The following is a 241,189-nucleotide window of genomic DNA, read 5'->3' as shown; positions in this document are numbered from 1 at the left end:
TCCGGTGATATTCCATCGTCCCTTTGTTTATACTCTCTCTCGTTAGTTTACAGCTCCTCGCAACCCTTAGCAAACATTAGCAGGGATACAAAGAGCACAAGCAGCAATGGAGCTTTAACGGTGGATAGTTTTGAGCCAAATGCCAGATTGGAAGAGGAAAATTATAACATACATGGATCTATTTGTCTGCAAGTGGATGCATCAGAACAGAGTAGAGAAGGAAGACTTTCGCCCACCCACGTCAGTTGCTCCTTCACAACTTAGAGCTTTTTCAAAGAGCGAGTATTTATCTGTTCTTGGTAATCATGATTTTAATAAAGAAATACAGTTTTAATCTCAAATTCTTTTATATGTGTCTTCCATCATGAAAAAAGATCTGCACAATTTATTTATTTAAATAAAAAAAGGGGTTTCTCAGAAAAGGGGATACAGAAGTCTGAGTAAGAAATCACTGTGTCAGAGTTTAAATTGCAAATATCACACAGTAACTGCCAAAGTTTGCAATATTGTATTTTATATGAATAGCATCATCGTCTCCACTTAAAAAAACAGGTTTCTGCCTTTTGCTCATTTGTGAGTGTGTTTGCATCCAGGGGAACGTGCACTGACAGAAGTCAGGTACAGGGAGGAGACCGTGGCCGCCTGCCAAGAATGTTTCATAGTGAAGCCTGTACTGTATTGTTGCGCCTCCTTAAACAGCTGCTATTTATAGGATTTGGGAAAGGGTGGATAGTGGAACTGAAGCCAAAATCATTTACTGGAAGACAGGGAAATCAGCAGAAGTCTAGGGGACTATAAACAATACTGTACTGTTGTGGTTCCTGTTCAAATTCTTGTAGAATGTTGGCACTACTTGAATACTGTACAATGGCTTTCAAAGAAACACATTGTTTAAAAAAAAACTTCCCTTTGTTTGAGAAACTGTTTCTGAAAAAAGATGTTTCTTCAAATGTTATTTTAAGTTTTTGGATTAGAAAGCTGCATACAAAGTTATGAACTGGGTGCCACTACAGACTCTGATCAACATGACTCATTTGATGTTTGTGTATGACTCATAGCCTCTCTTTTTCTGTCCGATGAAGCAGTTGTTCAGAGTAGACGATAGACCTCCCTTTTGCGACACACTTATCATTCGGGTGGTGAGTCCTGCCCATGTGGTCTGCTTATACCCACCAGTGCCCCCACTATGACCTGGATGATGTTGTTCTCCAGCAAATCTTATCATGTTCAGAGGTTACTAAACTTTTCTTGTCACTTAAAAATCTTTTCACAGACAAGAACAGAATGTTATAAGGATTCGGACTTTTGTGGGTATTCAACGTTTCCTTTCTCTTCCAAGCAGCGTAACAAGTCTGATGACTAAACTCTAAGTATTAGAGTCTAAGGCAACATCATCTGGATGAATGAGAATCTTCATCAATACTATATTTGGACTAAGAATCTAATGATGCTGGTGACAAGTTCTGCACTACCAAATAGTGATTTATAGCGCTGTGCTCCATGGAACATGTGAGAGCTTCTGTTCTCCTACGTGTAGCTTGTATTTTAAATGGAAGGCATGCCTCAAGTGTCAGCATACAAGTCTTGTTTGTATGATAGCAGAAGCTAAAAGTGTGCTCATGAGTTTGTATGCAGTAATTGTTACCATATTGCTAATGAAGAGCAGGAGCCACCTGCTCTGACACTCTCCAACGGTACTCAGAGTCTACTCATAGCTCAATAATTCGGTCATGCAAACAGTACCACAGCAGCTTGACTTCTTGGTGTCCCTGGCTCTTCTCTCTCTTTATTGTCAGTGCTGAGGCACGAACAGCAGGTACTCCAAAACAGTAGGGGGAGGCATTTGTTTTTTTTACTGGCTGAGCGATCTGTCATGAGTTATGCTTACAACACCACTATCTAGTTTTTGAGTCCAGGGGCTGCTGCCATGACACACTCCTGCAAGACAGGCCAATGATGAATGTCCAGAGACAACGCCTGAACAATCAATGCTTCCATAAGATGTGTACTTTGGTGTGAGATGCACTCAGACAAGACCCGACTTGTGTCGCTGTGAGCAGGCCCCAAATGACACACGGACCACCAATTCAATTTAATTCAATTCAATTCAATTCAATTCAATTCAATTCAATTCAATTCAATTCAATTCAATTCAAGGAGAAGGAGGGTCTAAGGGCAGTGATGCTCAGTTTAGCGTAGTCTGTTTAGTTCAATTTAGCAATTACCTATTGAATTTTATGACTTCATGCTCATTATGAATTCATGTTCTTACAAAATGACCGGTATGAAGCTCATTGAGACAACTATTGTTGTAATATTGGGTTATATAAATAAAATTGAATTGAATGGAATGGAATCTAGTGTTTGAGGAAAACAGCTACTTTGGTTTTGGTTTTTGACCAGCTTGTTGGGTTGTACAGGGATTGACTTTAGCAGAAGGATTCCAACAAATATTAGAAAACAACTCACCTCTATCATAATCAAAGCATAAAAACAAGTTATGGGTGTGTTTATGTAGTTTGTTTTTTAACTTTTAAATGGTAAAACAAATGAATTTGTGGGCTGAGTAGCACAGCTAAGTATGTGCTTTTTCATATTTTTGTGCTAAGTTTGTTTACACAATCTTCCATCCATCTTCAGAACCCGCTGAATCCCTGTTGGCGTGACAGGGATGCCAAAGCAAACTCAGCTAGTGTTGGGCTTAGGAAGGGAATACCCTGAACGGGTCACCTGTGTTGCAGGGTCACATACTAACACAAACACCGACTTTACAGAATCACCAATAAGCCTGAAAAGCATGTTTTTGCACTATGGGAGGAAGCCAGACCGCCTGGAGAAAGACTACACATGCAATGGGAGAACATGCAAACAGACAAAGAAAGATCCCAGTCAGGATTCAAACCAGGGCCTTCTCACTGTGAGGCAAGTACACTAACCACTGAACCACTGAACCACCGTGCAGCCCTTGTTTACATAAATCTCTGGCAAAATTTGTGCACCTCTCCTTTTTTCAGATCATTATAAAATCTGGGTTATTTTTGGAAACCTTGTACTGTTAGTGTAACTGTAAGAGGGCTGTTTTCTTTTGTTTTATGCAGAAAAGGTATAAGTTCCTTTAAATATACATTTTTCTCTTCTTACAAAATTTGACCACAGCATTGCCTGTTCAGCAGGTAACTGCATGCTTCTAAAGTGTGGACCCAAACCTGTCTTTTGCAGACACATGATCTGCCAGAGTAGCTTCAGGCACTGCATAAACCAGCCAATCAGCAGAACTGAGCTGGAAATGGAATTTCACCAACAGAAGGACTGCTGTCTGCAGCCCTTAGAATTGACTGTCCCTGAGAAACAGTTTTAGTCCAAAATGTCTCACACTTCATGCAGCGTCAGACTTTATTGGGAAACCGTTGAATGTTTCTGCAAAGCAAGCCTGTTTGTAGAGCAAGAATTACTTTAAAGATCCTATAAAACTAGTAAAGACAATCGCAACTTTTGTTAGTTTGGTTCATTTGGAGTCAAATTCCGACCCATAATTGCCTCTGGAGTTTCTTACAACAACAAACAATGAGAGCGAGAGAGACACTGCGGAGGTTTACTTATCAATATTTTGCTTTAGTAAATTTTACTGTGAAGTAAACAGATGATCCAATTTCCTTCCTAAAAGTCAGTAAAGACTTTTGGGGCACCTATACAATGCGAGGTGTCAGTTGGGATTTCAGAAAATGTCACAAGTCTCTTCATGTGATTGTGGTGCTTCTAAATATAGAGTGCTGCAGCCTGTTCTAGATTTTTGAACCATTTCATGCTGCTGCACTGCTCTCTATTTTTAAAGCAGTATGAATGGAAGGGCCAGCATCTGGTTTTTAAAATAGAGTAATTTTATCTGCTTCACTGGGTAGAGAGTTTCAAACGTGACACGTTTGAAGCAGGGTAGTTTTCGTTAAAGATAAATAAAGCCAGCGTGTATATCTTCAGGCTTCATGGCCAGCTCTCCGCTTGACTCCAAGCTCTTTTTATACAGGAACATGTGATGTGGGAAATGTATTAGAAAAAAAAGGTGCTATGTTGCTATTTAAAAAGTACTTTAACATCTGTCTGAGAGGATTCAAAAGGCTCGCCATTTTGTGACAGGAATGAATTCATGAACAAATAAACAAAAACAAAAAAAGTGCATAGGCTGCAAAAACTGGACAATCTAGTTTGGTGGCAGAGATAAAACAAGTTGGGTTACTGGCAGGGTTAACCAAACTTTAATATATTAAATTAACAGCAAAGAGGAGATTTTTGACAAAATTCAGTCAGTTTTTTTTCTTCCTTTTTCCTTTAACATGACTATCAGTGTCAGTTACCATAACTCTCTGGCAGACAGAAGCAGTCCCAGTTGCAGTTGTGTGACCAGCGAGCATCATCTGAATCAACTGCACTTCTTTGACTCATTGTTTGAAGTTTGACCTTCTGAGTGGGACTTTTTTCTGTTTGCAGTGACGTGCAACAGAAATAAACAAATGCATTCTTAATGACCAAATAAAACTGTTAGAGAGAACCTGCAGAAAAATGTCCGCCTACTTGATGCATGGAAGGAAATGACAGTGTAGGATAACAATTTTCTAGTTATGATTCCTTTCAGCTTCACATATTTATCTCAATTTTGGCGTTTTTACATGTAGATTGTTCATATTGTCCTACTTGTATAAAGCCATTAACTTTTAACCTGCAGCTCCAAAGTTACATGTGGCTCTTTTACCCCTCCAGCACCAGATTATAAGGCAGATTTTCTATTTTTTTCAAGGATTTTAAGGGCACCTTATGGTTTGAAAATTACTTTGAGGGTCACTTAATTAGCTCTGATTTAATTTTGGCAACTTAGATTTACAAATTTCTGGCTGAGAGGCACCACAGATGGTTAAATAAATTGTGTATGTTCTTTTAAAACCATGACATTACTACTGCATTTGCTATATTGAGATAATCGTATTTGACACTGGGTGTCTTTTATTTTGAAAGAAAGTCATAGGAACCTGTCAACTACTACTTCATATTTAAAAAAAGGCTATTTTCTCTTTATGCTTTCATATTTTTCTGCCCATAAACCTTTGTTCATTTATATTTATCATAAAAGTAGTATTGACATATCTTTCTTATGTTCCTGAAGGAAAAAGGGTGTCTCCTATTGAGTTGTCAGTGAGAAATCACCCCAAATGGCTCTTTAAGTGTTGAAGGTTGTAGACCCCTGGGCTACAATATCAACAATTTTAGCCCACATTTTGAAATTTAAAAAGATAAAATAAGCATCTTTTAAAATATTCAACATTAAAGGTGCCTTTTATCTTCAAAGGGGACAGTAAAACTGGACTCCCAGCTCTGGTCCTCAGCAGTGGACGTCTGAGGTGACGGGAGTGGTGGAGTGTAAAGAGTTATGCAGCACCTGGTTCTTCTGGATGCCTCCATGGAGACAGCTTAGAGGTGTTTTTAAGAAAAGTGCAATGTGGCCCGGGCAGTTCCAGAAACAAAACCGTCCAGTTGTCTTGAAGCAGTTAGGGCAGGGGTGCTCACACTTTTTGAGCATGTGAGTTACTTTAGAGATGACAGTGGACAATGTCTTGAAGATCTTGATTGGTCAAAGTTCAACTGGTTTAACTTGCAACGCGCGTTCAACGGCCGCGCGTTTTGTACGTAGAGCCCAAAAACGGACAGGAAAACTTGCATAGCTACATGTGACCGCGAGTTTGAACACTAGTTTTGAGCGCGGAAGCCCATAACGCGCGTTTACATAGACTTTTTATTGGAAGTGACTTTTCAATGAACGCGCATTGCTTAGGGCAGTTTGAATGCTGCTTCTTACTGCTTTGAATTATTAGATTTTGGCGTGATGTATCATGAGAATTTTAAAACGCATACTAAAAAATGATTAGCAACACCTTACACTTCTTTGTTACAGTAAGATGTGATAGCAGTGCTGAAAAGCTACCAAACTAACATCACATAAATGAGTGAAATAATCCTCAGTGAAGTTTTGTTCTTTTTTTAGTTCTAAAAGACTGTATTAATTCCCAAAGGGAAATCAAAAATGACTTATAAGAAACAGGAGCCATGCAGCACAGTACAGTACTGGCTTTGAAAGTGGCATAAAATAGCATCCATTGAACAGAAAATTTGTTTGGTATAGGCTTCATCTCTCTGCTGAAGCGATTTCATTGTTCAAAGGATATATTTCAGTTGCTGACATTTTGTCAGCACTTGGCATGTGGGAAGCTGATAATTCACACTAAAAAGCTGACTAATTGGGCGCTGTATCCAAAAGATTCTGGAGGATGCTCTGAGTTAAGAGTATTTTATTAAATAAATAGATTATTAACTTGTTAAATTGCTGCGCCCAGCTCCAAAAAGGCATGTAAAATTTTGTTAGTCCAACAGTATTTGTTCCTGGTATTTCTCTCTTTTCTCACTTTTTTTTGTTTTGTTTTGAAATTTGATGTCAGCAGTAGCTGTGAAGTGAAGCCTTTTTCTTGCATTTTTAATAAATGGATCTCTGAAATCTTTAAATGTTAAAGTTCTTATCATAAACACAGTTTGATTAACCCTTGTGGTATCCTAGGCACTTTAATTTTGGGAGTTGGGTCATCTAGACCCACTAGACCACATATGTCAAACTCAAGGCCCGGGGGCCAAATGTGGCCCTCCATGTCATTTTATGTGGCCCCCGAGAGCATAAAAGTTTTTGATTTCTTAAAATAGAAATAAAAATTAGTGTGTATTTATATATATATATATAGGGGGAATATGCCTTGAAATATCAGATTGGGCAACTAAACATTAGGACTTAAACACTGTCCATATAATCTAACCTGACAGAATCAAATTTAAAAGGATTTATGATAGAGTAACAAGCAAACATATGTTTTCTATGCAACTGTAATTTTCACTTTCAAAAGTTATAATAAATAAATAAATTAGTTGTTTAACATTAAGGAGTAGTTACATGTATGTTTCATTACATTTAGTTACATGTATAAGTTATATCCGGCCCTTTGAGGACAGCTGCTATACTGATGTGGCCCTCGGTGGAAATTAGTTTGACAACCCTGCACTAGACAGTGTTCTGAACCTTTTTTCTTCAATGATTTGTGATCTTCACTGGTGTCCATGGATTACATGAAATCTTTCCACCTCTATCCCCCCTTTGTCATGGTAGGAATAACACGTCAATGTAAGGGTGGGTCATCTAAGATAGCACAAGGGTTAAAAACGTGTGGTACTTGATCCTGGTTTGGTGAGTAACTGTCTGGGAATTCCATGTGATGAAAAACGGAAGGTTTGTTCTGGAAGACAGTGATTAAAAAAAAAAGACGTTTGAAGCCAGATAGCACTTAATCTAGGTCTCACCCCATGAAAAAAAGCAAATAAAGCAAATCTGATAAACTTGATAGCTGTTAAACAAGATGTTCTGAATTTCTAAAGACCATAATACCCATGACTCACATATGAATAGATGAAACAGCATTTATTCTTTCCTTCTTTGGAGAAACACTCTTAGTCATTAAACTCACAAGATGCATCAATGGCTCAGTTGTAAGTGTACATACATTTTTGTGAAATAAAGAGCAACATTAATAGATCTGCACTCACTCTCAGAGCTATCATGAAGCATGCAAAGTGATAACCAGAGATGCTTTAAACCTATAGAGTCCCTTAAAAAAAACATAAATTAAGTATGTATGCATTCAGGAAATTTGGACAGGATTATCCGTTTTTATGAAGTTGAAACATATGTCATACCCCTTCTGTGCATTAGACAGCTTAGAAGTCCTAAGAAAATGAATGAATGAATTACGTTTTTTATTTTTTTATTTTGCTCATAGATTTAGCTTTCCGGTAGCTGCCAGTATATAATACTCTGGTTTGGATTTACATCAAACAGCTTGAAGTCTGCATCATTTAACTTTTGAGAGGCCTTCACAAACCACTTACAGTATTTGCACCATAAAATGTTCAGTTAGCAATTTCCCAGCAAAGTGGATTTTGGCACCAAATCCATAAGACCAGAACATATGGTTATTTAACAAATCCAGGCACAGTGAGACGCCCTGAAAAACATATTTTCACTCAAAGCTGTTCACTGATAAATGTGTAAATGTCTTGGGGAAAATGTGTTGTTAGTCTATTTGATTTTTTTGGATTCAAGCCTGATCAGTTGAGTGCGTTGAAAGAGGATGCTTGTTTACAGAAGCTCCTTCATTGTCTTTTTACAAAGACAGAAAATGAGTTGAGTCTTTGCTGAAAAGGCTTGTTGTGATCTTTTTACCCTCTTCCAGTAATTCCAAATGTGTGAGAGGAAAGCTCTTCCTTCCTGTCTGTGAATTGACACACTAAAAGCCTCCACACCCCTCTTTTCCAATTCTGCTCTGCAGCTGTCTAATGACAGCATAAGTGTAGAAGTGGGTGCTAATGACAGATCCTTTTAGTTTCACAATGCGCAAGCAACTAGACATGCTAGATCTGCCCTCATATGTCTTTCTTTGTCCTCAGACTCCATGCACAAGTTATAGTGCATTTCGTGATGACACAAATGGTCTTTGGGAAACTGGTTTGCGTTAAAAGGATATAGCAGCAGTTTTGAGTGGGCTGTGGTGACCTATGTGGAAGCGACTCACAACTGCAATGGAAAACAGCCATTACTCAGTCGAGCTACGAAAGCTAGAACAGAGTTTCTCTCATTAAACCTTTCCTGTGTTTGTGTGAATTTACCAAATAGTCAAGGGGGGATTTATCTCAAAACTGCAATGGGAGAGTGATAAACACCGGAGTGGATTAAGATACTGAAGGGTATTTGGTATTTTAGATTACTTGATCCAGACATCTATCCTTGTCTGGACATCTAGAGGGGTAATTGAATACTGATACACTTCAAAAAGAGAGCTTATCGTGCCAGAGATGCAAGTATGTGACAAGTACAGGAATGTTGTTTAATGTACTCCCCACCAGAGAGCCAGACTAACTCGATTTGAAATGACAACAAAAAAGAAAAGAACAAAGCACACCTTCTTTTTTAGCAGCACTGTAGTCATGGCAATCGTTTTAAGAAGGGCTTTATTTTTACAACAGTCCATTACATTCTGATTCTCCTTTTCTGCAAAACATAACTTTGATTCATTGAGGCTTGATGGAAAAAAATGAAAGAAATGAATTTATATATAGAATTATGAGGTAAATTTAGGTTTGGAAAGGACGGTACAAAATGCTTTTGAGTGGTTTTGGTCAAGACGCATCTCCTACCAATCCTTAAATACATGATTTGCATTTGAGGCAAAACCAAATTTAACTTGACAAGCGTTAAAGGAACAACAAGTTAAGAGTTTTGTGTTTATAAAACAAAAAAAAAGATTCCTGACACCTATAAATTCTTTGACCAGAAGATAATACTCCTAATGTCTCTTAATGTTGTACAAAAATTATTGTCTGATGCTTCGTTCACACTAGGCATTCAGGAACTCGCTTTTAGTCCAAGGTGTTCACATTAGGCAAGCAGGGAGGGGCTTCTTCTTTCCCTCCTGCTTACGAACTCATGTCTGCCACCTACAGTTGGAAGACACTGAGTGGGAAATGGCAAAGTGCTGCCATTTGTGTGCATTGCGCTCAAGACTTTCACAGCTCTTTTCCAATATCTAAAAGGCTTGGTGTCATATAATTTCAGCTGGGCGCAAACTATAATTATTCATTTCCCTGTGATGACTCTCTAAACTGTTGGCACTTACATGAATTAAAGAGGATGTCACCCAAAAATCATGACTAAATTGGTCAAAGTTCCATCTAATTCAACTATCAACATGCATTCAATGGCCATACACTTCGAACGTAGAGCCCAAAAATGGTCTTAAAAGTGTGCCCAGCTACGCGTTAATGTGTGAGTTTTGAACGTCGCAGCTTGAAATGTACATTTTCACACGTTTACCTTGACTTCTCATTCGAAGTAGCCACTTGAACGCGCGATGACGAGGGCGATGTGAACGTAGCTTGAGATGTTTCTTCAGCAACAGCAGCATTTATTTCCACGTCTATCTGACTACACAACTCCTCTGTATGACAAGGTCATCAAAGATTGGTTATTTTGTGACCTGTGATTTGTTTTGATACTAGTTTTGTCCCAAAAACAGTTTTAGAAACTTGCGTAATGACGCGTTAACATAAAAGTTTTGAATGTGGAAGCTCAAAAGATGTACATGCATTTACACGCTCATTTTCATCGAAAATAGTCACTATAACCTGCGTTGCTAATGACGGTGTAAACGTAGCCCAAGTGTGTTTTTCTTATTTGCACTTAATGGACAATAAAACGTTCTCAACTTTTGGTCACATTCTTCACACATCATGGCTCAAAGGAAGGGTGCTCATAAAAGGAGAGATGGTCATGTGTTGAATCAATCAATCAAACTTTATTTATAAAATAGCGCTGTAACATTAAAACAGAAAACACACAATATTACAGTAAAAACCCAACCCACCCTTCACCCTTCCCACTCCCCTCCGTTAAAACATATGACCCATGACCCCCACGTACAATGAATAATGACTATGTAACTGTAAAATAAATAAATGAATACATACATAAATAAACAAGTAAGGCTTAGCTCTGCTGTGAGGAAACAGCATTTGGGAATCTCTTCATACCAGGAGCCTGCTTGGCCATGGGAGCATCACCACAGTGCCCACCCAGACTGGGACAGCACCGGGGTCCACTTCACAGCCGTGAATCTGCAAAGTTAGACTCCAGCCGCCCCAGCAAGGGCGACAACCGCGGCAACAACCACCGACCAAGCCGGAAAGCCCTGGAAGAAAAGAACCCCACAAGAAACACTGGGGCTAAAATCATGATAAGATACTAAAATTAAAGACATAAGATGTATATAAAAAAATAAAATTGAGAATAGATGCATAACATGAAATTAAATACATAAAATAGCCTATACTAAAACTAATAGAATAAATTAGCAGTTAAAATCAACTAAAAGCGAAATTAAAAAAGTGGGTCTCTGCGGCCCTGAGGCTCTCTAGCAGGCTGTTCCACAGATGAGGACCATAATGGCAGAACGAAGCCTCACCGTTAGTTTTGGTTCTTTCCTTAGGAACAACTAAGAGGCCAGCACCGGAGGACCTCAGGGTCTCATACTTTAAAATAATATCACTTAAATAAGAAGGCCCAAGACCATAAAAACATTTATAAACCATTTAAATAATCAATCCTGAAACGCACAGGGAGCCAATGCAGTGACTTTAAAACCGGTGCAATGTGTTCCCGTCCTCTGGTCCTCGTCAGAACTCGTGCTGCTGAGTTCTGCAATAGTTGTAGATTTGAAATAGACTTTTCGGGTAAACCAGAGAGCAGGGCATTACAATAATCTAAACGACTAAAAATAAAAGCATGCATCACCACCTCTGTGCTGGCAAGAGAGAGGAACGGGCGGACTCTGGCAATGTTTTTAAGAGGATAAAATCTTGTCTTAACGAAATTTTTAATGTGTGGGATAAAATTTAGCTCAGAGTCAAAAAGTGCGCCCAGGTTTCTCACACATTGAGAAGGTTTAAAATTATGAAGATGTGGTAAAATCCTCTCTCTTGTCTTCAGAACCGATGATGTTTAAAACTTCAGTTTTGTCCTGGTTAAGCTGTAGGAAGTTTTCTGCCATCCATGACTTTATAACTAAAATACAGTTTAAAAGAGTGTCAACAGGTTCAAGGTCATCAGGAGACACGGCGATGTAAAGCTGTGTATCATCAGCATTGCTGTGAAAGTCAACGCCGTGTCTCCTGATGACCTCCCCAAGAGGCAACATATATAAATTAAAAAGTATTGAACCTAAAATCGACCCCTGGGGAACCCCACAACTTATTTAATGGATTCTTGAAGAGCACGTATCTATACTTACATAAAAGTGTTGATCTGAAGGTAAGAGTAAAACCACTTAAGAACATTTCCAGAGAGGCCCACTAGACTCCTAAGTCTGTCTAATAGAATCTGCTGATCTACTGTATTAAAAGCGGCACTAAGATCCAATAGCAACAGAACAGAAAGTTTCTGTGAGTTGTAGTTTATTCTAAGATAATTAACGATCTTTAAAAGAGCCATCTCTGTACTAGGGTTTGCCCTAAAACCAGATTGATATTTCTCTAAAAATGTTTGGGTGTTTAAAAACTCATGCAGTTGAGTAGCGACACTTTTTTCTATAATTTTACTTTAAAATGGTAAGCTGTATACGGGTCTGTAGTTATCCAGAGTTGTCGGGTCTAAATGACTCTTCTTCAGAAGGGGCCTCATCACCGCCGTCTTACAGGCAGAGGGGAAGACCCCCGTCTGAAGAGAGCAATTTACTATATTTAAAAGCTCTGACTCAAAGAATCCATAAAATGTTTTAAAAAGTGAAGTGGGAATGGGATCTAAAAGGCAGGTTATAGTGTTTACTTGGGATACAACTCGACCAGGCATCTCTGCATCAACCAGGACAAAACTCCCCAGTCTGTCTTCTGGCAAAAACAAAGCTGGTGATCTGTTAAGACCAGTGTATTGCATAGATGAAATGTTTGATCTTACAGCATTGATTTTACCCATGAAGTGTCTGTGAAGTCCTCACATGCATATTAGATGATGGCATGGAGGACTTGTTAAAGTCTTTGTTTATTAAAATTGTTTTAATAAGAAAGTTCGGGTTGTTTTTTTCCCCGAAATTATTTTTGAAAAATAGGAGGTTCTGGCTCATTTAATTGAGTTATTGTAGATTTTGAGTTGTTCTTTCAAATGTCTTTATGAATTATTAATTTCGTCTTCCTGTGTCTCCTCTCTGCCCTCCTGCAGTTCTGCTTCAGACCCTTAATGAAATCAGTCTTCCATGGGATTTTAGGAGTGGTTCTTAATGTTTTTGTCTTGAATGGAGCCACTGCATCTATGGAAGACTGAAGTCTGTTATTAAAATGATCAACAATAAAATCACAGGGTGCAGGATAGATCTGAGCAGGAGTTTGCTTAAAAATATCAATGAAACTTGCAGCCACTTCAGGAGTTAAATACCGCTTCCTCACAGTTCTCAATGGGGCGTCCTGCTGGATTTCACTGGTAACTTAAAAAACACACAATAATGATCTGATATGGCCAAGTCAACAACAGAGGACACCCCAGTGGATAAACCCGGTAATGACAAGGTCCAGGGTGTGTCCTCTGTTGTGAGTTGGCTGTGTGACATGCTGCTGAAAATCCACGTTGTTTAGAAGATTTAAAAACTCACAGATTTCATCATTTTTGTCAACATGTAAATTAAAATCACCAGCTATTAAAATCCTATTGTACCTAATATGAAGAGATGATAAAAATTCAGAAAATTCTTCAAAAAATTAAAAACTAACAGGTTAAATCATGGTCTAAAATCAGATCATTAATGATGAAAGACTTATTTAAAAGTGATCTGACATTTAAAAGAGCCATCTTCATCGTCGTGGGTAAAATAATGGGAAGTCTGTGTCTGAATGGGAAGCTCAGTGTCAAGGAATCAGTAATCCCTCTCGACGCTGACAGAAAGAAGGAAACTTCTTATTTCCCTGGAACATGGAAATGAAGAAATATCAGAGGCATTATGCAAGTCTAAGTTAAGTCGGTAGGAGGATTTATTAGCATAAGCACGTTCAGGGAATGCTTTCTCCTGTGAAAAAGTCTTTGATGAAGGACCTTTTTGAAGGAAATGTATTGTAACAGTGGAGCAAAGAAATTATTCAGAGAACCTAAAAAAATATAGTTCATTTTATAGCTTGATATTGTATTTTCTTATGTGGCTTGGCTATTTGGGAGACAAATAATGCTTAAATGCTAGATTTTCAGATCCACAATCATTTTCAAAGTATATTTTTGTTTTCTTGTCAAACATAACACATGATCTGACACATGATCTTTGACAGCGAATGTCACACATCCAAAGAGGTTAATAAGCTTTAACTCAATCAAGTTTTCCTGATTTTTTTATTCAATTTCAAAGAGAAGAACAATCTGAATGCTCACTACTCTTTATGAATCACATCAACTTGGTGGAGCTGCAATCTTTATTTCATTTATGTAAATAATTAATTTACTCATAATGCCACAGATTTTTTTTGGAAAAGTTTCTTTAATTTTCTTTTTTAGATATAAACAGATTAGTAGGTCTGCATCATTTTAATGACTATTTAAAACAGTTTGTGCTTTGATATCTCTTCAGCTTTCCATGGACAGACATGTTGTGATGATAGGGGTCATTGATACTGCAAGCAGGAACATGCATGATCTAGTTATTGCTTCGAGATAAATAAAGTGGGACTTGATAATAGACATTCATTTGGGGTTAGTTTTGCCCAAATGAATAAGTGTGATTCATATTCTGAGGTTTGTGAGGTCCAAACATGTTGTCTTAGATCATCATTTAGAGCATTTGGTGAGGGTTATTATTCATGATAAGGCATGTCCATGTACTCACACCTCTCATGGTGATTAATTGGAGATAAGGAAGCTTCTTCATTTTGGCTCCATAATGAAGAAGTTTGCTTCATTGCATAAATTTTTTTCCAGAGGTGAAATATGATTAGAAACCAGGATAATATACCTTTAGACAGGTGTAAATAAAATACTGAACCTATTTAAGCCCACTTGGGTCTATAAAAATATAATTTCTATGATCCACTTTGTAGCAACACATTTTTAGCAATAAACAAGGCTTTCACCACACCATCATGTAAACTAGATTTAAACTGTAAACTAAAATTTAAAGCTGTAAAATACGTTTGAGGATCATCTAAAATCCTGTTTAAAACTCTAATATCAAAATGAGAAAGAAATACAACCCGAACCTCCATCTGGGTGGGTGTTAAATAAACCACCAATTACAAGCAACCTTTCTATTCTGTCAACCAATCAGATTAAATCATCTCCGCGCCTTTTCTGACGACAGGAAGCAGACCAAGTAAGTCTGCTGTGGATGATTTCTGCTCCACACTACTGCCCCCTTGTGGTTAATTTGGGTTCAACATGTTTGAACCCAAATGAACTTGAACTTCGAAACACTACGAAAAGATGCTTTTGCGCCCATGAAATATAGAAAAATTTAGACAAGAACGTTGAGAAAAACACCTCAAAATAGTGTCAGGTTTTACGGAGGCAGTAAAAACAGCCTTTGAAGGGCTGTTTACTGTAGATTCGGTGTTTGAGTGAGAGGAGAGGGCCAGAAAACAGCAAAAAGTGCAACAAATGTCACTGTGTTTCACGTTTTTTCCAAGTCTAATGAATACAGAGATTTCACCTACCTAATGAAGGCTCTTGTCTCAATAATACTCAAGTATCCCTTTTGTTCTGTTAGTGAATATAGTGTTTATTTTTCTTTCTTTTCTGTTAGTTGTAACTAAGTGTGTAACTGTGAGTAATACAATTAGTTTACCGCTATAATTAACAAATAAATCAGAGAAGAGAAACTTAAAAATGTATCTACTTTCATGTAATTTAAACTATTATTTATTTATGTATTTATTGTAGGTTAAATCAATATTACCCTTTAACGTGATAGCAATAAAAAAACGATCTAATCTGGATGAAATACTAAATAACCAATTATTACTCAAATAAAACAAAGTACACTTCTTTAAAATCTGTACTAGGAGTAGTTTTGCATCACTACATGTTATACTTTTACTTTAACAGGTTTATGATGAAAATCAAGCACTTTTAGGCAGCTGCAACAGGACGAATTAGTATAATTATTAGTTTTATTTTGTTTGTAACATTTGTGCCATTTAAGGATACATAATATCATGGTCACATTTTCATTGCACACAAATATATCTTTGTGTAAATCACCGTAATATCTCTGCTAAAATGTATGACCCCAAAGAATGAATCAATGCAGATGGAACGATTCAGGTATGTCGATTTTTTTTGTGTCAAAATCTTAGAGGCAGACACAAACGTTGCAGTTTGTTTGTAACTCAGCAGTTATAAAACATTTATAACAATTCATCATTTCCTCTAAAAGAGTAGAGACTAAAGTGTTGTGTATCTTTAACAAAGAAAAAAAAATTGAGGGTGCATAAAAACAATGATGTAAATATATTCCTATCTAAAATGTAATGGGTTAAATGAGATGAAGACTGTTAGATTTACCATTTTGTTATTTTTTATCCTTAAAGAATTGCTGAGTTTACTTGTTTGTCATCGTTGATTTTTTTCTCTTTAAAAATGTTAATGAACACATTTTTAAAATTTTCCTCAAATGTTGTGAATTTATTGATGTTATGATAGTTCTTTGTAGGTGACGTGATGTAATGTTTTTTAAAAAATAGTATTCTTATTTAAAAGCAAAAATACTAATGTTTTTCAAAGCAGTCATAAAGCTCTGAATTTATTTTTAGAGCTGAAGAACTGCAGAGGAAGCCGATTAGCTGTAGGTGGCAGCACTTCCTGTAAGAAAAACAAGAACATGGTTAAAAAAGAGGAGTTGGACTTTCATCGTTTGCTGCAGCAGCAACATTTGTGAAGTAGACCTGATTAAAATGTGATCATTTGTTGGCCCCGCCCCCTTCAGTCTTTAAGGGCTGCCTTCAGCAGCAGCAGCAGCAGACACACAGCAGCAGCCTCCTCTTCCTCACAGAGATGACAGGAGCTACAGAAGCCTCCAACCCAAAAATGGAAGCCAACGTTGTTGTTTTGGGCACAGAGAGCGTCGGAAAATCAGGTGAGGACTTTTATTGTTTTAAAAATGTCAAGTTTATGTTTTATTTTAGATTAGAAACATAAAGATGTTTTTTTTCCAGCACTCACAGTGCGCCTCTTAACCCGTAGATTCATAGGAGAATATGGAGACATAGGTAAGACATTCTTCTATTTGTTCCTTTTCTTTACCATGTAAAACTTGTATTAAACAAATCTTTTTTCCTTTTTTCCAGAGTCGATCTACAGCCACAGTTTTATGTCAGAAGGGAAGGAAATCACTCTAAATATTTGGGATTCACCATTTTCTGAGGTATAAAGACTCTATTAAATCTGTCCCACCTACATTTTGCTGAATTATTAGTATATTTTTAATAAACTATAATAGTTTCCACTAAAGTTTAATTGTAGGGAGGGCATGTGGGAGAAACATAAGCCAGAAATTTTTATGTTTTTTAAATTTTCTGGCTTAAAATACATGAAAACATTAAAATAATGTTTTTTTTGTGTTGTTGCACAATTTGACAGGATTTGTCCAGAGAAACATCCCTCTTCCATAAGAAGGTCCAGTGGGCGGACGGCTTCGTTCTGGTCTACAGCATCTGCGACAGGGCCAGCTTCAACACCGCCAGCCGGCTCATCCAGAACATCAGGTCCACCAAACACCACCACGGTGCAGAGAAGCCCCCCGTAGTGATCGTAGGCAACAAAAGGGACCTGCACCACAGACGGACAGTGCTGGCCGAGGAGGGCCAACTGCTGGCTCTCAGCACAGACTGCCTTTTCTACGAGGTGTCAGCAGCAGAGAACTACCACGGCGTGCTCTCAGCGTTTCACGGCCTGATGGACAGGATCAAGGACACAAAGCTGACCTCCAAGAGGCCTCTGAGGTTCAAGGGCATAGTGAAAAGTATGTCTGCGGTATTTGCCAGGAGACGCACTGACTCACTCTGAGGCGGAGCATGACGGAGGAGAAAAAAAAACAGTCACATGAGACTTTTGAGATGGACTTCATGTCGGATAAACTGTGAGAAGAAGAAATAAGCCATGAAGCACCAAAATCCTGAACCTAAAATAAGCTTTCAGAGGCTGCAGATGTTTCAGTCTTTACAAAGAAAAGCAGTATTTCCAGATGTGCACTATTTTACACTGTGCTGAAAAACGCAAGGGATGTTTTCTAATGTCGGAAAAAAGACTTTTTCGTAGTTCAAAAGCAACAAAGTCAAAGGATGCATCACACACCTGATATCTGCTTCATAAGTTCAGATAGGCTCAAATTTTCAATGCTATAATATTGCGTTTCATCGCTGCCATATATTGAATGCCATACAATAATTTAATCAAGAAAAGCAAATAAAACACCTTAAGATAATTGATAAGATGTTGGAAGGACCTTTGGGTTCAAAAATATTTCATTTTTTATACTCAGATCAAAACTTTGTTGTAGTTCCCAAACAAATAAAAGTGAATTCTGTAAATGTGATTATTTTTATAAAGAGAGTCTCATTTATGATAACGTCAGGCAGCTGGGGTGACAAAAGATTAGAAACCAAAATATATTGAGCGTCCTTAAGAATGAAGCATCTATGTTTGCTGTATCAATGAAAGCAAAACTATATATACATTTTATTGTTATTCTTCAATATCTTTTGTTGACTTCGGTTTTTATGATCTTTTTTTAAAATAAAGAAAATTCAAACCCACGTTGCCTTGAACTGAGCTGTCAAGTATATGGTTTTTGTTTGGAAGTGGTTTTCTTTTTGCAGGACAGAAAAAAGCAGCATCAACTGTGCTGGGTTGCTTCAATCAGTTCATGTGTAACAGGCTGATTTGATCGATTTTACATTTTAGTTTTGGACGTCCAGAAATTCAAGTTTTTCTTTATTTTTTAGAATAATTTTCTTTTGCTCTGACATGTTTGACCCGTGGAGCAGGTCATGTTAGTTACTGTAAGTTCAATAGGAAATGCCTTGAGAGCCCAGATGGGGAACACTTTCAGCCTGTGTTCCACTCAGACAGCCACCTTCACAGTTAGAAGTATTTCCATTTGTGTTGATGTTGAGCTTGTGGGTTTTTAGACTGCATTCATGATGATCTATTCATGTCTTATACAGTAAAGTCTTTTTCTAGAGCAGTACTTTAAGCTTGACTACAGTCTGGCTGTTCCAGCACCATTTGGCCAGCAGCAGCAGTGCATGGCAAAGTGAGAAAGAGTTCCATTCCAATCATTTTTTGAACTATTTAAAAAGCGTTCCTAGTGATCTTTTGATTGTGATTATGTTGTTTTTAGCCAAACAGAAAACTAGTTTTCTAGGAAACAGTCTCTGCAGAGTGGCTGTAGTTCATTAGAAATTCCCCTCCGAGTTGTCGGTGGGACTGTTTGCGTGTAGTAAACCTACCCTTATTTCCCATTATCCCTTACTTTACACCCTCTCCTGCTCGCTTAGCCCTTGTGCTATCTTAGATGACCCCACCCTTACATTGACGTGTTCTCCCTACCATGACAAAGGTGGATAAAGGTGGAAAGATTTCATGTAATCCATGGACACCAGTGAAGATCACAAATCATTGAAGAAAAAAGGTTCAGTGCACTGTCTGTTAAAGTACCTAGGATAGCACAAGGGTTACAGCCCCTTACAACTTACAACTCCAAGTTAACATTACCGGTGCAACAACAATGTTGAGCAATATTGGAGCATTCCAGCCGTGCAGTTTTGTGCCAAAATCTAACTCAGACGAGGAAAACCAAGACGTACGTGGATCTAGTCATATAAAAGTGGATGCATCGGAACGGAGCGGAGCAGGAAGCTTTGGCTTGTCGTTGTAGATTCTACGTCACAGCTAAAAGCTTTTTCCAACAGCATTTATACGTTTTCTCCTGATTTACGACAATTTGAATGAAGAAATACTCAGAAATGCCATTTTACATGGTGCTGTACTACCTTCTCACAAGGGCTTTGCAGTCACAGTCCCAATCCCCCCAATCACACACTGATGGCTGCTCTGCTGCCTAACACTGGCGCCAACCTATAACCACCAGGAGCAATGTGGGGTTTAGTGATACGTCCTCCATCATGAGAGAAGTGCAACAAGAACATGTTAAAAACATCATTTTCTTCAGAGTGGACCATTTGAAGACTTGAACTGCAGTTCTTGTCACATGATTGCCAACATTTTTCACATGATGTGGGTGTTTTTTTTTTAAAGTACTGTGGAAAATCTACACACTTGTATAAAAAAGCATTTAGGCCACATATTTGGAAAAATGTTCTGAAATAGAAGCAAATAAGTTTGTGCTTCAACTGCTGCAAAGAAAGCATCATGTTTTTGAAATTATTTATATCCTCCCTTTCTCCAGAGTGAGACTTGCAGTCTCCTCTTAGTCCTCTCCTTCCACACTCATTGAGAGCTTAAAGTTTGTAGTTCCTCCTCCTTACAAGAAGAATGTAATTCCTTTAGAATATCCACAGTTTTTCTGTGGCCTACTCCACTAAACGCGTTGTGACCCTTGAGTTTAAAGGGAGGAGTGTGTTCCTCCTCAACTCCTTTCAAGCTTTTGCTGTTAGGCGTTGGAAGAGTGTCAACCCTTTTGGCTCTTGAAGAGGCGGCACAGGAGGGCAAATGGCAGATAAGCTGGTGCCGCTCGCCTTTTCGTCTGTACTTGTATATGAAGAATGTGACAGGAGCAAGGCAGGGCTCAACAACGGAAGGCTTTGGCTGTCACGCTCAGGCAGATTATTGTCAGACTCCGTGACCCCTGAGGATTTTTTGCGGCCAAAAGGCAAAACAGCAGCCGGAGTATGTGTTTGGCTTGCAAGAACTGATTTAATGGGCCTTCAAAACAAAATCTTTAAGGCAAAATACTGACTGGAAAGGAAGAAACTGGCATTATCTGATGGAGAAAACACGCTTGGTCTGATTTCTGCATTATCAATTTAACTAAAAAGTACAAACAAAATATGTTTGAACTAAAAAAGGAAACCTTTGCTGTTACTTTATTTCATTTCTTTTTAAATATCCAATTTTTACAAGGTAATCATTAATAAAAAAACACGGTGGAAAAGACACATTTTGCTTTTAATTTGAGGATGTTGGCCAAGCTAACATCCATCATGGACAACACCTCTCACCCACTACATCAGACAGTGGAGGCGCTGAGCAGCTCCTTCAGTTGCAGACTTCTACACCCCCCATGCAGGAAGGAACAGTTCCACAAGTCATTCATCCCAACAGCTATAAGATTGTACAATGCCACACTTTAACCCTTGTGCTATCTTAGATGACCCCACCCTTACATTGACGTGTTCTCCCTACCATGACAAAGGTGGATAAAGGTGGAAAGATTTCATGTAATCCATGGACACCAGTGAGGTTCACAAATCATTGAAGAAAAAAGGTTCAGGGCACTGTCTAGTGGGTCTAGATGACCCCACTCCCAATGTTCAAGTGCCTAGGATAGCACAAGGGTTACATATGCATGTACAAACCGGTTATCATACATCCATAGCCCATCTGTATATTCTGTGTTTTTACTTTATTTATTTAATTTTATTATTAAGCATAACATAAGTTATGTCGTAATAGTGTACATAGGCTATTACTATTTCGATTTTTGCACATTTTGAATTTGTATTTTTGCACATTTTGTATTTTATATTTTTGCACATTTTGAACACCCTCCATTTTTTGCACATTGATGTCATTCTTCTTTGCTTTTTGAAGTGCTGTAGCAATTGAATTTCCCCAATGTGGGATCAATAAAGAATATCTCTATATAATTTGGGAAAATTATTATTGAATTACAGAAATGACACTTCATTCTTCATTTCTTTTTTGTGGAATGTTACTGGAAATAATTGAGTTTGTGTTCTCATTTTGCACACAACTGACATAATGCTGAGGAAAAAGTCTTGCCCTCTTCAGTGTTCTATTGCAAAGTAATGGAAACTGACAGTCAAAGCCAGAAACTTGTTGAAAGCTTCACAGAAGTTCTGGACTTTGTCAAACAGTAACTTAACCATCAAAGCTTGACTGAACACTGGAAGTCTCAGTCATGTCAGGGACTCTCAGGGGGGCCAAAATAACGTCATAGATGTGATTTACCTGGTAATTTTGTGCAAATAAATATTTTACAAACCTTTTGGGTTATTGTCTAAAGGAGTAGAAAATAAAAACTCATTTATTTTTCCCCAAATCGGCCACGTGCCTCGTCTCCTGACTGCACGTTTTTAGGAGAGATTGGATCAATGCACAATGCAATTTTCTGCTTCTAACAAATCACAAGCAGGACTGATCTGATTACTGGGTACCAAAGCAACATTTATGGCTTCAGGAAGGCCAGAAAGTTCAAACACCAGGTAAACAAAAACATAAAATGGCAAAAAAAAAAAAATCCTTTGGACTGCATTTAGTATTGTACTTTTAGAATATTTTTAAAGTATTTTTTTTTTGCAAAAAAACTTCTGAGAAGAACTAAAACAGAATGAGGATTTTTAATGATAATGAACTCCACTGTTATTTCAGATCCTGTAAGAGGGGTTTTTGGTTGTTTTTTCTATAATGGTTTCTTAAAACTGCTTGATTCCTTTTTCACTTCCTCTTACGAGAAATGTAATCAACTGTTTTAGTCAGTTATGGGGGAATTTTGGTGAATGTTCAGAGTTTTGGAGTCATTACCGCAATTATAATTACAAAAAAATGGCTAAAAAGGAAAAAAACAAGGATTGACTTGGTTGTTTTTTATTAACCAAATCAAACCTTTACCAGTTTGTAATGCACTCAAATGTAATCTCTTTCTGCTGAAGTTAAAGATAGTTATAAAACTTAGAAAAGGAGAAAAAAAATCAGCTAAAATGTTAATACAGTTTTTGTTTAACGTAACAAAAAAAGGCAAAGAATAGAAACGCATCTCTACTATATTTCTACAATTGCATTGACTTCACTGTGTGATATTGAAATTTTCATCCCACTTTAAGCACATGTATGACAGCGCTGTACAAACATGAATGCTCAGCTGTCACAGAGCAGGAAGCACAGAAATGTAAAGCAGGAAATGCAAATTGCACAGATGCTGCATCGAATTCCCTTGCTGCCATTTGGGAAAACCATTGCTTTAACTTTGAATCCAGACAAATTGCAAAGAAGATATTACTGGGAAATAGACATTGTGGAGGAGTGAGTTTATTTAATAGATTTAGTAAGGCTATAACTGATCAGGATGCTCAAGGCTGCCTCTGTGATGACCGATGGAGATTGTCCATTAAACTGCATCCATTTTCTGTTTCCACTTCACCCTCGGACCTAACCATCACAGTTTTGGGGGGGTAAACCCTGTAGAAGACCAAATCAGATCGTATTTCATACACAAAGATTTACTGTGAGATGTTTTCAATAAAATCCACCAGGAATGGTAAAGAAAACTGCAAATTCCTGCTTGGAAACAACAGGAAATGTTGATAACTTATAAATAAATGAAAGTTGGGGATGCCAAGGGCTGTGTAATGTATTTTTAAATTTGGGGCTAAATGAGTTTGGATGAAATCTAAAGGAGGTTTCTTACAGAAAAAGTTTTAAAGAAGTGGCAAATATCCATGCCATTTTTGCAGTGACCACCAGCTTTGCTACTGACTGGTCAATTTTCACCCGTCTAGTAAACCGAAGCACTGGGGCGCTGGCGGCATCAACTCCAGAAACTATTGTCACACCACTGACGGCGTAAAAGCTGCACGAACATCCAGCAACAAGCAGCAAAGGGGTTTTTCTTTGCAGAAATGTTTCAACCTCCTGAGTTTCTGTGTCTGATAGGATCAGATTATGGACATGTTGTTGGTGGGGCTGGGTCGGCTGGATGGAACCCATTGTCAGAGTCTCCATCAAAGACATAATTTGACACATTCAATTCCTTTTGCTCTTGTCTTTTATTTATGTAAATAAATAGTCTGCATCTCATCACCAAAAATGTCTTTCTTCACTGCCAATCAGGTCTGGACTCTTACAGGCTTTGTCTAATAAAGTATACGCATGGGGGGTCTGGAATGTGTGGACTGTAAAACAAATGGCGGTCTCCACGAGCTTTTCGGTGAATGGGCTATTACTAAAAACGTGTTAACTGCTCAAAAATGCCAAGTATCCCTTCAGCCGCGCCCTTTTGCCTTTGCTCAGCTCTCCCACAAAGACTTATCGGACCTCCTGCAGAGCTCTGCTGCTCAGCAGCTTTCCTGAACTGTACACACTGTAACTGCGGCCGATACCCCCTCCTGTCTGCGGGGAGAGTAAGTTCAAAGTTCAACAGCACGTCTGCCCTTCAGTGTTAACATTTAACGATTCGTCTGCATGAAGTGTCAAGAAACAGCATATTAGCGTCCAAAATTTGCTGTAAATCCCACTCCCTCTTTTGTTTTGAGCTAACCTGTGACGCTGCTGGATAGATTTGATTTCTTTTGTTATAATAAATCACAGACGAGTAAATTCAATCTTTTCAACTCTCAAAATCCACACCAGGTGGTAATTTCTGGAGTTTAAAGATGCCCTGATGAAATAAGATGCTGGCAGAAGCGCTTCCTCTCATGTGAGGCGTTCACTTGAAAGGAAATTAAAACTAAATTTAGCAAATAAGCCAGGAAACAACATCAGGCGCAGAGTTTGCATGACTCATCCCAGTGTTATAGGTTTTGATTAGCAGAATAGGGGCTCCTTGGTGACGAATAGCATCTGCGACTTCTGCATTTGCCCCTGATAGCTGCTCCCTAATTGCGATCCTCTGTATTCTTACATTTAATTTGCTTCATGACACAGCTAATAATACAAACTCGACAAATGTTCGTCTGCTAATTATATCAAAGTCTTCTCTGTTTTTTTCCCTCTACATCCCATCATTCTTTTGTGGCTTGGCTTCATTGAGTATATCTGTTCTTCTTTCAAATCTCTTCCTGCTCTCCTCCTTCTGTCTCGTCTCTTCCTTGTATTCTGACCTTGCCTTTTCAAAGGTTACCTGTGTTTTGCTAAAGCCTTATCTCTGGTAGATGCTGATAATGTGACTTCTTTGTACCGGTCCGTTTGATTGACCTTTAGATTTGTTAGCTTTGTATGGATTGATGACCTGTGAGGCGATCACCTCCTGCCTGATGTGTCGTTTTAATCGGTGTGTCGCGGAGAACATCTCTCACCTGTAACCCCCGTTTCTATTCAGTCATTGTTACAGATCAGCTGCAGGGTTTTGGAACTATTGTTTCGCTGCACAATTCAGTTTTCACCAAACGTCACCTCTCAATAGACTTTGAATTATATAAAGAAAAGGCTCTACTGTTGTGCTTAAAGGTCGAGTCAGTGTTTTTGGCGTTTTTAACATGCTTCTGTGGCACTTTTCTGATGATGAAGGACATACAGCATATAAAGAAAATTAAGCTTAAAATCGCATTTCTTGCACTCATGTTTTAATAAGCTCTTTCAAAAATAATATGCAATGTTTTTATAATTAAGTATTAACTAAAGCCTGTCGATTTCTTTGCCCCTCTTTTTTAAATAATTTGCGCCTAAAGTTTCTTTGGAACGTCAGAATTCTTCCGAGTGACATTTTTCCTGCCTGGAATTGTGTTTTCACATAGAGTGTAATCTAACTTTAAGACCTGGAAGTGATCACACTAACCCATTTCCAAAGGCAGCAAAGAAAAACATACTGTTCTTCTGTCAAGCTGAAGGACAAGGATATGTCTGGAGTTCAACATCCATGTGCAGACATTAAGTTAACAGGACTTGTCTCACTGCCAGCTACACCTCTGCAGGGGTCTGCTTTTTATGTAATATTCCTCATAAATCACACCAGAAAGAGGGTCACTGCAGAGTTAATGCGCTTAGCGTATTATGAAATGATTAACTTAAAGGCTGCATTAGGGTCACACAGCAACAAATTATTATGGAATTTTCTATTTAAGTCTACAAACTCTTTCCAAAAATGTAGAACATCATGTAAATGTACATTCGTTTCCATAATTCAATTAAAAAATTTAAACTTTCATAGAATATATACTTATATATTTAGGGCCCACTGTTCAATTGATTTAAAATATTTTGACTTTTAAAAATTATTATCTTTTACATAAATTGGAGTTCCAACCCCAAACCTACTTAAACAGGATTTTAGAAAATTAGAATAGTTTGGAGAAATCCCATTTTACCTCTCAGTTCTGGCAAAAAGATAATTACAGATTATGATTAGATCAAATCAATCAAAATAAAGTATTTTCAAAATGACATGAACATCTTCAATAGTCTGGGCAGGGGCCAGTTCCTGCTTAAAGATCTGCATCTCCATCCAGATCCTCAGCAGCAGGAATCATGAAGTCCTCAAGAACATTCTGCTGGACTGTTGCAGTGATTTTGGATTGAAGAAAGCAGAGTTTACCAACATTAGCACTAGACATTGTGGCCCAAATCATGACTGGCTGTGGAGATTTAACACTGGACCTTCAGCAGCTTGGGTCCTGCTCCTGACCAGTCTTCCCCCAAACTCTTGTAGATTGTCCAAATTTGGAATTGAAGGCCAGAAATACTAAAAAAAAAATCAGCTTCTTCAACATGCATATGCTCAAAGAGTGGAGAGTAAAAAAATAGTATTGCTTCTTTCAAACACTAAAACTTATAAATGTTAGAAAAAGCAATTGATCCTTTTCCATTGACATAACAACAGCATTTCCATTTCAAAGCAAACGTTTCAAAAGAAAAACAGCATAAATAGCTGGTTTTAATTACAAGGTTGTTGAATGAACTTCTGGCTTCACAGTTGGGGAGGATCTGATTCTTCAGCTCTGTATGGTTCTCAATTTGGCTCGTGGGGAAAAATAGAAAGCACCTGGAGGAAGCCCACCTAATTACAGAGTGGAAAAAAGGAACGTGGAAATTTTCCTGCAGCGTGCTAACAGCACGAACCCAACAAGGTAATTCAACGTGAGCTGCTTTCAGTTACATTTAAAACCATTTGAAAAATCACTTTTCATTAAAGTAAATGACGATCATAAACTATAATTTTAACATACTAGAAAACTGTTGACAGGAGTTAATAGAATACATAAATGATGAAGTCCAGCCATATAAAAAAGTGACAAATGAAATATGCTTAAAAGCCAAAAAAAAGAGGTTATCCTTGTATGTATACCATCTATAACTATTTTTAGTCAATGCTCATGCAAAAATATGATTGGGTTTTATTATCTTTGTAAGGATGTCTTTTTAAAGTTTTGCAAAAAAAAATAAACCACATTTGACCTTAAAACTCTCAAACACATCTCTACAAAATATTGAATACGCAATTTTAATAGTGACCACTAGAGGGAAGTTTTGTGCAAAAAACACCTCTGTGTTCTTTTCTTTTGCTGTATTTTTCTTTCCAAGCTTTTCTTTTTCTGCCTTTCCTTTGCCTCTCCTAGAATCCATTTTGACATCATTTTAGACCAGCGCTCGCTTAGGCAGCTCATTTAGCTGTAGTCATTATTTGAACAGTGTGAAAATACAACAACCTAAACAATTTCAGATGGCCACCACCAACAACAGAGTTCATGTGTGAGCAGCACACAGTTAAATTGCGTGGTTTTGTTGGAGAAAAACAAATTAAGGTCGGTGCATTTCCGTGGTGCTCGTGTGCGGGTCTGGAGAGAAGCTGCCGCATGCGGCAGAAAAAATTGACCTGCTGAATGTGGCAGAGAGCAGTGGAAAGCTGACAGCAGTGGCAAAGGAGGGTTGGCATTGGGTCTGTATTCAAACAAATGCTGCACTGCAGAGTGTACATTCTGAAAGCTAACGACTCTCTGCGAGAGTTCAAGTCCATGGCATGGCACATTGAGTGACATTCATAGTGGAGGTCAGGGAGGCCAGATGAGAGCCTCACTCTGTCAGCATAGTCATACTTTCAATGACATTTATAGCCTGAGGAGAGAAGCCTTTAGATATAGAATTGACAGAGACATGTCAAAGGCTTTCAGGTTGACAGTCTGTGTTTTATAATGACCTAGTTACCTGGTCAGAAGTCGTCATTCTGTATCTGTTTTTTCTATTAAAAAAAGGTTTGAATCCCTATAAAATATATATTAACCTTTTAAAATATTCAAATTCTCAAGTCCTAAAGTTCAAATATCTGCATTTCTTAAAGTTTACTGCTTTGTAGTTTTACAAATAATGTAATTTTACATGTAGATACACATTAGTGCAAGAAAACGTTTCCGATCTTTATGTTTTTTTGGCCAACCTGCCTGTTTAAATATTGTCATGTATAATAAAGCAGATATTTGAATTTTTGCAAATGCTTTCAGCACAAACATAGTGAGAAAGGTTTTTAGGTTCACATGACAAGAGGACCCACTGCAAAAACTTGCAAAGATTATGCAAAGTGTGTTCTTTCTTTAGTTGCTATATGGAAGTTTAATCATATCAATCATATTAAAATGTCTGCCATGAGTTTGTACTCCTCTTAGAGGAGTCATGCAGCGATTTGCCTTCTGAATTGCTGGTTTAATCTGATTGCATTAAGTGTAAACAAAGGAGTTCATGAAGCACAGAATAGCCTGAAACTTATGCGAAAAAATAAGAACAATGAAGTCTTCTGCTGTGATGCCCCATCACTAATGCGTAAATTGTCTTTAAAGAGATACTTTCACGTATAAATACAGTGTTTATAGAGTCATTTTTGTTTTGTTAGATTAGAAGTGTTTTTTCTCTTTTTTAAAGGTTAACATGACACTGGTTTTGTTTTTTTTCACATCACATTATGCAGAATCTGCTGCTATGTGTTCCCTTCAGTTTGCAACCATCACTGCTTGCTGATCTTTTGCTCAGTTACTGCAAAAATTGAATATTAAGAAAGTAAAAAAAAGCCTTGAAAGAAAAATAAATACAAATAAATACAAATACAAATACAAAAATTATCTTAACAAGATATCAAGAAAGTTTTTCAAAAGCAACGTCATCTCAGTTTAGAAAATATTTATTAGAATTCTTAAATTTTCTACCATATTAGCAGTTTTAAGCAAATGTAAAGATTTATTTTTAATCACAAGAACATTTTGACTTGTTTCTAGGGAGCTTTTTTTGTAGTATTACTTCTGTCAGTTGGATCCTGATGTGTGATGGTCTGTTATCTACGTATAATTTTTCAGTCAGATGAGGGTTTATTTATTTATTTTTGATTATTATCTAACTAATAAACAGTTTTAAGTTGCTTCTCTCCTGTCTGTGATGTCCTGCACATGGATCGTTAGGTTCTAACAACACACAAGCTTGTGATAATGAGATGAAAACCAATCAACGCCTTCACCAAAAACTTCATACCAGCCATTGTCACTTGTGAATTCATCTCCACCTTGTGGCCACATTTTGTATTGCAGGCAAAAGAACAAATCTTCCTGTCCTGCTCTGTTCTGTTCTACTCCCCTGTGTTTTGTCATAAATCAATAATAGACGCTTTGGCATGTCCACGTTCTCTTAAACAAGTCTTTGTTGTTCTGATGTAAATATTTTTTTTACCTTTCATTCAATTCGAATGAGAGAGCAGCTTTTTAAAGGATTTTTTAAAAATAGAAATGAGTGACACAGGTGGGAAACCTTACACGGCAAAAAAATTGAAACAGGCAGTCATTTGCTGCAGCATCTGTGTCTATTTCTGCTTTCTCCTTTATGCCACATCATCAACAATTTGAAATCTGGCTCTCTGAAGGTTTTCAGCAGTGTGACTTTCAGGAAAATGTTCCCTGCCAAACAAAACCGTATTTATTCTGTCATTCTTTATTTAGTGGGATATCGCAGCAAGCCATGGCTCCAGTTTGTTAGAAATCCACATGTCTGCTGTAACTCTAACTGCCTCAGCCTGCTGTATGTCTCCTTTTGCCTTTTCCTTTATTTTTTTTTCTTTATTTTGTCTTGGAGAGCCTAAAAAAACCCAAAACGAAACCAGATGCACTTCTCCAACACACATTTGATTGAACCCAATCAATTTGGAGGTCACATGACTCCAACAAAACAAAGTCCTCTGTAGCACTCGTCAATGTCAAGCTTGTTTTTCCAAGTCCTCCTCAGTCGCCCCATTCTGTTCTGAGCTCTCTGGATGCTCCTTAACCTTCTTGAAGGATCTTCTGCTCAGCCTACCTTAGTTAAGTCAATTAGGTCTGCTCCCTACCAAGCTCATTTCTAAGGGACATCGGGGAGCTGGCCCTTTTACGGCTTTACTTCTGTTTTGCATATCTGTTGACAATGTAAAATGACAAACCTTGGTCCTTGAAAGATCCATTGTGATTTTCATACAATGACAGCCGTTCCTATCAGAAGAATTAATAGTTTTCTACTGTGCGTTTGCAGGAGCTTATAGGGTTTTTGTTGGGGAGAACCTCAATGCAGAACTCCGGAGGAAGGCAGCAGAGGGTAAACTTCATTTCCAGCCAAACATGCAAAAGAAAAGTCTGGATAAACTTCAGCTGAACATGGAAATCAGGAAAAACAGAGTGTGAAAGAAGAGAAAACATCAGGATAAAGGCCCGATTCCATGTGTGTTTGGACCTCTGCACACAGGAACTGAAAAGAGGAGGAACTCTAGTAACTCTCTAGTAAACCCAAAGGGTTCAATAAGATCCAGTGGATCCTGCCAGGATTGACCCTCCACTCTGCTACGCAGGAAGAGGCTCTGAGCCACTGGGAGCCTCTACGGGTAGAACTAGCTGCAGCAAGTCAAACACAAGAATGGTCCACAGAATCTGCATGATTTAGAAGAAAAAATGGTATGAACCTTAGTCTGCAGCATCAACTTTACTTCAAGGTGGACAAATACAAGAGTTAAGAGCATCTGAGTATTTTCCATAGTTGAGCATTAGTTTGGTATTATTATTTCTGTTCTCAGCGAGTTGGGATTTTAAGTGTCTTGAAACCTTTGGGTACATTAGAAGTCCGGGTTAATGTCTGCTCCGAAACGCTCTTAGTGACTCTGCTGAGCAGAAGTCCACGACAGCGATGGCATTTTATTCCACAGAAATCGAGAGACGGCGCGTCTCCTGAGCAGGTGGGCGTCACACATTTTATTAATTAGTTGGGTCTGCAGTTATTGCGTGAGGCAACCTCACCATCTGACACCTGCTCTGTGCAAGATTGAGCAGCTGGGACATGATTCAGCTTGCAGACGGAAAAACCACTTTAGCGTGGCTCTCCTCGTGTTCTTTTCCTCTTCTGCTGCTTTTGTTTAACACTGAAAGGGATGTGAAGAGCATTGTGCGACTCCATTTGTAATGCATTACAGATTACTGATAACTAAGTAATCCATTTTCAGAATTATTGTCACAGATTTGTAATACATGAATAATGCACTAATTGTAATTTACCGGTACTTTTTTTTGAGACCTGGCGAAGCAAAAAATCATTTAAAATGACAAATAAAGTTAAAAAAAAAGTATTTTACATTTAAATGAACTATGGGGTATTTATACCCCATTATATTTGAATATTATTTTTTATCCTGGTAAAACAAAGACATCAGACAAATAAATGGAAGTCCATAAAAAAGGAACTACCCACTACCTCAAAGAATTGAAAGAAATTTATTTTATTTTTTTAACTAAGATATTATTTAAACCCTTTGAAATCCGCAAAAAGAATTTGTCATATGACATTCCAGAATTTGTTGTGTGGATTTCATCCAACATATCTCGTTTTTTAATTAGATATATGTCATATTTTCAATTAGATTAAAATTAGATTATAAAATGTTGAATGATTTGGTAAATGCTCACACAATATTTGTTTAAGATACAAAAGTATTGACATGAATGTTCAGGAAAAAAACAACTTATTTACCCATTGCCTCAAGTCTGCTAATGGTGTAACTGTAAAGATAAAGGGTTCAGTCAAATTTTTTTAAATCCACCCAAACTACAATTCCCAGAATCCCACCCTACCCATTTGGTATCATTGAAAAGCCCCAAATGTCCTATAGATACCAAAATGAGTTCATTTAGTAGTTTGCAGTGGTTGGGACATCCGCAGATTTAGAAATGTCCTCTACAGAGGATGCATTTGCATTAGTGAGGAGCAGAAATGACTCCGATCTGATTGTGACATTGATCCACTGCATGTAACTGTTAAGTGAATGAACATGTTTACTTGATCTTTTATTCTTGACAGATAAACTAATTAGGATTAAAATAATTTCATAAATGAAATAAACAAAAACAGCGTAAATAAAATATAAAAGGGGACAAATTTTTCTCTTTTTTTGGGAGAACTGGGATTTTCTATCAGAGCGCTGCAATAAAAGGTCAACTGATTAAACCAAAGTGAAGGATTTAATCATTCCTGTAATGTTTTTCATCATTCAGGCACGTTTGAGACTTCAGTTCTACTCATTTTCTATTTGACTTTCTCCTAAACAGGAGCATGAGAGTACAAAAGCTTTGATAGGAGGGCAGATACCGGTTCACCACAAAGATCCCCCACTGCTGAGAGAAATCTGAGCTGACGCGCTGTTCACAGAGTGTGTGGTTTAAAATTGCACGTCAGAGTTTATAAAGAAAATCTGTCTCCTCTATCTGGGTTCACATCAAAGAAATGGACTGCAGTTTTCTGAGGATTTTCCCTTTTTTTGTGATTTTCTTTTCCCCTCAGCGAATAATCTATTCATCTTCAAAAGTAGATTTGCAGAAACATTTTTTTTTAATAACCCAAAATTATCTTTATTTTCTTTCGTCCATGCAGGTTAATAAAATCTATTCAAGTGATCTGACATTTAAGGTAGAAAAAAAAACTGCACTGCCCCAATTCTTGATTGTAGTTAATGGACTGAACACACATTCAAATCTTTAAACAAGTAAAACAAAAGCGGGGTAGAGTGAAGTTTCTCTTCTTCAAAGAAATAATTAACAATGGAGATCTGATAGCAATATGTGTGGGTGGTTTTATTTCAGTTTTGGAATATGTCGTGTCTAATTGAAGTTGTCTCTGCAGTTCCTTTAAAAGAAGAAGAAAAAGGAAAAACAAGAATACTGCAGCGTTTCCACACTTCAGTATTAAAAATGGGAACACATTTTACTTTTTGGATGCTTAGTGAAATGTTTTAGTGTTGGTTTGATTTTGCTTTATCCCAGGTACCAAATCCTATTTTGCTTAAGATAATCACTTAGTAAATAAAATTAACAAAAATAAACAAATTTTTGCCATTAAAACCAAGGTAAACCATAGTCTGTTGTACTTGATGCTCATTTCTCAGTGAGTCTTTGGACTGCACCTTCCTGCTCCCACCTCTGTGGTTAAAAAAAAAGGTGTTTACTTAGTAATAATCACACAAAGGTAACATCAAACTGACACTGTTTTATGTACGTTTTTCCTAGAATTTGTCCAACTACATTTTCAGGAAACTGTCAGTCTGTCAGAGCAGGACTGAACTGTCATTTCAGGTCTGTCTCTTTGCTCCATCTCTTCACATTCTTTACCGCAGGCTAAGCAGATTTTTCTGCTTGCAAACTGCGAGAAGATGAGTCAGACAGTGATGAGGAGCTGAAAACTACATGTGTCCGTTAAGCCACAAACCTTTATTTCAACTCATCCAAAAACATACCCTAAAACTAAAAATAAACAGTCCCAGTATTTTTGTGTTTTGTGATTAATAGGAATTCCCAGTTCTGAATAAAACAAGACAAATACAGGTTTGGTGCAATTTTCCTTTTGGCTGTATTTATCTCTGGTGTAACTATATGTGATTTACTGTGCAGAACTCTGGAGCAACACAAAACAAAGGGAAGCAGGAACCAAACACAATGGTTTTCAAATTATGTACTGTACAACTATGGAATGTGATTAGATTATAAAGTCCAGGAAAGAAATCGAATAAAACACTTTTTGTCCAAAGATTTAAAGTTTTATGCATCTGTGTGTGGGTTGGGCTAATGCTGGACTAAATGACTGACACAATGGGCTTGTGTACGAGGTCAATGGTGCAAAAACTGTTAATATTGAGATTGTATTTTATGTTACACAGTTGTACTTAATTTGCCAATATTTCCTTGCTCCCAGTACCCCATTCAAAATCTGATTTATCAGGAAACTTCATTGTTTTGTGAGATTACAAGCTGTAGTCCAATTAAACATTGCAGTACGCTGGTCTTGTCGAACAATTTGTTGTTGTACATAGTATACATGGAAATCATGTACATTTTATGGTTCTTTTTTATGTAGCAGCAACTGAGACTGAGTCCTACTTGTTAGTTCTGTTTTGTGCAGGCTGGTTTTTCCGTTTTCTTATGAATGTGATGGTGAGCTATCCTCTAGACCTCCAGAAGAAGATCACAGTCCATTAGTTGAACTCTCAACATCACTGTGTGTTCTTACCCAGATACTTTTTTATGATCATCAAGTTGTGCGTTTGTAAATGATACATTATTTTTGTTGAGCTGGTGTTGTTGGTTGTGTTTTACCATCACCTTGTTCTTTCAACCATGGAAGCGTAATTGAAGGGTGTTATGAAAATCCCAAATGCAGTGGTGGTGGTGGAAAGCATTACAGTAACAGACAGCAATGATGAAGTGATTGATTTTTTATGCATGGTAAATCTAACAAGGACAAAATAATTACCTGTTTGACAGTTTGATATCAGTGTGCCGGGCTCACCCAAGTCAGGTATCAATCTAGGACCTGTGCCACATCAACCATAATTTCCTATTTCACAACCACCTCTTCCACCACCACCAGCCGGGATCTTCATATACTCGAAGTTCAGTGCTATGTTGTGGAGCACATTGTAACCAGTGAGGACACTCCAACACATCATCAAAGACTCAGTCTGTTTTTAGGAAAAGACCCCAACAAAATCACTGAGCAAACTTTGAAACCTAAACATCTCATGTAGATCTATTATTAAAAGATTCACCGTTGTCTGATTTACACTACTCCAGAAAAATAGTGGACAGTCTCTTAGCAGTTGACATTGTGGGGCACTTAAATCTAGACACACTGCCAGCTGTGTATTTAGACACACTTGATTCTGCTTATGGCATTGTGCAAGATGGTGAAGAATTGTTTGATAAATTTATGGACACTTTTAGAACGCTGGGTGGAAACCATCGTCTGTCCTTTCCTGTTCAGTTCATGCATGTTTACGTTGCATGGCAACTACAAAGGTTTTATACATTTTGAGCTTTCTGCTGCAGAGGCATGATTAAGTGCCTCGGTGCAGGCATTAGAGACACCCTGAAACAATGTTTGAACAACAGGAATGAGTGGGTTACCTAGCACCGAATATTTGAGTCTGCTCAATAGCTTGTGTTGCGAAGTACAGCATCTGAGTGCTGCTTCAGTATCAAAGGGTTTATTAGGGTTAGAGTTGACTACCTCCATGGATGATTTAGATTGATTAGGCTCAGGATCTTCAACCCCGTGCTCTAGAGACAACCCAATAGCTGGTAAGTCTTCAGAAACATTGGCGAGTATTTCTTATTTCACATATTGTTCTGATGGATGGCGATGCATCTTCATCTATGGACAACGTTCTGGACTCCTCCACCTCGTGTAAGCATTTCTGGTAATTTCACAGATGAAGAATCTGTGGTTAGAAGTGATGACATTTGAAACTAGAGTCAGTGTCAATGATGACAAACTCCCCACTTTTATGGGACTTGCAGTGGTTATGGTTGGCAGGCTCTTTCTTCAAACCATTTTGCTGGATAACCTCCTGAAAATAAAACTATTAAATATCTTCTTCCTCCAGAATAGTTGCAAGGTCAGAGTTTCTCTGATTTTGGGAAATAGTCTTTGACGGGAGCATCTGCAGTAAGATGGTTGATTGGACTGACTGGGAGGAAGCTACAATGCAGCTTCAAGTCTCATTCAAGTGTGCAGGTTGGCCCATGGCTAGTCTCAGGTTTGATAAAGTAGACGGGGCAGTCGCCTGCTATGTAGACCTCTTGCTCTCATTTATCCTGCTGCTTGTGTTTTCCACCAAGTCAAATGTTATCAAGAGTGGGAACGACTGGATAACTGTCAGGAAGCACTTTGACAGCAGTCAACAGAGACCCAACTAGAATGACAAAGCGAGAAGAGTCTAATAACAAGTTTGTTCTCTTCAGGCAGCCTTTGTAGATTGCATCCACAACACCAGGTGAGATCTCTTCCTCATTGTCAAGCTCAACCAGCTGCTTGGTAATATGACAAAGCAGGAATAGTCCTTTTCAAACACTTCCTTGTGTGAGTGTTTTGAACGGGCATCAGTGCTGATGTTCTGATGACCAGCAGGGTACTGGAATCTGAAAGAATTGGTGGAAAGATCAGCCCCCCATCGATGACTGGTGACATCAAGCCTTGCTGAGGTCAGGACATCTAGAAGGGGATTATTGTTGGCAATGACAGTGAACTGACACCATAGAGATACCCAAAGAATGTTTCTATCACATTCCACTTCAAGGCCAGAAATTCCAGTTTGCAAGCTGGGTACCGGTATCTCACTCCCTCTGAGACAGGTCATGGCTGGCATGGGCAATTACTCAAAGTTCACCTTTCTGCTCTTGGTACAACACAATAGCTAGTTCATCAAGGCTTGCATCTGTTTGCAGAATGCAAGGCAACATGGGATAGGGAAGTTGGCAGGATGATTGCACACAAGTTTGGAAAAACCTGGATTTTTCAGGCGATAGTTTTAATCCAAAGTCTTATTAGCACTCATAATATACGTCTTTTATGTTCTTCAAGAGAGGCAGAAAAAACTGTTAGGTTATTAATGAACACAAGTACTTAATTGAAGTGTAAATCTAAAATACATTTCTTCATCAACGTATAAAAGTCCTAATGGGGTAACAAATGCGATTTTCCCCATCTTTATCTCTATCTAGTAATACTCAGGATTGTACTCTAACACACTCAACCATTCGGATCCATTTGATTCTTCCAGGTTTCGTAGAGTGAATGCATCCTCAATTGTCTGGAGATGTAATTTTCTGCAGTGGATGCATAGACTTAAGTTGCCATTTTGGAGAGGCAAAAGATGACTAATGCACTTACGATTCTAGCTTCAACCAGATCATGTAGATATTTCCAAACAGATTCCAGTTCCAGGTGAATTGGTCCTGGGCAGTGTTTAACCCTTGTGCTATCTTAGATGACCCCACCCTTACTTTGACGTGTTATTCCTACCATGACAAAGGTGGATAAAGGTGGAAAGATTTCATGTAATCCATGGACACCAGTGAAGATCACAAATCATTGAAGAAAACGGGTTTAGCGCACTGTCTAGTGGGTCTAGATGACCCAACTCCCAATGTCAAAGTGCCTAGGATAGTACAAGGGTTACAGGGAGGCTAGAACTAAAAAGAACCATCCAATGTACATACATTTCCATTTAAAATATGCACTGCAACACTGATGACTCAGCAAAAGTATAGCTAACATATTTCTAATTATAGCAGTCTTACTAAATACAAATCTGGTTCAACGCCATCTTATTCCCAAACAAGGCACATTGTAACATTATAGTTCAGTGCAAACCACTGTCATAAAGCAAAATTAACAAGTGCGGCAGAGTTATATCACACATGAATGAGTAAGATTAGAGCCAGGTAAATGGTGTATACTTGTATAGCTCTTTTTTACCTTCTACGAAGGCCCAAAGCGCTTTACAGTCACAGTCCATTCACACACGCATTCAGACACTTATGGCAACCTCCGCTAGCGCCAACCTTCCACCAGAGGCAAGGTGGGTTTCAGGCTCTTGCATGAACTACTGCTGCTCTGCAGAAACTATGTCCTGGAAAAAGACAGGCATTTTGATTCAGATGCAAAATAGTATAATTATAATTAAAAGAAATGCTTTTAAAATAGATCCAAAAATGACAGGAGTAAGACTTTAAAGATGATTTAGCCACTGTGTCAGGTGATCGGTGCATTGCAGCAACATGTATTTCTTCTCAGTGTGTGTCTGACACAGCTTTTGTCAAAGCAATAACCACCCTGACCTAATAATTGCAGATGCTCCCAACCAGGAGCATTATGAAGGACCTGAGTACAAGTTGTCTTATTCCAAGAAATTATTGAAAAGCTACAGTACAACTGACGTCACTTGACGCTATGCCTCCACGGGGGTCCTTGGATGCAAAGGGGGCTCCTGAGAATGGAACATACCATCTGCAACAGTATGTTCTGTCCAGCTGAACATTTAAAGAAGTCTTGTGAATTCTTGTGTATTCTTAAACACCCCTCAGACGCATGCATTTTGCAAAAAATACACTATAAAAAGATGCAACATCTAAAAAACCTGGGATAGAAAATATTGATTTAAGCGGCGTCAGATATGACTGAATTATGAAAAAGCATGAAAAAGCAACCTTGTGTAAAATTGTTCAAAAAACAGTAATCAAGTCAAAAAGAAAATAAAAATCCCTCCAGGGGGTACTTGAACCTGAGGAGGAGAGGTGAGAGGTACCCCAGGGCTTAATATTTCTTTTGATGATCTATACTCAACTGACCACCAGAAACCCCGAAAGGCCCTTTCCCTTCATGCTTTTTTTTCCACACAAACATTAGATGTCCTTATAAGATGTTGGAAGAGCTGCCAGAGCAAAATCAGGCGTCTAAAAAAAAGAAGTCTTAAGATGGATCATTTCTTCTCAAGTTGTCTTTTCTTTGTTTTATTAAGGACCCACAATGAAAATGGTGTTTTTAACACGTTATTGGGACATTTTTCTCATAAATGAGGACAATATTAAAGACCATTAAGCAAAAAATTGCATTTGTAGTTTTTTTTCTATTGTTGTGAATCAGAAGCAGATACAAAATGCCATTTAAAAAATAGCGTATTTTATTTATTACGCTGGAAGGGCCACAAGCTCCCAGCTTTGAGATCTTAGTAATGGGGAGGGGATGAGGGGGTGTCGTTGCTCCGCACCAACAGAGGAACTATACAGGAACTATGTCCTAGAAACCAACCGTTTTTGTGGTTTGGTCTAAAAACAGCATAATCATAATCAAACCTACTGGGAACTATTTTACAAGAAAATATGATTGGAGTGGGTCTTTAAGAAAAGAAAGGTGTTTTTTGCATTTCAACCATGCGTTTTAATTTTTGATCTTAGTTTGAGTATGTTTTAGAGTGGATGTTGTGCATTCCACAAGTCTATTTATTTCTGTGACTTCTTTGCACTTTGTTCAACTGAAATGAAAGTCAGGAAATCCTTGCATATTGCCTGGGTCACACAGGGACTTGGGCTCATAAACCTTTGGAAGTGCGTCTGAATACAGAATATCATATCTCTGATGATTGCTTTTTCTGCTTTTAGACATAGGCAGACAATAAAGAACATAATCAGGAGATCAATGCCGAGTCACTTCAGGAACACACTCAAGGTTGATTATGGTGCATCTGATTACAACCATACTGATGCATGACAGCGCTGACTTGTGGACTTGGTGAAGAAGAAAACGTCAATTCTAATTCCTTCTAAAACCTATTTCTATTCATGTTCCTCTATAAAAGAACAGTAACTTAAGGAATGACGTCTGACTTTCATGAACTTTAAAGTGAAAGAGCGCTTCAACTTTGGGGTCATCTTTGAAAAGAACCCCCCCCCCCCCATTTATAAATGTTCTGTTCAGACATGTCAATATAAAAACACTTTTTAATGGCTTTACTTTTTACACTTTGATGTTTTATTAACATTTCTCTCTTTTTCTCTTAAAAACATTACTTCCTGACACGTTAGTGCTGTTGATTTGCATATTGCTAAGTACAACTGCATTTACATCTGCGCTTAAGAAAGCAAATCACGAATTTCGAAACATTCTATAGAAGATGCAATTATCCTGAACAGAAGCACTTTTGAACGGCTAAGAAATAGAAAAATTGTGGTATTAAGACAACTCTGGTTGGAGGAGAGAGAACAGCGGCTAAGTGAATCATTCTCCACACGAAACATTTACATGATTCTAGGTGAATACAAACATTCAAATGTATCTGCCACTGAGTCAAGACACGAATCACAATGGCCTCTATGAACAAACATCTCTTCTTTTTTTTTTGTTGTTGTTTTTTTTTGTTTTGTGCATCTTTCCCCCCATGCTGACCCCCTGCTTCCCCCAAAAACATAATCTTTCAACTGAATGTGTGAGGTTGTCATCTGCAGAAAACAGATACTGAGCAATCCATTTTAGCAAGATGTGTAGAAGCAGAAAATCCCCAAGAACATCCGACCAATGGATAGTCTTATTATATAAAAAAAGCAAAACAGACAAGACACAAGTGGTTGGGTAGCTTCTTTGTGGTTGAAAGTGTGCAAAATAAGGTGAGGTAACCATGGAGAGCATTTGTGTCCCTGGTACTTAATGCTTTTACAACAATTGTGACAGCACCGGTGATACTCAAACCTCTTTTCTGTGCTTCATTTTCCTGCCACCAAATGAAAAGTGAGCCACAGCCGCTTTTTCATCTCAAGACGTGTCTGCTGGTTAGCAACAAATAAAGTTATTTTCTCTCACAGATGCAGCAAAAATAATAGTTTACAAAGAGACCAAAAAAAAAAAAAGGAAAAGTAGCACTCAAGCACTCAAACTAGTGTGCGCTCTCTGATGAGACACACGAGTAATACTGCCGAGAGCCTGATTTCTGAAGCCATCGTCATGCAAGAGGCAAGGTGCGCTGTGGGTTTAGTCCGTGCTGGTTTTTATCACTTAAAGGCCCGTACACACCGGGACGAACTTCGCGCGCGATATTCGCCGACGTTTAATGCCTCGTGACTAAACAAAGGGCACCAATGTGAGAGTGCACACCGACGCGAAAAACGCCACGCGTAAAAGCGTCATTTTTTAAAAAACGCCTCGGGTTCGTTTTTTTGGTTTGACGTGCCGCGTCAAAAACTATACGACCAATGAGAATGGCGCTTTTGTCTGGAGCTTCTGAAGTTACAGTAAAACACAACTTGGGGGCGCTCAAACAAAAAACTGTCTTGCTGAGCACACATACGTCACGGCGAAGAAGACATATGCCAAGTAGCGTCTACACTGCCGCGAAGAAATAAGACGAAGAAGATGCACTCACTGACGGACATTCTAAAATATCCCCAAAAACGCTCATGATACATTTTCAGCTCTTGTACCAGTCGATAAAACTCCCCATGTTCTTCTCTTCTCGTAACTATGGGATGTACCCAAAATCGGCGTCTTTTCCGGCGTCTTTCATCATCCAACAGAACAATAATTTCTTCATCGCTGGAACTGGAGCTGGAGCTACTGGTGCTGGAAGTATTCATGTTTTCTTTGTATGATTCTGACAAGCGCGTAAATACTTGCTCTCTTCTTCTGTGTGAAAAGCGACTTTAAGAAGCGTAAAGTTGCACACGCCACCTTGTGTACAGGGGGTATTTCTGTTTTACATTAAGCGCCATCTAACGTCATGGAATGAAATTGCATGTTCGCTTGGCTCATCGTCAGCGAAAATCGCCTGGGTGTGAACACAAAAAACGTGGCGAAAAACGCTGGCGAGTATTCGTCCCGGTGTGTATGGGCCTTTAGATTTGTAAATTACTTCTGCTGTGCAAAAATAGCTTTCCTAAATTGCATAAATGTTTCAGTTAATTACCTGAAGTGCGAATCTTACCAACAAATCACTCGATGCAAAAACATTTTAGAGATCACAAGTTAAAAAAAGCAGTAAAACCAGAACACAGTTCCAAAAAAAAAAAAGAATGAAATAAAAACGCAACATTTCGTAAACAAACGTAATTTCCAGAAATTAAAATAAAATGTTAAAAAAATGAAACAAAAGATGAAACCGAAAGAACCCGAGTGATTTGTTGGTGGGATTTGCACATCAGGGTCACCGTGGCTTAGCTTGTTGCTATTAATTATGGAAAACTGTCAGCACCGTAAGAGATGAACACTCTTCATAAACTAACAAAAATGCTGCCCAGAAGAGTGGTCAAACATCAAATCAATCCTGTAAAGCTCGCTTCAGCTCCTTTTAGGCTCAAGGAGGACGGCTGGAGCATAATCCATCAGTCAATCAGGAAAAAAGGTGTGCACACTAATAGACATATTGACATCTATTGTGAGACCACATCTAAAGAAACAATCGAGCTCTCTCCTTGGGGATTTTTAAAAATCACTTTATATGATGTTGGGCTGTGGGAGGAAGGAGGATCACAGCTCTGAGTCGATGGCAGAAGTCTGAAATTCAATTCAGCCTTGGTAATGGGTATTGATGCAACCAAAAAAGCTCAACTTTTAAAGCAGTCTTTAATTGTTTAATAACCTGTCGTGTAGCTGTCACTCTTATTATGGAACATCTAAGTGCACCAGACACAACCTCTGAGACACTCTTGAATTAGGTGCAACAAAGTGATTAAAAATATGAAACTGTGAAATGGATGAAACAAGAAGTGAAAAGAGAGTTTGATCAAGAGGAACGGGATATACAGAAGTAAAAATAAACAGACAGAAACATCTATGGTGATAACAAACCCAACCTGTGTGAGAGAAAAGGCTCTTCAACTGAACACGATAACCTGAACTCCCAACCAAACCAGATCAAATGAAAGCTATAAGGAAATGAGTCAATTTTTTGACTCATTTAACATTTAAAGTGGTAAATATACAAATGTCCTTGTGTCTTAATAAACAAGTTTGTGAATCACAGTCAGGTGTTGGAGTGCAGGTGGCAAAGACAATGAAGGCATGTAGCATTACAGATCATGATGATGAGGATTAGAGGGATGATTCATACGATATCTAAAATGAGAACAGGAGAAAATATCAGAACAGATTAAGTTCAAACGAGCCATTTGTTACTTGAGTTACCACTATTAGCAAACAAAACCAAAATGGTCCTATTGTATCATAAGAACACAGAACTGATTGTTTTATCCTTTTTTAACACAAAACCTGAAAGAGGAGCATATGAGAAACTATAAAAATACAAAATGGCTCTCTTTTTTTTTTAACTCAGAACTATGAGCTGGAAGTCCACAGATGAATTGTAAGCTGAATAATTCTCCAATCATTATGTTCTTTTCTTGAGGCCCAGCAGCTAAGGATTTTCACAGCATCAAAAAATAAATAAATAGATAAATAAAACAGCTGTTAAACTGTATTTAATGTAATTCATATGTAGACTACATAGGTTACATGCAGCCATAACCTGTAATCATGGATGGACTAATTCAATTCAGTTTACATAAAGGAATGCTTAAAAGTTACACAGAAAGTACAAACTAACAGTTCCTTTAAATTCAATTCAATTTAATTTTATTTGTAAAGCCCAAATTCACAACAACAGTCTTCTCAATGGGCTTCGTACCGGTAATTGTAAGGTAAACATTCAATCAAAAAGGATCAAAGGATAAATGTCATCAATTATGTTTTGTTCACTTTATTTTACTGATGTCATCATAGTTGATGCCCTTTGGCAAGATGGATCCCTGAAAGCTGTCAAACTTTAAAGTCCCACTCCGATCAACTTTTGATCTGTTGTAAAAGTGTTCCCAGTGTTTTTTTTTTAAATTATGATTATGCTGTTTTTAGCCAAAAACAAAAGACCTGTTGTTTGCTAGTCTATTGTTCATTTACTTTTACTTTATATTTGCATGATATATTTTCTAAGGTTCAAGTTATAAACTGGACAATAAGATGCCTCAATAAAAGTTTGTCTCACGTCCAACGTTTAAAATGTTACACAGGTTCTCCCGAGTGGTAGGGGTGTGAACTTCCAGCAAGCTCACACCTGATTGGGAAGAGTGGTTACCATAGAAATTATATAACTCAGACCGACTTGGACGAAACACTGCTAACTGACAATTTCTGGTTCCAACACGGCGGCATCCATATCACAAAAACGTGTCGACTGAATTCATTTAATTTGGTTGGAGCTGGAAGTAAGTCATTTTCTGTGGGTGATGTCTCTCTGTCCAGTTCTCATATACAGTTGATGGGCTGTCCTCATTTTTATTACGTCACCATTCAGAGAGCATCTTTGATGCTTCAGTGGAGAACGCTGTTTATCGTCCTAGCCTCTGTGTCTCTGGTGAACCTCTTCACCTGTGCAGGTGACGCCGTTTGGTCTTGATTGGGTGTTTCCAATACCAGAGCGTTAAGCTACCAAGCTGTTTTGATGTCATCACGATGTCAAAACGAGCCATCAGGATTGTACATAAAGCCGGATATCTTGATCTTACAAACATTTTATTTTCTCAATCCAGACTTTTAAAATTGTATGACCTTGTTGATTTTTACTCCGTGAAACTTCTATACAGAAGTTCTATACAGAGCTACCATTCAATATCCAAAAACAGTTCTTAGAAAATGAAGGCGGCCACAAACTAAGGGGATGTAGGAACTTCAAGATCAAATTGATAAGAACCACAAAGAAGAGTTTCTGTGTGTCGGTGTGTGGCACTAAACTTTGGAACGGGTTAAGTAATGAGCTCAAATATTAAAATATCCACATATTCAAGAAAACGTATAAAGAAACTCTGTTTTTACAATATAAAGATATGGGGAGTTAAGGATCAACTGGTGTTTGAATTATTCCAAATACATGTGTAAACTTGATTGTGGTGAAGTAATCAAAACTCTTAATTAAAACCAATGAGTATTACATTATGTAATGTGCAGTACCGATTACTGAAATGTTTAAATTACAATCAATAAGCTATTGATTTTCTTTACTTGATCTGCAATGTGTAGCAATAATTACTGGTTTAATTTGAGAATGTGTTCTAATGATAATCAATGATTATAATATAATTACCGTTACTTTTTACTGAAATCATGAATGAATGTTTTCTGAAGATAATCAATCATTACTAGGCATTGGATTTTGTGACTTGAAAAGAATCTGATCAGAACCGGATTACAAAAACTATGTGAAACTATGAAATGAAGTGAGTCAGTAGGGGTGGGATTATATAAACTCCCTTCTTCCCACTCCTTTTTAAGCAATAAATCAACTACAATACTACAATACTTGTACTTTAGTTAATGTTCACTGTTTTTAATTAAGCATGAGATTTACGTGTCTTTTTTTGTTTTATTTTCTGTCTTTTTACTCTATGCGTTTGATCATTTCTGTAATGAGTTTGATAAATCTGTGTAAATTCTTTATTGCTTTGATCACAATGCTTGAAATAAATCAAATCAAATCAATCAAATCACATTCTACTGGGAAAACTACCAGGATTCAGGTGTTCCAGATGAAAGAGCCAAATCCTACTGCTACCACACATTTGTGAAGAAAAACTTATTTAACAGTATTTGCAAATAGTTTTAAATCTACAAAAAAAAAACAACAACAACTGGATGTTGTGCAATATTTCATCAGTTTTTTTTTCATTATGGGGTCATTCAAAGAAATAAACATGAAAGCGTTTTTCCAACTTTCTTTGATCTTTCTGTGCATTTTGCTTTCATTCTCGTGACACAAAACTCGCCCAATACACATTTGGAGCATACATATGACAAAAAATACATTTAAAAAAATCTCGTCTAACTTTGTTTTGGCTGAAATGACATTTCACCGTCCCACCCCCCTGCTTTATGTATGGGAGAATCAAGCTTGCAGTCACAGTGCCAGTCGTTACGCTGTGCGTCAGAGCGCATGGATGAACTGAAAGAACAGCGGCACTCACCGTGGAGGAAATGCGCCCGGAAGATCCTAGAGACAACACTTGTTCCTGTTTCCAGGTGAGCTCTTTATTTGTATGTTGCTTTCCAATTTATTTTTTCATAAAAGCAAAAGCAGTTAGCAGTCGACGTGAAATTGCCTTGCAGGGAAATTAGAGGGAATGATAAAGTACAATTAGTCTGATGACAGATGGATTTTCTGACACTCTATTCTGCTATTTTCCAGCTTTATTGATTGAATAATGAACTTTTGGAGTGGCACAAGTCGATGTTTTCTGTTGAAAAATAGAAAAAGGATTTAGACAAACATGTGCGAAGGAGACATTTGTCTGGTGTAATGAAGTGAAGACACACAGTCATATGTTTGAGACTGAGAGAAGTAAAGTTGCTCTATTGATTTTCACAGTTTGAGATGGATGAAAAGGACGGAGTGTAGGTGTCGCCGCGTGCGTCTTTCTCTTGCGCGTTCCCCCCGGGGGAAGTCTGGGCTTCATTATGTTCCACCACCTGACGGATCAAACGGTGAATGGCAGCTGCCTGGGAGCCTCCACAGACTGTAACAAGAGCGCTGACGGAGACGCGCTGCAACTGCCCACCTTCTCCACGGCCGCCAAAGTCCGCGTAATCATCACCTTCACCCTGTGCGCAGTGTCCGCCGTCTGCAATTTGCTGGTGCTGTGGGCCGCCGGGAAAGGTGGCAAGCGCAAGTCCCACGTCAGGATCTTGATCATGAACCTGACCGTGGCGGACCTGCTGGTCACTTTCATCGTGATGCCCGTGGACGCGGCGTGGAACATCACAGTGCAGTGGCAGGCGGGGGACCTCGCCTGCAGGCTGCTGATGTTCATGAAGCTGGTGGCCATGTACTCGTGCGCCTTTGTAACTGTGGTCATTAGTCTGGACAGACAGTCAGCCATTCTGAACCCGCTGGGGATCAGCGAGGCCAAACGGAAAAGCAAAATCATGCTGACGGTGGCGTGGACCACGAGCGTCATCCTCTCTCTCCCCCAGGTAGGAACTGTCCACTTTCTCCTCACCTTTAACTCACTTTGTTTTGCACTTTTGCTGCACCTTAGCAGCAACATTTACCAAAAATAATCTAATTTGGCACAAAAAGAATCTATAAACTCTTTGCTCTTTTAAAAGCTTATTTAAAAAATAATAATTTTAATTTTAGACATTAAGTGAGTGTATATCGGGCAGTTCTCCTGTTAAACACAGCATCTTATTGTTTTCAGAAACATTAAAGGTCACCCTTTATAGTCTGGAGTAGATGGGTTCATTTTCTGTCACAGGATCTGAAGGTCAGGCTGTGTTGCATTGCTGCTGCAGTGTTCCTGAAAACGGCTGCATCTGCTCTTTTTGCAGGGTCAGACCTGAGTTTAATGCAACAACACACGTGTTAAACTCCTGCTTTGGTGATGAAATCTAACATTTTTGCAAGGCCATGGATATTTCTGAGATTTGAATGCTAATTGAGGCAAATATTCAAAACCTTTGCTTTAAAGGGGGCATTCTTCCAAACATTTTATAAAGATTTATTTTCATTCAACAAGACTCTGAATACTGAAAAATCGTTAAAGGGTTTGAAACCTACTGTCACTTACTTATTTCCTCATATACAATGAAGAGACAAGAAGAGTCCAAATGCAATCACAATCTGCTGGGGGTATAACAAATAAACAACTTAATTGATGAATCGATTTATATTCCTATGATCCAACCAGTTCAATCTGTCTGAGGCAAGTTGTTAATCGAATTAACCTATACCATCATAAAATCATTTCAGGATTAAATAAATCAATTAAATTGTTAATGGATTTGGTCATCACAGCAGACAACACACATGTGATGTCAGCATAAAATGATTAGTCCATCATTTCAGTCCAATGTGTGGAAACCCTTAGAATTTGACAAAGTCGTGACCATACAGTGTGGTAGAGTGTTTTAATAAAGTTCCATTTGGATCCTTTTGATGTGGAAAAACAACAGTGGGCTGAACTTTATAAACTAAAATGTGAATGAATTTGACATTCATTCTTGTTTACTTGTTTGTTTGTCCGTATATCTGATTTACACTTGATTATCTTGCAAGAAATGAAATAAATCTGGAAAACTTCCCTGTTTTTTAGATAATTTAGAGTTGATAAACCTTTTATTCTCACATCATTAGATGTCCACCATTACACAGAGTCATATGTTTTTCTGTTACGCCCCTTTGCTGGCATAACAGAGCAGACAGAACACTGTTTAAGTATGAATGAAGCCCATCATCCCGAAAAGACAGTCATCACTCAGATAAGACACTTTATTCATCACAGTAGGGGACAGTCTGTGTTTTGTTTCTGTGATGTCCACTAGTTGATTGTTAGGAGGACACAATCACGATGCACTTCTGAATGAGGGATAAAAGCAGGGGGCGATATTCTTTCCTTGATTTAGGGCTGAAGACATCTTTAGAAAACAACAGAGTGAATTTAGCTTAGAATGTAAAATAAACCCTGTAGTTTTTGGTTCTGGTGGTTCAAACTTCCATTAGTAACACATAAGTTGATAATTTCTCAGCTTTTTCCAAGGCTTATGTGGTAAACACAAAAATAAGCCTGTTGGTTTTAAATGCACAACTTAAATTTAAGTATCTAAAAAAATATATATATATTTTTTATTAAATGTGAAACGCACAATTTTGTCTTATGTTTAATTTTGGAATTTAACAAATGCAGAACGGAAGGAACAAAACTGATGCGGACAGTTGTGTGCTGGGTTGTTTCTGACGGTGGGTTTGTGCATGAGCACCTCAGACGCAATCTGGACGACGACAGAGAAGCATCCTGTGTTCATTGCTGTGGCATTTTCTTCTGTTCTCAACAGGTTGGTGTACCATAAATATGTTCTTTTGATCACTTGATTTGACATAAAATTAGTATATATTATTTATGAGTACTTTGAAAGAAAAAGGGAAATATAAAGAAACTTTACGGAGCGGACGGCAACTTGAAAGACATCTGGCTTAACTGCCGCTGCGAAACCGTTACGCTGTGATTCTGGCGCGTCTTTGCCCTGAGCGCTGCCTGGCAGGCACCGTGTTTTGCTAACAACGTATTTTGCTAACAATATGCCCCGTGTAAGAACTTGCAGGCAAAATGTTAAAACACAGATTTTCAAGGATTTTGATGTGGTTTGAGTTTATGTGAAGAATGTTTATTGAGTTTAAATCAGAAAAGTATTATATTGAAATTGATTTAAGCTGTCCAGACTGAACATGTTAATGTTATTGAATGCAGAATGTTGCTTCTAATTTTGTGCATCATAAAATGATGGGACTCAATGGTCAGACACTGGCTGATAAGGTGTATTTGTATATATGTTTATGTAAAGATTAGAGATAATACACCTGGAGAATTGAAAGATTTTATTTAATATTGAACTGGTATGTAATGATTGTATAAAGACTGCAGTTTTGAAAATGCTGAATGAAAACTTGGTGCATATGAACAAAGGGTTTTATGTTAAGTGACTGTAAATAAACAGACGCAATCTGGACGACGACAGAGAAGCATCCTGTGTTCATTGCTGTGGCATTTTCTTCTGTTCTCAACAGAAAATCTATTTTGTTGCTTTGACGCCACTCCTGGTGTCGGTAACAAATTGTGGGGGCTCGTCCGGGATCTCTCTCCGGCGCCACTCAAGTGTCCAGGGGAGCAGATCCAGTAACAAAAGAACCAAAGCTGAGGTGCCGCAACGTGACTACAGCCGAAGTGACAGCAAGTGAACGTCCACGAGGGAAGATTGAAGCCAGAAAGGACCCTTTCTTCCAAGGGAGCCGCACTGCTGTTAACCAAGAGCAAAAGAAGTCATGTCTGCGCCACGTAAAGAACTCACATGGAGCATCAAGAAGAGCCTGTACCAGCTCACCTGTGATGAAGTTTACCAGCTTGCTATGGAGGTGTCCAGAGACTTCCAGGAAGCAGTTAACTTTGATTCATCTGATGAAGAAGGATGTGTTGAGTATATCCTTCAATATATGAAGTCCAATGCATTGCTTGACACTGAAGATGAAGGGATGAGTCATTTGTTAGCACTAAATGATCTTGTAAGCAACATTATTGAGAATCGTGACTTGATGGTTATCAGGGGTAGTTTAACGCAAGGGGAAGAGAATGTCACAGCTGCATCAGCTAGGACATTAGCTCAGGCTGATGGTAATGTGACAAAACCAGCTTCACTACCCACTGTCTCCATACCAAGAGTGACTCCACCAACCAACAACACAAATTCTTCCACTCAAGACATAGAACAGCTGCAAGCAATACATGAAGAATTAGGGAAAAAGCTGCAAAGTTACAAACATGGAGCCAGACAGTACGATCCACAGGAGACATCAGTTCCTCATCTGAGAAACCAAGTTACAGCACAAGGTGACACAGAGAAGGTGGTATGCTTGAAGGATCTGCCCTTCCTCCAGCGCAGAGAATTCAAAGTGCATGGTGGGCAGATAGGAGACCAGAACTCTGATATCACCTACAATAACATATGTAAACAACTGGATGAGGGGATCAAAGAGGGCTTCACAGAGACTGAAGTGATTCGGGGGGCTTTGAGAATAGTCAAGCCAGGAGCCTTTAGGGACATGCTAACCAACAAAGAGGAAATGGCGCTTTGTGAGCTCAAGGGGTTCCTTAGATCGCATCTTGGTGAAAAGGCAAGCACAGAATTATTTCAGGAGCTTGTATGTGCAAAACAACATGAGCATGAACCTCCTCAGCAATTCCTATACCGCATGATTGGGCTCAAACAAAAAATACTGTTCCAGTCCAAACAAGGCAACTCAGATATATGCTATGATCCAAAAACAATCCAGGGAGTTTTTCTGCACACAGTCTACCAGGGCTTAGGTTCAAAACACACAGACATAAGACAGCAACTGAGACAACTCCTTTCTAGGAGTCAAGTGACTGATGAAGAAATTCTTTCACAAGTAATGAAAATTATTGCAGATGAAAATGAACATCAGCGTAGATTGGGCTACACTTCCAGACAAAAGCCTGCACACATGCACAGTGTAAGGGTAGGTGATGAGAATCATGCCATGATGGAAAAAGACCACCAGGCCATCCAAAAACTCAGTGCACAGGTTGAAGCACTAACAACCATGGTTGCTGCTTTAATGGACCAGAAAACAACAAAAAACCATGCAGCCTCTGCACAGGGCCTATCTTCCCAAACGCTGGGCCAACCCCACACACAGTGCCCTCCTTCAGCCAGTAGAACAGCTGTCTCTCAAAATCTTCTTCCTCCCCAAAGAAAGGAAAAGCCCTTCTGCTGTATGAACTGTATACAACAAGGTTTAGAAGATTGCAGTCACTGTTTTGTTTGTGGAGAGCCAGGCCACAGGGCTATTGGTTGCCTAAAAAGAACAAAGAAGCCTTTAAACTAGGAGCGGTCTCCGTGGAGGGACAACAAGAGGCCGTTTCACAACACAAGTCCCACAGTACCACCCCAAGAAGTAACCGCACTCACTCAAGCAGAAAAAAAGAAAGTAAAAGACTAGGCAGAGGCAACCCCTCAGAAGAAGCTAAAACTCTTCAGAACTTCTCTCGCACAGTACCACTCATTGGAAAAAAATGCCTGCTCACTTGTTTCATCAATGGCTTTGCAACAACTACACTATTTGATTCTGGATCTCAAGTAAGCATAATAGATGGGGCTTGGAGAGAGATGTTTGTTCCAAACCACTTTGTGCGGCCACTAAAAGAGCTTCTCGATCCAGGTGACAGCCTTGACCTGGTTGCTGCAAATGGACAATCAATCCCCTATGATGGATGGGTGGAGCTTACAGTCAACCTTATGGGGAATGAAAATCCAAACCTTGCTATACAGGTCCCCTTTTTGGTCAGTCAGCTCCCTCTGCCCCAGCCTCTATTAGGTGCTAATGTTCTCCAAGCTATGATTAACTTACAAGAGTCTCCTGCTGAAGCACATGCTATGGTTTTTGAGCTGCTCAGAAAAACATTGGGTGCTGAAGAAGAACAAGTTGAAGCAATGGTGAACTTTATTCAGCTGAAAGAGACACCAGACTCCATGGCAACAGTGAGAGTTGGAAAAGATGACGTTATCATAGCAGCTGGAAGAACTGTATATGTAAAGTGCAGGGTACCTCCCAACTTTGACACCTCTGATCCTTTTGTTCTGTATGAACCAACAGACAATGACACAACACTGGATCAACTGAGTGTCGGAGAGAGCCTTTTAAAAGTCAACGAAAGTAAAACCCCTCTTCTTTTTGTGCCAGTCTCCAACCACACCAAACAGGATATCACTCTTCCTAGAAGACACCCAATAGGATTCATCCAACACATCAGCAAAGTTATTGAGACAGGAGATGCAAAGGCACAACAAGTTGAAATATCAAAACCAACAAGCCCGGCTGAAGTCAACAATGTCAACGCCCCTGTCACATCCTTATTTGAGCTATGGCAACCACCTGTTGACCTCAGTCACCTCAACCCAGAACAGCAACAGATTGTTGAGAAAATGCTGTATGAAGAGAGTACGGCTTTCGCCAAAGACAGCACTGATATTGGGTGCATTCCATCCCTCCAAATGCCCATTAGACTCACAGATGACATCCCCGTGCAAAGAGCGTACTCTTCAGTCCCAAAACCACTCTATAAAGAGGTAAAAGAATACATCCAGGAACTGCTATTGAAAGGGTGGATTATTAAGTCACAGTCTCCATATGCTGCACCTATTGTATGTGTCAGAAAAAAGGATGGATCGTTGCGACTCTGCATTGACTACCGTCTCCTCAACAAAAAGACAGTGCCAGACAAACACCCTCTTCCACGCATACAAGACTTGATCGATTCACTCGGAGGCTTTAGCTGGTTTTCTATCTTAGATCAAGTCAAAGCTTATCATCAAGGTTTCATCTCCGAAGGCTCAAGACATCTGACTGCCTTCACTACACCCTGGGGATTATACGAGTGGATCAGGATCCCATTTGGATTATCAAACGCACCAGCAGCATTTCAGAGAAGCATGGAAGAGATGCTACAAGACCTGAGGGACGAATGTTGCATTCCTTATTTAGATGATGTTCTTTGCTTTTCCAGATCATTTGAGGAACATGTTGAGTCTCTGCGCCATGTACTCCGAGCATTGAAACGTCATGGGGTAAAGCTGAGACCGGAAAAGTGTGAGTTTTTCCGCAAAGAAGTCAGGTATGTGGGTCGCCTTGTTTCCTCAGATGGGGTGAGAGTGGATCCAAAGGACATTGAAGCAGTGCAGGCCTTGAAAGAGAAGGCGCCACAAACAGTAGGAGATGTTAGAAGACTGTTGGGCTTCCTTAGCTATTACAGGTCATATGTCCAAGATTTTTCTAGAATAGCAAGACCGCTGTATGAATTGCTACAGAAAAACCCCAGTGTCCTGCAAACAAAGTCTCAGAGAAAGAACAACAAAGGTCCGCAATTATCCTCTTCTACCCCAGTGGAATGGAAGATTGAACACCAACAGATCCTTGAACATCTAATCAATATCCTGACCAATCCACCTGTCTTAGCCTACCCAGACTTTGACCAACCTTTCACACTTCATACAGATGCCTCTCAAAATGGCCTTGGAGCTGTGCTTTACCAAAACCAAAATGGGAAAATGAGAGTGATTGGGTATGGGTCCCGTACATTAACACCAGCAGAGCAGAGCTACCACCTTCACAGTGGTAAGCTTGAGTTTTTAGCTTTGAAGTGGGCAGTGTGTGAGAAATTTAGAGACTACCTCTTTTATGCCCCCCATTTCACTGTCTATACTGACAACAACCCTTTGACATATGTGATGGGCACCGCCAAACTTAATGCAGTTGGTCATAGGTGGGTGGGGCAATTAGCAGATTTTAACTTTGACATACGCTACAAACCAGGAAAGCTGAATGTTGATGCTGATGTTCTCTCACGCTGTCCTCTAGATATTAACACCTATATGAGTCAGTGTTCGGAGAGACTTTCTGAGGAGGCAGTGGGTGCCAGCTGGGATGGTAGCAGGACAGCCCAGCAGAATGATGTGGCATGGGTGGCCTCCCTTAGCATCACATCCGAACAACCAACTCACACAAAGTCTTTTCCTGTGATAGACCATGAGGAACTGGTGAGAGAACAACAGAGGGACCCTGTAATCAGAAAGATTCTGGAGTTGAAGAAAAATTTCACCGAACTAACAGAGGAAAAACGCAGATCTTTGGACACAAACACAAGAAAGCTCTCTAGAGAGTGGAGCAAGCTCCATGTGGAAAATGATCTGTTGTACAGGAAAACCCAAGGACGGAAACAGTTAGTGTTGCCAGACACCTACAAGCAGGTTGCACTGACACACTTGCACGACAATATGGGACATATTGGCGTAGAGAGGGTTTTAAGCCTGGTAAGAGAGCGATTCTTCTGGCCATTTATGAAAAGGGATGTGGAAGATTATGTAACTCGCAGATGTCGCTGCATTAAACAGAAGAAACCCGCTGTCCCTGAAAGAGCACCCATGGGGAGCATCACATCTAGCTCGCCACTAGAGCTAGTGTGTATTGATTTTCTACACTTAGAGGCCAGTCGAGGCGGATATGAGTATGTCCTGGTAGTAGTTGATCATTTCACCAGGTTTGCCCAAGCCTATCCCACTAAAAACAAGGCTGGGAAAACTGCTGCCGACAAGATTTTCAATGACTTTGTCCCCCGTTTTGGATATCCACATAAACTCCACCATGACCAGGGTAGAGAGTTTGAGAATGAACTCTTTAGAACTCTCAGACAGTTTGCTGGTGTGAACCACTCAAGAACCTCACCTTACCACCCCCAGGGTAATCCTGCTGAGAGGTTTAATCAAACTTTATTGCAGATGCTCCGCACACTGGGTGAGAAAGAAAAAGAAAATTGGAAAGATCACTTACCCCACATTGTGCATGCATACAATTGCTCCAAACATGAATCAACAGGGTTCTCCCCATACTATCTGCTTTACGGCCGACACCCTCGACTCCCAGTGGACCTCATTTTTGGATTGGTTGGAGAAGACAAAGCCCAAACAGGCACAGACTATGCAGACAAGTGGGCAGAGAAGATGATTGAAGCATATAAAATAGCCAGCACTAATAGCCAACAATCGAGTGCCAAAGGAAAGCGCTATTATGACAAGAAAAATAGAGGTGTTACTCTTCAGCCAGGGGACAGAGTACTTGTACGCAATGTAGCACAACGTGGAGGACCATGTAAGTTGAAGCCCTACTGGGAGAAGACCATTTATGTTGTCAGAGAACAACTAGGTGACAACCCAGTCTATAAAGTAAGTCCTGAAACAAACAGCCATCCCATTCGAACTCTACACCGAAATCTGTTGCTCCAGGTGAACGACTTACCTGTTGAACAACCACCACCACAAAAAGCCCATGCTAAGGCGAAAAGGTCAACAAGGCTCTTGTTAACACCAACACAGTTCCAGTCACATAACTCAAATGAGTCTGATGAGGAAGAAGAGGAACCGACTTACTGGCTGAGATTTCCAAGGGAAACACAGAGGACAGCTGATTGTTTGGTTGATCAACCAGCTTACTACAATGAACCAATATTGTGTGAAAATGATAACGCTGACTTTGAAGAATCGGAACCAGCTGAACTTGTATCTGAGAGGAATAGTTTCACTGTAGGAGAACAGACGAGGCAGAATGAAAGTCTGCCATTCATAGACCAGCCTTTGCAACAAGATGACAATGTTCCTCAGATCGATGAGGAAGAAGATATCCAAAGTCACTCATCACCCGTCTTGAGGAAATCTACCAGAAATAGGCGCCCTGGTCAGATATTCACCTACAACACCCTTGGCCAGCCATCCTATCAACCTTGTGCTGTCATCAATGCAGTAGCAACTCAACTAACACCCTACAATTACCATTTCCCACAAACACATTTCTATTCAGTTCAGCCTAGTACTTTCACCTCACAAACATACCCAACGTTTTACCATCCAGTCTACTGCTTTTAGTTTGAATATACATGCTTTTTTTTTTTATTATTTTGAATGTTTCATGGTTCTAAAGAGTTTTGAAAAAAAAGTTAATCCAAGTTGAGGCCATGTGCAAGTGTCGGGAGCCACTTTTGTTTGTAGGGGAGTGTGTGGTAAACACAAAAATAAGCCTGTTGGTTTTAAATGCACAACTTAAATTTAAGTATCTAAAAAAATATATATATATTTTTTATTAAATGTGAAACGCACAATTTTGTCTTATGTTTAATTTTGGAATTTAACAAATGCAGAACGGAAGGAACAAAACTGATGCGGACAGTTGTGTGCTGGGTTGTTTCTGACGGTGGGTTTGTGCATGAGCACCTCAGACGCAATCTGGACGACGACAGAGAAGCATCCTGTGTTCATTGCTGTGGCATTTTCTTCTGTTCTCAACAGGTTGGTGTACCATAAATATGTTCTTTTGATCACTTGATTTGACATAAAATTAGTATATATTATTTATGAGTACTTTGAAAGAAAAAGGGAAATATAAAGAAACTTTACGGAGCGGACGGCAACTTGAAAGACATCTGGCTTAACTGCCGCTGCGAAACCGTTACGCTGTGATTCTGGCGCGTCTTTGCCCTGAGCGCTGCCTGGCAGGCACCGTGTTTTGCTAACAACGTATTTTGCTAACAATATGCCCCGTGTAAGAACTTGCAGGCAAAATGTTAAAACACAGATTTTCAAGGATTTTGATGTGGTTTGAGTTTATGTGAAGAATGTTTATTGAGTTTAAATCAGAAAAGTATTATATTGAAATTGATTTAAGCTGTCCAGACTGAACATGTTAATGTTATTGAATGCAGAATGTTGCTTCTAATTTTGTGCATCATAAAATGATGGGACTCAATGGTCAGACACTGGCTGATAAGGTGTATTTGTATATATGTTTATGTAAAGATTAGAGATAATACACCTGGAGAATTGAAAGATTTTATTTAATATTGAACTGGTATGTAATGATTGTATAAAGACTGCAGTTTTGAAAATGCTGAATGAAAACTTGGTGCATATGAACAAAGGGTTTTATGTTAAGTGACTGTAAATAAACAGACGCAATCTGGACGACGACAGAGAAGCATCCTGTGTTCATTGCTGTGGCATTTTCTTCTGTTCTCAACAGAAAATCTATTTTGTTGCTTTGACGCCACTCCTGGTGTCGGTAACACTTACCTACAAAATTTACTTAAAAACCTATACGTTTCCTAGGGTTTTGAAGAGTCAGATTTTCTTTTTTGGTTTTTTTGTGGGCCACCACTCTGCAAGTTTTTGACTCGTATCTAAAAAATGGATGAATGAATCCTCTTCACAAAGCTTTTGTGTGGGAAAAAAGACTCAATAGGTCCCCTGCTTTCACTCCCCTGATGATGATGAAACATGTCAGTAAATGTACAATAAATATGTAATCTGTTAGTTTACTAAATCAATTTATTTTATTTTTGTGATTTGCAATTGCCTATTTAAATTAGTAGCTACTGTATAACCATTTGATTGTCCTACCTTATCAGATATTCCTACCAATATGAACGAGCCCACCGTTTGGATGTTAGCTCGTAAACACAGCAGGGTAGGAAAGATTCATTGCGGTGTTATGTTGTCCACACAGGGGTGTCGTGTGCAGGTGGAAAGTGTAAAAAATGTGTGTGGCTGGAAAGCAAGTGTATTACAGTGTGAACATCTTATTTATTTAAAATGACGCTGGAACTAAACCACTCAGCCAAGGTTTAGTTCAGATTCAGCACCGGGCTGAATATAGCGCCGTTTGATTCGAAAGACCTCTGGGATTTTTAAAACGTTCATTGCGAGAACAGAACGGTTCTGTAGACACGGATCTGCCGCAGACTTATGGTGCGGTGTGAACACAACTTAGAGTCCCAGAATTCAAAAAGTGAGCCAGCCTTGAAAGAGGTAGCACTGATGTATGGGCGGTCTGCCAGAACAGAAAATTATAACATAATTTCGGTCTGCGCATGCGCATTGAATGTGGGTAGGAGCATTTCCCAGTATAAGAATAAACAAAACAGTGCACAAAATGAAAAAAAAAAAGAATTAATTGAGTTGTGGATGTAAAAGCTGTGACCAAATTAAGTGGGTGCATTCGCCACAGTTGGCAAACACCTCTACTCTGACATTTCAAACCGATGTGCTTTCTGTTAAACAAGCCAGTCTGGCTGCACTGCAAAGAGCTTGTTTGAACTGTTAGTTTTATTAAACCTTTTCCTTTGTTTATTTCTTAACCTAGGATCAAAAGAAAGCAAACCCCTGTGACTGTTTAATGCATTTGGATATTACAGCAGCAAGTCTTCAGACTCCCATCTCAGTCTGAAGAAAATGAACACCAGGAGGTAGTACATATATAAAATTAAGATTTCCAGACGTGACTTTGTAGTTTTACACATGTAATTATTTCAAGTTCCTTTTATAGCAAAATATTGACATTTGAGAGCTTTCTTAACAACAGGTTTAATAGGTTTTCTGAACTTTTGTTCTTATCGCCTGACAAAGTTCCTCCTGTGGAAGGTCATCGTTTTACTCTTATTTTACAAGTGTAACGACACAACATTCAACAAAAGGTCAGGAAAAAAAGAATGAAACAAAAACCAATGGTTGTGTTTGATGTGGTATTTTGAATTATTGTAATTTCTACAGGGTTGATAGGAACTAATCAAAAAAAGTTCTCCAAAAAAAGTGGTCAAATCAGAAAAACTTTGTTGTTTCGTAGCTTCCGTGTATTTTCTCTCCAGCTGCTGGATCTGAGTGCAGGAGGTGTGCTAAAGTTGTCAGTAGCTACATTTCCATTGGCTATGACATTGCATAAATTGGATTTGCCACAATAAATTTGCCTAATGGAAACAACACTTTTGAAAAGACTCGCGTTTATTGAAAAAAAAAGTTTTTTGCGTTTGGTGGTTTTTGAAAAGTATCGAATACGACATATTTGTCAAAACTGTAATGGAAACTCTTTTCTTTTTTAATTAAATGAGTCAGATAGCAATGGCAATGCACTTCTTGGTAGGAACTGGCTCCCCTGTGCACTGGACAGCGGGTGCCATAAGAGGTCCCACAGCTCACCAAAAGTACAGCATGTCATGTTGAATTGTTGAATCCACAGTTCCTTAGTAAAATCACCAAGCAGGATTTCCACAAATTGCTTCACCTGTAGCTGCTCCCACGCCGCTCCAAGGCCTGAATTAGACGCAGATGTCTCCTTTGATAGATGATGATAAGCGCTAGTGCTGTGGCAGAAATCTGAATGTACTGTATCTGCTGTAAATGAGAGTATTGTTCAGATTCCTCACCAAATTTTTGAATGACTTGTTGCGCGAGCAGTGGTTCTACACTGAATTACCCTCCGGGTGAGACTCCCCAATGCTCAAGATGCACCGCTACTGTGCATGAGTTGGTTTGTGTTTATTCACATAATTATGATTAAATGAAAAAAGTGCAATCGCCAAAATTTTGTTTTTTTCGACATTTCTAGAATTTCGATGAAGTTTCGCGCACATGTGTAATAGAAACACAGCTGGTGGTGCTTTAAGACTGTGAATGCCACATTTAACTGATCTGTGCAGAGCTTGTTCAAAAGAAAAAACTTTAGGCAGCTGATCTGGATAAACTGAACACTGTTTGGAGCGAGTCATAGCTCGAAAAAAGTACTTAAGTAAAAGTAATGTTATAGTTTTCAAAACAAACCCCAAATACATCAAAAATTTAGTAGTAAAAAGTCCTCAAAGACTGCTCAAAGTATGTGAGTAGTTACTTTTTCTTCAATGAGTTTTTTTTCCCTCATTGTAATACATTTTTTTTAAAAGAGTTAATATTTAATTCTTTTTAAATTAAGAAAAATAGCTTTTTAATTCATTCAACCAGTTTTACCAAATCTCCATAACAAAAGTGACCTGCGATACATCAATAAACCCATAAAAAGGAATTTGTATATTCGTAAAACACAAAAGTGAATATCGGTATTTGTTTTTAAAAGCAAGCTTGGTGAAGTTTGATACAACCAAATAAACAGAGGCTGCTAATTGCATGATTTTGGCTGCATGGTGGTCCTCACAGCAAGGGGTTACTGGTTCAAATCCCAGCTGGGACCTTTCTGTGAGGAGTTTGCATGTTCTTCCTGTGCATGCGTGTGTTTTCTACAGGCACTCCGGCTTCCTCCCACGGTCCAAAAACATGCATCTTAGGTCAACTGACGTCTCTAAATTGTCCCTATGGGTGTGAAAGTGTGTGTGTGTGGTTGTCTGTTTCTGTGTGGTCCTTTGATGGACTTGTAAAATGTCCAGGACGTACTTAGTCTTCACCTTGCAGTGGCTTTAGTGACCCTGAAAGGGTTTCAGTGGGTGTGGAAAATGGAACGATCTGGTCATTGTGATCATATTCAAGATTTCCAGTCCTCTTTGAATGTTTAAGGATGCAGCTGCTGAAATTCCCTAAACCTTTTTTTGGGGTCTTTTTTTACTTTTTTGGAACTAGCATCTTAAACTCATGATGTATAATTTTTCAATTCATTTCAGTAATTTATAAATTTTTCAGATTGCCACAGACATGTATCATTCTCTGCCAATATAGTAGACATGAGATCAAACTTTTTTAAAGTCAAAACAAAAATCAGGGATTCAGTGAAATAAATGTGAAATACCTGCGTAAAACTTTAACTATAAAATTTACTTTAAATATATTACCTGCCACTTGACTTTGGAAAACTTGTGTATATCAAAAAACAGTAAATGGCATAAAATAATATTTTATTGTTGTTAATGTTTATATTATACACATAAATGTATTTATTATGAATAATAAAACATATATTGTAAATAAGTAGCTTGTTTTTAAATATTTTTTGAAGAACACCTATCTTAATTCAATATTTAAAAAAAAGTCAGCTCTTAAATACTATTTAAATAACACTAAAAGTCTTGGTTTGTCAAAAAAATTATCATAATAATCTCATTTTTCAGTGGATGAATGTGATTTAAGTTGTACTTAAAGTTTTGAGTATGAATAAATTGTAGCAACAAGGACCAAATGACAGACATTTAAACCAAATAATTCAACTGTTAACGGAATTTTCAACCATTCTGTGTCGTGGACGTAATGTGGAAGTAATATTTGCAGATTTTACAGTATTTTGTCACATTTAAACATATTTTAGTATTACCCTATGAGGCCAAGTGCCTGTCAGTGTAATAAAAAAAGCCTTAACCAACTTCTGATTTATTTTGTAAACATAAAAGAAAAGATTCATAACAACCCCAATGCATCAGTTAGAACTAATAAACAGACTTCCAACAGGTTTTTTCTTGGAAGAGGAACTAGACAGGGTTGCCCACTCTCCCCCTCTCTTTTTGCAATATTTATCGAGCCTCTAGCTGCAGCAATAAGACAGAATGAGAGTATTAAAGGAATTAAAACCAAACACAGCCATCATAAAATTAGTCTCTATGCAGATGACATATTACTGTTTTTAAGTAATATACATTCTATAAATGAAACGGCAACAATCATTAATGAATTCTCTTCTATATCAGACTATTCCATTAATTGGAATAAATCTGTTTTATTACCACTGAACAGTAATGCGGAGCAAGGACTCACAATACCAGTTAAATCAGGCAATATAAAATATCTAGGTATTTATTTTTCCCCCAAAATATCAGAACTGGTGCAGCTAAACTACACCCCATTACTGAAAAACATACAGGACGATCTAACACGCTGGACCAACCTGCCTTTGTCCCTTATGGGCAAGGTAGCCACGGTAAAAATGAAAATCTTACCCAAAGTTAATTATCTCTTCTCAATGATTCCCACACAACCGCCATTAAAATGGTTCAAAACATTAGACTCATCCATATCAAGCTTTCTATGGAACAACAAACCTGCAAGAATTAGTCTAAAAACTTTAAAATCTGCAAAAAGCTGTGGAGGATTAGAATTACCTAACTTCCACAATTACTTTCTTGCAAATAGATTACAATACATCTTAAAATGGTTAAAAAATAATCCAGAAACCAACTCATGGTTAGACTTGGAACAGGCGTTATGTGGAAAGATCAACCTGTCAGATCTTCCATTTATTAGCCAAATAGTTAAAAAACAGGATTGTTTCAAAAGTATTAATATAAATGCCACTTTAACAGCCTGGTGGGAATTTCTCAAAATATCAAAATCATCAATTCATCCGTGCAAAATGACACCCATCTGGAACAACCCAGACATCCTCATAAACAAAAAAATTATCCACTTCCCAGCTTGGCAAGCAGGGGGCATAAAACAACTAGAGCACATAATTATTGATAGAAGATTCATAACTCCCCAGGAACTTCAAGACAAACATGGAATATATAACTTCTTGGAATATCAGCAACTTAAATCAATTTTTACTAAAAAGTTTAAATACAGAGACAACGATTTAAAGCTACCAGATGTAGTTACCACTCTGATCAATTTCTCAATGAATAAAACTCTCTCCAAAATATACAAACTTTTATGTAATTTAGATAACAATATTTCACTTCCGACAACAAAATGGGATGCGGATTTGAGCATCAGCACAGATGAAAGTTTTTGGTCAGAACTTTGTCTAAACACCTTTAAAATGACAAAAAGTCCAAATCTGCAGCTAATCCATTTTAAAACTCTTCACAGAATTTACTACACTGGACAGAGGATGTTCAAGATGGGTCTCAGTAACTCAGACATTTGTCAGCACTGTGACAGTAATCTACCCGACAGTTACATGCATGCACTATGGTTCTGCACGCCTGTCCAGGCTCTCTGGCAGCAGGTATGTGCCGATCTATCAGTCTGGCTTAAGGTTTCAATCACAGCTTCACCGTCACTTTGTGTGCTTGGTGACATGAGTGCCATCGATGTAGAAGGAGGATTAGGCTCTATCATCTTCATAACTCTTTGCATTGCTAAAAAAACTATTTTAATAAATTGGAAAAGCAAAAAATATATAAATATAAGTCAACACAGAAATCTGCTGCTTGATCATATCAGCTTGGAAAAAATGTCAGCCCAAAGTTCAAGTAACTTTGAAAGAATTTGGTCTCTCTGGTCTCCCATAGCTAACTCCATGACTTAGGGGGTGGGGGGGGCCTGGTCGTCGCTGCTCCTTGCCCTTCTGCCGTGGGCCGGGGGTGGGGGTCGGGGCCTCCGGTGCCTGGCGGGGGGTGGTGGGGGCTCCGTTGGTCGGGGGGTCAGGTCCGGCGCCTGGGTGGGGCGGGCTGGGGCGCTGCGTGGTTCTCTGGGCTTGGGTGTGGGGGTGCGTGGTGGTGGGTGGGGGGGGGGGCGGTCTGGCTTGGCTTGGGGGGGTGGTCCCTTTGCCTGTGCTGGGGGGGGGGGTTGGCGGGGTCGTGCTCGGGGGGGGGGGGCCCAGCGGCGCTGGATGGGCTTCCCATCTACACCTGGGGCTGGGATCGGCCCTTCCCTGGCTCTGGGGCGGGACGGGACAACCCTCTTGGGGCCCCTGGTCGCTCTGGGTGTCATCCGCTTCGGCTGCGGGGTCTGGGGTGGGGTGGGGTGGGGGGTCTTGTCGGCCCTGTCCTGTGGGGGGGCATTCTGGGGGAGGGGGGGGGCACTATTGGTACGGGGCAGGGGGGGTTGATGGGTCGGGGTCTCCGCTGAGGCCATCGGCGGTTTCCCCGGCCGGTTGGCTGCCTCGGTCCCGTCGAGGCCTGACCAGAGCTCTTCTAGGGCCGGCGTTTGGGGGTGGGGGCCTGGGCTTGCTCTGGGGGGGGCCGGCGCTTTCTGGCTCCTCTCTCTCTGTGTGGGGGGGTGGTGCTGGGCCTGGGGTGTCGGCGCCTCTGTGGGTGGGGCCCCTGGGCTGGGTGGGCCTGGCCCCCTTGCTGGGGGGGGGGGGGGCGGGGGACAGCTGTTTGACCACCGGGGGACAGTCTATCAGCTGTCCCCAACTTACCCCCTTCCTCATATAACCTCATAATAGGGTGAGGGGGTGGGGGGCTTAGCCTGCGATGAGCCTTGGGGGGGGGGTTTACTAGGCAGTGGCCCCGCTCCTGTGGTTGCCGTATGGAGTGGGCCCCCCCTCTTTCGGTTTTATTTGCACCTTAGACATGTAGGGCCCTTGGTAGGGGGGGTGCTTGGACATCACTGTCAGCAAGCAGCGGATGTCCTCCTAGCACCCTACCCGCCAATTTTAACCGCACCTTAGACATTTAGGGCCCCTTGGTGGGGAGGGTGAGGGGACGTCACTGTAAGTAATCAAGAGATGTCCCCTTAGTGCCCTACCCGCCAATATTAACTGCACCCCCCTTAGTACACACACCCCTCCCCCCTTAATATATACATCCCAACATAAACACACACACATGCACACACACCCCTTCTCAAACACACATACACGCACACACATGTTGCAAGGAAGGTGGGACCTGGGTCCATCTGTCCCCTGCCTTTTCCCTGGTGGGGGGTACGGGCCCCTTTGCAACGGGGGCCGTGTCCCCGGGGTGCCGGCTTCATGGGCCCGGCGGTGCTCTCTCCGCGCGGTGGGGGGGTTCACATTACATCTGAGTCGGGGGTGTCTGGTCCCTGGGGGGTGGGTTCTGGTCCTTGCTCCTGGGTGCTGGGCCCCGGCAAATTTCCAACTGTGGCCGAGCCTGGTCGGGCCATATTTACAACACCCCTTGTGGGCCCTCTTTTTTTCCCGGGGTTCCCCCCTCCTGGGCGGGGGCGGCGGGCCCCCTGCCTCGCTCCTCCCTGGACCAACCGTGGGCCGGGCGGGTGGCTGCCTGGAGTGCGGGGCGGGTCTCCCTTGGGGGGTCCTGGCTCGTAGCTGGGGTTGGGGCGGGGGGATGCCCGAAACTCCTGGGTGGTGGTGGGGTGCTCGTTTGGGGCTGTGGGCGTCCTTCTCCGGTGGGGTCCTGCGTTGGGTTCTCCCGGCGCGGCGGGGGGGCTGCTCTCCTGGTTGGGCTGGGGCGGCGCTCTCTTTCCCTCCGCGCCTCCCTGGCCTCTGGCTCTGGGGGCCTTGCGGCGGCCCTGCTGGCCCTGGCCTGGGTGGCGGGCTTGGTCGCCCGGGCGGCGGTTGTTCCCTGCCGGTTCCCGTGTGGCGTTGGGGGGATTCCGGCTGCCGCTGCTGCTGCGGTGGGGGTCTTGGGGTGGGGATGGCTGGGCACTCTCCCACCTTCTTTTCACGTTCCACCATCCATTTTAGAAGAACATAAACACTCACCTGAGCACTGGTGTTAGCTCACCTTTGCATTAACAGTTTGCATGACTGAATGACTGAAATATTTCACACTAGTTGGTTTTAAGGCATAAGTATGCGTGTGAACACTATCTGTTTTGTGTACATGTCGACAGGTGGACATTTTTTCAGCTAGCAGGTGTGTTTATAACATTTGAGTGTGTGTGTGGACAGGCCCCGCCCTTTTTGTACTACATTTAAACCTTACCATAATGATTAACAACCAGTAAACTTGTTGCTTTATGCTGATTCATGGTCTTACCCCCCTTCCCCTCCTATTATCACCCCTACCCCCCCTCTCTCTAACGTCCCTCTCTCTTCTTCCCCTCTTTCCTTTCTCTTTCCGGTCCAACACCAAAGATTTTCAGACATGATTGAAATCAATAAAGTTTGGCCTCAATTACAAAAGGGTATAACCCCTCTTGTTAAAGTAAAATATGTCCAACACAAGAGGCCCTCAGCTCTCATCTGTCTGCCCAGCTGTTGGACAGGACAAGTAGAAAAAAAAAAAAAAAAAAAAGAAAAGATTCATAAAACGGTGGCATTAACTAATGGCTTTTTTTTCCTGCAATGCAGTCAGAGCAAAAATACAGCACTTCAGTATGACGCAAATGACATGCAGGACTAAAAGACATTAGATTTCAATTATTCCACCAAGAAATACCTGTCAAACGTGTGAAAAGTTCACAGCAAAAAGAAAAAAAAAAAAGAAAGGGTTTTGACATTTTCTAGTCCTGTAGGTCAGTTTCCTCTCCAAAATCCACCAAATCCATATATATTTGTTCAAAAACACGTATCCAAACATTCAGACTACAATGAGTCAGACTCATTTAAAGAAGTCTGAAGCCAAACAGGGCTGCTTGAATCACATCAGACAGCAGCATATTGAAAAACAGAAGCTGTTAAAGTAAGAGAATTTCTTTAAACTCTATACTGTCATTGGTCTGCAGATGAGTTCCTGCCTCTGTGCTCTTCAAAGAATCACAGCAGTCTCAAACCGTTTAAAATATCACGGTCTTTGTTCCTCCATGACCTGTTTTGCATTACAAACTGTTTTAGAGAATGTTTGGATTATTGAAGGCTGAATAAATTTGTCTTCCAACTATTAAACCTCCACTTTGATGGTTAAGGGAAATGTTAGGAGGGAAATTACATTTCTTGGTGTGGGGATGGCTGGGCACTCTCCTTCCTTCTTTTCACATTCCACCGTCCATTTTAGAAGAACATAAACACTCACCTGAGCACAGGTGTTAGCTCACCTTTGCACTAACAGTTTGCATGATTGAATGACTGAAATATTTCACACTAGTTGGTTTAAAGGCATAAGTATACGTGTGTGAACACTATCGGTTTTGTGTACATGTTGACATGTGGACATTTTTTTTCAGCCAGCAGGTGTGTTGATAACATTTCAGTGTGTGTGTGGACAGGCCCCGCCCTTTTTGTACTACATTTGAACCTTACCGTAATGATAAACAACCAGTAAACTTGTTGCTTTATGCTGCTTCATGGTCTTACCCCCCCCCCTCCTATTATCACCCTCTTACCCCCCCCCCCCCCCTCTCTCTAACATCCCTCTCTCTTCTTCCCTTCTTTCCTTTTCCGTCCGGTCCAACACCAAAGATTTTCAAACATGATTGAAATTACAAACAAGGTTTATTAAAGGGGTTTATTCGGACATACCTTTGGTTTGTCTGAAGATTAATAACCCCTCTTGTTAAAGTAAAATATGTCCAACACAAGAGGCCCTCAGCTCTCATCTGGCTGCCTAGCTGTTGGACAGGACAAGTAAAAAAAAAAAAAAAAAAAAAAAAAGGAGGGAAATTACATTATAAAAATTCTAAACAAAAGGTACAGTAGAGTAAAAAGGTTGTTCATTAAAGAAACATTTTTTTGTTTTTTACCTCGCAAGTCTAAACTGTCATCTTAATCCTATGAGAAAGCTACAGTATTGTGACAACTTTACTAAGTTCTAGATCATCATGCATGAAAAACAATAAGAAAACTGATCTGTGAAGGTTCCTTCTGATTTATGAAAACTTGATAAAGTGTCAAAGAATTTTCTTAAAAGATTATGAAATGTTAGCTCTGAAAATATTTCTTTGTGATAAAGATAAAAATGTATTGGCTCAGTATTTAATAAAAAAAGGATCAAAATATAAAACCTTTATTGTTTTCTTTCTTACATAAAACCCAAACTGTAGGATATCGCTCTCAAGAAATAGCTTCATTCACTGTTGCTTTCCTGTATTTGAATCCATTAACAGAACCGTGATAAGTTGAAGCATGTTTTCTGTATGTGTAATCCTATCTTTATTTTTAATAAACAATTCTACCTGCATGAATAGTTATGTACTGGTACAACAAAAATGCATTTTTATTTTGCCTATTAGAACTTTTAGTTAAGCTTTAGTGTTATGTTCACATTATTTAAATTTAATTTTTAAAATTGAATCTGTGTCTTTAATACACAGTATTTAATCATGTTTTTACAAATCAGAAAAAAACTTTCATGTATCAGAAAGTGTTTAATAATTTCCATGCTCTGCAACACAACGTGAGGTTGGATTGAGTTGTCTCAATGCTGTAGTTTTCTCCCAGATACCATCCAATATCTGTTTGTCCACCTATCAATACATACATCCAATGATCCGTCAATCATCTAAACCCGCAAAATCCTATTTGGAGTTGCTGGAGCTTATCCCAGTTACTATCGGGGTAGATTGTCGGAAGGTCGCCAGTGTGTTGCCACAGTGTGTTATGATACCATTCAATGAAAAAAAAATGGTTTCACCTTGGATAAGTTGTCGCGAATGACCAACTCTGTTTTATTGAATCTTCATCATTTGAAAAACTATTTAAACTATCTTTACTAGATTTGGCACTGGACAGATTCCACCTTCTAAAGCCTTTCCCTTACCTTTTCCATTAATTGTCGTGGGAAGAAAAAAAAAAAAAAAAAAATCAACTTTAGCCTCATGTGACCTGAATGGAATTCAAAATAAAATGATTCAACCAGCATAAAAACTGGTATTTTCTAATATTAATTAGTGTGAATCCATATTTAACTCCTAGTTTCGTCTGTAAAATGCGGCTTTGTTTTCTTTGAATCAGTAGGTTTGGGGTTTCCAATCATCGGTAATGTATAATATGTTGCTGGCTGAAGTGGCCTTTTTGAGAAGGTAGTTGATGTAGGTGAGACACATAGGGCTGCATGATATGAGGAAAACTCAGGATTTGAGATATTAGTGATCAATATTGCGATGACTGTATAACTTGCGATACATGAACCAATAGCTAAAGAACAACACACATAATTTCCATTTCCCTGCAACAGTTTAATTTAAATAGGAGTCAACATAATTTAAATTATACTCTAAATTACCCTCGTGTTCATAGGAGGTGAGCATCTAACATAAAAGGGTTCCATCCGATTGGTCAAAAACGTGAAGGGGTCCATCCAATTGGTCAAATGCAAAAAGGGATTTATTGATTTGTCAAATACTTCAAGCTGCCATGAGATTCTTTTAGCACATTTATCGCAAGTTTCGCTGTCTTTTGCTATATGCGTATTGCAGAGTTTGATATCGCGATACCGATGCATTTGCGATTTATTGTGCAGGCTTACACGTGACTGAAGCAAACATCTTGGCATTCATGAAGAGTGAGTCACAGACAGATGTGGTGGAGAGAATCTAGTAATTTTTCCAAAATAAAACATCAGTTAGAATTAGATGATAAATAAAATAGACATTAAGTGAGTCATTTCTGTATGTATCTGTGTGGCCCGGTACCAAATAACCTACAGACCGGTGCTGGTTTGAGGCCCAGGTGTTGAAGTACTCTACATAATCATTGATATCAGCTGATCTTTTCATAGATACAGTCTGTGTTCTAGTAAAGCTTTGATGTTGTAAATGAAAAACACCCAGAACTTGGTGAAGGCTACAAAAGTCTGCCTGGTAAATAGAGGTGATTTCAGTGTAACAAAGAAAATCTTTACATCAGCTTTGTGCACAAGTAAAAGTGCAACCTTATAACTATATGGAAAAATTATAACGACTGAAAAAAGCTGTCTTTATTACAACAATGTGAGTATATGTAATGCTTCTGTCCACCCCTGCTAATATCATCTACTGTACAAACTCAAGGCCAAGTTCCAACAGGCGATGTCAGAGACAGGCCACAACGCCCCCTGAAAACCATTTTCTCTGCCTGTCAGCACTTAAGCACAGGACAGTATCTTCTACACATTTACAGTTGAAGTTTGCAGCTCTGCCTCGAGGAGGCAGAACAGACTCCACACAGCCAGTCCCTGGTTTCTTAGACTCATCATGACTGTTCTTTATCTTCAGGTTCATTTGTACTGCTGTTTGAAACAACTGGAACCTGAACCTGTTCAGTGATAAGTCCAGTTTCTACCTACAGTTAAATCAAAGGGTCAATGTGTGGAAAAAGGCATACAGATCATTATGCAGACTGCTGCACATTTTTACCAGTAAGGAAGTCCCGTGGTGCAGAATTTAGCTCTTTAATAGTTCTTTTATTCTGGTGTTGCCTGTCTTAAGTTTAAGGACTGAGATTTGCCTTACTTTACTATTGGAGAATGATCATGCCAGTGGGGATTTAAAATTTTGGTGGAAAAAACGAAAGCCATGGTTTATAGTAGGTGGAGAAGAAGTGTAAAAGTTACTCTAAAGGAGGTAAACATATTTTTTTATTGTTTTGGAATTGCAATTAAAATTGAAATGGAAATAGTATATTTATTAAAGAGACAAAATATGTTAAAAAATCATTAATGACGAGCCTGAGAGGTTCTGAGTTGAGAGCCATCATCCAGGCATTAACGCAAATATATGCAGCAATGATAAAATCAGTTGAAGATTCTGGATGTACTTTCTACAATTAAGAAAAAAATGGAAGTTTTAAAAAGTTTGGCTTTAAATTCCCACTCCAATCATTAATCCATTTTAAAAGTGTTACCAGTGGTCTTTAATTATGATTAGGATTTTGCCATTTTTAGCCACCTCGACCTAAAATTAGTGGTGGAACAAAAAATGTTGAACAATATTGGAGCTATCTAGCTACGATTTTTATCCAGATGCCAGCTCGGACAAGGAAAGCGAAGACATACATGGATCTATTTGCCTACGAGTGGATTCATCAGAATGAAGCAGAGAAGGGAGTTTGTGGCCTAATATATTATCTACCGTACTTAACAAATACAAACTTTTTCAAATGGAATTTTTTTGTCTGCTCCTGATTCATAAGGATCTGAGTAAAGAAATATTCATGAATGCAATTTTCAGCTTCATTTTCTTAATGTATGTCCTTCTTTATCAGAAAAATGCCACACAAACATGTTAAAAATACAAAAACTACAATTTTTATCAAGGTGGGTCTTTAAAAGCATGTTGTGGTGCAAGTTGATCCACTCCAACAGTACCCATTCAAGTAAAACTGGGAGAAATCCCACTACACTTCAGACACAAATGGTTAGTTTTAAATAGTTGGGCAACTGTGGAAAGATGCAGAGATGAAGATCATCTTGTCATAAAAGCTTTCAATCCCTGCTTGGGGACTGACAGAAAAACAAAGGTGTGGGTGGAAAGTTGAAAGTTTTTGTTCAAAAGTACCTGTGTTCGCCCACTCCATTCTGGTTCTTCCCAACAGTATGCATTGATTTCTATATCCATGACAGAATGGAAGATGGCAGAAGAAAAGAAAACTGGGACAAGGCAGCGTAGATTAGGAACTGTTAAATGTCCTTTCACTCCAATTTCCACAGATGGGTCAAAGGGTTTTCCTTCAGCATACCTCAACTAGGAAAATATGTAAGGACCAAACCAGTTTACACAGTTGAAATGTTGGCAACATAAATGAATTTACAATGGTTAGAATAGAAAAGACACAAGAAAAGTTTCACGGGTTCTCATGTTCTCCCAGCTTTCCTACCAGTGAAGTTAATGTCGACAAGCAGCAGATTAGACATATGAAATATCTGAAAGTATCTTTTGATTGCATCAATCTGAAATTAAAATCATATTTCTTTGGGTTCCAGCTCACAAGGGAATAGAGGGAAAAGGGATGGCAAATTATCATGCAAAAAAATCCTCAGAACAGAGAATAATAACAGAAGTTTCACACAGTTATACTGAAATTAATGATAATAAAAAGGGAGACGAGTAGGAGAAGGAAAGAAAGGGACATCCTCTGTTTCCGACTTAAGGAAAGAATAATATAGTTTAAACGCATAATGGAGACTGTAGCATCAAGGAGAACGGTGCTCATGGGACTTAACAATACAATATATTCAATATTGGATTTGTGTGATTGTGGCAAAAAGAAGAGATGAGTAAAAAGTCATTGTCATAAAAACTAAGCTTTGTGGTGACACTGATAGCTGTGTTTTAGGTCCACAGACTGTAAGCATTACTACACATCAGCTGCCAGTAAAGCCTTTGTCACTGATGCACCCATACAGGAACCGATCCGTACAGGTGCAGTGATGAGGAGACGTCGGGTATGAAGGTTAAGCCGATAAGAGGTTGTGACGTTCAGATTGTTGGGGAAAACAGTGAGAAGCAATGTGTTTAAAGATTTTTATTAAAGAGCCTGCATTCATCCGACCACACTTCGATGAGTTGCCATGTCTAATCGTTGTGGTGTTATGGCATTGTTTTTAAGATAATTCTGTTAAGGAAACTACAAGGTAGCTTTTAGGATGACATCACAGTGGCGCAGAGCGGCTACAGTGGACCTTTTGGTTCAGTTGCTCCGCTCCGGGAACGGATTGGGTTCAGACTGAGGAATCTCAGAGCGAACCGAAGCTCAATCCGATTGGAAAGGAACCGAGACCACCTCCAAAGATGGGTCAGAGAGCGGTTCCTGTTCCCGGATCAGGGTCTGACTAAGTCTATTTGGACTGAAAACATTTTCTGGGTTATCGAGGGAAACGAACTCTGGTTCACTCTAAGCAAACCAAATGTGTTCAGTCTGAATGCCAAAAGTCGGAATAGTCATTTAAAAAAATTGAATGAACGGAGCCAAAAGCTTTGGCTCTGTTCATTCAAGTTTTTTTAAATGGAAACACTGAATCAGCTGTTAAATATCAATTTGCAGATTTAAAATAATAGCTCCTGAGGCAGAATAATGTGATAATATTAAATAAAGGAGCCCTTTTGTCCCTTAAGCAGGTGTTAAAAATAGCTATTCGAACAATTTATAGAAAATCTGACACAGGGGTTAAAAAGTTTTGACTTGTTTCTAAGGGACCTGTTTTTGCAGTGTAGCTATGTAAGCTTGTACTACCTAAACAAGAGTGATGGAATAAAATGTAATTTAATTTAAGTCTTTTTAAGCAGGATTTGGCACACTTCAGCATCTATAAAAGTTTTATATATAGTATATTCACTTTATCATACATATCTGCTGTGACAATAGCATACATCCGGGTGAGGTTAACATGCATTCATTTTCATTCTTTATTTTGATAAAGAGAAGTACTTTGTTATTAGAACGCTTCCACTTCAGTGAAAGCGCAGGGATTATTTCAACCGGCTTTGAAGGACACCGCCGTCTTTTTTTAGATAAAAAGGATAATTGTGTTTGGCGAAACCTTTATAGTCCCTCACCATCTTTTTCAGCTGAGTCGTTTGAAGAAAATGTGGTTTGTTTGTGGATTTTAATGAAGTCCAGCATGCAACACCGAACATGAATTATTGTCAGAACAATATGAGAATATTTGTTCTCTCCTTTTTTCTTCTGTTTTTAAATAAAAAATAATAATATTTTTTGTTACAAGTACAGTTTGGACAGAATTCACTTGGCTCTTAAGCACGAATAACCACCTTGACAGAAACTGCCCACTTACCTCTATTTATAGGAGTGCAGAGGATTTCTTTTTTCACTGTGAGCCCCTCAAACAATCTGCAGTGAGTGTCTTAATACATCCGCCTGCAGGTATACAGCTGCTGTCTCTATTTTCTCCCCTCAAAGACTGCCAGGTATTCAAATTCAACTCACATTCTGGCTGTAGGGTTCAACTTTTACTCAAGGTCTCTGTGAAGTTTGCCCTCAGTTTTAATAATTTCTTCTCATATGCATATATATGAGGTGCTATATATCTTCAGGACATGCTGGAAAGATTGTATCTCTTGGCTGACCCCAGAACATCCTCGTACCTTTCCAAATGAGCCATTGGAGGCAGGACCCCCTTTGAAAGCTTGCAGTTCCTAGTTAAGCTAATCAATACTTATATATTATATTTATTTCTTTTGGAAAATTAAGCCAAAGGCCACCATTAGTAGCAGTATCTTTGGCGTAAAAATAATCTCATATACAGCACATTTTCCACAACACCCTTGGTGTTTTTTTTCTGATTTTTTAAGATTGTTTCTTCCCTTCAAAGAGTTTTGAGATCAAACGCTGGTCAGGAAGATCTCTTCTTTCCCCAATGATCTCTTAAGCAGCTGTGGAGAACAAGCAGGTGCCTTTAAACAAATGTGGAAAGGGGAAAAAAACTGACAAAAAATAATAATAAAGTAAAAAAAAAAAAGATAAATCCAAGAAGTGATGGAGGAAAAAATAGTGAAACTAGATGGCAGCAATTATAGTAGAAATACTCCTAGAAAACTTGAGTTAGTAGGAGGAAGTTTTAGGTTTATTCCTAAAAACTGATAGATTGTCTTCCTCTAAGGCCCATAGGGGTAATAATAACTGAAGCAAGGAGGGTGAAGGGTGAATGCCGTGCCTTTCTTCCTACTTTTTTCCTGCCCAGACTACAGTAACAAAAAGAAAAAAATTGCATGTAAAATTATACACCCCGGGCATGTGACGCGTTCTTGAACATTTTTTGAGCCCATGGTGCTGACACGGGAGGGAGGGGCTTCTTTTTCTACTGTTTAGCCCCGTGTGTTCCGCACCTACAGTTGGAAAGGACTTGGTACAAAATGTTCAAGCGGTGTGAAACTTGCAAATCTTTCCTTTCACAGCTCTATTCCAATAAATGAAAAAATTGGTGTGATGTAATTCCGGCCACGAACAAACCACAATTATTCATTTCTCTAAGAAATCTTAGATTGTTCTTGAAACAAAAACAGGAAACAAACAAAATATTTTTTTGAGGAATGTAAGAAACATTATTTACAAGACATAGTTTTGTGTGCAACAATGGTTGTCGGGCTTGCTGGGAATGGAGGACACGAGTGCAGGAGACCAGAAACAGGTTGATGACATGAAGTGGAACAAGAAGTGTAACCCTGAACCTTTGTGACCAAACTAAAATGAGTCAAAACAAAAAAAACAAAGGAAAACAAAAAAAGGACTATCTGACCAGGAGAAACTTCTCCCCCTCCCCAAGTAAGTAAGTAAGTAACTAAGTTAGTAAGTAAATAAATAAAAGACAGCGAAGCAGTGTAATAAGTGGTGCAAAAAAGATTGCAAACATAAAAAAACCTCAGCAAAAAGTGAAGCCCAACTTCATCCAAACATCCTAAAAAGGCCTGAAAATGCAACAGAAAAGCCACTAATCCTCACAGGGAAAACTAAATATTTATGTTCTTGTATGGAATAGTCATCATGCTTAACCCTTGCAACATACTTTTACTGTCTAACACGTCTAAACATGTCTGCTGTATCTGTTCCTTTACATTAGGCATTTTCTTAACCAGCGTGGAACAAACATCCCTCAGATAAAAACAAAGGCCAAAAATAAAATATAGAATTTAACAATAACATTTTTAAAAAGTACAACTGGCTTGGTTTGTCTAAAGAGAGAATTTTCTAAGCTGTTCCTGTCTTAAATGTGACACTGATAATAGCTGAAACATTTAAGCAAAAAATAAAATAAAAAATCCCTCCCCCAGTGACTAAAATTAAAATTCAAGTTTGCTTGACATTTTTATTCCTTGCTTCGTAATGACCAAGGATAAGTGCAATTTAGAAAAAATAGTTTTGACATTTTTGCACCTTTCAACACATCTCTTCAGTGAATCAGCTTTCACAGATTCACACAGGTGGTTTGGCATTGATGATCACGTTACCCTAACCCTGACACAGCCCTGTGAAACAAATGTAGACAGATATAAATGTATATAACGACAATCAAAAAACGATGGTAGATTGTTTTAAACATTGAAGTTTAGAACCCATTTTATGGATTTATGGATTTTTAACCTTTTTCCACTCGTTTGCTCGTTATTTTGGAGCTGTTGATGTACATGAGCCATTTAAAAGTACAAACACAAGTTCTATAGTATTTGCGCACTACGACAACACATACGGAGACCTCTGAAGAACACTTTGAAATTCTGTCAACGAGTTGATTCTTCATTGTTTCTACACGCCATCAAAAACCAGCACAGACATTGTGGGACATGTTCAGCAGGGTTACCAGAATTGGATTTAGATTTTAAAAAAAAGTATGGTATGTGTGCCAGAAAAGTATCAAGTTTATCAGTTTTAAAAGGAAAGTGCACTTCAGTAGAAGTTGACTTCTTTGTCTTTTTTGGATGCTCCAATAAAGGGTCACCACAACGAATCATCTACTTCCATCTGACCCCTCCTCTGCATCCTCGTCACTCACACCAATCACCCTCATCTCGTTTTTAGCCTTCCTCTTCATCTCCTTCCCAGTCTCCCTTTCTCTCAGAAGCATTTTGCATCTGTTATCTCTGTTTGAGATTCAAATATTCAATTTACTTTTGATTTGACATCAATTCATTTCTGACAAAACTCTTTACATTTACCCAGATTTGGAATTGCCATACAAAACAGATGGAATAACTTGGGATCCTTCTTTAAAAAAAATAATTCCTCATTCTTGCAAATATGTCAAAACTAAACCAAATAAAACGCTAATTATTAATTTAGAGACATTAAAGTTTGTCCTGCATTTTTTTAACCCATTTTCCTTTATTTTACTTATTCAGATGTTTATATTTCACAACGTGACCATCACAGTCCCAGAGAACTTCACCCAGTGCACCACCCACGGCAGCTTCGTCCAGCGCTGGCAGGAGACGCTCTACAACATGTTCACTTTTGTGTGCCTCTTTCTGCTGCCTCTAGTCATCATGATTTTCTGCTACACTCGAATACTTGTTGAGATATCAAGCCGCATCGCTCGGAATAACAGTAAGGTTCCTCGTTCATTAAATGTCGGTTTGAAATATGTTTTTTCTGGAAGGAATACATAACGTCAGTGTTTTCTTCTTTTCCAGTGGTGTCCAGAGATATTCATCTTCGTCGCTCTCACAACAACATCCCCAAAGCTCGGATGAGGACTCTAAAGATGAGTATCGTTATTGTGACTTCATTCATCATCTGCTGGACTCCGTACTACCTGCTCGGTCTGTGGTATTGGCTTTTTCCGGAGAAAATGGAGGAGACCGTCTCTCATTCACTCACCCACATGCTGTTTATCTTTGGCCTCTTCAATGCATGTCTGGACCCCATCACCTATGGCCTGTTTACCATCCACCTGCGTCAGGGCGCGAGGAGACGGCGGCAGATTTCGAACGCACAGACCGAACTTGAAAACAACTCCTGTCTTATGCAAATGTCTTGTTTGTCAGCTCATAGGCAGAATGTGTCAAGTGGCCTCAGTAAACACACAGAGGAGATAAATGACAACAGCAGCACAAAAAACGCCTCAAGCCCTTCCATTTCAGTCAGCAGAATTTAAAAGCTTAAAGAATTTTAATAGGATAAAAAAAAAAAAACTATCCTGTCCGTTTTCGTTCTCTGGAGTGGATTTTGTGACAATGATGCCTAGGAAAACTTAAACCTTTGATTCATTTTTCAGCTGAGCTTTGTTTTTTATCATGAATGTAAAAATAAGATACTATTTTCTACATGAGTAGCTCTTATATGCTCTCTAATAGACATGTTAAAGGAAGCCATGTCTGCAGAATAACAAACGGGAAACCACAAAACGCATCTTTTTCACAATTTTGAGAGAAAAAAAAGGCAATTATCCACAGAAGACGTGTGAATTTTGAACGCGGAAGTTTGAAACATACATGGACTTTTCATTGGAAGCGACCGGGAGATCTTTGTTCTAATACTCATTGATGGTCATGAGCTCAGGGTCATGACCGAAAGAATGAGGTCCCGAATACAAAATGAACTTCCTCCGTAGGGTGGCTGGACACTCCCTTAGAGAAGCTCGGCCACCCAGAGAGAGCTCGGAGTAGAGCCGCTGCTCCTTCACTTCCAGAGGAGCCAGTTGAGGTGGCTCGGTCATCTGGTCTGGATGCCTCCTGGACACCTCCCTGGGGAGGTTTTCCAGGCATGTCCCACTAGGGAAGGCCCTGGGGAAGACCCAGGACACGCTGGAGAGACAACGACTCTTGGCTGGCCTGGGAACACCTTGGGGTCCCCCCAGAGGAGCTGGAGGAAGTGGCCAGCGAGAGGGAAGTCTGGGCATCTTTGCTTAAACTGCTGCCCCCACGACCCGGTCCCGGTTGAGCGGAAGAAAATGGATGGATGGATGGTGATCGCTTGAACAGCCATTGCAGAGGGCGATGTGAACGTAGCTTCAGTTGTGTGCGCGTTTGTTGACGCAGACCACTTCTACTCCCAGATGCTGGGAGCTTGGAGCAGGAAGCTCAATTTCAGCATAATTTCTTTATCACAAATACCATTGTTTTCAAAATGCATTTTCCTGATTTACAATAATTTGAAAAAGAAATACTCAGAAAGGCAACTTTAAGCTGATCATCAAAAAAATGCCACAAGAACATGTTAAAACCACCAAAAACACCATTTTCATCAAAGTGGGTCTTTAAGAGGATTTGTTGAGCACACACATATCGCTGCCATTCTTTAGTTTTGCAGCAGACTGAGCTTGAAAATGATCAATATTGAACGCTTGACAGGTACAATGTTTAACCCCTGAGGAAAGTTAACCTTTAAGGAATAAAACTCAGCCCAGGGGGACAGCCTGTTTCATTGCTAAATGGGTAACAACAGCAAACTTCATTTTATTCTTCAACAATTTCTGTTACCTTACGTTTCTTTTTTTTTATTTATCAGAATCTCAGAGGCTCCCCTTTATTATGAAGGTCACATGCCAACTAAAACCTTCATAACAGAATTCTTTTAGAACAATTTTGAAGAACATTCTGAAGAAGTTAGAAAAATACTTTTTTCAATCAGTTTGTTATAATTTTTTTTCTATGTCATTAGTGGGATAGTTTGTTCTTCTAGGCACAAGTTGCAGCTGGGATGATTTGTTAAAATGTCCATCTCATCTTCACTAAGATCAAATGGGTGTAAAATCTAAAAATTGAGACAGGAAAGCAAAGCTCATTGCCTTCAGAGACAAAATCTTATTTTCCTCTTGGGTTCAAGCATCCTTGGATTTTCACAGATTTCTTTTTTTCTGTGCCAGCTTAGGAAAAAATACTGAAAGCTGTCATCACTTTTCCCGTTACAACTAAATTCTGTTTTTCCCCCTTTGGAGCTCAAAAGAGGCTTATTGCTGCCACTTTGATGTCTGTGCATGACTTTTGCCGTGTGATACGTATGCATGCATATTCTTTCATGCCATTTCATGGAGGACATATACATCAGGATCCAGCTGTAGTATTTTGAAAAAGCTCCCGTTGGATGTTCTGACTTGTCGGTCCTCGGACAGAAACACTGTTGGTTTGAAGCAGATGGCGATGCCCTTCACTGGCGGGGATCCCCCCCGCTGTCTGTCCCAGAGGTGCACGCTGAACTGGGATAATTGACATTCAAAGTTGCTGCTTTCTCAGCTTGAAAAGAGAAAAAGAAAAAAATCACCAAATGAGCTGCAGCTTAAGGAGCTGGTCTCTGTGGACACTTTCTGAGTCATTTTAAATGACCTGAAAGCAAAGACTCACACCTGCCGATACTTTTACTATTTTAGTTTTGTTGCAGAGGTTGACTATTCTCCTGCTTTTTCTGAGTTTTAATGTGGTTTGATATGTATTTGTGTTGCTTGTGTACATGTCTTTGTGTACAATCTGTTCGTGTGTGAACTGTGTTTAGTTGCCTGTTTAAGCCTAAAGCCCCTGACAGAGTTTCTTGATGTATATTTTTGAGAAAAGAGACAAAAAAGTGAAAGAAGCACATAAGGTTTAAAAAGATTTTGCTTTATTATTTCCTACAAAGCTATAATTAAAAAGCTGTAACTGTCTACGACTAAAAACAGGTGTATCAAACATGATATGATGAATGTTAAAACATTTTCCATCTGTGATTGTAGTCACAACTACCAGGATCTCACTTTCTTTCTCCTTCTTATTTTTTTAATCCAAATCTTTAATTCCTGCAAGGTTGACCAAAATATTGAAACATTTGCTAACCTTGTTTTTTTATGTAAACAAAAACAATTTCCTTCATTTCAAAGCAACACAAAATTGATTTTCCCATGAACTCAACAGAATTCACACTAAAAACACTAAAAATCCTTTAAATACTGTCTTGTGTTGTTTTGTTTGGTGGATTATATCAGAAGTGGTAAGAGGTTATAAAAAATGTATTATTGTGCATCGACTACATGAATGAAATCTATGATAAATAAAAATACAAAACTATTGGTCCAATTTGAGTTGTTTTTATTTATCTAATAAGAACATTTTTTAGTTCAAATACATTTTTTTTTAGTTGTGTAACTTTTTTTTTAATTGTTTAGATTTAGAGTATTATAAGCGCTTCCCTTAGGATACTGAGAGCCTCATGAGAGGGTCAGTCAGGTCTTCGTCTGATTGTCAGGACTTTTTGGATGGGTTCCATTTAGGATCAACTTAAAGTTAAAAGAAAATAAATTGATTGTAAATTTGCAAACAATTTATATTGTTTAATTACATTTTTCCCAATATATTTTCTCAATACAAACTATAGATTTGTGTATTTCATTGTAATTATGTGCAAGTTCCTGTAAAACTTTCATCCTTTCATTGATGGGCCATTCTTGTCAAGGTCACCGATTTAATTTCTCTTCACACAAAGATTTATTTGGGAACAAGAACATTTTCTTCAACTTTTCATCAAAAAGCATAATCTCTTTTTTTAAATGGTAATTATTGATGATCCTTCTGAGGTTTGTATGTTTTTCATATCTTAACCCTGATCAGAAATTCATTTCATTACCTAAAACAAATACTCAAATTGAAAAAAATTGTTGACAGCACTAATTACAATATTAGAACCTGTTTTTCAGAGAAATGAGTGATCTCATAAATGAAATTTCACATTGACATTTAATTTATAATTATAGAGGATTGGAAAAAAAGTGTGGCTCATTTCCAACACTCTTAAACTCATATCCAAGATATAATTTAGTTGAAGAAGTGTCTTTCAAACCAACTAACAAAAACAAGTGTTAAAGATAAATTCAAAAATAGACATGTTAAATGTTCCATCAATGAAAACACAACTGGGTGTGTGAAATTTGTTCTCCGCAATTGACCCATCGGCTCGAGGAGAAATGAGGTGTAAACACAGTACTTGTGAGCCATTTTAACATCCAAAAATCCAGCCCCTTAATTCTGATCAGGAAGTCATTGAACATTTTTTCTTTATTTGGTATGAACCAATTGTGAATTTGAGCGCACAAGGTATTGATCCCAGGTTGGACACTCTTCCACTGGGCCACTGATCGTGATGAATTCATACATTTGAATATTAAACAAAGTTTTAGTTTATTTTGAAGGGATGTGTTTGGTTTCATGTGCCATTGGGGACGGACCTAAAACTGTAGGAGACAGGCAAAACACAAACTGTGATAAAAAAAGATCAAAATGAAAAATCCTATTAAAAACAGATGATCTGACTAGGCTGAACTGCAGAGCAGACACTGAGGATGATTAACCTAAATGAAGACAGCTGTGGATAATTAACAAATGTAACCAGGAGAGGCTGACAGACAAAAAACAAACCTGAAAAAGGAACCAAGAAAACAAATTAAAGGGCAACATTCCTCACAGTTTGTGGTCATGAAAACGAATAAAGCAACAGAAGTATTTTTTTTTTTTTGTAGACCATGCCATATTTAGTAACCACAAATGCCCTTTTTTGGGACAAAAGCCAATCAAGTTTAGCAACAATCAAACAGTCAAAACTTTTTTAACCTGCTTACAAATTATTAATCACTTCAAAAAGTATTTTTTATGTCAGATTCATATTTCTCTTCTTCTACTTTGCTTTTAATATGGAAATATACTTCATTGTAATATATCTGTGAATGAAGCTTTGATAACAAAAAAAAAGGAAAGAGCAAATTGTTTCTAAATCAAAATAGATTTAATAAATTTTATTCTTATTTGTAAATAACGGATCATGTAGGTTTTGTTTTAACATATGGCCAAGAAACCTAAACAGCAATGACCACTTTAAAAAAAAAGAAAAATTTATTTAAAATGACACACGAATTAGTCCTGACATTTCTGACCCTCCTTTTGCTCTTTGTTCCTATTCATCCAAACATCGCTTGATGGAGTTTCTTGTTGAGGAAAATTATTAGCACAATAAAAAGGAAAAGAATCCTGAATATCTGAGCGCAACAGTCACTGATTTGATGTGTTTGGAAAATTTGTTTTGAAGTGGAACTTGTTTTAGTCATCAGAATATTTTTCATGAAAGTGGAACTTTCTAGTTTTCTAATCACAAAGAAAAAACAGTTTTTTAAAATAACGTTGTGGGTACCTTAACCATTCGGCCTGCAAGAACCCCTAACGGTTGTTGCAGGCTGAATGGTTATGGTACCTACAACGGTTCAAATGGACAACTGTCAATTCAGGCAAAAATTTCTATTTTTCTATTTTCATTAAATTTTTCTAAAAACTGTTCTCCTCTGAAGATTTACTTGGATTTGACAGTCTGCTCAAATATCTGGAAATTTTTTAAAAAATATCTTGCAGAAAACTTTTTTTCTTTTACAACTTTTAACTGTTCTGACTGCATTCTAACACATTTGCTGTGTTACATTGGGAAGGCTATTCTGCAACTTCAAACTTATAGCTACAATAACTTGTGCAAAGTTTTAGGCCAAAAAGAATGTACGTATTCAATCTTTTTTCTTAAATAAAAATTCAGATTATTTTGTTTACAATTTTGTTATTTAAGCAAAAAAAAAAAGCAACGATCTTCAGCCAAAATTATGCAAACAAGCATATCTCTGCAGGAAATGCAATTGATCTAGTTCAGTTTTCTTTAAGAACGGTACTCTTCTGATGATATATTTTTTTATTGACAGTCTATTTGAAAAGTTGGAAATGTTTTAAAAAATATACTTTCCTTGAGTGACAAAACACTCCCAATAAAATAAAAAGTCTTTGCAAGTTGAAATTTTAAGAGCCGATTTAGATTTAAAAAAAATTTTTAACAGAAAAATCTCCCTGTGATGCTGTGACCAAAAGTCCAACGCTTTCCTCTCAGCAGTGCTCACTGAACTGGGAAAAATGGACATGATGAAAGGCACATCCTTGAGATAGATGCTCATCAGTGACCTGGAGCTCTCGAGTTATTCTAAAGCAAATGACAAGGTCACGAAGGCGGGCAGATCCTCCTGAAATGAATCTGAGCGCTTACTGACACTTTCAGACAAATTCATTGTAAGACATGAGCTCCTGTCGCAGGAAGATTGGTTTGAAAATTTGCTTCTGCTTGACTGGCCATGCTGACAGACCCAACAGCTGACAATGAATTTTAATCACGTTCTATCATGGTGGACTTGCGTTGCATGGAAAAGGCTCCAGTTTAGTGGAGCTGACAGGAAGTTATGAGGACAATAAATCAATTAAAGATTTATTCATCAAACAGAGCTGAACAGAATTTTCACCAAAAAGGAGGTTATTTTAGAGAAGCTACTTCACTGAAAATGAACTTTAAAAAAAAGAAAATGGCTTTTTTTGGTTTCCAAACCAAATATTTATGTTTATCTATCATTTACCCATTTTCTTTATCTAAAATTTAAAAGTTCAGACAAGAAGGCATCCTTGTCTGAATCGAACTTGGATTTTGAAATCTAAAAAGACACAAATGTATAAGTCGCTAATAACCAACCAATGATGTGACATCTTGAGGAAGGGAGACGGCAAGCCTCAATTTCCCCTCTCTCATGACCTCAGTAAATAAATGAAGTCCTGAAATTTCACAAAATGATAGAAATGGTTTGTGACCGGAAGTCTTAAAAGCATAGATGCCTTTCCATTTTAAAATCTCTTGAAGATAAATGCTGAAGTAAATCCATTTGAAAACACAACCTTGTGTGCCATTGCTATTGTGCTGCTGCACATCAACAGATGCTCAACATAGATTTACAGTAACAAAGACCTCTTCAGGATATTTTAAGCTGAAATAAATTCAAATAACTTCCACTCTAACAAAAGCATTGTCCTTCTGTAACTCTGAGGGACACTAAAGTACACATTTATGGCTGGTTCTGGGCATTGAATTCCCAAGGAGAGTACAGTTTTTCTTTACTGTATTTTCAGCTTAAGTCTGACCCAACTGATTTAAAGTTCTCGTAAAGCTCAAATCAGGAGAAACATGTTATTATTCCCTATTTGGGATTTACTTCTAACATAAAACATTACAAAACACATTCAACATAATTTTTTTTCGACATGTTTAGTTTTAACTTAATTTTGAGTGCTATTTGCAAAAATTAATGTATTATTACAGCTTAACTGCCTCATCAAGAAGCGCTTGAATTCAGCATCTGTCTTCTCAACAGACGTTCATTTTCCTAACCAGCCTTCACCGAAGCCACTTGTGGTCAAACCAAAGCTGCTACTTTGTCAATAAAATCCAGTATACTGAAATTAAAACAAATGCATTCAATAATAAAAAAGTAGAAATGAAATGTGTAATAGAACAAAAATAAAAGCAGCCCACGGGATGATTTAGTCTCCAGTCTGACCTCAATCATGATTATATTTTACCGCTTGCATGCGTTTGTTAATGTGTCTCTCTGTAGTACGGTGACGTTTGAAGGTTTTCCATTGCATGAGAATGACTAAGCCCGAGCATAGGATGGAGTAGAAATAAATGCAGCTTTCTTTTTGTTTTCACCTCTTTTATGTTGCACAGATCAATTTGATGAAGGCCAGGTTATTATTATTATCTAGGCTTTGCAGCACGGAGGCAAATGTCATTTCAACATTTTTTTTTATAAAGAAACCCTTCAATGGGTTGATATGTTACTGGTTGTGTTTTCTGTAGTTTAATGTAAATACCAACATACATGTAACAGATTAAGTGACTTGTGTTGATTTAAACACATTTTAGGTTCTCACAAACACCATTCTTACATTTTTCTACACTTTTCTGTCTAGACAAAACCTATAAACTAGTGGACCAAATTGATGTGTTACGATTGACAGGGATTCCAGTCCCAAGAAAAGTATGTAAAAGCAATGAAAAAATAAAAATAAAAACATCAGGAGGCAGCAGGATTATAAGAACAAGTGTTCTAACTTGTGTTTTAACATAATGATGGAAAGAACAAGTTAGAGAAAGATTTAAAAACTTGCAATTCCAGAGTTTATCCCTGTGGGAAAATGATAAAAACAGAACAAAAGAAAGGTTGATAAAGATAAAGGCTGTAATAATTCGGAAAAAGGGCTTTGCTTTCTTGCAGCACAGTGATTTAGTCCAGGCGTTTCTTCAGAGAAGCCACCTTGACATATTACAGAGCTACATCATTATCAGAGAATCCATTGACAGAACTCAATATCTGAAATGTTAAAGGTTTGAAGGAAGGGTATTTCAGAGAAAAACTATCCAGCAATACATTTCTATAAAAAACATCAGAAAATGTTTTTTTTTATCATTTCCTAGTAAAATCCTAAGGGGACTTTGATGTCAACTTCTGTGATTTACTTTAAGAAGAGGGGCTGCATGAATACTGACTGAATTCTTTATCATTCCTGCCATCAGTCGAGATACTACACACAAAAACATCCGTATGTTTGACAGAAAACGCAAGATTTCAAGAGCTTCACATATCAGTGGAGACCTAAAGCTGCCCTAAAACATCTTAGTAAAGATTTTCTCCACTTCAACATCTCTGTTGTGACAGGTATCATGTAGAAAGCGCTGTGAAGTTTTTCAAACTGATCATATGTGCTCATATGTCTGTCAGAACCACACAGATAAAATCCATGGGATTCCCCTGAACTTTGTTTTTCACCCCAACCAACAGGGTAATGTGAGGATGCCAGGACGATGCACTCTGTGACATGTAAATTTGCGTGTGAATGATCCGTGCCGGCACTCTGCGACACCTCCTGACACAGCCCCATCACACGAGAGGAGCTTTTCTGCTGTACAGCTGGGAAAATAAACAAACACCAGAGATCCACGGTGTGGCAAAGAAGATTTACGTGACAGACACTGATGTGAACTCAACATGATGGACGACCTTGTTTTTACTGAGGCCAACGCAGCTAAGTAGACCTGTTTAAAATTGAAAAGTATAGTTTTAAAGAAGAAACAATGAATCCAATTTTCTGCCTGGCGTTTGCATTTATAGGCTTAACTGTATGAGGCGGACAAATGATGACGGCAAATGAAAGACCTGATAACACAGGAGCCAGGTCCAGTTCGAGCTTATCTTGACCCCCAAAAAGAGTTACGTCTCCAAGTAGATGCTAACATGGCAAACCAGTTGCAAACCTATGCGTCAAAATCCCTCAACAAGACAGAACAAAACTATGTGCCGATTGAAAAACTTGTATGCAGTGCTTTTTCGGCTGCAAGCGCTTTCATGACTCCATCTATGTCAGAAAAGTCACTGTAAAATCAGATCACAAGTCCTTGGAGTGCCGGTACCTAGGCAGGTATTTTTTGTTGGAAAGACTTTACAGTTATACCTCTGCAGCTGTGATTGCCAGACTCAAAGCAGCAATGGCAAGACACGGAATTCCCCAGATCGTCATAAGTGACAACAGACCATGCTACAGATCAAAAGAGTTCAATCATTTTGCAGAAACACGACCATCCCACACTATCCACAGAGCAATGGACTTGCAGAAAAGACCGTCCATACAGAAAGAGATGAAGGAAAAGATTCATATCCAAGTTTGCTTGAATAGAGAAATACCCCAGTTTACAACCTTTACTCACCAGCACAGCTACTCATGAGCCACAGATTATGTTCAATACTCCCAAACACACCTGAGCAGCTAAAGCCACAGGTTTCCTCTCAGCAAATGTGCGTGTCAAGAGAGAAGTCTGTCTGCAGCGTCAGGCATTCTTTAACAAATGTGCCAAACCTCTTACCCCACTAGCTGCAGGTACACCCATTACTTACCAGCAAGAAAATGACACCTGGAAACCAGCAACAGTTGCCCAACCAGCAGATGCAAACATACATTATCACATCACAACAATGGAAGGACAAACATTAAGATGGAACAGGCGTCATCTAAGAGAGAGACATTCTGACAGCAAAGTCAAGAGCACAGAAGAAGTTCAGCAACCTGAGCCCAGCAATAAGGAACCGACAAATTCTCAGTCAACATCTGCTGAATCTGAAAGCAAGGTGAAAGACACTTTGTCAAATGACCAACCGCCTGGATGACACAAAGTCAGGACGGGTCGTTAAACCAAAACAAGTTCTCTATATGCAAGATAGTTTAATATTTGTCATAGTTAAAGTTCTGTATTTTGCACTAATGTTGCTTAAAAGTATAAACAATTTTCAAAGAGTTTTGTTCATTTAAGGGTACATAGAAGTGCAGTGCATATTTTTAGTTCAAGGGGGATGTGGTACTCTGACCACTAGGTGTCACTGATTTACAAAACGTGCCTACCTGTTGTGTTGTGAAGTCTCACGGGACCTGATGAGACAGATTTGGGCTTTAGGCGCCCCTCTCCCTCCGACGATGAAGAAGATGAATTGGGTGGCACAGATTCGGAGGTCTCACCCTGGTGTGGAGTGGCTTGTAGATCTCCTTCCACCAGTTTCTCCTGGGTACAAAGTTCACTCCTCCATTTTGCAGTGTTTACCTCCACGACTGGCCATCTTGTCTCACTTCTGACGCCACGTGTGACGTGATTCTTCTTAGCAGTGAAAAAAATAAAACACTTGGAAATAAGATGACTGAGCAAGCAGACTCCAAAGATCAAACAATTGGATTTTATTTTTCAAAAAATAAAAATCAAAGAAAGAATACAAGTGATTCTGGGAGAGCCTGTTGCCACTACTAACACCAAGACTGCTTTCTCTCAACTGGGAAAAGTTCACCCCTTATAAAGGCTTAGCCCCTCCCACAGGCCAATTAACCACACACTTCTTTGAAAGAAATTCCTGCTTTGCAACCAGGAGGATTCTTAAACATGACCCCAAAATTACAGATATAATTTTTAACAAATTAAATATAGAATACATTTGAAACAAAATCAATCAGTCAGAAAGGGAAATAAAGCAAAAAAAATATATATATATATTTTGACATATGAAGTCACTTCCTTTTTCCTGTAACTGTAATCTGTATGCTGTTGTGTACAATGGTCTGGTTTGGCTGTTTGTGAAGGTAACTTAGATGTGAGTGAGATTCTATTTCAAACCAAGAGTGCACCCTTAGAATTAAACAGAATTGGACTATTAAGCTGTGGTAAAATGTGAATGATTTGTTTGCCTGGGTGTGTATATATCCTGTGAAAACCATAAACTGCTACTGGGCTTATAGAAAAGAGACTAACAGGCAATTGAGGCTGGTGTTCAAGCGCTGTCCTGCAACCTGTGACGGTACTTCGTCACAGAGTCGAAGAGAAAAGATTCCAGTATGAACAGGTTGGAATATAGTTTATCCATACATTGTTGATTACTTTAAGTAGTGATTAACTGTAGTGGCAAAAATCCCTCTTTCTGTATCTCTCACAAAACCATATATATTTCTACAGAGGGTTTTGCAACTGGATGCAATGGAAAGACCCCATGAATACATCTACATTGATGAAGCTGGATTTAATCTCACCAAAAGGAGAGGAGAGGCCATAATGTGACTGGCCATTGGGCCATTGTTGGTGTTCCTGGGCAGTGCCACAGTATGTGCTGCCATCCACCACCATGCCAACCTGGGGCCTAACAACACTCACCAGCTCCTCATTTTCCTCAATCACATGGAAGATCCTCTGTTAGGCCAGCAGGATGATCACAGAGCACTCCAGGTTAGAGAGTGATTCAATATGAACCAAGGTTTTATCAATCTTCTGCCTTCCACCGTTCTCCCCTTTCCTAAACCCTATTGAGGAATTCTTCTCCCCATGGCGGTGGAAGGTATGAACGCCAACTTTACACCAGGGCAAATCTCTGGCAAGCCATGGAACTTGCCTGTGGTGACATAGGTGTGGAGGCATGCCAAGCCTGGATACGCCATGTCAGGGGTTTTTTACCCTGTTGTCTGGCCAGACAAAATCTGGCTTGTGATGTGCATGAAGTCCTGTGGCCTGACCCAGTGCACGGACATCATGTTTTGGCTGGATAATGCAGGTATTTGTATATTTTTGTACTTTATTTTTACTTGTACCCAAGTGACAAACGCTTGTTCGTTTTTACAAGTGCTACCTGTTTTTGTTGTTATACAAGCCCTAGATGCACAGGTTTTCTGCAGCATGCATTTAGCCCACAGTCAACAATAAACTTTTATTTCTCCAGCTGCATGTCCTGAGCATTGTTTTTTATTTTTCTATGTATTGTTTGGTGACTGTTCAATGTTCCTTTTAATTTTCACTGACTTAGGGCTCATTTTCACAACAAAGTTCAGGTTTGAGCTGTTTTGGACTGTTTTGAGGTGAAAATTTGCTTTTGCAAAAAGAATCTAAGGTTTTGTGACTATAGCTTGAAAATTGGGTTTTGTGTTCCAAATCCTGAGTCCCTGATTGGTCAAAGTTTAACTGGTTTAACTTCCAACATGCATATAATAGTCACATGTTTTATACTAAAAACAGAAAATGGTCGTAAAAATTTGTGTGGTTATGCTCAAACGTGAGAGTTTTAATTGGGAAGTCTGAAGCGTGCATTACACAGGCTTTATATTGGAAGTGGCCACTTGAACCCGCTTCGCTGAGCACGGTGTGAGCTTAGCTAAAGAAGCAGCTAATGAGAACTATCTTAACTTATAAAACTTTAATAAAATTTTCCATTGAGGAATCAAAAAACCTGGGCAAAATTCTTAATAGAAAGAAATCTACAAGTAAAACAGGAAGTTCAATAAAATTTGTATTTTTTTTTTTTTTTTACGCATAAAATCTGAACATCTGAGATGCATAACATTTTCTTTTGACAGTTTCCCTTTTGAGACTTTAAAAAAGTGAGAAGAATGTCCAGGGACAGTGGCTTTATTAAAGGATGCGTTTTCAGTCAGACAACTCTTGCAGTAAGAAATATTTATTTGACATTTTTCCACATTCTTTAAGTTGGCATTCACATATTTTCGTTTTGGCATAAGGCTCCGTTCAATTCCATAAAACTTCCATAAAATTCCATAACATTTCCATAAAACTTTTCGGGTAACAAAACCCCCCTTTACGGAGCCCACAGGTGGAAGCCGGGGAGGAGGGTGGGGCGAAGAATGAGCTCTGAAGGTAAGAAAGAATGAACAACTGCGCACCTGGCTTAAATAGGACGCTGAGCAGGTGAGTTAATTAACTGAACCGCCCTAGAGTATTTACCTGTAAAACACTGCAGCGAGTATCTGCCCGAAATACGATAAATCGTCATTTCATGACTAATTTACAATTCATTTCAATCACAGACAGATTGAAAAAAGCTGATTCACGACAATTTTTATGCATATTTGAAAAAGCTTAAAAGATCAAATTGATGTACACTGATTAGTAAATTTATTATGATGCTTTCATATTTCTGAAAAGTTTTCTTTCACAGCTGAACACCTTTCAGTTAGTCCCGACTTTGCTGTGGTTTGTCTTTCTGATCTCATGTGTTTTCACAAAATGAGTTCTGTGTTTGAAGGTCTCTGCATTCATCACCACACTGAAAGGTCAGAAGGCTGGCAATACAAAGCGCAGTAAAAACACAAAATGACGGCCTTTTGCAAAGACTCCCACTAATTCCCCGGACTTGTTTAACGCCATTCGTCCAATCCAGAGCAGGAAATCAATTCACATTAAATTTCCTCTCCAAAATGTGCAGAAAATGGCAAAAGAAAACAGACTTTTAATCAGACTAAAGTGAAAGTGCAGGGGTTCATTTTTTGTTTGGCTCCCTTATATTACAGTCTCACTCCAATAATCTTTTCCTCTATTTGTAAAAGCATTTCTAGTGGTCTTTTTATTATGAATATGCAATTTTTTGCCAAAATCAAAAAACCTTTGTCATGTTCTAGGACACATGTGTAACTCAATGCCCAGGGGCCAAATGTGGCCCGCCATGTTATTTTATGTGGCTCGCAAGAGCATAAATGTTTTTATTAAAAGAAAATTTTTGTTTGGTTGATTACATATTATTTATCAGTAGCTGCAGTTGTAATTATTCAATGTTTGCAGGTCTTATGTGTGCATGCAGACAAATAGTTGTCATCAAACCATCAGTTGGATGCAAGGCTGTGTGCAACCTTTTTTTGTAAAATGCAACACAAGTAATGCATGCTCTTTCTAGCTCATTTGTATGTTATTTTCCTGAATTCAATTAGACAGTTTGATCCTTCATTAATGGAGTTATGTGGGTTTTAATAAGCGGTCAAAATTTAAAAGGATTTATGTTAGAGTAACAAGCAAACATATGTTTTCTATGCAACTGTAATTGTCACTTTAAAAAGTTATAATAAATAAATATATAATGAGTTTTTTAACATTTAGGAGTACCGTAGTTGCATCTATTTTTCATTACATTTAGTTACATGTATAAGTTATATCTGGCCCTTTGAGGACAACCACTATGCTGATGTGGCCCTCAGTGAAAATGAGTTAGACCCCCTTTTTCTAGAACATAGTTTCTGCAGAGCAGCAGGAGTTCATTTGATAGAAATCGACCAATGAGTTGTGGGCAGGACTCTTGGTCCGCTTCCGCTTGCTACAACTTCCCATCAACCCTTTTCAACCCTTTCCTTACGTGCTCTCCTGCAAGTTTACAGCCCCTCAAAACCCCAACCTTACAGTACCGGTGAAGCAAAACTGAAATATTCGAGCTATCCAGCCGTACAGTTTTGATCCAGATTCCAGCTCAGACAAGGAAAACTAAGACGTGTACGGATCTATTTGTCTGCAAGTGGATGCATTAAAATGGAGCAGAGCAGGGAGCCTACGTCGTTCTACGTCACACCTACAAGCTTTTTCTTAATGTTTTGTCTGCTGCTGATTCACAACAATTCAGAAATGCAATTTCAAGCCTAATTTTCCTATGTATGATTCATGGGATTTGAGATTCAAGATAAAAGAACATGTCAAAAAAACACAAAAAACATTTAAAGGACACATTTCATTCAAGTTTCATTATTCACAGCAAATCACAATCACTTTCTTCCCTGTTACATTAATTGAAGATTGTTTATCCGCATTCCAGACATTTTACCGGCCCACCTCCACCCCTCCGGGCTTTTCGATTTGGCGCGTTCTGGCCTGAACCACTATCAGCGCCTGAGCTTTGGGGTCTCTTCACTTGGTCTGAGGTCATCACAAACATGCAAGATGTCACCATCCCAGAGCCCAACATCCAAAGACTACTGACTGACTATTCATGCTTTACTTTTAAATCCTTCTATCACACTTTTAAGATCAATACAATGTATTTCCAAAAAATATATACAAATTTGGGAGTTAACAGAATAGCAATTAGTTACTAAAAATTGGTAGAAATTAACATAACAAAAATCCCTTCTTACCTAATTTCAAAAGTCATAAAATGGTGGTTACGGAAAGTGACATCTATCCATTAGAATCACACAGTACAGCCAGCAAACAGATTTGTTTATTCAGCCATGAAACAAAGTTTTACTCATTTCACATATCATTCTGGTTTTATCAAAATTCCAATATCAATTCCAAATTCCAAGCTTGACTTAGCTATCAGTTCTAATGCATATTCAAAGATTAGCTTTAAATATTTTAATATTTTGGGTTAAACAAACAGAAAAATGGAGGACTTTCCATGGCTTTACATTGAAAAAGCCAGTGCATGCCAGTCGTTCACCTTTCTATTACAATAATTGATGCATGCAAAATTAAAGATTGTTTCTGTATGAACATGTTTGCAAGAGAAATAAACCAATTATATTTTACCGAGTTTTTATAGCAATATTATTATTGACTGTAAAGCCATTATTGTCAAAATTCAATATGAATTATTCCCTGGTTAAAATCTCACTATGTAATGATACACCAGAGGTCGGATCTAAACACGTGGCATCTTTTTTATGAGCAATATGCGATTTTGATTCATTTCCGTTGTGTACTGTTGTGCATCGCTGATGTTGTTGTAGATCCCTGAAACACGGTAACTGTAAGGTTTAGTCGGATGCTGGCCTGTGGAGGCAGGTGCTGATCCTGGTCGGCTGCCAACTCTGTTCTCCCCACTTAACTGCCTCAGATGTTGCCATTTCACATGTTCCCTAATGCCTAAATCTTTCTGACATACATGATGCAGACTTGCTTTGCAAAATTCAGCTCGAGTTCATTCGAGATGAAAATAGTTCCTATAGATCCCAAAAAGGGGATTAGGCATGCCAAATTTGACTAAATCAACAAGAAATTGTGCACAAAATAAATAAATAAATGAATTAATATCAGAGCAGATGGTTTGACGCTGAAAAATTCATTTCACCTTTAGAATGGAGTTCTTCCCAGAACCCCCTTTTATTCTCTGAATTATTTTGCCTCCCTGCTTGCAGCCATGCTTGCTATGTAGCAGTTAGTCTTTACTTTGTGCATGACTTTCATGCTGATCTGCTTATCCCCATAAATATATTACCATCTGTGCTATTCTTACTTTGCATTTCATTTTCCATCACAAAACAGAAGAAAATGATCTTCCATAGCCCACACAAGTCAAAATAAATGCTTGGTTTCATGCTTAAATACTCAAGACAAACCTGGATATTTGGTGCTATTCTTTTTAGCAGGAGCTCAGTTTATTAAAAAACAAAACAATTAATTTAATAAATAGTATGAACTATTAATTTATTCAGAAAACAACAAAAAAATTACTTTTCAAGACATTTATGTCTAAACTGTGCAACGAACCATAGATTCTTCTGTTTTCCTTTCAATTAGGTCCATAGGGTTAATATATAATCATTATATTAATTAAAATAAATCTATACTGCAAGTGGTGCAAAAATGTGCAGCAATAACAATGAAGCTCCTTCCCTTGTGGGTGGATTGTCAAATGTGTCAAATGAATTATGAATTTTTACCACCTCTTGCTCTGTAATTTTCAGCCCACATGACTTTAAAGTTCATGGAATAATAATGAGGTAATCTAAATTACAGCCCAATTTATGTGGAACTAAACTTGGACTTTTTTTTTCTTGCTGAGAAAAACAAACATGATTTTTGTTATTTTTTTAAATGGAGAGACAATCGGAACCAAGTTATTTTCAGATTTAATGTTGCTTAATTGAGAATTGTAAACTTCGGCAAAGAAGTTAAGCAGACAATTTAAGCTCTGTCTGGCAGGTTTTATCACATCATCAGAAGACTTACTCTTTATTAGCTGTAATAACCATTTTAACTTAAATCAAACGAAAAATAAGTTTCTCCAAAACCACAAAACAAAAGCCAGATCCCAATTGGCATGAAAAACATTCTGTGGTCTGACTAAATGTTAACCATTGAGCATGTGGGAGGTGGCAGTTATTTTTGTTTATTTGGCTGGTTTTTCATATATGCCTCTATGAAAACAAGAAATCTTCTATTATTTCTGTATGTGTAACAGAAATATTGTCAAAAGGTTCATTTCCTTTTTCAGACAACAATAAAATGTCAGTTTTTACGCATAATAGGTTTGCATTTGTGAAACTTGTCCACCAACTTGTCCTTTATCAGCAAAGGTTAAAGGTCAAGGAAAGTAAAGCATAGAGTGTGTAAAGTATGATTTCCATGATGCATATCTTTATGACTTTTAACAATAAATCAATAAAAATGTGGTTATTGCACAAACACACTGATCAAATTCACAGCAAATTATTGACCGATACTTCAAATTAATTTGCTTAAGGGAGCTGGCAGAAATGTATTATGGGTAAAAATGTGTTTTTCTTGATACATGGGTATTTTTGTGTAGCAATGGATGAGAAAAGACTAATATTTAATGCCTTTGCTATGTGAATAAGTCATTGTATGTGGTTGTTACATATTAAAATATTTAAGAAGGACATCATCTGTCAGAGGTTAACGCCACAAAGATTGAGTTCCAAAAATCATCTAACATTTTTAGTGTACTTGTTGTTTTTCATCATTTTGGATGCATAATCAAATCAATACATTAGATTTGAAGATAATAACAAAATGAGGGGTTTATCCATTCATTCTTGTGCAGTTTGGAGCTTGACGTCTTGCATTTACTAAAACATGATGTCTCTGTGTGTTTTTTCAAAGTTTTTTTTCAAGTCTGTTGTGTGTTTAGTGATTTGTATTTGTTTCGTTCCTTCGGAAGCCAGTAACTCTTCTTTAATGAACCACATCTGAGGATTTGTTGTAATGTTGACACAAACTGTTATGTTTTTCCAATGAAGCCCAAGAAAAACATGAGTATTTCTTTGCAACTGCCTCACTTCTGTCTTTTGTAACTTTAAATATGTGTTTTCTTCATTTGTCCTTGGGTTTTTGTTTTTGTTTTGTTTATCTATTATCTTTTTTGGCAGTTATCTTGAGAGAACTTCTTCTTTTTAATGTCTGGTTATTGTTGATTGCATGAACAGCCTCTAAAGGCCATTCTTTTAGCAGGGTTTTAGAATAGGCTGTTAGATCGCATTTTTAGGCCTACAAAGCTCATCCATGTTAACTTAATATAGCTAAAGGCTTTCAGACTGGGCACAAACATTGGATCTTATCTAATGGTACAGAAAAAAATTCAATCAGCTAAGGTTTTCATTAATAGATCAAAATCTTAACTTAATAATGAAACTAACCTCCTCCTGGCACTCTGCATAAATCACTGAAAACAAACAAAATGAAAACCTTCACTGTAAAATTACAACAAAAGAACAAGATATCAAAGAATCGCTCCTTATCTGCCGCCGCACATTACTTCCTGTGCGAGCAAAAAAACACGCTTTTGTGTGTGAAACATTTCTACCTCAGTCCATAGGGTGGACTAACAACAACCGGCAGTCTAGTATAATTAGTTAAAAGCTCATGGGGCTGATTTCATCCAGGATTAGACCGGTGAGACTTGCTGCTAGATCATTTTGTTCACAACCAACTCTGTGGCAGGTCCAGCAGAAGTGCAGGGACTCAAAGTGGGAGCTCTAAGTGCTCCATCTGTGTTTATTTTCTACAGGCGACAATTTGAGGAGGTACTGAATACGCAGCCTACACTCCTTACATACTTTCACTTACTTGCACAAAATGGGATGAGGAGATTATGACCCAACAGCCCACCTACACGACCACACGTATGGAAAACGGCAGGTTAATAATTACTGCAGAAGGAAGCAAAAGCAGTTATTTGTCAGCCAATCTTAAAGAATTTAAGGATCAAAAATTAAGGCATTTTTTTTTACTATATTATGATAGGACAAATGTGATTTTTGTTGTATATTATCACACACAAGAAATGTATTTTTGAGTAAGTGAAATACTCTCATTTTAATATAAAACACCAAAAAATAATATGTAAATGAAAAATGCGCTAGTGCAGAAATACTGGGAAAAAAAAATTCCCACAAGTTCATGGACATGACTTAAGTATTTTATTCCTTTTGGATGTTCTTATGTATCATGTCATATATAAATGACAAGTAAGTTATTAAAGGAGGAATTCTTGAATGTCAGAGATCACTCACTATTACCTAAAGCTGCAGAGTTGCTCTTTTCCCTTTACTGAAAAGTAACCCCTTCAAACCCCTTTCCATGTTTTTGCCGTTCCTGTCTCACACGCGACTGCATTAATCAAGACCACGTCCCCAAGTAGAGGTCACCTCCTGTTATAAAGTAGACAAATTCAAAAACTTACAACCATTTCTCAGGCGAATGTCCACTCAATGGTGCATCACTTTTGGGTTTTGACACCACCTCATGCCGTCTAATTAAATGTGTTTACAAAACTCGCTTTGATATCCAGTTAATTTGTACTGACATAAAGCTTTACAACAGTTCTAAAAGGGAATTTTGTTTTGTACATCCAAATGGCTTGCAGGGTCACTGCATTGGCTTTTCCATGTTTCCACTCTTTTTTCCATTTTACTCCTTCATCCATGCACTTTCTAAGCCTTCTTTCTACTGGTAAAGGTAATGGGTTGCTGGAGCCTAACCAGTTTTCCAGTCCACCAACAGGGACAATTTAGTTAACACACGAAGCATGTTTTTGAAGTGTGGGAAGAAGCTGGAGTGCCTAAACCAGCACATACATGAGGAGAACATGCACACTCGATACAGAAGGGACCCAGTTGGGATTTAAACCTCCTTGCTCTGAAGGTGAGAGTGATAGCCACTACACCACCATACAGCAACCTTTCACTCCTCCTGACATTTTTTTAATTTTCTCTGCATTTAATCCAGCAATTTTTGATGATTTCTTAGAAATGTATGCAGTTTGATTAAGAAAGAAACCATTTTAAACAAATTATAACTGTTAGAGAATTTTATATATATATAAAGATATAAAATATTCTTCTGTCTACTAGTGGAAAAGATGTTTTCCAGCCATCACTTCTTTCAATTACTTTTAAATAAATAAAAACTACAATTCCCAGATCCCCACCCTTTCACGCTTATATTATTGAAAACTCCCAAAGGAGTTCCTTCATTGTATAATGTGTTTGAGATTGAAGACAAATTTGCATTGCTGCTAGTTAGGATATAAAATAAATAGAATTATAAAACATAACTAAATGTTAATATTTTTGTTTATTTTTATTGTTTAGTGATTAAGTGATTTAATTTCATATGTAAAAAAAAGATGACTTCTGTCTCAATTTTTCTTAACATCTCTTTCAAGTTGTTAATCAATATTTCATTTTTATGCTATATAACATTTTGATAATTTATCTGGCTTATAAATATATTGAAAGCAGGCTCTGTGCTTATCATTTTTCCACTTTTACTGTTTTTTTCTTTTTTTAATAACTATTAAAATACTATTATTGTTATTTTAATAAATAAAATTAATATTTTACTACTACTAATAATAATGTTTTTGTAACAATATTTCATAATATTAGAGTAACTTTTTTCTCCTTCATTCGTATGAGCCCAAAATGAAAAGAAAAACAATTTGTTCCGCCTCCTAAACTGTCCGTAGTGAAACAAGGACATTTGAATCAGCTGCCTGTCATGAATTAGACGTAAGTCCAGGAGGCTCGTGCCGATGAAAAGTTTTGACATTTACATAACCCTCTTTTGCTTTTTGTTTACAACAATCTTTGAAATTTAAATAATAGTTTTTATTGATTTAAAGCAGAAATTAAAGAACTTCATGCTCCTTTTTTTCTACCTGGGAGAAACTTCACAGTATTAGCTAGTAAGTGGAACAGCTTGTGTGGTGGGTTAGCCATGGACGCCGTGATAAAACTAACAAGCCAAAGCCAAGGAAGAGACCGCATATTCAGGTGAGCTATCTAAACTTCACTATTTATTTTATTATAAGTTTTATTTTTCATGGCAACAATTTCAGAAATTTGCGCTAGTCTGCGATTGTTTTAGGCTATTTGTCGGGATTGCAGGGCAACCCAGTACGCATGCGCACTGACTGTGTATTTGCTTCGCAACAACTCTGAGAGAAGAGACTTGGTGGACAAACTTAAAAGTTTGGAGAAGAACATGAGCGCTGGTCGAAAATGTGAGTATATAAAGTGACTTCTTGTATTTTAAGGTAGGTGTTTGTACCACTGATGAATAACAACTCCACATTCTGTAAAACCTTATGACGCACACAAGTGTTCAGGATTCTTCGCATCAGCTCCACATCCTTTGTTGCTGTGTTGATGGACATTCCTCGTGTTTAATCTCTTTTGTATTCCATTTCACTAAAACCTACCTTGACAAATTATAGATTAGCTCCAGGCTTAATATTTCACTTGGGTGAAGTTCAATCATCTGCAGTGTTGGCATGAATGACTATTTTTTGCAGAGACTGGCTTGTGATGAGCCTGACTTATTGAAGGGCAGAGAGATGCCTTGAAGCAGCGAGTCAATAAAGGTCTAGTCCCCGTCAATGCAGTCGCAGTTGGAGCTTTTAGAGGCAAAGCCTGCATCACTGAACGGGCTTTCCTTTGGGGTCAGAGCTGCAATCAGGAGTCTTGCTTCCTTCACGCTTGGACAGACGGACCTGTTCATCTTCAGGCTTTCATATTTTTAAATACAGAGACATGTCTTATGGTAGTTTTTTTAGGGCAGGATGTCCCTGTCAAACTACTGATTTGATTTGACTTTACAACTTTAACAGTCAATTCAATTTCTAATTAAACACAACTCTATAAGATATCCAATTATTTTTTAAATTTGTGCCCAATAGCATTTGATTTGGTTAGAAAATGTTCAATTCACCAAACTAGTGTTTTAAACTGAATATAAATGCAGAAAAGCTGTTTTGTCTGAAAAAAAAAAGACTTTTGAAATATGTATTTCTAGATAGAAATGATTGATTTAAAAAATAAAATCCGCTCTAGCATTATTAAAATGAAGCCATGACTTATTAAATGACTCAAAGGTGAAGACTTTGACTTCTGTCAGAGGGCCAGGCTAGATAAGCTCACCCGCAGGTTTTCTGTTGCTTAATGGAGTTTTGTTAATGAGTGTGGACTGTTGCTAGGAAGTTGGTATTGAAAAGGTTCCCGCTTTGACACATTTCTTTGTTTTTTTGTCAGTGTTCAGGCTGGGAAATGCAGTAAATTCCATTGAGGCTGCAAAGCGAAGCATCCAGCTCTCTGACAGAGTGCTGTGCCTGTGCCTCACTGCGGCCAACATCAACCGCACGCTCTACTTTATCTGTGACAACTTGGTCTGGGCCAGAAGCGTTGGTCTCCTCCGCAGCATCGACAAAGATCGCTGGAACCTAAACGCCTCTCGCTGCTATTTTTACTCGTTGACGATGAATCTGATCAGGGACGTGTATGTCATCCTCCAGCTGATGGTCCAGAGAAGAAAAGACGCACACTTTAAACAGAAGATAGAGCGCCATCTGAATGAGAGCACAGAGACCGCTGAGGTTATCATTCCACAGCTGGATGCTTTTGTTTTTGTGCTTTTGGAAACTCTAAGATCACATCCCACGGTTGCCTTGGACACCGTGAAAAACATCTGTGATCTCTTCATTCCCTTAGACAAGCTAGGTATTTATAAGTTCAACGCGGGGGTGGTTGGATTTTGTGGCTTTATATCCTCCCTGATAGGGATCGCAACACTGGCGCAACCCAGTTTAAGGATCAAACCCTGATAAGAACTACACTCACAACAACTCAAAAACCTAGATTTCAAAATAAAAGTTCTTAACACAATATATTTTTGAAACAAAATGATGTAATTTTGTATAACTTTACTAATTTACTTGATTCAATGGTAGATTTTTTTTTATTCCTTCACCATATTGGCTTCATAGATATTGCCAAATAAAAAGGCATGTTTATTGATGCTGGTTTTTGTTTCTGCGCCTGAACAGCTTTGGGGTGGTGGTCGTCACACAGGAATCTTCTCATCTTTGTTTGCATTGATGTAATAAGATGCTGCTAAAGGTTTGTGCTTGGAAGAAGCTGCTTTCCAGCTCCATGTGAAAAGGAAAATGTTCCTTACTTAGGTTAGGCTGGATAAACAACACTTAGGAAACGTTGGACCTTAACTAAAAGGATGCATATCCTTGTATTTCAGATCAAAGATGCAAGAAATGTTTTTGAATCTCTCGTTTAAGGGAAGTGAACTTTTTTCAACTTGAAGTTGGATTCTTAAAGCTTCCAGACACAATGAATTGAATAAATGACCTCAAATGTTTTCAGTCATTTTGTATGTCCAGTTCCTGTTTACATCTGTTCAGAAAGAGAGACGCTGCCCTCTGGTGGACACAACACCGAATCAAGGAGTTTTCATTTTATTTCACTGTGACAAACTCTTAGAAAACTTTCTCCAAAGGATGACACAACACAAACACACCAATAATATATTCCTTTTCATAATACTCAAGGGTTTTGCTGGAATTTGGATGAATTCCAATATAAGTAGATGTACACAGACATGGATTTGTTCTTAGTAATCAAAAAGCCATTTTATTTGAATGATAAATGCTTTATTTCACATTTTCACTGGTGTTGGTAATCCAGTACAAACAAACACTAATTTATCCAAAAGGTTTTCTGAAACCTAAAAATGTTGATTCAAATGTGCAGATAAGCAAATATTTAGGATAATTTCCTTAAAGTTTAGGAAAAGTTTAAAGAAAATCTAGATAACTGGACACAAACATTTTTCGCACATCAGTGCCTTGACTATTGAGCAGGCAGCTGAGAGGGAACTTTTGAAACAGTGTTTAACTACAAGTTTGTAAAGTTTGCTTGTTCTTGGTTTTCTTTTTGCAAACCAGTGATGGTTAAATGATAAGAACCTGGGTTTCTGAATGTAAAGGCACCTTCAGTAGTTGGCTTCTGCTTTTCTGAAACAATAATGAAAAAAGCAATAAACTGACGGTAATAATCCTAATATCCTATTCTCCCTTAAACCCTTCTTCTTGATAGTTGGGGAAAAACTAGCTGGTTTAAAAATGGTTGTAAACTTTACACGAATTCCTGCTTGATCAGAAATACCAGGTTTTCCATAAGAAAAAGTGAACTAATAAATTAATGAGTGAACGTCTGACAAACGTGCATTCAATTTTTTGATACAACAGAATTCTCTCCGTGAACAGACTTTCCTTTTCATTCCTCATTTCCACTAAGCTGAAGATGGGAAACATTTCTTTTGGCATAGCACAGCTTTGAGATCCTTTTCGTTGTACTTTGGCAACATCTAACACTTAAAACATCCTAAAATATGTCTCTCTTTTTTATTTTTGGGATCAGTGCCAGTCACCGTCACATGAGCTCAAACAAACGCGTTCCTGTCTAAACCTTGAAACACACCCGAGTACCAACAATAGTATTTAGTGTTAATCTGAAGAGTGGCTGGATATGAGCCGACAAAGGTTTTTGGGTTGTCGTTCCAAGGCTGGAATGAATAAAGCTAATTTTGAATGGATTCCTGCCAGGATTTGATAGGAGGTCTGGACAGAAACGAACAGTTAATTGAATTTCAGGAGATGATGACAAACAAAAGCACAAAACTACAGGTAAAAGGATTAAGACACATAAAATAAAATACAAAAATTAAGACAGATGCGTCTATTGTTGCATTACTACTCAGTAACTGAACTGTCCTTCAAAATAAAAACAAAATGATCGAAAAGTGTTTTTAAATGGACTAAACCAGGAGAATTTAGGAACGGGAACAGCAGATTCATGGAAATGTGTGACATACAGTAATCACTTCATTCTCTCATATTAGGCCATCAGTAAGACAGTAGTCGGCAATTCTGCTACAATAAATGGATTTTTCTACATCATGGTCACAGCTAAAGAAAGGGGAAATAAACATGGAGGGTCTGGTTAATCAGATGTTCCACTCCTGAGGTCACACTGCTCCTTCCTTCACGGTGACAAAGCGGTCTGACATGAATGAGCTCTACCAGTCCTCACGCTCCCTGCTGGACTTTATAAAACACAATTGTGAAAGGCATTTGTTTTTGTCGCATTCACCCCCAAAAAATATGAAAATTTATGATCTCCAACCAAATCCATGATAAAAAGCAGTAGCCACTTCAACCAGAGTTTAACAAATCTAATAGGAAAAACACTTGATTTTTAAAAATAAATACCCTGTACACTATTTTTCCTTTCAAATAGCAACTTTTAAAATCGATAGTTTACTAAAAAAAAGAAAGAAAAAGGCGGCAGAAGTGCCGTTATTAGTAAACATGAGAGCTAAAGGCTTTAGAGACGAGTTGAGAGAAGGCAGTTCATGGTTCTGTAGGCTACACTTGGGTAAAAGTGATGCAAAGTGTGCACAAACATCAGCATCGCTGGACCAGGAAAAGTGGTTTTGTGGTGAACCGACGGTGTGGAAATGAAATAGGACATAAACGGGGAAACTCAGGGATTCAATCAAAGACCACTGATCTACCTTCAGACTCCGACTTCCCCACAAAGCCACGCGCCCGAGTCACAAGTTCCGAAGGATTGTGGGCGTCTTAAATGTACGTTTAATCAACGTGAACACATGAAGAGTTTCGTCCATTTGGATCTGGTTTGAAAGACGTAACACTGTTAAAATAAATAAGAGCTAATCTTACCATAGGAAAAGAAGAACTGATGCATCAGAGCGTGCTGTACGCAAAAGTGAATAAACTCTTTTTTTTTTTGCTGTTGCATTTAAATATAAAGATTTTTCATACCCTTATGATTGATTGTACCACCACTTCAATTTTTCATAATTAATACTTTAAATTTCTCATAAGATATAGTTAAAGGATGCAGTTAGGCAGGAAGGATCTCATCTGTTGGCATTTGCCGCCTCAGCGTTTTACAGCAGAACAGAATCTAGCTATGATCAGAGCTGAAAGCCAGAATCTCACACGGTAACATTTGATCACAAGTTGGCGGTCTCAGCCCACTTCTGAAAAAAGAAGGAAAACAAAACAAAACCCACACTTCTCAATTCCATTAACACTCTGAGAAGTGATGTGAATAGTGTCTCAGTGACTTCTGGACCCAATTAAGCAGTCCTTGGGTCCATTTGGAGTCTTTTGGTCCAGTTGTGTTTCACCCAGCTAAAAAAAAGTTAGAGGCCGGCTCCTAGGACAGTCCCTGTGCTTGGTCATACTCTGCGATCAGACCTTTGATGTGAGACAGCTTCTTATGGAGATACTCGCATCGCTTCTTTTCTTCCTGGTACCCAGGAAACTTCTAAAAAAAGAAAGAAAAGAGACTCTTAGATTATCAGCAAAGACATTTTATTCTTTAACATTTGAATGGAGTCCCTGTCCTTCATAGATCATGTACAAACACATAACTATCCTTAGAAATAAAAGAGTACTTCTTTCATACATCTTTGACATGTTCTTGATTGAAACAACAGGAGAACTTACCTTCTTAAACTTCTGATACTTTTGTAAAATTTGCTCCTCCATGAGCTGAAAGAAAATAGGACAAAGGGTGTCAAGTGTGCTGTGTTCGCTCCCTTTGTGGCGGTGGGGGCAGCTCTAGCAGTGTCTTAGCACAGACAGTACCTTGTACTCTTGCGTTCCCGGGGAGAGGGTGTTGATCTTTGAGCCCAACTGAACAAACATCTCTGTGATGGCTCCAATCCTATCATGAAGGGCTCTGTATTCGTCATACTCTGCGCAGAAGTCGCTGCTGTACTGTTGACGCAGATCCAGTGAGGTTATGCTGCTATATTTTCTGAAACAGAAAATTATCATTAAAAAATATATACATATATTTTAAAAATGGAGCGAAAGTGAGGTGTTTCCAAACTCTCCACTAGATGGCACTGCGTGTCAGAAAAGCTTGTTGTGTCTCTCCTGTAACAGCATGATGTGCTGAGCAGATGTATGAGTGGAAGAAATAAGATCATTTGTTTTCAGAGTCATTCTAAGTGAAGCTAGGCAGCAGCTTATTTATCCAGATCTTCCACTCGCCTCCGTTTCACTGAATATTTGAGGTTGAAGCTCCTCACCAACAGGTGACACCAGCACTTTTTCAAACTCTGTTTCTTGGAATTTGATCTAAATAAAGATGTGAACTTACATTAAATAATCAGGCACTTCTTCTGCTGAAGTTCCATTAACAGGTGTTTTCTCCCTCTGGTGGTCTGTATAAAAAGAACAACAAAATCCCCCCCACACCACACGGGTTAATGCCATCTGTGTAATAAAGCCTCCAACATGTGAGCCATTAACACCGTCAGATAAGAAATGCGCTTCTGCGGGCCGTGACGTGTGCAGCAGAGAGGCCGTACGGCTGCCTGCTGAACTGCTTGACCATAGGTCACCCAGCTGTTCTCCAGTCAATCATCAACAAGCTGCCGGGTGGGAGGGAGAAACCCAACTGCTGTCACACAAGAAATATAGGAACTGCTCCAACTTATAACTTCATGTTGGTGGATTGTTTTTTTTTTTTTGTGCGTTTTTTTGGAACTGGTTGAAAACAAAACAAAAAGATAATTCATACACTTCCAGGGTTGATTTCGCTGTTTAACATCACATTTAGGTTAAAAGAAGTGAGAAGTTTTCTGGAGGTTTACCTTTAAGGTTTTCTTGATTCTGCTTAAGGTCTGGACTCGTCTCTATCCACCCTGGTTTTAGACGCTCCCGCTCCTTGTCTTTGTGTTTTTTGGACCTTTTCTTTTTATGCTGGCCGTTTGCTAACTGCTGGTCCGTGCAGATAGAGCTGTCATTTAGTTGGGGCTTGGGGCTGGGTGCAGGAGGAGCTGCCTCAGTCCTCTCCAGTTTAGAGACGGTGGGCGACTGAGTGAGTTTTTGCGGCGAGTACAGATCATCGGGGATCCCCATGAGATGATTGTTGGTTTTGTCGAGTCCGGCTTTGATCTGTGCGTTAGAGTTTGCTTGAGTGGAGGAGCTGCGAGACCTGTCGAGGCCGCAGTCCGTGTGGGAAGGCGAGTTCAGGGGCTGACACTGCTCTGACAGCTTTTGTCTTTTCGGGGATTGGATGTTGGACGTCTCCAAGGTCAGAGGGCGTTTCTACAGGGAAGTAGCAAACAAAGCAAGAGTGAGAAGGATGAAATGTGCCAAAAACAAGAACATAAATAGACTTCCTGCATTTAATTGTCTCAAGTTTAGATTCTTCTTAAGATCAATGATAGACAAGCTCTAAAAATATACACCCTAAAATTTGTAGAAAACTGGAAAAAAGGTCAATTTATACCATGGTCCTGGTGAATACTCGATTCTGATTGGCTGCTGGGTGTGCATTAAAAAGTGATATACCACAGGATAACCACACACCTAAAAAAGAAGTTCCGGTCACATGGCTAAAATGTTCTGTATCACTGCGCTTGCTTCTTCAAAACAAACTTTAGCTTCATCATCTGGACAAAAACAAGCAGTAAGAGGTGAACTTTCTCTACCAGCATACAGTGGTGGACAAAACTGTTGGTACCCCTCAGTTCAAGAAAGAAAGTCCACAATGCTTTTCAATAAATTTTAATGTATTGTTACTTTTGAACGTTTCAAGTCATTTCAGTGAGCATTGTGGACTTTCTATCTTTAACTGAGGGGTACCAACAATTTTGTCCACCACTATATTGCTTTCCTTTGCCGCTGCAGTTGAAGTTGGTGGCTCAGCCAAACAGTCCACTTTTTGTGAAAAAAACAATCTAAACTGAAAAATAACAAGAAATAAGTACTTAAAACGGATTAAATATTAATTTCTTTTGTAAGTGACCATGGTATAAGCGGGATAATGGCCTTCGAAGTGTGTATTATCAGAAATGAACGCACTTCGCGTCCCTTACTTGTTTTTTGGGTTTCTTGGCACAGACAGGCTAAACTGCATTATAACCTGCTGAAGAGATTTAATCTACATACAAATTTACAGTACATGCCTTTGTAGTCTTATCATCCTTCTCATCAGAAGCCTAAATTTAGACTTCTTCTCACAGAGAGGAAATATCTCTTTAGTTTCAGTAAAAGCTAAAAGAAAGTTTCCAGCTACTGTCAAACAAAACTATAAAAATTTAATGCTCGCTGCGACAAACACGCCCAAGTGTCAGTGTGGGAATGAGGGAAGTTCAAATGAAAAATTACCACGGAGAGGTTTTTGGCAGGACTGAGGTGCAACGGAGAGTCCCCGGGAGATTTGTGGAATGAATGGTTGGACTGGGGACTCCTCAGCTGGTTACTGTGCGACGGCTGAAGTTTCCTAAGGAAAGATTAAGACACACAGCACCTTCAGTTGCACACAGGCCTTCAGATTAATGACCCATGAAGCCAAACAGGAAGAGACGGTATGCCATGTCATAACGCTCGCCCAGGCAGATTCACGAAGAAGAGGATGAACGATCACTAAAAGAAAAACTCGAGGAGGAAGAGGCAATGATTACTGAAATTACTGCAGCTGTCAGTCTTGGCGAAACGGGGACGACGACACAAAGACGGAACATAATCCAGAAGTAACAACAATAAGAAGGAGACTATAACCCCTGCCAGGCCCCACCCACTTTCCTGGTAATCTGCTTCCTACAGCTCCTTCCTCAAACAGATGACATTACAGAAACCCACAGTGGGGATCCTTTTCATTTACTCTAGGGTGTTGCCAGAGCACATAAATATGACATCAAAAAGCACTAAATGGATTTGAATGAAAAAAAAAAGAGAGAGATATTTCCAAGCTTTCACAGCTTTGTCACTTTTGGCAAATTATTATTATTATTGTAAGCTTTATACACTTGGGAGGGGCAGTGAAATCTTCCAGCAGGATTTACAGCACCGACACAAATCATACAAACCATGTGTTCCGCCATGTTTTTCCCCCAAAAGTGTGGTCAGCACATGGCCCACATGCTTGCTGGCAGGCAGATGAAAGGTATGAGAGCAGAAAAGTCACTCTCAAAGCTCGTCCTTGCAACTCCTGCCATTTGGCAAAAAAGGATGCCGGGATGTTTTCTTCGGCTTTAATGCGTCTATTGAGATTTTAATCGGCGATGGGAAGTAATGAGTGGAGGCGAACCTTCCATGTTCCTTTTTCTGTTTTTTTGTTTACAAAAACACTATCTATCCTTCCTCCCAAAGACAGCGGTCTGTGACACTTTTAGAAATGTAAATAATTGCTTTAGCCCTATGAATTTTATTTCAAAGAAATCGAACACCAAGCCGTCCTTTGTGCACTAAATGAGGAGCTGAAGTCACATCATGTCACCTCATCCAAGCTCCTCTGAAGATGGGTTTTTATGGACTGAATAAATACAAAAAAAGCGGAATCTGGGATGTTTTTAAAACTGTGTAAACTTGTTTTTTTTACGCTAAACTAAGCTAGCCTCTTTTTGGTTGTGAAGAGCACAGAGAAAGCACTAAAACACTTCAATCTTCTTACTAGAGTCTACATCAGAGCAGGTTTTGTTTCTCACCTGATCAGGAGTCTGTGAATGAGCTGCTTCTCCTCTTCCAGGTAACCAGCCCAATCTTTCTGGACACATCTGTAGAACTCATCCTTTAGAGAATAGCTTTGGTCTTTAGGATTCAGTTTACCAACCTGAAAGTAAATAAATCCACAATGCACAAAAAGATGATAGAAAGTGTCAACAGTAGTTTGACTACCACATCAAGTAATCCAACTGCTGCAAAACTACCCCGTTCAAGCTTGTCCATTTTTTTTTTTACCTGCAGACAGCCCGTTTCCACCCGAAAGGGCAGTTGTGACTAAGGCTTTAGATGCCAGCAGCAGTGACACCATGTTTTTCAAAAGATAATTAAAGAGCTGTTCTTACTACAGCGACATATTGCAAGATCACCAACAGTTGTGAACAGAAAATGCCCCGGATATACAGTTCTCAGCTGTGGGAAACAAGTGTGTGGAAACAAGCAGGGTACAAGCAAACAACCATGTTAGGAACCGTTTATTTCTTAAAATCGTGCTAAACGTTTGCTGTCGAACAGTTGTAGTTGCATCAGAGAACAAGTGCGGCTCACCTCTTCCAGTACTGGCATCAGCTCAGCCTTGTCCTTTAGGCTAGCCCGCTCCCTCTCTAACCAGAGTAGTACTTCAGGTTTTCTGTAGGGCTTCAAGGCTAGGAGATGAATGATGCGCTCCTTCAGGGGTCGGTGTGCCACAGGGCTCGGGAGCAGGCCCCTCTTGTTGTTGGGGGAGTGCTTACTGCTGATATCTGGTCCTGACATCAGCCCATGCTTCCTCTGGACTTTGACACACCTGCCTTGAATCCAAACAATACCACAGGGGTTTCAAACGGTAGAAGAAGCGGCTTTGATTAAAGCAGCCGAATCCTGTCTTGATTTAGAAAGCTTTACTGCATGCACCGCGCTTCCAGCTTATCTGACTGAACATGTCATTTATGATTCAACCCTGAGGCTGCACACGCATATCATGCAAAAAACCCTCAAGAGGCAGGCCCGCACAAGACAATTCACAGGCAATAAAACTTTATTCCATCTCTTAATTGCAACGCCGTCAGATTCGTGCAAGCAGTACCGATAACAATGTTTACTGAAAAGGCTGTTTATTATCTGTGATTGCGTGGACCGACCTCACATAAGTCTGTCTAAAGAGGAAGCTTTGTCGCATGTATGTAAGGCAGAGACAGCATGTAAACAAAGGAGCCGGGAAGCCACACCAACCGAGTCCCTTTCTTCCTGTTGCTGAGTTAATTTAGCTGAACTCGCTTGTTTTGGGGGAATCTGTAGGCTTTAATCTCGTTATAACTGTTTAGCCAGACAAACAAACTACATTTTGCTTTCAGTGGTGGAGGTATTTAAGACAAACGCAGGGGTCCCACAAGTAAAGACTTCCCAACACAGCCTTCTTACTGAACAACCTGCAGTGCAACATTTCAGACAAGCAACAACAAGAAGCAACACTTTCCAGTTAGAAAAAACATTAAAAACAGCTTCAGGAGTTGTGATACTTTCTAGAATCATTTAGTTACCAGCATCTCCTGAGGTTCTCGAGACACATTTATGAGCTCAAATAAAAAAAGTGGGCTCTGTTAGTGGTGTGGAGATTCTACAAAAAAGAAAAAAGTTTAATTTATGTGTTGTCACGTGTTCTAGCACGAGGTGCCAGCAAATGTCCTACTTACATCTTTCTACATCTTACGCAAATGACACACAATTATCTAAATTATGGACATTTTTCTAAAGCAGGCTATAATTGTGAGTTGACATTTATTTATCTTTTTTCTTGATAGGTATAACATTGCGGTACCACAAAAAAAGACAGAAAAGTGCTGCAAAACAACGACCGGGTAGCTCAAACTGTAAGCAGTCAGCCGTTCATTTCACTGACAGCATATAGGAAGAAATGTTTGGGTAAAAACAGGAAATGTGGAAGTACACATCTTTTGCAAAGCCGCTTCATCTGGTTTCCAACATTTTGCAGGTAACTTTCAAAGCAAAATGTATGACAAAAATCTCTGCTAGTTTAGCTATATTTGATATTTTTTATTAAAAAGAAATAAATGAGGCTCCAGTCCGTGTAGCTGCATTTCAGTCAAAACGGCGTTCATTTGTGTCGTGTTCAGGCAAGTGTCTGGCAAATGTTAATTAATGTGATGCTGTTAGGAAAACTGGACAAGTGCCTAAAACAATCCAGTTCAAAATAATGCAAGAGTAAAAAAACTGCATGACTGGGGGGGGAAAAGGTGTAACAAGTCAATTACACCATAACTTTCCTCTTAGGCAACTACCCGCTAGAAAAATCCTGATTGGTTAGAAACCTAAACTTTATTCTGAGGGGACTGACGGATGGAACATGGCAAAAGCTTACTTGGCCCTGGCTTGATCTCAATTGCTGTGCGGCTCCAGATGTCCTTCTCCACCTGAGACATGCGTTCCCGGGTCGTCTGGTAGGAGTCGTCTGTAGCACAAACTGTGATCTTATCCTGTATGCTGCCCTGGCCCTCCAGGTGATCCCTGCCCTCCCTGGATAGAGGAAAACGTTTAAGTGACCCACCTCACTGAACATTGCTACAAACAGTGTGCTGTTTTTATTTTTTTTCTATCAGCACACACAACAGACTCGGCAGCCTCTAGTCTTGTGAATCGTAACCCTTTGAGAGAAAATGCAAAGCTCCCCACCTGACATATAACAGCATTGCACTAATGTAACCCGCTAACCAGTTTTGTGAGCCTACGCAGCTAAAAACACGGGCCCTTTGTTCTCAATCATTACTTAACACACCTTTGAGGTCAATTGTGGCATGACAACCTCTAGCCATAATTGCAGTTGTCAATAGCTTGGCAGTGGCGCTGCCTCCTGTGGCGTTGATGAGAGAAGCCACTTGTCATCAGGTCCTTTCTTCGCTTTACTTTTGAGTTGGGAAAGTAAAAATGTGGGATTTGTCACTTACCCTGAGACATACTGGTGAATGCAGTCAAAGCTGGACTGAGGCTTGTCTTTGCTGTCACTGGATAAGTAGAAGGAGAAGACTCTGAATCCATCTGGAGATTCTGGACTCGGAGCTGGGATCTTTACATACTGCACCAGAAAAACACACAAACGGCTTTTAAATCTTTTAATACTAAAATCTGAGAAGTTTAAAAAGAGGTTTATTTGCTAACAATAAATCATAACTTTAGCGTTTTGTCCTCTTGAAGTGACAGAGTCAATAGTACCATAATCTGTATAAAAAGGGAATCTACATTGAAATCTCAGATAAACACTGTAGCACAAAAAAAAGACTGACACTAATCTATAGAATGGCTAAAATAAGAGAAAACAGTGTTGCAATGGTCCAGTCAAAGTCTAGACCTCAGAGCAAATAAAACACCATCATGTCAACAGAGCTGTGAGTGAACAGTTGTCTGCAAACCCCAACAAACTGAAGCACTTCTGTGAAAGAGTGGACAAAAATGCCAACAATCATGTCCTAAATTCAATTGTACTTTTTCCCCTTTCAAAAAGAAAACATAAGCATTAACCATTAATAATATTAATAATAATATTTTCTTTATATACATTTGTTGTTTTGTGTATGTTGTCATATTTTTATATAATTGATTTAGCGTCTAAATCCCAGTTTAAAGTTTCATATGTACCCCAGCAGGGATATGCTTATACGTAACCTTCAGTGCTTGTCCAGTGTTCTCTGCCATGCATTGTTTTCATTGTTTAGTGAGTTATGTAATAAGCCCCTTTTATCTCTCCAAGAAGCAAACCATGTTAAAAGTCATCTAAAAAAAAAACTGATATCGGCAAGATGACAAAGCCGTTTATTTGATTGGAACCCATAGACACATCATTGCATTTTTTTAACGTTTGGCTTTGTTTGTGCAAAGGACGTGACCTAAATAATTGATCGCTCAAGTCTCTTAACATGCCTTGGTTAAAACTGCAACTAGTAATGAACAGAAAAGAGAGTAAAACAAAAGCATAACAGCTGTTTCTCTCATACCTGATGACTTCTACTGTTCCAACAAACAAGCCAGGTGGGTAAAGTCTACCTCTGCAAAGGAGCTGTTACATAAAATGACCTAAAAACCCATTTCCACAAAAAGGTTACTTCAACATAGAAAGTCATTAACCAACAGGTAAAATGTCCTTCAAAGTACATGAGGTGCTAATGTAAGTCTGTAAGTCTCTCTTTGTTTGAAAAATCAATAAATATTTCTTTCAACAATTTCAGGAGATCAGATAAATATTTCTCTCTACTTTCAGTCATATATCAAGGAGGCTTCTCCATCTAAACTGTTTGGGTGGAATCAGACAGAAAATATTCCCTTTTACTTCTGATTGGCGACGAGCCGTGTGGCTGAGAGCACGGCCACCCTGGCAAATGTGTCAGGCAGGACTTTAGCTGTCACAAATACCCAGTCATGCGGCAAACCCACAAGCATTTTTTTTTTCCTTTTTAAACAGCACAGAGCCAATGAACAGCTCCTGTCCTGGGCTCCCCTCCTCCTTTTCTAAAACCCTATGAATCCCACTTACCCTGCCCCCCAACCGCCTCCAGCTTTCCCTCAAGTGCACAAGTCCCCCCATGTCAACACAAAATGCAAAGCCACCCACAAGGGCAGGGATACTTAAGGCACAGCTGACCCTTAAATTTGACCTATTTACGTCTGAGTGTTAACATGATGAGCAGAAGTACTGTGCATGTGTCTGCCGTTCCTTTATGCTAATAAGCATATCATTATATCTATAATATCAACAACAACAAAGAACAAGAACACGTCCTTAGGAAACCATTTATAAAATGGCACAACAGAAGTCACCAAAGCAGACAGGAAAGGTATGCAGAGAAACTGCATTTTAATTATTTTTTTAATGAGGCCAAGGCATGTAGCGTATACACAATCACCACTGCAATACTGCCAGAGCCACCATGTCCTTTTTGTTTTTGTTTTAAGTCAAAGGCAGTCCCCCTCCACCATGGGTTGGGTTTGTCTGTCACCCCTATCATGCATGGCACCGTGCACACTTCACATTCTAATCAGTGTCACTCGGGTCAGACTGTTCAGAGGTCGCCCCGACTTTATTCCCAGCCTCCTTCTCAGGCTTTTTAAGCATTTGTTATTTAACCCGTTAGTTCCCAGCCCCTCATTCCTCAAGTAGGGCCTCTCGAGCTAATCGCAAAACCACAAGTTCAGCTCTCATTCTACTGTATAGCAGGTGACTGTACGCCTGTGTGACATCAGAAGCAACACAGCTGCTGTGTGTTCTGCCACAACCAGATTTAGAAAATATATGGTCATCTGAGACCACACTAACTAGCTTCTCGGGAGTATAATAAGATAAGAGGGTTGATGCAAACTGTCTACATTCAACTGACCTTTGCGTGCATTGTGTGCTCACTTTTAAACAAAGAGTCTGTCATGTGTGTAAGAGTACAGGTCATGAGGAGAGTTGTTAAGTTAACAGTAGAAAAATCCTGGGAAAACAGGTGGATTTGGGGGAGAACTATAGAGACTTGGGTGTTCAGATGTCAAATAAACGGAACTGGAAAAAGCTCAATTGAGGCAGTTTACAAAAGAAAAAGCATAATATTCTTTTCCAGGAATTCCAAGTTCTTTAATGTGTCCAAATGTTTGGGTTTTAAAGGCTGTCATCTGTTGGGAGCAGCAGCATCAGAGGCAGTGAGTGGAAAAAAGCTGAACAAGCTAATAAAAGCAGTCTGGTTCAGGGCTGGTATGAGTCTGGAAATGCTGGAACTGATTGTGGTGAGAGGAATGTTGCATGAGGTGCATAACATAATGAACACCACAGCACATCCTCTAAGTGGTGTTCTGGTAAACAACAAAGTATCTTCAGTCGGAGGCTTCTTCAGATCTGCTGCAACACTAATATGTGGAGTATTCCTGTTTGACACAATGTTTTTTTATTGAATTTGTACCCATATGCACATGATAATGGTACTGGTGTATTTGGAAAATAATTAATTAACACTATATACGGGTTAGATTGCACACCTGGACAAAGGGGAAAGTTTGAATAAATAGCCAGATAACCGCAATTCAACAAGTCCACTGGGGTCATTTTTACATCACCCCTGCAGCGAGCCAGCAAGTGTACTGTTGAGCGTCACCAACGCAAACTGACAGCACAGCAGAATACATTCATTATCTCCAACCAACGTTATTATGTCATTCATCACCCTCATGCAATCTGCTCGGACTTTTAAAGATTTTAATCAACGACGCATCTTGTGCAAACAGGTTTGTTATCCCCGAGCTTCTGTCAGTCAAGATGTAGGTGTAGATTTACATAGACGCTGAGTCATTGGCATCTCCATATGGAGCTGTGGCCTGATCCCCTGTGGCTGTGTAAGTATGTGTCTGTTATTATTTGGCCGAGGAAACCTTATGTTCTCAAAGGTCGCACGAAGACCTGAGGACAGATATCAAGATGTCAAATTACAAAATGTCAACAGAGAAATCAGACTTTGTAAAAAAATCTCCACATGACATTGGCAATGAGTAAGCAAAAAAAATCGTATTAAATGTACAAACGCACAACAAAGTTATAGGGTAAATGGAAATAAAAACAGCTTTGGTTTTAGATACTAAAGCTTAGAATCTGAAGCTTGAAGAGGAAAAAAATTGTAGCTCCTCCAATTTTTGGATAAATGTTGCCGAGTCATGTTAGAAGCTCTGTTATGGGTCAAATGTAACCCATTTCATCTTGAACAGTGGCAGCACTTACCTATATACACACACAAAAAAACAGCTAATTGTTAAACTTATGTATAAATAAAATGGGCTTCACAAAAATGTGGAAATCATACAAAGAAGATTCAGCTAACATTCCTTTAGATTATGATACTTAAGCAATTTATTCTGATTAGGACTTAATCAGGGGGATCCTGTCCTATTCAGATCCAAGCCAAATGATAATTTTTGACAATTAACTACATATGAGAACTGGACCAAGTGAGGACAACATCATCCATTAAAAATGGTTTACTTCCAGCTCCAACCAAATGAAGTCCAGTCAGGCTCCATTTTTTCACAGTATGAATCCTGAGGACACTGGTAAGCATTGATTGGTCAGGGTCAGTGTTTCTATGGCAACCATTAGCGTCATTCAGGAGTGAGCTTGTTGGACGTTTACACCCTTACCACTTGAAAGTGGGGTACAAAACATCTGCCAAAGGTTTCTGATCGTGCGACATGGGGGCCAGTAGGCATGGCATTTTATCCTGAGGCATGTGATTGGTCAGTTTTGAACTTGAAAAGCTTACAATGAAGAAAAAATATAAAGAAACAAACATTAGGATTAGCAAGAACATGTTAAAAAAATAGAGCAAGAATGGTTATTCTCTCAAATGAAATGACCAATAAACTAGCTGTGTATTGCTCAATTGAAGTCTATGGGACATTGGCATCTTGGAACCAGCAGGTACTTCCTATTTGGAACGTGAGGGGTTATCTATTCCAGTTGTCATAGACAGCCAATGCTTGTGACACTTTAATCAAATTTAGATGTAAACAAAATGAGAAGTGTATGCATGTAAGTGTAGGCTTTTGAGTTTCTTTCTACAGTTACAGTCGACATCACCCAAATGGCAATCACAAACTCCTTGTCAGCCCCCCCTTCCCACAAGGAACTGCGCAGACTAATACAATAACTGCCTGTGTGGCTGCATCCCTGCTACATCTGCTAATCCCAGCCCGTGTGTTTGGAGATGTCAAATACTTTCAAGCTGTTTTAAGGTGTGAATTGGACTGGAACAGAAAAAAAAAACTTTGCAGGGGGCTCAGCAGTTGAACAAGGACAAAGGGCACCGTTGGTGGTTCTTCTTGTAAAATTTCTCTCTTTTTTAAAATTTTTTTTTAAGTCTAACCCTGTTTTAACAGTTCGCCTTCGATGAGGTTAACCAAAGTTGAACAGAGTTAATGGTCCTAGCTCTGAGGAAAGGGAGAGAATGTTTGAGACTTGTTGCCCTGCGTTGTCCTAACTGAATACCTGCAGAAAAAGATGAGTTAATGGCTCCTCTTTGTCTTTCATTTTTCTGCAGAGGAGGGCAACAAGGATAGCTGTGGTATCTGGCATGGAAGCACTGAGACGGGAGCAGGAGCCTGGATATGGGATTTCATCTGAAGCCTCATGCCGCTGTCTGTACTGACACTAGTTACTATTGTCTTCTCATCTGAACCTACTCAACCATAGCTGCTCTGGGAGCTGTCCGTCTTTTGTTCTAGCTTCTTCCCCCACAAAGCTGAGTGCAATTGCCTGTCAGGCTGCCTGGATTATTCATGAACAGCAGGGACGTGTAGCTGTGTGTCGCTGCGTGGTAAAAGGGAGGGATTGGGAGTTTTGGTCTGTGCGTGGAGGGGATGGGGGTGGCAATAACTCCCAGAAGAGCCGGCGCATGAACGATGGCCCTAAATGCTCTTCGTCTAGGAATGTGTAGCTCTGTAGAGGGAGGGGGGTGGATGTTGACAAAGGCAAGTGTCGTATAATCCCTTTTCTTCTTGTTTTGATAGATGGGTTTCCCCAACATTTAAAATTGATAGAAGATTGTTTTGACAAAAGAAAATATTACATTTTTTACATGAAACTACCAAAATCAGTGTATGATTTCTTATCACCGGCCTTAGGATTTGTATACTAGAATTATTCTTTTTTTTGTCATCAGCCAAATAGAACAATTTAGATTTCTCAGAGTTTGAACTTTGATTGATATAAAGATGATGCTTGAGAGTCTTCATGAAAGGGGGTTGGTAGTTACAGGAAAAGCCAAAGCAAGAGGGGGGGCACACAGGAGTTAGGGCTGGGATATGGGGATGGGCAACTGTCGCACAACCCCCAAGGTACTGTCTGTTATGCCAAGCAGAATCCGTCATATTCCAAGAAGCAATGACTAATCTGTCAGCTTCAACAAATGCTGGCCATTTCTTCCTTCTCGACAGCCCATAACCTTCTTTGAAAGCACCTTCCCTTTTTAGACAAAACAGATACAGATGGCAATTATATTGACATTTGTTTTGTGTTGACTTTGGTCACTTTTTAAAAATAACAAATTGGACATTACTAGAATGTATTCTTTGATCAGCAAGTTTGTACTCATTTGTATTTCAATGTTTACAAGTGAAAATGTTTCTTATAACAATCTTTACCTTGGATACATCATCAGTATGGTATTTCACTTAAGCAGTTCTACAAACCACTAAGTCACCAGAACGACTACTCCCTTCAAAGATCATACATTAGAAGACAAACCTGATAAAGAGACTTTAATGGGGAAAAGAATTGAACATTGGACCTAAATGAACTGACAAATAACATTTGGTGGAGCCAAATTACTATTAAGCACCCATGGGAGTGTCTGGTTAAAAAAAAAGAAAAAAAAAACTCCACCAGTCCCCAAAACAGCTGTAGTCATCTCATTGTAATACTGACTCAAGATGTGTATCAGGAGCAGCTGAGATTAACTCTGAGCTGGGAACAAGCTCACTTGTTGATGATCAGCAGTGTTACTTGTAGCCACAAGCCCCACCAGCATGAACCTGTTTAACTAAAAACACTTGATGGATGTTTATTGGCAATCTGGTTTGCTAAACAACAGGAGCAAGGAAAAAATGATCTGGTAATTATTACCTCTGCCACTAATAGCAGAATTAAAAAAATGATTAAAGAAAGACAGTAACTATTGATTCCAAAACCTTCAAAGCCTGTCTGCTAAATTTGATTGCATCAGACTTTATTTATATTCTGTATTATCTTTTTAATGATACACTAAACCTATTGGTCTTTTCTTGTAAACAACAGCTTTTCTTCTTTCTCCTTTATGTTTGATTACTTTTCCGATTTTAGACCTTTCGTTCGATTATTATCCAATGTTGATTTGATGAGTTTAGAGAAAATCCTCCTGCACCAAAGGATCTCATGAGATTTGTTCCTAAAATATCCTGTATGATCCAAAACCTCCTCAGCACAACAGCCTCTGCATAAACACAGGTGAGCAGGGAACATTTTTGCTTTGCTTGACACATCTGGATGAATGGAGTGGCGTGTGCCCTTTCAGGAACACGTGGGACAGCTCTCCTTGTCGCTCCTTTGCCACTGGGAGAAAACAACTCGAAAACTGCATTCCTGTTATTGTTATTCTAATTACTTTTCAGGAAAAAAAAAAAGCGTGAGCATGCACACGTACACACCGACAGTGCAAGTGCTTGCTCTCATTGCCAGCATGAGGCAAAGTGGGGGTAGAGTCAGAGCAGCCATGTGTGAGATAGAGGCCCTGACGTCTCCTAAGGATGCAGCCAAGGCATGGGGTGAAATGGCACAATAATCAAGAGGGCAGGCAGGAGGGAGCCCACGGAGAGCTCTGCCCTTACACAGAGTCACCATGAGAATATCCTTAAAAGCACCTCTACATTCCCCTCATCCCCACGCCGCTGCACTCATGTGGCAGCTGGGCACATAAAAACAGACAGGGCTATAAACAAAAACAAGTACCGTAGCAACAGCAATTCAACATTTATGAACCAAGAAGGAAATTAAAGCAATAAAACAACTGAAACAAAGTGACACCGTTTATATGCAATGTCCCCGTCTGTCATTATCTTGAACCAAAAGATGGTATAGAACATTTTAACCATGAAACGGGAGCGATTTAACATTAAACTAAGTTGTATTGTGGTGAATTATAAAACTATGAAGAAATGACCAATATGAACAATTGTGAGCATAAGTAATACATATCATGAAAAAAAAGTCACCAACAGCTGACATCTAAGTGGTGGTCCAGATGCCCAAAAGAAAATAGGCACTACGATGTGAAATTCCAGGCCATGGGAACCCAGACCAGCCCTGAATGCATTTTTTAATCCTCTGTGATTTCAAAGTAATCCAGAATTTCTTTTTTCCCCCTCAATGCTTCAAACCCGTTCAGTAGAAATTCCTCTGATGCTGGTTTAAAGTTGGTTTGCCCTACTGCATGTAAAAGTGATTGTTTTTTCTTTTGTACTTTTATTGCCACGTTCAGAGGCCTTAGAGCTTGTGTCCTTCTTTGCATGATTACAAGCTCGGAAAGGCAGTTTAAAATAGTGGGTCAAAAGGATGTAGGGGCAGAAGAAAAAAAATTCAGCTGAAAACCTCTGTGTGCTATTTCTTGATAGGAGCTCTGGCCCCTCGACGCCGCCAAGTCCTGGACTGGCGCCAGGACAGTGATTTGAAGAATTCCTCTGGTTTTTGTGGCTTTGCAAGTTCCCTTTACAGGAAATGTGACATGAGCCAACGAGGATAGGGATCAAAAAGAAGGAGTTGTGGTTTTTTGTGATCAGGCTCTATGGTTGGCAGCTGTCAGTGGACACATGACCTATTGAACCTTGTGCAGTTTGTTGAGATGCTCCACAAACTGGTAGAAGCGCTACATTTCCCAACCTAAGCACCAACACTGGATGTCCTCTTGATCTTTTTATATGCCAGGGGGAAGATGTTCCACTGCATCCTCCCCCCACTAACAGCTTAATATGGCCTCCCCTACCACCAATGGCTGCGGCTCCCTCATTAATGCCCACTCGTCCAGCTTTGGGACCGTTGTTGCATGGGGAACGGGATAATGCGTCAATTCTGTGAAGCAATTTGAATATGTAATGGCTCTACCAAGATATAATCACCAAATCCTATCCAGTGGTTAAAGCCCACTTAAATTAGTCACTCTGTTGTTTTTGTGGGAACATTTCTAAACAGCTTAATCTGCTGTTCATTTCACAGATGTCCGCGCGTGTTTACATCCATTATTTGTGGCGATACATATGCATTACCAGGATGAGAATTCCATCGCTTGTATGCCACTCCAGCGTTTCAGACCTTTCATGTCTGCACAGAGACAACAGGCACAGAGACGTGGGGGCTCCCCTGGGTTTGCCAACTCCCCTCCCCCCCCCCACCACCACCAGAACAAAGCCTCCCCAGTTGAGAGCTTGACCCAGTAACCTGTCTAGCAGCCAGAGGGTAAAGCATACCCAATCTTTGGGCTCCCGGGGTTCGTGTGAGCACACTGAGCTGGCATTTATGTACAGACCAAAGTCACTTTCTTCAATTCAGTCGGCTCTTGGAGGCATTACAGCGCTGCTTATAGACATGATCATGAATGCAAAGATGGCTATACTAAAAAAGCTAATTTAGCCAGACATATACGGTTTTAAATCCAGCCACTCTAAGAAATATTACATTTTACCATAAGATTTTTAAAAATGTTATTTAGAGCATAAACATCTTTTGGACAAATATATTAAAATAATAAAGCAGCTTGTTTAATGCACTTTAACCCACCCATTATGATAGCAGCATCTCACAATAAGGAACATTTTTAAATAATTTCTATGTGTCTTTTAGAGTTCTAATTCTTCCACTTTCGGCTTCTCCCATCAGGGGTCGCCACAGCGAACAAGTCGCATGGTAAATTTGGCAATGTTTTACGCCGGATGCCCTTCCTGACGCAACCTTCTCAAACCGGGCTTGGAACCGGCAGAGGTAGAGAAGGGAACAGGGAGCAGCCCGGAGTCGAACCCAGGTTTCACGGATGGAAGGCGCCGCAAACCAGCACGAGCTAGTTCTAATTGATGTTTAAAAATGAAATATGTCTAAAATAAGGAGATGGAGCACAGTAAAAGTTGCAATTCTGAAGCGTAAAGAAGAGCATGCAAAGCATCTTACCCCTTGGTTTCCCTTGAAGCAAATTGCCGGTTGATTTGTTAGTGATGCCTGAAGAGAGAGAGAAGCAAAAACACAAAATGTCAATTACCTACCCCATACATCTCTTGTGTTGCAGATGAAAGTGCATCCGAATTTTTCAAGCCTCTGTGCGTTTCCTTCCCAAGTAACAGCAGTGTATCACACAAAGCTCGATAGAGTTTGACCATCAAATGAAATGGAGCTGCCATTCCCCACTAAGTCTTTTGATTTAGGGCTGATTATAAATTAAAGATAATTCTGCATAATTAATCACTCTATAAGCTATAATCACATCCTGTTTGTATGTTGGTCTGCTTTTTCTCCTCAAAATATATAGAACATGTTAAACCACAGGGGGAACACTTGAAATTAATTTATTTTAAACTAAATGCAACTTTTGTGAGCCAAATGACGCACACCAGGCTCTAAATTGTTAGTACACCTTCACCGAACACCCGCCCATCCCCATCCCTGTGTTATAAAGCTTTTTCTCTTCCTGCTCTTGATTTATTGTTAATATTTCTGGAAAATTTTATCTCTATCAATGATAGTTTTGTTTTAATATTGAATGGAATAATAAATATTAGCGAATATCATGTTAATTACGTCTAAATATTTTTCTTTTTAAATCTGATATGTTTGTCAATTTTTATAATAAGGAGAGTATTTTCCTAGCATAAAAATAACATTGTTTTTATAAGATCATTGAAACAAGTACCGTAGATGCTTTCCCAAAGAAAAAAACCCACCACTTGATATTTTACATTGCTTATCTGAAAGGTATCATCACACTGATTGGATTTACTTCATTTCACATAATTCCAAAACATAAACGACTGGAATGTCAAAATACAAATTTTGTTTATTGGTTCACATGGATTTGTACATTTAAGGTTACGGTCAGGTTGAGCTGAAAAACAATGAAATATGTTATGATGTCATTATGTGTTGTTTCTATACTATTTATTGATTTACAATAAATATTATTTTCTGTCTCCAAGGCAGCCTTTGTGTATTCACTTTGGAACTGATTCCTGCATGTGTGAATATTACTGTTTCTGAGTTTTCCAGTTATTTTAGGAAAAATCCCACAGAAACACCTGCACAAACATGTGGAAGTCATAAGAAACAAACAGATAAAAGCATGAATTAAGATCCCTTATTTTTAAGTTTTAAACACAGTTCTGGCATTGGTGGCTGATGAATTCACAAACCTTTTTCTTTTTTGGAAATATCATTGTTCAGACAGAAATTTGAAAAAATGATCTACGACCAAAGTTATTTGAAAAGTGGGGGATAAAAGTGTCTAATGCTTTCTGAAATAGCTAATCATCCCCTTTCAGGAAATTACAGTATTGAAAAAATGAACCTAAAAAACAACTGAATTAGATTCACTAGTTTTCACTAAAATAATTGGTTGAGTTTCGTTCACAATTTGAATAAACCTAAGTTTCAGTTAAAATATTTGTTCATTGTTTCTATGAAAACATTTATACATGAATATGAACTGATATAAGGGGCAACAGCAGGCATTCTAGGCAATGCAGACAGACAGACAGACAGACAGACAGACAAACGAATGTAAACATAAAGCCTATTGAGGAACATAGTTTAAATCATATTAAAAAGAGACATTAAAACAATTCATGGAATTCTGCCATTTGAAATAATCCTCATATTAGGCCTGCACAATAAATCGCAGATTTATCGTTATCGCGATTTCAAGCTGCACACTATGCATGTTGCATAAGACAGCGAAAATGGCAATACTTGGTTACTTTAAATGTGCTAAAACGATCTTATGGCAGCTCTAAGTATTTAGCTAATCAAATAAATCCATTTATGCATTTGACCGATCAGATGATGGCCTTTTATGTTAGATGCTGGCCTCCCATGTAGACTAGTTTCATCTGGAGTATAATTTAATGTATGTTGACTCTTGTTTAAATTGAACTGCAGTGAAATGGAAATAATGTTTTCGGTTGTTTTGCTATTTGTTCGTATATTGCAAGTTATGTCGTCATTGCAATATTGATCACTAATATTGCATATCGCGAGTTTTCCTCATCGTGCAGGTCTAACTTATACCCTGCTAGGTTAGCAAAGTTATAGCCAAGTCATTTTAAACTTTATTAGAAATTTCTCTGGCTTTATCTTAAAAGTCTAGCTATTTAGGTTGTTCTTCTCTACAATCCATTCTGTGGCTGCAGTATCAGTTATTGTCCGACTTTATTTAGCATGATGTGCAGCGGGGGGGTCCAGGGTTTGATGGACTCCTCTCCAAAAATAATGAAATCTCAGTTGTTGCTTAAACTGTTCAGCTGAGAGCTCGTGCGAGTCGAGCGGTCTGAACCGGTATTTTTCAGGGGGTGGTCTCTGACATGGAAAACTTTGGCAGCAGCCCCCCCCCCCCCCCCCCCCTGTCCTGCCCTGTCCCGTCCTGCTCTGCTCTGCTCTGCCTGCTGAGGGGCTGGAGGAAGCTGTCAGACTGCGGGAGTCTCCGGAGTTCACCCCGCTTCACGGACCAATGAGCTGCGCAGAGGGGCGGGCTTCCAGGCAAATGAAGGGGCAGAAAACAACAATACACGAGGGCCCAGCAACAACTTGGAGAGCGGTGCCACCAAAACCCACTGTTTACTACACAGCTAAACCACCAAAGTCCAACTTTAGCATGGCGCAGGACTGCGTCCCCCCCCACCCCCTCCAAATAAAAAGAACTATTTGTTTTGACAGCGCGGAAGAAGAAAAAAACAACAACAACAAAAAGACAAGTCTCATTTTGGTTCGTCATAGCTGGGACTAACTTATCAGGCTCTGAAGAAGGACTTGTACATTTGTGGAGGCAACATTATTTCAGTCTATTTTAAGAGCCATACAGGCGGTAAGCAAGTCTAACGTTTCACTTGCCAGAAGCTTCTTCATAAGCTAGCCCGAGAAAAAAAAAGCAGACGAAAGTCTTTATAAACATTTTTTTAAACAGATTAAATAATGCGCGTCAAAAATCACAAAACATTCTTCAAGCTAATGGAAACAGACCAGATTGCAACGCCAAAGAAACTCGGTTTTATTTGACATTTCGATCTTTCTAAAAACACGAATTGAGTCGTTAAACGTGACTTTTTTTTCACTCAGAAGCTAATGAATGCGACTTATTAGAAACCTTCCCCCATTGGACATAAAGTCAACCCACTAACATGTTTCGACAGAAAGAAATGTAAGCTTGACATCATAACAGCTACAAAACTAAAGCAGTCTACGTGTTTGCTGTCGATAACGCCCCAACTCACAACCGGTTCTATCAAGTGTTTCAACTTTACTTTTCCTCCGTTTTAATGTAAAGAACAAGCTACACTTCCAGCGGAGTCAGTAAGGAGACGAGGGGGGTGGAAAAAAAGGACGAACAATTTTTATGCGGGGAAAAGCAAAGAAAGAGAAGAGGGACAATCTCTTACCTTTAAGTTCTGGTAGGCTTCGAGGGTTCGGATGGCGGTGTCAGTGAGTTTGACGTGATAAAGTGTTCGGTTCGGGGTGTTTTTGTTGATTTTGCCGCAGGAGAGTCCATACCGATGCTCCTGCCTCAGCGCTGCCATTTCTACAACTAAAGCCTTTTGGCGACATTCTGACTGAGACGTCACGAAGGAGACGAATGTGGGCGGGGCCGAGACACACGCACGCACGCACGTATGGCACGCTCCCTTTTAAAGATAGAGTGGGGTTTTAGAGAAAGAAATGTTATTAAATGTCAACCTGCTGGTGAGTCATGCTGGCCACCCCGTGTCGTTTGTGACAGAGCTGGTCAAGCATGACTCACAATTTTATTTTTTTACTATCAACACATCTAATTTATAAAATATCTATAAATTTTCCAAGATAGTAAAACAATAGTAGCAAAGTTGTAATAATCCATATGGTTTTAAAGCTACAAATATGTGGCAGAACAATGTATCCTTGCATTTTTAGAGTTCAGTTCCAACTCAGACATGGCCATGATTAGGATGAGTCATTGTGGAGGACACGAAAACCTTCAAGTTGCACTTATCACATTAATTTGAACAGAAATGCTGTTGTTGTGTGTCTGATGATAAGTAATTGTAACTTGTAGTTTTGAAAACTATCTTATCTTATAGTCAAAAAGACTAAATGCAGTGTAAATATAGACTATTAAATGTATGCAAAAATTTTCAAATATTTTTGAACACAATATTATGAAAAAGTAGGGAATTGTGTTGTTTATTTGGTCAAGCAACACATTTTGTACAGATTATGTTATTTTGTCATATGTCAGACTACAGTCTGAAGAAACAAGTTTTGTTATTGTTTTGTTCATTCAACCAAAAAGAAATTTCTAAGGCTAAAATAGTTTAAAATTATGATCAGTTCAAAATATTTGACACTTTTCTTTTATGCCATATATTTACACAACGTAGTGGACTAAATCACCTAAAAACATCATGCAGATGTTCATTTAGAGTTGTATAAAATAAAATAAAAATTATCTTGATATCTATGCTAACTTGAGGACGTTTTTGAACTTTTTTATGATTTATGCTTCATGCTGTTTTTTTTTGTTTTTCACCTAAAATACATGGCCCTCATGTTACTTACTGTTTCTGTTTCACTTCCTTTCTTTGGTCTGGACTGTTGATTTGGAATGAAACTGTTTGTTAACCATGCCAAAGCTTGTTTGCTAGTGAACAGATGTCCTTGTTTTAGCTGAAAGGGTCAGAGCCCTGTTATCTGTTCACAGAATCTCATCCTAATGTATTCCCATTAAAAATACTCTCAACAATGACAAACTCTGTTTTTACAGCCTTGCAATGGGCTTTCCCACACCATGATACTGCCTCGACACATAGTGTTTTTGTGTCAAAATGGTGTTTTTCCTTTACTTTGACCTGAGACTTCTTTCTGAATGTAATGTGTTATCACTTTGTCAGGTTCTAGTGAGTATGTAAGTAACCAGGATCAAATGAGCCTAATAAAGCAGGGTCATCACAGCAGGTCATCCTATCAGCCCTATTAAATGTTTTTAGAATGCATCTTGCTTTGTTGTTAATCTGTAGAAGACTGTCCTTGGTTTTCTAACAGCTGACAGGATGAGGAAACAGCCTTCATGGGGGCTGCTATCTTTGGACGTCCACTTCGCACCATCTTTCTGGAATTTCCCGTGTTGTTTTTGTCATCAATAGTCATCAATACTGACAGAGGAGATTGGGCAACCCTTTTGAGAGGTTGTGTTATTCGTCTGTTATTTTTGAGGTTCTAGCTCCACGAATGTGTCTGTTCACAGAGTCTCATCCTAATATATTTCCATTAAAATGCTTTCTATAAACAACACATATTGTTTTTACAGCCTTACAGGAGCCTTTCCCAAACCATGATTCTGCCTCCACCCAAAAGCAGTGTTCTTGTATCCATGTGGGAAATGGGGTGTTCAATCTGCTGTTCTCACACATTGTCTCATGTTTTATTCAGTTTCATACATTTTTTACTTTACTGCATACAGGAGGACTGTAAAATGACTTTGTGTTGGTGTAAGATGCTCCCCTTTAGACACCACAAAATGACCAATTTACTACTACTTCTACTTTATGAGGTTTACTGGACAGGGGCCAAATATGGCTACCACCTTACAGGTCCAATACAGTGTCCACTTCTCCCTAGCCCACCAGCCTTTAGACGGATTTATGATGACATTTCATTTTAGCATATTATTCTAATTGGAAAACTACATTTTAAAGAAATATGACTTTTTTAAAAGCAATTCTTAACACCATAATTCCATAATTAGCAGAAAGTTCTAATACTAGTTTTACTTTGACGTCGCTGTCAGATTTCATCCCTGCTCAAAAAAGAAAGTTTGCTTTGCTTTTTCAGGCTTTACTAAAAATGTGATTTTATGAATAAAGTAATCTGGGAAGTGTTCAACTTTTCTGGTAATTATGCCTGCTCATTATGTTATGTTGAGCTCAAAATAAAATGGTAATTTCTTGTTAGATTTAAGGTGGAGCTAATGTCTCCTGAGATTTTAGATGTTATAATATTGCATACGTGGAAGCAGTGTTATGGGGCACAACAGTGAAGTCATTAAGAAGCTTACAGACGTTCTGGGAGATTAGGTTTTTCCCCCTCTAATCCTATAGATTACCACTGCACAAGCTTGCTGGGTGTGAGTGTTTCATTGCGCTGGAAAAGATTCTTTACACTGATCACTTTTTGTTGCTGCTCTATCATTGAATGTAGACCAGGATGGATTCAAGCAGTTAGGGGAGGAAGTCACTGTGCGATAAAGCTACATAATCCTGAGTTGCAGGCAAGAAAAAGCTTGGAAAAACATCAGAGATGACGCCAGGATTCTGACATGCATTCTGACTGGATTTACTGAAATGGTACAAGGACTTTTGCTAAAATTACAACATGAAGATATGCTTTTTTCAAACAGTATAAGTGCTCGACAGAACTGCTAACCCGCACCTCATTGAATCACTGCTCAGGCAAAGAGGATCATCTCTTTTTGAAACTAATGCAGATGGTGTCCACAGGTCTCTGTAGCAAAATGGAGACAGAGGCACATTGCGAAGAGCAGATAGTCCCTGTAACTGGACTTATGGAGGTTGAGGTAAGAGCAGCTATTTCTGAGACGGATGATGCAGACTGTCCGGATAAACTGCCATTTGGATCTGTAGAAGCAAGTGATAACCCCTGTGAAAAAGTGGAGAACTGTGAAGAGGGCAGTGAAGGATTTGAGACAAAAGAGTCCCCTGATGCAAAGCAGGAGACTGAAGAGACTAAATGCAAGGGAGAGAAGAAATTGAGGAAAACAAACAGTTGGAAGATGGTACGATTTCAGGATCCATCCACAGACGAGGATGTGTTGGAGAGGGACAGCTCTGCCGAAATTCTGTTTCCAGAATATGCTGTAGAGGAGTGGACTTCTACATCCTTTGAGCAGCTGTTTGTGGCAGACGATTGGGAAAACATAACAGGTGAAACTACAGCCCATCTCACTCGTTATAAACTAGGTATTTATGAATAAGCAAACCAGAAGAAAACCATTATTGCACCTCAGATCATGCTATGCATGCGCTTTAATTTTTTTTCTTTTCCCAGAGGACCATTTGTTAAGAAAGAAGGTGCTGAAATCTGGGGATGTGCAGATTCCGCACCCCACATGGGGACAGGAAGTGACTGTGATGATGCAGGGTGTTCTTGAAGACCGCACTGTGGTGGAGAAGGACTGCAAGCTTGTCTTTGTGATTGGGGAGGGAGATGTAAACCAGGTAGAAATCATTTTGATTTCCCGCTCTTTTTCAGTGTGTGGCGTTGCATATTTGAGTTCATGTGGATTTACACAGTTGCTATTGTTGAAATACTTTGGCGAGTTGTAATAGCCATCACATTTTTATCTGTTACTTAAAATGATAAATCATCAAAGTCCAAGCCACATATTTCTCAGTAAATATAGAAGTGCATGATGACATACAAACAAAGTTTTGGGGTTTTCCCTGATAAAATTAGAGTAAAGATTTTGACAAATTTCCCAAAAGATGTATCTTTAAAACTGCCCAATCATTTAAAGACTTAACTTTGAGGTTTTATTTATTTATTTTTGTTCATTGCTTTAGAGCAAAGCAGAAAATACACTTTTTTTAATTGTAGAAAAACACAATTCTTTTCTAATTAGTAATCTTTCTTTGATAATTGTAGGCCTTGGAGGAGTGTGTCTTGTCCATGCAGATGGGTGAAATCACATTACTGCTGGCAGATTCTCAGTATGCCTATGGACTTCTAGGAAGGTAAGGACTTTCCAGTCAGTGCTAATTTAAAAAAAAACACACGGAAATGAGCTGAAGCAGAAACAACACTCTGGCAACTATCCTTTCTTCCTTCTTCCACATTAATGACATCTGAATATCATTTTAGGCCTTTACAACCTGTTGCTGTGGGGGTAGAGTGGTTACATTCAGGGCTTGCAGGGTTAATGAACCATAAACAGAGGCAGATGGCTTCCTCCTAACACTATTTAGACTTGGCCTATCAGCTGTGTGCTTATAGCCTTTCAGCCTATGGGAGAACAGCGACTACATTGTAGCCAAAAGCTTGGATTTATAACCTTTGCACTATAAAAAAGCCAAAATAAACACAGAGAAGATTGGTGTGTTGCAGTTGACCCCCCCCCCCCCCCCACACACACACACACAACACACAGCAGAGCTTTTCTATGGATATATATATATATATTTTTATATATGTATATATTTTTTTTTCCTTTTTTTTTAAAAAAAAACAATATTGCTAATAAGGGAATTACACATGATGCTTAAATATCTAAGTTAAGAAAGATGCCTTTGAATGTTTAGAAATTAGTTTTTAAAATAGACAAATACATCCCCCAAAATGGATTTTGCTCCACTCGACACTTTTTTTCCAACAAAACATTTTGCTAAAGTCAAAAAGAAAATGCCACATTGGATTCTGGTTAAGTGTGAGTTAGAGTAAGGACATCTGATGTGTTCTTTATAGTTGACAGGTATGCTAGTGTGGCACTTTTATTTTGAAAAGTTAAAAGATAAACACTTCTTTTCTTCTTCATCTGTGGATTGACATTTATTTTTGCCTGTTCCTAATAAACCAGTGGATGTAGAAGAAAAAATACCTACTTGTCTGCATTCATGGACCAAAGACATGAGGGAAATTCTGCACTGATGTTTAATGCATATACATTTCTCAGCATTGTTTTGTTGTGATTGTGCTCTGGGCCACTCAGTGTTGCTCCTTGACCACATGTGGCCTGCGGCTTTTACTTTGATAGCCCTGCATTAAAGCAACCTGAAGCCAGGTGTTTACCGTAAGTTGAAAGTATGTTTCCAAAATGCTAAAATGTTACAATAAAAGGCAGACAAGTGCCAAACGCATCTGTGTCTTGTCAGATATGTGATACAGAAATACCATTTACAGACAAGCTGCATCAAATCCCATCTGTGTACCCCGAATATTATCAACCAGCAGTAAAGTAAAAGCCTGAAAAAGCAGCAGCATACAATCTTACATTTATGACCCTCCTTGATTTTAATGGCTCAGACTGCAATGCGGGGCACAGATAACACAAAATATAGATGCACTAAACATTAAGTGGTGACAGCATGCTTTGTTTTACGTTTGCAAACTGGTTTTTCCCATTCTGAGTGATGTGTATGAGGTCTAGTTTGTTATGTGGAACTTTGGTAAATGTGAAGGGTTGAGGAGGAAGAGTCTCTGAGGTGTCGTGTGTGGCAACAGGAGGTGGGTTAATAATTGTTTTGATGCAGCTGATTAGAGTCATATGCTGTGTAGACCATCTTATTTAAACCACCAGGCCAGGAATCAAAGCCCTGATTAATAGTCATTCCTCTGAATCTGAATTTCTTTACTCTCTGGAGTAAAGGACATTAATTTTTTTTGTGAAAAAATCAATGTAAGCCTATGTTTTCAGACGTAGAATAGGTTTTAGTTATTAAAAACTGGTTTGTTCTACATCTGGGGGTTAAAAAAACAATACTATGTATGCTGCACTGTATAATCAAGTCCTACAAGTAATTATTGCAATTTTAGAACCATTTAATAATTATGTTTATAAAAAGTAATTTTTCGCAAGGAAAGAAAAATTACGTTTCTTTTTACATATTTAAAGTGCCACTCCGATCATCTTTTGATCTGTTGTAAGTGTTCAGTGTGGTCTTTTAATTATGATCACGCTGTTTTTAGCCAAAAAAAATAAAACGGTGTTGTTTTCTAGGACATAGTTTCCACTGAGTGTCAGGAGTTAATTGGAAATGTGTCTCTAAGTTATGGGTGGCACTTTTGGCATAGAGTAAGTCCACCTCCCTTTCCCATCATCCGGCTACACACAATGTGGCTATCTATCTTGCAGCCCTTCACAAACCCCAGCCTAACATTATCGGTGCAACAAACATGACGAGGAGTATTGAAGCTATCTTTTTAGGAGCAACAACAAAATGTTAAACAGCTTGTAAAAAAAATAATAACTGTAAGCAAGGCCTATCTATGGAAATAAATCAAAACCTTTGGGAATTCAAAAGAAAGGAGCAGGGAAGAGTGGCCTATCTGTTTCCTGCTGAGTGACGCTAACTCAGTAACATAAACTTGATACCTCCAGTGATCAGACTGGAGACGGCTATCCTAGGCACTTTAACATTGGGAGTTGGGTCATCTAGACCTACTAGACAGTGTGCTGAACCTTTTTTGTTCAATGATTTGTGATCGTCACTGGTGTCCATGGATTACATGAAATTTTTCCACCTTTATCCACCTTTGTCATGGTAGGAATAACACGTCAATGTAAAGGTGGGGTCATCTAAGATAGCACAAGGGCTAAACACTACCCTAATGTCACAATTTATGGTAAAAGTGTTCATAGTTGGTTCACTTTTTGGAAAAAAAAATCAACTTTAAGAAGAAACAAGTTGTACTTTAAATTAGCTTGAGGTAAAATATTCACAGAATCTGCATTGTGAAGTTGTCACTTGAAAGCTGAAACGCAAAACTGGCTGAAAAAGGTGTTGACACGTTTTAGTGTTTAAGGTGTGTTTTAATGTGTTACAGGTAAAGCTCATTTCACCACTGGGAGACATTAGAGTCTAATCTCCAGATATAAACATCATCAGTCAGGTTGTCAAACTGGTTTTAAATGAATCTGTTAAAAGATGATTGCACGTTATATGAAAATTTTTACTCTTCAGCTCTTTGGGGCTGTTGAAGTTACTTTAGAAAAAAAATCAAGTGTAATCTTTGCGCCAAATAAAAAGTGAACCACAATTGTGCAAATTTCATACACACTCACAGTCCAACAAATGTGGCGTAAATTCACTTTGATGTAATTAAAATATGTTTTTCAACTACGGTGTATTTACATAAAGAGTAAATGTGAAATTATTATGGATGCACCGCCTCTTTTTTCCCTCGTGCCTCATTCCTGCTGTGCCTTCACCCAGTAATCCCATAATTTGGAAAATCCACCATGTTTCCCCTAAAAATCCACAAAGACAAAAGAAGCTGTTAGCCACACGTTTAATATGTTCAGTTCTTCCTGTTGCTCTGCATACTCCCTAGTTAAAAATAGGTCAACACTGTAAAATAAAAAGAAAAGCAATACAAATTAAATATTTTAAGGCTTTTTTTAAATCTTGGTGATGGTGTACCTTTACCTTTACCAGCAGATTTCATAAGTCTAGTCGTTAAGCCATTATAAACATTTGGGCCAACATATCACACACTTTGCTGGAAGGATCTGTATTTATTTAACACATAAAACAAAATCCTGTTTTTTCTAGAGTGACCATATCTGTAAAAATAATAAACTTTATCAAGAACAAAGATCATGTTGTTTCAGAGGGTAAGCTCTGGAGTTCTGGGCCATGTTTTGCAGAATACTATAAATGTCTATCTAATGGCTGGTTGCTTGTTAAAGAGGACATCACACTGTGAAGTGGAGGAGTAAAATTACCCCGTGACCCTGAAAGAGGAACTGCAGGAACCTTGATTACAACACGCTTAAGTTTACACTCTGGCAACCATTTTTCTAAGGAAAATTTACAGTTGAAAGCATCTTGTTGATTGATGGTAATTGCGTAATGCCACAAAAGTGGCTCTCAATGAGTAGAAATGGTTGCTTTGACCCTAACTGAAGTCTCTATTGGAAAGCAAAGGTGAAGCTAATGTAGAGGTGATTAATTTAGCAGCCGTATAGCAGTGAGACATATAGCAGAGGAAACCCTCTTCTTTTTTATGGTTTTAAAGTAATGATGTTTTCACCTACCACCATAAAGTCTACCATCACGAGTGAAGGAGCCATCCAGTCTGTACCACATTTACCAGGTTTAAGTGTCATACGAGTCTGGGAAGAGTGGTCTTGGATCATGTTTGACATACTATATATCAAACATACAGTATGTAGACAATAACAACCCTGCAAAAACATCTTCCTGGGCCTGTACTCTTTGTTGAGACACTTGCAGATGTCAGTGAGTGTGGAAACCTTCAACCAGCTGAGGCACACCCATATCCAGCAGGGAGAGCAGCTGAAAAACGTTGATATTTCTCAGAGCCAGAGGCACGTATACCGGTGCATTCACAGAGCAACAGTGGGGCTCTATGGGGTTTTCCAACAGAGACGAGTTAAAACAGTGGCACATCTGCTCAGAAGCAACAAACTGTCACTTAATAAAAGCATGACTTCTATTTTGTTAAAAAAAAAATTCTCATTCGCAAACAAAGAAACATGTCCAGCAGGTACAGTTTATCTAAACAAACAAGCAAATGATCAGTAAGTTGTTGCATAAATTTAGAATCTATGGCAAAATTACTGTAAAGAAGATTCTGTAATTCTATTAACAGAGGTAGAAACGTCATTATTATCCTTTAAATCAAAAGCAACAATGAACAATGCACTTCAAACTCTTTCCAGTGGATCTGGCAAGATGGCATCCGTACATTATTATCAGGAAGTGGAAGTCTTCGACCGGAACCGGAAGTTCATATTTTCCACCCTAATTTATAGTCTAAATCTTCGGCCAGGTCCCCGTCACTACCCAATCTGTAACGGCTACCCGATCTGTAACGGCTACCCGGCTACCCGATCTGTAGCGGCTACCCGATCTGTAGCGGCTATCCGATCTGTAGCGGCTACCTGATCTGTAATGGCTACCTGATCTGTAATGGCTACCTGATCTGTAACGGCTACCTGATCTGTAATGGCTACCTGACAGTGGCGGTTCTACCCTGAATTACTCCCCGGGCGAGACCCTCCCCAGCCGCCCCCCCCCCCCCCCCCCCCCCCCCATAGTCACAACAGAACTTTTTTTGTCTTTGTCAACTGACATGTTATATTGTCATTGAAATTAAGAAGTGGATACAAAAGATGTCAGAATTCTGAACAGCATTATAATAGTTATCAGAACACAAAAAATAAAAGACCATAAGCATGGCAAAAATACAGTTAGCTAAGAAATATTAAATCAATATTAAATAAATAATATAAAATAAATATTTTAAAAACATTTATGAATTGGAAATTTAAATTGTCATGTTCTATATCGATCTCTACTTCAGAGAAGAAAAATTAGCTCATGTTTTCCGTCTTCAATCCTTTGATTGGAAAATTTTCAGTTATGACCTGTTGAATTATGTTTTGTCCCCATAGATTTGCAGTAAATGGTAAATATTCATTTTTAAAACTACCTACAGGTTTATAGAAATTCTATTGGCTAAAAATATAATCCCACATTTGTAAAACAAATAAAAAATAAACTTCATATGCAGGCTCAAAATTAACCCCTAAATCCCCAGTTAAATGTCAAAAAAACATTGGGAAAACGTTTAGGCTGCCACAAACGATTATTAAATTTAAGACCAATCTCAAATTATTTGCCCCATTAGCATCTTATGGCAGCAGCTTTATGCTGTGTAACCATCACAGCTTTTTTAACATTATGAACTAGTATACAACAGCAAAACCCAACAAAACCTTTGTGTTACAGCAGAGCAGACACAGACACATGAATCATAACTAATGTTACAAGTTAAGGCAGAGCAAATTTTTAAGAATAAAATCTAAAAAAAAAAAAAAAAAAATGACGCTATTTGCAACATTTGGGCCTACTTCAGTGTTGGTCATCGACCAAAATAAAGTTTTCATCGGTAACGTTGTTGTAGGGCAGGTAGCATTAGAATTTAGAAAAAACATGCATCAAGCTGTGAGGACTTACCCTTTTCTTTATCTCTTTTCTCCTCTTCTTCTTTTCTTTTCTTTCTAAATTGGGCACCAGATGGCTTTGACCTTTTTTTCTCCATATTTTAGATGTTTTTGGCGTTTGTTTGGCATAAATGTCCTCACGTCACGAAGAAGACATCAAGTCCGTCGACTGAACCAACTGTCACCTTAGTGACAGCATTGTTTTGTGTTGCCATTTTTTCATTTGGGCATTTAACACAAAATTAACCCAAAAAAAGCAGAATATATTTTCTATACCTTTATTAAAGTGTAGGTTATAGAATGTCACCTTATGACTGACTTATAAAAAGGTTTTATGAAGTAGATTCAAACCCCCGCCCTTGTCCCCACCTAGCCACTTAATTTGGAAGCGTCCCACAATTGAACTGATTCCCCGCAGCCCCCCCCCCCCCCCCCTTTCTTCACACATTTCCAGCAGGAGCGCGTGCAGCTATAGCCAGGGGCGCTGATTCGCTACATGACGGCGCAGTCGCAGTTTTTACTTTTATTTTTTTCATCAAGCCCGCGACCGTCGCCTCCCCTGAAAGATGAGCCCGTCAGGTTTTGCGCATGCGCAAACGCGGTGGTGCTCCGTGCTCCCCCCGCGCCCCCTCCCTTCTTCTTCACACACATTTGTGTCTACTTCTCAAAGACAGGAGAGCGCACAGCTGCGGGGCGAGGGCGGCGGCGCGGCCAGGTTCAGGCTGTTACAAACTCACAAACTGTGACATAAGTAAACCAATAGTGGTGCATATAATATTTTACAAGGGCTGAGCCGCCGGTGCCGCCCCCCTTCAGTTTTCCGCCCCAGGCCACCGCCCGGACGGCCCGTGCCTAGAACCGCTACTGTTACCTGATCAGTAATGGCTACCTGATCTGTAATGGCTACCTGATCTGTAACGGCTACTTGATCTGTAATGGCTACCTGATCTGTAATGGCTACCTGATCAGTAATGGCTACCTGATCTGTAACGGCTACCTGATCTGTAACGGCTACTTGATCTGTAATGGCTACCTGATCAGTAATGGCTACCTGATCTGTAATGGCTACCTGATCTGTAACGGCTACTTGATCTGTAACGGCTACCTGATCTGTAACGGCTACCCGATCTGTAGCGGCTACCTGATCTGTAACGGCTACCTGATCTGTAATGGCTACCTGATCTGTAACGGCTACCTGATCTGTAACGGCTACCCGATCTGTAGCGGCTATCCGATCTGTAACGGCTACCCGATCTGTATCGGATTTTCAGTGTCTGAAATGACAACAAGTTACGATTGTACAGTCTTGCAGTCGACCAACGTTCTTTTATTTTTTGGAGCTGTAAGTCAGTTGGGGAAGATCTCTGTTGTTGAGGAAAACATAAATTCCTGTGATCATGGTGTTATCCACTGTTTAAACGGATCAGGAAATGTAACCTGGAGCTGATCTTTTTAATACTTTTTAAAAATTGTATTAATTTAACAATGAATTACAAGGTTTACAGTCTTGGAACAACAAGCATACAAAAAATATACAAAATACGGGAGCAAATAAAATAAATTAGTTAAATAAATAGCTTAACTGTTGCAATGCTGGCCACAATGAGGAAGTGATGATATCTTTGCACATGCGGGGAATGATCGGGTAGTTGTTACAGATGGGTAGTGGGTGTCTCCCTCACTCTTAGGGCATTTTCAGAACAGGAAATTTTGCAGGCCTAGTTGGAATCGCTTTCACACTGCACTCTTGAGAGTGGACGGAAACTATCAGGAAATAAGCAGCAATAATAATAATGCTTGTTTGGTGATAGTATTGCCCCAAACAAGCTCTTTTTTTCTTTTTCTTTTTTTTAAAGAATCAAAACATGGAATTCCAGCTGGCCTTATAGACTCTCATCAGGAGGAACAGAGTTTTGTTGTTTGGTCCATAATTTGTAGTTTTGTGATCTTTTATTGAATAATCCAAAGCAAAAACTCTGGCCTGCACCCTAGAGCTCTTGCGTCAATACACCATTACTTCCTCTTTACTGCTACTTTTTACAAGATTCAAAAGCTGCTTTAACAAAACCTGTTCAGGCACTTTCTCTGGGCAAAGGTGCTTGGTTTGAAGGTAATGAAAGGTGCTTTTTGCTGCAGAGGAACTCACAGGTCTAAATTATCTTGTGCATTTAAAAAAAAACAGGTGTGATTCAATTATTAGTCACTGTTACCTTTCTCACCTGCTCGGCTGTGGTGGAATTTTGGAATGTGACAGCTGCTGGGTTTGGACTTAAAATATTTGGATACAGAAGAAATTTAGTTGCTTATCATGCAACTAATGACTCGTGTCAGGTATGCACTGGGAAATTTCAAACCAAGAAAGTGATGCAAAGTCAGTCTGTAAGAGCATTAAACTCTAATCCCCTTTTGAACTGTTCTAAAAGCATTTATAGCGGTCTTTTAATTATGATTATGCAATATTTAGCCAAAAATTTTAAAAATTGTCAATTTCTAGGACATAGTTTCTGCAGGGCAACAGTAGTTCAACAGGAATTCACCTTTGAGTTGTGGGAGGGACTATTGGCATGGAGCAACCCCACCCCCCTTCCCCTCCCTGTTGCTGAGCTCTCACTGTTTCCCAATAACTTACAGCAGAAACGGAATTTCTAGCCTAATTTTCTTCATATATGTTCTCAATCATGAGAAAAAAGGCCACAAGAGCATGTTAAAAAAACAATTTTCATCAGAGTAGGTCTTTAAAGGGCATCTGTGGAGAAAGACCCCCAGGCAGATTTACCAGTTCAAGCCCTCCTCCTTGGAATAAGGAGATCTTTGTTTATTATACTGTATTCGAGCAACCTTGAGAAATGTTGGGTTCATTTGAAGTGCTTTTTGTGTGATTAATACTTGCTGATGACTTGTGATGAGTGCATTCTTTGTTCCTCTTCTTGTAAACCATTCTCTTTTCTTATCTTCCCATGAAACATGACACAGCTAAGAACTGGCAGTTCTGCTTCTCATTACAGCGGGCACTTCCCAGTACACAGGTAGAGTGACTCACTGGCCACACAGCTGCGCCTGTCTGCGTCGATTTTACCACTTTTGTGCGCACTAGCTCTCCTTCTGTGTTCATGAGTGTGTCGACTGCTCAGAAAAGCCTGACAGGTCCCCTGTGTGCAGGGAGCAGTGACTCACTCTGCAGAAGCACCTGGGTCAAACGAATTATGTGACCTTTGAGACGTATTCTGTTTACCACTGAGGAGACATTCCTCAATGGAAAACATAATTATAAGTCTGAACTATTTCTTGGTGCCTGTGCTGCCTCGCAGCGACAAATAACTTAAGCAAACAATCTGCTGTAAGTGACACCGGCATGAAAACCATGTTTCTGTTTTGGTCTTTTTTTGTCGGGGAAAGATTCCAGACGCAGATGTTAACAGAGCGCCAGCTCAATCCCGAGCTGTGTTCTCGTGCAAACGTAAACATGTTTGACTGTAACTTTTTCTCTCCGTGTGTTTCTCCTTCCCGGCAGAGGCACAGCAGGGCGACTAGAAAGCCACACCCAGACCTCACACTACAGGAACAGGTCGGCATGCACTGACAGCTGTGGCACGCTCCAGATAAGATCACGCTCGAGTCCCAATAAGCATGCACTTCTCCGTTTGCTACAGCCTCTGCCACACAAGCTGACCCGCTTTAGCACAGCAATGTTAAGCTACAAAAACAAATGTAGAATTTAAATCTGGCCAGTGCAGATTTGTGATTTACGTGTGAAATCTATAGGATAGCTCATGTGGCGCCACAGTTGTGTTTTGCCTCGAATGCTACTGTTCTTTTGTGTGTGTGTCCTTCATCTAATGATCCTGGGTGTTTACCATCATCTTCTACAGCCCAGATTAGGCTTATCTTTAAAATCAACAGCGTCTGCTGTAACATGGAGCTGCTCCCTTTTATCCTATTTCTGCTGTTTGTTTTGAGGGAAAATAGGTAGGAAGTGGAATCCCTCAGATAAGCTTTTTTTTTTTAAATTTCAGACAGATTGTATAATTCCTAAGCAGTTAACCCTTAGATAACCCTTAAACTTATTCAAATGTAAAAAATGACAAATAGACTGAACAAGGCTAAGTTACTTCTATGTTTTATGGTATTCAGAAACTAAGTGTTGGCTGCTTTAGTCGCATATTTACACACAAACTCTTTGATCAGTAAAAATGTAATGACTTCTCCTCACGATGGCCATATCAGACTCAACTTTGCAGTTCATCATATTGAGCAAGAACTCTCAGACATGCAGAAACTTTAATGTGAGAAACAGAAAACTATGCTATTGATCTGTTTTCCACAGTAAAAAAAATTTTAAACCATATTTAGTATTTGTTGCATTCCTGTTTGACAAAAGAGTTAGATCTATCAGAACACTGAAATCTACAACAAACGTTTGAGATAAATTCCAGTTTGTTCACATAGCAATAACTTAACAATTATAGTGTATGCAGCATTTGTTGGAGATATTTGTTAGGTTTTATGGAGTTAAAACAGCCCTTTTCCCCAGCACAGTCATGCAGTTACTCTTTAAGTGCACACTTCAGAGAGAACTGACCTTGACTTTGGACACACACTGAGTATGTTTGATGTATAAGATCTCCTTTGAAATAGCAAAGATGGAGATGTGTGATTTTACGTAAGTGCAGAATACATGAGATTGATGACGGTTGTCTTTCAAATCTGGAGGAAACAAGGGGGCTAAACTGTGACAAAATACGTCACAGCTGATTTAACAAAATACACGTCTAACTAACAACACCGTCACATTCAAATATTCATTGGGTTAACCTGCTGTATCCCTTTCGTAGTCCCGGGGTTGTCGGAGCCTGTCCCGGGTTCTGTTGGGTGAAGGCGGGTTACACCCTTGACAGGCCGTCAGTGTAAGGACACATTAGCTGTGAAGCATGTTTTTGGACTGTGTGAGGTAGACGGTGTGGCCGAGAGAACCCACACATGCACGAGGAGAACATGCAAACTCCACACAGAAGGGTCCCACCTGTGATTTGAACCACGGCCGTCTTGCTCTGCTCTAACCGCGGCCCCGCCCTATTTCGAGTTACAACTTGCTAAATGTTATCTTTTGCCACAAATTCAAACCTCCAATCATGTTTTTTAGGGCTACTACACACCATGTCAGCATTCTACAACAATTAAATCAGAAGCTCTTCTCTGTTCTTCAGAGAAGAGCTTTGAAGCTCTTGTCTGTTCTTCAGAGGTTCTTCAGGGGCTTGTTAGCGAGCATGGAAAAAAATGACAACCACCAAAACATGTTAAAATAAGACATGGTAGATTTTGGAGGTGTCTTAAGTTGACGATCTCACTTCACACAGCGAATGGGCACATCCAGCGATGATGAGGATGGAGAACATTTTTGGTCTAACAAGCTCAGTTTCTAACTTTGGGTCTTGTTAGGTTTGAACTCTGTCTTTTAGAGGAAAACGTTGGTATGTCATAGTTTTAGATGACCCTTTTACTCCCATCCTCTAATGTTTTCAGGCATTAGTTTAGAGCTGATCAGCTTCATGTGTGCAGGGTATCAAGCAAAACCCTAAATCAGTTTCTGAATCCGAATATCTTTGTCCCACTAATGTCAAACTGAAGTTTTGATTTATTTTATTCAACAGTTGCGTAATCAAGCCCATGACAAATGACTGTTTTGCTGATGCTGAAAATATTCTCAAGTGCTTTTATTTTAGTTATATACTGCCTTAACTTAAGATTTTAAGTAAGAAAGTGTCGATTATTGATCCCCATCATTGTTCATGTTTCTCCTAAACTCTAATGCATTACAGATGACTTATTAATATTATTTAAAAGTAGTTCCTTTATTCACAATTTTTCTTAAAACAGCAATGCCTTGCGCTATATGGCTGTCGTAAAACTGCTGGATTAATTTCTTTAAAATACTTGCTACTGATAAAGTGACAAATGTATAGCAAATGATTTTACACGAGGAGAAATATGGGTTAATACTGACAACAAATGTTCTTTATTACGGAGAAAGTAAAAAGCACAAGAAACTCAATTGGAGGACCAACTCTCAGCGTAAGTCCTTTTAGACCATAAATATAAAGAATATAAGATTTCTACTTAGAAAAATAGAAAATACAGTACCGCCGGTCAACTTGGGGGTCTATGTGCATCAGGAACAAATGCTGCCTAATAATGCAATACAATTGTTCAGCTTAAGAGAGAGCCACTGCCTCTGTGAAAACAAGAATATACATACTTTTATGACCCAAGAAATAAATTAAAGAGTTTGAATCCAAAGTAATTTAGTTCCAAATGAATTTAATAAAAGCTCAAACAGTCTGACCGCAAGCAGAAAAAGATTTTGTTTGTGGGATGTTTTTCATCTACGGTACTCATGCCTCATTGTCTTGCTGCTTTGAACATTTTTTACTGTCCACAACCCAGTAGGAGCCACAAAATCTTATTTCAGTCTTTAGAAAATAAGACACTCATTTGTTGTTTTGTCATAGATACTATTATGATGAATATAAAGGAACTAGTGTTTTTTGGCCTAAATAAAACAAACATGAACAGAAAACAGCATTTTTAAGAACTCTCTTTAAAAATAAAAGACAACTATGTCACATTGGATCACCTTAATGCAGCAAACTCAGCAGGGATTTAAAAAACAAAAACAAAAAAACACGTTTATTTTACTAGCAGTAGTGCCTTTGGGCCAGAAATAAGGAAATCTAACAAACCAAAATGAAATCAGAGCAAACTAAGAGACCCTTACTGTATTTTTCTAACCGAAGGGCCCCCTTAAAATCCTTGAATTTGTTCAAAAATAGAAATTCTGCCTTATAATCTGGTGCCTTATAAGTACAAATTATGAATGTGCTTAGTGACCTACAATTGATTTTGTGTGGTACAAATATCTGTCAACCTGTTTTAGCTTGGCTTGTGAGACGTACTGTCTTTCAACTGTACGACTTCAACCTCCGACTCTTTCCTTCCTGTACAGTTAGTTTTTAAAACCAAAACTTATTTTAATATATATATATATATATATATATATATATATATATATATATATATATATATATATATATATATATATATATATATATATATATATATATATATATATATATATATATATATATATATATATATCCTGTTTAACCAGAGAGCCACTATGGATGGGTAGAAGCCATGGCAGGGGTCTCAGTTTGCTGTCTGTTATAATACTCAAGATTCTGAACATGCAACAAATATAACTTTACTAAAAAAAATAAAAAACATGATTAGTAATGCCTCACACTACTTTGTTGAAGCAAAAAGTTAAATGTCTCTGTTATACATTACTTTAGCAATAAGTTGATTGCACACATGAATGCACCGGCAATTTGTACTTCAAAATGCCGTAGAAACTGGGATAAACAGCCCAGAAAAGTGTTGCATGCAGCCCAATGATTGCATTTTAGTAACACTACAAGCAGTGCCGGTAACCATGAAGCACATAGTGAATATTGCAAATTTGGTGATTCATGATTTTGATTTGTTCATAAACTGCCCGGTAGCTGTTTAAGTACTTCCTTTGGTTATCACCTGTGCAAATAGTTCAGAGACACCTTGGGGGAACTGCCCACTTGATAATCTCAGCTCCCTCGCCATCTGGAGCGTCAAACACTGTTTATATTGTTGGAATCCCCCACCATAAAAACTGCTTTTTTTTTTTAAAACGAGCTTGAAACTGGTGAGAAAAAAGAAAGATTTACTCATTGAAGCTTTTTTAATAATTCTCCTCAGAAGGAGAATGACGAATCAGATATTGTGACGTTTTTATACAAAGTTTTATTCAATATTTGGATATCAGGGAAGCTACCATAAACAATTATCATCATGTATTACCTTTCATATCTTTTGGAGATACTCCCACGCAGGAGATATTACCAACATCCAACTTCAAAATAAGAGTCCAATCAAAGTTAATATAATTGCAAACATTTTAATGCATCAAACTCCAGCTTTTTAACTTTAACGGTGCATCCATGCATGCACTATTACACACATATCTGCTGTCTCTATCCTCTGAGGAGCCACAGTCTGAAACCATGCTTTAATATCCCAGCCTGAAGAATTGTTATGTCTCCCCTCTTTCTTTGAATGCCAGCTTTTTAAACTGAAGGGTGACTGTTTGGAACAGCTATAAACTGACTTTCAGATGTGGCCGGACAACATGCCCAATACCAAAATTTGTTTTTAGTATCACTCTTTACTTTGCAAGCCAAAAAACACAAGCCCCTGCTTTTTATTCAAGCTGCCTTCAATTTTTCTTGTCACCACTCAAACACAGACTTGGCTTCTGGTGTTCCAGGACCACTGAGTCCCACTTTGGAACTGCTGCTCGAAGCTGTCACCGTTGCCAGTGATGATTTAATTTCTTGCACAGCTCAACATGTCAGCCAGAGAGAACTTTCCAAATAAGCCTCTGCAGACCGTCATGTTGATCGGGAAGTTACTACATTCATCTGAGCTCATTTGTAAGTGCAGCAGAATGGAAGCAGATGGCATTGTGGAAGGGAAAGCTGTTTCTAACTGTGACGCACGGTGTGCCCTCCAGCACACAATCGCACACACCAGCGCAGATAAGAGTGATACAGGTTTGTGTAGGCAGGTTGACATGCTGAATGTATCACTTTATACGGAGACAAAGAGGGCAGTGCATGTGAGCAAACAGACTTGGTGTTGGCTGTGTGGCATGGAGCTGCTACTGTGGTGGGATGTGAGTGGACAAATGCACCTGAGGAAAGGGGATCTGTGCATAACGGCGAGTGACGTGTGTGTGTGTCCACGTGTGTGTGTAATGGTGTCCGCAGTGGGAAAAAAGGAGCATGACTCATCACACGGAGACGTCAGCGCTCAGTTATCTGACGTCTACAGCATTGCGTCGCATGCAAACTAATGCTTACACACATCCATGCACACAAATGCCTTATTACAAATATTCATCTCAAAGTTAATGACTGGCAGATCCCTGCAAGATTTAAAGCAGACGTGTAATATTTAAGCTTCAGGGAGTAAACAAAACTCATTTGATTTTTTATAGAGTCATTATACTTGCTGGTGAATAGCTGCAGCAAAAACAGCCTTAGAAGTGAGTTTTGTCTTTTTGGTTTTTAAAGCTCCTCTGATGAGATTGACCTATGCAAGTGTCACTAGCTTGGGTTCAAAGCCACAGTTCGCTTCTTACAAACTGAAGATAATTAGCGTTCAAATATATTACGATATAGCAAACATATGCCGCTTACTCTGTGGCATTTGTCAAGTTAGTCAGGACTTGAAGGAATGGAAACGTCTGCTTCAAGGAAGCTGGATGTGTGTTGGATCACAAAAGCGGTCACCTAGATATCATAGAGATCACTTTTAAATGCCACATCTGCCTGTTGTACAAATCAATAAATCCAGACGAGTTGTCACCATCCTTTAAAGAACCACTCCGATCATTTTTTGATCTATTTTCAAAGTGTTCCCAGTGGTCTTTTAATTATGTTTATGCTGTTTTTATCAAAAAAATATTAAAAAAAAATGGCGGAGTTTTCTAGGAAAGCAGGACAGTGACAGGTCATAGGAAATTTGCTTCCTAGTTAGGGGGGGACTGCTTGCGTAAGCCCACCCCTACTTCCCGACATCCAGTAGATAATGTCCCGTCATACCCCAAGTTTAACATTAACAGTGCAACAAAAATGGCAAATATTGGAGGTATCCAGCCGTACGGTTTTGAGGCAGATGCCAGCTCCGACGAGGAAAACAAAGTCCAGTACAGGGCTCTAGTCGTCTACAAGTAGATGCATCAGATTGAAGTTGAGCAGGGAGCCTGTGGCTTGATGTAATGTCTTCTACGTCACACCTACAGCTTTTTGAAACAGCATTTTTTCATCTGCTCTTGATTCACAACAATTTGAATAAAGAAATATTCAGAAATACAATTTTGAGCTTAATTTTCTTTATATTTGTCCAACATCATCAGATGAATGCCACAAGAACATGTTAAAAACACCTAAAAACACACTTTTCTATCGAAGAGAAAAGTTTAAAATAAAGCTTTTACAGCCCAGGTGCCCAATTTCCATCTCATAAAAATAAAAGGTCCACAAGCACGATAACAGCTGTCCTTTTACTCTGCGATTAATTTTCAATGTGATAACCCAGAGATGATGACATTTTCTGCGGGGTTATCAGGTTTTAGCACGTGGATGTGTGACAGCTCAGGCTCAGGAGGGAAATTATTTTCTGATTAACATCTTATTTATGACATTTATTCCTTTAACAAAATGTCACTGGTGCAAACATTGGTATTCCCTACAATAACATGAAGGAAACATGTGCCGCCTCTGAAGGTAAAAAGACTTTTGTTTCGTGTCTTCAGTGAACTGAGCATGATTCCATGTGGGGTTTGTGTTGAAGCTGCAGGAGTGTCGTCTTTCAAGGAGCAGGGATGTTGGCTGGTTTGCTCAGAGAGTTACTTAGAGAGCTTTGAAGTTTTAAAGTGGATTTCAAAATGGACGGAGAGCTTGATTATATAATCAGCAGACACAGCGTCTGTGTGAAGTTAGAACTAGGCGGCTTCATATTAAACTGTCAGACAATCCAGTGAAACTAAAACTCAGTTCTCAGACTAAAAGGGAAACATGCATTTGATCAACTCATACAAACTTTAGAAGAGTCTGAATTATTAATTGATTATGGATTTAGAATGGTTAAAATCTCCAACAGTCTTCTCACTGGTTTATCACCTGAAAAAAGAAGACTTCTCTCAAAGTAAACATTTAAGTCAAAACATGAGAAATGATTGTGTTCATTCAGTGACTGAAACTCTGGGCTTTGACCCAACAACATGAACAAAATCCAATTGTGATGCTAGCCATTAGCAATTTTTATTGCAAATAACTACGGATTTTGACGGTATTTGCCATGTAGTGGATGTTTATTTATTTATTTGATATTTATTTGAACAGGGTCAGTGCACACTAATGAACACTTGTGTAAAGGAGCCAGTGTTAGCCGCAAAGCCAAATTTCAACTTAAGTCAAGGCAAGTTGTAGGTTAACCAACAAAAAACACTAAAAACACATAAAATCGATGCAAACTGCAGCTCTTCGGTGTTGGTTAAACGGTGTGCTTCTTCAGCTTTATGGAACAATGTGGGTGTAACCCACTGCAAACAGGACTATTTCCTGTGTCTTGACAAGTACAAGTTTGATGTTAAAATCAATGCACGGCATCTGTGGCTGAGCTCGTGTACGTAAAACTGGCCACAAGCAAAACATGCTATGGATTGTGTTTATGGTGGCTGACAGCTACAATAAAGAGGGTGGAAGCTACGAGTCGAATTTCATTGCTGACTTCAATTGGAAAGAATAAAAAAACAAAGAGGAGAGAGAAGCAGCTGAAAGGCCCTTCTTTCTTGATCTCTGACTGAAAGAGTCTGCTTTGCAGCAAATTAACTAGTTGCAGGCTAGTAAAAACAGCGGTGACGTCTCAGCAACGCCAGGATTATAGTTAAGCCTCTTTGCAGGGCTGCATAGATGCTGTGTGTCCATCCAAGAGTCAAAACAGTCACTTGACGGAACGACAGCAGCAGTATATGGTACCTCTTTTCATTGCTGTTGAAAAAAAGAAAAACCCCTCACAAATCCTCTGGGATGTTGTCTTCTCATCCAACGTAGGTGCTGCATTTATTACGGTATATTATGCACCGTCTGTGGCTGTAACCATAGAAACCAGGATGAGGCACACGGCTGGCCTTTCCATCAGTTATGTCCATGACGTCAAAGTTACCCGTGTTTATCTGCCAAGAGAGATTTGCACTTTTATTCAGATCTGTTAGAGGCCTGGGTAACAGATAACAGGGTCGGTCAAAGACACTAACATACACCTTCACAAGGAGGATTTTATCATTTGAGAGCCATACAAAACCCATTTAGAATGGATACAAACTCCTCCCATTGCACAGCAAAAACCTTGTTTTTATTGTACCTTTCATATGAATAGGAGAGGACTGGACACATCCATGATCTAATATGTAAAGTGAAGAACATTGCTTGAGGCTAAATGCAGATTAGGGTAGACTACGTGTTCGGTATATCTGAGTTGGGATTATTACTTAGCTCAAGGTTACAGGTGAGCTGCATTTTTGCTTGTGAATTATGTTTACTTAGCCCTTGTGCTATCTTAGATGACCCCACCCTTACATTGACGTGTTCTCCCTACTATGACAAAGGTGGATAAAGGTGGAAAGATTTCATGTAATCCATGGACACCAGTGAAGATCACAAATCATTGAAGAAAAAAGGTTCAGCACACTGTCTAGTGGGTCTAGGCAAGGCAAGGCAAGGCAAGTTTATTTGTATAGCACAATTCATACACAAAGTAATTCAAGGTGCTTCACAAAACAGAAAAATGCATTAAAATCACAATACATCATAGAAGTAATCAATGTAAAATTTACTTTAAAAGAAAAGAAAAAAATTGAAAATTCCTTTAAAAATAAAGGAAGGAAAGGAAAGAAAAGAAAAGTGCAGATAGGACCTTTCAGTCATATACACGGCTAAACAGAAATGTTTTAAGTCTAGATTTGTACATGAACACAGAAGAGGCCTGTCTTACGACTTCAGGGAGGCTGTTCCAGATTTTAGCTGCAGAATATTGAAACGCTGATTCCCCTTGTTTAGTTCTGACTCTGGGAATCAACAGGAGGCCGGTCCCTGAGGTCCTCAGAGTACGAGATGGTTCATATGGCACTAACATGTCAGAGAAGTACTTTGGTGCTCGGCCATGGAGAGACTTGTACACAAGCAGAGCTGCTTTGAAGTCTATTCTTTGAGGTACAGGGAGCCAGTGCAGAGACCTGAGCACAGGACTAATGTGATCATACTTCCTGGTTCTGGTCAGGACTCGAGCAGCAGCATTCTGGATGTACTGAAGCTGTTTTACAGCTCGTTTGGAGAGGCCGGTGAGCAGGCCGTTACAGTAGTCTAACCTACTGGAGACAAATGCATGAATAAGTATCTCCAGGTCTGGCTTTGACATTATGTTTTTGATTTTGGCAATGTTTTTCAGATGGTAAAATGCCGCTGATGTTACTGACTTGATATGGCTGTTAAAGTTTAGGTCAGAGTCCATGATTACCCCTAGATTTCTGACTTGGTTTGAGGGTTTAAGAGACAGAGAATGAAGGTAGCTGCTGACTCTTTCTCTTTGTTTCTGTGGGCCAAAAATAATAACTTCGGTCTTGTTTGAGTTTAGCTGGAGAAAGTTGTTCTGCATCCACGCGCTGATCTGTTGGAGGCAGTCGTTGAGTGAATCCACCGGCCCATATTCACCTGTTGTCAGTGACACATAGATCTGAGTATCATCTGCATAGTTGTGATAAGATATGTTATTACTGCGTATTAACTGCCCTAGTGGCAGCATGTAGAGGTTGAACAGAAGGGGTCCCAGGATCGATCCCTGGGGCACACCACAAGTCAAGGCCATGTAGTCTGAGACACAACTCCCAATTTCAACAAAATATTTCCTGTCTTCTAGATAAGACTTGAGCCAACTTAGGGCAGATCCAGAGATGCCAACCCAGTCTTGGAGTCTGTGCAAAAGGATCCCATGATCAACAGTATCAAAGGCAGCACTCAGGTCTAGCAGGATTAAGACAGTGACTTTGCCATCATCAGTGTTCAGGCGGATGTCGTTGGTTACCTTGATAAGAGCAGTTTCTGTGCTACGATGGGGTCTAAAACCTGACTGGAAAACATCAAATGAATTGGTCTAGATGACCCAACTCCCAACGTTAAAGTGCCTAGGATAGCACAAGGGTTACAATGAAGCCAAACTTTAGGAGGCAAATTACAGTTTCTCTGGATTATAAAGACATGTTTTGCAGGTTATTCTCTGTGTAACTTTCTGACCCACAAACCTTTCCCCAACAGCTGCATTTAAGGTTTCTTTAATTACACACATTTTCTGCAATAAGCTCACTCTTCATTCATGTAGATATTCTTATAAGGTTCACAGAGGGATGGGCATTACTTAAATGTATTTAACAGGGGGGGAATGGACGAGCACCCTGCAACAGGCTGGCATCTTGGGACGCTGGTGTACCCTGCCTTTGCCCAACAGTAGCCAGGTTAGGCTCTGGCAACCTTTGGCCCCGAAGGGGATAGAGTGGGGTGAGATGGTCAGAGGCGCGCACTGGCAGCCACGCCTCTGTCAATCTGCCCCAGAGCAGCAGTGGTTGCTTTGAGCGTAGGTAAAAGTGCAGAAAAAATCCAAACCATTAGGAAGATGGATGGGTTGAAAGCAAAGGCTGCAAATAAAATCGGTTTTTAGTGGAATAATCTTTCATATTTTTTTATGGCTGAGATTACATAGCCTACCCTAAAAGCAGCACAAGTGTTTTTGTTCAATAAATTTGTTTGTAGAGCTATTTTAATAAAATACCAAAAAAGGTTCTAATAATAAAAACCTTTGATAATTTAATATTGTGCTGCAAACCAGTAAAGAAGCTGAAATGTATTTGCAATTTAAAATCCTAAACTTCCAACACCGAATCCATCATAGTGCACAGCTTCCTCTGATATCAACTCATAATTGACTCAATAGCTGCCTATTGAGGCCTGTATAAATGTATCCAGACAGTTGTGTCTTGTTCTATAAAATAGTTACCGGTGCTTGGTCAATTCTGCATTAAGTTTTTCTTGTTATATTATCTCAGCCCTTTCTGATCCTATTAGACCTGAGTTATCAGTGTGATCTAGTCTGGCTTAAGGTTCACTGCCTCTACATTACTAACCGCACAGGGTTAACCTTCCTAAGCCACAAATCCTGCTTTAGTGCAAAGTCCAGTTAGTGAGCTACAGCTACAGGCTGCCTGGATCCAGTCTGGATTCTGAACCTGTGTCTTTAGTCCACTGAGCTGCAAACCACCGCTCACTTTTTAAAATTCTTTTTAGAAAATCTGTTTTTTATCTCTTCGAACATCAAGCTCAGTCTTTATTCTAAGTCCATCTTTGGCATGTTGGACTGTTTGATAAAAACTATTAAATAGGAAAAAATAAACTACAGTTTCAAATAAAACTAAAAACCCCTGCAAACATTTAAACAGTACAACATGAATTTATATTCAATCACTTTTTCAGCTTGCCATAAACCAGTCATAAGAAGTCTTAGGTATTTGCTCGACATGATTCAGGAAAGCCCTTCAAAGCTTATAAAGAAACAAATGCTGTGTTTACTCAAATAGGGGTTTTCTGCACCTGGTAGTCCCTTTGTCTCCAGTTTCCTGTTTTGAAGGACATCCCAACCACTGAGGGCATTTGTCAAGTCTTCAGCTATTGAAAATCCCTATAATAATTTGTTGATAATTGTGCTAATCTTTCAATATTTGCAAATATCAGGTCTTTATGAGAAGAAGGGTTTTTTTCTCCCTAAACAACTTTATGGTTGGTTGGATAAACTGATCTCCATGAGTTTAAAAAAATATAAAAAAAACGTTGAGGTTCATGGTCTCCAGAAGAACCATTTGTACCACGATTTAAGTTTTAAAAAAAGATACAAAGTTTTCTCAAAAAAACAAATGTAAAGAAGAAAGCCTTTGTGATGAAATATCTGCTACTTTTCCATAAGAAACCAAATGAGCTGAAACGTTTCAACAATCTCAGTTTCTCTTCTGGGATCAGAACAGTGAACAGAGGGTTGAGGGAGACAGACTGACTCTAACAGTGGTTTTCTGGACACTGACCAGCGCTGTGCTTGCAGGTTCAGGTTTCACGGGTTTTTGCAAACGGATCTGGCTGTGCTGACCAGCCACTGTTTCCTGTTTGCACTAATAAGACCCCAGGGGCTCATTGGCTGAGCAAAGTGCAGAAGCACAGTGGTGTTGGGCTTATCACCAGTGACCCGCATGACATCTTAACCCTTATAGAGGTGACTGCAAGCTGCCCTTTAAATTACCACTTGACAGCTCATCACTTTGATGTTATCTAACAGATAATGACAGTTAATTTCTCACTTTGATTTTTTGTCATTTAAGACATAAATCCCTCTGTTGAAGTTTTCACATGATCATGAGGACGTCATGCCAGCCTGGTTTTGAGAGTGCGTCTGCGTGAAGGGTAACACACCATTTGTGTGTATGATTGAAACTCAGGATGGGGATGTGGCACATTTACTTTATTTTGTTTGCACTTGAGCAGAAACAAGAGTGACTCATCTCTCCCCAGATGTGCCTCATTTTCTGTGAGTCACGAACAGCAAAGTGGATGTTTCCTCCAGCAGGAAAAGAATCGATACCCGATGAGATGACGAGTGAAAGGGTTAAAAGGGGCTGTTTGCAATCACTGACCACCTCTAAATGCTACTCAGATATTCCGTCTGACAGTAACTGGAGAAATAACACATATTTGTCCAATATTAAAGTGTTCATAATTGAAATTAAAAAACAAAACCAGCTCAATGTTCCGTAAATTGTACTATTGCCATAGACTTTATTCTGTCAGATTAAAAGGGCCAGGTTCCCTGTAGTCACCTGTTGGTACATAAATACATTTATTTAACCAGATTATCTGTAAAGACTGTTGAGACTTTAAAAGGTCGAATAAAGCTTCTAGTTGCAGAGAAATGCATTTGAAATATACTCTTAATTTGTTGGGTTGTTGCCTAATTTTATTTATTTAATCATGCAAACATATGTACTGAATTGAATGAACTTTTTGAGTTAAATCAGTTTTACTCCTTAAAATTGGCTCTTTTTATTGATTAACATTATTTTGAAGCTCATCATAAATACAAAATTTAAAGTTAATAAAGTCAGAGGGTAGGATTCTAACAAATTAGGCCTCATTGTACATATGTTTTCCTACAAAAGGGGCATTTGAACATGTTCAGCCATGGAGTGAACTCCACGTTTTCTTATGTTTGACAGCAGCAAGTCAAATAAAAATAGCACATCCAAAGCCTATTCAAATTTGAGGAAAATGCTTGTTGCAATGCAAAGCATTTATGCAGTCAAACATACCATCACACAATTAAATCCTAGAAAACACCAAAGGAAACCAAAAAGATGATAATTAAGGAAATAAAAAAATGTAAAACACTAAGTTAAAAAGGCAGCTTTCTTTCCACGCTACTTTAAAAACTGAACGCACACTGCTGTTTTTGTTTAAAGTCCCACTCCAGTCAACTTTTGATCTATTGTTAAAGCGTTCCCAGTGGTCTTTTAATTAGGATTTCTTCCAAAACCAAAAAATCTGTGTCGTTTTCTAGGACATAGTTTGTGCAGAACAGCAGTAGTTCATCAGAAAATTACCTCTGAGTTGTGGGTGGGACTGTTGGACTGTTGGTTCGCAATGGAGTAAGCCTGCCTCTACCTCCCGTCATCCATCTGTTTACAATACTCTCTCCCACTAGCTTACATTTCCCTCACATCCCCAACATAACAACAGAAACGGCAAGCAATATTGGAGCTATCCAGCTGTGCAGTTTTTAACCAAATGCCAGCTCAGACGAGGAAAACAAAGTCGAGTTCAAGTGGATGCATCAGAATGGAGCAGAGCAGGGCTCGTAGCTTGCTGTAGTAGTTTCTACGTCACATCTCCATGCTTTTTCCAACAGCATTTTATCTTCTGCTCCTGAGACCCAACAATTTGAATAAAGATATAGCTTAATTTTCTTTATATATGTCCTCCATCACGAGAAAAAGGCCACAAGATCATGTTAAAAACTCCCAAAACACAATATGCATGCAGTGGGTTTTTAAGTAATGTCTGATCACAAATGTACTGTACAGAGTTGATTTTTCACAAAAGTAGACACATCCGGGATAAATATTGGTGTAGCATCACCTATGAGTTGTTAAATCAACTACAAATATCATCTTAAGGTAGCCACACGGGTTAATTCTTAAGGCGTGTGTCAAGATTACAGGCCACTTGCATATTTGTGTGATATATTAAAAAAAATGGGCTGTTCCAGGAAGTTTGACCCTCAACAAGTTTATGTAAGAAGATCTGTTCATTCTTACATAACACACCTGAATATTGTTCAACACTTTCAGAATAAAGTGGCTAATGACACAAAATATACATTTTGAAAGTCACATTCAAACTGAGTTTGTGTGACTGGGTATAAAGATGTGTCGAGTCTGGTCTTAGGATCAGATGCTCTGCGTTTTCGCTGCCACCTTTACAGCAACAAGACAGACTCAAATCCACACCTTAGGATGAAATCATGCAGTAAATTTAAATGATCTGTGCAGAGCAGGGACCTGTCCCAGGTCTCTGAGGACTTGGATTATTTGTCAGTCATCTGCCTCAGATGATGGGCGGACGCCTGGTGGAGAAGGAGTAATCTGATCCCAGCTGCTGACAGAGCCGCATGCTAGCCGGGAATACAGCTAACTCTTAAAACAAACATAAATTGTGTCGCTGAAACAACCAGTTTGAATAATTCATGACTCGACACAGCTCCCAGTGCTTTTTTGTGCAGGAACCCCACCCCCCATAACGTACGGGACGCCGAACTTCCTTTTGTGTGATTTCACTTGTTTGCTTCTTTGTTGAAAAAAACAGGATCCATGAAAAGGTTTGCCCATTTGCATTGAATTGATGTTGCTGTTTTGATACTGAAACCGCCCTTTTTGTTACACACATTTATGTTTTTCAGAAAAATAGCCACGCAATTAAAATGTCAGGAATGAATTTATGCTTTTTATTTTGCCGTCTCCGCACACACAGCACAGTGAGCAGGGCCTCCTCAGAGAAGCTCATAACGGACTATTGTTTGGCAGAAGGAAACAGGAACATGATTGAAAAGAACATTATTTTTTCCTCTTATCTGCTTGTAAGCAAGCTGAACGTGTTTAGGTCATAAATTGTCACTAGGTTGGAATTTTTGTCTGAGCAAATAAAACAAAAACTCTAACATACCCACATGTGGTGACATTTTATCCATGCAAAAAGCACGGCCCCACAAAACACTGAGTTTCACAGAAAATGTAATAACAGTTTCAAATAAATAGATGAAAGAGCTCCCAATTGATGATTAGATTTAAAGAAATAACTGAAAACATAAAATAAAAAGAATCATCATTAAAAAGTGCTGTTTGCTAGTTTGAACTTTTTATCAAAATTTGTGAAAATCTAAACATTACATGCATATTTAAATGATCTACATCTAAAACCAAAAGGACCACAAATTATCAAGCTGAAAGTCGCATGCCGGAGAGTTTTTTAATGCTCGGGTATGAATAAGAGAGGCCTGGAGTATAGATGAACCCTTTGTGGCTTCCTTCATAAAAACAGTTTGTGATATTTCTGGATTGTTTTGACTTAATTTTGGCTGAAACAAATAAAACTTTTCATGTTTTGGAAGAAAAACATTTTTTTTTTCACATGAAAAAAAAGCAGCTTCGGTACATTATGACAGGGGAAGGAGTTTAGAAAATAATAATTATCAAATGGTTTCACTGTATTAATTTTACCATTAATTATGTCTAAATGTTTTTTTGTATTGCTATGTTTAGCTGTTCATGAACTAATTTACTATTAAATGAATAACTGCAAAAAATGTAGTTAGAAAAATGCAAATTTGACAAAATGAATCAATATTTTATTAAATCAGATTGAATTATTTCTAATATGTAGGAAGTGTCATAGCCAAATTCTGCAGCAGTGAAGACACACCCTATCCTTCCGCTAATATCCATGTCCTTTCCCAAATATCTAAAGAATCTGTTTTATCGGAACCACAGCCCAGAATTCTTTTTTTTTTTAATGCACTAAAGTGTAATTGTGGTGTGTTTTGATTCCATAGTTTGATGCCCAAAAGGAGTCAAGAAAATACTGGAAAAAATTAGAAAATGATATAATTTCCTAATAATTTTTCAGGAACAGTATTTGTTCCATCTGTGGCCCTAAAGTTTTACCATCTGCTGATGATGGTCTTCCAAAAGCTTTGCTTGGACTCTGAGAACTGACTGACTAAAGGAGTGATCACACATCATAATAAACATTCAAGGCCTCCTTTTTTTTTTCTTTGTTTTTCAGAGAGCCTGATATTCCAGCATGGGCTCCTACCCTCTACCAACTGCAGCTGCTGGACATCAGAGACAAACCAGACCCGCTGACTCTGCCCATAGCCGACCGCATCCGCATCGGCAACCAGAAACGAGAGCGAGGAAACTTTCATTTCCAGAGGGAGGAATACAGTTTGGCGGCCATGGCTTACTGTGTGGCTCTGGAGGTGCTGACTACTCGCAGCACAGGTATTCCAGCTTTAAAACAACCATAAATAGCTGAAACAAAGTTAAAAAAAATGACAATACAAGCCAAATTAAAGTGTCACAAAACAGTAAGCCCACATTTTCCTGCCATCCTTAGATGGAGTGACACAACAGGCACTCCACTCCATCTGTCTGACCCCATTTATCTCAGCATATCTGCTCTTTAGCATAATCAAAGCTTCAGTTTTCTCCCCCCAATTGCTTCAATCGGCGAGGAGGCAGAGAAGAACCGACGGACGATTGGGGCTGAACAAGTCGCTAAAGAGACAAACATGAACTGTTTCATAATGTATTAATGATGGCTGAGCAGTGCGTGACTCCAGAGGGGCACTCAAGAGGGGGGTTTGTCGGAGCATCCTGATCAGGTCATTAGAGGATGAGCAGCAGCAGAATATGGGGCAGACAGGCTCTCATTTGTTTTGTTTTTTTACAGTTACCGACTGACCAACCACAAGAAAAAAATACATACACCGAAAAAAAAAAAAAAATCTAAATCTAGCCAAACACATTTCTTTGCAAAGTGATAGAAAGTTCCTAAGTGATCCAGAGAGCTTGAGTACCCAAAAGTAAAAATAACAAGTATATTATCTTATATTTGAGTTTCCTAATGTTGTTCTATTGATGCATCAAACCTGTTAAATAGAAAAAAAAACATGACTTCTGCTTTGATTTGCCATCACGAAGCATGTTGTTTTTAACCTTTTTTCTGTGGAATTAAGCAAAAATACCAAAAAAAAAACCCTGCATCTTCTAAATATAAAACCTTTTCCAATGAAAGAAAATGTGATCATGAGTTGGTGTTAAACGGCCTGTTCTGATACTTAAAGTCCTAATTTGAAAACCTGTTTCAACAAGATCTATAGAAAAACAGGCTTAACCCATTGACGCCTATTGATGCAAATACGCATCAAAACACCTCTGTTCCATACTTAACCGTTTTAATTTCGAAACAGTTCAATTTTTCTTTTCATATCTGGAAATAAATCTGGGCATCAAGGGGTTAACTCAGATTTACAGTTTAACCTGGAGCATCAACACAGATGTGCTCTCTGGACTGCTGACACTCATTACCCAGCATGCTCCAGGTCACAGGCAGCATTCCCTCGTGCAAACAGGAGCTCATTAGTGTGGTCACAAGCTTTTTCAGAAGTACATTTTTTGGTAAAAACTTATCGAACATCAAAAATGAAACTGAAGTCCAGGATTTGAAGGTTAAGCGACTCCAAGATAAAATTTTCTGGTCACATTTTTTCTGCTGCAGAACCAAAACAAAATAAAAATGATGAGAGTTGTGCAGCACAGCACAGTGTGATGTTCGTCTTTGCAGATGGCGGACATGTCGGCACGAAGGCTGAGGACCAAGAGGTGCAGGAATATAGGGTGAAGTGTTTGAATAATCTGGCCACCACTCAGATGAAGCTGGAGCAGTTCAATGAGGCGCTGCACACCAGCCGAGACGTCCTGACCCTTGAGCCGAACAACGTCAAGGCCCTCTTTCGGGCAGGAAAGGTGGGGGGGTCCCTCATGTCGGGCTAAAACTAAAAAAAAACAATAACTCAGAAGATGTCATTTCCTTTTATCTGATTTTTGTGTTCAGTGTTTTCCCGTCCGTGTTGCATGAGTGCTCCAGCTGTGCTCTCCCTGCACTTCTTTCCATCTCTTTCAGCTGCTGTCAGACAAGGGTGAATACAAAGAGGCCATGGAGGTGCTAAAAAAAGCCTTGAAACTGGAGCCTGCCACCAAGGTGAGATTATGTGGGAGAGAAAGTTTCTCCCCTCAACAGGTTTCCTCCCAATCTGCTGTCACCCAGAGAGCTCCCAAACACACACACAAGCACACATTCTAGAGAAACAGAGAGCAGGCGCCACCACACGTTGTATGTAACCATTTCTTAGAAACACTTTATGGGAAAAGAAGAAAATTAGAGCCTAAAGGATGTGGCGGTTTAAAACACAGTCTATAGGGGAAACAAATATTTCTCACTTAAATTTGACTTTTTTTTCTCTCTTTTCTTTTCATGAATGAGCATTTGGTTAATGTCAACTGTTATTAATATACATATAAATAAAATAAGTTTTTATACATATAAGTCTGAGGAGACGTTACTGATCATGTTAAAAAAGTTTTTTCCCCAAGGCAAACATAAATGAGAGCCAAGTGGTGTTGTACATCAAAAATTGTATTTATCAGTTTAAACAACTCAATTTAACTTTTCCATAAAAAAACCCCCAAACATTCAATTTAAAGGACTTGGAGAGCAATATTTAATTTTGCTTTAGGACATCCATCCAAACATCTGTTTTTGACTTGTCTGTCAGGTTTGGATAAATCTGTTAAATCCTTTACAGTGAACAAACAGCTCTGAGCTTTCCAGTTAATACTTTTATTTTGAAAAGTCCAAGGAAAGTACAATGAAAAGTGAGTACAAGAAATTACAGAAAAAACAAACACAATGGACAAAAGGATAAACTTGGAAAAGTGTGTTAAGAACATAAAAGACAGAAACAATTTTATTTTAATCTGTGATACACTAGTGTGTGTGTTTGTGTGTGTGTACACACTGATCCTAACATTTAGCCAAAATTTAAATCTATAAAATATTAAAAAAAAAAAATAGAGCCCCAATTTGCATTGAAAACAAAGTAAAGGAGGTAGAGTGCCTTTGGAGGGCGACAAATAAAAAAAATGTATTCAGACACGTTTGTTATTATCAACAAATAATTCTAAAATGCGATCAATTTAAAGCTTTTATTTTCATGTAAAGCCTTTCATACTGTTCAGAACTTTCCATAAAATGTTTACAAGACATATCTGCTGCTATTGCTCAGACTAAAGATAAAGTGACACCTAGAAATGTCTGGGATTTTTGTAAAGTATATCTGATGATGTCGAAAATATTTGAGTAATTCATGTTTTTCCTTCATTATCCGCAAAATAAAAAAAGTGAAAGTTTAAAAAAAAAAAAAAATTGGGAAAATAGTTACAATTCAGGCCCCCCCAGAGGAATGCAGCGAGTCTGCATCAACTCATCAGACCCTACAATCTGAAGCAGTTGATGCTTTGCATTTAACATTAAAACTTAGATGTTTTTACGTTTGTAAAGGCTATCCACGCAGAGTTATCCAAACTCGTCAAAAGGCAATCAGAGGGCAAAGACACCCAGCAATGGAAAGCCAAACCCGCTGAGATACTGGGAGACAATATCACCCCTTTCCTGATTCCCTCCAAGAAGAAACCTTCTGTGAGTCACCACATTGCACACGCTCAGTGTTGTGTAGAGCCGCATGTAAGATCCGGACCCTCTGTGTTTTGTTTCAGGGAATTTCATGGAAGTTCATACTGGGAGCTCTAGTGGTGGCCTTGAGCAGCTTGGTGACATCCGTGATTCTGACTGCAAGAAACTGAAATCCACCACCTCCAATTCTGTTTCAAAGGATCTCCATTAGATAATCAACATAGCAGCACTAAAGCCTGAGGTTTTATTTTCTTTTTTATTGGGAGTTTCAGTGAGAGGTAAAAAGCCAAGTGTTGTTCACTAAAACATTGTCTTCAAGCATCAGACCGTTGTAAAAACCTTCATCAGTACCCGAGTGCAGCTCATAAAAAATGTACGAAAACCAAAGAAAGGATGAATGTATTTTTCTGAAAATATAAACATTTTTTAAAGAAATGTCATCTTGTCTAAAAAAAAAGCACAAAATCTCATCTATTGGGTTTGTTCTCTACTCATTAATATGACTTTATAAAAATCCTATTCTGAATAAATTTACAAGAGTTTATAAAACAATCTATAAATACAACTTTGCTTTAATGAAGTGCGTATATAACTATACTTCCATGTGCATTTATAAATCAGAGACCCTTCACACTGACCAAAGAATAAAACTTCATAAAGCTACATCTCAAGTTTAATAGTAAAAATGTATTAAAGTGTTTTTAAAGAAAGAACACCTCTGCTCTTCCTTTCAGATTAAAAGTGTGTAGCCCTTTGCTCTGTGTGCACAGACAGCAGCTCTACCGTCCACAGCAGCTGTTTACAGTCTTCTTTGAGTGGGTTTCCCCGAGCCTGACCTCAGATTCAGGTGTTTTCCTCAATTTGACGTTGAGTTTGACCTCTCTGTGGAAAAAGGCACAAAAACAGATGAAGATTGGGAAGATGAGGGGAAACACTTGAATAAGTGTTGGCCTATTACCTTGCAAGGTGCAGCACAGCTTCTACAATGTTGCTTCCCTCTTTGGCGCTTGTTTCACAGAACAAGGCACCGTACGCCTGCAAAACAAGCTAACTTTTAAAAGGCCAGCTGTGTGCGGATACAAATTTAGTGAACAGTTGAAATGAAGGCTCACCTTTGCCAACTTTTCCCCATCTAAACTCCTTACACAGCTACGATTTTCACACTGTTCCCGGAGGTCTACTTTGTTTCCAATAATGCAAATGGGGAGCTTCTCATCAGTAGAGTCCTTAAAAGAATAAAAAATAAAAAACCCTCATCAATGTTTTTTTTTTGTATTGTTTGGTTAAAATGATTCTCTAATGAAACCGTTTCTGGTCACCTGAATCTGGTCTACCCACGCTCGGACATTCAGGAAGCTGCGCTCTGAGGTCACATCGTACAGCAGCAAGACTCCGTGAGCTTTCCGGAAATATGACCTAGCAATACTCCGGAATCTGAGGGAGGGAAAAGCAAATTCATTTTGAACGTGTAAACATCAAAGGTGTTTACACATTCACACCGGAGAGATGTTTTCTACAAAACAGTTTCTTCTGAAACGCCCTTAAGGACAGACCTCACCTCTCCTGCCCCGCTGTGTCCCATATCTGCAGACTCGTCATCTCTCCATCCACCAGCATCTTTTTCAACTGGAAATCCACCCCTGACAGTGACAACAAAAACTGAATATTTATTGTCTAATCTTTTAAAATGTACGTTTTTATTTGTCTTTTTTTTCTTTTAACTAAAAGAAAAAGCGAAAATACATGTTACATGATTGTAAACAGCATTTTAAGAGCTTTTAAAAAAAATCTTTAATCTCTGTGGAATTTACACAAGTAAAAATGAAAAATCTTTCAAATTTAATGTGATCAATTCTTCTCCAAGGCTCAAAAACACCCCAGAAGCAGCAGCTTTGGTCATTTCTTACAGATTAAAATGTCAGCTTTCAATAAAATGTCCTTGTTGCTCAGTGCCCATCTATGGAACCCACCGAGTGTGCTCTGAAGGTCCTCTCTGAACTCGTTGAGGGTCAACCTCAGAAGGAAGCTTGATTTTCCCGCTCCTGCATCTCCTGCTAGAACTAGGCGGTACATCGGAGCCGGTTCTGAACCATCTACCATGCTGTCTTCAAAGGGCTGCAGAAATATAACAAAAAGAGATTCATTAAAACAAAAGGTGTCTCTAAAACACAAAATTACATATTTTTGGGTGGTATTTTTCAAAATAAAGCTTAAATTATGTGTGATTACTAGTGAAGAGAAGGCAGGCAGTGGTCTTCGCACGGAGGAGGCAAATGAGCTCGCTCTGCTGGGAGCCACCGACACCGCAGCTTCAGATTTCACGTCTGATAACTGCAACAGAGCAGAAAAACAACACAGAGTTCCTAAAGGAGGCGTGGTGCTTTACATAGCTCTCTCCCACTATCATGTACTGCTCAGTTTGTCTGACCTCCACCTCAGAGTAGCTGGCATGCACAGTTTCCATAGAGCATCTGCCGTCGTCACTGTCATAGTCGCTGCCCAAGCTCTCCGTTATGTCCATCTGCATTGAGACCCCACTGTCCAGGTACCTTTCAGCCCAGTCGGCCACGTGGGAGTTCTGCTCGGAGCTGCACTCAAGCACCACAAAAGTCGGTGAAATGAACTGGCAGAGATCAACCTGCAAAGGGCTTTCAGGCAGGAAGAGGACGCTGGGTGTACCTTCTGTCGATGATGAGCGTGCTCTGTTGCAGAGGCTTCATTTTTCGGGCAGGCATGTCGTTTTCAGGAGACAGCTGTTGAAGGGCAACATTCACTTAGAAAATGTGTGAGCAGCAATAAAACAACAACAACAAAAAACCTACCCTCCTCTTAGATGTTGTCACTTTATTGGCCAAAGCTGAACGCAGCTCATCATTACTGTCATACAGCTTCTTATTGACATCCCTGATGAGGCAAATATGGTCAAAAAGTTAGATAGAAATGGGATTTTCTTAAACACTGGACATCATCAGCTGAAGGGCAGACTCACTGCAGGGTCTGGATTTGACTGGAGTAGGACTCATATTCCATCATCATCCCCTTCAAATCCTCCTTTTCTCTGTGAAAAACCCAAACTCCTATTGAAATGGATGTCCTTTGCTGATTTCTGTCAAACATAAACTGAACTCGGGTTTCACCTTTCATGATGGGCTTTCAGGTCGGCGTTGATGTTCTTCAGCTTGTCCAGCTCCGAGTGCAGGATGGACACCTCTGTGTTTGCTTGCAGCAGAGAGCATCGGAGCTGCTCGTTTTCCTGTTGAGAAGACGTTGCTGCTGAAAACTCTGTCCACCCCGATTAGGAGTCATGACCGCACATCCTGCACACTCGCCTACCTGTGACAGTTGGTTGATCTTTATTCTGAGTGCAAACGTGTCCTCTTTTGTCTTGTGCAGATCAGAGGCCTCTTGACTCTTTAAAAAAAAAAAAAACGACACATTTATGTTCAGTTTTAGTTTTTAATCACCCATTAGTGTCTTTACACCTGCAGATTTAAAGATTTCAGTCATATCACAACTCCTGCAGTGGTTTGGGATAAAAAAAAACGAAGCAATGAAAGAATTAATTAAAGAATTTTCCACAAAGCTGTAAAATGATTTATTTTTAAACTTTTTAGATTGCTGTCACATTTCTTTTACCCTCAGCATTGCTGCACTAAAGTTTCTTGTAATTTTGCCTCTAAGGACTCTAATAATGGAGATAAAACAATTTCACTGGTCAATTGTGTTCTATCCCATCAGCCAAGCTTTGCTAAATGTCCCCATCTAGAGGACAGAGACGACAACTGCCACCAAACTTTACACCTAGAAGAAATTCTTTTGGAACAGCACTCCTCGTTTGTGTGGTATATCAAATCCTTCAAGCTAATTATTCTTAGCAGAAAACTAACTAACAAACTAAAACTAAAATAGAAAAAAATATATAAATTCGCACATTTATGCCTTTCTCCTGTATGTTTGAGCATTTGCTTTAACTTTTTTATTGATGGGAAGACATAGTGTAAACAGTGTTATAACACTACAGAATTACACTGAACAATAACCTGAACCGTGACCAAAAAGAGTCGCATTTGATCATCACGGACATGTGAAGGAAGCTGTTTCTAAAGAGTTCAGTGTTTTACAGGACCGGATGAAAAATGAATGTACAGCAGTGGAAGTTACAAACGGCATAACAGCAAAGCAACATGTGCGACAGGTTGTACAGCTTTGGAACTGGCAGCTCGTCTCAAGCAGTGACGTGTTGTTGCTATTTTTTTTGTGCCATGATATGCAGACCTGCTAAGTAAAGGTTTTTGTTGAACAAAAATTGTAAAGGCTGAGTAACTTCTGGAATAAAAGCAATATTTATAATTTCATGAGTGAGGTTCACATTAAAATAAAGTAAATAAGTAAGTAAATAAAGATGAAATTTGTTGCAAGTCTAATTTATATCCATTTCAAGTATCATCATTGTTTAATAGTTATTTCAATTTTTAAAAAAGTCTCTTAGCCAAACTGAAAAAAGAAAACAATTTAAAAGTTTTTGATTTTATCTCATAGTTTTTCCCCACTGAGTCCCAGCTGCACATGATGCAGGAGAGCTCGTTATTCAAGGAATTGAGGCAAACGCTGAGAACAATTACCGTATTTTCCGGACTATAAGTCGCACCGGAGTATAAGTCGCACCAGCCCAAAAATGCATTATAAAGTAGAAAAAAACACAGATAAGTCGCACTGGACTATAAGTCGCATTTTAACTTTCACAACCTTATATGACACAATCATAGCAGACTGTTTATCTAATAATTTCACAGTAATTTTTTCTCAAACTTATTTATTTATTCTTTTCATGAAGCATCATTGGCCAACTAATACTCTGTTTTCATCCTGTATTTGTAGAAACAGTTTTCACTTTTATTGCATTTCTGAATCTATGAAATCATTGGAAAATAGAATATTATGTTGTTAGCCTTCAAGATCTTACTGTAAAAAAAAGGTTTTCTGATTCTCTGAGTCACTTAACATACTCTTAACACTTAACATACCTCATACATCAGATTGACCCAGGAACATCATCTCTGTTCCTCACAAATGAACATAACAGGAGGGCTAACAATGTATTTATTTCAATTATTTCTAATATAAGTCGCTGCGGAGTATAAGTCGCACCCCTTGCCAAACTATGAAAAAAAGGGCGACTTATAGTCCGGAAAATATGGTAGAAATCTTACTTTTAACAGTCTGTTGACTGTGGCATGAAGGTCCGCAATCTCTTCTTCATGCTTCGCCTTCATGGTTGCCATAGCTGCATCCAATTTGTTTTGTTCCTACAAACCGTGAAAAACAAAAAGATGAGGAGGGTGCAAACCTGCACTGAAGCTCATTTAATTTCCAGAGACTCTGTGTGAAGAAAGGCAGGCCGGATTATCCAAACCATAAGGTGCACCGAATTACAGGGCGCATTCAAAACAGTTATATGTTGTATTATGACTACACTACCCAGAATGCAAAGAGCTATGCAACTGATTAGAGGGATTGATTGGAGCAAACTATTTGCCTCATTCATCTGTCAAAAACAGGCTTTACAGAGGGATTAAGACGACAGATAAGTCAAACTTTATCTACAATAATTCTCAATTTTTTAACAAAATATAAAAACGACATTTCTGTTCATTATGTTGAGGCACGATACACATCACTCCCCCAGACTCCTAACTACGGTATTCTTAATACTAAAAAAAAAAAGAAAAGAAAAAAAGAATATACGCTTTTTTAGTTTACAAAAGTCGTACTAAAACATTTTGACGGATTTCTCGTACCACAGAAAATCTGTTTCAGATAAGTGAACACAACCTGAATTCATACATAAGGAGTGCTGTTATGGGACTTGAACTGCATTTTTATGGTTCAAAACATACTTTCAGCTGCTTTAGTTTCTATAAACTTAACATGTGTACTCTGATGGAGTAGAAACTCTCATCTGTAATAGGAGTTCTTAGCCTTTTCCAAAAAAAACAAAACACTGTGAATTCTACAGGTGATGCACTCACCTCGTCTCGCACCCGCTCCTCTGTTTTTTCAAGCTGCTGCTGGATATCCTCCTCCATTTCTGCGAGCTGACTGTTGTTCAGCCCTTCAGTTCTGATGATAAAGAAAAGGCTAAATCAGATTTTTGCTCGCAGTCTCTCCTGTTAACCCAAAAAGGAAAATTCTCCCTTTGAAAAAATACAACAGGAGAAAGAATGCGTCCACACTGTCATTATTTCAAAATCACATTTCCCTGAACAAGAAGCAGTCACCTCTATCTGCTCGCATCAGACAAAGAATGAACCAAAACTCGGAGCTCGTGGGGGAGTTCATTGTGAAGAAGGTGACACAAATGTCCCACATCTTTGAAAAAAGAAAATTCTGTTTCACACATGTTCCTATATTACAAAAGCTAAAGGAAATTGAAAAAAGTTGTAACATAAAAAGAGTAAATAGACAGTAAAAAAAAAAAAACAATACAAAGATAACCCCATTTGAAAATGGCATCAAATGAAAGGGTGGAGCAGCTCATTTTTAAGTCTTCCAACTTCCTCAAAGGAGGAATGTCACCTTCCAATAGTGGGAGCCAGCTGAAGCGAAGAGAGCTGGCATGCATAAACAGCACAGCCTCACAATTCTTCTTTCTCTTTCGGCTTTTCCCATCAGGGGTCGCCACAGCGAATCATCCTTTTCCACCTCACTCTATCATGGACATCTTCTACCCTAACATTAGCCAACTTCATGTCCTCTGTTAAGACATCCATGTATCTCCTCTTTGGCCGTCCTCTTGCCCTCCTGCCAGGCAGCTCCATCTCCAACATCCTTCTACCAATATATCCACTATCCCTCCTCTGAACATGTCCAAACCATCTCAGTCTGGCTTCTCTGACTTTGTCGCTAACACAGGCAACATGAGCCGTCCCTCTGATGTACTCGTTCCTCATCCTGTCTAACCTGGTCACTCCTAAGGAGAACCTCAACATCTTCATCTCCGCTACCTCCATCTCAGCCTCTTGTCTCTGTCTCACTGCTACCGTCTCTAACCCATAGAGCAGAGCTGGTCTCACCACTGTCTTGTACACCTTTCCTTTGAGTCTTGCTGGCACTCTTCTGTCACACAACACTCCTGACACTTTCCTCCAACCGCTCCAACCTGCCTGCACTCGCCTCTTCACCTCTTTTCCACAATCCCCATCACACTGAACTGTTGACCCCAAGTACTTAAACTCCTGCACCTTCTTCACCTCAGTCCCCTGTAACCTAACGCTTCTACCTTGATCCCTCTCGTTCAGACACATGTATTCTGTCTTACTACGACTGACCTTCATGCCTCTTCTTTCCAGAGCAAACCTCCACCTCTCTAGCTGTTCCTCCACCTGCTCTCTACTCTCACTGCAAATTACAATGTCATCCGCAAACATCATTGTCCAGGGAGATTCCTGTCTTACCTCGTCTGTCAGCCTGTCCATCAGCATAGCAAACAAAAAAGGACTCAAAGCTGATCCTTGGTGTAGTCCCATCTCCACCTTGAACTCCTCTGTCTGACCTACAGCACATCTCACCACCGTCATACTTCTCTCATACATGTCCTGAACTACTCTGACATACTTCTCTGCCACTCCAGACGACCTCATACAGTACCACAGCTCCTCCCTCGGCACCCTGTCATACGCCTTCTCTAAATCTACGAACACACAATGCAGCTCCTTCTGACCTTCTCTGTACTTTTCCATCAACATTCTCAAAGCAAAAATGGCATCAGTGGTGCTCTTACGGGGCATGAAACCATACTGCTGCTCACAAATCTCCACCTTCTTCCTAAGCCTGGCTTCCACTACTCTTTCCCACAGCTTCATTGTGTGGCTCATCAACTTTATTCCTCTATAGTTGCTGCAGTTCTGCGTGTCACCCTTGTTCTTAAAGATCGGGACCAGAACGCTTCTCCTCCATTCCTCAGGCATCTTCTCACTCTCTAAAAACCTATTGAACAACCTTGTTAGAAATTCCACTGCTGTCTCTCCTAGGCACTTCCATACCTCCACAGGTACGTCATCAGGACCAACGGCCTTTCCGCTCTTCATCCTTTTCAGAGCCTTCCTAACCTCATCCTTTCCAATCTCTGCTACTTCCTGCTCCACACCAACCACATCTTCCTCCCTTCTTTCCCTGTCATTTTCCTCGTTCATCAGCTCCTCAAAATACTCCTTCCATCTTTTCTGTACACTCTCCTGGGTTGTTAGCACCTTTCCATCTCTGTCCTTAATCACCCTTATCTGTTGCGCGTCCTTCCCATCTCTGTCTCTCTGTCTGGCTAGCCTGTACAAGTCCTTTTCTCCTTCCTTTGTGTCTAACCTGTCATATAGCTCATCGTAAGCTTTCTGTTTGGCCTTTGCCACCTCTCTTTTCACTCTACGCTGCGCTTCCTTGTACTCCTGTCTACCTTCCTCAGTCCTTTCTACATCCCACTTCCTTTTAGCCAACCTCTTCCTCTGGACGCAGTCCTGTATTTCCTCATTCCACCACCAAGTCTCTTTACCGTCTTTCCTCTTTCCAGATGACACACCTAGCACCTTCCTACCTGTTTCCCTGATAATCTCTGCTGTAGTTTCCCAGTCCTCTGGAAGCTCATCCTGACCACCCAGGACCTGCCTCAACTTCTGCCTAAATTCCTCACAAGTTTCTTTATTCTGTAGCTTCCACCACTTGGTCTTCTTTTCTGTTTTCCCTCTCTTCTTCTTCCTGACCTCCAGAGTCATCTTACACACCACCATGCGGTGCTGTCTGGCTACACTCTCTCCTACCACCACTTTGCAGTCAATAACCTCTCTCAAATGACCTCGTCTGCATAGGAAGTAGTCCACCTGAGTACTCCTACCTCCACTTCTGTATGTCACTCTATGTTCCTCTCTCTTCTGGAAGTAAGTGTTGACTACAGCCATTTCCATCCTCTTCGCAAAGTCCACCACCATCTGTCCCTCCAGATTCCTTTCCTTCACACCAAACCTGCCCATCACCTCCTCATCACCTCTGTTGCCCTCACCAACATGCCCATTAAAGTCTGCTCCAATAACAACTCTCTCTCCTCTGGGAAAACTCTCTATGACCTCATCCAACTCACTCCAGAATCTCTCCTTCACTTCTAACTCACAGCCAACCTGTGGCGCATACCCACTGACTACATTCACCATCACCCCTTCAATTTCTAACTTTAGGCTCATCATCCTGTCTGAGACTCTTTTCACCTCTAGAACACTGTTTACAAACTCCCCCTTCAGAATCACTCCTACCCCGTTTCTCTTCCTATCAACACCATGATAGAACAGTTTGTATCCTCCTCCAATACTACGTGCCTTGCTGCCCTTCCACCTTGTCTCCTGCACACACAGTACATCTACCTTCCTTCTCTCCATCATGTCTGCCAGCTCTCTGCCTTTCCCTGTCATTGTGCCAACGTTAAGAGTCCCTATTCTCAAACCTATGTTCCTGCCTTTTCCCTTCTCTCTCTGGCCACGGACCCTTCTGCCTCCCCTCTTTCTTCCACCAACAGTAGTCCACAGCCTCACAATTAAACGGACAAAATGCACCTAATGAGAAATATCTTAAATTTGGTGACCCGTGCATATGTTTGCATGAATGTCGTGAGAAAGTCTGAGAGAAAAACAATAATACTGTGTGAGAGAAACTATTTTCATCAGTACATATAGAATATTTAAAAATAAGTGTTCTTCTCAAATTCAAAGCTTCGGTACTAATAATAATGCCTCTGCTTTATTTATTTTAATACAGTTTATTTATAAAAAGGGAACAATTCACAACAGTTTCTCAAAGTGCAACACAATCACCCCCATAAATTCAAGCGATTGGTATGATCCAGGTCATTTGAAACTTTTCAATTTAGTCAAGATCATTCCAATGAGGCCAGTGTCTTCAATGTCTTATAATAATGTTAAATGTAAGGTAAATCCAGATGACAGAGGCTTTTCCATACTGAGTAAGCAATGGACGACAAAGGAAGGAAACCTCCAGCAGCACCAGACTCAGTAAGGGTGACCATCTGCTGCCGTGGGTTTGGGGTCATGAGAAGACAGGAAACAGAATAAAGGAACAAAGGTTAGAGGACAAAAGAGAAGTGTTGGAAACTGAAGCAGCGAAAGAATAAAATCTGTTATAGACTAAAGGAAAATGTAATAATTTAGAAATACAAAAGAGAGCAGACTCCAATGTAAAAGAAAAAATAAGAGAGCGGGCACGTGATTTTGTGAGAGGAATCACTGTCACCATCAAAACAAGAATGTACAGCTTTCTTAGTGTTCAATTCTTTGGTCGTTCTGCTAAAACTCAGGGCTTAAAACTCCCAGCAATGCAGCTTCACAAGACTTCTGTAAGGGATAATGCCTGACGAAGTGTACATTATCAGAAATTAAAGCCTGAACGTCAAAGCTTCCTCAAAAAAGTGTTTAGCTCATGGACACATAAATGTTTCTGACAGTCGAGCACACTTTTTTGTTTTGTTCCTTGATGGACATGCAGGATTAACACAGAAGATAGTCCACATTCTTTTTCTTAATAATGAAACAAAAGTACACAGATGAGCAGCAAAGGAGCCGCCTCTTCTTACAGCAAAGGTTTCCCGTCAGGGTGAACTTAAAGAATGCATAAACCAGGAAGAATGATCTGGGTTTTTTTTTTTCTTTTGACCTCGCAAATGAAACAGTTACCTGATATTGCACAATCTGAAATAAAACATTATAATAAAAGCACAGACTTTTTTTTAGCTATTTCATTTTGTATTGTCTTCTATTTCTGTCAGTCAAAAACAGAAATCGCAAGTTCTTACATAAGAAACGAGAAAACAACATTTGAAGATCACTATCCTTTCACTATCCAGTCATTCAAGTATGCCAGAGTTATTGTGATCACATAAGAAGCTTGTAGTTAATCATCCATAAGTTTGATTTTTAGAAATTGACTAAGCAAAAGATTATATATTTTTTCCACAATACTTTTATTTTGGATGATTTTGCTGCATTTGGTGCATTTGGTGAATGTTCTGAACCACAATAGGTCAATACCTTTTCTCTTTCCTCCTTCCTGTTCATGTGAAAGTCAAATCATTTTTAAGCAGATTTTACACTTTACTTCATTCAACCAATTTAACATAATTGCTATGACTTACACGAGTTTAGCTTTCCAGAGTAAAAAAAAAACAAAAACACCTTAAAAGGTTGTCAGTTTTAAAATGGAGCTGTACATATCTAACTAAATGGTGGCGCAGTGGTTAGCACTCTTGCCTCACAGCAAGAAGGCCCCCGGGGTCAAGAAACAGACACCAATGGGGGACCTTACTGCGCATGCCTGGGATTTCTCTGTGGGACTCCGACTTCCTCCCACCGTCCAAAAAAATGCTTCATAGGTTCATTGGTTACTCGAAATTGTCAATAGGTGTGAATGTGAGTGCATGGGTGTGTGATTGTGGCCCTGCGACACACTGGTGACATGTCCAGGGTGTCCCCTCCCTTTGCCCACATGTGGTTAGGATAGGCTCCAGCAGCCCCGTGACCCCAAAAGGGATAAAACGGCTTAGAAGATGAATGAATGAATATCTAACTTTAAAGTAAAATGAATGCTCAGAATTAAAAGAATGTGTATCTTTAATGGAGCATTAAAGGTCTATTATTCTAGAACCCATCTGCACAGAGGACTGTGGGCTGCAGCCTGCCGTCCACCACTGACATCTATACGACCAGATGCAGGAAACGGGCCTCTCGCATCCTGAAAGACCCCACCCACCCCTCACACCCTCTGTTCTCCCTGCTCCCCTCAGGCAGGAGGCTGAGGAGCATAAAGAGCAGGACCACCAGACTGAGGAACAGTTTCTTTCCTGAAGCAGTCAGACTGCTTAACTCCGGTTGATCACTGCACCCCCCCCCCCCCCCCCCCCCCCTCTATGGACAACAAGCTAATTCCCAAGTGCAATATCACAGGGCTGTGCAATACTTAACATAAAATACTGTGCAATTTGAAAAATACTTCTGTGCAATACTCATCAGGAACCACACCATAACAGACTGATATTTTACTGACATTATTATTGATATATATTATTTATGTCTGAATGTAAACGGCTGGCCCGGGACCAGAGAGCCTAATTTCGTTTTATCATGATAAAATGACAATAAAGTTTCCTGATTCCTCCTGATTCCTGATTCCTTTTCTTCCACATGGCAGAGCTCTGAGTTTTGAAGAGGGAGAGTGTTTTTTTCTTCCTTACAGCTTCAAACTGGTCTCCAGGCGTTCACACTGCTGTTTGGTTTCCAGGCCTTGGCTGATGACGGCCTGGATGACTTCCTCGAAAGCTCTCAGAAGAGTCATGTTTGCAGAGGCGTGGATGGCTCGGTGAAGATCAGCCAGCTGCTCCCTGAGACTAAAAAGACAAGAACAAATAATCATCATCAGTGTTGAACATGTGTTAATAAGCAATGTCACGTTCGCATGCTGCTGCAAACTCCAAAGAAGATATTAAATGTAAAACAATAAAAACAAGCAAAAAAAATACAGAAACTTTATGTTAACCGTTTTTTTAAGAATCAAGTTAAATAGAATCCTTTAAAATGAAATGCATTAGACTTTTTCTAAGCATTGAGGTTGAGTTTAACAGTAAATATTTTACAGGTGGCACTGTGAACATCTTGATTGGAAACAGGATCTACTATTAAATACTCTTAATGAAACTCATTACAACATAAATGAAAAGAATAGCTTAATCCATTTGACCAAGACTTCCCCAAAACAGATAATAAATGTAAACAAATTGAAAGCGAATTACAACATAGTGTACCATCTGTGAGTAAATATTTGCTTGTGAGATTACTAGGTTTACTTAGGCAAAACTAACAAAACATTGTAATTATTTTTTTCCTTAATGTGGGCAGTAAAGCGATTACAGCCTTTTTGGAGTCTGCATGTAAACATTAATTTCTAAAACTTTATTAAATGTCCAGTGTGGAACACAAATAATGTAAGAAATTAAGAAGGTATTTGCTGATCTTCAACTTACTGTTTTTTAAAGAAATAAACACCAATTATGTAGACATTTTTCTAAGAGGATGAATCTTCCAGAGTGTGTGGTGCAGCAACAACGGGGAAAAAATCCATCCATCCACGGAATGTTTGGGATTCTGAAGAGTTTTCTACTGAATTCATCAGAGTAGAAGTTACTGAATAAGCTTAATCTGCAGGAAGAAACTGGACCTCTACAACCACCAAAATAACAAAACATAAAAAACTACACTCTTTGGAGAAACTAAAAAGACACATGAGCACTTAAATCTGCTACTCACACACCAGTGTGATGAACCAGGACTCTAGGTGCAACAGTATTATGAAGAAGAAAAATAAAATAAACCAACAATCTCAACCATAATAAATTCCAAAGATATCTTCAATCTTCCAGGCTTATCAACCAAATACATCACTGCTGAGGTTTCAACTTCATTGGTTTCCTTAATTGTGCAGACAGACTACCTGTTTGACCAGTTACCTCACTTACCTGGCTCCCAGGAGGAAAAGGAGGAAGTACAATCCACTTCCTGCTTCTACAAACCAAATGACATCAGTGATGATGACACAGAAATGACTTCTTTAAAATGTGTTTGTACATTATTAAGGTATCCTTTTGATTTTTTATTGTCACCTGTACCACCTTTAAACAAACATTATTCATTAGAAACAAAAGACAAACCATCCTTTTTCAGTAACCACCTCTAAACTTCAACTAATGGTTACACCACTACATGTTAATGTGACACGGCAACAGGTGTCCCTGAGTTCTATATCTGCACCTCAGAGACAAAGCACTACATCTCATTTGACAACAAAATATTTATAACCCAAGTGCATCAAATAATGTTTTCAAATTCAAATCCTGCAGTGCTCCAACTGTCCTCCAGCTTAAGACAGAACATGTCCAGGTCCATCTAAAGTTTGTCAGAGACGATTGGGAGAATCTCATATAGTCAGATGAGACTGAAAAGAAATTCTTTGTTATAAAAGCCACTCGCTGTGTTAGGAAGGGAAAGAATGCAGAGTTGTATCCCAAAGACAGCATCGCCACTGTGAAGCACGGGGGTGGTAACATAATGCTTTGGAGCTGCTTTACAGCAAAGACCTACAAGAAACGATTGATATCCGTCAATAGCAGCTAAGTTTACATTACAAAGTATTGGGTTGCACTTTAGTTATTGACAAATAAATGACTTAAAATGATGCAATGCGATTTCCTGGATTCGTTTTTACACCCTGTCTCTTATTATTGTATCTACAATGAACATTACATCATAAATATACGCTTAAGTGTACACAAATATTTATTATCCCCACACTGCAGATTACTCACTCAGTGTGACACTTTTCAAGTGTTTATGCGAAGAAAAAATGATCAAACCAAAACCAAAAAATAACACGACTTACCTTTGTTGTTTATCAACAGTATTATTTTTTCTAAGTTATGTTTAAAAGTGTTGTGTCATTTCTATGATTATGGATACCATTATCATAGAAATTGAAACTTAAAAATGTGAGACTTTTTCAAAGAATTTAGTAAATCCATTGTATAGGTTAGAAATAATATTTTTCCCTTGAGAGTCTAAGACAGACAAACTCTTAATCTATATTGCTTCAAATAAACATAGATTGAATTTTTAAATTTTCATTCTCAAACCAATACTGTTTGGGTTTTTATTTCTTTAAAACAGTTGTCACATACACTTTAGAAAAAAGATGGAAATATTCTTAACCAACATATAAAATCGGACGTGTCTAAATGATGTTACACTTTATTGTGCTTTAAAGGGAAACTGATTTCTGCACATGGCTAACTGATGCTGCTTAAAGACCTACTCCAATGATGATTGTATTTTTTAGTGTTTTTAACATGTTCTTGTAGTTCTTTTCTCATGACAGAGGACAGATAAGAAAAAATTTAGATTGAAGGTGTGTTTCTGAGCGTTTCTTCAAATCGTGGTGAATCAGACGAAATAACTGCCATTTGAAAAAGCTAGTACAGTATTTGTTGCTTACAAACTACAATCTGTAGGCCCCAGCCTCCCTGCTCCGCCCTATTCTGATACATCCACCTGTGGACGACTAGATTCACGTATGTCTGCGTTTTCCTCGTCCGAGCTGGCATCTGACTGGATAGCTCCAACAGCGCTCGCCATTTTTGTTGCACCGCTAACATTAGCTTAGGGTTGTGAGGGACTGTAAGCTAAAAAGAGAGAGTGTGAATAGAGGGATGATGGGAAAGAAGTACTGGTTAACATCCCCACCCCCCACCCAGTCATCAGTCTCACCCACAACTCTGTGGCGAATTTCTACTAAACTCCTGGTCCTAGGCAGAAACTATGGCTGTGACCAAATTAGAAGGCTGCGTTCTTCTTGGGCAGCATTTGTAGGCGGTTTATGTCACGGCGCCGTGACAAGTGCCTACCAAATTCAACAACTCTTAGTTAATTAGAATAATAGTAATATAGTTATGATTGGGACTTAACATTCATTAGAATAAATCAATAACTTGTTATTCATTTTATTTTTAAAATGTAACTTGGATGGATACTATTCATTTTAAGAAGTGTGGGGGTGGGGGCTCTTCCATGCATTCGAGCCCATGGCTTTGTTAAATTTTAGTGCAGCCGTGTCAAGTTAGTTTATAACCAGGATTAAACCCATTTGTAAGGTTGACAATGAAGGAGCGCATCACTGTTTGATTAACAGGTGTGGTACTTTATAAAATAACTTTTTAAAAAATTATTTTTTGTGCCAACTTTTTAGTTTAATTTCCTAAATTCAATCATGAATTTATTTATTTAATGTATTGCTGTCAGCTAAAAAAAAAAAAAAGCTAATTTTATTTTTCTCTTAACATTCGGACTTTTTCTGATAGATTTTAAACAATAACTAATTACATTATTTACTTATTTTTTAAAAACGTAAACATGTATGCTTCCGATAAACTTCTTCCAGGTTTTTCGAGCTAACGTGAAGATGCTAGCAGCAGCCGTTGCATGCGAGTTTCGCTTTACCTGTCAGAGAGCAGCACCTCCGCGCCCATCTTCTCCTCAAACTCTTCCCACACCGCCTGTGATGCACCTGCGTCAAACGAGGCCAGGTCCAGAATCTCAGAAACCTCCTGGAAGCTGGAGGAAAACCTGTCGTAGTCGATGAATCCATCCTCGGACGCCCCGAACTTGTCGAACAAAGTTCTAGCGTCTCTCTCGGGGACGTTGAGCTCCCGGCAGACGACGGTGAAGTCCTCGAACTCGATATGACCAGACTTGTTCACATCACACGCAGAGAAGAGTCTCCGAAGGTTGGGACGGTTCATGTTTAGCAGCAGGACACGCGCAGAATGGACAATTCTAAGCGTCTGAACCCGACCGCAGCTGCGGGGAACTACTCGCTCCGCACTCTATTGCGGGATCAGAAATACCGAGGAGCCATGGACTGGTCCGGTTCTAAGGGAAGGCCGGTATCTGTCTGTATAGAGACGGGTTCAACGTGTGACCAACCTCCGTCAGTTACCGCAGCAGCTCCAGTTTGGAACTGTTTGTTTTAGAAAGTGCATCACGCATGCGCGCAAAGTTAAGTTAGGAATCACCAGCTCGCGTCTATTTACCTTTCAGGTGTGTGATATCTGTCAACGTTTAATTATCTTTCTTCTCTGTATTCCACTGTTTGAGGAAATGCGTCAAACCAAGATAAAAAAATGGATGAAGAATGTCAACATGAGTGTTTATGTGTGTAATGGGATAGGAGTGTCCTGTTGTAAAGGAATGCAAAGCAGTTTCTCTCTGCCCGAAGCAAAAATTAGTATACTTAAGCCGGTTTATTTTATGAAGTAAGTTTACAATATATAGATAGCATATAAAAATTAAACTTCAAATATACTGTCACACTTTTAGAACAGACGAAGTATTTATAGGTGCCCTAACAAAAGATTGGCAAAATTTATTTCAGCTTTTGGATGATCAATAATTGAATCAATTAATTAAAACTTGTGAATTAAAAATAAAGAAATACTTTTTAACTAGAAAATAGAATGTACATAAGAATAACTTTTGTAATTCCATGTTGTGAAATGTGTTTTAAAAGAATAAAAGGATCGTACTTTATTAATTGCTTGATGCAATTATAACATTGTTTACAAAAATATTTAAAATTGCATTTGTAAATACTTATTCTTAAAGAAGAACCAAATCGCATAAATCCTTCATTTTATTAGAAAAATTATTTTCATTTTACAGATAAAAACAGGAGGTTACTTTTTCTATTTTTGTTATGTGCAAATCCTATTTGCTGAACTTTTTATCCTCTCAATTTTTGTGACCTTTTTTTGTAAACCCATTTGCAAATCAACCAATTAATAAGGAACAATATGATTCCTCTTTTAATGTGAAATGTGAATTTATTCTTACGTTTTAAGAGACTCTTGTGGTCCTCTGTAGTTTTAAATTTAAAGGTTAGGCTTAACCATCTACTAGGTAAGTGAGTTATAGTGCTTTGGGTTTGGGTAAATGGGATAAAATCGAATATTTTGATGGAAAAGCTGCAGGGATCACCAAGTGTGAACCAATAGAAATGTACCTGAAGTCATGGTTCATTCAAATACAAAATATTGTCCATTTGATCTTTATTTGAAAAATTAAAATAAAGTGGTTTTTTTTATATTTATATATTTATATATGTATATACAATACAAAAGAAAAACAGTGATGTATGGTACAAAAAATACAATTTACAATATCTTTTTACATTGGCAGCTGAATTTACAAACAAATTTACATAAAACTAGCTCACTTGCTGTACAATAAGTGTCAACTCCCCAGAGCATCTTGGTATGGTCACTAATAAAGGCCTGTCTGTAGTGGTTCATCAAGAGAGAGCAAAAGACAATACTTTCACCGTGGCGTAGATAGTTATTTTATTCAAAGTACCTGCACGTATTTGACTAACACACCACTTAACTTCATTAGTTTTGCAAACTGAAGATTATTGTGACGATAGCCACTTCACCAAAAGCTGCCGTTTGTGTAGGTTATTGATAACAGTCATAGATCAATATTTTAAACTGCAAGATTACATCTGATGAGTCTTTAAACTCGGTTTTTGCCGTGTCATTTACAGAAAATGTCATGTCATAGTTATGCATGTTTTTTTTTTAAGTGGTTTATTTGTGGTCTCCAGTTTAAGGAATACAATTTAGTCCCTGATTGTGAAGCAATCCAATACTGAAATTAAAACAATAAATACCTGCTGAAGGCATCCTGAACACTGACAGTACTTGGTTGCATGGAATCACTGTTTTCATTGGTTTTCAAGCATGGTCAGAACTGGCACACACGTAGAGTTGCATCTGATTTTGCAGGACAACCTGGTTTACGATCTCAGTAGGCACATCACCTGATTCTACTTTTCAGAAAGGCGTCATCTGTTGCCAGATCTGTGGTCAAAACAAAAACCCTGCCCCTCACTAAGGCTTGTAAAATAATGCGCAAATCCCTCATGTTCTGCACCAATTTGTGTCTTTTGTTTGTGAATTTCAATTTCTATGTATGTGAAAACCTTATAGAGATTGACAATAAAGTTCACTTTGACGTTTATGTTTTAGGAAAATCCCAATTTTGTCACAATACTAAACCTATAGGTTTCTGTAATATTCTGTTGTGTAAAAAACGTGTTTTTGAAAATTTGGCGGGTCATTGTTTTATTGTAATTTTTTACAATTTATTTTTAAGGAAACTAAAGGTACAGTTTATGTTAATTGGTGGAGGATGAAAGTTATTGCTTTGGCCTTTAAACTCTTAAAGCAACAAGAAGCTTATTTTTATTAACTACACTCACCAGATTTATTATGATGAAAGGTTAGCCCATACATTGATTTATTTTATAGAGATGTAAGATTTCTTTTTTTTTTTTACTATAACTTGTTATTTTTAAGAAAACATTTCCTTAGGTACAACACCAATGAGTTGATTGTGAATAATTACTATTTGTAGCTTAAACTTTGGGCCAAAACTAAAAAAATAAATCTTTTTAAGGTGTTTTAATGCTGATAAAAGTCGTTCACCACATATTTATATCATAGACAAGACTTTTCTTTATCTACCTTGAGTTGTCTCAGTCTCTCGTGGTTTCAGTTCTATAAAACTTTAAAACTGGCAAAAAAAAAACTGTCCCATACCTGCAGCTGGAATAATAAATATGCCATTTTTCTAGACAGTGCTATTATTTTTGTGCTTATTCAGTCTACAGGTGAGGCTTTTTTCTTGACGTTGACCTCACTTCACATTATGTGCTTGCATAGACCGACTTTCTCATGACTATCTGGAATGAGCTTTTTTCTTTTTACCACATTTAGAAAAACAAAAAACGGTGTCTTAACGGTGTAACAAGGCAAACATTTAAAAATGTATTGATTTGTCTTATTTTTGGGTGACACAGATGGGAGTTTCTGGAATAGATTGATTGAGATCCACTGCTTGCTAGTTAAAAAAATAAACAAAAAAAAGGTCTAAATTCAAAACCCTACATATTTTGAAACTGTTTAACTCTGTATTGTTTTTGCACATTCATATTGGCAGACCTGCATGAAAGCACAGACAATATCTAGGAAATAGTGTGGTTCTTGAATGTTTGGGACTTTTTGACATTTTTCTTGGGTTTCCTTGCTACATTACATAGTGCATAGCTTTAGCCAAGAGTGAACTCCCCCCATGTAGCAGAAATAATAATAATAATAAAAAAACATTAGACTCCATGTGAGTGTTAGTGGCAACACGTGGAATAAAAGTCTCCCTTTTGGAGCAGAACTTCTATATTACATGGACGGAAATGAATGGCAGTGCTCCTAAATTCAGTCTCTAAATCGTGACGCCGTTGTAGGTACCGGATGTTCTCGGGTTGCCGGATGTTCTCGGGGTCCTTCAGGGTCCTTCAAATGAGTTATATCACTAGAGGAGACATCACGTGGTTCCTCATGGGAAGTGAGCACCGCCATCTTGGTGAGGTCAAGTTTTGAAGACCAAACCACTTTTATAACATTTAATAAAGAGCTCTGTTTTTGCTTTCAATCACTTCATGATATGAAAAAGAAGAATGGCTTGAAATTGCTTAGTTTTGTTCAGAAATACAAACTTCACGAGTACCCCTAACTACTTAGATTTTTTCTATGTTCCTTTATTTTATTTTACTTATGTTTTTATTTATTTGTGTGTTATGTTCATTGTTTCTTTTTTTCCCCTCTATTCTTTATTTTCTATGTCAATATGTTATATTTGGCAATGGTGACTGATCTTCGAGGCAATATTGATTACATCGTTATTGTTCGTTGTTAACGTTAATGTCATTGTTAATGTATGATACCGCAATTGTCAATAAAGTTTTTAAAAAAAACTTAGCGACGTTAACTCATTGGTCGTGGCAACTTACAGCCAATCAAATAGTGTGACGTCATCATTGGTCGAAGGACCCCGAAGGACCCCGAGAACATCCGGCAACCCGAGAACATCCGGTACCCACACCGTCTCTATGCAGGTTACATTCCTGTGAACTGTGTGTGACAGAAGTCCAAAGGCAAACTGGAGCTTCTTCGGTGTGCTTCAAAATGCACTTAAATTCGGGGGATAGAGGGGAAAAAAGTAAAACAACAAGCACATTGGACCACAGGAATCGGACAAAAGAAGTCAAAGTGCAAAATCTGTGTGATGAAATGTCGAGTGCTTCTGTTCCTCCTTTTATGGGTTTGTCCTTCCAAACAAGTGCACTCCTTATTTCGAGTTCTTTAAAACCAAGCCAGCCTCACACTATCGAGTCTTTAATCTCAGAGCCGAGTCTGACTCGTGGGCGTGGGCATGCGGCAGAAATCTCCACGTGACTCTCTCTCAAGTTCAGTGGCCTCTTCTCGGGTTCTGTTAAGCTCTTATTGTTGTCAGGCGACGAGCACTCGTGGGGGGGAGTGCTGCAGATGTAGTTGTCGTTTAGAGTCTGGTATCCTTTGTGATCTGAAGCAGAGGGCGGGACTGTGCTGCCGTTGAGCGGCAGGTTCTCCGCTGTTTTCACCACTATTTTGGGCTTCTTCTGCTGCATGCTGGGGCACTCCCCTTTTTTGAGCATGGACTTCATGTGGTCAAGGTTCCTGTACACCACAAACAGGAAGAAGACCAGCAGGGAAAACACCAGGAGGGCACAAACCACAATCAGCTCATTCCAGTAGGTCTTGGAGTTGATCTGCTGTGAGGGGCTCTCTCCCGGCAGGTTGATGTCTTCCCGCTCTAAGGTGGCTGGAACCCGGGAGCGACCCGTCAGAGTGGTGCTTTCCTGCCTGGCTTCGCCCTTCACACAGTAATTTGCCAGCAGCTGCCTGAAACCTTCTTCCACTGACCAGCATTGGTACGTTTCCTGCTTGTCAGCTTGAGCCACCACCACCAGCCCCCCCTCAGGGCTGGGGTAATGGAAGTGACCCGCTCTGTCGCTGAACTCCCACTTCCTCTCAGCCAAATTAGAGCGCAGCTTGCAAGGCAGCACTTTGAATGTGTTTGCTGGGATAATGATCACCTGGCACACCGAGGTACCTGTGGGAAGCCAAAGCAGTGACAGGTGGAGTCATGATCTCATGCCGTGAAGAGTTTAGAATAATAAAAGTTGACACCAAGAGTTGACAGTCTTGAGGAGAGAAGTGCTCATACGTGTAGGCGAAGGTTTAGCAGCTCGTGGGCTCGGAACTGTCTTGTTGCAAATCGCTGACGTGTCTGCTTCCTCGATATCCTGCAGAATCCTGCTGAAACACAGACATTTAAACCACTAAGACTGCTTCTAAAACACAATTTTCAGCTGTCTAATAGCTGCTAAGCTTTTTGTAAATGAGTTTCCGGGCAGGGAGGGGGGTTCATACTTGCTTGCCGGAGCTCGTCTGATATCTGTGCACTGCCTCCCATTCCAGGTGCAGTAAGGATCCCTGGAGAGGACGCACTCCCCACAGCTCTGATAATTAGTGCAGTTAGCCACCGGGACCTCCACCAGTTCAGAGAGAGAGGAGACATAAAGACGGCCCTGTGGAGAGGAGGCGCAAAGATGGGTCAGTTCATCTGAACACATTGCAGAGCTAAGAAGTGTTTAAGCTCCAGTTCTCAACAGATTCCTTTTAGAGAGAAATTGCTTGAAGTCATTCAATAAATTTAGGGTTTATTCATTAGACTCAAAATCTTAATTAATTGTGGACACTGCCTATAACTCCCTTTATAGAGCTTATAGGTTTAAGTGAGAGAAAACTATAACTGAAGTACTTTACCTTGATTGCGTCCAGCTCAATGTTTTGCACTGGTTGAGAATCTCGAAAGAGCACCATCTCCTCGATGATGTGCATTTTGTTTTTCACATTAATGGCTTTATGAAGCCTGCCATCATCTAGAAGGGACAGAGTTCAGTTTGAAACAACACTGACTTCCTAAGAGGTCTGATTAAATGTTGCAGGTGATCAAAGTCAAACCTGTCCCGATGAAGAGGACGTGGTGCACCTTTTCAGACACTTGGACTTGGTGGACAGCAATCTGTGTGTAGCGCACGTTACGTTTCAGCAGAAGAGGCTGGCTGCGGATCATGCTGTCCATTAGGAAGTGGTCTTTGACAAAATTCAGGACTTTATCTGGGACATGCAGTGAGGAGGAGATCCCTTGCTCTCTGGATTCATTTGTGATACACTGTGGAACACACCAAATCCATTTTAATCATCTATGTACCTGCACTGGACAATAATAAGAATTTCTAATAAGAAATTACTCTTTATTGTTTTTTATTCTTTGGTTGAACTAAAAGCAATTCTTTTTGGAGAGTACATTTTTCTGCAGCATAACACATCCTCTCACCCCCTTCTGGTGACACAAAGCTAATTTAAACACTCATCATCTGGACACCATCATGCTTTTTTTCTCTTTCCTCATATATTTGTATATTTTTACTAAAACTCCTTTATTTCTAAATTGGATCTTTGCAATCATTCTTTTGAACACTGATGTCTTCTGTTTCTTTATACCTCCTAGTCTTATTCTGCTCTAATTTTGTTGCAATTTGCTGTTGTAATGACAATAAATGATTCTGATTCTGATTTGATCTTTAACATATGCCTAGATTTGTCTGCAGAGGGCAGCAATCGCACACTTACCGCCCCTGGCCTAGGCTCCGGGACTGGGTGGTTGTAGGTGTACCACTGCTGAGTCTCTCTGTTGACCTCCCGATAACGCCCATTGAAAGCTGCTTCTACCTGGTCCATTGTGAAGGAACACACTGCAGAACTTCCAGATGCCCCTTTGTACCTGCAAAACAAGATGGTTCACAAACTGGTCAGAGCTTCCTTTAATTGTAAAATTTGTGATTTGAGAATGAGCAAATCATTATATAGCACAGAGTTAAAACCAACTTTTTGAACAATTCATACACAAATATGCATATAATTTGAAAAACTATATGCACAACTGTTGTTAGAAATGCTAGGACTAACCACTGAGACGTAAATACTCCATAAAACACAGTGTTCTTCCAGTCCTCAGGGGTGGACGTGAGCACAAACATATCTTGGATTATGTTGAAGGGGAAGCCATCATCAGGAAGGGAGCACAGGAGCTGAGCCTTCAAGAATGTGGTCCACTTCTTCTGCAACACTCTCTCACCTCCGATGTCACCCTGCAACACAGTTTTGGAGGATCCATGTATTATTAGAAACTGTCCAGCAGAGGGCGCTTTAAAACAAGGAACACTGGAGTTTGACATATTACATGCAAACTGATAGCATCTTGAAAAGATGATGACATACCGTAAATGTAAAAAAAAACCACAAAAACACACAAATTGGTGAAAAAAAAATCTGAAACAGGAAAACAGTGCAACTCTAGTTGAGAGCACTGAAAACGTTTTATGGTAAAACAATGACTAGCACAATCAGTTTAGTCTGCTTCATAGATGTGCCCTGAGGCGAAACACACCTGGGTCATAAAAACAGTAAACTGCATCATCACAGCGACACAGATCAAACACACCCAGCCCTTACAGGAGTCTTTCTAAACGAAAAGGAAATATTGCCTCCAACGGTCCCTGCTCCCTGATGCTGCTGCTGTGATTCAGCGCCTCTGGCACGAGCCTTCAAAGGGCCACGAGTGGCACGGAACCTCCTCAACACCAGACCTAATTTAGCCATACACCGGATCTAAGGCAGGTGCACATTAGACAAAAACTAAATCTTTGACCTTCGCATGTGAAACCGATTGGGTGCAATCTATTCAAAAGTGTTCAGCAGATTTTGTTCCATGGAGAGTTAAGGTCTCAAAAGGGGAATTATGGGTAAACACAGGATGACCTCACAGAGTATTTCACCACAAAAACCAGCTGTTCTCAGCAATTTCTTTAAGATAGATTGATTGGAGAATTAAAAAATTAAAGTAAAGCCGCAAGCAGCGTTGTATGGCCAGCAGGCGCATCCCCCCCCCGTCGCCTTCCCATTACCCCCTTTTTACATGCCCATGCTGGCTGAGCAGTTGCCTCAGACCCCTCACTCTCCCCCTTTGCTCCACCTGGTCAGAGCTGCGTGTGACTTTTTCAAAATAGAAACTTTTCTGTTTGGTTTTGCTCCGTAGCAACCATTTTTTTTTGTTCACCTGGGGATGAGGAACAGGTCTAATTAATTTTTAGAAGAATCGCCAAAAGTAATCTTTGGATTTCCCTGGCAACTGACATTTTTTGTTTGACCATGCACACATTTCTAGTATGTTAACATGTCAGAGTGTTTCGTTTAGCTTGAGCCAACGATTCATGTATTAAATGTGGGTAGATTTCAGGTAATAAATGTGCGAGAAACAGGGAAACGTCACTTTTGCAAGCTCGCCTCGCAAACGCCGTTTAAAATCTACAACTTGTAATTACAATATCTTGTACCAAGTAGCTTGTTAATGATAATGTTAATGACGTGTTGAGATGATAGATCAAAATCCGAAGGAGGAGTTTAGATTTATAGCTATTACAAAGTGAGTTTTTGGGGGGAAAATTCAAAATGGTGGCTTCTTCTTAAGGTCAAAGGTCAACAAAACTTCGGTTGTGGTTGTAAACTTAAATTGGTGGCGTGTTTTACATATCATGAATATCACTCAAACAACATTTTTTTTCCTGAAAATGTGAAAATCGCCAAATTTCACACTTTGCCACAAAATGACCACCAACCTGTGGGTCCTGTGGCCATGTCATAATAATTTCAAAACTTCCTCTGGACATCACCGACACATGAGGTTTGAGTATTGAATGTTCAATTATATTTTTCGAGTCCCTTAAGAGATTTGGAATTCATTTTCACTGGGTACTGTGGATGCAAATTTTGGTCAGTGTTTAAGTTCGTGGTGTGAAATTTTTGCTCAAACTTGCCGCTAGAAAGATGAAATGCTAAAACAATATGGCTCTTGCAGTCCAGCACTGCTGTGGGCTATAATGAGAATAAAAGCTTAGTTGCATCTACTTTATATCAACTTCATTAATGTTTTAATCAGAGGAAACAATCAAATTAGTTTGAGTAGGAGATAACAAATGACCAGAACTAAACCACTAAAGCAATTACTTACTATTGCAGCGTGGGCAGGATGATCATGAGCAACATACATATTCTCTTCTTCTTCCGGCAGAGCTTAGTTCTATAATTTAATGCCACTCTGAGTTTAAACTGACCACTAAATAATTGAAACAAATGCTTCCCTTTCATTAAACCCTTGTAAAAGCATCCCTCGTTTGAAAGCCTGCTCAAAATGCCTTAAACATGATGTTTTATCTGCAGAACTGAGCAGTCCTGCAACTGTGATCATCTTTGTTCTGTTTATTTCAGGCAGAAAATTGCACATTGTCTTGATTAGGATGCTCTCTGGGTGCCAAACACCTGCATTGTGCACAACAAAGTAGGAGGAGGCCGCCAATGCGATAAGCCAAAATGATTTAGAGAAAAAAAGATCAAAAATAGACATTGATATTAATCAAACTAGAATCTGCTTACAGTGCCATTTACAGCGAGTAAATCCTCTCTTTTATGTCTAATTTAACCAATTTAAAGCTGTGCCAGGCGTGACATTTCTTTTGTTTTTGTCTTACATTTAATCCTTAATACCTTCTTTCGCAGTTAATCTTGCCAAGAAGGATGTAGGCTGAATTTAAAAGAAAAACATAAATATATGCAGAAACTTGACACTGGCAAACTCCTCCTGGTTTGAAATAATTCAAGAGGAGGAAAAAAAGTATTTTAGCATGATCCTTGCCCTTTGGCATCACTCACCTTGCACACACGAGCAATGCGTGACACAATGGTGTTGTCAAAGAAATCAAACTCCTTTCCTGCCTCGCTGAAGAAGAAGTAAATCTTATCGTCATCGCCCACCAGGTTGCCTTTAGGCAGGCTCTCCTGTATGTAGGCAGAGCCAACAAAGGCTGGGTCTGAAAGGAGAGCAGCAACACCGTCACATAAAGATTTAGAGGCAGATATTCCACACGGAGTCCAGAGATGACAGCCAGACTCTTCCAGTATCCCGGTACATAATCTCTCATGATGCTACGTTGCACCAAATCTGGAACAAATATTTCATGCTATGTCAGATATACTGTTAATTCACATTGAGAATTTGTATTGTTTAAAGACAACATAACAAGCATTGAATTTGCTGCAAAGCTGCCGTACCTTGAAGCCAGTTGAGAGAGTTTTCTGTTTTTAGAAAGGCTCCTTGGCTCAGACTTTTGTAAATGATGGGCTCATTTCCTTGGAAATTACTGACGGTGCCGGCGTACAACTCTCCATCTACAATGCAGTAAAGAAAACCATCAAAATTCCTAAATTTCACAGCAGGTGGGGGAAAACTCCTTCTGCAAAAGGGAAATTAGAAGCTGTGCACCTATGTTCATTAAAAATAGAATCACAATGTTTGGTTGTTACCAAGAGCTGGTGATGAAACCATGGCTCCTTGGCTTACCTCTGGCTCCATCTAAAAGAAGTCAATTCATGCCAATTTTTGGAGAAATGTATGTCGCCATATTGGAGCCAGACGACGTCACGTTGGAGCCAATCACTACTTATTGACATCATCTGCCTCCAATATTGGAGCCAGACGACGTCAGTAAGTAGTGATTGGTCTGAGTCGGTCTAAGTCATCCATAGAAATATGACAACCACTCTTGCCAATCAGGAGTGAGCTTCTTGGAAGTCCACACCCCTACCACTTGAAATTGGGCTCGGGAGAATCTGTCAGTCAAATGTTTTGACCTCTCTACATGGAGCCAGCGGGCACCACATACTTTTATTGAGCTATCTGATTGGTCAGTTTCTAACTTGAATAATTGGCAACATAGAAAAAAAATCATTACAAAATTAGGATTAGTGAGAACATGCTAAGAACAGGTACTAGAACAAGTGTGGCTGTTTAGACAAACAGAATGACTGCGTGATGGGTGAGACTTACCAGCCATGATTGCCGTAGACTTGTATTCAGGGTTGAATGGGCAGCGGCTACGTCCATCCTCTGAAACAATCTCACCGGTTTCAGTCTTGACAAAGGAGAAGTCGGCCGTACTCTGAAGGAAACACGCATAAAGAACATGTGAAGTTGAAAAGCGGAAGCTGACATTGACTGCTGTCCTTTTTATCTCAAACAGGAAAAGAGGGAGTCTGCCAGCCTTGGCTCATCTATGTTTGTTTGTTATGGATTGTTGTAAAAGGCCTAAGAAGATTTGGAGAAAACGGCTGAAAAACCGGATCGATTTTTATGTAATATTATTCTGTGCATTAAATATTTTTATCTATCTCTCTTGGGGACAGGAGGCGATTGAATAATGCACTTCTGTTATATCTTGCCTCACAGAGCCTCGGACTGTCTGCTAAGTGAGTTGGGAGGAAGGAAGCAGTGTGTGTCAGATTTTAGATGCTCTTCCTGTGGAGCTGAATGAATCCATCATGCCAAGTCCAACTTCAAGGTTATTACATTTTCTGGAATAATCTTTGTCCATCTGCACAAAACAGGATAAGCATGTTTGCATAGGAGGGGACTTACTATGTAAGCACAGATCGGGCTGAAGGCATAGGTCCCACACGTATACAGGTGAGTGCTGTTCACATGGAGCAGAATCTTGATGTAGTTGAGACAGTCCGTCTGAAACACAAAGTATCAAAAAAATCAACAAAAAAGTCTGGAAATTAGGTTTTCTGGGTTCCCACGGATAAATATCTTGCGGTATGATTTACTTCCCGACTCCAGTTGTTGCAATTTTCAAAAAATATTCAGGATGAACGTAAAAAAAAAGGCAAATTTTTGGAAACAAATTTTAAGAAAATAAAATGATTATATCTGTTAGTCTTTTGTATTCACAGTTAACTTTTGTTCATGTGGTTAATGTAATTTCTGAGCTAAGGTGGAAAGAAAGATTTGTTACAAAATTAAAGACCTCCTTTGATCTAATTTAAAGCAGTTCCCAGTGGTCTTTTAATTATGATTATACAGTTTTCAGCCAACATCAAAAGATCTGTGTCGTTTTCTAGGATATAGTTTTTGCAGAGCGGCAGGAGTTCATTCAAACATTTTCCTCTAAGTTGTGGGCAGGACCACTGACACAGAAAAACCCTTTCCTCCCTTCTCCTCCCTATTATGGGGTGGAGCTTGTAGCCCACCCAGCATATTTTTTATGTCACAAATATACTCTTTTTCCAACAGCATTCTTTTGTCTGCTTCTGATTCTTAATGATTTTAACGAAGAAATACCCATTAGTGCAAATTTTTAAATTTAATTTTCTTTCCGTCATCATAAAAATGCCAAAAGTACATTTTAAAAACACCAAAAACACGACTTTCGTTGGATTGGGTCTTCAAGGAAAAAAGTTACAGAAAAAGCCAAAACAATTTGATGTGAAGTTTTAAGCAAACAGTGGACTTACCTTCAGGTCTTTGCCTTTGAAACTACATTCATCTCGCTTTTGATCCGCAGTTTTCCACGTAAGCTGAGAGAGAAAGTCTCTGTCACACATTCATTGAACTCCATTACATTTCCTTTGGATTTCTGACTGCAATTCTGACATCTCAGCTTTATGCAGATTTTCATTATAAAGCGGATTTAAGGCATCGTTACGTTGCTCTTACATTCTTTTGTAGATTCGTTGCAGAGATGTCAGAGAGGTTGAGGGCGAAGAGGATCTCTCGGGCGCCAATGTACAACGTGTTGTTTTCACTACTGAGGAGGACGGATGTGAAGTTGAGGACTCCACTGGCAGAAAAGCTTTTAGTTGTCCTCTCCTTTGCATCTACACCAAAGGGGACAGAAAATATAAAAAAAAAATTTAATTCTTTTGAAAAGAAGTCATCCTATTGTTTTCTGGTAGATAAGTTATAATCACTTTTTATACAAATAAATGCATGAAAAATCTCAAAAAGAGAAATCCTGAAAAAAAAGGCTGTTTTCCACTAAGGAGCAGAAACAAAGAGAAACTTTACTTTCTGGAAAACTACACCTTCAGTAGAAAATTACAGCTTTTAGAAACTCACACGTGCACTAGTGCTTCAAATTTCATATAAGCCTTTAACCAAAAGGTAGAAAAGCTCATTTGTTTTTGACAGGTAAATGTCTTTTATTTCGTGACTGAGAAGAGAGGAGCAAAGGTTAAACCATCAGCTCTTCTAAGCACCTCAGCAGTTTTGCAGGCCGTATCTGTGATTTGCAGCAGTTTGGAGGCTTTCGGTGCCAGCCCAACTCCAACAAGACTGCATGCCAAAACAAACAGAACAAGCCCGCTGATGGAAACTTTAAGAAAAGCTCTGATACTGACATGTGAGGAATGAGGAAAAAAAAAAAACAACAAACCAAAGAGCTGCTGGTATTTTCCCTAAGAAAAAAGAAAAATCTTCAGCAATGTTACGACTTAGATGTGATTTCATGTTGTGTACGAGTATTTCTGATTTGAGGGACTGAATTCACTGAAGGAGTGAGCTGCAGCTGAATCAAGACATGCTGAAATAATTATTCCTCACATGGACTTACAACAGCTGCACAGTTTTCATCTACAGTAAAAAAAAATTAGCTAAAATGTTTAGGATGCAATTTGCGGTTTGTAAAAAGAAACTTCATTCCTCAGTTAATCTAATATTGAGAACTAAATTAGCCTGTGGTCCAGTAGAAAAAAAAATTAGCACATGTTTTTAGGAGCAAACACTAAATAGAAAATAAAAAAAATTGTTTTTAAATAATTTTTTGATACGGTGATGGATTTAGTCCAGATAAAATGCCACATAAGTTATAAATGTATATAAAGTGTTTGATGTTTGCGAGTGAAAAAACACATTAGTAAGTGCTTTTTAGATTCTAGATAAGGCTGAAAGGCCCAACATGTCATCATCACCCAAATTACAGGCTGACAGGCAGAAAGCCTTTCACAATTTGCTCCCGAAATTACAAATATGTGATCAGACTTTCTCAATACAGAACGTGGTGTGCACTCAACATTTTCATATACAAGAAGAAGTGCTGATGGCAACACTTAGAAGTACAGAAGCTTCATGCATGGAATTAATCCAGTCCGGATAGAGTCATTAAGTTTTAGTGATAATAAGCTCACAGACCCGTCAGTAAGTGTGACCTAATATAACTTCATTGCAGTGCTGCAGGAGACAGAGACACTTCCTCTCCTCTGGGAAAACAACATGCTAATAGCAGTCCATTGCCAGGGCAACAGCCAGCCATATTGTAGTTAAAGCTGTCCATAAAACCACAAGGGTCTCTGCTGAGTGTAGTGTACAAGCCCCCACTGGGACCACTTACCCCCACTCTCACCCTCCAGACAGCATTTAGTAATATTCACCTGTGATTCCTAAACACACAAGAAGTCAAATCTGGAACCAAAGCAAAAGCTTTTTGTTTTTCAAAGCAGGATTTATTTACAATTATTCTCTGCAGTCAGATCACTGCTGTCATTGTTAGAAACCACAGACTAACACTGAGAAACCAAAAGGTCCTGAACTGAGTATCATTAAAGAGATTCAGGGGGGTTTTAGTGAGTTTGCAGAGCTTTTCAGTCATTATTTCAGAAAAACAATCATCTTTCTGGGGAGACAGAGAGCTGCTTTCAACTGGGATTTCAATGTCATTTACAGGAAAGCTGGCTGATGTTTGATTTGATTGTCTAGACCTCTTTGTAGAAGCTAAAATAAGAAAATTATATCATCAGATTCTATTAACCCATTTGACTTTTTTTTCTGCTATTTTTATTTTTTAAAACTTTTAGATGTTTACATCATTTTTGATTGTAAAGCCTTTCTTTAAAGATTCAAGCTATTTCATGTGTCAAAATGAAATAAGTTTTGTGCTCAGAATGGGTCAAAAGTTAAACTAATATTTCTAAAATAAATTATTAGCGCAACATGCCACACCACAGTGATTAAGAAATCAATTGTTTTGAAGTTAGCTACCAAAAACTAATGAACAAAGACTATAAAATGTGTTTGGGAAAGAAGCTGCATGCTTTCAACAGTGAAGAGTGTGGCAAGTGGAGTGCACGTCTTTGTTCAGCCATAACAAACTCCTCTACTAGACAAATGAAAGATCACACAGACTTGGACAACCTTTGCAAAGGAAGATTGATGCCTTTTGGGAAGTAAACACCTCACTGAACCCATGTCTGTTTTCCAGGAAGATTTCACATTTTATTCTTCTCCAGAAATCTAAAAATAACACTACTGAGCAAGAGCATTACCTACTTTTTGCAAACCTTTCAAAGACTAAATAATCTCCCCCCCATTCCTGTACAATGAAAGTAAACTGCTATTAGTATATCACATGTACTTTTCTAGGTTTTGGGTTTTGACCAGCTCAATGAAACATTTTTTTTAAATCATCCAAATCCTTTTTTTAGAGATTTCTAATCTGATGATGTCATTTTTGTCCATCCATTGGTGCTGCAACTAACACTTTGCAGCATCAAAGCAGTTGTTGATAATCATCCTACTGTCATTTCTGAGGCTTGTATCCTCTGAGATGGGTGGGTGGGGGGGTCTCTTTGAACATTTCACAGTCTGACTTCAGGTTAAACATGCAAGGACACCTTTAGGGGGAACTGGCAACTGTTTTTCCTGTGAACACTTTCCCCCTGAACCATAATGGAAGTGACCCTTTAACCCTTCACAGATGTCATAATTGCTTTTCTAAGATCAAAGTCTTTTCTTCATGGTTACTTTGGGCGTTTCTTATTGACAAACTGTCCTTTTTTAAGGCTGATGATGAAATATTTTTCTGTTCACAACAAGATGGTTGCTTGTCTAAAAAACAGACATATCACCGAAATCTAAAACTAACTGTTTAAACGACCACTTTTAGCCTCGATAGTGACTCATGTTCAACAAAGCATCCTTTCAGGAAGCCTTTTGCAGTGACAATTTTGTTCCCTTCCACTGTTTTTCTTTTTTTTCCCCAACATTTTTTTGCCTTGTGACCTTGTGCTGGTGGTGGAGGAGTCAGTCAAAGATCCTCTCTGTGGAGCTTTAGACTTTTTTTTGTTCATCTTTTACACATCTTACCATCTTTTTAGTGTCTCATAGGAATAAAAAAAATTAATAGGTATATTTTTATATACCTGAGAAAATTTTTATTTGCAAAATGTCTAATACATTATTACACTTGTCTATACAGGTAAAAAGAACAGTTTTTGCTGGTTTTGTGTTTAATTATCTTGTTGAGGAAACATCTTACAAACTGTAAGAAAAGCTGGTGAAAGAAGACATTTACTGCAGCGGGAACTTCACAAATTACTCCATAAGAAGTCGGCAGGTATCACTGCAGGGCTTTGCACCTCATCATGTCTCTGATAACAGATCTCTGATCCTTGAGCGTGCAGTCTGGTGGGCTTCAAAGAGTTCATCCGTGACCCTTTCTACAAGTGCATGAGCGGCACAGGTCATTGTTTGACCCCTGGCAGCTGTGAGCAATACGCCATTATTGCTGTCATTATGTAATTAAAAGTCATTTTGGTAAATAGTGCTGCCAAATGGACCAAACTACTTTCTCAGACATTAGTTCTAATTTATTTAGAGAACAAATTCATCACATTGAATATGAATAAATTCTAGTTTTATAAAGGAAAAAATGCTTTTAAATGAAATATCGTCACTGGGAGGAAACAAGATTAATCTGTCCTCTGCTGACAGAGATCTGAGGGCTTTTATGTTTGTAGGGCTGCAAATATAAAAGGCCAATTCAGCCAGTACCCTCCCTTCTGAGGGGGCTGCCTTTATCAACTCTTACAGCTGTACGCTCAGCAGATCAAGAGATTGCATACCTCATTTAAAGCACTTGTTCTTGTTTACTCTCGGCAGAACATTATCCGAAACAAAAGCACACTGTATATGAGTGTAAAAAGCCTGCAATAAAGCCTCCTTACTGCTGGATCTGCCCCTGCTTAATATTAAACCTGCACCTGAAAGCAGTGTGCTTAAACCTGGATAGTTTTTTTTTTTTTTTTTTTTTTTTACTTCCTCAAAGACAGAAAACTTACTAAACTTTGCTATGTAGACTAGTAAATGTGCTGGTCATATGGATCCAAGCAGTTGTAACATCAATATGCGTACTGTCAGCAAGCCACACATTTATGACGGATCATCTTTAAGGGTTATCGTGCCTCTTTTTCAGTCTTCTGACGGTAAACATGACCTACATCTCTCGTGGAAGGGCGAAGCTGGACTGTAATTGTTGCACAGGAACAAAACTCACATTTTATACATGGTTGAATGAACAGAAACAAAAGGCACTATCCAAAAGTGGATGAGGTACATCACTTTTGTTTAGGAAATACTCACAAAGACACAACATGATCTCAAGTTTACCTCTACTTCACCCTCAGAACAACAAATACTTTTTTTGTTCCAAACAAATACTTGAATCCAACCTGGTAAATGGGGATCATTGCCCTGCTGAAAGCAGAGCAACCAACGGCTGCTGCATCAGGAGGCAAGTCCCACTGCATCAGTGTTGCATTGTGTGGTAATAACTAGAGAAAAACAGTCCGTGGAGAAGCTCTAACAAAATTATCCCAAGTAATTTTAAACTAGCGATTAAGAGCTGCTGTTGAATGGGTAATTGTGTGGTAGAGCAGACATGGGAAGCTGAAGGACAAAGACTGAAGCATCTGGAGTGCATTAAGATGGCACTCCAAGAGGGTCAATTCACTTGAGGATTGGCTGGAAGAGCTGTAATCCTGCTGTTTGCAATAATGCAATGTGGGGCTGAATGGCAGAAGATGGTCTCCATCACATCATGCAGACTTACAGCTTCACAAAGTCATCCAAGGTACTTCAAGAGTGTAGAAGAGATGAGCATTCACAAAACATTTTGCATTTTTATTGTGAAACAGAAACAGTAGTAAAGAGGAAGGCCAATTAGTCTGCTTCTGCACATTTCTCTTATATCATTCAGGGATTTGTTTTTCCTTGGAAAAATGTTGATAGGGCAGTCTCCCACTCAGGAACAACAAAAGCTGACCCTGGACTAACCACAATAATGTTAACCAGCTGCTGGTTCATCAGGAACTCACCATGACCCCCGTCCTCTGATGTGAACATTGCTGTAGAGCGAAGAAGAAAGAAACTGTACACGAGGTCCTGACATGTTTCTAACGACACCACGGTCCTCTGACCTGAGCAGCCTGACTCCAGGCTGTGTAATTACACTCCCAGATTGTGCCCAACACCCTGAAAATTAATGTTCTTAAGATAGCAACTTTTTCCTTTTTTGTTTCGTGATAATTAGATGTTGTGGCTTTTAAGGGTATAAGCAACTTTTAGGGATGAAACTCTATATATTTACAAATGATTTTAATGCAAAATGGTTTTGGTCTTAAACAAATGTTGTTTTACTACAGAAAATATTTAACTAAAAAGTTTTTCTCTTACTTCTGCTGTCTTTGAATTGATTTAAAGTGCCCTAACCTCTGCTTCGGAATTCCTCCATGCGGACAGCAGGTTTGAGTTTGCGATCACCACAACATTTAAAAGACAATGGGATAAGACAGCCTCACCAACACACAGTCTGTCAGCAAACATACGGGATGGAAGTGCTAAATTGTAAATGAGGAACTCAGAAAGAACTTTGTAGAGCCGAAACAATCCAAAGTTATCCAATCTATTTTTTAAATCAGTTTTATCTTATAGATTAGTTTTATTGTCCTATATTTCACTTGGATACATTGTCCTCTCGAATATGACTAAATTGAGTTGAAGGAATATGTATGAATCACCACAACTGCTTTCTGTTAGTTTGTTTTGTGATTAAAACAAAAGTTTTATCTGTTTGCTGTTTAACTTTTTGACTTGTCTTTGTGTTTTGCATTCGTAAAGTCACATTTAAATTACGTTATGTAGCAACTAAAGCCATGTCTCAGTTGATTCATTCAATCATTTTCATTTTTGTCAGCTTTCCCCAAAGTCTTTGGAGCTCTCTCCACCAGTATTGTCAAAAACCGATGGACTGATAATGCATTTGGCAGCAAAAATGAAAACATCTTTCATTATCATCTCAATGAATGAAAACAAAACAGGACTAATGCAGTTAAGGAGAACTTAATCCATGTTGATGTTTGCAAATCCTGAGCATGAACAAAAATATCAGCAAACTTAAAAGTTCTTCTATATATCACCTAAAATAGATGGTAATTAAAAGTAATATAAATCAATTTTAGTATATTTGAATGATATTGTTAATCAATTGTCAATTGTAATGTCAATCAATTTTGAAATACAAATGTCATTCATTTTTTACATTATCAGTCTACTACGGTAATCAATATTAGGAATAACTCATCTTCACAACACTCACACTCATCAGTTTTCTGTTGCATTCACGTGTTACACAATTTCTACGGCAATGAAAGGCTCTTGCATAAGTTGTCACCACTCATTTCAGAGTTGCTAAGTCAGCAAGTCTAAACATGACATCCACTAAATAATTAAAAACGCCTCACTCCCCGTGTGGCCATGGGCAGGTCCCCTAAACCAAATTAACAGATGACAGTCACCTAATGTGCAACAGAGGTGCCAGCAGACCAGCAGGGGAGAATAAGCCACATGAACACTTTCAGAGTAAGACGTGTTCCAAAATCTAAAACTGTTCAAAAGAGTTTTATTAACGTCTGGAACAGATCAAAGTGTGCAGCCTTAACCTGTGATCTTCACTGATGGGGACATAAAATAATTCCAACAAGTACTCACAACAAAACAGGTACAAATCCTGTTTCATTATTCATGGCGGATTACTCTTCGTTAAAGCAGAGGAAGAAGGCGGGGGACAAAGGAAGGGAAGCAGGTGTGCGAGATCGCAGTGGATGAAGATCAGGAAGGCCCAATTCTAAAGGTTTGAGAATGCTTTTTGTCAAGCTAAATGGCAAATGGACAAAACAGAGGGCACCCAAAACCTTGATGAGGCCAGACACTTCCTGCTGTACAAAGTTCATGTCCCAGTGGCCTGCAGCTCTGGATCCTGCCCCGCACACTGTACACACAAGCTGCAACATATTACTGTCACAGAAGAGGCGTAACAACAGCCGTAGCACATTTATCAGCAGGCAATGCTGACCTTCATCAGCAGCGTTAGCTTGATCTTTACGACATAACACTCTCCGAAACTTTAGAACAACATGCCCACATCGAGAACCCTGGTGTTTAGTGCGCCTGTGAAAGCCAATAAAATGATCACTTCCAAGTTTCATGGAACATTCCGACGACATCTGTGGTTACTTCCTGTTCCCCATGAAAAGGACAGACTTTATCAGCGAGATAACATCAAAAGAAATGACATAATTAAACAAACTGCGACAGGTGGCTCTACAATTACCAAGGATAGATACTGTATTTTCCACCTTTTTTGTTGCTTACATTGTGATCATTTTTACTGTCTTTTCCTAATATTTTCATGTAAAATAATGATGTGGTTTATGTGAAATAGCCGTTCTTTATCAAGGAGAAGTGACTCCTAAGTGCTGCTCAGAAGGCCCATGCACACTGGATTAATTGTTTTACACAGAACTGTGACATGGGGGTTCGTGCTTGAGCAGGTAAGTGTGAAGCATCTTTTCAGCGAGTGACTGATGATGTGTGCTGTTGTGGAAAACGGCAGCAGGGGAAAAGCTGTGGGCTTTACTCAGGCTGCAAGTAGAGAGATTATCTGTTTAGGTAAGAGGTCCAATATGGGGGATGTTACGAGTTCAGACAGGCCTCATGGTACAGTGCCTTGAGTGCGCAGATGGCTCAAAAATAACTCCAAACTTTGGAGTCAATGGCTATAAAAGGTGACTAAACAAGATTTACCAAAACAATCTTTCAGAGATTTCTGATGGTGAGTCTCTGAGCCTTTCAGTCCCTCAATCCCATGATTCCTCTCTGTGTTTACTTCCACAAAAATGCAGGTAATGTTTAAACGCAACCTGTCAGTGATAAAGAAGTCACTTCTCGGTACGTGTGGTTATGCTAATATTTATGAATCATCGCTATGGGCTACTGTAACTGCAAATTACTGTACTCTGTCATTGAAACACGACAGCTTTATTTTCTAAGCTCAAAGCAATTTTGCAAGCCCAGACGTGGACAAAAAGAGCAATAAATCTCTGCGCTTTCAAAAAAATGTATTCTGTGAGTCACAACACAATAGGTCTGAACTTTTTGCAATAAAGCCTGACCTGTCGGAGATCAACCTGGCTTCTATTCACTGTGGGTTTACATGGAATTTAAATCTTTGTGATGTCAACAAACACCATTTCCTCTGTCTGAATGTGTCTATTTCTAATAAAGAGCACATTATAAAAGGTGTTAAAGTTTTAGAACACCAACGACAGAAAGGCAACATTTTAAATTATCAAGTAGAAGAATTTTCTTCAGGTTATGCATTAGTCTAAATTATTACCTTTGGTGAGCTTTGAACTACAATAAATAAATAAATAAACAAAAGAGGCTGTGTTTGACTGTAATGTTTAGACACGCGCTGCAATTCATGTGAAAGGATCTGACAAAACCTCAACTGCTGCTCCGGGCACCTTAACAGCTCAAACACGAAAGGGGTAAAAAATAACCTGGTGAGTGTGAAGCTGTGCTCCCCTGTGGTTTATAGATGAGTTCAGTTAGTGTCAACAATGTGACAATTCAACATTTCACTTAATTTGGCTGAAAGTTTTTCAAGTATTTTATGATGTAGTAATAAATGACACAGATACCGTGTTGTGGAGAAGTTGTAGGACTTACTGTAGGGGAAGCTGAGCCGTGGAGTGACATCATTCTCTGTGACAGCTGTTTGAAAGCAACCAACAAGGAGAGCAGTGTAGACTGGGAGACAGAGCCAAGCCATACTCATCACCGAATGCCTCCTCAGGACCACCAGTCAACTTGCAGTATTTTCCTTTCAGGATTTAGAAGAATTCATGAAGTTTTTTTTTTTCCTTCTTTTCTATAGCCCGAGTTTATATTCCTTCAATGTCTCTCTCGTCAGCTCCAGGCGCCTTGGATGGAATTGTTGTGTACGTTTGTGAAGTTGGGGCACTCCTTCAAAGTTGCACACAAAGATTCTGCTTTGAGATGACAATGTGTGGCCTCAGAGCAAGACAGAGCCTCCTCCAATCAGCCTCCATGAACATGCAACGAAGACAGGTTTCAGCTGAGTCCTGTAAAGAATGAAAAACATTAAAATTAGCTGTAATACCACAAAAATATGAAATGTGTTCAACTAAAAAATGGTTGAAAAAGATTATTCGGGGTTATAATTTGCAGAAAAATTAAACGTTTAAGCAAAATCAAGGTTAAAAAACATTCATTTGAAGAATTCCAACTTTAACCTTTATTAAATATTCTACTTTACATTTAACATTAAGTGTTTAGTAATATAGACTTTACACTATTTTGTTATTTATTCTTACAATTTTTGAGTCAGTGATCAAATTTTACTTAAGTTTTTTTTTTTTTATGCTATGATGAGCCACAGAATGTTGACCAAACCTGTGTGATACATCCTGTTTTTAAAAAAAAACATTCATATTCAAGGACGCAAAAATCATCTGCTATGGTCGTTAAAGGTTACAGGCGACTGAACATATGAATTAGCTTCTTAGATGAATTAACAAAGCTGTTACACTGAGAAACAGAGCTTCAAGAATTATCTTTGGATCTGGGCGTGGTAGCATGCCTGCAGTACTCCAGACAGGTTCACTTCGCAGCAGCCGCCACAAATAATAACTTTGGACTCATGAAGCTATAATCACTAGAATGAAAGAAAGCGGAGACTTCTCATGAATCTTTGTTAAAAATGAAAAGGTGGAACACCCAGATAACAGCTCATGTAACAGGAATTACAGGTGTTTCTGCCCCACAGCTTTTCTTTGTTGCGTTGAAAGAAATAGCGTGTACACATAATGAACCCTCACCCTCTGAATGTAACCCTAAAGGACATAAAGAGCTTAACCTCAGCAAGTTCAAGGTGGTGACAAGTTGTTTATGAAGACAAAAGTATCCAGGAAATACGATTACAGCCACTTGCTTAAAGTATTCAAAGTGTATCGTTTTTATTTCTAATGTAAAATCAGATGTAGCCGCTATTTAAATCATTCAGAAAAATGTATCACAGTAGAACAACAACATTTATTATTCCATTAATAAAGTAATTCAAATAAGATGGCTGGCTGAATGTAATGAGGTGTAAAAGGGAAACTTGGTCTGATCACCCCGCTTAAAACTCCAAAGACTCAGATTTCATCCACCTCAACGAGGTCCTCGAATGCAACCATGAGGAGATTCAATTTCATGTGAGGCGTAGCGATCGATAGCAACAACTGAAGCTATTCCTGGTTTCTTTTCAAAGGGATCCTGAGTCTGTCAATGGAGCAGCCGGGTGCTCATTACAAACACAGATGTCCTCCACATGTGTGGCTGAACTGCAAAAGTGCTCACACAGACTTAACCCTGTAAAACCATTTGTACCTTATTTGTACACACATTTCTTCTGAAACCACTGTCTCAGTGGCATGATCAAAACTTTCTTTAAAAACCCATTGTTTGTAACTTGATCCATGTTTTTTGCCTTGTAGTTCATCATCATTCCACTAGGGGCAGCAGAAGGGATTTTTCTGCTTTTCTGCATTTAAAAATGGCTGCCTCCATTAAAACTTAAAAAAACTTTTTGCGCGACAAGGTTTTGTTAATTATCAAAACTTTATGATGAGAATAACTCATCTATTGATATTTGTTTATTAAAACGACTACTTGCTGTACTCAAATAATGCAAAATTTGTTGATAATTAATTATTTGCAATACAAATATAGCATGCTAAAAATGTGTGATAAAACATGAGACACTTTCTGCCTTCTTTTTTTTAACACTTTTTTTAATACTCTTTGTATTTTAAACTAACACTGTTGGGGGGAGGGGGGACTCACGATCACCCATTCAATAATTGATACTATCAATATTTCATCATAAAAATCATATTTGCAACTTTTTTTTTTGTTCATCGAAAGAATTTATAAATGTTTTGTGAATATATCTCGTGTATAACTAACATTATTGGGAGGGAAAAGTTACCAAATCTGAAACTAAATAATAATCCAATAAAATATAACATTGCAAACAAAATTTTTATGGATTTCATAAAAGGTTTCAAAAAGCATCTTGATTCTAAAAAATGAATTATTCCCCGTGGTTAGTTTTATCGGGTTAAATAGATCAAATTAAAAACACAGCTGATGAATAACACTTATTCATCGTAAAGAAGAAAAATGAAGTTTACTCGTCCAAGATCTGAATTTTTTACGTTTTTATAGGTGCTCAGTTCTAAGAGTAATAATTAAAATAAATAAGTCTGAGAGTTTAAGAATTTAAATGTGAGCTAATTTACCAGTAAAAAAAATGTTCTGACACAGCAGTGAGTGTGAAGCATGTAATGCAACAGCAGGCTGAACACAGGCGTCATTTGCATCCTTTGTGTGGAACAATCCAGCATAAAACACTTGTTGACCACAAGACAGCTGAGAAGACAATCGTTTTGGGTTCGCGTAACACTTAATGAAAGAGACCCAAATTAATCTGGGAGAAGTTTCCGAAACGATTTAGAGAGCAGGAGAACAAGGGAGCCTCTGACACGCTGGAAATCTATATGCAGCCCCGCACCTCACCGCTCTCTCCTGCATGATGCATAACCTGAATCATCCCTTTCACTTGCTACACAGATGTGATAGTGTTCTCCCGCTCTGGACGATCAGTCTCAGTGTCCAGGAGCTCCTCTTAACTTCCCCTCTTATGTCTTCACACAGACCCTCCAGCAGCACATGAACTGATCCAACTCAACTAAAGCCTTACTGATCGGTTGCATTGTATGGCACAATCCTTTCTCATTCAAGACAGGTTTTGTTGATTCTGTATTGCTGTCAGGTTATACAGTATTTGATATCAAATCAGATCACTAAAGAAACAAAACAGCTAGTGAATTAAACTTATTGCATTTGAATGAACAAGACTGTTTGAAGCTAATTGAAGCCTTTTAAAAATCCCGTCTTTGCCTTATTCACAGTATAGCTTATGCCACCCATCAATAATAATGAGTGTCTTCTTATTAGTCGGCCAACGCTTGATTTGACTTTGTTTTTGCTGGATGTCTTTCCTGACTCAACTCCACGTTTACCCATCATATGAAAATGCCAGATTTATCCCCGTTCTGGTTACAGTAACTATACTCAAAATATTGGAAAACATAATAAAAGCATGGGTTGTGTGCATTACTCTTTCAAGACAGTAAGCAGCAGAAAGGATTGTTTTCAAATGAATTTGTCTTGGCTGGGTAGTTAAAGGGTTAAACGCATGTTGATACTTGGTCAATTTGCACACCTCTATTCACAGATTAAACAGTTTATTGTACATGTTTTAACGCAGCAGATCCAAATATTTAAGGAGAATCAACATCACCGATTTTATATATAGGAGAGTAAACAAGCTGGGAGGAGATGAAACGGAAAAAAACACACAAAAAAACTTTTTTTTTGGCAGCAATTTGGTGTCAGTTGTAAAATATGAGGGACGGATTCATTCAAATGTATACAAATGAAATAAAGTCTTTTGAAAATACAACTTCTTTTTATTTGTGAAACAAAATAGATCAAAAGTAGAAATTAAAATAAAAGATGAAATAAAGTATGAAATAAAAACATGTCAATTTAGTTTTTCTGGCATTGCGAGAAACAATGAATGACAGTGTTTAAGAAAAGAGGAAATAACTTTTTTAGTTTACTAAACAGGGGCTTTCCTGGTACCCAACGCCTTGTCATTTCCTGATAAAAAGCTCCTGGAATACAGTTATTATATCTTTATATTTATATCACTGTCTGACAAAGCTGGCCTGCTGCCAAAGAGTCACATAAATAGCAGCACTGCAGAAACAGGTGGCACAGCCATTAGCTTAGGGTAGACTCCAGTCTCCACGCACAATCCGAACTGCTGAATGATAAATGCGCCCCCTTCGTTTGCCTGTCATCTCAAGAAACCACCTGTACTTGAACACATGTGGGTCACTGGTGTCACGCCCCTGACTTAAGCCAGGTCACATGTTTCCACATGAGGCCTTTAAGCTGAGGTGAACGCCTCCCTGCCATGACACGTCAACGACCTCACGTCAGATGTGACGGAGCGGATGGGACTGAGAAGGGAGGTGTGTGCCTGCACGATTTTACAGGGCAGCTGACTGTTGACCTTTTGAACAGAATCTTCCCCCTTAAAGACCTTGTAGTCTCTCTCAGAGGGAACTACTTTGTTAAAACTGAAGATAAAAGTCCCAGTTGAAACCTGTTTGTGTTAACACTTTCTGGATTCTGGTGTCAGAGTTTGAAAACTGATTTAATCTGAAAAATTCTTCCAGATCCACCCAATAAAATAAATTTAAAATACGACCCCATTGCCAGATTATCTTTAAATAGTGTTGTGTAAGAAAATTTGTCTCATCAAGAATTCTTATTGTAAGAAGAGATTTCTAGTCACCTAGACATGTTTTCTCTAAACTGAGGCTATTTTGCCATAGAAACACCTTCTTGGTAAGAGTATTTTTCTTGGAAGACGAAAAAGATCATTTCTTTTTTACTTTCTTCTGATTCGGTTTTTGCAGTGGCTTTGTCAGGGTAAAGGTAGGGTACGCTCTAGACCTGTGAGTCTCAACCTCCAGGCAGTGGACCGATACTGGTCCTTGCCCTGGGACAGTTGGTATGGGGCCTCAGAAAATACAAACACAACCTACATTTTTCCATAAAAAAAAAGAAAATCTGATTCTGAAGGAAGTTTTATTTTGGAATACGACTGGATTTTCATCACTATATCCAATTCATTCTAGATACATGTTAAGTCGCTCAGTCACGTGACAAAAATACAGTCACTACTTTCTCAAAGCAGCTGAGCTGACTGCTAAATTGGAACCCTGAAAGCTAACAAAGTTGGCAAAAAAACAAACATATTTGGAAATTTTCTTTTCGCAGAAAAGATCCAGTGAGGAAACAGAAGAAGGGCCTTGGACTTTAAAATAAAAGAAAGTTGCATTTAACAGACACAATCCAGGAGGAATTGGTTTATGGCGAGTCGATTTGTGGCATAATAGCAATGCATTATATTCAGCAACCAGCTTTCTAATGTTACGAGGCTGCTGCTAATAAAATTGCTCAAATGTTTTTTTATTTATAATATAAATAAAAAATACCTTTTTTAAGGTTTTCTTATTTTTTATTTATTGCACCCTAAAAGTTAGACGAGGCTGATGTTGGCGTCTGAATTTGTAGCTTCCACTTTGACAGTTTTGTGTTAAGGGAAAATCCAGATTAAATTTTTTTATTTTCTACATGATTGTGTACGAATAAAGTTGAAGATAAACTTTACCCTCACAGGTTAGAGGAAACTGTAAGCTTAAAAAAAAAAAGAACATCGACCACCTACTTAAACTCAACTTACTCATAAAGGCTGGCCCATGAAAAACTTTGTCTGACAAAAAAGTTGGGGACCGCTGCTTTGGAAAGTCCACCCCAGGACCACACAAAGATAGACAACCACACACACACACACACACACCAAAGGGACAATTTAGAATCACTAATCAACTTATGAAGCATGTTTGTGGTCTGTGGGGAGAAGCTGGAGTGCCTGGAGAAACCTCATATAAAAAGGATCTCACCGGGATTTGAACCACTGCTTTCTCACTCTGGGGTTAGAGTTCTAACCACCACATGCCACCGTGCAGCCCATTTTTTCCATATTTATTGGCAAAAAATAAGAGGTAAAACAATCTGCGAAGGACTTCAACTAGTTTAATCAAAATCTGCATAGTTGGTGCAACACAATTCAATTTCCAGTTGATGTGATAATCCCATCTGCTGAAGCGATTATGTCTACAGAAGGAAACATGTTTTTACGGCTTGACCCATTTAATCCCCAGACACAGCTAAGAATAATTATTCATCTCAGAGTGAACCAAACGGCAATCATTGCGACCATGTGCAAAGATGTTTAATTGCCTAATTAAAATCTTATTAAAGAATTTAACAAAGATAAGGGACTTTTTGAACTTGAGTTTCAGGGGAATTTACTTCATCAAGCAGACTTATGTACTGTGTTAAATATTTTGAGATTCACTAATCAAACTTAATTCTTAAAACAATGTTTTTTTCCAAAAACAAACAGGCAAATTAGCAAAATATCAATTATCACATGTTTTTAATGGCCTTCACAAGAGATCGGCACTGTCTCTGAGGGGAGCATATATGAAGTGATATTCCATTTCATTCAATTTCCCAAATTTCCATAGCAGATGTGGAGCCAGAAGAAGCAGCTCGCTGATGAGACTTGAAGTGGTGGAGCTACTGGGTCTGCTGCCAGCACTGCTATGACTGTTAACTCCAAAGTGCGTGACAGGAGAGCAACTGCGGCTCTGAGACAGACAGAAAAGTTCATTAAAAATGAGACCAGAAAATGAGAAGGACAAGATGACGCTTGCAATGGAAGTAAAAAATGACAAAGGGAATCATCTCAGCTGAAACCCCTGTTCTTTATTTCTTCCAAAATCCCCTCCCTGACAGGCGTCAACCTGGCACAAAACGTCCAACTTTTGTCATTAATCACTATGAGGGATGGAGGGAAAGCACCTGGACGCGTGTAACTTTTCTCTTATTACATTGTTTTTTCAGCTTTCAGCAACTTCTGTAAGCTGATCCACTTTCGGTGAGGAGCCTGTGCTGTTCTGGCTGTAATGGCCTACTTCTTTTCTGGTCCATTTTCCCATTGTCACACCCTTTAGCAAGAAACGGATCACCAACGTGTTTTTCCTCTGGTTTTCGGATCCACTTTTTGCCGCTGTCATGCTGATCTGACACAACCTCATTTCTAGTTATCGACGGATACAAAGATACAATCTGATCCTCCTTTTCCTATCGTGTTTACTAATTTTTTTGCATTGAACAACACGGCAGCTATTATGTTCCATTTCTCTGCATTTAGTCAGAAACAAAATCGGATACAGGTGTTGAAGATATCTTGTTGATATTCTGAAAAAGGACCTAAATGTGCAGTGCATGCATTGTCTGTGGATTCATACTTTCAGTAGAAACGGGTCTTCAAATAAATCCAAAAAATGTATGAAATACAATCTTTAAAGAAGTCTATTTTAAGTGTAAAGCCTAATCCAGTTAAAACCATAAACTTATTAACGAATGTGCTTTGGCAGAAATCAAAAACACGCCCACTTGCAGATTTCTGGGGTCTGGTTTTTATGGCTTTGTGGCTGCTGTCAAACACAGGTAAAGTACTGTTTCAGCCTTAGCTGCCTTATGTAGGTCAGGCCTGTTGAAACATTCAGCTCCATTTGAAATGTCTCTTCTTGTTTACTATAAAAGTCGGTCTGCATCTCTAGGAAACACATTGACTACAATAGTGCAACTCCCAAAATGAGTCTGAGGTCATTTCTTCTGTTTATTTTTCCTGAATCCTGTGATTCTAAAGGTTGGATGATGCACAGCACAATAGTTTGCGCAGGTTGTTGTTCAAAACAGAGTTCTTTGTGTGCACATGAACTTAAAAATTAGTTTTACAACTGTAAAATAAAAACTTTCTTGGGTGTTTTTAAGAGACAAATGAAGGCTGAAGGCTTTCGACACATGTACTTTTACTTTTTCTGTATTCATTTAAATGTGCAAAAGCAAAGTTTTTGGAATGTTTTACTTTAAAGTAGAAAAAAATGGGTTCATAAATATTCAAAAGGCTTCATGTACTGTTTTTATGAAGTAATTGTTGCTTTTGATCACAGAGGATTTCGTAGATAATATTTGATTATTTTAGTAACACAGGAGTGAAATACTTTGACCAACTTACAAAGGCCACTAAAAAAGTTCAGTTTTTTTTCTTCCTTTTTTTTCTAGACAATTTGTGAATGCACTTTTCAGTTTATTACAAAAATGACTAAAAACAAAGTACATGGTTAACTAAAAAACACAGTTTAAATAGGTGAATAAAGCTGTTGTAGCTCAGCTGATTCACTGGGATGCAAAGGTGTTTCTACCACTCTGTGCACTATTAAAAAAGGAAGTTATTTTTTAACTGTTTTACATTGAATGGTATTAATTCAGACTGATGGAAATTAATTTAATATTTTCAGTAATGTCCTCATTATTTTTTAGTTGACAGTGATTGTCATAAAAAAATCAATAAACACTAAATACAAAACTTCTATATTTTAAAAATCAGTTTTCCTTATGTATGAAAAGAGTAATACATTTATAAAAACTGTGAATAATCTTAAATGTAAAGAGACAGTTTTTCAAATTCTTATTTGAACTTTACATATATCTGCAGGTTCTTTTTGGAAATCAGAGAAATTAATGGGCAAGTCTGCCTTTAAAACAAGATAACCATAAAAGTAATTTTAAAGTTATGTGCTGAATAGCTATGCTGTATAAATGGACACCATTTAAGAAAGAAACAAATACTATGAAGGACCTACTTATATCTATAGCGTTTAAGGTTGAAGCTGACAATTTTACAAGTTTGTTTCCACAATATGCTTATGTGCAAAAACAGGATCAATGTGCCGAAAGACACTTGATGCCCACGTCAATTTATTGATCATTTCATCAAGCGAAAGCCAGCGACACATTTATCCACGTTGAAATTGATTAGCTTGGCATGACCTCCATGAAACGCTGCAAACAAAGCGAGTGGTTGCATCCCCTTGATGTTCACATCAAGAAGCTGCAGGCATTCCAATGATGGAGGCTTGAACAGAAGCTCAGGCTACAGGCCACTGGGTAAAAAGCTCCACACATCCATCCATCACTGTGCAAGACTGATAAAAGGCTCAGAGAGTTCACTTGTTTGTATTCTCTAGAGACAAATTTTCATCAAAATGCTAAAGTTTGGACTTTACAAAGTGCACGGTGACCCTGAAACCAGCAGGTGTCACGCTGCATCATGCTTTTGCCAGACTTCAGCTTTTCTAAACCTTTTTTTTTTTTTACAAATAAATTACCTCACTTTGAAATCTATTTACATTCATGCAACACTGATGACTTTGCAAAAACCTAAGTAGTTTAGATGTATGATGGGATCATGAAGAAGACACAACATAAATGTTAGCTGCAGGAGGAAGGCTGGTTTGTTCAAGCTCTGGGGATCAAGTTCATGTTTATGCTCCTCAGTCGTCGTCTGTCTGACATGTTACCACTGTGAATAATGTCTGTTTGCAGCTCAGATTTGGGATGCACAAAATTATCTAAAAACCAAGAAGAGGGAAAAATTAAAATGTTCTTCTGCTTTATACTCAATTTTCCCATTTAAAATTCTTTTAAATTCTAAAGCTACTTTATATCACTAAAAATTTATTAAGAGAGGACGACATCCTGGGAAACTAACACATTGCCGATGACACCCCTGCTCACTTTAACAAGGAGATAAATTACGAGTCTTCAAACAATTAACAATAAAAAAATGAAAAGCTTTTAGTCTTATTTTTTGCGGTTCAAGTAGGTCGTTTGTTCCCCAGAAAGGCTTTGTGTTATCATACTCAGAAGTCAAATTCTTTCTCTTGAACATTCTCGCTTTGCATTTTGACCACATTAGAGTGTCTTCATGGAGGCTATTCTGTCCCCTTTTTTGGGGGGGGGTCAGACAGCTGCCCCAACGTGCGGTGACCTCACTTAGCAAAGATCAATAGCAAGCTGCACATTCTTCCCTCGGAGCCCTCAGCAGCCACTGACGCCTTGGTATCCCAGCCATCCAAGTCATTTTGTGAATTCTTTAGGACAAAGATTTTTGCGGTAAATTCCAATTATTGACACCCCAAATCCTAGACGACGGGATGTGACCTGGGGTGGTGGTCTGTGTGTGGATGTCTTTGGGGGGAGTGATATAAGTATTTTAATAGATATAAGCCATAGACAAACTTCTGTCAATCATTAGTTTTCTGCCTTCAGGGCAGTCACTTAGTGAGTCTCAGTTTAAGAACTACACGCTTGTGCCTCACATTTTTACACAACCTTGTACCCAGTAAAAGATGGGCCCCACACTTATCCCTAGGCTACATATTTAACAGCTGACTGATGAGCAAAATATGAGGATTAACAAGCTATCAGACGACAGATGAAAGTTCAGTGACTGCAGGTTTACAGAGAAATATTTTACAGCTGTGCGTTTAGGTAATCTTTGTGCTGATGGTGCAAACTACTGTGTTTTTAAGATGATTCGTACATTCAGAGTTTAGGGGCCTCTAGAGTTCAGGTTCCTCAATGTCTTCAATCCCAACCCACATTGGTGAGTGCTCAAGATTGCCATCAAACCCCCGTACATGTCCAAACGACACCCATGCTACTGATGCAGGCAAGGGGGGAACTGATGTCACAAAGAGATAAAGATGAAGCCAAGCATTAATGGAAAACAAAGTTTCAGAGCTCTGCTTCCTTGGAGATCCACAAGTATGCTCCAAGACTCTGTTTTTCTTTTTCAAATGCGTGTGAAGCAGAAGAAGGATGTTATCTCCAGAGAAGAGTTGTTTTCCAGTGAACCAAAATAGCTTCATACCCTCGTTTGCTATTAATGATATCAGCTATAAATGGACTAAGTGGTTACAAAAGCGTTAAACCGTCTCCAAAACCATTCATTTTTTAGGAAACCTAAGAGGGGGCTCTCCAGTTCTGATCTAATCTACCGAGTGGTTCATCTGGTATATAAAAACTGTAAAGACCCACTCCAATGAAAACTGTCTTTTTGGTGTTTTCAACATGTTTTTGTGGCATTTTTCTCCTGATAGAGGACATATTTAAAAAAAAAAGAAGGTTAAAATTGCATTTCTGAGTATTTCTTTTTTCAAATTGGTGTGAATCAGGAGCAGACAAAAAATGCTGTTGGAAAACACTTGTATCAGAGACCTAGAAACTACAATCAGCACGTCACAAGCTCCCTGCTTCGCTCCATTCCGATGCATCCACTTACAGACAAACAGCTCCACGTACGTCTTTGTTTCTTCATCTGAACTGGTATTTATGTTAAAACTGTACAGCTGTATAGCTCGGATATTGCTCACCATTTTTATTAAACCAGTAATGTGAGGTTGGTGTTTGAAAAGGCTTTAAGCTAGCGGGAGACTGTGTAAACAGAGGGATGCTCTGCAGAAACTATGTCCTAAAAATCAACTCTTTTTTTATTTATTTTTTCTAGGGGGGGCTAAAAATCAGAAATAAGTTTGCTGACAAAAGATGCTGACATTGCGTGAAATAAAGAAATGTTTTCATATGTTTTACTGGAAAACTTTCTGTCATCAAAACTTGTGAGACTAGCTGATTGAAGTAAGAAAAAATATGAAGAGTTTAGCCTCCTGTGGGGTAAACTGCACCTCCGTGCTGTACAGCTTCCCACCCTCCTCAAGCGAGTGCGTCTATAACTATCTCAACTGGCTCTGCTCTTGTGGATGACTGCCAAAAAGAAAGCAGAGCTGCGGGGTGATCTGAGCCCTGCAGCTACTCATGCTGCACAAAAAGTGCTGAAAGCCGCCATAAGATGGCTTGGGTTCTGTGTCTTAATATATCACATCTTCAGTCCAGGCTGATGAATTATTCAGACTGTGCTATCCACTGTCCCTCTCACCTACAGGGAAACATCTGCCCTGCCAGCCTGTCTGCCAGGCCTGACTTACACGCCGCTTTGCCACAGGAAGCTTTAAGTGTGCCATTGTCCTGAGGTCTCTGCTCCTTTTGACCCCCTTTGCTCCACCTCTGCATCCAAATGTTGGACATCTGCTATAAAGCATGCAGGTGGAGGTTAAATTTAAGGTAATGAAAACAGATCTGTTCAACAACTTTAAAAAAAAAAAAAAAGGAAAACAAGATCTGCAGAATCTGGGACGGAAAAGTTCACAAGGGGACACAAAAAACAAACTGGCATGACCCCATTACCTCAGCAAGAAAACCACACAGGCAGATAACACGCTGAGTATGAAATGATATCCAATGATGCCCCAGTGAGCTGTCTGTAAATTCATATGTCAATGTTAAACTCCAAAGATACTTTTGTTAATAAGAAAAGGCTTTTAAAAGATTGGCAAAAAAAGGGGATCTAGCTGGTTATTTTATGTGTGATATATTATACAAAAAGTGGGTTTGGAAAGATCTATTAGAAATAAAAATGTGTTATTTCAGCTTCTGAAAACGTTTTCTTTTAGGTCGGACACTATAAACACATAAATCGACAATATTCTCATGACTAGCATTTTCAAAAATTCAATATCACGCGATATTCACTGTGAGTGAAGATGGATTACTATTCAGAGATAAAGCACATTTGTTAAAGGATTTTGGTGCGTCATTAAGACATGGACGGAGATAAGAAAATCAAATTGTACAATATCAGAATTATTATAGGTTTTCTGCTTGTTTTTTATGAAAAGACATCTATCAATGGCACAATCAGAGTACCTTTGTCTTTCTTTGTCAGCTCTGTTTTCTTGTCTTTCTATAAAGTGCCTCTCAGTGAAGAACATTAACATCTGACATCAGCGCCGTTTGTTGGCATTAAAGCAATTAGAGGTCTGTGATCAGAGAGCTACGGCAGGGGTGTCTTTAAGGGTCAGTGGCACCATTAACAGAGTGAAGGGCACAACCTGGAATGCTTAGAGATATCAGATCACGGTGGTGGGGGAGGATCTGGATGCTAAACAAGGCCTGTTTAAAGGCCCATTTGATCATTTGAGCTGCTCCTGCACTCCTGTCAGGAAGGACACAAATACATTGACCACTAACAACATAAACCTCATGTCCATTTGCTGCATGTGATCCTCCCACAGCTCAAGTCTGCAGTCAAAACACTTAAAAAATGTTATTACTATTATACACACTAAGAGAACACGTGTGAGGTAAAAGGCAGTGCATCCGCTAGCAAAACTTGTAGTAAATGCTGATGCATGTGAAAACTAGACTCCTCCCACAAAACAGTTTGTTCCGTTAAACCGTTCAACAAGCTCCCAGAACATGACATGTTTTATGTTTTGGGTTAAAAGGCATTTCTGAAAAACAGAGATCTGGCCAAGTTCCACGTCCCCAGTCATTTCCCACATCATGGCACGGCACTAGACTGGGAATAAACAGAGGAGCCCACTGCGCTCCCAGAATGCTTGTTTGCAGAGTTCCCATCAGTGAGTACACAGTAACAGGACTCCCTGAAGGCCTGCATTTTAACCTTTAGGTTACAAGTGAGTGGCCACTTCATGGTCCACCCCTCCTCCCCCTAGCCATTAACCCTCACCGCGGTTCTCTGTGACTGTAAACAAAAATAAAGAGGAAATCACGAAGAAATGTAAATAGAATTCAGCTTTTGTTGCAAAAAAAAGTCCATTAACAGGAGATTCAACGCAAATGAGAGATTATTCAAGAAAGTTTTGAAAGAATGATGAAACTAATGCAGGAAAATCTAGCTGAGGCTTTCCAAGCAAAATAAGAATTTAAACAGCAAGTTGATGGTTTTGCGAGCATCAATTTAAACTGATTTCAACATCAGCTTTTTGGAAACAAGCTCATTTGTGGAGCAGTTATGGTGCAATGTTGCGTTAATATAATTTAGAAACAAAAAAAGCAAGTTGTAATTCAATGGGATAGATGAAAAAAAGAACAAAAAGCAAAATAATTTTAAAAAGTTTTAAACAAGAAAACAATACAGGAGGAAAGAGATGAGACCGAAAGACAGAGTATTTCCTGAGACAGGAAAAAAATACAAATCTGCAAGCTATTTTGTGCACCATATATGTTTCTAAAATGCAAATTTGAAGCATGATGCCGTTTTCTGAAACTAACCATCACTGTGACCTTAACTGTAAGTCATATGTGTGCGTTAGAGCCCCCGATACAGCAAGCAACGTGTTTAACAAGAAGCTGGAGCTCCTCTGAAAGCGTCATACAGGCAGCTCATTGTCACGACTGCCAGTAGCCAGAATGCAACTGCCAGCTGTTTTCTTTGTGAATCAAACCAAAAGAAAACAGCAAAGCCAAGGTCAGAGCAAACCAGCTTTTTTCCTGCAGCAGGCGGATGAATCTCCATGAGCAGGGCCATGGCGGAAAAAAACACACACAAAAACTGATAACACGCCTGATTATATTCCACCCCCTTGTAGAATAATTAGCCGTTCAGAAAAATTCATGAAAGCTTCCATTTCTTCCGTGTCTGCAGAGCGTTGATCACTTAAGAATCTGTGTGAAAACGGTCCCACTTCTGCTTTGACAGATCTGCACTTTTAAAGAGGATGTCAAGTTTTTCTTAAGATTTACGTGGGACTAACTTTCCTCTGGGAAAACTTAGAGAAGCTGAGAAATAGTTCAGTCTCTGTGCTGCTCAGAAAGTGATTTGACTTTTGTTCAATCTTTTTTAATAATTCCACTATTCCGGCTCAGGTTGACGTGTGCAGAGTTGGGTCAAAAAGGGTCTGTTTTCAATTAATGTGGAGAAAAAGATCCCACGTGCTCAGTATTTATCACAAAGTGATCAAAAATGCAGCTTCTGAAACCGTTGCTGGACTTATATATTCATACACTGACGTTAAGGTAAAAAGCTGATTTTTATTTAGCTGACAAGTTATTTAATCAACATAAAAAGAACAAGCAAAACCACACAGAGTTTTAAACCAATGGTTGACAGCATTAGATGCTCAAAAATGAGCAAATCTCTAGCTGGCCCTACTTTGTTTAAATGCCTCTATTTATGCTTTCCTACCATTAACTACCACCTACTTCTGACAACTCTGGCAGCGCTGTTGTCTGTGCTGCCGGCAGTGTGTGGGTGACACATTTCTATTCCACACAGTAACACCTGATGCTTCTGTGTTGTTCCAGCATCACGTAATGAACCTTTACCTTGTTCTAAATAGCAGAATTTTCACTGAGCTTACACTCACTGTTGAAGGAAACAGACGTGGATATTTATAATCTGATTTGCTCTGGTCCTGCAGATGTTCCACACTCCTCCATTGCTCATGTGGTAAAGTTTCCTAGCAGGGAAAAGATGTGGGAGCACTTGCTGTATACACCGTCTATGGCTATAAGGTTATCTTAAAGACCTATAACACACCCACTTTATTGGGATTTCCAATAAAGTGGGCAAAACGCATAAACACTGCTTAATGAATAGGTATTTTGTCCCTCACACACATGCAGACGCTCTTAAATGACTCCTCTTGCTCAGCTATCACCTTACTAAAGACCTACTGTAGAAAGCAGCAGGCTACTAATCACAAGCTTGCTTCCTAAAAAGAAGCAAAATCAGGCTTCTCAATAAAAAATTTGATTTATTCTGTCACTTCACCTGCATTTCAGCTGCAATGTGCTTACATGCGTGAAGCGTGCAGCTCCACACAGTTAATAGACAGAAGGGCAATGTCTATGTTACTTACGGTCTGTGTGAGCCAGGAGGGAAGTCGAAACCCACTTCAAATCAAACCCAGCTTTCCTACAGGAGACACAAAAACACCAGCCAGCTCCTCCTCTAAGACGTTTAAGACAAATTCCACAGATAAAGGAGAGCCGAAGCTCCACGAGATGACAGCTCATGCGCCCACAGGTCCACACTGCCTGTCTGTGACACAGTGAGCTACTACAGCCTGCCTGAGGCCACTCAACGCTCCACCCATTGCAAAGAGGGAGGGTCATATGAGCTGCAGGAGGACTGAGGAGGTCTCTTATAGCATGATCTTGACTGACTTGAGTAGATTTTCATTTATTCTTTCAATTTAGAGTAGCACCCAGCAACAAAAGGATAAGGAAAAACTACAAAAAGATGTTTAAATAATTATCCATATCAAGTGTTTTCTTTTTGCTGTCCAGGGCAGAGGACTTTCCTTTTTTTTTACTTTGCAATATTCGGCTAGAAACTTCAGGCCAGTGTTTCCCATGTCAGTGTTGCGTTTTGACACATCCCACCCACATAAACATTGTCTCAGACCGTCCACACTCCCCAATGGTCACAGCACTCCCCCAGGAGGTCGCTGTGTTCAACCGCACCACATCTTTGTCAGAGAAGTCCAAAAGAACAATAAAAAAAGGACGGCTAAAAGTGTTGATGACAGGTTATATATGGCCCATCCACAGAGACTCCAAAACAAAGGCTGTTCTGCCAAAGGCCACTGCTCTGAATCCACGCCAACATGAGATAACACAGGAATCTTCAAAGATCTTCTGGATCTTTTCTATTCTTTAGTTCAAATCAGTTCCAAAAGGAGAAAAAATAAAGTTTCACCTTAATTTTGGTCACAAGATCTTTAACAGGGTAGTTTTTTTCTGCTTAAGGCAAAAACAAAAACACACACCAGCGATCAGAGAAAAACTGAGACAGTGTCACTTTTTATGTTCAGGAAAACAAGATCATGAGATCATAGCAGTTTTACAGAGCTTGAAGTGAAAGACTATTTATAAGAGTGACACACAGTTTATTTCATAACTACTAAATGAGCAAAAAGCTGGAATCTCCTGAACGCTCTCATTCCTGTTGTTTTATCCTTTTCCTCTCCTGGAAGGTCGATCTGACTGCAGGTGTTTGCTTCTCATCCAGATGTTTGTTTCATGTTAAAGCTGAATCTCAAGTACTGTAATTACCTTCAAACGAACGATGCATCTAACTGCTCATGAGATCAGTGACAAGAAAAGCATCTCGACAGCTGAGACAAAAGGTCTAAAGAATCTTCAGGCTGATACTATTCAAGGTTTTCAACGTTTTTTTCTCGTTTGCAAACTTGCAAACCCAACAGCGTTTAATTTTTCTATGATTTTCAACAATAAAAAAAATGAATTTCTAAAAAGGAAAAAAAAACTTGAAAGACCCACTCCAATGAAATTGTGTTTTTTTGGGGGTGTTTTTAACATGTACCAGAATTTTTCTTTTTCTTTTTTCTAACTTGTTCTGTCCAACAACTGAGCAAACAGACTAGAGCTGAAGGACTTTTGTGTTGGACAGGTTTTACTATCACAAGAAGAGGTTATATAACTTTGAAAAACCAGAGTGTAAATTTGTATAATCCCCTTTTTGTTACTTTATTATTTTTATTTCTTTGTTACATTTAGTGTGTGTGGGGAGGGAGTGGGGAAGAATGTGAAGGGGGGGTGGGGGTGGAAGAGAATAAAAGGAAGAAAGGTGGAGAATGTGGGGAATCAAGTGCTGATTTGAACAAGTTAATATTTTAAGCTGTGCAACAATTATACCAGATCTGCTGGAAACACAAATGTTACATCCAAAGGTGATATTCTGACACGAAGATGAGCGGAAGACATCTGTCCATCAATACACTGTGGGTTAGGAGGAATGAAGCAGACAGGGAGCAGTGTGGCAGTGTGCATGTGGGGAAGGAGATACATGCAGGCTGCCAGAGTGAACAGTGTGTTCATAAGGGGAACCAGATCCTTCCCAGCCGGACCAGCCGGACCAGCCAGACCAGGAGAGGGGGGGGGGGGGGACTCCCAGGCCGGGAGCACCCCAGGCGACGGGACCCAAACAGCCCGAGAGAGGGGGAGGAGCTGGACCGTCCACCCACCCAGCCAGGCATAGGCGCCGAGAGGCATAGGCGAACCCGGCGTCTGGGCCCTCAGGCCACAGGACAGGCGTGCTTGGCTGTACCAGGCCGCAGCCTTAGGGGCCACCAGGCACCGGCCACCGGGCGCCGGCCACCGGGCGCCGGCCACCGAGACACGGGCCACGGACGAAGCCAGGTCCCCGAGAACCCATGAGCCGCCCAACACCCAGGCGGAGCCCGGTCTTCGCAAGCCAGCCCCGGTACACGACCCGACCCAAGCAACCCAGAGATCACCGCGCAACCACAGCTCCATCCCCCTCCCCCCACTACTCTACCCTCTACAACCCTCCTCACCCGCCATATTATCCGACCCCTCCTTCCATACCCCCCCAATGCCCTCCCCAATCTGCGATGGGGAGGGAGAGCCCCAGAGGAACTGTGGGAGCAGCCCCAAGGTCTTTTCCACCCATGCATTCACGCACACATGCTCACAATCTTCTGGATGCCCCCCACCCCCCGTCGCCACGCAGTAACCCTTTCCGGCCGATCGACCCCCCAGCGCCGCACGCTTGACCACAACTGCAGTCGACAGGATACCCACAGGCCTGGCCGCCCTGAGATGACCAGGCGGGTCAAGACCGGCCGCCCCTCCCCGACCCCACCGATGTATGGTGGTGTGGGTGAACTGTGTGTGTGCTGCAAGTAAAATAGGAGGTCTCAGTGTGGCGGGCCCCACCTCTGCCAAGCAGTAAAGCCCCCCTACTCCAGGATCCCTCTGCGATTGGTGTGTATTTGCTGTGTGTGTGGTGCTTACATGCAGTGTGTGTGTCTAAAGTGGAAGTTAAAATTGTGTGGCGGACCAGTGAAAGATGAGCACAGATGTTTCACCAGACCATCCCCACAATTCCCTAGATGAATCAAGATGCCTACTATGCGAGTAAAAGTGGAATGGAGGGCAGGCGCCGACGCGACCCCGGAGAGAGACACGCCAGTGAGCCCCGCCACCGTGTCTCACCCATCCAGTTCCCGGAGCCCAATGTGCCTGTGTGCAACGTTTGTTTGGGTGGGCTGCGGGGAGGGGCAGGCGGATGTCCACAACTGGGGGAAGAAGGCTCCCCCAAGGGACCGGCCCCCCACCCGGCCGCGGTAGGCGCCCCCCCTCCCAGGTCGGCCAGGCAGTCAGGAGGCGGCAAGCCAGCCGCAGATAGAGGCCAGAGCCGCCCCAGCACCGAGAGACAGTCAGCAAGGAAGGGGCCCGAGGGGCAGGAGGTCCAGCCCCACCATTCATGCCCTGACTTCCCTCTGGGACTAGCACACCGCCCCCCCAGGGCGCCCCCCCCCCCCCCACCTAAAAAGAAAATAAATACCAATGGAGAACCAAAAATAGCCAGTACCAGCATTTTTCTGATGATAGGGGGGCAAAACAATGCTTAAATTGCATTTGTTCAAATTACTGTTAATCAGGAACAGACACAAAAAAGCTGTTAGAAAAATCCTCTAGCAGTGATGTAGAAGCCACAGTCGGTGGGCCACAAGCTTCCTGCCCCTCTCCATTCCCATGCATCCACTTAAAGACCACTAGATCCATGTTTGTTTTAATTTTCCTCATCCAAGCTGGCATCTGGGACAAAACTGTACGGCTGGACGGCTCTAAAATTGCTTGACATTTATGTTGGGGGTAGTAAAGTGCTGTAAGCCAGTGGGAGTGCTTGTAAACAAAGCGATGATGGGGAATTAGGCCAGGCTTACTCAGCAGCCACAACTCAGAGGTAAATTTCTGATGAACTCCTGCCGCTCTGTAGAAACTATGTCCTAGAAAATGACAAAGTGTTTTTTTTTTTTATTTAGCTAAAAACTATATAATCCCGATTAAAAGACCACTGTGATTTTTTTTTAAAATAGATCAAAAGATGATCGTAGTGGGACTTTTAAAAATGGTGGGTTTTTCTCGGTGCCTCCTATCTTGGACGGAAAATCAAAGCAAATCTTTTCTTTGTGAACCCAGAAAAGTCCTTTTAAAGCACATCTGGACCGTGAACAACCATACAGCCGTCAACAAAAACACGCCCTCTGCACAGGTAAGATTCCTTTCATCCTAAAACTAAAGGGGCAAAAACAACGATTCTGGAGCTGATTACAACTTTATCCTGGACTCACAACATCTTTATCAACTCAAAAATGTTTTCTTTGACTTCACTGGATCTGTAACTGGATCTTTGACACTAAATGTCATTTGACTAAATGTAAAGCAAGGACACTTCTTCAGCTGTGGGAAGGCCCATGATGCAGCAAGTGCTCCGCATGAAGTTTGGTCATGAAGATAGTCTAAAATAACACCAGCAAGGACAATGTTTTCAGGCCATGACAATGAAAAAACAGTCTCAGAGGACAATGTTTCATTTGTGAAGGACACAGTGTTCTCCTTTGGTTTCTTGAAGAAAAATAAGAGGTGAAGTTTTTTAGTAATAAAAAAAAGTATTTCTCATGAACTCAATTACATCCTGGGAAAGAATTAGATGTGCAGATTGTTGAACACATGTTAATTATTACACGGCTGAGTGGGTTAAAAAAAAAATCTTGTTAAAGTGTTACCAAATAACTTCACGCGCTGCAAACTTATTTCCAGAGTAAACACAGAGAAGTGTAAGATAGCGAGGTGTTGTGACAGGGACGCCTGTTTCTAAAATAGCATACGCTAATTATACACTTTAGGCAGCTGCTAAGGAGGGAGGCATGAAGCCAAGTTTGAGGCGCTGGGAATGTGAACGCCGGCTCGGAGTTTCTGTGCAAAGTCAGGCTTCCGCACAGCTACCTGGGACTTTCTGAAGCCACAGCAAGAACGCGCGCTGGTGTTTCCCTTGCAAACAAAACTCTGTTTTGGGGGAATACTGACGCCCCAGACTGAAACTTTTTTTGACCACTACAAAAGAAAGTTTTCACTAGACTATTCATCAAATAAAGTTCTTTCTGATAGATATTATCCTAAAAAGTGAAACGTTTTTTCAACACCCTAATGTGAGCATTAGCCTCAGTCACAACTGCTCTCACGGGTGGATATGGGCTGTCTGCAAGAGAAAATTGGGGAAATTTCTACGAAGCACGCAAGTGACCCGCAAAAAAATCAGGGGGGCCCATAGAATAGAAACACTCAAGCATATTTTTTTCTGCTGGGATGTAACAGGCGACACGCTCTTAAACAACATGCAAGGATAAGAAAGGATAAAGTAGATGAGATGCAGGCGTGTTGTACAGATTTTTCATTCATTTCAAAACCCTCCCCCAAACCCTGCGCACTGCGCAAGGTGCTGTTTTAAGAGATAAGTACGCACTCCTGCAGCCTGTTTGACATCATGGAATTAGACAGGCGTCCACACAGGCCCTTACATATCACATGCACACCTCGTGTGTCGAATATTTGTGTGTGGTCAGTAGGGGTCACTACGCACTCCTTACTTAAGACCAGAGTTTGGCGTAAGGGCATCGTAGAGCAGCATCACCTGTACGTCATAAGTCCGTGTAACTTACATTATCCTTACAAATACTTCACAATACTCTTACCACACCCAAAATGGTACTTTCCATGTTCCATGATGTCCTTTAAGGTGTGTCTATGAGCTTCAGGGGAACTGCAAGACACACTTGCGCTCCCTTTAAGATGTGGTCGCTCCTGTCTGTGATCCTCCATGGGCCCGGACAACCCAAAAACCAGCAGCACCCAAACAGGTCATTTCCCTGTATGGGTGCATGTGACAAATTCCATTAGTTGACGAAGAATCAGAAGGAATAATTTGAGCTTTAGTTTGTTTATTTTTTCTTATCTTTTTTTTTCAGCTATAGAGCAAAAGATTGACAGAAACTCAGGACATATCAAGAAAACACCTCAAAGTGATGTTTCAAATTCTCGTCAGTGATCAAAGTGGTTTGACTGTGACACAAGAACAAATTCCAGTCTTGCATTAGCTGTAAATACAGCTAATGCAAGACTGGAATTTGTTCCTGTTTGTTAAAACAGGAACATCTGGTGTGCTGAAGGGCTGGGATTTCATGTTGCATGTGATAGAATAATGTGACAATTCATTCCCGAATCATTTCTTTTTGCCCTAATCTGTAAGTTGTTGAAATGATTGGCTCAACAGTCCTTCTTTTTACACCAAAGTTCAGCCTTGGGGGAATCAAATGCAGCTCTGGCAGGAATCCACTTCTCTTCGTTCAGTGTTAAGAAGGAAAAACAAAGCTAGTGGTGTTAAGTGCTTTTCTTTTACTTAAAAATAATCATTAATCATTAGTCTGAGATTTTTTGGGGCATGCTGCAAGAGAAATCTAATTTTATGAAACTTTATTTTTGATCCTGTCCATATTACACCAAAGTACAGACATTACTATCCGTCAAAATTTCAGCCAGAATGGCTGAGATAGACCAGTCGAGCAGTATAGTATTCAGCATTCTGCAAGTTGTCTCTCTCAAAAAAGACGAGAGGTCTATAATGTTCACAAACACTTCAACTATGAGAATCAATAATTTACATCACATTTTTTAAAAGATTCCTTTGCATAATGGTGAAGAAAATAAGTATTTGGTCAATAACTAAAGTTCAACTTAACATTTCTTAGTCTAACTTTCATCACAGTGACAGATGTCAAATGTTTCCAGTAGGTCTTCACTATGTTTGTACACAATGTAGCTGCTGTTATGGTTTATTGGTTTATTTCAAGCACTAAAAAAAAAAACGACAAAAAATGAACATGGACATATAAAACCTAACTAAATTATTTACTGTATTTTTAAAGTACAAGTTCCGTTTTTTTGTGTGTGCATAGTTTGGCCAGTGGTGCGACTTATGTTATGGAGCAACTTATATGGGATTTTGTTTAAACATAAATAGGCTCATAAATTCGTTTTACCTCAAACAACCAGTTGCCCTTTAGCAGTTGTTTCCCACTAACAACCGCTAGAGGGCACTGTAGATGTGTGTTTCAGTAGTTGCTGCTGACAGAAACACAGAAGAAGAAGCGCCATTCAAAACAAAAGGAGAATGATAAACAAGCCTGATCTCCCAAAATCATCCATGTCTTCCATGCATTGTAAATGAGATGTACAGTCAATCCGTCCATGTAGCAATGACGCTATAATCTTGGCGGTAGCATCTAGTTTATGACAACATGTCGGGGCGACAGTGGCTCAGGTGGTTGAGCGGGTCGTCCAATGACCGAAGGGTTGGCGGTTCGATCCCCGCTCCCACCAGCCAAAATGTAGTTGTGTCCTTGGGCAAGACACTTCACCCTCCTTGCCTCCAGTGTGGCTCCACTGGTGTGTGAATGTGCATGAATGTTCCCAGTGATGGTCAGAGGGGCCATAGGCACGAAATGGCAGCCACGCCTCTGTCAGTCTGCCCCAGGGCAGCTGTGGCTACAACCATAGCTTACCATCACCAAGTATGAATGAGGAGTGAATGAATAATGGTTACAATGTAAGCGCTTTGAGTGTCATGAAAAGCGCAGATAAATCCAATCCATTATTATTATTGTAGCCCCGAGAAGAAAAAAGAGGAGGATTAAACAAATTAATCCCATAAATGATCAATATTATTATTAATATTGATATTACAAAGTTACTAAAAGGAATATGTTTGAATAAGTCTAGAAGATGACACAGATTTAACCAGAAGGAAATGGGTTAAGTGTAAATAACAAGGTTATTGTTGTTTATTGAATGATGTTGATTATGGGTTTACTGTAAATAACAATGTTATTGTTGTTTATTGATTTGTTTTGGATTATGTAACCTCATCAGCGTCAGTTCACAGGACTATATCTTATTTTGAAGAAATGCGGAGTGTTCTGTGGAGTGTTCTTTGGTTTTGATTGGACTAAGCTGATTGGCTGAGGAGAGGATCGAAGAAAAAAGAAGAGAAAAAAAGGTCTGGACGTGGAAGCACGCGGGGAGGTGGAGAAGAAGACGGGAAAAAAATAAACTTTCTGCAGGCCAAAGTCAGGAGGAAAACTTGAGAGTGGTTTCCCGTGACAGAAAAGGTGACAGAAAGTTTCCCGTTTTGGAGTTTCTCACTGGAACGTGAACCGGAGTCCACGGAGCGGAGCTGCAGCGCTGAGGACGTTGGATTTTTCCCGCGACGGACGACAGGTGCTGTGGAAGGGCGGAGCAACGGCTAAAGCTGCACGGAGAACGCAGGAAGGCTTTGCACGGAAGGCTAAGGAAGTCGGTGATTTTTTTTCAGGCCTGCAACGAGGGTTTTTCCCCCGGGGGTAATAACTGACTGTGTGAATGAGTGAGTGAGTATGGGCCCAGTTTGTTATTTTTCATGACGTGGTGAAGTATTGCAATATCTGTGTTTGAAACAAACTTTTGAAACGAACTTTTAAAACCAGTTTATGAATGTTCAGTTAAGTTGTGAAATTTACATTTACTCAAGGTTCATATTTTTTTTTCCCGTTTAAGAGGAAGAGTATAAAAACCAGATATATTGACCAATATTTTTGTTTGTTTTGAGGGTCAACTCTTTATTTTATTAAACCTGAAACGGTGTTCAGTTTAAATGGTTGTCTGGTGTCATACTTTTTAGGAAGACGTACTTGTCTACTGTGAGTTCTGTGACGTTGTAACTCTTTAGATTTAAATAGGTAACCCGATTGGGAGCTACCATAGCTCAACGAACCCAATCCCCCCATCACGACTCCGTAGGTTACCATTTTGTTAAAGTATTGCTGAGTGATGGGGCTACATAAATGGAGGCACCGCTGGGATAAATTTTGAGTTGTTATAGTTTGCCTGACCCAGACAACCAGTAGGCCAGAGAAAGTCAACACAAAGAAATAGCTTCAAGTCTACTTTCTCAACATTGGGGTTGTTTTATATTAACTCAAGTTTGGGTTATTATTCAAATTCAAATTAAGCATTGTGTGTAAACATCAGAGGTATCATTTACCTTAGTGATCATTAAAAGCAAATAAAATGTCTCAGTTATTACATTGGTGTAAAGGTGAGGGTATTGACCCTATACATGCCATTTTAGTCAAAGACGTCCCAGAGGACACCGATGTTGGTGTTATTGAAGAAACCTTGCAGAGCATTAAAGCTCTTGGACGTGTGAAAGTCAGAGGCAGGATGTTTGATCCTAAGAGCCAACGTTTAACGGTTTTATGTGAGTGTAGAGAACCAGTAAACACTAAAGCTATCCCCTTGGATGTGTTGGCAGGTGGTAGTGAGTCCCCTTGGAGGATTTTCGGGCATTCTGAGGTTGAGAGTAACCGTACCGACCAGGTAGACAGTGATGAGTTACAGAGTCAACCACCCGACCTTAATCTCTCCTCCCCCCTTCAAGCATCCAGTCCGGAAGCTATCATTAGAGCGGTAGGGGATGTGTTGCAGCTGGCATCGAGGCCAGGCAGTGATGCGGGTACTTTTAGGAGGTTGCGCACATTCTCAGGGGTGGTTCCAACACCACTTGGAGAGGAACATTTAGAGAACTGGCTGGAACAGGCTAGGCTGATGATAGAAGAGTATGATCGGCCAGACAAAGAAAAGAAAATTAGAATAATGGAAAGTGTAAAGGGTCCGGCATTGGAGATCCTGCAAGCGGTCAGGTTCAATAACCCTGATGCTACGTCACAAGACTATCTTGATGTGGTGGAAAACACTTTCGGCACACCAGAAACTGGGGAAGAACTCTACTTTTCATTCAGAATGTTGGGACAGCAGTCTGGCGAAAAGCTTTCAGAATTTCTTCGAAGGATGGAGAGGGTTCTCAATAAAGTGGTCCAGAAAGGGGGCCTGCAACCAGCTGTCAAAGACAGGACACGTCTTGACCAGCTCATTAAAGGTGCCACTAGGGCCGACATGATGATTTTAACTCTAAGGTTAAGAGAGCGACGAAGCAATCCACCTACTTTTGTGCAGTTGTTAAATGAGATACGCATTGAGGAGGAGCATGAAGCTTCTCGGCGTAGACTGAACCCCACCAAATCAGTGCATGTCAGAAGTGCTGCGGTAACAGCAGATAAGGGAGTTGAAGACCTTAATGCCGAGGTTGAAAACCTTAAGAGGCAAGTGAATGAGCTCACTGTAAGGTCAGCCATGCCATGTTCCCCGTCCACTGATGTGTCAGAGATGGCTATTGAGCCATCAGGAGGAGACAAAGGCCTCCAGGCCCTCAAGAAAGAAGTGGTTAGATTACGAAAGCAGGTTTCTGTGTTATCTGTCAAGCCTACAGTAGCTGAAGCAACCCCACCAAGCCAAGAGACTTCCTTTCGGCCTTCGCGACCTAGATCCACATCACAGCGAGAGTCCAGAGATTTTTTTTGTTATCGTTGTGGGGAAGATGGGCATTTTTCCAGCAAGTGTTCTGCTCCAGAAAATTATCCCCTGGTAATACAAAAACTGATCAGTGCTCAACGTAAGGGCAAGGCAAACCAAAGGGGCCCCAAAACTACTGCTGAGGGGAGTACCACCAATGCACATGTTAAAAGAAATGCTGTGAGCGTGCATAGTAATAGTTTGCCAGAAGGACTAGTAGGTCCACAATCTACCACTAGGGTGAAGGTTAATGGCACTCCTTGCGTTGCCCTTCTAGATAGTGGTTCACAGGTAACTGTGGTGTTTGACAGTTGGTATGCTAAGCACCTGTCACATGTACCCCTACATCCAGTGTCTGGATTAGCCATTTGGGGGCTAAGCGAGTCGGAGAGTAGTTATCCGTTTAAGGGCTACATCCAAGTTGAGTTGGAGTGTTTTGAAAAGACAAAAGGGAGGGGCACGCCTATTCAGGTGCTGGCCCTAGTGTGCCCTGACCCACGGTGCTCAGATACACTACCAATGTTGATAGGCACCAATGTAACCAGAGTATGGCCACCACCCGCAAACTGTGAAAATGAGAGCTCACATAATGTTAACACAACAAGCATTTGTGTGACAGGGCCAAAGTTGAAAGCCCAAGACACATTAAATCTGCTTCCAGCCGAGGTGAGTGACAACCCTGTGGCTGAAGTAAGGTGGGTGGGACCAGGTCCGCTGGTCATTCCAGCAGGTAAAGACCATCTAGCTGTCTGTAAGGTCACAGAGAGGTACGCGGTGGGAGACACCATTTTAATAACTGAACGGGCGTCTTCCCCAGCCCTCCCTCCAGGGGTGTTGGTGCAGCCAACTGTATTATTCTCTAAGAAGCTGGATAAAGACAAATTTCTTGTTTTATTACGCAATGAGTCCCTAAAAGACACTGCTATTCCAAAAGGCACCGTGCTGGCACGGCTGTGTGTAGCTGACACAGTGACTGAGGTCCTGGGTGAAAAAAACAGTACGTCGCGCCAGATTAACCCAGCCTTGTTTCACTTTGGTGACTCACCGATCCCAAATGAATGGAAAGAAAGGCTAAGACAGAAGCTGTCTGAACGGTCAAATGTTTTTTCAACTGATGAGTGGGATGTGGGTTTAGCTACAGGTGTGGAACATTGTATAAGACTGAAAGATGAAACCCCATTCAGGGAACGGTCTCGTCGCATAGCGCCTGCTGATCTAGAGGACATGCGCCGCCACCTGCAAGGGCTTTTGGCGGCAGGTATAATAAAGGAATCCAGAAGTCCATATGCGTCACCGATTGTTTTGGCGCGGAAGAAAAGTGGGCAGCTGCGCATGTGTGTGGACTACCGAACGCTGAATCGTAGGACAATACCCAATCAGTACACGGTGCCACGGATTGATGACGCATTGGATTGTCTATCCGGAAGCAAGTGGTTTTCTGTGCTTGATTTGCGAAACGGTTATTACCAAATACCCATGGCAGAAAATGATAAAGAAAAGACTGCTTTCATATGTCCCCTTGGGTTTTATCAATTTGAAAGAATGCCCCAAGGGATCACTGGAGCTCCTTCAACGTTCCAGCGACTAATGGAAAAAGCAGTAGGAGATATGCACATGCTGGAAGTCATTGTGTATCTGGATGATTTGATTGTATTTGGCAAAACCCTGGAGGAACATGAACAAAGGCTTCTCAAAGTTATTGACCGTCTGGAAGAGACTGGCCTTAAGCTGTCTCTAGACAAATGTCAATTTTGTCGTCCCCAAGTCACCTATGTGGGACATGTTGTCTCTGAAAAGGGCATTTCCACAGATCCAGCCAAGGTGGAAGCTGTGGCTAAATGGAAGCAGCCCACTGATCTCCCTTCATTGCAGTCCTTTTTAGGATTCTGTGGGTATTACCGTCGCTTCATTAAAGGCTACTCCATCGTTGTCCGGCCACTGACAGAGTTGTGTAAAGGTTACCCGCCAACCCAGAAAAAAAACAAATCTGGGAAAACACCGGTGAAGTTTTATCATAAGGTTAATGAACCTTTTGGGGAAAGGTGGGATGAATCTTGTACAGAGGCTTTTCAGCAGATTCTGCAGTGCTTAACAAATGCGCCGGTCTTGGCATTTGCTGATCCCTCCAAGCCGTATGTCCTGCACGTGGATGCCAGTTTTCATGGTTTGGGGGCTGTATTAAACCAGGAGCACCCTGAAGGGTTGAGACCAGTGGCTTTTGCTAGTCGGAAGCTCAGTTCGGCTGAACGGAATTACCCGGTGCACCAGCTCGAATTTCTGGCTTTGAAATGGGCGGTGGTGGATAAATTCCACGATTACTTGGACGGGGCACAGTTTGTGGTGAGGACTGACAACAATCCGCTCACCTATGTTCTTACCACAGCAAAACTAAATGCGACGGGTCACCGGTGGCTCGCCGCTCTTTCCACATACAATTTCACTCTTCAGTACCGACCAGGGTCCAGTAACATTGATGCTGACTCGCTGTCTCGCAATCCTGTTGTGGAGACTGAGAATGAGTGGCAAACCATGTCACCCGACAATGTTAGAGCTCTCTGTAAACAGATTAAATGTGAGAGGACCATGGGAGAGGGTACCAGCTATGCAGAGTCATTAGGGGTTTCCCCTCAAGCCATCCCAGAATGCTATGCTTTTCCTACCAGGCTAGACCTGGGTTCTTTGGTTCAGCTAAGCAGAGCAGACCTGATTAAGGCTCAAGATGAAGACCCAATGATTGCGCCCGTGAAAAAGTCACTCTGTGATGGACAAGCTTTTCTCACAGAAAAATGCACTAACTCAGGAGCATTGTTGTTGCAACGGGAGGCTAGTAAGTTGGTGTTGGTTGATGGATTGCTGTACAGAAAAGTGGAGAAACCACTCGGCACAGAAGTACATCAGCTAGTCTTACCCAAAGAGCATGTTGCCAGAGTGCTTAAGTCCATACATGATGAGTCAGGCCATCTGGGGGTAGACAAAACAGTTGAGCTTTTCCGAAATAGGTTTTACTGGCCGAAGATGGGAGCAGAGGTGGAACAATATGTAAAGACATGTGGGAGGTGTATCACACGCAAAGCTCTACCACAGAGAGCAGCACCGTTGAAACAGATTACTAGCAAGGGGCCATTGGATTTGGTGTGTATTGATTTTCTGTCCCTTGAGCCTGATTCGCAGGGATATGCTAATATCTTGGTGGTGACAGATCATTTCACGCGGTATGCGCAAGCATTCCCAGCCAAAGACCAGCGGGCATCCACGGTAGCTAAGATTCTCTGGGACCGGTACTTTGTCCATTATGGACTTCCTGCACGAATCCATTCCGACCAGGGACGGGATTTCGAAAGCAAGCTGATTAAAGATCTGCTTAAAATGCTCGGGATTCGTAAGTCCAGAACATCACCATACCATCCTCAAGGTGACCCTCAACCTGAGAGATTTAATCGTACACTGTTGTCAATGTTGGGTACCCTGGAGTTGAAGCATAGGCGACAGTGGAGTCGACATGTCAGTCAGTTGGTGCATGCCTACAATTGCACCCAAAATGAAACCACGGGGTACTCTCCATACCGTTTGATGTTTGGGAGGGAAGCTCGACTGCCAGTCGATATCTGTTTTGGGGTGCCTGAGGAAAGGGGGCAGGGTTTAACTTACACTCAGTATGTTACCAAACTGAGAACAGATCTGCAGCAGGCCTACAATCTAGCTACAGAAGCAGCAGACAAAAAACAGCAGAGAAACAAGCAAGCCCATGACAAGCATGTTAAAGAGCAGACCTTGGAGAAAGGAGACCGGGTGTTGCTTAGAAACTTTGGTCTCACAGGTAAACACAAACTAAAGGAGAAATGGAAGACAATGCCATACATTGTTATTGAGAGGTTACCACACTTGCCAGTCTACAGAGTGAAACCAGAGAGGGGACTGGGGGTGGAAAAAACGGTACACCGCAACCATTTGCTACCTATTGGTAGCCTAGTCCGGCTGCCTGTTGAGGATGAAACAGACTCTGTGCAAAGACCAGTCACAAGAGGTAGGCTGAAGTTGTCTCAGAAACCAGTACAGCCAGTCAATGATGATGCACTATCTTCCTCAGATTCTGAGGTTGAGGAGGTAACCACCACATTAACCCGTCCAGTAACGTTAGGAGAGTTCTTTAGACAACCGGAGTTGTTATCAAAAGACCGCACTCCTGCCAGCCAAGAGATGCCTACGACCTCATCCAAGGAGAATTTGGATGAAGCTGAGTTATTCCCAGCCACTCCGGACATTTCTGATGTTTGTCTAGGCCCTGACCTTGGGTTAGATGGGGAAGACCAGGGAAGTAGCGACCTTCCAGTGGGAAGAGAGGAGGTGGCTGTAGAACGCTCCAAGAGGCTCAAAAAACCAGTTGTTAGACTTAGTTACGATGTACTAGGTCAACCTTCCAACCAGCCTGTGACGATTTTAAGTTGTGGAGTGCTGGTTGGCAGTGGAACTTATGGAGACTCAAGAACTCATACTTGTAACACCTCGTGGTGCCATCCGATGGCATTGTGTTCCTACTGTGTTAACATCTGTCAGCTTACACTCTAAACTGTGTTTAGGTTAGCTGGACCTAACTGTTTGATAGGGACATCAAACATTTTAGAAGGGGGTGAGTGTAGCCCCGAGAAGAAAAAAGAGGAGGATTAAACAAATTAATCCCATAAATGATCAATATTATTATTAATATTGATATTACAAAGTTACTAAAAGGAATATGTTTGAATAAGTCTAGAAGATGACACAGATTTAACCAGAAGGAAATGGGTTAAGTGTAAATAACAAGGTTATTGTTGTTTATTGAATGATGTTGATTATGGGTTTACTGTAAATAACAATGTTATTGTTGTTTATTGATTTGTTTTGGATTATGTAACCTCATCAGTGTCAGTTCACAGGACTATATCTTATTTTGAAGAAATGCGGAGTGTTCTGTGGAGTGTTCTTTGGTTTTGATTGGACTAAGCTGATTGGCTGAGGAGAGGATCGAAGAAAAAAGAAGAGAAAAAAAGGTCTGGACGTGGAAGCACGCGGGGAGGTGGAGAAGAAGACGGGAAAAAAATAAACTTTCTGCAGGCCAAAGTCAGGAGGAAAACTTGAGAGTGGTTTCCCGTGACAGAAAAGGTGACAGAAAGTTTCCCGTTTTGGAGTTTCTCACTGGAACGTGAACCGGAGTCCACGGAGCGGAGCTGCAGCGCTGAGGACGTTGGATTTTCCCCGCGACGGACGACAGGTGCTGTGGAAGGGCGGAGCAACGGCTAAAGCTGCACGGAGAACGCAGGAAGGCTTTGCACGGAAGGCTAAGGAAGTCGGTGATTTTTTTTCAGGCCTGCAACGAGGGTTTTTCCCCCGGGGGTAATAACTGACTGTGTGAATGAGTGAGTGAGTATGGGCCCAGTTTGTTATTTTTCATGACGTGGTGAAGTATTGCAATATCTGTGTTTGAAACAAACTTTTGAAACGAACCTTTAAAACCAGTTTATGAATGTTCAGTTAAGTTGTGAAATTTACATTTACTCAAGGTTCATATTTTTTTTTCCCGTTTAAGAGGAAGAGTATAAAAACCAGATATATTGACCAATATTTTTGTTTGTTTTGAGGGTCAACTCTTTATTTTATTAAACCTGAAACGGTGTTTAGTTTAAATGGTTGTCTGGTGTCATACTTTTTAGGAAGACGTACTTGTCTACTGTGAGTTCTGTGACGTTGTAACTCTTTAGATTTAAATAGGTAACCCGATTGGGAGCTACCATAGCTCAACGAACCCAATCCCCCCATCACGACTCCGTAGGTTACCATTTTGTTAAAGTATTGCTGAGTGATGGGGCTACATTATTATTATTATTAACATTTCTGGACAAACGTTAAGCATCGAGTTTAATGTGTGTAGAAAAAGAGGCAGTGGACGTGATTTTGGCGTGTGAATCGTGTTCAATGTGAACGCAGCTTGATGCCGGGCAGTTTGCTCAGAAGTGTTGCACTTTCTTCCCAATAGTGAGACATACTCCAGAGACATCTTTTATTCTCTAATCTGCATATTTTGGCTCCTGCGACTTTTACTCTAGTGCGACATAAACTCCAGAAAACATGGTATTCATTGATTGGAAAATAAAGAATTAAAAGAAGAAAGACATTTTGGACCTGGACCTGGACATACATGGGTTTGCGCAGGGTCTGGGCTGCTTTCCCAACGTTCCCAAGATCATTTGTACCCAACCAGGTGGAGGGAGATCATCAGTGATTGCTAGCCATGGTGGAGAGATTTGAGTTTTACTGTTAAAGGTTGTAGACAGTTGTGTTTTATACAGATGACCAGTTCAAACTGTTATCACTGATACAGATAACGAGCCGAGGATAAGAGGAGCTTCTTGAAGAAGAACTAACAGGTCTGTAAGGGACAGAATTCTTCTTGTTTGCAGGAGCTAAATACTTTTTTTCTGCACTTTTAAACAAATAAATTCTTTTAAAAATAATTCAGTTGGTTTCCTGGTTTCTCTTTTTTTTTACATTCCGTCTCCAAATGTTTACGTGTATTTATGGGGAACATTACAGGTCTCTCATCTTTTTAAGTGCAACATCTTGAAAAGAAAAGAAAAATTTCAAAGTTGAATTTATGCAGTTTGGGACAAAAGTCACTTGTAGATCATCAGCCTGCAGTGGAATTAAATAAAACCTGTCAAAGACCAACGACAGGTTCAACACCATTTCAAACTGGACAATAAAAATGAAAAACTGAAAAGGACAAATGTGTTGAGGACATGTGAGTCCCAGTTTTAGGTCTTCTAAACCCTAATGTAATATCATTGCACCAGCAGGAAGGAGACTTTCAAGCCAGTACATCTAGTTGGAAATGCTCCAGGACCCCTGGAGAACGATTTCAATGGAAAAGATGACAGATATAAAGCTCAACGTTTTCTAACCTGTATTTGCTGCTTGGATATATTTTTGTTAAATTTTGAAGAATGCAATTAATAATGCATCGTGTTTTTCTAACAGTCACAAAAATTTAAAAGAAATTTGCTCAAAACATGTATAAACATGACTGTTATTGAACTTTCATGTGATAATTGATATATTAAAATTCAAATTGTAAAAAAAAAATAGTAAACAACAAAAAAACTGAATAATAATTTTGTATTTTCAAGGGAGAAAACTTACATTTTAGGCCTTAAAAGATAGACTTTTTGGAACTTAAGACAAACAGTGTAGGCAAAGGTGGAAAAGAATGACATACAACTGAGAGAAATGAGTCACTTCAGCAGGATGTGTGATGGAAGTTGGAATGAACTCGTAAGGCGCGTGATCAATCATCCTCCCTTTGGGCACACTGGTGTTGGGGTTGCAGCTTTTCTTCACCCTGTGTTTCGTCTGTTGGATGAAGGAATGAACCCGGGCTGGCTCGGCACGACACAACCAAAGGAATTAATCCACATCCTCTCACAGCAGAGAGGGGTTGTGGGACGGGTGCCCTCTGGCAAGGAGGTGATGCCAGTGAGCAAACCCCTACAGAGGTTGGTGTTTGTGTGTGACTGCTTTGCAGCCCTATGAATCACACAAGGTCGTTTTATTAAGCTGCTGCTCCGTTTCCCTTTGTCATCCTTCTGTAAATGACTCATTGTCTAAAAAAATGCCACTGAAGTTCCCAGCATTCCAAGTCATATGTTCACACATTTTGTGTGACTTCCCACATCATGCTCTCTTCCACAATGTGTTGCATTCCACCCTCAGTTTTTATTAAAAGACATTAACTCATATGGTTCTTCTGAGAAGCAACATATCACCAAAACTGTTTGCAATTCAGCAGAGCAAGCAGAACAGCTCGAGCGCTCTTCAGGTGGCCTGCATGTCTGTGGCAGCGGCTCAACTCTCCTGTTGTTTCCACCTCTCCTTGCTCATGCACAGATACCCCATCACTTACACTAATAACCAGAGGTGGGCAAAAGATTAATATACCAAGTTACTTTTACTTAAATAACATTTAAGTAGAAAGTGATCTCCAAAAAGTAGTTTTTCTGCTTTACTTGGGTAGATTTGAGATATAAAGTCCTCCTACTGAGCTAAAGTGGGATAACATGTTTTTTACACGACCAAAAATCTAAATGGGTCTTGAAGTGCAAATCCCAAAAACAAATCACTCGATGGATAAACCTTTTAAAGTTCCCAATTAAAAAAGCAATACAAAAGTTAAAACATGACAGTTTTGGAAATGACAACAAAATTACAGAAACCGAAAAATAATTTCTAAAAAAATGAAACGTTTTGGAAATAGAAGGTAATTTCCAGAAATCAAAACTAAATGTTAAAAAATGAAACACAGTATGAAAGTGGAATAAGTAGGTGCTATGGAACGTCACTGATTGGATGATGACGTTTGATTTTTGACATTTAAGGTTTCAAATCTGTATTTAATGTCTGCATACTATGAAGGTTTTATGATTAGTATGAAGCATATCCAGTATTGCTGATGCCAAATAACCTTCAGTTGAATTGATGGACAAACATCATCCAATCGGCGATGTCCCATTGTACCTATCTTTTTTTTTTTTACATTTCATTTTGATTACTGGAAATAACTTTTGTTTTCCAAAATGCATGTTTCTTTCTTATGGAAACTGGATGTTAGTGCCATATGATTAACATTAAATATTGCTATTAAATATTTCAAATCTTAGTTTTAAAAAATTACATGATTATGATACATGACTAGAAAATTACATTTCTGTGGCAAAGAAAGACTTTAAATCAGTTTTAAGCTAAAATAGTTTAATGGTTTAGTCCACGCCGACAACATTGAAGATAAAAATAAACTAGGCTTTAATTTTGCTTTCTTATTTGGTTTCCTCATGAAAATGTTGCTAAATGAGATTTCAAGCATATACGATTAAAAGAAATTCCTGTCCATCCAACATTTCCTTTAAACTTAATTTTATTAACTTTCAAAATTACAATCACATTTTTTTTTCTTGAAATAATCTAATAAGAAAATTATTCTCCAAACATTGTCCCAATCCCGAAGAGCTGCTAAAACTGTGATTGAGAGACCTGTTAGTTCATTAAACCAATTAGCACTGAGAAACATTTACTTCTTTGTGCACTGTTGTACTCTGGGATATGAGAAAAACGGACAATTACAGACAAAAGCAGAAGAGTGATGATTCAAGCAGGGAAAATCCTCAGAATGAATTAGTTATAAGGCAATCTACATGTGGGGCAGACAAGACATAAAAATTTAACTTAGCAGGGAGGAAGGGTTTTTTTCAACCTAAAAATAATCAGAAGCGGAACTCCCGATGACACAATCTGCAGAATCACACGTTTTTCAAAGACAGGGACAGTAAGGGGAAACTGTTTGACTTAGCATCTTTTCAATGCGCTGTTAAATCTCCGTTCATCTGGAGGAGTCAGAGATTTTGCATGCAGATAGCAGTCACTTCAGCTTTATTACGCTCACTGTACACGCCCAGTTTTGTAGAGCAGACAGGTCAAAGTGAAGCGTGTCATTTCCAAAAAGTAAGACAACAAATTTACATCTTTTAATAAATAATCTTGAAACATATGACATCACTACACAGGAATTGCAGCTCCTCAGTACATGCTCTGAATTACCACACAGACCTGTCTCCTCTTTACCATGGAAACCAACACCATACTACATCCACGCACACCGAGAGCGCTCTGAGGCTACTAGAAGCTTTTAGCCATCAAACAGATTTTCTCAGCAGGTAACTGGTCACCACAACTCAACCCTGCACCTGTCATTCCTTTCATTTCTCTTCTCCTCATTTTCTCTCTTTTTTTCTACTAAATTCCCTCATTCAGAAAGCAATAAATTTTACCTTCAATGAGCAGAGGACAAGGTCATGCACTGCTTAGTCGTGGCATCTCTCATGCAGTTGGTGACAGAGGAAAAGAACCTCTTTGGAATCCCAAGAGATGCCCAAGGATGCCGCTGAGCCGGCATTGCACGCACGCATCCGCTGCTACTACCACCGCCAGTGAGGAGCAGCAGCGGCAGCAGCACCAGCAGAAGCAAATCGGAAGGGGAGAGGAGAATAAAAAAAATAAAAAAGCAAGAGAGGGGGTTGCTCTATCAGCAGCAGGAACATTACATCATAGGCTGCTTCTGTGGAAGGGTGGGAGAGGCGCGGACTGAGGAAGGGAGGTGCTCCTTGCTGCACACTCCCTGTCACTGTTTCAGTGCATGCACAAATCCAAATTTAATATTTATAGTCTGGTGTCTGCAAAATGTTTGTGATGGTTAGACACAGACCTATGAAATAATTTAATGAAGTGCTTCTAATTGAGTACCATGGCTGGGGTTTGTTGTCAGAATAGATGATGTACCCAACTGTGCGCTTCATCCCTTCAGGGGCAAAGACTGTACATGTGTGTGTGTGCATGCGTGTGTCTGCTGTGTGTTGTAATTAGATTGCGTGACCATTCCCTGCTTACCAGTGCTCAAAAAGCATGCAGATATTCAACCTCAGAAGGGGTCATCTGTGATTTCTTCAGGCAGTTTAGAAAGGTTAGGTGCAGCTGTGGTTAATGGGAAATTGCTTGTCACAACAACTTTGTCAGATGTTGCAGCACAAAGACAAGGAAGAATTTGAGATTTTTTTTTTTTGTCCTCAGGTCATATTGTTAACCAGTTAACCTATATATTGCTTCACAAAGTGGCAGTACTCACTGTGTAGTCATAACAAAACATTTCCTCTTCATCCAAACAGATATGATATACACGAATGAAGATTAAATTATTAAAAAGATGAATAAAGTCACACATTTATTGCAAGGATGTAAATTAATAGCATCACAAACAGTTGTGGACAACTGTACTTGCACATGTTTTAAAACATTTGATTTATATTCAATTGTGGCTGCCAAAAGAAACATGACGCTTTTTTTGTGGGTTTTTCTACCAAGTTTTGAGGGTGTCTGCATTTATGAACACTTTGTGAAACCATCAAAAGTTGCTTTAAAAATACAAACACCAGTTTATGGAAGTACCATCCACAAAACTACACATTAAAGTTCTATCATTTCATCATCATTTTGATCTATTATCAAAGTGTTCCCAGTGGTCTTTTAATTATAATTATGCTGTTTTAAGCCAAAAAAAATAACTGTGTTGCCTTGTAGGAGAAAGTTTGTGCATAGCAGCAGGAGTTTTCCCATCATCCCTCTCCCGCTTACAGCCCCTCACACACTCAGCCTAACATTACCCATTCGACAAAAAATGGTGAGCAATATTGGAGCTATCCAGCTGTACAGTTTTTAGCCAGATACCATCTCAGACGAGGAAAACAAAGATCTACATTTAATCGTCTGCACATGCATGCATCGGAATGGAGCGGAGCAGGGAGCTTGTGGGCTGCCAATTGTAGCTCAATTACAATTGGCACAACTTTCCAACATCCAATGCCATCTGCTCTTAATTAACAGTGATATGAATAAAGACATACTCAAAAACAAAATTTGAAGCTTAATTTTCGTAATTGATGTCCTCCATCATGTTATAACATGTTAAAAACACCTAAAACAGGATAGTCATAGGAGTGGTCCTTAAACACAAGGTTGTGTGTGTAACCATTTGTAACTTGAGATTGTGTACAATTCTTTAGGACCAGATTGTTGTTTAAATCTTGGACTCATGGTTGTTTTCGTGCAGCATAAATGCAGTCTAAACATTCACGTTTTGCTGAGTTCTTGTTACGCAGAGTGTGGTTCTGTGTCAAACCAGAGACACTACAACACCTGAAAGAACACTGAGTTACACGTGTCACAACACAGAGCTGCTTTTCCTTATAAATCTTTTTGTTTAAAGGATTGCCTAACGGATGATCTCTAAGCTCCCTAAAACTGGTTTGCAGAGGAAAGCAAACAAAACGGTTGGTATTCACAGTCTGTTTTGGCAGGGAAGTACAAATGAAGGTTAGTTGCTGTGAAGATGACACAGCTTGTTCTAAAGGGGCAGCAATGAGAGAACACAGACTCTTTTTAATTTGAGACCCGATTGCAAGTCAAAGAATGACGCCTGGCTCGTAATGCTTAAGTACCGTCTGTTCTCTGCGCTGACAAAAGCCAACAATGCTGAGAATGACATCAGGTTTGTGTAGCCTTCTGACAGGAAAAAAATGTACAATATCATGGTTCATGAAGGGGCCATCCAATCTGGTGTAAACTAAAAAGGAACTGGAGTAGCAGTGTGATAAAACAAACATAAAAACCAATCCAACTGCTCTTCTGTCCATCTCATTCATTTTTAATGGAGCCAACAAAATTCCTCGCATGCCGATTATTGTAGGTTGGTTGGAATGCAGACTCCACTACAGCAGGGCTGTGTGACTTGTACTGTGTGTGACACTGCTCAGTTCATCTTGTCTAAAGAAAGAGGTGACCCCAGAATATAAACAGCACTCCAGATGGACCTGACCTTTGCCAATTCGAATTGACTAAATCCTCTCATGACCGCAGGGAACGACAGCTTTGAATTATTGTTGCAGGAGCACACAGACTTGCATTCAAATGTCCCGATGAATGGCTTCTTTGCTAAGAAACGATTCTGTTTCGCAGCTGCAAACAGTTTCCAGAAGCCTTTTCTAAACTGGGACAAAAACAGAAAATTGTGACCGTAATTCATAAGGAAGTGACATCAACATGTTTGTGCTAAACTAAGAGATCTGTGGTGCTTTCAGGAAGAAATCCCCAAATATTCACTTAGAACAAATAAAAAATTTACAAATCATGTGCATTACGTGAGCTTTTTCCCAGGAATTGATGTTTAGCTCACTTTTTCTGCGTCCTTTTTTATCTTGTCTGCACTTTGGGCAAGGCATGTTTAGTTCTTTAGCACAAGTCATTAAATAAGTATTTCAAAGTGCTTTACATAAAAAAGGAATTCAAAGCAGAGAGACCAAAATTACAGATAAACAGTTTCATCACATTAAAACTGTTGAAATATATAATTTACCTTTACTTTTACCTTGAAAATTGGTTAGTCTAGACCTGCTGCTTCCCTCACAGTTTCTCACAACTCTTGTAAAGAGTAAAAGTAAAAAAGATTAAAGAGATAAATATGAAGGAGCTGTTTGATTTACCTTTCAGCTTCCTTGTGATTATTGTTACTGTTGACGATGAACGTCTCAGTCCAGTTTCCTTCTGTCAAACCCCTCTCCACTAAATATTTTGAGCTGCGATTATTTACTTAAAACCTTTATTAGTTCAGCTTTGGTTGTTCAGAATCTGCTGTTAGGTAAAAATGAATGCTTTGTACATTTAACTCTAAGATTCTCTTCAGATAAGAAATAAAATGTAATCAAAGTTCTTCATAAGTTAATTAATGGTTTTCCCTTCGCAGTTTGAGACTCCAGGGTCAGCTCCAATAAACATCGTACCAAACAGGAGGCCACAAGACGAAGTACAGATACGTTCTCTGCTGTGGCACAACTGAATTACAAATTCACAGAGGAGTTAATCGTATTACATTTTGCTGAAACATTTAAAAGTCATGCAGACATTCAAAACTTCCCAAGACCAAAACACTACTGAGAGGAAAAACCTCCTTCGATGTTTAATCTGTGCAGCTTTTACTTATTATTTAGTGCTTTCTATGGAAGGTGGCAATTATAATTTGCTATGTCAGATACAATGCAGTTACTTTGTCTTTATATTTAAAGACTAAGTTGTCTGCAAGAAAAACTTGGGCAATGTGAATTTGGCTTATTGGGTAATTCCAGGCAGTTCGGATTGTCTAACAACTGCAATTCCACACACAAAATTGTTTAGCTTGTGAAATACAGAAAATTTTCAAATGAAACACAAAGTGCATCACTGTTTGCCGATGAGCGTTGCTACTGATATTTTAGCTGAGTAGTAAGTGAATAGGTGTGTGCGATATATAATTCCATGTTTTCTATCTTGACATCTATCAGATTTAACTTTTAAAAGCAATGTACAATATTTACCTAACTGCTGCAGAGAGCACATCTCTTATACAGATCATGTGTTTTATCATGTATCCGTCTACAGATCAGGAACACATTAGGGTTTGAAGGAAGATGTGAAGTGCTGGCATGATCTCCTTGTTTTCTAAATTTTAATCCAAGCAAGCTTCTATAATAGTCCATCAGGAATCCATCAATGGAGCTCCTCACAGTTCCAATGACCCAAGGGGTCTGCTCATGAAGTCCTCATGGGACACTCCAAGAAGTCATTCATAATTTGTGTTACTGTGGATTAAAGGTAGTCAGGCAGCAGCAGAGCGGGGATACCACATGTGCAGAAGGTGATTTTAATTTTTTTGCTGGTGGGTCTTAACTGTTTTAAGCAGACAAGGTTTCTGTTTTCATAACATTCTGGTAGAATTCTCGAGAGAAATAGGAGTCAATAAAATGTTAAGATTTTACACACATGAAGCAAAGGGTGTTGATTGATCTCTCTTAGCAGTGCCGTATTAAGTCCCCCCCCCCCCTTTAATTGGACCCCAAAGGCGACTTCATAATGGAAAAGGTCAAAGGTGAAATGCTAAAGCTTATGAACAGCAGCAGCTGAGTTTAATCACAGTACCACGCACAGGACAACCATTGACTGTAGGCCTATGTGAGACTGAGTGACCTCTCTGTTGTGTTCCAAACAGGAAGTACCGGTACCCGCTGGTCCCAAAAAGCCAAAATCCTATGCACGTCTATTAAGAAATAAGCAGCTGTTACTCAATCACAAGGAAAATGGAAATAAGATCAGAAACTCTTGCGTTTACTTTGTGTGTTCTTCTACTACAAGCAGAAACTCTTTCTTTTGATGTTGCAGCCGTATTACTTTTTTGATGGTCTTATAATCTTCATACGCCGTCATTAATCTCCCACTCTGTCTCGCTGAAGTATAGGGCTCTCTTTTTTTCTCCGCGCGTGTCCATGGTGACTTCGGAAATCGGCGATCCATTAAGAATGTCTTTATGTACCGGTACTTGACGAGCACGTGCATTAACACAGGGTTACCAAGTCGAGCGTAATTACGCTAACTCATATCCAGTCTTTTGGAACCGACATACCCAGAGTAAGCAAGTTCAGGCGGATTTCAGCCAGAGTTCAGGGTTAAAGTCAGGGTAGTTTAAACATGCTTCCTGGAATATCCCCCTGGTTACAACATAGCAAATAGACATGTAGCGGAAAAATTGCGACTGAATTGAGCTCATGTGGTTGGAACCGGAAGCCATGTCACACTTGTTCAACCCAGTTCTTATATACATTCAATGGTCTGAACTCATCAGTACCAAGGCAGAACTGTATAAGTTACTACTATCAGATCAAACATTCAGAAAATGTAGCACCTGTATATATTTGATTAACTTTAATAATATTTATTATGTTTTCCTTGGTACATCTAATTTTGGGAACATGTGATTATTTATCACCCAAACCATTTTTTTGTCATCCACTTTTTCCACTTTGGCAGTTTCGGTAATTGTTTTTAAAATATATGTCTTTGTGTTATTTATTTATTTATTTATTGTGTGTGTGTGTGGGGGGGGGGGGGGGGGCGTTTTGCTCAATTTTCAGGTGTAAACTGAGGCAAAAACACTGCTTCCTGTTTGTTTCAGGAACCAGTGCATGGAGGACCCCAGACAACAGGAGACAGGGTTTGAGGCAGGAACTTAAAAGTTTAAGAAGTCAATTTAAAACATAAATAAACTCAAAAACAAGGAAGAAATAAAAGGATAACAATGCAGATCAAGTGAAAACAAGACTCCTAAATACACTAAGGATAATTAACCTAAATGAAAACAGCTGAACCTGATGTGAACCTGATGTAACTGTGACAGAACATTACAAGAACAGAGAAATCATAGCTTCAAAAAAAATTAAATTAAAGGGTACAATCTCTCATAGTTTGTTAGATCAGTTTTATGGGCTTCCACTTGAGGGCAAATAAACCAAATTGGATTTTAGTGAATATCCAGTCCTGCTTTTAGCCACCCTTTGGGTGTGTGTGAGGCATTGACTTGCTTTTTCAGGAAATTGTCAAGAAGTTTCGGTTAGTATTCCCATTTACTGGGAACCATGATGATGATTTTCAATACAAAGTGTAGAGTGGTGATTATCACATGAAGTTATGAAAGTTATGAAGACAATAAGGGAAAAAAATTGTCAATGCACCCAAAGGAAGTAGTAAAAGGCTAGTGAGCTCTCCTCACCCAGAAGGAAAAAAAAATTCAAAAGAAACCTAAACCAAGTTCTAAACAAACCAAGCTTGGCTCCTACAAGGATGATAAAACCGAAGCTAATATCTCACCTCACAATGTGGCTAGCAGTTTCTGTATCCCACATCAGCTGTTTGTTGAGTAATTAAAATCTCTCTGAAGTGATTTCATTTCCTGTCTGGGTCACACATGGATCCAAATTCTGGAGGAATGGGCCTTTCATTTTACCAGTGTAAATTACTCACTTGTCTGCGGTAGATGAACATTTATGTTGATAAATTTCATTGCTAATGGTAATTAATAATTGTTACTGTTCATTTCAATTGTATTCTATTTCTAATGTACTGTTTTAACTGTATGTTTTTATTGTGATGATGTCTTTCGGCCCAGGTCTCCCTTGAAAAAGAGAACTTATCTCAATGGGATGTCCTGCTAAAAATAAAGCAAATTAAAAAATCAACATGCCCATAAGATTTAGCAAAAACAGACTGAGGGGTGCTTTTGAACCTTACCAACTCCTAACTTGTGATCATCTGTTAAGTTTAACTTCAGTATTTTTCTCAAGCTAAAAAACAATGCATATGTTGCGTTGCTTTTTTCTGCTGTGGACAAAAAGAACTGCCTTGCATGTCTTCATGCTTGAAGTGACACTGGCAGAAGATGACAAATGAACACTGTGAGTTTTTCAAACAGTGGCAGCACCTCACATAATAGATTCATTTTATATGCACAGCTGAACACCAAATGTAGGGAGCAGAAAAGTGAGTGCAGAGCGCCGAAAACAAATGAAGTCAGTGAACTGACGGGATCCAGTGAGTCAGGGGGAAGTTTGAGAATACTTGAACCTGGTGGTTGAAATGGTCCTGCTATGAGTTATTTATCCCCATGTGGTGCATTTTGGCAAGTGACAGAAAATACTTTGTACAGAGATGTTTCTCTTTAGTTATTTTCTAAATACTTAACACAAATAAATCTGACAAACCTTACTAAATAATGTAATTTGAAGCCATCAATAAAATTACTGTATAACAGTAAAGGCATGCACTGAAAAATCTTTGGAAAACTTTTGGCTTTTTATGAAAAATAAAATAAAATCTTGGTCGTGCCAATAGCAGAATCCAGTTTCAACCTCCAATTTTTTCCAAAGATCAAAACTCCTTACAAACTGTTTTCTATTTCAAAAGTTAACATAATTATTATAATTTTTAAACTAAACACAAATCTACAGGGCACTTTGACATATATGATGTCAAATATGTCAAAGCACATGCACGGGTCACTGACAAAACAAATCTTTTCCAAAGCATCTGTGAATACACCTCACATTACAATATAAAAAAATATAAAAAATTCTGCCCTGAACACATTGACACTTTGCAGATTGCCCCAGCTCAAACAATTCTGCAACTGCCTTGAAAGTTTTATTGGAGGTATATAAAGAGCAGTTCTCAGGACTGTCTTCACAGATGCACCCATCAGTACAGTGATGTAGAGCAGTACAATCTTGTGTCTGTGTCTTAAATTAGTGATGTTAATCCTCAGCAAAGAACACACAGACTCTCCCATGGCACATTCCTGCAGGGTCTCAGAGGTTTTGGTACAGCTGCTCACATTAAGTTCCGCCACTATGTGTGGTATTTCCCAGTTTTGCAACATCCAATTTCGCTTTATGGTCATGTGTTTTATTTTAGAAGTCTAGGGAAGACAAAGAGTGAGGAGTTTTGGTCTTTTGGAACCATAAATTGGCAAGGATAAAAAATGGCATTGCTGCTGATCAAATTCACGAGTCCATCCACTTGACTGCTGGGCTAAGAGCCTTCTGATAAGTAGCTTGAGAGCTACTGTTACATCAGTACCTGAGAAGTTCCCTCATTTAGTAATTCTTTCTACTGTGTCATGTTTTTGTTTCCATAGCAACACAGCTATTAAGTTCACCTCCCTATTTCTGCTTTACTTTCGTCTTCAGGTCTAGCTTAGCCTGTCACTAGACTTGGGTGACGAATAAAAAAAACAAACAACAAAAAGCAGTGACAGGTTGAGCAAAAGAAATCCCCAGCATCCTTTGGTATGGTACAGATCAAAGAAGATAAATCCATAATCGCAGTTTTTCCATCCAGTAATCAACAGAGTATTGCAGAAACAGTGAGCAGATAGGTGAAAAACAGATTGAAGTGTTTTTTTGTTTGTTTGAAAACCCTACATTACAGTTTTTAAAATCATAAATTTATTGGTTACAAAACTATTACTGAACATGCAAAAGAACATGGTTTTGTCTTCTGATTGTGTTGTATAACATCAGAGGAGCACCTGTAAGTACTGAGTTAAACATTAACCAAAAACACTTTGTTTCTACTGGAAACCTGTCTGCCCTTGACTTCTCAAAGACATGTGATGTCTAAGGTGAGCCACTTAAGGGCTCCGCTTAAAATGCAGGTGCGCCGGGAGCACAGTAATCTGTGGACACATGACTATGTATTTTTCTGCTGTAAGTGCCTGTTTGAAGCACTGCTAATGACAGGCTGTGAATCCAATAAAAATGATGACTCAGTCTGAAGTTTGAGATCCTTGTGAGGATACTTCTGTTCAATGATGGTCAGAGACGATTTAGAATCATAAATAATGTGATGTGCTAAAACCCCACTCTGATGAAAAATGAAAATTGACCATGTTCTAGATGCAATTTTCTCATGCACATGCATGCACAAGCTCCCTGCTCCATTCTGAGGTATGCTTGTAGATGACTAAATCCATTTTGTTGTCCTTGTATGAGCTGGTATCTGGCTCAAAACTGTAAAGCTGGATTGCTCCAATATTGCTCACCATTTTTGTTGGGCTGGTAATGTTTGGTTGGGGTTGTGAGGGGCTGTCAAGTAGCAAGAGAGCAGGCAAACAGAGAGCTTTCAGCAGTGGGAAGGGAAAGGGGGGCGGGGTTGCCCTGCCTCAACAATCCCACCCATAACTCCCATCAATTTCTAATGAACTCCTTCCGCTCTACAGAAACTATGTTCAAGAAAATTTTCAATAAAAACGACATAATCATAACAAAAAGTTTTGAGTTATTTGAAATGGATCAAAAGCTGATCGGAGCGGGTTTTTAAGAAGCAACACAAGGTCTTGTTTTTTGGCTGTTGGGGAAACAGCAACGTGATGGAACTTATTAACACTGTAGTTGTTTAAAAATAGGTTAGAATTTCTTAAAAAGTAACCGAAATATAAAATTTCTGGCAACATCTAAAAATGAATGGACACTTTTTTTATTCTGACAAGTGTGGTTCAGTTGAGGTGCATTATTTGAACGATAATTGTCTGCAATCTGATTGGTTGTTGAGTGGCAGCACATTAATTGGACAGATGCATGCATTGACAGAACCTAAAAAACAAATCAGAGTATATTCAAGCAAAGCCCTTTGTTCTGCCTGTGGTTGACAGTAGCTTCCAGGAAATTGATGAAACAAATGTTAGTCCAAAGGGTCTTGGAGGAATCTCAGGTGGGCACCAACTGCCTGAAAAAATATCTAGAAAACATAAAATTCTCTGTGATGCTGGTCAGGGGGGGAGCCTATACCGAACAAGACCTGAAGGAACTGCAGGAGATGTCTCAACTGCCAGGTCAGAGCGATCAACTGGCAGTGGCAGACAACAAAACCTTTGAGAGAGAGAGAACTACAAAGCCTCTTTAAGAGTTTGAAGAGCCTT

At 39.3% G+C, this 241,189-nt stretch overlaps 7 protein-coding genes across 14 annotated transcripts; 4 read left to right on the top strand and 3 right to left on the bottom strand.

Moving 5' to 3' along the window:
• Positions 1–16,597: 16,597 nt before the first annotated feature.
• On the top strand, positions 16,598–18,408 carry LOC101171826 (ras-related and estrogen-regulated growth inhibitor-like protein). Its single transcript, XM_011476137.3, has 4 exons — positions 16,598–16,730; positions 16,810–16,863; positions 16,942–17,018; positions 17,234–18,408. The coding sequence occupies exons 1-4, from the start codon at positions 16,649–16,651 to the stop codon at positions 17,657–17,659; spliced, it is 639 nt and encodes a 212-aa protein (XP_011474439.1). The 5' UTR covers positions 16,598–16,648; the 3' UTR covers positions 17,660–18,408.
• Positions 18,409–45,250: 26,842 nt separating this feature from the next.
• On the top strand, positions 45,251–79,151 carry gnrh-r3 (gonadotropin-releasing hormone receptor 3). Its single transcript, NM_001104923.1, is given in 4 exon segments — positions 45,251–45,373; positions 45,720–46,324; positions 75,509–75,713; positions 75,800–79,151. Coding segments are annotated over 3 exon segments (1,185 nt in total). The 5' UTR covers positions 45,251–45,373; positions 45,720–45,808; the 3' UTR covers positions 76,264–79,151.
• A 17,824-nt stretch (positions 79,152–96,975) lies between these two features.
• LOC101171574 (peroxisomal membrane protein 11A) lies at positions 96,976–99,667 on the top strand. Its single transcript, XM_023955831.1, has 3 exons — positions 96,976–97,285; positions 97,400–97,515; positions 98,543–99,667. Exons 1-3 carry the CDS (start codon positions 97,230–97,232, stop codon positions 99,109–99,111), a joined length of 741 nt encoding a protein of 246 aa, XP_023811599.1. The 5' UTR covers positions 96,976–97,229; the 3' UTR covers positions 99,112–99,667.
• Positions 99,668–100,644: 977 nt separating this feature from the next.
• Positions 100,645–123,293, bottom strand: LOC101159914 (RNA polymerase II elongation factor ELL). Its single transcript, XM_004070024.4, has 12 exons — positions 123,019–123,293; positions 119,549–119,596; positions 109,794–109,921; positions 109,211–109,365; positions 107,401–107,642; positions 106,839–106,963; positions 105,520–105,634; positions 103,998–104,454; positions 103,502–103,565; positions 102,982–103,153; positions 102,841–102,885; positions 100,645–102,658 (listed from the first exon to the last, which is right to left on the bottom strand). The coding sequence occupies exons 1-12, from the start codon at positions 123,154–123,156 to the stop codon at positions 102,548–102,550; spliced, it is 1,800 nt and encodes a 599-aa protein (XP_004070072.1). The 5' UTR covers positions 123,157–123,293; the 3' UTR covers positions 100,645–102,547.
• On the top strand, positions 122,051–157,300 carry LOC105354225 (peptidyl-prolyl cis-trans isomerase FKBP8-like). 5 transcript variants are annotated; one of them, XM_023955828.1, is made up of 9 exons: positions 122,051–122,447; positions 126,109–126,588; positions 126,677–126,846; positions 127,274–127,362; positions 153,395–153,612; positions 154,958–155,139; positions 155,297–155,374; positions 156,734–156,871; positions 156,949–157,300. In XM_023955828.1, the coding sequence occupies exons 2-9, from the start codon at positions 126,123–126,125 to the stop codon at positions 157,033–157,035; spliced, it is 1,428 nt and encodes a 475-aa protein (XP_023811596.1). In that variant the 5' UTR covers positions 122,051–122,447; positions 126,109–126,122; the 3' UTR covers positions 157,036–157,300. The 5 variants fall into 5 exon arrangements, with proteins under 5 accessions (XP_023811596.1, XP_023811594.1, XP_023811595.1 ...); XM_023955826.1 differs by having other exon boundaries at positions 122,052–122,447; positions 125,810–126,588; XM_023955827.1 differs by lacking the exon at positions 122,051–122,447 and adding an exon at positions 123,393–125,955.
• Positions 157,301–157,520: 220 nt separating this feature from the next.
• On the bottom strand, positions 157,521–173,636 carry LOC101159669 (ras and EF-hand domain-containing protein). 2 transcript variants are annotated; one of them, XM_023955824.1, is made up of 17 exons: positions 172,951–173,625; positions 169,143–169,295; positions 162,895–162,985; positions 162,076–162,171; positions 160,199–160,276; positions 160,003–160,118; positions 159,855–159,923; positions 159,688–159,769; positions 159,545–159,618; positions 159,294–159,453; positions 159,095–159,196; positions 158,836–158,980; positions 158,424–158,505; positions 158,185–158,299; positions 157,978–158,091; positions 157,824–157,900; positions 157,521–157,747 (listed from the first exon to the last, which is right to left on the bottom strand). In XM_023955824.1, the coding sequence occupies exons 1-17, from the start codon at positions 173,250–173,252 to the stop codon at positions 157,645–157,647; spliced, it is 1,959 nt and encodes a 652-aa protein (XP_023811592.1). In that variant the 5' UTR covers positions 173,253–173,625; the 3' UTR covers positions 157,521–157,644. The 2 variants fall into 2 exon arrangements, with proteins under 2 accessions (XP_023811592.1, XP_023811593.1); XM_023955825.1 differs by lacking the exons at positions 157,521–157,747; positions 157,824–157,900; positions 157,978–158,091 and having other exon boundaries at positions 158,186–158,299; positions 158,419–158,505; positions 172,951–173,636.
• Positions 173,637–177,350: 3,714 nt separating this feature from the next.
• On the bottom strand, positions 177,351–231,350 carry LOC101159436 (semaphorin-4B). Of its 3 annotated transcripts, none has more exons than XM_020704066.2 (15): positions 231,135–231,350; positions 195,187–195,602; positions 186,061–186,221; positions 185,859–185,921; positions 184,981–185,079; positions 184,393–184,504; positions 183,618–183,734; positions 183,219–183,376; positions 180,420–180,601; positions 180,084–180,234; positions 179,412–179,622; positions 179,214–179,329; positions 178,818–178,975; positions 178,612–178,703; positions 177,351–178,497 (listed from the first exon to the last, which is right to left on the bottom strand). In XM_020704066.2, the coding sequence occupies exons 2-15, from the start codon at positions 195,293–195,295 to the stop codon at positions 177,725–177,727; spliced, it is 2,502 nt and encodes an 833-aa protein (XP_020559725.1). In that variant the 5' UTR covers positions 195,296–195,602; positions 231,135–231,350; the 3' UTR covers positions 177,351–177,724. The 3 variants fall into 3 exon arrangements, with proteins under 3 accessions (XP_020559725.1, XP_011474432.1, XP_011474433.1); XM_011476130.3 differs by lacking the exon at positions 231,135–231,350 and adding an exon at positions 210,867–211,104; XM_011476131.3 differs by lacking the exon at positions 231,135–231,350 and adding an exon at positions 210,867–211,102 and having other exon boundaries at positions 178,612–178,700.
• Positions 231,351–241,189: the final 9,839 nt, after the last annotated feature.

The sequence above is a fragment of the Oryzias latipes genome, chromosome 6, assembly GCF_002234675.1.
Source record: "Oryzias latipes chromosome 6, ASM223467v1".
NCBI classification, from domain to species: Eukaryota; Metazoa; Chordata; class Actinopteri; order Beloniformes; family Adrianichthyidae; genus Oryzias; species Oryzias latipes.
Note: the sequence above shows the minus strand (reverse complement) of the source record. Positions and strands in the feature narration are given on the sequence as shown.

Bases quoted from the DNA above. Each gene is read 5' to 3' on its own strand.
- LOC101171826 (XM_011476137.3), top strand. From the start codon at position 16,649: ATGACAGGAGCTACAGAAGCCTCCAACCCAAAAATGGAAGCCAACGTT. The intron at 16,864-16,941 runs GTAAGACATTCT...CCTTTTTTCCAG, and splicing joins AGGAGAATATGGAGACATAG to AGTCGATCTACAGCCACAGT. The intron at 17,019-17,233 runs GTATAAAGACTC...ACAATTTGACAG, and splicing joins GGGATTCACCATTTTCTGAG to GATTTGTCCAGAGAAACATC.
- LOC101171574 (XM_023955831.1), top strand. From the start codon at position 97,230: ATGGACGCCGTGATAAAACTAACAAGCCAAAGCCAAGGAAGAGACCGC. The intron at 97,286-97,399 runs GTGAGCTATCTA...TCGGGATTGCAG, and splicing joins GGAAGAGACCGCATATTCAG to GGCAACCCAGTACGCATGCG. The intron at 97,516-98,542 runs GTGAGTATATAA...TTTTTTTGTCAG, and splicing joins CATGAGCGCTGGTCGAAAAT to TGTTCAGGCTGGGAAATGCA.
- LOC101159914 (XM_004070024.4), bottom strand. From the start codon at position 123,156: ATGGCAGCGCTGAGGCAGGAGCATCGGTATGGACTCTCCTGCGGCAAA. The intron at 109,366-109,793 runs GTAAGTGACAAA...TCCTCTATCCAG, and splicing joins ATTCACCAGTATGTCTCAGG to GGAGGGCAGGGATCACCTGG. The intron at 102,886-102,981 runs GTACTGTCTGTG...ATTTTCTTTCAG, and splicing joins CGGGAACGCAAGAGTACAAG to CTCATGGAGGAGCAAATTTT.
- LOC105354225 (XM_023955826.1), top strand. From the start codon at position 126,090: ATGCAGATGGTGTCCACAGGTCTCTGTAGCAAAATGGAGACAGAGGCA. The intron at 126,589-126,676 runs GTATTTATGAAT...TTCTTTTCCCAG, and splicing joins TCTCACTCGTTATAAACTAG to AGGACCATTTGTTAAGAAAG. The intron at 156,872-156,948 runs GTGAGTCACCAC...GTTTTGTTTCAG, and splicing joins CCTCCAAGAAGAAACCTTCT to GGAATTTCATGGAAGTTCAT.
- LOC101159669 (XM_023955824.1), bottom strand. From the start codon at position 173,252: ATGAACCGTCCCAACCTTCGGAGACTCTTCTCTGCGTGTGATGTGAAC. The intron at 159,619-159,687 runs GTAGGTTTTTTG...GCCCTTCAACAG, and splicing joins TGACAACATCTAAGAGGAGG to CTGTCTCCTGAAAACGACAT. The intron at 158,300-158,423 runs GTGAGGTCTGTC...TCCCTCCCTCAG, and splicing joins GACACAGCGGGGCAGGAGAG to ATTCCGGAGTATTGCTAGGT.
- LOC101159436 (XM_020704066.2), bottom strand. From the start codon at position 195,295: ATGAGTATGGCTTGGCTCTGTCTCCCAGTCTACACTGCTCTCCTTGTT. The intron at 180,602-183,218 runs GTGAGTGATGCC...ACTGTGTTGCAG, and splicing joins GCATTGCTCGTGTGTGCAAG to GGTGACATCGGAGGTGAGAG. The intron at 180,235-180,419 runs GTTAGTCCTAGC...CTTGTTTTGCAG, and splicing joins GGAGTATTTACGTCTCAGTG to GTACAAAGGGGCATCTGGAA.